This window comes from Accipiter gentilis, chromosome 28 (assembly GCF_929443795.1).
Source record: "Accipiter gentilis chromosome 28, bAccGen1.1, whole genome shotgun sequence".
Classification (NCBI taxonomy): Eukaryota; Metazoa; Chordata; class Aves; order Accipitriformes; family Accipitridae; genus Astur; species Astur gentilis.
This window is the reverse complement of record NC_064907.1, coordinates 20,316,431-20,579,808: the sequence shown is the minus strand read 5'-3', so window position 1 is coordinate 20,579,808 and position 263,378 is coordinate 20,316,431. Positions and strand designations below refer to the sequence as shown.

General features: G+C 59.8%; 28 protein-coding genes, 1 long non-coding RNA gene and 1 other non-coding gene across 50 annotated transcripts in view; 12 read left to right on the top strand and 18 right to left on the bottom strand.

Moving 5' to 3' along the window:
- TACR1 (tachykinin receptor 1) overlaps positions 1–1,003 on the top strand; it is a 15,700-nt gene extending 14,697 nt beyond the window's left edge. Inside the window, exons 4-5 of the mRNA XM_049831334.1 lie at positions 107–303; positions 705–1,003. Coding sequence (XP_049687291.1) covers positions 107–303; positions 705–996 — 489 coding nt within the window. The 3' untranslated portion in view covers positions 997–1,003. The remainder of the gene's footprint in view (positions 1–106; positions 304–704) is intronic.
- Positions 1,004–10,670: 9,667 nt separating this feature from the next.
- On the bottom strand, positions 10,671–13,463 carry LOC126051743 (uncharacterized). The gene is made up of 3 exons (XR_007509860.1): positions 13,248–13,463; positions 12,652–12,737; positions 10,671–12,212 (listed from the first exon to the last, which is right to left on the bottom strand). It is a non-coding gene; the product is annotated as an uncharacterized LOC126051743 (long non-coding RNA).
- Positions 13,464–13,673: 210 nt separating this feature from the next.
- On the top strand, positions 13,674–23,121 carry NCAPH (non-SMC condensin I complex subunit H). Of its 2 annotated transcripts, none has more exons than XM_049831287.1 (17): positions 13,674–13,899; positions 14,006–14,099; positions 14,433–14,525; positions 15,506–15,644; positions 16,178–16,293; positions 16,630–16,819; positions 17,405–17,496; positions 17,647–17,852; positions 18,328–18,476; positions 19,021–19,127; positions 19,577–19,699; positions 20,028–20,135; positions 20,824–20,991; positions 21,305–21,421; positions 21,651–21,736; positions 22,031–22,106; positions 22,573–23,121. In XM_049831287.1, exons 1-17 carry the CDS (start codon positions 13,700–13,702, stop codon positions 22,630–22,632), a joined length of 2,124 nt encoding a protein of 707 aa, XP_049687244.1. In that variant the 5' UTR covers positions 13,674–13,699; the 3' UTR covers positions 22,633–23,121. The 2 variants fall into 2 exon arrangements, with proteins under 2 accessions (XP_049687244.1, XP_049687243.1); XM_049831286.1 differs by having other exon boundaries at positions 16,175–16,293; positions 22,573–23,120.
- A 671-nt stretch (positions 23,122–23,792) lies between these two features.
- On the bottom strand, positions 23,793–32,303 carry LOC126051667 (serine/threonine-protein kinase 10-like). Its single transcript, XM_049831198.1, has 18 exons — positions 31,896–32,303; positions 30,829–30,993; positions 30,635–30,683; positions 30,263–30,412; positions 30,080–30,152; positions 29,497–29,691; positions 29,090–29,171; positions 28,894–29,004; positions 26,936–28,798; positions 26,685–26,815; positions 25,980–26,103; positions 25,625–25,804; positions 25,392–25,521; positions 25,154–25,278; positions 24,883–25,068; positions 24,635–24,760; positions 24,419–24,532; positions 23,793–24,281 (listed from the first exon to the last, which is right to left on the bottom strand). Exons 1-18 carry the CDS (start codon positions 32,040–32,042, stop codon positions 24,174–24,176), a joined length of 4,059 nt encoding a protein of 1,352 aa, XP_049687155.1. The 5' UTR covers positions 32,043–32,303; the 3' UTR covers positions 23,793–24,173.
- Positions 32,304–35,525: 3,222 nt separating this feature from the next.
- Positions 35,526–41,712, top strand: ARID5A (AT-rich interaction domain 5A). 2 transcript variants are annotated; one of them, XM_049830781.1, is made up of 7 exons: positions 35,526–35,613; positions 37,798–37,895; positions 38,680–38,845; positions 38,941–38,993; positions 39,097–39,194; positions 39,318–39,465; positions 39,755–41,712. In XM_049830781.1, the coding sequence occupies exons 2-7, from the start codon at positions 37,836–37,838 to the stop codon at positions 41,045–41,047; spliced, it is 1,818 nt and encodes a 605-aa protein (XP_049686738.1). In that variant the 5' UTR covers positions 35,526–35,613; positions 37,798–37,835; the 3' UTR covers positions 41,048–41,712. The 2 variants fall into 2 exon arrangements, with proteins under 2 accessions (XP_049686738.1, XP_049686739.1); XM_049830782.1 differs by lacking the exon at positions 37,798–37,895 and having other exon boundaries at positions 35,578–35,613.
- A 91-nt stretch (positions 41,713–41,803) lies between these two features.
- Positions 41,804–70,349, bottom strand: KANSL3 (KAT8 regulatory NSL complex subunit 3). 9 transcript variants are annotated; one of them, XR_007509827.1, is made up of 25 exons: positions 70,065–70,349; positions 68,842–69,012; positions 67,990–68,080; positions 67,491–67,676; positions 67,182–67,313; positions 66,758–66,874; positions 66,059–66,160; positions 65,845–65,916; positions 64,377–64,451; positions 63,298–63,455; positions 62,321–62,384; positions 61,589–61,789; positions 61,177–61,333; positions 59,740–59,817; positions 56,309–56,500; positions 54,513–54,597; positions 53,462–53,616; positions 52,870–52,982; positions 52,020–52,239; positions 51,649–51,782; positions 47,145–47,307; positions 44,564–44,916; positions 43,040–43,199; positions 42,436–42,596; positions 41,804–42,231 (listed from the first exon to the last, which is right to left on the bottom strand). XR_007509827.1 is itself a non-coding variant. In XM_049830777.1 (23 exons), exons 1-23 carry the CDS (start codon positions 70,307–70,309, stop codon positions 43,161–43,163), a joined length of 3,303 nt encoding a protein of 1,100 aa, XP_049686734.1. In that variant the 5' UTR covers positions 70,310–70,349; the 3' UTR covers positions 43,010–43,160. The 9 variants fall into 9 exon arrangements, 7 of the variants coding, with proteins under 7 accessions (XP_049686734.1, XP_049686731.1, XP_049686732.1 ...); XR_007509828.1 differs by lacking the exon at positions 42,436–42,596; XM_049830777.1 differs by lacking the exons at positions 41,804–42,231; positions 42,436–42,596 and having other exon boundaries at positions 43,010–43,199.
- Positions 70,350–72,847: 2,498 nt separating this feature from the next.
- Positions 72,848–87,547, top strand: FER1L5 (fer-1 like family member 5). Its single transcript, XM_049831592.1, has 52 exons — positions 72,848–72,932; positions 73,169–73,224; positions 73,315–73,406; positions 73,491–73,599; positions 73,683–73,835; positions 73,914–74,042; positions 74,120–74,182; positions 74,265–74,315; positions 74,390–74,420; positions 74,504–74,619; positions 74,712–74,823; positions 74,909–75,006; positions 75,084–75,152; positions 75,276–75,319; positions 75,402–75,478; positions 75,565–75,653; positions 75,745–75,858; positions 75,958–76,135; positions 76,222–76,346; positions 76,425–76,516; positions 76,993–77,185; positions 77,295–77,450; positions 77,957–78,070; positions 78,199–78,362; positions 78,453–78,612; positions 78,663–78,765; positions 78,855–79,018; positions 79,684–79,860; positions 80,142–80,256; positions 80,347–80,424; positions 80,504–80,685; positions 80,756–80,914; positions 80,991–81,089; positions 81,636–81,785; positions 81,882–82,059; positions 82,652–82,677; positions 82,781–82,822; positions 82,893–83,009; positions 83,550–83,681; positions 83,758–83,913; positions 84,001–84,092; positions 84,532–84,702; positions 85,343–85,491; positions 85,571–85,710; positions 85,916–86,004; positions 86,094–86,189; positions 86,292–86,433; positions 86,527–86,626; positions 86,752–86,954; positions 87,037–87,146; positions 87,220–87,367; positions 87,458–87,547. The coding sequence occupies exons 1-52, from the start codon at positions 72,848–72,850 to the stop codon at positions 87,545–87,547; spliced, it is 6,078 nt and encodes a 2,025-aa protein (XP_049687549.1).
- Positions 87,548–87,801: 254 nt separating this feature from the next.
- Positions 87,802–96,910, bottom strand: LMAN2L (lectin, mannose binding 2 like). 3 transcript variants are annotated; one of them, XM_049831483.1, is made up of 9 exons: positions 96,699–96,910; positions 96,496–96,614; positions 94,742–94,859; positions 94,103–94,185; positions 92,439–92,471; positions 91,914–92,075; positions 91,727–91,841; positions 90,309–90,428; positions 87,802–89,639 (listed from the first exon to the last, which is right to left on the bottom strand). In XM_049831483.1, the coding sequence occupies exons 1-9, from the start codon at positions 96,883–96,885 to the stop codon at positions 89,497–89,499; spliced, it is 1,080 nt and encodes a 359-aa protein (XP_049687440.1). In that variant the 5' UTR covers positions 96,886–96,910; the 3' UTR covers positions 87,802–89,496. The 3 variants fall into 3 exon arrangements, with proteins under 3 accessions (XP_049687440.1, XP_049687441.1, XP_049687442.1); XM_049831484.1 differs by lacking the exon at positions 92,439–92,471; XM_049831485.1 differs by lacking the exon at positions 87,802–89,639 and having other exon boundaries at positions 90,315–90,843.
- A 532-nt stretch (positions 96,911–97,442) lies between these two features.
- CNNM4 (cyclin and CBS domain divalent metal cation transport mediator 4) lies at positions 97,443–106,840 on the top strand. The gene is made up of 7 exons (XM_049831482.1): positions 97,443–98,928; positions 102,474–102,617; positions 102,702–102,839; positions 103,389–103,558; positions 103,713–103,812; positions 105,341–105,522; positions 105,624–106,840. Exons 1-7 carry the CDS (start codon positions 97,476–97,478, stop codon positions 105,831–105,833), a joined length of 2,397 nt encoding a protein of 798 aa, XP_049687439.1. The 5' UTR covers positions 97,443–97,475; the 3' UTR covers positions 105,834–106,840.
- Positions 106,841–109,464: 2,624 nt separating this feature from the next.
- On the bottom strand, positions 109,465–111,640 carry ANKRD39 (ankyrin repeat domain 39). Its single transcript, XM_049831487.1, has 4 exons — positions 110,914–111,640; positions 110,593–110,696; positions 110,303–110,506; positions 109,465–110,224 (listed from the first exon to the last, which is right to left on the bottom strand). Exons 1-4 carry the CDS (start codon positions 111,011–111,013, stop codon positions 110,087–110,089), a joined length of 546 nt encoding a protein of 181 aa, XP_049687444.1. The 5' UTR covers positions 111,014–111,640; the 3' UTR covers positions 109,465–110,086.
- Positions 111,641–111,649: 9 nt separating this feature from the next.
- Positions 111,650–120,140, bottom strand: SEMA4C (semaphorin 4C). Of its 2 annotated transcripts, XM_049831480.1 has the most exons (15): positions 120,086–120,140; positions 117,772–117,912; positions 116,306–116,454; positions 116,157–116,219; positions 115,947–116,045; positions 115,364–115,460; positions 115,162–115,278; positions 114,915–115,066; positions 114,638–114,813; positions 114,413–114,557; positions 114,109–114,331; positions 113,902–114,017; positions 113,649–113,806; positions 113,497–113,567; positions 111,650–113,389 (listed from the first exon to the last, which is right to left on the bottom strand). In XM_049831480.1, exons 2-15 carry the CDS (start codon positions 117,881–117,883, stop codon positions 112,563–112,565), a joined length of 2,505 nt encoding a protein of 834 aa, XP_049687437.1. In that variant the 5' UTR covers positions 117,884–117,912; positions 120,086–120,140; the 3' UTR covers positions 111,650–112,562. The 2 variants fall into 2 exon arrangements, with proteins under 2 accessions (XP_049687437.1, XP_049687436.1); XM_049831479.1 differs by lacking the exon at positions 120,086–120,140 and having other exon boundaries at positions 117,772–118,132.
- Positions 120,141–120,432: 292 nt separating this feature from the next.
- On the bottom strand, positions 120,433–124,888 carry FAM178B (family with sequence similarity 178 member B). Its single transcript, XM_049831591.1, is given in 12 exon segments — positions 120,433–120,581; positions 120,681–120,944; positions 121,040–121,400; positions 121,403–121,620; positions 121,715–121,891; positions 122,096–122,186; positions 122,264–122,384; positions 122,467–122,536; positions 122,611–122,716; positions 122,816–123,261; positions 123,264–123,832; positions 124,460–124,888. Coding segments are annotated over 12 exon segments (2,826 nt in total). The 5' UTR covers positions 124,722–124,888; the 3' UTR covers positions 120,433–120,440.
- A 194-nt stretch (positions 124,889–125,082) lies between these two features.
- On the top strand, positions 125,083–148,062 carry SNRNP200 (small nuclear ribonucleoprotein U5 subunit 200). The gene is made up of 45 exons (XM_049831478.1): positions 125,083–125,267; positions 125,896–126,059; positions 126,488–126,659; positions 126,939–127,131; positions 128,619–128,674; positions 129,290–129,388; positions 129,697–129,849; positions 130,339–130,438; positions 130,628–130,764; positions 131,657–131,740; positions 131,970–132,143; positions 133,615–133,752; positions 133,896–134,051; positions 134,418–134,588; positions 134,847–135,040; positions 135,647–135,770; positions 136,157–136,306; positions 136,492–136,602; positions 137,176–137,307; positions 137,685–137,873; positions 138,392–138,589; positions 139,095–139,247; positions 139,374–139,454; positions 139,769–139,852; positions 140,612–140,718; positions 140,950–141,068; positions 141,337–141,491; positions 141,655–141,844; positions 142,063–142,236; positions 142,837–142,997; positions 143,272–143,499; positions 143,838–144,029; positions 144,111–144,289; positions 144,483–144,634; positions 144,937–145,045; positions 145,244–145,352; positions 145,547–145,736; positions 145,879–146,043; positions 146,290–146,411; positions 146,546–146,689; positions 146,780–146,956; positions 147,059–147,219; positions 147,315–147,396; positions 147,489–147,581; positions 147,699–148,062. The coding sequence occupies exons 1-45, from the start codon at positions 125,223–125,225 to the stop codon at positions 147,840–147,842; spliced, it is 6,411 nt and encodes a 2,136-aa protein (XP_049687435.1). The 5' UTR covers positions 125,083–125,222; the 3' UTR covers positions 147,843–148,062.
- A 95-nt stretch (positions 148,063–148,157) lies between these two features.
- On the bottom strand, positions 148,158–150,748 carry CIAO1 (cytosolic iron-sulfur assembly component 1). The gene is made up of 7 exons (XM_049831486.1): positions 150,555–150,748; positions 150,091–150,239; positions 149,890–150,001; positions 149,631–149,719; positions 149,237–149,438; positions 149,046–149,133; positions 148,158–148,959 (listed from the first exon to the last, which is right to left on the bottom strand). The coding sequence occupies exons 1-7, from the start codon at positions 150,691–150,693 to the stop codon at positions 148,719–148,721; spliced, it is 1,020 nt and encodes a 339-aa protein (XP_049687443.1). The 5' UTR covers positions 150,694–150,748; the 3' UTR covers positions 148,158–148,718.
- A 59-nt stretch (positions 150,749–150,807) lies between these two features.
- TMEM127 (transmembrane protein 127) lies at positions 150,808–155,719 on the top strand. Its single transcript, XM_049831144.1, has 3 exons — positions 150,808–151,109; positions 152,530–152,694; positions 153,478–155,719. The coding sequence occupies exons 1-3, from the start codon at positions 150,866–150,868 to the stop codon at positions 153,783–153,785; spliced, it is 717 nt and encodes a 238-aa protein (XP_049687101.1). The 5' UTR covers positions 150,808–150,865; the 3' UTR covers positions 153,786–155,719.
- A 522-nt stretch (positions 155,720–156,241) lies between these two features.
- On the top strand, positions 156,242–166,074 carry STARD7 (StAR related lipid transfer domain containing 7). Its single transcript, XM_049831077.1, has 8 exons — positions 156,242–156,713; positions 161,286–161,491; positions 161,777–161,826; positions 162,279–162,389; positions 162,483–162,565; positions 162,660–162,759; positions 163,291–163,375; positions 164,966–166,074. The coding sequence occupies exons 1-8, from the start codon at positions 156,286–156,288 to the stop codon at positions 165,151–165,153; spliced, it is 1,251 nt and encodes a 416-aa protein (XP_049687034.1). The 5' UTR covers positions 156,242–156,285; the 3' UTR covers positions 165,154–166,074.
- Positions 166,075–167,205: 1,131 nt separating this feature from the next.
- LOC126051844 (PH and SEC7 domain-containing protein 4-like) lies at positions 167,206–176,651 on the bottom strand. Its single transcript, XM_049831590.1, has 15 exons — positions 176,594–176,651; positions 173,522–175,405; positions 173,022–173,424; positions 172,342–172,671; positions 171,376–171,519; positions 171,197–171,277; positions 170,156–170,268; positions 169,872–169,930; positions 169,659–169,748; positions 169,506–169,549; positions 169,263–169,432; positions 168,591–168,861; positions 168,358–168,502; positions 168,132–168,275; positions 167,206–167,757 (listed from the first exon to the last, which is right to left on the bottom strand). Exons 2-15 carry the CDS (start codon positions 175,302–175,304, stop codon positions 167,503–167,505), a joined length of 4,032 nt encoding a protein of 1,343 aa, XP_049687547.1. The 5' UTR covers positions 175,305–175,405; positions 176,594–176,651; the 3' UTR covers positions 167,206–167,502.
- Positions 176,652–178,806: 2,155 nt separating this feature from the next.
- On the bottom strand, positions 178,807–181,818 carry LOC126051843 (interleukin-36 receptor antagonist protein-like). The gene is made up of 6 exons (XM_049831589.1): positions 181,444–181,818; positions 180,921–180,957; positions 180,648–180,802; positions 179,929–180,084; positions 179,719–179,843; positions 178,807–179,091 (listed from the first exon to the last, which is right to left on the bottom strand). The coding sequence occupies exons 1-6, from the start codon at positions 181,472–181,474 to the stop codon at positions 178,807–178,809; spliced, it is 789 nt and encodes a 262-aa protein (XP_049687546.1). The 5' UTR covers positions 181,475–181,818.
- Positions 181,819–181,831: 13 nt separating this feature from the next.
- Positions 181,832–184,328, bottom strand: LOC126051643 (basic proline-rich protein-like). Of its 2 annotated transcripts, XM_049831139.1 has the most exons (5): positions 183,763–184,328; positions 183,475–183,535; positions 183,265–183,353; positions 183,049–183,173; positions 181,832–182,154 (listed from the first exon to the last, which is right to left on the bottom strand). In XM_049831139.1, exons 1-5 carry the CDS (start codon positions 184,262–184,264, stop codon positions 181,945–181,947), a joined length of 987 nt encoding a protein of 328 aa, XP_049687096.1. In that variant the 5' UTR covers positions 184,265–184,328; the 3' UTR covers positions 181,832–181,944. The 2 variants fall into 2 exon arrangements, with proteins under 2 accessions (XP_049687096.1, XP_049687095.1); XM_049831138.1 differs by having other exon boundaries at positions 183,049–183,353; positions 183,475–184,328.
- Positions 184,285–186,267, top strand: TMED4 (transmembrane p24 trafficking protein 4; the record flags this gene model as incomplete). Its single annotated transcript, XM_049831588.1, has 5 exons — positions 184,285–184,480; positions 184,729–184,829; positions 185,420–185,545; positions 185,661–185,807; positions 185,919–186,267. Coding segments are annotated over 5 exons (720 nt in total), but the record flags the coding sequence as incomplete, so codon positions are not given.
- A 223-nt stretch (positions 186,268–186,490) lies between these two features.
- Positions 186,491–191,805, top strand: DDX56 (DEAD-box helicase 56). Its single transcript, XM_049831262.1, has 14 exons — positions 186,491–186,600; positions 186,942–187,103; positions 187,571–187,731; positions 187,846–188,016; positions 188,639–188,729; positions 188,985–189,229; positions 189,670–189,792; positions 190,275–190,391; positions 190,490–190,584; positions 190,718–190,791; positions 190,887–190,976; positions 191,103–191,208; positions 191,387–191,484; positions 191,580–191,805. Exons 1-14 carry the CDS (start codon positions 186,541–186,543, stop codon positions 191,658–191,660), a joined length of 1,674 nt encoding a protein of 557 aa, XP_049687219.1. The 5' UTR covers positions 186,491–186,540; the 3' UTR covers positions 191,661–191,805.
- A 1,163-nt stretch (positions 191,806–192,968) lies between these two features.
- Positions 192,969–201,640, top strand: NPC1L1 (NPC1 like intracellular cholesterol transporter 1). The gene is made up of 19 exons (XM_049831586.1): positions 192,969–193,022; positions 193,256–194,802; positions 195,388–195,488; positions 195,577–195,749; positions 195,847–195,975; positions 196,088–196,270; positions 196,663–196,777; positions 196,997–197,124; positions 197,623–197,760; positions 198,003–198,092; positions 198,565–198,755; positions 198,832–198,959; positions 199,557–199,677; positions 199,849–199,904; positions 199,986–200,136; positions 200,451–200,682; positions 200,944–201,057; positions 201,166–201,328; positions 201,433–201,640. The coding sequence occupies exons 1-19, from the start codon at positions 192,969–192,971 to the stop codon at positions 201,591–201,593; spliced, it is 3,975 nt and encodes a 1,324-aa protein (XP_049687543.1). The 3' UTR covers positions 201,594–201,640.
- Positions 201,641–202,207: 567 nt separating this feature from the next.
- LOC126051555 (28S ribosomal protein S24, mitochondrial-like) lies at positions 202,208–204,356 on the bottom strand. The gene is made up of 4 exons (XM_049830915.1): positions 204,298–204,356; positions 203,479–203,547; positions 203,294–203,405; positions 202,208–202,547 (listed from the first exon to the last, which is right to left on the bottom strand). Exons 1-4 carry the CDS (start codon positions 204,328–204,330, stop codon positions 202,264–202,266), a joined length of 498 nt encoding a protein of 165 aa, XP_049686872.1. The 5' UTR covers positions 204,331–204,356; the 3' UTR covers positions 202,208–202,263.
- A 4,671-nt stretch (positions 204,357–209,027) lies between these two features.
- On the bottom strand, positions 209,028–219,443 carry LOC126051670 (uncharacterized protein C2orf42-like). 2 transcript variants are annotated; one of them, XM_049831200.1, is made up of 9 exons: positions 219,358–219,443; positions 216,906–217,749; positions 216,020–216,130; positions 215,538–215,642; positions 213,873–213,977; positions 211,590–211,697; positions 210,590–210,690; positions 210,344–210,506; positions 209,028–209,281 (listed from the first exon to the last, which is right to left on the bottom strand). In XM_049831200.1, the coding sequence occupies exons 2-9, from the start codon at positions 217,735–217,737 to the stop codon at positions 209,073–209,075; spliced, it is 1,734 nt and encodes a 577-aa protein (XP_049687157.1). In that variant the 5' UTR covers positions 217,738–217,749; positions 219,358–219,443; the 3' UTR covers positions 209,028–209,072. The 2 variants fall into 2 exon arrangements, with proteins under 2 accessions (XP_049687157.1, XP_049687158.1); XM_049831201.1 differs by lacking the exon at positions 219,358–219,443 and adding an exon at positions 218,593–219,158.
- A 976-nt stretch (positions 219,444–220,419) lies between these two features.
- On the bottom strand, positions 220,420–235,569 carry TIA1 (TIA1 cytotoxic granule associated RNA binding protein). Of its 6 annotated transcripts, XM_049830916.1 has the most exons (13): positions 235,360–235,561; positions 230,560–230,656; positions 230,002–230,100; positions 229,408–229,462; positions 229,203–229,235; positions 227,904–227,991; positions 224,182–224,257; positions 223,641–223,749; positions 223,016–223,111; positions 222,834–222,918; positions 222,088–222,211; positions 221,459–221,598; positions 220,420–221,200 (listed from the first exon to the last, which is right to left on the bottom strand). In XM_049830916.1, the coding sequence occupies exons 1-13, from the start codon at positions 235,383–235,385 to the stop codon at positions 221,077–221,079; spliced, it is 1,152 nt and encodes a 383-aa protein (XP_049686873.1). In that variant the 5' UTR covers positions 235,386–235,561; the 3' UTR covers positions 220,420–221,076. The 6 variants fall into 6 exon arrangements, with proteins under 6 accessions (XP_049686873.1, XP_049686874.1, XP_049686876.1 ...); XM_049830917.1 differs by lacking the exon at positions 229,203–229,235; XM_049830920.1 differs by lacking the exons at positions 220,420–221,200; positions 221,459–221,598; positions 222,088–222,211; positions 222,834–222,918; positions 223,016–223,111 and adding an exon at positions 223,118–223,308 and having other exon boundaries at positions 235,360–235,568.
- Positions 235,570–235,847: 278 nt separating this feature from the next.
- TRNAG-CCC (transfer RNA glycine (anticodon CCC)) lies at positions 235,848–235,918 on the bottom strand. The gene has a single exon. It is a non-coding gene; the product is annotated as a tRNA-Gly (tRNA).
- A 113-nt stretch (positions 235,919–236,031) lies between these two features.
- PCYOX1 (prenylcysteine oxidase 1) lies at positions 236,032–240,067 on the top strand. Its single transcript, XM_049831216.1, has 6 exons — positions 236,032–236,138; positions 236,214–236,420; positions 236,965–237,139; positions 237,591–237,802; positions 238,100–238,252; positions 238,600–240,067. The coding sequence occupies exons 1-6, from the start codon at positions 236,045–236,047 to the stop codon at positions 239,256–239,258; spliced, it is 1,500 nt and encodes a 499-aa protein (XP_049687173.1). The 5' UTR covers positions 236,032–236,044; the 3' UTR covers positions 239,259–240,067.
- A 983-nt stretch (positions 240,068–241,050) lies between these two features.
- SNRPG (small nuclear ribonucleoprotein polypeptide G) lies at positions 241,051–242,554 on the bottom strand. The gene is made up of 4 exons (XM_049831261.1): positions 242,431–242,554; positions 242,170–242,192; positions 241,566–241,690; positions 241,051–241,248 (listed from the first exon to the last, which is right to left on the bottom strand). The coding sequence occupies exons 1-4, from the start codon at positions 242,460–242,462 to the stop codon at positions 241,198–241,200; spliced, it is 231 nt and encodes a 76-aa protein (XP_049687218.1). The 5' UTR covers positions 242,463–242,554; the 3' UTR covers positions 241,051–241,197.
- Positions 242,555–243,330: 776 nt separating this feature from the next.
- On the bottom strand, positions 243,331–244,893 carry FAM136A (family with sequence similarity 136 member A). The gene is made up of 3 exons (XM_049831259.1): positions 244,776–244,893; positions 243,667–243,807; positions 243,331–243,519 (listed from the first exon to the last, which is right to left on the bottom strand). Exons 1-3 carry the CDS (start codon positions 244,860–244,862, stop codon positions 243,331–243,333), a joined length of 417 nt encoding a protein of 138 aa, XP_049687216.1. The 5' UTR covers positions 244,863–244,893.
- Positions 244,894–247,551: 2,658 nt separating this feature from the next.
- Positions 247,552–254,932, bottom strand: TGFA (transforming growth factor alpha). Its single transcript, XM_049831257.1, has 6 exons — positions 254,872–254,932; positions 251,218–251,271; positions 249,059–249,182; positions 248,700–248,849; positions 248,468–248,577; positions 247,552–248,381 (listed from the first exon to the last, which is right to left on the bottom strand). The coding sequence occupies exons 1-6, from the start codon at positions 254,903–254,905 to the stop codon at positions 248,374–248,376; spliced, it is 480 nt and encodes a 159-aa protein (XP_049687214.1). The 5' UTR covers positions 254,906–254,932; the 3' UTR covers positions 247,552–248,373.
- Positions 254,933–263,378: the final 8,446 nt, after the last annotated feature.

Sequence of the window (263,378 nt, the reverse complement as noted above, 5' to 3'; positions counted from 1 at the left end):
TGGTTTAACCAAGATGTCGACCATATGTTCCCAGTTGGCAAAGTCTCCAAGGTCCACAGGTGTCCGATGGATGACTTAGCTTCCCTGCCCTCTCTTGTCCTCACAGGTAGTGAAGATGATGATCATTGTGGTATGCACATTCGCGCTGTGCTGGCTACCCTACCATATCTACTTCACCCTGCAGTATTTCAACCCCGAGTGGTACCTGCAAAAGTTCATCCAGCAGGTCTACCTGGCTGTCATGTGGCTGGCCATGAGCTCCACCATGTACAACCCCATCATCTACTGCTGCCTCAATGACAGGTGGGTTTTGAGTGACTTTCAGCAGCATCTTGGTGCAACAGGGAGCGGAGGAGGGGGAGATACAGAGGGGTCTGAGGAAGGAGAGTATGGGTGGAGAGTTTTTCCAGGACGGTTCTGTCCCATCTTCCGCCAGGGGCTGCTTCCAGCAGATGCAGGGATGATATAATACTCACCTAAATAAGGCTCTCCTGAAGCCCCTGTTGGATTTGAGGGTTGGTATCAAAACAGTCCTGACTCCTAATTGGGATTCATCAGAGGTTTTTTGTCCCCTTAGTGAAAAGCAGCAGGGTTTTTTTATTGTTTAGCAGCGCTTAGCTCTGTCTTCGCACTCCTAGCGAGGTCCTTTTGCCATCTCCACATCCCTCACCCCTGCCTTTCCCCACATCTTCTGCCCCACCCAGGTTTCGCGTGGGGTTCAAACACGCCTTTCGGTGGTGCCCGTTCGTCAGCGCCGGTGAGTACGAGGGCCTGGAAATGAAGTCAGCCAGGTACCTGCAGACACAGAGCAGCATGTACAAGGTCAGCCGGATAGAGACCACCGTGTCCTCGGCAGTTGGCGCGGCCGAAGAGGAGCTGGAGGAGAGTGGCAAGGCCAAGCGTCTCTCCGTAGACATGACCTCCAACGGCTCCTCCCGCAGTGACTCCAAAACAGTCTCTGAAAGCTTCAGCTTCTACTCCAACACGCTCACCTAAGCGGCTCCCCGGCTCCATCGGCCGCTCACAAGGGTGCCACCATCCCCTCTCCCTCACTGGGGTGCTCTGGCACTCAATCCACCCAGCGTCATCGCCCTGGTTTCTGATGTGCCGGCTTTTTTCCCTGCTGTTTTACTGTCTCTTGCTGTGCTGCTCACTCACCATCCTTGGGCGAGCCTGAGAGCAAAAGCTTTGGATTAGTTTCATGTGCTCCACTGTGGCTCGTGCCCGAACACAAGGGAGATTTGGCTGGCCCCCACCTTGCTCGCTGCCTGGCCAACCCAACATGTGCCGGGAGGGTGGATAGGATGCAGAAACGGGACAGAGCCGGGGTTTTCTCCTGAACCATAAGTACGTTGGCAGGTGCTTCCCTGCTCTCTGCAAGGCAGCGGGGATCTCCCAGTGCATCCCACCCCACAGGAAAACGAATGAGTCTTGCACTTTCCTCCTCCTTGAATTTCCTTCTCCCTGTTGCTTTCGGTTGAATAGCCAGAGGGGTATTCAATTTTTAAAAATCCAGAAAAAAAGTGCTGGTTTCAACTTCAGGAGCCCACAAATCCATGGGGCACCACTGGCCACTTGATGCTTCAACTCAGATCCAGGCATTTCTGCACTGTGTCAACTCATCTCCGGCACCCGCATCTCTCTGCGCGATGGGTCTTCTGTTGCGGCTCCACACCACAGCTCATCGAAACAGGGCTCTCAAGAAGGATTTCTGAACTAAGCCAGACTTCGGTCGCTGTTAATCAACCGTACGTGCCAAAAGCAATCACTGTGATTTCCTCCAAGACCCAAGGTGATGTCTCTTGGATAGATTTTGGACGCCTGCGGAAGTCTGGAGAAAAAGGGACTGACTATACTGAAATGTTTTTCATAACCTGGAAATGTCTAGAGCTGCACAGAAAGGGGCCAGATACGATTCCATCAGTAAAACAACTTTTTCCCAGCATACAAGGTTTGAAGGGAGACAAGAATTTTGCAGACATTTTTTACGTGGAGGAGGGTTGAAATGATTCACCTCCACTTTCTGGATTTTGTTTTAACCAGGGAAACTTTCTTCTTTTCATCCCCCGTCTTTTGCATAAAACATTAAGTTTATGATGTGTACATGGATATATCTAATATTTTAGTCCTGTTACGATGGATAATTTTCACTGGAGCTGTTCATACCAAGGGCTCCTTCAGTCAGCAAATGTACGAACATACACTCAAAAGGAGAAAAAAAAGTAAACAAAATTGGCTTGTTGGGAACAAACCCACAAGTTTGGGGGCAATTTGGGGGCAGTTGTATCGACTGCTCCTTGCTGCTGGTCCAATCTCTCACTTTTGGTGTAGAAACCAGACTCCTAAAATGGATTCACTGCACGATAGAAACGCTGGAGAGGTGCATGATAGATTCGCACAGGGCAAGGAAACTGCTCATTCGTTTTAAAGCAGCTGAAGATCAGACCCTGCTGAGCACACAGCAATTTCTGGAAGTAAAGCAGAGATTACTTTTGGAGCTTTTCAACTCTTCAGCCTCCAAACTGGCTGTTGGACGATCCAGTCATTAATAAATCCCCTACCACAATGGTTCTTGGAGATAAAAATACACATATTTAAGCAATGACTCCAGTGGAAATTAAGCGAATGGGCAAATAGATGGATCCAAGAACAACAAAACGGCTGCAAAACTGGATTGACAAGAATGATCATCTTCATTTTTACCCAAAATCCTGCCAAGTGACATCAGTGAAGAGCCGCTCTTCTAGCCACTTCCATGCTTTTCTCAACTGCTGCGACTATGTGACGTTACAAACTGCCATGTGCTTCGTGCACACACTGGAATACGCTGGGTTTTCCCCACTTAAACTTCCACTTCTCACCATTCTTGTCGCCTTAAGACCTATTCCCTTGCTGCTGCCTCCCACAACCCTGCGGTGCGGAGAAGGGGGAATGGCACAAGCCTGCCTGGGGATTTGGTTTTGCAAAAAACCACCAGCCCTAGGCAGCAGCAATCGAAGGGACGGGCAATGCCAAGGGTTTTAACGCAAGGGTTGGACTTCAAAACTTTTCCCACCAACTCCACAGGAGCTGTGCTGCCAATACACGAGAAGGTGCTACAAACCAGAGCCAAATTCTGATTTACTCCCAGCTGCCAACCCAAATTCAAAATCAAAATGAAACCAAATATCTCAAAACAGTCCAGAGAGCCGAATAAGACAAACAGAGATCTGCTCCATACACCCCACGCACAAGAGTTTGTGTCAGGTTGTGAGCCAATAGAAGTCAGCATTTGCAAAAAAAAAAAAAAAAAAAAAAAAAGAAAAAAAGAAAAAATATGTGTGTGTGTATACATATATATAACCATGCTGCCCTTTTGTCCTCCATGTTTTATGCACTTCATGTTTTATGCCCCAAGGATGCTGTGATCATGAGATAAGCAGAGAAACAACAACTGTCTTCTCACAAGCAACCCTCAGCTTGAAACATGGGATAACCCCAAGGGCGTGCATAGAGACGTCAATTCAAGCTGACAGTTTACAGCCTAAAAAGCTTCTTGTGCATCTTGTAGAAAACTATCTCTTGAAATAAAGTGGGAAAAATTCCCACCCATTATAAATAGTGCCAACGACCGCAGCAGAGCCTGCCTGGGACGCCCAAGCTGATGGGAATGTGTCAAGGGATCATTCAACAGATGGAGACCAATGCAGGAAAACCAAAATGTTCTGTGTAAATGGGTACAACACGCCCAGACCCGTGTTTTCCTTTCTCCCCTCCAAGTGCCAAGTTATGTTATCAGTGGAGGCAGGAACAGGGACGAGGCTCTTTTCACATTTAGGATCTAGGCCAACCCGCAAGACGGGCTGTTTGGGTCAGGTCTGTGTCCACACACATGACGTGCATCAGGCAACATCAGCTGGTTTCACCAACCTTGGGATGCTCTGTGTGTGCAAAAGCCACAGAGAAGTCTTCTTTTGAAGACTAAAAAGCCTAAAACAAGACAACCCTGCCCAGGCTTAGGGATGGGACATCTAACCATATGGTCAGTCCAGCCTCTGCACTATTTCCAGCTCTCCTTTCAAACAGGTCGGCTGTAATACAGAGGCTTTTTCTGGTTTATTAAGACTGCTTCCCTAGTTCGCTTGCAGATCTCTGATTAGAAATTCAATTGCAAAGCGAGACAGTTTCTTTGTCTCTTTCCTGGCTCTCTGAAATGCAAAATAATAGCATCTGGAGAGAATCACTCAGCAGGTCTGCACACATCCCTTTGCCATCTCCTCCTTGGAGGCACACAGATAACTCCCATCATTGTTAAAGGGGAGCTGCCTAAGCCCAATTACAATGCACTCCAAGCCAAAACCATTGCAGAAGGGAGCTCTGAAACCCAAATCCCAGCCCGAAGCCACCTCCTTACCCCCAAGGGATTGATTATAAGCTCAGGTTTGCTTCCTGGCACTCAGAAATTGCTCTTCCCACTTAGCTCCCAGCGGGAGCACGGAACAGCAAATCCCTGTCTCCGTACACACCTCAAGGTCTGCTCCATTGCTCCAAAATACAACATTTACACACCGTTTCATGTGTGACCATTTATCTCCCACCAGCTCAAAACAAAAAACAGCAGAAACCAAGCAAGATCCTGCTTGCCAGAAAAATCAGGCAGCTTTACAAATGTGGAAGTCAAAGCAAAGCAGCCTGTACCAATCCCTGGTTTTTGTACTGCTTATAATGGGACTGCTGATAGACATGCAAAGAGCTGCCTGCCCACCACTTAGGTTTATTATTATTTTTATTCTGCTGTCCCTTGAGGGATGCAGTCACTGCTTGGCCCAGCTGAACACACCGCATCTGCCAAAGGGTAGTGACCTGGGATAGGAGTATCTGCTATTTGCTGCTTATTTCCGTAGGGCTCATGGGTGCTTTGGGGTTTTTTTTCCAGCTTACTGTGTCCTAGTCAGAGCCTTCCTGTGAGATCACACAACCAAAGTGCCCAGCCCAAGAGCTCCTAGCTTTTGCTTACCATTAAAATAATGGTAAGCAGTTGCAGCCCCCTGGAGATGGGACAGTGAGTCCCAAGAGCAGCTGAGGATGAGAGATGACTCTCGGGTGTCTCTGCCCTTAAACTTTCCATCCCAGACATAAAAGGCTCCTGATTCTGTGCAATACGATACAGTTGGGGCCAGGAGGGGAGTGAGGGGACGAGATGGGCTGCAACGTACGTCTGGGGTTTGGTATTTGGTGTGGGGGGCAGCTGATAGGAGCTTTGTGTGAAGTTCTTCCCATAGTAGCATCTCTACAGAGAAAAAGTCCAACCCTCCTCCCCAAAAGGGTCTCTCTCTGATCATCGGGTTTGTCAAAATGGATTTTCATAAATAAATGTTCCTTTTGTGAGACCATGTTGCAACCGGTTAATTAGCCTGCAACGATGGGAGGTGGCAACTGGTGGCTTGGTGGGAGAGGGAGGAGAAGTGGTAAAAGGCGGCAAAGGCAAAACTAGATGAAAAGAGGGGTGAAAGGCAGGTGGTGGGTTTGGGGGGACCTTTGGTAAGAGGTAGGTTCTCTGAAATTTCACCACTGCAGCAAGAAAAAGGATAACCCTCAAAACTCAGCAACACAGCCACACATCACCAATTCCCAAAGCACAGGAAAGGCTCGAATCGCTCCTCGAACGCAGGGAGGACTTACAGCTGCTCGCTTCTCCACACGGGGCCGAAGCAGTCGTGTGACTCGAGGATCGTGCATCAGCGCCGGCATTTCCACCTATTCAGCTGGCTGCGAGGCAGAGCAATTCCCTTGATGAAGCAGCTAACACTTGGCTCCTCTTTCGGGTTTGCACTTACCAAATCCAACTGCTCCGCTGGGGCAGGCACTGGGACAGCACAATCCTTGGCCTCACCACCCTGATGGGAGAGAGAGTGTGAACGTGAGGAGCAACGAGCCATGCTTCACCTCCCAAGCAAAGCCCCCAACCCAGCCAGCCCTTGCAGTCAGCTCCAGCCCACTGTAATTTGTGGTTCTAATTAGAGGAGCTTTGGTGAGGCACAGCTGATTGGCATGGCTTGCCAAAAGCCCTGTCCCATGTGCCTATTAAGCTCTTGTTATTTATTTTCATGGGTTATTTTATCATGCAAAGGGGAGAGAAGGAATAAACAGTGTCACACACCGCTGCTGTGCCATGCTTTGTGCAGGCATCTGCTTCCAGCCAAGCCTCCCCACAGCAGAAACTAGGGAGCAGATCCCACTTTACAGCAGGATTCAGCAAGTCAAATCCAAACAAGGGGTCATTTTATTTATCAGCATCAATGCATCATCTTTCCCAGAAGGGTTCGTACCTGTTCCTAAATGCACCTGCACACACACACTATATAAAAGCAATGAGAATGTGCTTATTGGTTATAAAAAATACTCATCAGCCACAGCAATCTGCTGCAGAAATAGTACGGGGCAATCCAAATTCCTCATGCCCCGGTTCATTTCGGTTCGCACATTTCCTCCATCTGTAATCCAATATGAAAACCCCCAAAATCAAGAGCTACGTGGTGGGTTTGGGTCAGGGTTGAGGCTCTGGGGAGAATTTAAGGTGATTGTTTTACAAAGGAGGAGAGGGACAGAGAAAGGGATTATTCCCTGCATTTGCAGCCTGGCGAAGTACTGTGGAGCTCTTCTCTAACTAGCAGCAGCATCCTTCCCTAGCTGAGGCCTTTGCCACTCATTACATTCATTGTACCCTCACACAGCAAGCAAGACGCATTCGCAGAGTTGCTACCGTTCCCACTAAACCCACCGGTGTCACTCACAGGGCAAAACCCGGTTCTGCGTCTGGTTAAGGCAAGACACACCAGGTGAAAGCAGGACCAAGCAGGAGAACACTAAAGGTGACACCCAAAGAGCAAAGCCTTTTCAGCACCTGCGCCGTTGTGTCTTTAAATAGCTGCTCTCAGCCATCACGGCAAGTTTTGCAGACTTCAGTGAACCCATCAATTTGATTATCTGCTATGGCAAAGACACAAGTTCAACTTAATTAACATTTATGGCTTCCACAGTGTTTTGCATAAATGTTTGCTTAATACACAAGTCAAAAATATCCCCAGAAAATGAAAATTAAAGATAGTTAATTGCTTGCAGCTATGCACCCGTGTGTAAACTGGGGTTTCCATAGCACCAAATGGTCTGTCAGATCATTATGACAAAGTTAGAGCTTAAAGAGAAACAACTTGAGTTTAAAACATACAGAGGAAACTGGATTCTTCATGCTCTTCATTTGACTTCATGAGCTCCCCACTTCAATTTCTGCGCAGATTGCAGCAGATTTTGGTTTCCCCAACACAAATAGATACTTGGTGGAGAATTACAGACAGCGCTTCACTGTCCCCTGGTTGTTTAGACGAGCAATTACTTTTTATTACTGAACTAAATGAATCAAGCAGTAGCTAATGAAAGATTTGAGAACCCGCAACAGTGATTCAAAAATCAACCCAACCCGGTTGCAAGTGTGAAATGAGGATTAAGTGCAGCTTTCATATTCTTGGTGCCAAGTAACCACGTCAACAGGACTTTCCTTCACGTCACCAAGATGCAAATACCTGAGAAGCTCCTAAGGAAAGGAAAGGGAGTAGGTGAGAGTGATGATTGCTTAAACAGGATGCTCAAGTGTGGACACATCTGTAATGGGCTTGATTAAAAGTCAAATATTATTAATTTGAGCAATTTGATGGGCAGGGAAGTGCGTCACAGAAGGGTCTAGGAAATCCCAGTGTGACCCGTGCTCCCACTACACAAGATCAAGGCTTCATCCTGGAAGATGTCCCAGTACCGAGATCCCAACCAGGACAAGCTTCCTGTGGGCTGTAAGTCAGGCAATTATAAGCCTCCCAACAAGAATATTCTGGTTACAGAAGACCAAGATGTCAAGAAGACATACAGGCCCTTCCTGAAGCCGCAGTCATTCTGAATAGCAGCATTTCAGGCTCAGAAGAGCATTACCATGCAAAGCACCTCCAAAAACATTATTCTTGTTATTGCAAAGCAGATTGTGCCGTCCAGGTTGATTAAAAAGGTTTCAGGGAGATAATGAGAGCAATTTTCAGCGGAGGCAAAAGAAGAAAGAGGGAAAAGGAGGGTCGTTCTGAACCTCTCTGCTTTCTGCAGAGGCACGCAGCCGTGGTATCGCAACAGCAGATAATATCTGTATTGAGGAACGCGTAGCTGATTATTACAAGCTGTTCACCATCCAAAAGCTTCTCTGATGCATGGCATAATCAAACGGCTGCGAATTTGCATTTAAATTGAGGAATTTAGTAATCCATAGCCCAAAGAGGAGCAGGCCTCCTTGGGTGACACTTCTGGTATCTCACAGCCTTCATAGAGGAAGACAAAAGTCATGCGTGACTTCAAAGCACCCCCCAAAGCCTGTCCTGCCACCCTTTACCAAGATATGCATCTCCAAAAGATGTGATTGATACCCATGCCCCAACTGTGCTGCAGCAATAACCCTCCAGGAAGCAGAGTCCCTATTAGATGGGTTTGCGTTAAGATTTTTGTCTTGCAGCACTAATGTTGTCAGCATTACAACCTGTCCCACCACAAACACACCCCACCCCACCCCCTCTCCGTTGTTCGACACCCAGACAGAAGTGGCAGACACTACCCACACCGGGATTTGATCAGCAGCACGAAAAAAAGGCCACAAAACTGGTGGCAGAGGCACACTGGGCACATTTCCAGGGACTTCTGAGTCACTCAGCATGCCCAAGGGATGGAGCATGCAGAGGATGGAGACAAAGTCCTCCAGAGCAGCTCTGGTGTGAGATGCTTTCTCAAGATCTGTCAGCAAAATCCTCCCCAAGGACTTCACCCATGCTCTGTGAAGCGTGGTGAAGCAAGCTGTCCTGCTTTGCAAACTGTCTTCCTTTCCTCCCCACACAGGGCACCTGCAGCACCCTCAGAGGGATCAGCACCTCCGAAAACACCAGTCCGGTTGGCAGCTGTGCAAGGACTCCAAGCCTAAGGTCCCACCGATTTCCCCTGGGATGTGGGGAATCACTGAGTTTGCCCTCTTGGATTCAGGTCCTGTGTGTGTACACCAGTCCCACTCTCCTCTCCCCCATGCAGACAGAGCCACAGGAACTTGGCTCTGCTGGGAGCTCCTCATTCACAAACACCAACCTAGTTTGAAATGATGGTTTCAAACTGCTTACAAAATAAATTCAACTGAATTAACAAGTCACCAACCCAGCCAGTCCATCTAGCATCTCTGCAGCAAGTTCCTGCAGTCAGAAACAAGTCCCGGTGTAATTCTCGGGGGTTGCAGCCTGGCGGTTGCATTCGGACCAGCCTGCCCATTTTTTATCCCTTCACTTGTAAGGGAAAGTTGCCAAGAACAACGTGAGACATTGCGTGGGCACAGCCAGACCAAAGCTGGGGAGAAGCACAGCCTCATTTTGCTGTTGCCGGCCCCAACAGCTTGAGAAGATTTACAGCTCATCACATCCTTCATCTGCTTTCAACCCCACAATCTTATCTTGATTGCTCCACGGGGACCTTGAGGACTTTTCCTCGGCTGGAAGTGCAAGCCTGCACTGTGACCATGCTACCAATGATTTGTACATCCCTGCACTTGAGGAGTTAATTTTATATTTGAGTTCGCAGCCATTACTAGGTCTGTGAAATCCTGGATTTTATAGTCCAAGTGCTTCACTTGGCAATAAAACACAAGAAATGATGGCACAAAAGGTCAGATCATCACTGCTCATTGCAAACAATCCAGGCACCTGCAAAGGGAGAAGTCAGTGGGGCCATCCTGAGCTCTGAAACCCTGTGGGATGGTCCTTTGCATGCAAGCCTCCTCCAGGGCCTCCCCGCTCAGAGCCACACTAAGGGGAAAAAAAAAAAAATATCCAAGCGGTGTTAGTGCAATCTGTGTTATAGCCTTTGCAGACATAGCACTGAGCCAGGGTGTGAGAAGGCTGCTCGGGAATGGGCCTTCCTAATAAGACCTTAGGGAAATCAAACCATTTACCTCTTCTGAGGTTTCAACCTCTTCCTTGTGCCCTGAGGTACAAGCATGACCAAAAGTAGCTCTGCAGCAATAAAAAGCAAGGCTGAAAGCAGACAGCACGCTCTGGAAGGAAAAATCAGACAGAGAGGCTGACCCTAGGGTGTCTGTCTGCAAAAAGGATCTGCACTGAACACCAAAACCAAGCCCCCTCCTAGCCCCTGTCAGCAGCTGAGCAGGTATTAAATTGCCTTTTATTATTGAGATGAGCTACAGTTGTTTGCGTAAGAATAGTACCAGTGGGTTAATAAATGCTCCTGTATCGTCTGCTCCAGCACATGGAAATTACCAGATAATCTTTAGTTTACACGTCATTTATAGAGGGGTGCACCATTTCAACAAGAGGAGACCCCTCTTGTGTGGCATCAACAGTTTCAGGCACTGCAGTAGGGCCCCCGGATGCTTGGGGACATGCGTACATGCAGAAATGCCCCAGACCCACACAAAAACCAAACCTCCAGCAGCCCCATCGCAGTGGGCGAGCGCCCAACAATTCAAGCTGTCTGATGCTCGCGGGGGGACGGGGTGCAGAGGTCCCAGTAACCCCAGAAGGCTGAGAGTTTGACAGTCCCCACCTCTATTTTTAGCCTTGCAGCTGGGGAAGATCCCTGTTGCTACGCTACGCATGTTGTGGGTCCGGAGCGGTCAGCGCATCCCACCCCCAGGACCTCCTAAGCAGCTCCACAGTCCCATGGATGTGACTGACAAGGTTTCAAGTCAGTCACGGCAGCTGCGGCAGTCACGCAGGACCACTCCCCCCCTTCCTACTCTTCTCCCAAACTTCCCACTCCCCTCCAGCACTTGCTTGCAGCCGAGACCTCCTCCGTGTTCAGTGTCACCCCAAAACTCCCCACAGCCCTGGCAATGCACAGGCAGGCAGGTGGAAAAGTACCAGGAGCGCAGCAGGCAGCAGTTGCTGCCTGGTGGGCAGACAGCCGGCTTTCCATCCTAAGTCATTCTTCCCAGCTCCCAAAGCAAACCTTAAATGAGCCTCCAGCATTCCCTCCAAGAGCAGGAGAATCCCAGCATGCCTCCGTCTGCCGGGGGATTTTCGGGAACGCATCCTCCAGCAAACACCCACTGGCAGGTCTGAGTTGTAAATCAAGTTTCCCAAAGTCTTGCCAGTGATTTATTAGTTGGGGAGCTGACCGAAGGGGGAGCAGCCATTTGTAAAAGCTCATGTCACCAAATGATACATTCTCTTAATTTCCAGTTAAATACAGAGCATGAATATTTCTGTTCTTGCCAGCATCACTAATGGCTGGGAATAATCAAATGCTCCACACATTGCTACTACCACAGCAGGAGTAATTTATTTGGACATTATAAACCTTCATAGCTCCTTCAGCCTCCTTCATTTCAGATGTATAGCTGGAGATATTGATTTGTTTACGACATCCATTAAAGGCTTTGTTATGAGGCTTTTGCTCACAGGAAGACACATCACAAAGCATAACCTGGGTTTTACAGCTTCTCCTTTTTAGTCTGGCCCAACTGGAGCAGCTGAGGGAAGGGGCCAGACCTCTGTGCTCAGACCCCGAGTTATTTGGGGACAAAAAAAAGTCCTACAGGGTTTTTGCACACCACCCCACCACCACCCCCCCAAGTCACTTAGTCCCTCGTGGCTTTTAGAAGTGCCCTGGGCCTCCAAGGTCCTTGAGTTGTGCTTACGAGTAGATGCCAGTCTCCAGAAGTGTATTCTTTCGCCATTTTTGGGGTGCCTGGAGTCAGTGCGGGAACTAGCTGATGGCACAGCGATCCGTTGACCGCTCTGTGAGGGGTGCAGGGGGACTGCTGCCAGGCTTGGCCCGGCAGGGAACACAGCATCTTGAGGAATGTAGCTGAAATCAAGCCACATCTTTTCCTCCTGCTCCATCCAGTGGTTCAGGCTGGAAGAACACTTTGCAGTCTGGAAGAACTCAGATGTCAAACTGCAGCAACATCGCAGTCCCCAGTACCTAAATCCCCCAAGAAGGATTGGGGCAGCTGCTGCTTCACCCTCCTGAGGGGGACGACGGCTAGGAATGCTGGCCTGGTAGGGCTGGAAAAGCTTCTGGTCCAGGTGGTGGCACTGGAGAAGCAGCTGCTCTTCCCATCAGCCATAGGGTCAGGATGATGGTGGAGGCAGGCGCATGTCCAGGCCATCCAACTTTCTGCTAACACTTCTACAGTGCAGGACATGCTACAAAAATAAAAGACGCAGCTTTATTTCCCCCATCATGCAGCCTTGCCTCAGGCACATAGCTCAGCCCTCAGACCAGACTGTTCTCCATACTAAACCAAGGAGCCCATTTCCTCTGCCCACAGCCCAGGCACTGTCCCGCAGGCAGGACTGCTGGAATCAGGCACGCCAGGCCATGGCTTTGCTGGGAAAAGGAAATTTGAGGAGCAACAGCTTTCCCCAGCAAACATTTCCTGCTAGTAAGTGCAGGGAAACCAAAGCACTACAGAAAACCTAGCTTCATCTTCTGAGAACTAGGGACACAGGTGAAAAGCTGAGGTGGAGATATGAGGGAGCCTTCCTGTCTTCACGGGGTCCTGCACACAAATGCACACTGCCTTGGGTCAGACCAAGAGCAGAAGGGATTGATTTTAGGAAGCGCTACTGGCTCCTCACTTACCAGTCTCTGCCTCCAGCACGGAACATCCTTCCTGGGCCAGACCGGGAGGAAGAATGCTGTATTGGGCAGGATGGAGGACTCCAGATCTGAAACCAGGGGAGATACCTTGAGCCATCTGCTAGCCCCCACCATATAGGGCTGACATCTGAGCTGCTGGATGCTGCCCAGCCTGAGACTGTAAAGCCTGAAGACCCCCTGCCAACCCTCTAATGTACCCAGAAACCCACAAAATGCTGGGGAGGGCTTCAGGGCACACCGAGGGCTTATAGGACACAACAAAAAACACCTGGAGGGCCATGGGGCGGGCAGAAACAAACACGGGGGGCTCTGGAGAACATGAAACGGAGCACAGAGCGGTTGAAGGACTGCCAGAAGGCACCTGGAGTGCTCTGGGAGGCCTACAGAGCAAACTGAAGGGTCAGGCAGACAGCCCCGGGGACACTTCCACACAGATAAGGGCTCTGGGGGACAACGAGAAACAAACGGAGGCCTCCGGGGGGGAAGGGGGGGGGGAACAAGAGTGAGGCACAGAGGAGCCAATGATCGTGGGGACCAGTGAAAGCCAGAGAGCAGCTGGGGGTGAGGGCGGTCAGTACCTAAGCAGGCCGGTTCTGGCGACTCTTCTTCCGCCGAGATGGGCTTTACCAGCGGCTAACCGCTGCTCCGCCGCTGCGAGAGGGGCCCGGGCGCCACCACCACCGGCGGACAGCACCCTTCAGAGCGCAAACCTGGGCCAGCAAGGCGGTAAAGCGACTGGCCCGCGGGTAGCCGAGCCCTGACAGGAGCAGCAGTCAGCACGACCTCCCGCACCGGCGTCCGGCGGCGGACTGAGGCACCGCGCCCCGCCCCCGCCGCAGCCGTTGCGCCCTGCGCATGCGCGCTGGCGCGGCGATTCAAACCCGACGGGGCGGAGAGCTACGCTCCCGATTGGTGGCCCGCCGTCCGAGCCGCGCGTCGATTGGCCAGAAGGCGAGGAGTAGGCGGGGCGGGAGCGGGTGGCGGGCCTGAGGCGGCGAGGCCCGTCCCCGTCCCCGTCCCCGCCGTGAGGATGAGCGCCCCGACACCCCGCCAGGCCCCGGCCGCCTCCCCAGCCCCGCGGTCCCTCGGCAGCACCGGCACCCCCGTGTTGGCCGAATGCCCCGGTAACGACGATGAACGGGAGAGGCGGCAACGCCGGCGCTCGAGGGCCGCCGACTTCCAGCTCGGCAGCACCGACTCGCCGCTGGGCCTCGCCTCACCCGCGCCCAGGTACGGGCGGGCTCGGTCTGAGGAGGTTTTTGGGGGAGAGGGGGCTGGAGGGGGAGAGGGAGGTACGCGGAGGAGGAGGGTCCCCACATCACCGTCTTTCCCCCAGGCAGACGGAGGAATGGCTGCCGGCCCATCCCCGGTGGACCAACGCTCAGATCTCGGAACACTACAGCACCTGCATCAAGCTCTCCACCGAGAACGTGAGTGGGACACCTCGGGGAGGGCTCCTGATCCCGGCCCCTCTCACATCACCTCTGTCTGGCAGCGGTTGCAAGGCCGGGAGGGATTTTAAAACTCCTTGAGCCTTGGCTACGCGGTTATTCTTCTTCCAAGCCCTCTGAGCCACGTTCCTGATCCCAGCCATGGCCAGATCTGGGCTTCTGTTGCTGCCTTCCCTGCAGTAACCAAGTAGGACGTGGCACGGACCGTATCCCCTCGGTCCTGCTGTAAATACCTCCATGACATGAGGGTTTAGACAGTTTGGACAGGTGTCATTTGCCAGGTGATCAGTTCCGAGCTGTGCTTTGTTTCAGAAAATCACCATGAAGAATGCCTTTGGCTTACACTTGATAGACTATATGACCGAGATCCTGAAACAGAAGGGCTCTGAACCGACCGACTTCAAGGTGAGAAGAATCGCTGCCTAGTCGTGGTGGTGCTTTGTCTCTAACTGGCATTTAGCCTAAGGTTTAGCCAGTAACAAACCTCAAATAACACTGAAGGTGACTGAGCTTGTTACTTCCACTAAAAATACCTGGTAGAGGCAGCACAGTCACTTTTCACAGAAGCTTACAGTGTTGAATCCTTTTGTACCATAGAAATTAAAGGCTGAATTCTTTCAGCTATGGTCCTTCAAAAGGAGAGCTTGTTTAAAAGTAAGACTTGTGAGGCTTCTGAGGTAAATAGTGGGTGTTACAACCAGTGACAAAACAAGGCTGGAAGAGAAAGGAAGTTAGTGTGGCTAACTTCTGGTCTAATTTTGATCCAGGATGGATCAGAATAAGAATGTGCCAGGGCAAAGACGTATTCACTATAATAGTTGACTGATGCTGGGAGGGAGAACTGAATTCTTGGGTGAATAAACAAATGGCAGGGCTTTTGAATGCATCCTCAAGGAACCCCTGAGCAAGCTGTCTCATGATTGATAGAACTGAGGAAGGGATGGGAAACTGCACAGGTTTTCAGTGGGTAGTCTTTTGACTTCGTAATTTGAGAAAATAGAATGATGCCAAGAGGATGACCCAAAAGAAGGCATGAAGGAGAGGTGGAGGAGAGAGGTCTCTTGGGAGATGCAAATCTGCACCTTTCTGCTTCTCCACATTGCTTAATTTTGGCGATTTTTTAAGTATTTTTCTGTGTGATCCCTTCCAAAATACCTGACAAAGCAAACTGTAGGCTCTGCCTCGGAAGACACATCTTGAACCCTGCTGTGCACCTAGGTCTCCAGTAGGTTTTGGAATAAATCCTTTTCCAGTTGTTCACAATTTTGCTTGTAATACAGAGCATTCAGAAATTCAGGTCTGCAGCTTGCCTTCTATGTTTGCATCTTCTAGATGAGACTCTTTCCTTTCCAACTAAAAATTGCATCCTTTGTTCCTCCTGTCAGATAGCAGCTGGCACACTTGATGCCAGTGCGAAGATTTACGCCGTGCGTGTGGATGTGGTCCATGCAGATGCATACAAAGTTCTTGGAGGCTTAGGCAAGGACTTGGCGCCTACAAAAAATGCAGACAGCCCGGAAGGAGGTGTGCCATTCACTCATTTTCTCTTAAGCTCTTCCTCTAAGAGAGATGTCGGTGTACTTACATAGCACCCGTGAATTTCTAAGCACTTTGTACATCTAGGAGAGTACCACTAACTTCATTTTCAAGGGCTGGGAAATCCTGAATTAGTTTGCCTGGGTACTTGAGCAGGGAGGGTTGAGATGAGAACCTGAACCTGTTGCTCAATCCTGTATTCAGCGATTTGGCCCATCAGATTTGAATGCAAACCAAAGGTGGCCTAATCTGAAACATTAAAAACGAAGCACCCTCCTCTTTGCTGTCCTTTGCTTTGAAACGAAAATGTGCTGTTAAGATAAAATAGAGTCAATAAAAAGAAATGCAGCATTCAGTCAATAAAACATTGGTGGTTCATGCTAAGATACCTAATTGGCTAACTTCACGCCCACGGGGTTTTTGCATGTTTGTCCTACAAACTGAAGTAAAAGTTGTGCTATCCCTCCGTAGGGTATTTTAGCAAGTTTTCTAAGTGTAACTTGTTCTTTTCCTTTTAGAAGACAGTGCAGTTCCTGAGGCTGTCAAGAGAGTTCAGACAAAGAAAAAGCACTCATTCAAAACCATTGAGAAGAACTTGAGTAACATCAATGTGTCGGAGGCTAATCACAGATGCGAGGTGGGTGGAGGGGGGCTGCTGTAGCAGCTGCGTTCTAGTGGAGGAAAGGACATGTCGCATCATCTTTCTCATTTCTATTGTTTTCCTTATTGTGCATTCCTTTCGTGGGCTCTAACATTCACATGCACATCTGTGAATTGTGCTATTATATCAAGAATGTTCCTAGTCACGTATATTCCTCCTGCATGAGGCAGCTGTGAGAGCTCTCTCCTCGCTGAAAAAGATGCGTGGGTCATTGTCCCTTCGGATCTGTGCTTCAAAGTCTCCTGCAGAGCCCTGCTTCACCCCCTCCATCTACTCCATTCCGTGATTCTCTGCTTCATTCTGTTCCTGTAGGTTGATCCCATGTTCCGGAAAACAGCTGCATCTTTAGATGAATGCAGCACAGCTGGCATTTTCCTCACCGGGCTGCATACCCAAAGCTGCCACAGTGAGCTCCTCTTTGACTCAAAGATCGTGCCTCTCCCTTCTTCAGAGACACTCACGCTGCCAAACTCTGATCCTGTGAAAGTGACGGATTTAAAGTGTGAGTGCCGGTAACTGCTAAGCAAAGGGGCCCATCCAGACTTTTCGATCCTTTGCATCTCCCAAGCATGCTCATCTTAGTCTCAGCCAGCTTGACTTGTGCTTTTCTTCACTGCTTGGCTACCCTGTGGCTCCATTGCTCTGATCCTGATCAAACTGAGACTGGTTGCTGGATAAACAGGACCTTTGTAGGTTTTAGATCACTACGTGTAACTTAACCTCTGGCAGATCTGTCACACAGCAAGTATACGTGGTCTGAGCCGTGCACCAGTTGAGATTAGTGTGCTCCAGGTTAAGGACTGACCTTATTAAGAGTCTTTTGACCCTGTACATACTACCCAACCCTACTGCTCTGATAAGATTCCCAGCATTATGCCCACCTTCGAGTTGGGGTAGCAAGCGAACTCTCCCTTTCTGCTGAGAAATGAGCCTGACTGCTTTTGCAGTGAGCCCTGCACCACCCTACATGGAAGAAGGGCTGCCTATATATGTGGCTTTAAGAATGATTTAATGCCTGGCACTTGTTTTAGGTGCTGGTTGCTTCATCCTGTATCTAATCTCTCCCCCTTGCTCTCCTTGTCTCTAGCCCTTCTAGCACAGTGCATTGAAAAACGCCCCATCTGCTCTTCACTGGCTGGTTTCCAGTTTACAAAGTGGGATGCTGAATCCCATGATGAGGTATGTTTGTTAGCTCTGTGCCAGGTGGGATACTTGAGCTATATTCTGTGCTCACCTCCAAAGCGATCTCCCAGATACATGGGGCAGGTTGCGCTGTAGGGCTGCTGATATCCTGCAAATTTTTTTCCTGAGCACTTTCTTCTCCTACAGTCAGTGTCAGCCCTGTTGGAAAAATTTAAGAAGAGCGACCAAGTGTTCAATATCAACGCAGAGACAGACAGTGACATGGAAGACTCTGTTCCCACCCTGCCAGATGACAACTTCAATTCTGACTCCCCCAGGAGTACAGAAGCAGACAAGATAGGGGAATTCAGAGAAAACCTCAACTCCTGTGGGACACTCTGCCAGAGCAAGAGGTAAGTAGTCACTGAAAATCTATAGCTTTGCTTTGATAGCAAGTGACAACTTCTGGCAGCTCTCTGAGGAATCTTTAATTTACTGTGTAGACATTTCCCATCTGCCTATAGCTTGCTTTCTGCTCAAGTTTTGGGTATGTCCAGGAGTCCCTTACCATAGTACCTCTACCCTCCAAGAGGACCTTTTCCTATGGTCACCTTTTCCCAGAGTGATTGCTTGCCTGCTCACTCCGCTGCCCAGTTTCCAGCCTGCCCTTTGGCAAATCCAACTCTGTGTTTGCAGCAGCCTCATGGACTCCAGACAGTGCAGCACCCACAGTACTGTTCACTCATTAAAGAGCCGGAGTCCTGCACACATGCCGGCAGAGGGAGCGGGTGATGTCTGTACAGAGCTGATCTGGTTATTAAATGCACACTCAGGCCTGGTGTGTGCCAAAGGAATGATTTCACTGAGCAGCATGTGTGCTCTTTCCAGAACTGATGTGGTTCCTTTTGGAGAGGGAGACATCGGGACCATGTGCCTTCATCTCTCCATGAAACCAGGGGAATACTCCTACTTCAGTCCCCGAACTCTGTCAATGTGGGCTGGCCCAGAGCACTGGCGTTTCAAACCTCGACACAAAGGTACGTATTTAGAGACAGTGGCTCATACGCTACAGACGCAGCTACTGCCAGGTCCTGCTTACCTTTGGAGATGGGTGCCGCCTGAGTTGTAAAGTAGGGACAGTAAAGAATGGGACGAGCCTGCATGGCTCTTTTCTAGCCAGATGGGAAACAGCACTGAGTTCAGACACCAGAAAGGCTCTCAGTCACATGCGGATCCTTTGGTGTCTAACGTATTCTCTATTGTTTGGGTTTGTTAATGATGTTCAAAGTTGAGGGGGTGTCTCTCACTGCAGCAATAAGAGATACTAGCACTAATACAGCTCCTGGTGTTGTTTCCCACCTTCTGCATAAGACCTGAAGATTAAATTACACTTTCTGCTTCTATAAAAAGATAATGATCCCTTTAAAACATGAAGCTTAGAAAAACAGCTATTGCTTTCTTCTAACAAAGGGAAAAGTCCTTGTAGGTGACCTTTCTGTGTGGAGCAGATGCTCAAGTTAGGAGCGAGCTTGTTGTCCTTACTCTGTCACAAAGCACTGACAGTTTCCTTCCTTTCTGCAGCAGGTGCTGACGCTGAAAAAGAGGCCAAGAAAAGAAGTGCAAAGAAAGCATTTGAAATAAACTTTGATGAGGATATTGACTTTGAGGCATATTTCCGTAAGACCAAGGTATGTGCTGAGGTTCTGCCTCTTTCTGCTCTCTCTTTTGCTATATCAGTGTGTCTTGGAACTGTCATCTGGAAATGGTTCATCTCATGGTCCTGTGAAACTGGCTCTGTAAACCCAACATCACGTATGTTCCTTGGTGCAGGGTCTTCTGACTCCAGATCACATTACAAATAGAGAGTTTTACCAACCTTGGGGTAGAGAATCAGGCTGGATTCTTCCTGGCTTATACCCTGTCAGTCAAAGAGACCCTGCAGCTCCAGCTGTGTGTCACAGGGTGCTGCACAGAAGCCACTGGTTGCACTGACTGGACCAGTGTGGAACTCTTCTTCAGAGGCATCTCAGAACTTGCCCGCTTTCAGACGAAGACCTGTGTTCAAAACACTTACTTGTGCATTAATCTTCCGAGTACCGCATAGCTCATGGGTAATGGTATTTATTACCTTTCCCAGGCATCTGTAACTCTAGCCAAATCCATTCTGGAAAGCCAGAATTTGAAGAGCACCACGCTTCCCACAGACTTCAACTATGACCCTAACAACATTCTCCAGCTGTTCCTCAAACCAGCTGTTAAGGTAAGAGTCTTCTCTAAAAGCCTGTTGGCAATAATTCCATGAACAAAACCGCTCTTCACCAAATGCTTGAAGTGCTTCGGGATGCTCCTTAGGGCTGGAGACGGGCCAGCATGTCTCTCGCTGAAGTGCCCCACTTGTGGATGCCGAAGCGGCTGTGCTTAGTTGTTGTGCTTTGCAAGGGGCTTGCTAGAGGGCTGGCATGCGAGGAGGAGGAGGAGGAAGAGCTAGCAGGCTGGGAAAAGGAGGCGATGAAGGAACAAGGCGCAGGCGTTGCTTGGGGAAGTATTTAGAGTTTTTTCTTTTCTGATCCCTGGTCTTGTCTCTGTAGCTCTGCAGGACGTCCGAGCTGAACAGCTCATTGGATCACGAAGATGACATCGGCGAGTACGATTACAACAACCCCAATGACACCTCCAATTTCTGCCCTGCATTGCAGGTAACTGGAACAAGATTTCTTCTGCTGCTTATACTTGATATGTGATGGGAGTAATTTAGGAAGAATCTGTGTCTGGAATTAATTAGTACTGAAAAAGAATAGGAGCTGCAGATTATGACGAAGCTGTACGAGCCTCTGTGCACACCCCTGTCTCCTCACTCTTAATGAAATCAACTAAACTCTCTGCCTTTGGTGTTTGCCAGTCAGTTTGCTGCAGAAACTCTGTTCCAGCCTTTTCCATAGGGCACTCCTGTGCCCTAAAGCAGGAGTAAATACCATTCTTACCTCTTCTGTCATCTCTACACAGTGAAGTTTGCTCCCAGCTGTTTCGAGCTCCCACTGAAGTAGATTTCTTCTAAAGCTTCAGCTTTCTGCTAGGCCAGCACTGCCTCCTGACTGTGTTTGTGACAAGTCTGGTCCCACACTGGCAGGAGAGCCCTCATCTCTGTTACCTTTCCGTGTAGAACAGTCTTTTGATACTCCGTGCTCTAGATCTCCCTTGAGTTTAGCCTTAGCCCAGCCTAAGCACTATGGGGAGAGGCTGAATAAGAACATGTTCCATGGGGAAGCTGGACAGGTATCGCCACCCTCCTAAAAGGCGGGTGCTCTTGTTATCTCGGTGCCAGACAACTCTGGCTCCTCAAAGATGTCTCTGGGTAGCCTCACTGCTGTATCTCTTCTTGATCAGGCTGCAGACAGCGATGATGATAATGACCCCATTCAATTAATGGGCCAGACAGGGGACTTCAACCTTACCAGCCACCCTGAGGGTCAAGACGCTGAGCTCCACACGGTTGTCGGCAATGTCGATATCACAACGTATGGAGAGCTGAACCTCATTGCTGAGCCCCAGAAGGTAAGGACTCGTGTTGTCGCCAAGCTGTGAACTGCTCACTTGGGCAGGTCTGGAGCAAAGCCTCTCAACACCTCGGTCCCAAGATGGCAGTTTCCCTGGTGCAGGATTCTCCTGGGTTAGCTACTGGACATTTTATTCCTAGATGAACCCTTGTGTAAGAGGAGGGAATTAACAATCAAGGGTTTAGTAGTGAGAGAGCATTTACCATTGTTCCCAAGAACCATGTTTTGATTGTTCCTGTGGCCCTGAGTGAGAATAGTGCTGCTGCTTCTGCTCAGCTGCTCTCCACTAACCGTGGACTTCTTTTCCTCAGGTCAATAAGATAGCAATTCAGTATGCAAAGACAGCCAAGAAAATGGACATGAAGAGGTTAAAGAAAAGCATGTGGGACATCTTGACTAATGCAGAGAAGAAAGAAACAGTAGCTGAGGTGAGTGCAGGGGGAGCCAGATACCTCAACAGGCCCGGGACTGTGCTTAACTCCTGCAGAGACAGTCTTGGTCAGGTTTAGCAGCAATTCCTTTCTCGTAGCCTTGCTCCCATGGGATGGTTGATAAAGACAGACTGAGTGTAACTTGCAGTGTTTTTTTCTCTGAACACAAGGCTCAATACTGGGGAACAAAGTCCGTCTCAGCAGTGTCTGTCTTTTTGCTAAATAGATGGAAGATGCAGAGAAAGAAGAGGACACATCCATGGTAGCAGGAGAGAAGGTCTTCAGCAGCATCACAAAGGAACTGCTTCACAGGTAGAGAGGCCCTAGAAGAGGTTGGACTGCAGCTAGAGGACAGACTTCAGCTGAGCTTGGGCAAATGCTGACCCCTCTGTGTCTATATTATGACCTGCTAACTGAACCTGCTCTCTGGGAGCTACGGGTTGCATTCAGCTTGGCAAATTCTGTGCTAGTGGGAGGGAAAAGGTAGAGAAAACCAGATCCCTGGGGAAGAGCTAATCTTTGGAGACCTGGTCCTTGCAGACACACTCCATCCGCTGGGTTTCAGTAGGCTCTGGCCATCCTAACTTCCTCCCTTCTCTTTTGTAGGCTGCCTTCTGTGATGGTTAACAATCTGTCTGTCCCCTTAGCCTTCGCCTGCCTCTTGCATTTGGCAAATGAGAAGGTAAGTGTAGCGTGCACACAGGAGACGTGGTAGGAGCAGCGGGCGAAACGCGCAGTGAAAAGTGCCAGGAGCAGGGCCATTTTCTTGCTACGTCAGGACTTCTCAACTTAAGTCCCTGTTTCATGCTTATAGTGAACATAAATCAGGCTAATGTGCTGGGAATGACAGCCCATGGTTAAGTACTCGTAGCATTTCCAGCCTAACTGCTGCCTGTCCTTCCTGGTCCTTGGGTCTGGCAGCAGAGGGGTGAGCACCTGTTGCTCAGTGTTGTTCTAAGCATTGTGAGAGTTCCAGACTCCAAAGCAATAGCCGATGGGAAGCCTTGGTCTTGTGTGCACTACTGGTGACAGAAGGGGCTGAGGTTGTTCTGAACCACCATCGTGTGTGGTTTTTTTATGCCAGGCCTTCAGACTCCGAGGGGAAGAGTCTGGCTTTGTCAGACTTAGCTTTTCTTTTATATTCCCAGAATCTGAAGCTGGAGGGCACAGAGGACTTGTCTGATGTCCTAGTGAAGCAAGGCAACTAAGCCCTGTGCGGAGCAGACCACCGGGGCTGACCCACAGGGCAGAGCTCAACTTCCCAGCTGGCTAGTGCTGGCTCTGGACTCTCTCATCAGTGGCAGATTTTTCTCGTCCCAGCACCGTTGCTGAGAAATCCCACTGGTCTCTGCACTTCACAAAGACTTCTAAATCAAGGATGTCCTACTCAAACGTAGGACCTGTACAGATGGACAGTTGCAGCTCAGCCTGCCTGGCTCCTGCCATCTTTGATCCGTCGGCTCTTTCCTGTGTCTGGGTAGCAGAGTTCCTCCAGCTCACTGTGAACTGCCAGCGCCTGCTAGCAAAAGGTCCCTCTGTGTGTCACTCACTGTCTGTCTGTAATTCCCAGTACGTGGACTGACTGTTACTCGTGTCTCCAGTTCCTCCTGTAGTCCTGTTCATCCCCTGAAATTATTGACTTTTTATACTGAGCTTAAAGATAATAAATTGCTACAGGGTTTGTCAATGGGCCTTTGAGATGGGGAAGGAGGAGCCTCCAAAACAGGAGAGAGGTTAAAATAACAACAGACGAGTGTCAGGGAGCAGCAAGAGCAGGGTGGATCCCGAAAGAAAGGCAAACCAGTAGTCACGGGGGATCGCACGGCCAGAACATCACCAGCCAGGACCCAGTCCTCCAGTACCTGAACAACGTGAGCAGGACCAACCTGGAGATGGTGGCCAGGTTCAACCAAGAGTTGAGATCACCATGCAAGTGCGTGGTGCTGAGGCAGGTCCAAGATGAAGCCAGGAAGTCCATCTGCAGGTCAGGATCGGGTCTGAGGCGATGAGGCAGGGAGAGCAGCACTCCCAATGCAGCTCAGGCAGGGACTGAAGCCCTTCAGCTGAGCTTCGGTTGAGCTCCTGGGCCATGGGTGCAGGTCAAGGCCCTTGGGGCTTATTAATGCCCTCAGAGCCCTTGACGAGGTGGGTGGAGAACAGCTCTGTGCAGGGTGGGGGAGCCTAGAGCTGGCTCCAGGGCTGTCCCTGTGCTGTCAGCTGTGCCCCTGTGGGCATCTCTGGGCCAGAGGCTGGGCACAGGACCCCCCCGCTCCCTGAGAGCTGGCCTGAGGGGGCAGGTTGGGGGCACAGGACGTGCTGGTGGGGCACAACGTGAGGGGTTTTAAATAAAATAGTCACAAACGGGGACTTTCTTCAAGAAAGGATGTATTTCCTCGAGTTGCAATTCAGCTGAGGGGAGGTCCGCACGGGAAGCGCCAGCAGCCCCCCCTTGTATCCACAGCTTTGAGACCAGTGGGGGAGACTTCCCCAAGGGACTTCTGGGGCAATGTGAGGTGGCAGCGCCTGCTTCACCTCAGCCCCTCCAGCATGGCGAGGGTGGGCTTGAACACACCCTTGTCTGCCACCCCCAGGATCCGTACCACGTCCTGCCCGGCCCCAGGGCTCATCACCCCCAGGGCAGCTGCCCCTCACCTTGCCTTTGAGATCCTTCAGTCCCATCTCCCAGAAGAGCCATGGGACTGGTCCCCAGGCAGCTGCCTGCCTCTCCCCAGTAATCTGTGGCATAGTGTCAGGAGGGGAGGTGGAAGAAGCGGATGATCCTGTTGCTGCTGTGGGCACCATGCAGCCCTCCTCGCCGCTGCACCGGCAGCGAGTTCCCCAGTTCTTCTTCCAGCATCTGGAGGAGAGAAGCAGCACTGCCACGTCCCGTGCCCCGCGTTGCGGGGGCTTGCAGCGGGGAGGGCAGCCCTCCGTGGCATCCCTTGAGCTGGGCCAAGATAGGGAGGGGATGCTTCGGGCTGCAGGACCACTCACCTCCTTGCGGGCAGCCAGCCGTTGCTTCCACTCGCTGAGCTCCATGACGTGCTCCTGGTCCAGCTGCCCCAGCTGCCTCCTCTCCTGCTCTGCCAAGAGGTGCATCTTCTCGCTCTGGGAGAGGGAAGGTAGAAACGGGAAGGAAGGTGCTCGAGGAGAGGTAGCAGGGGTGTGGGAAGCCCCCGGGGTGGGCAGTTTTGCAGTGGTCCCCAGTACCTGCACCTGCTCCAGCTCTGCCAGGCTCTCGGCCTGCTGCTGCTGCAGCTGCTGCAGCTGCTGCGCCTGCTGCTCCTGCTGCCGTTGCGCCTCCGCTCGCTGCCGCCTCTCCTCCTGCTGCACGAACTGCGGTGGGGGACAGCCCACGTCACCCTCCCCTTCCCTAAAAGCCACGGCTTACAGTTTGCGGGGACTTTCTCCATACTTTGTGCTGGGGAACCTCGTTGGCCCCGGATAGGTCCTTGTACCTGCTTGGCCCTCTCCCTCTGCTTGGCCCCATTAGCCTCCTGGATCTTCAGGTTGTCCTTGAAGAGGGCCAGGCGGATTTTGGCATCACAGCGCTGGCTTTTCAGCAGCTGAGCCTGCTCCTGTGCCTGCTGGCTCTTCAGGTCCTCCAGCAAGAGCTGGTGGAAGCGGTTCATCCTCTCTGTCTCCTGGGAAAGGGGCAGGAGGGTGAGCCAGGAGAGCGGCCAGGAGCCTGCAGGGCTGGGGGAGCATCGCCAGCGCTTCCCACCTCACCTTCTCGTGGCGTTTGCGGAGCTGCTGCCTCTGCAGCGCGTGCTGCTCCTTCACCTGCTGCCTAAAGAGCTGGTACTTCTCCTGCAGGTGCCCTTGCTCCATGTTCCACACCACTGACTCGCGGGCTGCCGGGCAAGACCGCAGCACGATGACCACCTCCAAAAAACCGCCAGCCGGACCCCCTGCTTCCCTCCCCAAGAACCCTCCATCCTCTTCCTCCTCCCAGCCCGGTGTGCACCTCTCCTGAGGCTGTGGATCTTGTTGATGCACTCCCAGTCGATGGATGTCATCTTCTTCTTGTGCTCCTGGACAACCTTCTGCAGGGCTGCATTGAGTTCCTCCTGCTGCTGCTGCAGGAACCGCTGCTCCTGCGGTGAACAATGGAGGGACTTGGTCCCAGCACCCAGGGGAGACGGTCCCCAGCCTCCTGGGGCATAGCCAGGGAAGCCAGCGCTGCCCCCAGACCCTCACCTCTCTCCCATCACCCTTCAGCTCTTCCATCCTCCTCCTGCAGTTCTTCTCCTGGAGAGACTTGAGGCGCTTGGCCTCATCTTGCAGCCTCACCGTGTACTGGAGCTCCTGGCGCTCCTTCAGCTGCTGGTAGCGCCGCTCCAAGCTCTCCATCTCCCGGTCATAAAAGTCCTTCTTGCTCTGCCATGCAGATATGGTTAATGGGGCTGCAGGGACCAGAAGTGGCCACCAAAGAAACCAAACCCTTCCCCCCCGCCCCCAGACACTGGCATCTCCCCCAGCGGGACCCCAGCACCCCCTTGCATGTGTCCCTCTCTGAACGTATCACGGCACCAAGGGATGACGGTCCAGTTACCGTCATCTCCTGCTCAATGTGACGAAACATCTGCTCCCGCTGCTGGTGAAACTTCTGCTCCAGCTGGCTCTGAGCTCGCTGCTCTTCCTTCTGCAGCACTCGCAGCTCGTGGAGCTCCTGGCGCCTAAAGGTTTGGGGAATCAGGGTGAGAGGGGGGTTGAAGGTGGCCCCTCTTGCTCTCAGGATGGCTGACTTCTAGGTGGCTAAAGGAAGGGAGAAGCTCAGCCCTGGTGCAACGTCACGGAGAATTTCTCCGGCAAGAAGGAAGATGGGATGCCGGTTGGGTCCGTGGTGGCCACGGTCCCAAGCTCAGCCGATGTCGCTGCCCCTCCATCTCCCCCTTCATCCTTTCCTACTCTCCTTGGGTGACATGAGAGCTTATGGGAGAAGATCTTCCTCTCTCTCCTTAAGCTGGCTGCTGGACACACCAGATATGGGTCTGGGTGATGTCTTGGCTCCTCATGTGTCCCTAGCACACAGCTCTGAGGATGCAGCGAAGGGTTTGCTCACGCTTTCCTGCTGGAGTAGACCCCAGCCAGGGAGGCAGATGTGTTTTCCAGGCCTGGAGGTCAAGCACTTGTACATTGCACAGAGACACCCAGACCCATCCTCCATCCCACACCTTCTTCCCTTTCCTCCTGGTCCTCCTTGGCCAGAAACAGGTGGAAGATGCCTGGTGGCCCCTCCGCTACCGGCATCACTCACCGAGCCGAGCGTACCATCTCATCCCTCGCCTCAGCCTTGCCGACGGTCCTGGCGGTCGTCACACTCACCTCCTCCCCGTCTACCACAAACCTGCGGGTTTTCTTCACGGTCCTTTGGAGCGAGGCAGGTTCCTGTGCAACAGGAAGCAACAGTTTGAGCTCAGACGGCCCAAAACTATGTAAACCCGACATGGGAGCCCACATAAGGAGGGGGGCAGGTTCACGTGGCCATGCTACCTGCAAGCTTCTTACCTGCTGGGCTTCCCCAGCAGAGGGGAAAGGCTGCGCTGCTGCAGGGAGGGTACTTGGACCTTGTACATCTGCAGGGTTTTCCACAGGGGATGGCTCCTCTCCTTGCTTTGATGTGACAGGTGGATCTGGTGGGTTCCCTGCTTCCCACACGGCCCGTGCTTGGGAAGAGGTGCGGACAAGGGCAGCACCAAAGCTCACGGTCTTTGTGGCCTTTGGTTGTCCACCAAGGCCCTCCTGGGGCTCTGGCACTGCTTCGTGACCCTCCAAGCCACTCATCTCCTCTCCAACTCCATCCCTTGATGGCCCTTCAGGTGCTGGAGCAACCTGCACCCCATCTTCTGCAAGCTCTCCATCATTTCCATCTTCTCCTTTCCAGCCATTCCCACGAGCAGCTCCTGGCTGGTTGTCTCTGGGGCTGCTTTCCGCTTTCTCTTCTGTTTCTTCTTCAACAGGCCCCGGGATCTCCACAGGGGGCGAATCCTCTGCTGAATTTTGGGCCTCCTCACTTGCGGGTCCCTCTCCCGCACATGCTGCAGAGGCTGGCTCCAGTTCCTCTCGGGCCAGCACCACCTCCCCCAGGCCGGCTGCATCTCCCCCTGGGTTATGGTCTCCAATCAAACACCCTTCTACAACATCCTCTTCCAATTTTAATTCTGCTGCCACCAGGGCTTCCTCAGGAGAAGTTTCCACCCTAGTTTCAGCATTGTCTGTGGCTTCCTCCTCATTCCTTCCCACCTCCTGCTCAACCAGGTCCAGGGGGTCAGCGTTGGGCTTGCGCACGCCTGAGTTTCTCTCCCCGTTGTTCCTCTCTCTGGCCTCTCCCAGACCGGCCGGAGGCTCCTGCCACCCCTTGAGAACATCTGACCCCCCCACTACCTCCTCTGTCACACTGGGTGTCAGCGATTCTTCACCCTGTGGCACCCTCTCCTCCACCAGCTCCATCTCCTCAGCCTCTCCAGCACCCTCAGGTCCCACAGGTGCCCTCCCAGCTCCACCGCCATCCTTCCCAAGGCAATCTTCAGCCCCAGTGGAGCCAACCTCAACCTTCAGGCTTAGCAATGACCGAGTAACCTGGTGCCGATGCTCTGCCAGCGAGTTGAAGCTCTGGGTTTTGGTCCACAGGTCCAGGGCTGCCACCAGCTGCCCCACGGCCAAGCCTCTGTGCCAGCCCCCATCCACGGGTGCAGGCAGGGCCAGTGAGTTCCAAGTAGGGTCTCTGCTTAACTCCTTTTTTGTATCGCTTTTGGGGGTTGAAACAGGGCTGGGTTGGGCTGCAAGCTGTCCCTCCGCAAGCGTCTCAGCCACCGGTGATGCATCGGCATGGTGGTTTTCCTCCTGGGAGTCTGCCTTGGGTCCAACCTGCTCTGCCTTCAGCTCTTGCAGTTCAGCAAGGTCTCCTGCCCGCTGTGGCCCTGCGGGGAGCTCAGCCACATTGCAGGGGGTCCCCAGAGGGCTAGTCTCTTCTTTACACCCTGGAACTTCTCCTGCCTCTGCTGGGACTGGTGTCCCTTGAGGAGCATCCAGCGCCATGATCTCCAACTCACTCGGCTCTGCCCTGTGCTGCTCCTTAAGTGTTTCTTGGGACTTCATCCCTCCAAAAAACGACCTGCGCCGCATCAGCTTCAAAAACTCGGATGGCGTCTTTGCAGTGAGCCTCATGGAGCCCACGGGCTCAAGCAAGGACCTCCTCCTCCTTTGCTTCAAGAAGTCAGATGCTTTCTTGGTCCTTGGCTCTGCCACCACCTGGACGTCGCATGGAATGCCTGGCTCCTCGCCGACTCTCCCCGCAGAGTCCGGCGGCTGATCATCCAGGGGGCCCCCCAGGGTTGGGGGGCAGGAGGACTCTCCATGCTCCTGCTCAGGCTGTGGGGTGGACAACGGGGGAAGAGGTGAGGGTCAACGAGCTTGTGGAAAGGGTTGGAGGGATCTCGCACCCCAGCCAGCTGCTACTCACGCACCAAGGGGACTGGACTTTCCTCCTCATCCTCTTCCTCCAGCACGTCAGCCCGGGCTTCAGCCACCAGCTCCCGGAGTGGCCGCTTGTCAGAGATGCCCGCCACAAAGGGGTGCTGGGTGGGAGCAAGGGAGGTGAGCGGGGCCAGCAGTGGGGATGGGTCCCACCACCCTGAGCAGGTGGCGATGGATGCTACCCACCTGCAGGAGCTGGCTGGCTGACCACCGCACCTCGGGGCTCTTCTCCAAGGATTTGCTCAGGAAGTCCTTGAAGTCTTCAGACCTGTGGGATGGTCCCTGTCACCCCCACTGTGGACCCCACAGACCGTGGGGTGATGCTAGGGACACTCAGGCTCTGCTAGGACCTTGGCAGGAGGTCCGTACCCCCGTGCTGCCCACCAGTGTCACCTTCTGTGGGCAAAGGCGGCGCGATGGGAAACCTGCGGTGCCACTTCTGGAGCTGGGCTTGAAGGAGTCACGACCAGCATCACTTACGGTCTAAAAGCCCGTGCCAGCTGCCCAGACATGGCTTCGAGCAGGAGGTGCCCCATGGGACAACTTCTCCCACCATCACTGACATGGGGTGACATCTCCATGTGGGGACTCACCACCTCTTGGGGTGACGCAAGGTGGGTGGCTGGGACTTGGCAATCTTCAGCAGCACACGGAGGGGGTTCAGCTCGTGGTAGGGGGGCTCCATCTCGGCCATCTCGATCAGCGTGATGCCCAGTGACCAGATGTCAGCCTTGTAGCCATAGGGGCTCTCCTTGGACGTCTCACACTGTACCACCTCTGGGGCCATCCTGTGCATGGGAGAGAGGGGAAGAGCTCCAGCTTGCCCTGGGCCGGGGGCTGGTATCTCCCCCTGAAACCAAACCAGGGTGCCATCCCCTCCAGAGACAACCCTACAGTCGCAAGATTCGACCCCGGCTCTTCCAGCGCTACCCCAGGAGGGCTTGCACCCACCAGCACCGCACGTGTCCTCTCCATACATAGTCTCATGCTACTGGGAAGCCCACCCTGGAGCTGGAGTTGGCTGGAGAAGGAAAAATCCAGTTCCTCGAGATGCTCCTAGTGTCAAGGAGCCAGTTGTGAGCATCCACAGGAGGAACGGGACACCTGGGCTCCCCCATCCCACCTGCCTGCACTCTCAAATCCTACCAGCCCCATGGATTTCTGCCCCACACCTACCAGTACGGGGTACCGATGAAGGACACCCGGCGCTGGACGGTGCTGGAGTTTTTGGCCGAGACACCAAAATCGGCTGCAGAACAGAGAGCAGCCGTGAGAGAGGATCCTTGGGGCAAAGCATCCCCGGGACTTCACTCCTGGCCTCCCTCTGCCACGCGGCACCCCGGTGCCCCAGGGACTCACCCAGCTTGACGTCCCCGTCGAGGGTGAGCAGGACGTTGCCAGCCTTCACGTCCCTGTGGATGATCTTGCAGCCGTGCAGGTATTGCAGTGCCAGCAGCAGCTGCTTGCAAGCCACTCGGATCTGCTCCTCCGTCAACCCTTTCTCCAGCTCTGCCGTTAGCGCAAATGAACCCCGCCGCTAGTGATGCCTCTTGCCCAGCACCCCCCACAAACCCGGGGGTACCTGGAGGAAGATGCACCCCATCCCATCCTCCATCCTGGAGATGCTGCACAAGCCCAGGACGCCCTTCCACGCCATCAAATTTGGCAATCCCATCCCAAACCCTCCGACAACTGCACACCAGCCAGAAAAAAAACCCCACATTTATTTACCCAAAATAGCTGCATCCACGGCCCCTCCAGGACAAAACTCCACCAGGATCTGCAGGGAGATGTTTCCCACCCTGGTCTCCAAACATGTCCCCTCCAGACCGAGTCCCCCAGCCCCAAGATGCCGGTGGGACCCTCGTTGGGGGGGGGGGACGGGGGGACACAACACAGGGGGACCAGCACCCTCCATAGCTCACCCAGAGCCGCCCATTCCAGTAGAGCGCATCCAGCAGCTTGGTGATGTTGGGGTGGTCACAACAAGCCAAGATCTCGATCTCCACCACATAGTCCTCCAGTTCCTCCTCACTCGGGGTGTCGATCACCTTGGCGGCTGCCAACACCCCCGTCACTTTGTTCTGTGCCTGGGGGAGAGGTTTTGTGAGGTCTCATGGGGTACAAAAGGAGCAGCCCCAAAATTTTCAGATAGGGGGAAGCTTGGACCCATCACATCCCTCCCTGGCTGCTCGGTGCTGCCAAGCCAAATGCTGGGGACAGACGTGAGGACCCCACTGTCACCAGAGCCAGGAAGGAGAGGGATGCGCGGCCACCCCATGCACGGGGCTGACGTGCAGGTGGTCCCAGCGTGGCCTTGCCACCCTGTGTGCGGGTCTCGGAGAATCCCACTGTATCCCAAAACCCTCCTGCAAGCTACGTCCTCCCACGGATGCAATATAGTCCCCGTGGGCACAGCCACAGCGAGCGCCGGTACGTGGGGCCTCAGCAAACCCCACCCCAAGGACCTTTATTGGGGGTCCCATCCTGCGAGCAATGCCAAGCCATTCGCCTGCCCCGAAAACACTAAAAAGAGAGAAAAGGGGATGGGTTTGGCCAGGACAAGCCCAACCAGGGCCAGGGACCATCACTGCTGCGTGCCACCGGCCCCGGTGCCGGAAGGCGGCTGCTGCTGTGGGTCTGGTGAGCGGCGAATTTGGGTTTCCTGTCGCGCTCAGGCTCTGCACCGTGGTTTCAGAGAAAAACATCCCTGTCTCAACACCCTCACACCAAGCAAGGAGGCAAACACCCGCCGGCAAAAGGGCCGACTCCAGGAGCCGGTGGCTCTCCCCCTGCCGAAGGTTGGGGATGGGCTGAGCCAGCACCGGGTGAGGACCCTGCCATCTTCTGCTAGAAATTTGGGGCTGTTTAGAGGTTTTTTAGCTTCTTGCGTGCCGGAAACTGTACGATGCGAGGCAGCACCAGAAAAAAAAAAAAAAAGCATTTGCAAAAACCCTTGGGGCACCAGCGGCGTTTTGAAGTGCCCTCCTACCTTAAAGACCTTGCCGAAGGCGCCATCGCCCAGCTCGCCCAGCACCTGCCAGGCCTCCTCGGGGTCGACATCCCGTTTAACGTGCTCGTACTGCCTCGGCGGCTTCTTCTTTTCCGAAAAGCCAAAAAGGCGCCGGAGAAAAGCCATGGGGCCACCTCCATGCAGAGAAAAGGTGGACGGCTGGGCTCAAGCTTCTCCACCAAGCACCTTCGCAGCCTTCTTCGCAGCCCTCGCTCTTCCTCCCCCGCGGGCAGGAAGGGGCTGAGCGCTGCCCCGGCCCGCGCAGGATGTGCCGTGAGATGGAGGTGCCGAAAAGGGGATGCTTCGCCCCATACGGGTCGCATCCCACCCTTGGGTATTTTCAGGATGGGAGAAAAGGTTTGTGCTCACCCAAAGGTGCTGCCTGCCCCCCCCGCCAAAGCCACGTGCGTGGGTCTGTCTATAGGGGTCCCTGGGCATCCCTCTGCAGATATACGGTCCTTTATGGTCGCAGGCGCTTGTCTAGGTGCACATCCCCGTGAATTTCCGCATGCCTGTGCACGCACATCCATGCGCAGCCTTGGCTGGGATGAGCAGCAACGGGCTCTGTGGCTGGGCTGAGCTTAAATAGGTCCCGTGGGTGTCGGGACACCCCAGGTGAGGTCATTAAGCCCTATTAGTGCCCCACTAATTAAATTGTCCCTGGAAAGATCCTTGCGGTTAGGTTGGCGTTCAGCTGTGCCACCGCTTTGGCAGAGGGTTGGGGTGTAAAGTGTCGGTACTGTGGCTGGCACCTCCTTTTGCAGCCGCCAGCCTCCTCTCGATGGGGGGCACCCAAAGTGTGCTTGTGTCCCCCCCAGCACCCAGGGTGCTGCAGCAGCACCCGAAAGCATCCGGCTCCAGCTGCTCCCCTCAGTCAAGGTGGTTTTTGCCTCGTGAATAATAAACCCCCTGTGCCAGTGTGGGCACAGCATCTCCCCGGTGCTGGGCGGGGGGGGGGCTCAGCTCACGTGTGCTCCTCAAGGAGGCTGTTTTCCCGGTGATTACATCGGTTAATCATGGGGTAATTAAATCCAGGAGCTATTTCACAGCTTTATATTCATAATTTATAGCGTCAGAATTCAGAATAGAGCTACACTTCCATACCAGCACTTGATGGGATTAACCCACGGGAGGAGGGTGCTGGTGACTCCTGCAACCTCAAAGCGCCCCCCAGACCCTCATGAGATAACGAACCCCGTCGCCGCCGCAGTTTGTGCCCCAAAGGGACGCAGGTGCCGCCAGCGCTGCTGAATCCAGCGCCACCCCAGCAGCTGGGCTTTCATTTTTTGGCTCTTTTTTTTTCCTTCTCCTTTTCCTTTTTCTCCTTCTCCTTTTCTTTCTTCTAATTCTTCTTTTCCTTTTCCTCCATTGCCTTCTCCTTTTCCTCCTTCTCCGTTTCCTCCTTGTCCTTTTCCTTCTCCCCTTCCTTCTCTTTTCCTGTTTCCTTCTCCTTTTCCTTCTTTTCCTTTTCCAGCAGCTGACAGCACTGGGCTTTGCACACTGGCTGAGCTCTGATGCCTTTCAGTGCACTGATGGCCACTATCACCTCAGTGACATCTTTCAACCTCAATAATTCCCCTTTTCCTCCGGCATCTCTTCCACGGGGTGAAAAAAATAAACCCCGACTGAGGCAGAAGCTTTCCCTCGCGCTCCTGTTGGAGCAGAGTCCTGCAGGGGCCAGATCCCTCCCAGGTTTGGATGCTCAGCTCCCCCCCCCCCCGAGAGCCTGAAATTCAATATATTCCCAGCCAGGCGAGCAGAGGTGATGGCGAGTCCAGGCAGGCTGGAGTGTGCACACAGCCGCCATGTGCAAGGGGAAACTGAGGCAGGGGACGCACACACACACACACACAGCTCCAGACCCCCCCATTCTGCTTAAATAGAAACCGGAGCCAGGAATAGAAACCCAAATGGGGGTTTTTGTTGTTGTTTTTTTGCTCTTTTTCATTAAATCACGTTGTTATTATTAAGTGGAAAGCGGATGTGTTCCTGGAACAAAAGGGTTAATATCACCCTCAGATTCCTTCACCCCTTTTCTAGCCCTGGGGGGGGGGGGACAGGAGCCAGATGCCCCCCCTGACCTCCCCCTGCTTCTGCTTTCTCCGGCTGTTCTGTTGGCCCAAAATGAGTCACCGGGGGATTTTTCTTTTTTTTTTGGGGGCTCTTTCACAAGATGGCTGGGGGGGGGGGGGCGACTGTCAGGGGGCTGCTATGGGGTTGAGCACCCATGGGTGCTCTCCAGCAGCCCCCAGTCCAGCCCCTGCCATCCCCCATTTACGGATGGCTTCGGTCCCATGGGACTGGGATGCCCAAGCTGGGGACAAGGGACACTGTCCCTGGAAAGTGGTACCCAGTGCCCAAGCGATGCTGGGAGCTCAGTCCCAGTTTGCAGGATGGTGCTCAGCCCAGGGGACACCAGTGGCTCGGTCCCAGTTCGCAGGATGGTGCTCAGCCCAGGGGACACCAGTGGCTCGGTCCCAGTTCGCAGGATGGTGCTCAGCCCAGGGGACACCAGTGGCTCGGTCCCAGTTTGCGGGATGATGCTCAGCCCAGGGGACACCAGTGGCTCGGTCCCAGTTTGCGGGATGATGCCCAGCCCCAGGGGACACCAGTGGCTCGGTCCCAGTTTGCAGGTTGGTGCTCAGCCCAGGGGACACCAGTGGCTCGGTCCCAGTTCGCGGGATGGTGCTCAGCCCAGGGGACACCAGTGGCTCGGTCCCAGTTTGCGGGATGATGCCCAGCCCCAGGGGACACCAGTGGCTCGGTCCCAGTTTGCGGGATGGTGCTCAGCCCAGGGGACACCAGTGGCTCGGTCCCAGTTCGCAGGATGGTGCTCAGCCCAGGGGACACCAGTGGCTCGGTCCCAGTTTGCGGGATGATGCTCAGCCCAGGGGACACCAGTGGCTCGGTCCCAGTTTGCGGGATGATGCCCAGCCCCAGGGGACACCAGTGGCTCGGTCCCAGTTCGCAGGATGGTGCTCAGCCCAGGGGACACCAGTGGCTCGGTCCCAGTTTGCGGGATGATGCCCAGCCCCAGGGGACACCAGTGGCTCGGTCCCAGTTCGCGGGATGGTGCTCAGCCCAGGGGACACCAGTGGCTCGGTCCCAGTTCGCGGGATGATGCCCAGCCCCAGGGGACACCAGTGGCTCGGTCCCAGTTCGCAGGATGGTGCTCAGCCCAGGGGACACCAGTGGCTCGGTCCCAGTTTGCGGGATGATGCCCAGCCCCAGGGGACACCAGTGGCTCGGTCCCAGTTCGCAGGTTGGTGCCCAGCAAAGCCACCCTCAGAGGGGGACCAGGACCTCGACCCCACAGGCATCCCGGCCCCCGGGACCCGACCGCGTCCCCAGACCCCGAGGGCCCGGCCGGCACCGCGGCCGCATCGCCAGCTCTGGATTGGGGCGGCGGGGTTGGAGGGGGGCGGGGGGGGTCGGGCTGGAAAGTCCAGCACAGTCATTCAGCGCGGTGCCGGGCTGCCCCTGGGTGAGAACCCCCAAAAAAGCCCGTCCGTTCCGGTAACGAAAGAGTCAATGGCACACGCAAACCCCCACTCGCACACACAGGCACACGCCACTTCCCCGAGTGGGGGATGACTCATCCCCCAGCCCGTCATCCCCGGTACCGTAACACCAGCAAACCACAGAGCTCTTCCTCCGGCCGCGCCGATGAGCCGCCCGGCCTTCGCCTCCTGAGCCCGTGAGTACCGGGGGGGGTCCCCGGGGCTGGGGTCGGGGTGGGGGGGGGGCGGGGGTCCCCCCATCGGCCGCCACGAGCCGCGCGTCACCCCGTCTCCATCCCGTCCCGGCTGAGACCGGCCGAACTCGGCGCGTGCCACGGCGGCAAGTCTGGGGAAAACCATCCGGTTGGATGGAGAATCCCAAACCCGCGGGAGAAAGCGGGGCGGGGTGGGGGGGGATCCACCCCAACCCCACGGGGACGCCCTCACCCGCGACCATCCCCGCCTGCCCCGAGCCCCTTCCCCAGCCTTCTCCCGCACCCCCGGCGGCCGGCGGGTCCCTTCGCCGGCGCTGGGTGACGTGAGGGGGCTATTTTCACTCCCGGCGGCGGCGCGGGCCGGGGAAAGGATGACTTCAACCCATTCCTCACCCGCCGTAATGGCTTGGCACCGCTCCCACGCTATTCCCAGCCGTGACGCTCGGCCCTTCGATCCCAACCTCCGCCACGCTCGGCGGGCGGCCGGCAACACCGGGACGCCGCTCGCCGGGAATCTGGGCCTAAACGGTCAAAATTTAGGTTAAGGGGGGGGTGATTTTGGTAAGGAGAACGAGGCCCACGGGGCACCGAGGGCGGTTGCAGGTGGCGAGAAGCGCGGTGGGGCGGTACGTGAGATGAGTTTGGCCGGTCTCAGCCCGCTCCGGCCCAGCTTTCGCGGAGCGACGCTGCGGTTTCTCGACAGCGCCGGGAAAGTGCCGCCCCCGCCACGAAAACGCCGTTAATGATTATCGCATTAAATGCGTAATTACAGCCCAGCCGTCACCTTCGGCTCCCCAAATTACCGGCGCAAAGCTCGCCCGCCACCTGGTTTGATGCAACGCAGCTTGTTCGTGCCAGCCTGAGTAGTTCAGCCCCAAATCGGCCGCTTTTCACCCCAAAAGCCCCTGTTGTCTGCCCCCCCCCCCCCCCAGTTTCCTGCGTTTTCGTAGCAATACCAGAAAAGGAGGAAATCACGTCAGCGGCTCGGCCGCGCTCGCGGTGCCGGGAATCAAATCCGAGCCGGTGAAATCACGGCCGGGTCACGCGGGGAGTCCGCACGCGTACGGACACGCGTGTGCTTCGCGCGTACCTGCCGCACGCGCGGGTACCTGCAGGCACACAGAGGTACACGCGTGTGCCCACCAGCACCGCACCCCCAGGCAGAGGCGCCCACCCCCCACGCGTGTGCTCACCTCTGTGCACGTGCACACGCGTGTGCGTGCGTGCACGGGCGCCCACGTGCATGTCCAGGCCCGCGCGTGCCTGCACTCACCTGTACTCACCTGCACCCGCGTGTTGGCACTCGTATACCCCACCAGGAACACACGTGCCCACCCCGGCACACGCATTTTTACCCACGCGTGTGCCCCCCTTGCACACACACACACACACGCACACACACACGCCCCCCCAGGCAAATACCCACTTTCCCCGAAATATATGAACTCACACGCACACCTACACGCCCGCGTAACAACATACATGTCCACGTACACGCGTGTGCACACACACGCACACACACGCGCAACCCACAGACACACGCACGATGAGCCGCAAGACTACAACTCCCAGCACGCACTTCGCTAGGGGAGGGGGGAACAGCAACGAGCGGCTGGGTTATCCAATAGGAAGAGGGGGGCGTGGAAGCGCTAGCCAATAGGCGGAGAGGGGGCGTGGCGGTGCCGCCCCGCGGGCGCGGCGGGTAATCACATGGCGCGGCGGCGGCGGGTGAGCGGGATCGCGATCGCGGCGCGGAGGGGGGGGGGGGGGGACACAGCGGAGGGGGTCTTTCGTGGGAGTGGGGGGGGTCCCCGTCGCCCCCCCCACTTACCCCGCTCCTCAGTTTCCCCAGGTTGGCCCTCCCGCTTTTTTTCCCCTTTTTTGCCAAAGTTTTCACCCCAAAAAGTAGGCGCGGGGGGGTGGGGTGGGATTTGGGGTGTCAAGGGGGCATTGAGCCCTAAATTGGGGGGGGGGGGGGTGAGAGGCAGCCTGGGGCCACGGTGTCGCCCGCCAGGCACCGAAATCGGCCGATTTCGGTGCCTGGCGGGCGACACCGTGGCCCAAATCATCTCAATTTACCCTTAATTTTTTTTTTTGGGGGGGGGGGGGGCTAGCAACAATTTGGGGTGTCTCACCCCCCCTATTTTTTTTGTTTTTGCTTTGCAGGACCCCTCCTAAAATCAAAGACAACAACTTTTCCCCCCATGGAGGACAACCAAGCGCAGGGACGAGACCCCCAAGAGCCCACCGCTGCCAAACCGGCGGTGAGTTTTTTTTTTTGGGGGGGGGGGGGGGGAGGATGCTGAACCCCCCCATATTTTGGGAACACACACACACATGAGCATCTCTTTGTCGCCTGTGAAAGCGAGGATGAGGAAGAGGAGGGTGAATTTCCCAGCATTGGGGGGGAAACTTACCCAAAACAGGGCATTTTTGGGGACAGAAATGAGCTTCCCTCCCCACCCCTCCCCAGCTTCTAATTATTTTTTTATCCTGACAAAGGGTGGTTAGGTTTTGCGCCCCCCCCAGCAGCTTTTTATTTTTAAAAGAAAAAAAAAAAAAGCCTCAAAATAGTTCAGCCGTTAAAATACCACGTCCGTCACAAGCGGTTAAAAGAATAGAAAGAAGAAGAAGAAGAATTAAAAAAATAAATAAATAAAAAAAAAATCAAGTACTTGGGAGCCGAGCAGCTGCTTTGCCCAAAAATAGCAACAAGTTTTATAACTCCGGAAAATGTAGAACAAACAAACGAGAAACATTTTTAGCCGAGAAAGGCGGCGGCGGCGGCGGGGGGGGGATGGAGGATGAATTTCTGCCCGTCTGTTTTCCTGGAAGCCGTTCCTCGTGTTCTCGCACAGTTCCAGCGCTTTGACCAACTTGGCCGGCGGCCCGGGCTGCCGGCTAACGAACCGAGAGCTCGTTAAATGCCTTTGGGTTGCAAAGCATCCCCGAGGTTTGGGGGGGGGGGGGGGGGGTAGTGTTGTTGGGTGCTTCTGCTCTGCCTCAGTTTCCCCTTCGGCTCTTTCTCACCCCCCCCGTCTCTCGCAGGAGGCTCCGGTCCGGGAGGATGGCTCGGAGCGGGAGAAGCCGGTGGAAGAAACGGCAGCCGGCGGGGAGAAGGAGGAGGAGGAAGCCTTCCTCGTCAGCCTCTACAAGTTCATGAAGGACCGACACACGCCCATCGAGAGGATCCCCCACCTCGGCTTCAAGCAGAGTACGTCCCTCGCCGGGACCGGCAGGAGTTGCCGGCGGCCGTGGCGGCGAGCGCCGCGTCCCCCTGACCCTCGGCGTCTCCTCTTTTATTTCCAGTTAACCTCTGGAAGATCTACAAAGCCGTGGAGAAGCTGGGAGCCTACGAGCTGGTAAGCCATGTCCCCTGGGTGCCGGGATGTCCCCTGGGTGCCAGGATGTCCCCTGGGTGCCCGGGGCTGGGGGGGGCGGCTAACCCATCCCTCCCCGCCGCAGGTGACGGGACGACGGCTCTGGAAGAACGTCTACGATGAACTGGGGGGCAGCCCCGGCAGCACCAGCGCGGCCACCTGCACCCGGCGGCACTACGAGAGGTGGGGGACGAGCCTGGGGTGGGGTGGGGTGGGGTGGGGGAGGTCCCGTTCTGTGCCTCAGTTTCCCCTCCCGGCGCCGGTTCTCACTGCCGCTCCCCCACATCCCACCCCCCCACCCCGCAGGCTGGTCCTCCCGTATGTGCGGCATCTCAAGGGGGAGGACGACAAGCCTCTGCCCCCCAGCAAGCCCCGCAAGCAGTACAAGGTCTCCAAGGGCGCCGAGACGGGCGAGAAGAGCAAGAGGGCCAAGAAGGAGAAGGGCCGGGAGCAGGTGCGCGGCCCCCCCCCCCCCCCCCCCCCCCCAAGACCCCAGTTGATGTGGCTCCGGTGCAGGAGCAGCCCCAGAACCCCGCACCGACCCCCAGGTCTGTCCGTCGCTGGGGGGAATCCATTGGGGTGGCCAGGGAAGAGCCAAGAGGGATGCAGCTGGCTGGGAAAAGAGGAGAGCGGAGGGCTTAAGGGCAGCCAGAGATGGGGAGGAGGCTGGGGGGCAGCTGGGACCCCGGCACGAGGACGCGGCAGAGCCCGGCACCCACACCCCAAATCCCCTTTGCTCGCAGATGCCTCCGGATAAGGGGAAGCCGGAGGGAGCGGCCGGTACAGAGGAGGCGAGGGACGCGCCGGAGCGGAGCCGGGCGGTGGAGGGATGCTCCGGTCCGGGGGTCCCAACCCCGAGCCCCTCGGGGGGGTGTCCCAGCACCTGCAGGACCCACACCGAAACCTACAAGCGCCTTTTCTCCAGCTTCTACTCCAAAGGCAACCACCCCATCATGTCTCCGCTGGCCAAGAAGAAGCTGCTGGCCCAAGTGAGCAAGGCAGAGTCCTTGCACTGCCACAAACGCCATTGCCCCGAGGGCCGGCGGGCGGCGAGCAACGCTGGCCCCGGCCCCAACCCTGAGCCCCCCCAGCTGGCCGCTGGCCCCCACCTGGATGAGCGGAGGAGCCCGGAGCCGTCGGGAGCTCAGGATAGAGCTCCGAGCGTCGGGAGCGAGGTGGGACCCGTCCCCAGCGCGTCCCCCGGCGAGAGAGACAGCCAGCCCTGCCCGCGGGCCGAGGACGGGTGTCCGGCGCCCACCGTCTTCACCGGCTGCTTCCACGCCTACCGCAACGAGGTGCTGAAACCCGTCAGCTGCCATCCCCTCTGGGGGTATTTCTCCAGCTTGAAGGATTTTTTGGAGCCGCCTTCCACCTTCCCCTCGCGACCCGAGGAGCTGGAGCAGCCCCAAGACCTGCGGAGCAAAGGAGGGCAACCGTGGAGCGGGGAGAGCCGGCGAGCGGCCGCCTGCGCCGCCGTCAAAGCCTGCTGGGTGCCCCCCGGGGCCGGCTTCACCCCCACCGCACCGAGGGGCAAGCGCGGTCGGGAGGAGGAGACGGCTTTCGGCCCCAGCCCCAAGTTACGTGCCATCTCTCCCTTCGTGAAGGAGGCCGACGGCAGGGATCCGGGCGCCGGCTCGCCCGGGGGCCAGCAAGGGCTGGCCAAACCCAAGGCGGTAGTGGCCAGCCCTGGCTACGCCACGCCGCTGCCGCAAGCTCCGGACGTTTACAAGGGAGCGATGCTGCGCTTCCCGGTGAGCTTCGGCAACCCGCTGGAGCACCTCAAAACCCAAGGGGTGCCCATGGCACCGTCCCTCTCCGTCAACCCCTTCGTCATCCCCGCTTTCCCCAGCCCTTTGGTAGCCGCCTCCACGCAGCCCTCCGACTTGTGCCGGCCGCTGGCGACCGGCCCCGGGCACTACCCGGCATCCTACGAGAGCTCGCTGCAGCACCGGCTCTACCCGGCGGCAACGTGGCACAGCCAACCCACCTATGCCTCCCCCCACGTGCCGGCCTTTCACCGCCACGCCAAGCTGTAGCGCTTTCATCCCGCTCCGGATTGGCTTCGTTCCATGCGGAGAAGAGAGCCGGCCAGGATGCCGCGGCGGCTGAGCCGGGAAGCGAGGCACGTGCCGGAGCCGGTCACCGCTTCAGAGCCTGGCAAGGGGACTAAGAGGAGACAATCTGGACTGTGTCATTTTTACTCTTGATCTTAGAGCTGTTTGTATCTGACATCGTTACGCCGGTGACTTAACTACCAATATCACAGGGTTATATATATATATTATATATATATATACATACACACATAAACAAAAGGGAGCAAAATCAGTTGCAGAGGTTTCTATTTTGCTAGAGATGCCGTGCCCCGGCGCGGTTTCGCGTGATGTGGCGAGGAGGCTGAGATGGGCGACGGTTATTCCCACCCCACCATGGCCAGGACGCTCGGTGACTCCCTGGTCCAGAGCCCCGGCTGGCTCACACCACCTGATGCAGTTTTGGTTTTTAATTCTGGTGCCTCTGTCCAGGGCTCCAGAGGTTTTTTTAGGGGTTTGGGACTGCAGTGAGCAGCCACTGCGTTGGGTGTCTGCCTGCAAAGCACTCCGGCCGCTCCGCTCACTGCTGCTCTGCACCTCGAACAGCCACAGCGGCTGAGCTGGTTGCAGGGGCAGTGCCCAAAATAAAACTGGCTGGATGGTCCCGACCTGGCGGTGTTTGGGGTGTCCTTGATTTCTGGGATCAGGGCAGGGTTTGGGGGGATCCTCACCCTAAGCATGGAGCCCCAGAGGCATTTCGTGATGCTGTGGGGATGGGCTGAGACGCACCTCTGGGGCCACCCCGATCCCATGGAGAAGGAGGTGCTTTTCTGCATCAGTTTTGGGGGAATCGCAGCCATTTTGTAGAGCAGCCACGCGTCCCAGGGCGAACCAGCCCAGCAACATCTCCAGGTGTTTTTTGCCTTCGGGAGCTCCTGTTCAGCTGTTGCAAATGGCCTAAAGGCTTCATCAGAGGCGCAGGACTTGCTTTTCTCGTGCTGGCTGCTCCCCACAAGCGCATCCACTCACCGTTGTCCTGGGCGCCTCGGCACAAGCCATCCAAGTGGAAAGGGCAGAGGGACGGTGGCACTTGCTCATCCCCAGAGAGGGTTAACTGCTTCAGGTGGAGCAGGAGCCATAAGTCAGCTTTTAAGGACCACTTCTGCTGTATCCACGGAAAGGAAAAGCTTTGGGATAGAAATTGGAAAAGGAGAATTAGTCCCATGCAGCACTGGTCACTCCATGATGCTTAGAGCATTAGACTCGGTGAGAAGAGCAGCGTCACAGATGCAACCGCTCCTCAATCTTCCAGCCTGGGCATTAGAAAGGCATTACACGCGCTGCAGACCACCCCGACTCTACCCCAAGAGCTTCACTGCCAAAACACCTACCCTTCACCCTGGTTTGGGAGCAAGGACGTGGCCACAGAGCTCAAGCCTTCCCACAAAGAGCTGCTTTCGCACCTGGGAGCGAGGGCACTGGAGGTGCCACATCCCTAAGTGTGTCTCAGCCTTATTATTGTTATTGCAGCTGAGAAATTGTGACTTCGAGCCTGGAAAAGAAAGTTGAGCTGCTTAAAAACACTGCGGGTCAACAGCAGACCCTCGTTTTTACCAAACACGCTTGTGTCCATGGGTGCTGCGGATGCTAGAGCCAAGCCTAAGTTCATCCTGGTTGTTTTCCCATCGCTGTCCGCTCAGGGAGAAGGTGCCACGTTTAGTGGCATCCCATCGGCAAACCCCCCATGCCAGGGGCTAGCTCAGCCTTGGGATTCAAGGTCATTCCACACCCACGACCTTCCCTGCAGGAAACTTTGCCTGGGTTGAACCTGGATTGCTGGCAAAGTAAAATCTTGCCTTTTTTTTTTTTTTTTTTTTTTTTTTTCTCCTTTTTCTCCCCCCCCACCAAAACTCCAGGAAAAAGGGAAGAAAAGCCCAGGGCTCAGCAGGGTTTGGGGTGCTGGCAAAGCTCGGCAACCTCAAGATGGCTACTCACCATTGTGCAGGCATGAAGTCCGGCGTGCAAGAGGCTGCGAAGGGGAAAGCAGGACAGTTCCCAAAAAGCTGGACAGCATCTGGAGCAGCGTGTGTATAGCCCAGGAGAGGTGGGAAGGGATTCACAGCATCTCCCTCTTCTTACGACGAGCAAATACAGCCTTCAAAGGGGAAAACTGTTATTCTCTGCTGTTTTCAGGCTCCCTGTAACAAACGCCCTGCTTCTGCCGTGGTGTGTGCTGTCCCAGCCAAGCCAAGCCAAAAACAGGATCTTCTCACAAGCCAACAGGATAAGGAAGCGAGCAGAGATTTCCGAAACGTGCCTGCCCTCAGCAGGAGCACGGGGCTGCCCCGGCACTGTGGGTCTCTGTCTGCCAAGAATCACGCTCCCCGAAAGCGTCTCAGCCAGCAAATGTCACACCGTGCCCTGAATCCCTCCGGGGAAGCGAGGGTCAAGGGCTCGCAGAGCCACAGCACGGGATGAAGACATACATACAGAGCATTGGGATTATCCCCGATAACCACAAAAATACCCACCAAATCACAGCCCTAAGCTCTGTCCTGTGAAAGCAAGCCCCAGAGCCCAGTGACAGCCCCAGGGCGGCGAAACACTTGTCCCGAGCCCTGGCAAACCACCCTCAATGGTGCGGAACTCGGCCTCACCGCGTCATCTCGGCCCCCATTTTGTGGCTCAGCCCCTTTGTGTCACCCCTTCTGCTGCTTCCCTCATTTCAAACACAAGCTCCCCAGGTGCCTGGCGCTACCCCTGCTTGCCGATGCAAACACAACTAAAGGTTAAGTCAAGGCTCAGGGCAGATTAAAGTTGAGCCTTTTTCGGCATGTATAAATATTCCCAATAGTACGAGGAAACTTCTGCCCAGAGGAGGGATGTACCGGCAGATAGCACAGAAAGCAGGAGCTGACCCGGTTGCTGCCCAGCCTGCTCCCAGGACCCACAGCATGAACCCTTCCCTGCCTGCACAAGGCTGCTTTGTCCCTCCACAGGTTCACGGCAAGAGAAATCGGCCCTCAACAAAAATGGTCAAGGGCTGGGCTGCAACCAAAGCTGCTTTTGGAAGGGACATGTGCAATGAAGTCAGTAACAGACAAAAAAAGTTTTATTAAACAGCAACAAAACCAGAAAAACATCCCCCCAGTTTCCCCCCAGCCTGAACCAGCCCCCCCATGCCCACAGGGCTGTTCCTCTCCCACCAGGCAGCCGAGCTCAGTCTTCCCGAAGTGCCCGGTTGCAGCCGAGGGGTCCCGGGGGTCCCTACGGCTTCTGGCTGAGCGTGGGCCCTGCCGTGGCGATGATGGAGGAGCTGGCCAGGCTGCTGCCCAGCGTTATGAGCGTGGTGCCGGCCCCTCCTGGCAGCACACCCTGGGGCAGCAAGTGTCTGTTGGCCAGAGCCTCTCTGGTGTGGATGATGGTGCTCCCATCGTCCACCACGGAGGGAACCCTCCCCAGGGTCTCCACTGCCCCCAGAGCATGGCCGAGGGCCGCGGCGCTCTTGGTCAGGCTGACCTTCTCCCCAATGTGTCCCAGGGGTCCATCGCCCTTCACCGTGGCCAGCGTGGAGGTCAGGATGACGGTCTTGGAAGCAGTTTGCAGGACAGGTCCAACCTTCGAGTGTACCAGGCTGCCAGGAGGGCTGGGGGCACTGGCCAGGGGGGAGGTGGCGAAGGTGACAGCACCAGTGGGAGAGCTGGCAGATGAGGAGGAGGAAGAGGAGGAAGGCTGGATGCCCGGCAGTTTGAGGGGGACGGAGGTAGCCTCACCCATCACAGACTTGGTAAGTGCAGACAGCTTGGCATCCGACATGACATAGAGCGTCTTCATGGGGCTGGTGGTGGTCACTGCGGAGAAGGGGAGAGTCACTGTGGAGAAGGGGAGAGCGCGGTCAGTGGCTGTGGGGATGTGGTGCCCACCCTGCGCTGCAGCCCCCAGCTGCAGCAGCGGAGTCGCAGGCTTTCAGAGTGAATGGAAAGACCTGGCCCTGTCCGCTCTCCAGAGCGAGAACTCAAAACAAAGCCCAGCGCTGTCACAGCCTGGGCAAGGAAACCACAACAGCCAAACAGGCACCATCAGCACCGCTCCTCTCCTAGACTGCTCAGATCTCCCAAGGAAGCCCTTCTCTTCCTTCAGTGTCTGATCTTCTCCCAGAAAAAGTCCCGTCCCATTGGGACAGGACGCCATGGCTCCTCCTCAGGCAAGCAGGCTCCATCTTGCCCCATCCTACCCGTCAAGCTGTCACAGACCACACCGAGCTCACGTTGCTCTCGGCAGCCCACCTCAAGGCAAGCTCTTGCTCATCTCTGGCATCTCCGGCTCCGTCCCACCAGCAGCGCTTGGGGTGCTCAGACCCTCATCACACTCCACCCCAGGAGATGGCTAAAAGACTTTAGGCTTTGTAAAATGAAGGCCTCTGTGCTCTAAGGCAACGGCAGGGGTTGTATCGCGGTGGTTACCCTGTCCGAGTCAGCTCCCCAGCTGCATCTACAACAGCCACAGCCCAGAGAGCAACAGAGGGGAGAGAGACTTCACTGAAATCTAATCACTGGGTTTAGACGCACTGAAGGGACGGGAAAAAGCCTGGAGACCCACTGCCAGTTAAAGACAACGTTGGGGAGGAAAACCCCAACCTAAAGCAGCCCATAGTTTGCCCCTGCAGCTGCCCAAGGCTGTGACTTGCTCCATTCCTCAGGAGTCCGCACCGAGGAGCGGAAAGCAGCCACCCTGGGTCACCTGGCACACGACACTACGTCTCTCTGATATAGTGGCATCAAAGATGCACTGCAGCGTCGCTCATCACACTCCTCAGTGGTGACAGCATGCCACAAGTACCACCAGCGCAGCATGGACCTCTCCGAAATGAAGTGCCTCGAGCAGGGAGGGCACGGAGCAAAGGCTGACGACTGACTGCCTAACCAGGATGGGACCACCGACCCCACCATCCTGGGGGGAATCGGGGAGGCTGGAAGGGCAGGAGCACGGCAGGAACAGGCGACTCCAGCCACTCCTACGCAGGCTGGGGAAGCAGCAGAGACACACAGTGATGCTGTTAGACAGCGGCAACTACCGCTCCACGAACCAAAAAGTCCGGAAAATTTTTTGTGCTAACACCCTAGTCCACCCTGCTGCTCCAGCAGCTTTCCTACGAACTGGTCCTCCCCACTGGATGCAAAGCCAACCAGTGAAAGCAGGTAAAGCTCTCCACAGATCTAACTTCATCCACTAGCTACAAAAAATAACAAAAGGAACAAAACACAGAGAAGACGACTTAAGCCTAGTGCTTCTGCACCTCCCTATTGAGTCCTGGGGGAGACGAGCAGAGTTTGAAGGTCTGCAGGGGTCAGTTAGCTGGGTTTAGCGCCTGCAAGGAAAACCACACACGCTGCAGAGCTTTGCCCTTTGGGAAACTGGCACAGCCCCACTGAACTTCATCCACCAGATTTGGCCTGAGTGCTGACTACCTGCTCGCCCTGCCGCTTTCTTGGAAATCAGCTGGACCGAGGAAAATGAAAACACTGGCTTGGCTGGCAATGGGCTCTTTGGAACAGAAGCCTTTGTGGATGCAACAGATCGCATCACCGCTTTGTGTCAATTTATTTTTTCTCCCCAAGTCTGAGGCTACTGGCTGGGTAGTGGCTCTGCAATATTTATTTAGCTGTAATTGGATGGGTCCACTCTCCCCAGGCAAGGTAAATAAATGTGGGTAGGAGGGAAAGTGCTTAGTGCTACAAGCGTGTGACGGCAGCCCTAAACACAAATGGCAGATAATCCCTTCTGTGTTTGGTCTCAAGTTTAACACCCTGCTCTTCATCAGCCACTCAAAAATGGCTGCACTGAGTCACAACTCCTTGTGCAAAGAAACCATGGGGGAACCTAACTTAAAGGGGTGGACAAAAAAAAAAAAAAACAAACAAAAAGCCAACCAAAAAAAAAAAAAACACAAACAAAGCGAGGGGCTTAAAAATAAGCAGCATTCAGGCAGCTATTCCCCAGAGTGACTCCGCACACGTCATCCGGTGGCATGGCTCCAATCCGGCCTCCGCTCTCGTCCCCAGGCCGGCTGCCCGTGTCCCACGACTGCCATGCGCCTCACCTACAGGTGCTGCCGCGGCGGAGGTCAGGTGTGCCGCGGGGTCGGCGGGAGCCATCTCTGCGCCAGCCTGGGCTTTGCTGAGATCCATCTGAGACAGCAGCTTGCCAGGAGAGGCGGCGCTGGTAGCTGGGGCAGCCAGATTCCCAACAGCACCGTCTGGAGCCTGGAAGGGTTAAAGTAACGGAGAGCTACTGGAAATGCCCCACTGCCGAGGATACACCATCTGCGGGGGGCTGCAACCAATCCTTTGGACCTGCGCAAGCCCTCACCTAACAAAAAAATAAAATCTGAGCATGCCCTCTTCCTGCTTCTTCTAGCCTTGCCCTCACTCTGACCACTCATTACCAAGCTCAAGGAAAAATACGTACCGAGAGAAAATCCACAGATCTGTATTTTAAAAGCATGATGGTGTCATTTGCAGCACCAACACCACTGTCAGTGTTTGGGCTGAGACTGGCATAAACTCATTGCCTTTTTCTGGAGCGGAATGGGATGGCTCTATCCCCATCTCTGGCTGTCAGAGAAATCAGTTCTGCTCTCATTTCCTCTGCAGCAAGAGTAAAGCAAGAGCCGGGAGCTCAGGAATGATTCCCACATCATGCAGACACAATTGCAAGAATGATCCGCTATTACCAGCAGCACCAGCAAAAAAGCCCAGCAAAAACTGCAACAGCACACACCATCCTCTACATCGGAAGAGCTTCCCTCTTGCCTGACAAAGACATACAAGCCCTCTGACAAGAACCAGCTGGTTACACAGCACCAGTGTCCACCAAACGTTACATACTGGGACAACTGGGGAGTTTGGATTTGTATCCTAAGGCAGATGGCAGCACACCCTGGAGAGCACCGACAAGCTTCAGTGAAGTACCTGGAAATTCCCCCATTTGAGGGGTTCTTCGGATGCCTCTGGGTCTGCTTCACTTGCCTGAACTCTCTCCAGGTGCATCTGCAATCTGATACTGGAAAGAGCCAACGGCATGCATTCCTGTGCTCTCCATGGGAGCCCTCACAGCCCTGAGCTGACACAATTCAAGCTCCAAAGCAGCTTTTCCAGCTATAAAAGCAGATACCCACCTCTTCGGTCAGACTTCTCTGAGCCACCTTGCTCACTTTCCTCCACCACTGACAAGCACCACTTAAGCTCAAGTCTGAGACCCCCCTACCTGATGCCCATGCAGGTCACAGCCTGTTTTTCAATGCCTTGTGCAGCAATTTAATGGTACTACGTTCACTATAACTAATATTTATGCCCCTGGGAGTCGAAAGGGTCAGACTTCAGGAAAAGAAAGGTGTTCACTGCCTGCTTACAGCCCACTGACCACCAGCAGCCAGCTCTGGGCAGCAGCAGGGGCTGGAGTCAAGAGTTCTCCTCATGCCATCTGAGGGAGATCCTTGCCCAAAGCTCAAACCATGACCTCAGTTTGCAGCTCTGGTCATTGCTACGTAAATCTTCGCACCACTAAACAGAAAACAAAAGTGTGATCCAGCATCGGTATCAATCCATGCTTTATGGAGCTATTATCAGGATTTCACCACACTGCAGGGGAAAACCCATACAAAAAGCCATGTTCAAACCACCACGGAACAGTTTCTTGAAAAGAGAAGCTGAAGTCTGCTCGTATTTTCACTTTAAAGCCACGCAAACACTCTTGCTTCTTCTTACTCCGCTACTCACAGAAAGCATTAGCACCAAACTCCCCAGGGAGATTCCTCAGTCTTCTGTCTCCCATTTAATGCCCACGGGGGAAGGAAAAGAGTTACCCACTCAAACTGCATCTCAGCTGCTGCAGGCATCGCCCCAGCCCCCAGAGTTTAAAAATCACAGCGCACAGCCGATGCGTGGGCTTCACGCTTCCTGCACAGGCACAGTGGAGCCGTCAGCTGGAATTTCAAAGGGAACCCAACCGACAACAGCTTTTTGGCTACTGCTGAAAACACAAGAGTTTAAGCCCTAGGCATTATCCCCCAAAGCCTTCTGTAAATTTGCTCTTTTACAGGAAGCCGGGCTAGATTACGTAATCCTATGCGCTAAAGGTACACACCAGCTGATGTCAAGGGCTATAATTAGTTACAAAAACATACAGCTCATTCCATTTCCTGTAAAAGCCAGCTTTCAGTTTGCTTTTGAAGCAACTCTCCCAGCAGGCCACACAATTAAGCCCTACCTTGAACACACAAGCTCAGCATTGTAGGTAGAAGTCACAGCATGCAATCCAATATCCAGTTCCAAGTGCCACCACCTCAAAACATTAACCCGTACATGAACCTGTTAACCCTGGAGTCGATCTGTACCAAGTTTCATTACACTGCAGAGTTACTGTTCTGCTGGATATTTAGGGTCTCTCAAAGGTAACAAAAGACGTAAAGGAAAGCATGCCAGTTCTGATAGTTTATTAAATGGCCTCTAAAGAGCACAAAAAATGCCTCCAACTTGGATGAAGAGTTTCAGACCTTAGAAAGCAACTCACCCGCTGCTTAGGTGGGATCTGCACTGAGCGTCACTAGCTCTGTGTTTCCGAGCTCTATCTTAGCCGGCTTTAAGCTCAGCTCTGCCAATGCTCACCAGCTCTGTTGCATGAGCAAAGTGACTGAAAGAAACACAGAAAAGTCAAGGGAGGGAGAACGCGGATGACCCTGAATCTGAGCTTTAACCAGCAGCGAACCAGGACTCTGCGTAGAAACTACTGGCAATGGTGGATGCAATGCCAGCTCTAAAGCAGCGCAGGACAAATCAATGGCTTCTGCTGTCAATACTTACCCAACTTCCATCCCAATGCTTCACCCTTAAGATAACGCCTCCCTAAATGTATCTCAGGGCTTCAGGCAACCTCAAATGCCTGCAGATAGCAGCGAGGAAGAGAAGCACTCTCCCTGCTTCCAAAACGCTGCCCACAACTTGAGCTACCCCAACAACAGGGACCAAAACTACAGAGCTTCATCTACAAAGCAAAGATTGCTCTGCCTCTCCTACACCAGCTTACCTGCCTGGGACCTGCATTAGTGCTATCAACAGTAGGAAAAATCACATTCGGGAGAAAAAAGAAAAAAACTAAACCCTGCCAATCTGGAGCGATCTTGGCATCCTCAGCCTTCAGTGCCAACTTGTTAATCCCCATTGGGAACTGGAGCTTGATCCCCACTGGACACTCCTCACTCATCCGACCGCCCAAGCTGCAGCATCTATCATTCTGGGAGTTTGTTGCTCTTTGAACTGCTTTCTCCCTGCAGACGCCTGCCTCAAATCATTACACTCAGCATCTGTTGGACAGTCAGTTATACTCCTCAGTATATACTCAGGCAACCTGCAGCCCTTTTCCCGCAATGCCCCCTTTAGTCCCATGAGGCAGATCACAGGCCTGGGCTGCCTGTTTTCTCCTACATCCCCGTGTCCAGGAAAGCATCTACAAGAAGAGACCCGAGTGTTGTACAGGACGAGAGCCGGGACCATGGGGAAGCCATCTGAGCTTAGGTCAACCTTGCTGACAGCACATCACAGCCACTGCTGACCAAACATCCTGTGCAGGGAGTCAGAACCAACCTTTCCGCTGTCACATTTATGGATCCAGCTCAAAACTGACAGTGATTTGGGACAGAGCCCAAGGATACACCTGCAGTAATTTTACCCCTTTTGCTACCTCCAGGATCTGGGGTTGAGAGGTCCGCGTTACAGTACCCAAGACCACTACGTTCACAACAACAAACAACCCCTCTCTGACTTGGCACCTTGTGCTTTCTTCTCAACCACACCAAGACTTAACCTAGGAAGCAGGAAGACAGCCAGGATCCTTGAGACAGTACCTGGCACACATTTAGAGTCTGAACAGTAAGAGCTTTTCCTACTGTCCGTGATCCACCTCCAAAAGCAGATCTGTATCGAACAGACACAACCTTGGAGCACGCAGTCAGCACTTCATAAATCGGTTTCAACAGCATGGCAGTGAGAAAGAGCAGGAGTTGTGGACCTGCAGAAGGAAGTAGTACGGTATCCCCAACAACATCCACAGGGCCCAGCCTCACATCAGGGCATCTAATAGTGAGAAGCAGTGTTTTCAAGAGGAATACAGCTACAGACAGCACAGTCAACCCACTCTCCTGCCTGAAGAGGCAGGGGATAGACACTCCACTCTACAAGCAGCTTTCCTCCTCCCACCAAAACCTGTTACTGCCAAGAAAACCTGGAGCTTCATTAACAATTCCCATGCTGACGTCAGCTTTCAAAGTCTAGCCAGAGATCCCCTCGGTGCGGTACTAGTGCGATGTTGAGCACAATCGACCCTGCCACTAACAGACACGAAGATGACCTGGGTCTTCTTAACCACCTCCTTGCGAGGCCCCTTTCTGTGCAGCCTCAGCAGAGCAACAAAGCTCATCACACCCAAGGGACTGTGACCAAGAACACTTTCCCCACGACAGCTGTATCTGCCCTTGACTATGATGGTCAGAAAAAGCTCAGAAGAGCATCAGCAGACACTTTGTCTACAGAGAAGATGCCAAAAATTACCTGAGGTGCCTGCGTCTGCATTGGCTGTTCCTCGAGCTGGGGCTGGACAGTCCCCATTGCAGCCTGGCTAAGCGTGGTCATGCGGCTGGGCTGCCCACGCAGCGTCACAGTAATGGTTGTCGGGGCCTTCAAGCCTAGAAAACACGTGAGCAAGATGTCCCTGAGACACAGGGACTGCAGAGGCCACATTCACCAACCGGGGGGTGCATCTGAAGTCTCTTCCCATTAGAGGCAGCTGCTCAGAAATTACTAGCACTCACAGCCATCCACAGCTACATCTCAAAGGCAAAATAACCTTTGGAAATGCCAGTCTCGGCATAATGGGGTGCTCCAGGTGCCTGCATCGCACGCCTGTCCCCCTTCTCCCTCACCTGCTGCCTGGTTGGAGATCTGAGCCAAGCCAGGGAGACTGCTGGCCAGCTTTGCCAGTCCCCCATTTGTCAGCAGCTGGTGAATGGCCGTGGGCTTCCCGCTCGCTGAAGCTCCCAGAGACAAAGAGGTGGCAACCGGGATGGTACGGACAATTGTGCCGGTGCCTGTGGTTATGGCACTCAGGTTCTGGATAGGTGCGGGCGTCTTCACTGCTGAGGTCTGGAAGGAGAAGCAGAAGCACTGAGTACCTGGAAGGAAAGGGGATGGCACAGCCTCTTCCCCATGCAGAGGCTAGAGGCCTTTAGAGGTCAGTGTTTCCACACTTCATTCTGGTGGCCGCAAGCAGGTCTAAAAGCAAGTACACTTGTCCCTTCCAGTCTGCACATACTCATTTCAACTTGAAAGCCTGACTGGGAGAAACTGTGGCTCCGCTTCTAAAGAAGTGACCCGTTCTTAAAGAGGTTGCCTCAGACTGCAGGGATCGAAAGCATTGCCTGAGAGGTCACAGGCGTGTGTTTTCCCAGAAGAACAAGAAGGAGAAAGATCGCTGATCCCCCCCGGCTCCGTCCATTCTCCACCTTCTTCCCAGCATTTTCTAGGTGGCTGCCTAGAAAGAAATTCCCTCAGCCCCGCTTCCCAGAACTCATGCCACCTACAGGAACCCTTGGCACCCGGCACACTGCCAAGGCTTGGATGTATCATTTCAGCTGCAGTTCACACCCAGCATCCCTCATCTCTTCTGGTCCTGGAGCAAACAGGGCCTGTCTAGGTTCCCTCCAACTCCTACTGCTTTATCCTTCATACAGCTTCCCTCCAGAGAGGGATCTCTGATGTTTGCAGGCTGCATACCTGCACCGGTGGCCCAGCAGCAGCCACGCTGGCAGGGAGGGCTGATGACTTGGTCCCAATGTCCTGCAGGCTGAAGCTTAGCCCTTGCAGCAGGCTGCTGGCAGATGCTGCTCCTAAAAAAAGTAAGGAATAAAGAAATCGGGCTCAGAGAATTCACCACCATGAAATTCCAGGTCTGTCATACAGCAAATGTCTGCAAAACTGTTCTTTAAAAAGCAGTGTCCCAAGCAGCCTGCGTCGAGGTCGGCAGGGATCCTCCTAGCTGCTCTAACACAGAGTCCAACACATTTCATTGCTGCAGCTACAAACAAGGTTAGCTGTGAAACCCAGAAGGCAGAAGGAGGTCGGATTTGGTATCTCAAGGCATCATTATATACAAATGACACAATTAACAAGTCACCTACTGCACCTTCAGCCTTGCTTTGTAGCATCCCACTGGATCTCTGTAGGCTCTGCAATAGCAAAGCACTACAAATGCTGCCTCAGCCAAACCCAAAGCAACCAGGGAATGCAAGAAAGAGAATCCACCAAATGATTTTGAACCTGGTTTACCTTTTACATTCACAACAGAGACATGGAGAGAGGCAGGTACCTTGGAGGGTACTGGCTGGCTGGGCCTGCATGCAGTGGGTGCTGCTGGCCACCAGCCTGCTCTGCAGGGCATGGAAAGCACTGGGTGCCGTGCTGCTGGGGATCACGGCAGACGGAGCAGGACTTGCGGAGGAGGTTTCCGCTGCCGAACTCAGCCTACAAAGCGAGCAGAAGAGAAAGACTCCAGTTAGCAATAAACTGCACAGGGCAATGAGATGGCTTTGACAGCAAGCTGTCGCTGGCCTAACGCAACCAAGCAGGACTCCTGGAAGTGTAAGGCAGGGAGCTGATGAGCTACAAAAACCCAAAGCAAGAGAAGTTTCCCTGTGCCCACTGCGGCAGCTAGAACAAGGAGCACCTATGGCAAAAACCACGTACTTCCCAATTGGAAGTGAGCTTGTTGTCACGTGGGCGCCTGCCTAAGTGCTGCAAGGGCTGCGTCACCCTACACAAAAGCAATCTACCTTGCAGTGACACATTCCCCATTTAAAACCTACTTTCTAAACCAGCTCTTCTTCCTCTCCCCTCCCAGATCAGTCAGACTCTGGTTCTCCAAAGCTTGGTTTGAATTAAAAGGGAAAACAGTGACACGAGATGTCGATGTCAAATTGATTCCCCAACAGAAATCCCTACAGCCAGTTAATCAACTTCATGAGCCAATATTGAGGCTTCTTTCCCCTATCTTTGGGCAAAAATGCTTGACTGCCAGAGGGAACGAAGGGAAGGATTAAAGACAACACTGAATTTCTGCCAAAGACACCAGAGTCATTCAAAAGACAGAGATAAGCAAAGCTGGATTTGGAAAGCCATATAGAAATATAGCCTAACAGCCACACTACCTTCTACTTTTGCCCATTTCTGCCATTCTCAGACTCAACTGCCAGTTGACAATAGTTTTCAGGAATCCAAGAGTCTCCTGCACTTCAGATAATTCCAGTCATAAGCAAGAAACCCGAAAGTTCCACATGCAGAAATCACCTTCTGTTGCAGTGCTTCCCATCAGCAACCTGTCAAAAATACCCACGGCTTATAAAAAACAAAGTCGCACTCACTTCGGGGCAGTAAGCAGTCCTGACAGCTCCTTTGCGCCTGACACAGACTGGCCAACAGCCATGGGGACCGGCTTTCCAGCGACAACTGCAAAAGAAAAAGAAGAAACCTCACTCACTCTCCTCCACGAGTCTTAGGGATTCCCTCTCTCACACAACTACCCACAGACAGAGCGCTGTGGGCCACGGGCTTATCCTGCTCATAAAGCATCTTCTCAAGGAAACCTCCAACATAGCCATAAACATATACTCCAGGCACCGCGCTACGGGAGATCGGGAGTATCAAACAGAGCAGACTTGCGAATAAAAACAGTTGTGGAAGCATTACAAGAGACAAGATTGAAGGAATCAGCTTCAAAATCTGTAAGCAATGAAATCTCAGGCCCTCACCACCAAATGCAAATCTCTCTCCTAAACGTTATCTCCACTAATCCCCTCCTCCTAGTCCATCATGGCACAGGTCTACCACCTCAACCGATTAATTCAGATCTGGCTAGTCACTAGTGAGCAATTTTGTAAGCATTCTTTAGAGACACTTTACAAAATACACAGGGATGCGACGAGTCACAATATTTGTTTATTGCGGCGTTTTGGGATACAACTGCGTTTGTCTTGTGCATTCCTCCTGCTCACACACGGTAAGAGGGAATTCTTGTTTTGGTTCATGTTTACTTCTGCAATTCATTTCCTTTCTGTGAAAAGAAGTAAAGTTTGTAAAATTAAAAAAAAAGATTCCAGAAACCAGAGATTTTCAAAGCTGCCAGCAGATAAACCGTAACCTTAAAAAGATGTGCATTTATTAGTTCATTTTCACAGTTCAAAACAACCGTTAACTGAGAGATGCTTCCAAAGGAGCAGAATTATTTCTCAGCTTTGAAAACCTGTGATTTCCTATCAGAATGGAGATGCTGACCTTTCAGTCCTGCACTGCATCAAGCTAATGCTAATAACAAGTGACTGCTTTACATCTCTGGTGCTCTGCATTCTGACTTGAGGAAGACATGTACACCAGCACTGCCAGCAACAAGGCAACATCCGTCAGGTACAAGGGCGACAGTAGCCAAAGCTTTTGGCCTCCCTTGCAAAGGCTCAAGGTGAAGAAGACCAAGCACATCACTTCTTCTTGGACTGTGGGGACCTCTGCACTGCATGCCACAGGGGCAGGAGAGGAGCCGGAATTTGTTTACATGTGTATCAAGCGCGTATTGTGCGGACTTCAGGCCCAAAGGGGATCAGCAGAGCGGGGCACTTGGCTGAATCGTGAAGTCTGAATGTAAGAAGGTCTTTCAGAGGGAGGAACATCACTGTAATCCCTAAAGCAGGAGCATGTTCCAGGCGAGAGCTTCGTGCAGGTGCTGCAGGAGCGGGCAGCAGAACTGGAGACGCACACAACCTACTTGGAGCAAGGGGTCCGTGAGGACCAGCATCCTGCTTCCAGCAGCAGCTCAATGCCTCAGAGGAAGGTGTAAAATTTGCCTCGCAGCACACAAGGCTGTGGTCAAGTGTTTCGCTGGAGCGTGGAATCCCAACTGCTATGGAAAACAGAGGCTCCTGCCAAGCTCCTACGTGCTGTCAGCCCCCACGCTTTCCCGGCTATCCCCAAGTCACTCACATCTTGAGCCTCTGCCTGTTTTCTGCAGCTAACTCCTCCAAAAATAATTTTTTAAAAAAAAAACAAAATAAAAAAACCAAAATCACAGCTCCCCTCCCCTCCCCACGCCATGCCCCAGAGGAGTGAGTCTGGGCAGAGCCACGTCCCCGCTCTCTGGTTAAAAAGCAGCTATGTAATCGCAACTCACTTTCTGCCTGGGTGGTGAGGGGTGCTCCGTTCCCCACGCCAGCAGCATCTCCATGAGAGACAATGGTCACCTTGATTTTGGCTCGTTTGGAGGATTTGGTGCACTGGGTCGGGCTGGGGGTCTGATGCCTCTTCAGCTGCATACGCACATCATCTTTCTCAGCCCCTTCCGAGTGCTCTGAGGAGACTGGAACTAGGGGACACAGAAGTAGCTTTTTGAAAACTGATGGCCGATCCCTCGAGGTCAGTGCTGCTCCACTGTGCACACCAAGGTGCAGAGAAGGGACACATGCCCATGCACACTTCCACAGCTCCCTCCATGCCAGCCTTGCCCATCTCCCATGCACAAGGAACCCACGCTTCTCCTTTTCACCACCGACACTGACTTCTGTGTGCCCTAAGCTGCTGTCTTAGGGCCAGGACATAGCTTCAGCTACTCTCACAGGCTAAAGCAGGACAGTATATGAAGTTTGCCTTGCCTCTGCAGTGAAGAAAAACGGATGCCTACAGCGATACCACATCTCCACATAAACCCTTTTCATTTCATAAGCGCAGCATAATCAATCCTGGCATCAGGCCCCTCCAACATCCCTAATTTCCAGGTTGAGGGGATGAGGGCGCAGAGACTTGCAGAGCTGGTGCAGGCGTGCTGCCAGTACTGGGATTAGAGCTCAGCCCCCTGCTCCTGCAACACACCAGCAAAGGTATTTGCACGCCTGTCGTTCGGCACATCCCTTCCAGTGCTCCTAACTGGCCCTCCAGGAGCTGGACTGAAGGGAACAGGTTTCTTAGAGGCACTAAGCGAAACAGCCATGAGCACAAAAGGTGCTGCAGCAAAGCCAAGCCCCCACATACCCTACGCTGCTTGGTACGAGGGGAGAAAAACCACAAGCTGAGATTTCTCTTCTACACCACCAACTCATTTTGCTGCCATGTCCTTGACCCGTCACATCAGTTTCATCCTGCCTGGAGCACAAGCTTGCCAGGGCTATCCGAAAAAGCACAGAGGACCCACGACAAGCACCTCTGGGCAGCCCAGGAACACAGTCACACGCTGCCCGATCTTGCCCATCCGTTCTCCATGAGTCTTCCACCGCTGGTGTATGATTGTCTGGCCCCAGCCTCAAATGCTGGTGGACTGGGTCGAAACAAGGGCGCAGATCTGCCTCCTGCTGTGGTGTTTGCAGTCTGCAAGCACTCAGAAATGCAGTCACCACTATGCCCGAGCGCTGCCGCGATCTGCAGCAAGGGGCAAAGGCCTTCGCTCAAAGCTACAGAGAGCCCTCTCCATGGAGAGCCTCTGCAGACTGCTGCTGAGCCAGCTAACTCCCTCTTTACAGATGGTCCTGGGCATCTAGGCTGTGTATTCAACAGCCTGGAGGCCAAGATGTACATACCTCTTAATTTATAGGTATCTAGATATGAATATATTATATAAAATCAATATAGATGTACACATGTATATATATGTACGTTATGTATACGCTCCCTGTGTATCACACTACCTGCGTACCTCTGAACTGTGGGTGTAGGAAAAGACTGCAGCCCAATCCCTAAACGTCAGGTGACTCCAAGTTTTGGGGCCACTCTGGTCCCCAAGACAAACGCCAAGCTTGCTGTGCTGCTATCGATGGCCAGACTTGCGTCTCGAGCACATTAACTCGTGACACTCGTGCAACACCCCCGTGCCTCCCACCCACCTGCAAACATGCGTGGTCCAAATCACCGTCCAGAGAAACCTCATCAGGCGTGCACAGACTGCAGGCACCAAAGCCCCCCCACCAAGTGCCACCAGCCAAGCAGGACAGTGAAACGGCACATGCACAGACAGTGGCGTTAGATGCCCCTCAAAGCATCGGCGAGCAGCGACCCATCGTCCCTCTGTGTCCCCACGGCACAAGAGCAGAGCCTGCTTTTGCTCGCGCAGGGGCACGCAGACCCCCACCATGACGGGCTGGCTGTGTGTTCGGGAGGAGCACCCCGCTCCCAAAACAGCAGCGAATGCTCCCAATGCACACACCCCAGCTTCCTACCTCGCAGCTCCGGCAGCTGAGCCAACACAGTAAGGAGCCCAGAGATCTTAATCGGCTTTTAATCATATCAAAAGGCAGCCCAGGCTGGTGCCAGCTTCTCCACATCTCCCTACCAGCAGGGTAACATCCACTGTGGTTTCTCTTCCCAGCAGTCACTGGGTGGAAGGACTCTGGATAAGTGCAGGGCCCCATGTGTGCTCCCAGGCTCACCTCATAGCACAGGGGAGAGCACAAAACAAGGCTCAAGGGAGAAAGAAACCTTTAAAACAACCAGCTTGGGCCGGTAATTGCCCCAGGAGCTTGTCACCACAGTTGTATACGTGCAGTTTGGACTGTATCTCATGTGTGTTCAGGACAAGCAGGGATCCTGTACCTTAGGAGTCTCTACACTGCATGCCAAAATACCACCAGCTTCCCTGCATCCAGTGCTTGCCTCATTGAAGTAAAAGCACTGGCATTTGAGGTGTTGCACAGAGGCAGTTCTCACCCACGTCAACTCTCTTGGCACTGTGGGGTCACCTGAACGGAGAACTGACACTGACAGCTGACGTGACGATACCGCGGCCTCCCAAAGCCTTGGATTTCAACTCTTCTTCCTCTCCTAATCCCAGATCCACACAGTCACTGCCATTCGAGACAGCAAAACACGCCTTTCGATACGCTATGGATCTCACCCCTCGATCCCTAACCCTCAGAGCACTGCACGCACTGAGGTTCACCTCTCTGTGCCCTCCAGCGCCAAGGCAAGAGATCACAGGACTAAAGACTGCTCACTTCCACGTGTCTCCTGGTCCAGACAGCATCCCTCTCCCAGCACATAACTGTCTTCCCAAAGCCATCCCTCTCCCTGACCTCTCGGCTCTTCTCTAACTCTCTCTGGCCAAGAAATGCTGCTCCACATGTCTACATCTGCCCCTTCCAAATCACTTGGCAGCACCTTGTTTCTGCTCCCACCAAGACCCCCTTTGCTGCTCCACATGTTCAGAATGCTCCACCAACACACGCAGTCTCCCAGGCTGGTGTCCACATTGCCTTTGCAGCCCCAGCACAGGAAAGGGTTAAACTCACGATCACAAAAAGTCATCACATTGTCCACAAACTTTTAGTCCATAAGAGCAAACCAGCTGCCAGACTACACGGCTCGAAGACCAGTATTTACCCACCTGAGTAGGGAAAGGAGAAGAGCTCAGGAAAAGTTAATGCTCTCAGCTAGCATGTGGGCCATTTGCTTTAGCTTCAAATACAGCAATGAGAAAGCAAAAAGCAGGGGGACAAGGGGACACATTGGGCCACATCCCCAAACCAATGCAAGGGAAGAGGAAGATGATGAAAGAAGGTAGCAGAGACAGAGAGAAGGAGGGAGACAGAGAGAGAGAGCGAGACGTGAGGAGATACTCACCAAAGAGACATGAAGAGGTGCCAGGAGGAAGAGCTTTCCTCACCAGCACGTTTTGTTTCAGAAAAGCAGCAAACTGAGCTGAAATGAATCAGAGAGAATTACAGTATCACAGCCCGGCTCTGGACGGGGACAGGGAACTCCAGGGACACTACTGCGACCCACAGACAGAGACCTTGGAGCAGAGAGGCAGGCAGAGAGCTCTAGCCGTGACTCATCCAGCCACAGGGCACAACGGGGACAGACCGACCTCCTCTCTGGACGGCAGCAAAGCACATCCAACACTAGAAGGGGCATCATCCCAGCTTTCACAGAGAGCACATCCCAACAGCACGAGCCCTCTCCAGCCCCACAGCCATTGGGAAAAGGTCCGGCACCCAGGGAACAAGAGCAGGCTTGGCTGCGAGAGGCACAGCTAGCTTGACCAAGCAATTGCACTGAGAAGCTGAGAGCAGCTGGGAGACGGCAGCCAGCACATCCCTGAACAGCTACAGCCACAAAACGCAGGCCAGAAGCCACACTGCAGCAGCGGTCCTGGCAAAACAAGGCGGCCACGATACACCCCACTCCACAGACCCTCCTCCTGCCTCCCACGTGCTATCTAGAAACTTCCTCCTACAACTACAACAGCAAAAGAACAGATTTCTTTAGTCCGTGGTCTGAGAAGGGAAATCCAAGCTTCAACTTCCCCCTGGAGCCTACCCCTGAGTTAGAGAAAGACTTTAGAGAATATAGAGGGTCACACTGTTGCAGGAGACAACAAGCCTGTTCAGGTCTGTCTTGAGCAAAGAAATAAGGAGACAAGGGAGGATGGAGAACTATCTCCCCAAGTGCTCACTGATATTTGCCAGAAGGTATCATCATCAACAAAACCATTACCTACATTCACAGCGTTCACAATCAGACTGAAGCTGCACCGTAAGGTTTTTAATCAGCATCTAACAGGACAAAAAAACCCCACAGCTCAAGCTGGTGACTTAGTCAGAGCAGGTTTTCCACTGCCATTTGATGCAAGATGACTCTGTAATTACCCAAGCCCCACTGTTTGTCACAATTCAATGGCCTAAATCATCTCCTGAGTACCTTCAGCCTCCCTGCCAAGCAGCGTTCAAGGATATGAGACACCAGTCAAGGGGCTCACACTTGAAAAAGAATTAGAGTATGGTTACATGGCGATTTGGTCAGTCAGAGCAAGTGAAAATCTTTCCCACTTTGAACAGCAGCAAGGCTCCACAAGCTGTAGAAACACCATTTCCAACCTAACTTCAACCCTCCACAGGCTGCTGCCTTCAGATGACAGTGACGGGGGACCGAGCTGTAGAGAAAGCTGCCACAGGGAGCTTGGAATTCAAGGCAGGACTCAGAAGACAAAAACCTACACATCAGGACAGATAAAGACCAAAAATCCAGATGCTAAGAGGGAAAGCTGCAGGGCATTACCTTGCGCCTGCTTGTGTGTCAGGACAGTGTCTGTCCTCTGCACCTGCCTCTTCAGCAGCTGTGTGGTGCTGATCTGGCTGGGCTTCTGGATGGAGGACACGGCAGCCATTTTAGTCTTGGGGCTTGAAGTGGGGCTGCTGGAGACGCTGGATAAGTCCTGCTCGAAGAGAAGGAACACCTCTTACTCCATGTCTCCCTAAGAGGCAGTTGTAACCCTGAGCGTAGCAGCACACCGGCATCCTTTTGCTGGAGCAGATCTATTTCTGAAGGTTCGTTTGCCCCACCACAAGCCATTAGTCCCTCCGTACCCTCTCACCTCCCTTTTCCAACACTAACCACATCTCCCACCACACATTTCAGTAGTACAAAAGCATCTCTTTACACAACAAAGTATCCCAGAGAGAGCCCCCACCTCCGAGCCCGAAGGCGAGGCAGGCACTTTGGCTGCCGGTGAGGCGGGCCTGCTGCTTCTTTCCGGCAGGTCAAATGACAGATCCCTCCTGGTCGAGTCGCGCGGCTTCTTCTTCTTCTCAGCATCCAGGTCGCGGGGATCGGAGCCCGAGTGGCTCTCCGCTCGGGTGAGGACTCCAGTCAAGAAGTCAGCTATTTCATCCTAGCAAGAATGAAACAAATAATTAGACTAAGTGGTGTGCAGGTCTAAACAACCAATCTTCACAAAACAAGAGATCGCTATTACTGATCTTGAAACAAAAGAAGAACTAAAGATTCCCAAAGGGACAAACAGATAAGGCTTTCTAGGTTACATACTCTGCAAAAAGAAACCCTAAAACCTTACAGACAGACCTTTCTCATTAAAGCTCATACTCCATTGATTTCTGACACATGGGAGAGAAACACGACGGTTTCTCCAATGGTCCCAAAAGAACCGCTTCCTTCCCCAGGCAGATGTACAGGAAGACTCAGAAAACTGCTCTTTGTTTAAGGTGCGCTACCAGGAAGCTCACGTCTCTTCTCCTGAAAGGAGACAGCCGCTTCAAAATCCCGCTCAGGAGATAGATTACCTTCAATCCAACCAATCCTGGCAGCAAGGTTATAACTTGTGGTCACTGAGACATTTCAGCGGACTTTTTTTTTTTTTTTTTTTAATAGATATGAGGTGTAAAAGGAAGATTTCTGTGGTTACCTGGATGCACCTGTCCACCATACTCTGGGTCAGGCCTTCTGACTTCTTTTTGGCTTTGCTTATCCTATTAAAAAAACCAGATGAAGTCAACACCTTTGGTTTTCCACTTTCACACTCACAACATCGTTCTTCACCTGGGAGTAAGATTCAAGCGACAGCAAGCTTGCTCAGTTACCCAGTTCAACACAGAGTAAGGCAAGAGCCAGCTCCATCAGCTCTCAACTCAAGAGCACCATCTACTGGAAAAAGGACATTCATCCCTCAGAAATGCTGAGACAAACTTCGATGGCGAGGAAAAAGGCCCAGCATTCCAAAGGATTTTGCAAAGCAAGTATGATGTTTCCTTCCCTTCAGAGCTCTGTTTTCAGACCCAGTATCAGAGTTTTATGTTTCTTTCTTTCCTCTCCTTTACTGATTATCCCTACTATGGATTTCTGACTTATATGATACTCCAATACCTTGTCTGTGCTGCTGGGCCCAGCAACAGCATCAGGCCAACCCTATTCTCATACACAACTTGCTCAGGTTTTTGATGCCAGTTATTCTAAACATGCACAAGTGTGACAGGAGAACAAGCTCCAGAGTTTACTGAAACCTTAAGAGCTTCTTGCTTCCTGCAAGGCTCTTGCAGCCTTCCTTTACAGCAATTCTGTGCACAGCCTCCAAAAGCTACATATTCCAGAGCCAGGGGTGGCACAAAAAAGCAAATACTTGCTCTAGTGTCATACAACACCACACCCTGGATCTTTAACTTACCACTGAGAGAAACAATGCAGATTTATCACAGAAAATCAAACCTCTATCAAACATACCAGGTTTTGAATAACAAAGCTGACCTTGATATACTATTCTTATGCAGTTCCCATCTAGTTTCAATACCACATTTGGGTTCGGTTTGTTGTTTTCTTTTATACACAGCACACTCAGATCTTGTCCAGCATTCCTGGGAAGAGAGTATCCATCTCGCAGACCATTACCTGAGATTGTCATCTGCTCCTCCCACCACCACCATGCTGTTATCAGCTCGTATTTTCTCCCGGAAATCCTCCATCGCTTCAATGTTGCACTGCAGGGAATTCTGACCGATCACAAAGAGAACAGGGGTCTTCATCTCCAGGAGGGGGTCATCAACATCCTGCAAGAGCAAGGGGAATTGTAATCCAGAAAGACTGATCCAGGATGCAGAGTCTTTGGAGGCAAAAACCTTTCTGAATGAGATGAGGATTTCCAAAAAGGGAAGGCACGTGCCACAGCGGCAAACAGCGCTTTCACGTGGAATCCCAGTACATACCAACTGCGTCCTGAAAGGAGAGAAGTATAAATTGTGAAGTTTGTTTAAACATCTCATGAGAAAGACTGACTCAAAAGCTGAATGAGTACATAGCGCTGTTACTTATTAACAGGTGGAGACTGATGCCCACCCCCTCAGAAAACCTATTTCACTGCATTTTCCTCCTTCCAAGCTTTTGCCGCACAAACCCAGGATAAGGCTGAAGAAGCACCAACAGTGAAGCTTCCTGGGGTGAGCCCCTAATGGGATTTACACGATCATACCAAGTCCCAAAGAAAACTCTGCTTGAGAGCTGCACCATGCCCCAGCAAATGCCTTTTATACAGATTGCCACTACCCTCAGAATTAGCCATTTCATTAGCAAAACCATAATCATTCCTAACCCAGTCACACACTGTGGTCAGCTAATAAAGGAGGAATTTGGGCTCCATATAAATCAACCCAAGTTGTCCTCTCCGGTGCCAAATGACACAGTTAACAAGTGACCTGCACATAAGAACCCAGGAAGGAACTGCAAAAACATGTCACAGCAGAGACAAACAAACAGAGGATTCTCATGCCTGCTATTGCATCAAGAATCCTACTATGAATGCAACAGTCCTGCCTGCTGGGCACACCTCCAAATAAAAATGACACAGACGTTCTCAAAAAAAATCTTCCAATTGTCACTGGACTTCTAAGCCCGATTCTATGAAACTATCTAGGGAGAAAAAAAAAAAAAGAAGTACAGTTCATTAAATGGCTCCATCTCCCTTTGGTCCTTACCCCTCTGGGGCCATCCACTGTGAGCAGCGGGAATCCAAGGCACACAACTGCAGTGACATACTCCATCACTGAAACCTGGACAGAAAAAGCAACAGTCAGCATCGTAACAGCCAAGTGCATCGAGGTTGCAAAGGCGCTTTGCCAGGCTCCTGCCAGGCACAAAAATATCTTCCATATTTAGACCTTGCTTTGTTGATTAAAAGAGTGGGGTAAAAATACTGAATGACTGTATTGGGTTTGTGTGGCAAGGTTTTGGTAGCAGGAGGAGCTACGAGGGCGGCTTCTGTGAGAAGCTGCTAGAACCTTCCCCCGTGTTCGAGTCAATGCCAGCCAGCTCTGAGAGACCCGCCGCTGGCCAAGGCTGAGCCCATCAGCAACAATGGTAGCGCCTCTGGGATAACAGATCTAAGAAGGGGCAAAAGTTGCTGCGCAACAAAAAACTGGAGCCGGAGAGAGGAGTGGGAATAAGTGAGAGAAACGACCCTGCAGAACCCCAGGTCAGTGAAGAAAGAAGGGGAGGAGATGCTCCAAGTGCTGGAGCAGAGATTCCCCTGCAGCCCTTTGGGAAGACCATGGTGAGGCAGGCCGTCCCCCTGCAGCTCAGGGAGGTCCATAGTGGAGCAGATCTCCACCTGCAGCCCGCGGAGGAGCCCATGCCAGAGCAGGGGGGTGCCTGAAGGAAGCTGTGACCCCGTGGGAAGCCCGTGCTGGAGCAGGCTCCTGGCAGGACCTGCAGATCCATGGGGAGAGGAGCCCACACTGGAGCAGGTTTGCTGGCAGGGCTTGGGACCCTGTGGGGGGAGCCTGTGGGAAGGACTTATGTTGGAGAAGTTTGTGGAGAACTGTCTCCTGTGGGAGGGACCCCATGCCAGAGCAGGGGAAGAGTGTGAGGAGTCCTGCCCCTGAGAAGGAAGGAGCGGCAGAGACAACGTGTGATGAACTGACTGCAACCCCCATTCCCCATCCCCCTGCACTGCTGGCGGGGAGGAGGTAGAGAATTCGGGAGTGAAGCTGTGCCCAGGAAGAAGGGAAGGACAGGGGGAAGGTGTTTCAAGATTTGGTTTTATTTCTCATTACCCTACTCCGGTTTGATTGGCAATAAATTAATTTTCCCCAAGTCACGTCTGTTTTGCCCGTGATGATGATTAGTGAGTGATCTCTCCCCGTCCTTATCTCGACCCACAAGCCTTTCATTTTATTTTCTCTTCCCTGCCCCGTTGAGGAGGGGGAGTGATAGAGCGGCTTTGGAGGGCACCTGGCACCCAGCCAGGGTCAACCCACCACAATGACTCAAATGGCTTGTGCCCCCACAACCAGAGAGAACGTCTGTCTCAAAGCCAGCTGTTGGAAAGAGAAAAGGGACAAAAACAACCCCAGCAGAGTCCAAACGCAACAATAATTCAAATCTAACTCTCAACTGAAGGTGTTAAGCGGGTTCTGCGAGGATGCAAAGGAATCGGGTACTTACGTGACAGGCCACCAAGGCACCCGTGTTCCACCCGATCAGGATGATTGGCTTGTGAGAGAAGTGGTTGTGAATCTATGGGAGAAAAAAAGACATGGATGGAGAAGACGGACAGACAATGGGACAATGCGCTAGGGTGGCACAGCACCTACAGGCAAGGCGAATAGTTTAAAGGCAGCAGCAAAGGCTCCCCAATACACTCATCGCTCTTACTTACCTCTGCCACTTTGCCCCTCACCGCCCCAATCATGTGTTCAAGACACTGCAACACTCCCACCCCGTTGCCATTGTTCAACAGGTGGGTGGCGATGGGAATCACCTGTGGTTTGAAATGAATGATGAATAAATAACAAAGGCATTATTGGGGACAACAGGTACCGACAACAATAAGCACAGACTGGAACCAAGTTTATGAAGGAACTTGTGCTTTCTCTCTCCTTCTTTCTCCCAAGATTCACTTCCCACTACTAAGAACAGAGAAAATAGAGAATTCCCCACAGAGACAACCTCTGCTACTCACCTCGCTCCTATACACCCAGTATATCTACCACATTAGGAGGTGTGTGAGCAGCTCTGTATCCAGGCAGAGGACTAAGGTGACCTATAGTCTCTCTTCTCCAACCTCTTCCTACTGGAAGACTGATCAATCCTTAATAACAGTAACGATACAATCTAATCTGCTGAAGATGGATGGCTTTTGTCGGCAAGAGACCCCCAAAGGCATCAGATTTGGGCAACTTCACTCCCTGCGCAGTGTCTCAAGTGCTAAACACTGCAGGTGGCAGAAGCCAGCCTCTGCTTTCAGCAGAAGCGAGTATTTTGGTGCACCAAAGGCTTATAAAAATAAGCTCAGCAGCTGCAGCCTAGCACAGCTGCTAGTTTGAACTTCCCTCCTTTCAAAACCAACCATACGAACCTTTCCCAAGCAGGAAAGCTGCGACTGCCAGAATCGGTGCCGTCGAGAAGTGGGGAACATGGAGTTGGAGGGTCCAGAGGAAGCAATCAGGATGAGGGGGGAACCAGGCAATTTGCTCTACAAAGTTCAACAAAGAGACACATAAGGGAAAGCAACTACCCTGCCCAGCCTGGCCTGCACAACAAAGCAGGAGGGATCTTGCATAGCGCATTAACTGACCACATTTTCCCCAGTCAAAGCTACCTCAGGATAGTACAGGGGGAATGTGTCCAACAGAAGGAGCCCCCCTCACTGAGCAAGTCTAAAGCAGGAGGAAAAGAGCCCGGGATCAGAGGCAGAAGGAAAAGGACAGCAGAAGGATGGGAAGAATAAAACTGATGTGAGACCAGTCTCTTGCTCCCTGCAAGCTCCAAGGAGTACTCACTGGTTTATTATGCGACAAGACACCCACTGCTGGATCCCAAGGTCTCTTCAGAAGGAGAGACAGAGCCTCAGCACCTGCGGCCCCCGTCTTCGCAGTAGACGAGAGCAGCATCCTGTCGATCAGTGTGGGGATCTGAAACCAGAGGCCAGAAAGGACTGAGAAAACGAACACATTCTTTTCAAGGGGCTTTTAAACATCATCCCTGCCACTCCAAACAAAAAGGATAAAGACCCTGTCAGCTTCCTTTAACAAGCTTTACAAAAGGACATCATTATAAGTGATAGCAAAGCCTTTCACTGCTTTTATCACCTTTCCTTTAAGCGTTTGCAGAGCATCCAAGTAAGCTGCCAGCACCGGCAAACTGAGCGTTTCCACCAGTGTTGTGTGAAGCCACTGGATCAGTTTGGTGTCCCAATTGACACTAGCCAGAGCTTGGCGGACCCTCCGAGCACATTTGTCCACTGCTATCCTCCTCAGGACTGGCTCATTGCAAGCCTAAAACCCAGGAAATTAAAAAGAAACACAGTTATGGGAAAAATCAAGCGTGCCACATGCATCCCAAACAACAGGGAAGTATTGGCTTGGGCAACCCAAAATCCTCTAGCAGCAAGCAAAGACGAACATCCTCGCAGCAAGGACAAAATCATGCCTCAAAGAAGCCCAGAGCTGCTTGTTTCTTAAGACTACACAACCCGAAGGCCAAAACTTTCATCCTGACTCAATCGGGCTTCGCTAGGAAGGACTGATAAAAAACACAAAGGCAGCAACTCTACTGTGAAGTGAAACAGGGGATAGCAAAAGACCTTACCCCTTCGTTAGCCAAGCGAGCCAGCCTGTCAGACTGCAGCGCTTTGTGAATCTTATTAAACAGCTTGTTCTGGGCCATCGTCCAACCCGTCCTGTTGAGAAAACCAGAGAGGTAACGCAGGTCGCTGTTGCACAGACATCCAGGTCCTGCAAGCTGCTGCCCGTTCCCAAAAGCAGTTGGCAGCACAGCTGGGCATTGACTGCGATCACAGCCTCAAGAACCGATTTGGTGCTATGGACAAAGTGAGTTCCGCTACCGAGGATCTAATTAGTAGGATGGCTCAATAAAACCGACTAGTTTTTAAATGTCACTAGGGCATGTCAGCAAACATCCAAGCATCAGAAAGACAGAGTAACAACAGCAGAAGCAATAAACAAGACCAAAATAAACACTCCTTTTAGCATAGGTTATCACCACGTTTCTCAAACTGTCCAGACAAAAAACCCCAGAAACATTTCTCGTAACACCAAGACTGCAAACTGGCTTGACTACAGTTCCAGGGAGGGTTTTTAATTTACGCATATCCTCATTTTCAATTTTTGACACTGGAACATGGATGAATTGAGGATCTACGTGTAACCTAACAACTCACTGTCCCAGCCTCCTCCAGAGGAGATGGCTTCACATGAAGCGTGTGGGAGAGGTTCAACAGCTGGGCCAGCCTCTACCATTAAATCCCACAGCTATCACAGCAGGCAGACAAAAAATGTGGGACACAAGAATTCATTTTCTTTGAACATTGTTCAGTTCGGGAACATCGCTGCATATCAAGTCACACTAAAAAAACCCCACACCGTGCAACGGGTGGCCGTTTAGCGCCCAAATTTCTTTTCTCTGCTGTCCCCGCGCTACCTGTTGACATGTTCCTCCCAGTCGTCCGGCGGCGGAGGGGCGTCAGCATCCGTGCGAGCAAACATCACGTGGCGCTCGCACTCGTTCATCACGCTGCGTGCCTTCTGGTTATCATAGAGTGGCACGGGCGTGGGCGTCACCGTCTCGACATCGATGGGGATATCTGCTTCACTGTCAGGAATAATTACATTTTAGAGAAGGGGATCGCTCACCTTGGGGCTCTGCCGTGCTTTACAATAAACAGTCCAATGAGCTTCATAACCAGGTATCTTGTTATTCCTGGTCTGAGCCCAGGCAGCCCCCCGAACCCCAAGACCAAGCCCCTGAGCTGCGACCCTGAGCGCGCTCCCATCTCTCGCCCCAAACTCACCCGTGACCCTGGACCCAGCCCCACACCCTGACCCTAAACCAAACCATTGAGGTCCAGCCACAACCCCCCTTCCTGCAGCGACATCAAGGCTGTGAAACCAGCCCCAAGCCCATCCCCAAGCTGCCAAGCTGAGACCCCCGACTCAGCCCCCATACCTTCCCACAGCCCACACTGCTCCCCACAGATCCCAAAACCTGCTCTAGTCTCCCCAGCCCACGCTCTCCTCCCACCACCACACCAGTTCCACAGGATGCCCCCTGCCCCACAGGCGCCCCTACTCTACCCTCTCAGGTCCCCCAGCCCCGCAAGACTTCCCCCCAGTCCTACAGACCGTCCACTTTACCCCAACAGGCCCCTCAGGACCCCCTCCAGTCCTCAACACAGGCTCCCTCACCCAACAAGTGCGTCCCCCCCATCCCACAGGCCCCCCCAGGACCTCCCCCAGCTCTCACATAGGCCCCTCAGCCCCACAAGACACCCCCACACACCCCACGCTCTCCCCTCACAGAACCCCCCAGCCCCACAGTACCACCTCGCAGCCCCTCCCCCCCCCCCTCAGGTCCCTCAGGATCCCCCCCAGCCCTCACACAGACCCCCTCACCCAATAAGTCATCCCCCCCCATCCCACAGGCCCCTCAGCACCTCTCCCAGCCCCCCAGCCCCACAGACCCCCCCCCCCGTCCCACACTCTCCCCTCACAGACCCCCAGCCCCACAGACCCCCTCCCCACCCCACAGGATCCCTCCCACTCCCACAAAGGCCCCTCAGCCCCACAGCTGCCTCCCCCCGCCCCCAGCCCCCAGGCAGGCCTCGCAGCCCCCCGCTCCCCCCAGATCCCCCTCCCCGGGCTCACAGGCCGGTGCCGGGCTGCCGCCGCGGGGTGAGGAAGAGCATGCGGGTGGGACGAGCGGCGCTGGCGTCGGGGTGGGCGCTCCAGGGTTTGGCGTAGCTGTGGTCCAGGCAGACCAGGTCCAGCTCCCGTTCGTGCACCGACAGCTGCAGTAGCAACGACGTCCCCATCCTCCGCGCCGACCACTGCAGTTCGCGGTCGCGATCGCGCTCCCGGTCGCGATCGCGGTCCCCCCCGCGCTGCGACATGGCCCTACCGCTCCCCGCGGCGCATCCCGCCCCGCACGGCCCGCCGCCCCGCGCATGCGCCGGCCACGCCCCCGTACGGAGGGGGCGTGGCCGGCGCATGCGCGGCCGGGCGGCCGGCAAACCGCGGAGGCTGGATTTGAGAGGAGCGGAGCGGAGCGGGGCGGGATCAAAGGGCGGAGAGCGGAACGCGGAGCGGAGTGTGTGGGCTGGGCGGGGGGGCGCGCGGGGACGGTGGACACGGGGACATGGGGACACGGGGACATGGGGGTGCGGTGACACGGGAATATATGGACATGGGGACATAGGGACATGGAGATGCAGTGACATGGGGACGTATGGACATGGGGACACAGAGATGCAGGGACATGGGGATGTATGGACATGGGGACATGAGTACATGGGGATACAGGGAAACGGGGGTGCGGTGACATGGGGATATGTGGACATGGGGACATAGGGACATGGAGATGCAGGGACATGGGGATATATGGACGTGGGGACATCGAGATGCAGGGACATGGGGATGCGGTGACATGGGAATATATGGACATGGGGACATAGGGACATGGAGATAAAGTGACATGGGGATGTATGGACATGGGGACACGAGTACATGGGGACATAAGGAAATGGGGGTGCAGTGACATGGGGATATATGGACATGGGGACATGGGGACATGGGGGTGCAGTGTCATGGGGATATGTGGACATGGGGACATGGGGACACAGGGACATGGGGATGCGGTGACATGGGGATATATGGACATGGGGACATGGGGACATGGGGGTGCATTGTCATGGGGATATGTGGACATGGGGACATGGGGACACAGGGACATGGGGATGCGGTGACATGGGAATATATGGACATGGGGACATAGGGAAACAGGGGTGCAGTGACATGGGGACATATGGACATGGGGACATCGAGATGCAGGGACATGGGGATGCGGTGACATGGGAATATATGGACATGGGGACACAGGACATGGGGGTGCAGTGACATGGGGATATGTGGACATGGGGACATGGGGACACAGGGACATGGGGATGTGGGGACATGGGAATATATGGACATGGGGACATGGGGGTGCAGTGACATGGGGATATGTGGACATGGGGACATGGGGACACAGGGACATGGGGATGTGGGGACATGGGAATATATGGACATGGGGACACAGGGACATGGGGATGTGGGGACATGGGAATATATGGACATGGGGACATGGGGGTGCAGTGACATGGGGATATGTGGACATGGGGACATAGGTACACAGGGACATGGGGACATGGTGACATGGGAATATATGGACATGGGGACACGGGGACATGGGGGTGCAGTGACATGGGGATATGTGGACATGGGGACACGAGTACATGGGGACATGGGGAAACGGGGGTGCAGTGACATGGGGATATGTGGACATGGGGACATCGAGATGCAGGGACATGGGGATGCGGTGACATGGGAATATATGGACATGGGGACACGGGGACATGGGGGTGCAGTGACATGGGGATATGTGGACATGGGGACATGGGGACACAGGGACATGGGGGTGCAGTGCCATGGGGATGTATGGACATGGGGACACATATGGACATGGGGACACAGGGACATGGGGGTGCAGTGACATGGGGATGTATGGACATGGGGACATGGAGATGCAGGGACATGGGGATGCGGTGACATGGGAATATATGGACATGGGGACACAGGGACATGGGGGTGCAGTGACATGAGGATATGTGGACATGGGGACACGGGGACACAGGGACATGGGGGTGCAGTGACATGGGGATATGTGGACATGGGGACACGGGGACACAGGGACATGGGGGTGCAGTGCCATGGGGATGTATGGACATGGGGACACATGCAAACGGGGTTGCAGTGACATGGGGACATGTGGACACGGGAGCGTGTGGATGTGGGGATGCAGCGACATGGGCATACATGGGCACACAGGCGTGTGGACGTGGGGACATAGTGACATGGAGACACAGGGACACACAGACATGGAGAAACAGTGACATGGGGACACACGGATGTGGGGACATAGAGATGCACAGACCTGGCGACGTAGTGGCATGGGGACGCAAGGACACACAGATATGGGGGTACAGTGATGTGGGGATACGGGGACACATGGGCATGGGGACAAGTGATGTGGGACGTGGGGGCGTGCGGACATGGGGACACACCGACACGGGGACACGGTGACACGGGGACCCGTAAGCAGAGTGCCACAGGTACAAGCAGACCCGGGGACACACGGGCACGGGGACACAGGGACAGCGTGGCACTCAGACACGGGTGCACGTGAACGTGGGTACCTGCGGACACAGTGACATGGGGACACGGGGACATAGGTACCCGGTGACACGGTGACACCCACCAAGCCAAGCCAACAGCAGCATCCCTGTCCCCGTTGCCGTGTCCGTCCCCCCCCCACCAGTGCCATTCTGGAACGCGTCTCAGCGCCGTGGTGGCAGCGCCTCGGTGACAGCACCCGGTGGCTCAGGGATGTGGCCATGCTGCGGCTGCTGGTGGCCAGCGCCCACATCCCCGGGGCCACCGGCTCCGGTCCCGGTGTGCACGTGTCTGCCCGCTTCAGAGGTACCGCTGGGTACGAGGAGGGGGGACACGCACCACGGTGGCCGTCCCCGTGGGACGGGATGGCGTCGGCCATCCTGGTGTACCGGGCCGGCATCCTCGTGGGATGGGATGGTGCCGGCCACGCTTGGGGACAGCACTGGCCGTCCCCACGCGTGGGGACAGTGCCAGCCTTCCCCTCGCACCCCGACGTCCCCACTGTGACGTGCCACCGCCCTCCCTCCCGTGTCCCCCCCCAGGCGTCCCCAGGAGCACCCGGGTGGTGCCGGAGGAGCGCAGCCCCACTTGGAATGAGGTGCGGTGACCCCACGGTGGGCTGCGGTGGCATGGGGACACTCGGGTCACCCCACTGACCCCTTGTCACCTCTCCCCCCCCTCGAAAAAGACGCTGGCGTGGCCACTGGGCACGCATCCCCTGCACCCCACGGCCAGCCTGACGCTGCGCCTCCGGCACTGGGGCCAGCCGGCACCCCGGGGGTGAGTAGCGCCCGTGGGTGGGCACCCTGGGGGGACACCCCCCCCCAGCGTGGCCACCCTCACTGTGTCCCCCTGTCCCCGCAGGGACCTGGGTGCCACCACGGTGTCACTGGACCGGTTGGTGGCCAACCCCGGGCTACCGCTGGCCCTCAGCCACGTCCCGCTGCTGGACCCGCGGGGACAGCCCACGGGGGTGAGCACCCACCCACGCACCCACCCTGCAGCACCCTAGGGTGCCGCCGGACACGGTCTGGGGTGCCACCCATCCATTCGCAGTGCACCGTCACCCTCCGCTGCTCCTATGTCCCCCGTGGCACGGCCGGGGACGCCGCGGTCCCCCTGCAAGGACCGGTGCCACCGCCGCCAGTGTCACCGGTGACAGCCCACCGCCCCGGCGAGCCCCCGGCAGGGAGGAAAGAGGATTTCCAGGTATGGCACCCATGGGTACGGTGGGACCCGGGGGTGACGTCCCATCCGGCGGCCACCACGTCACCGCCTGTCCCGTAGGTACGGGTGAGGATCATCGAAGGCCACCAGCTCCAGGGCAACGACATCAAGCCGGTGGTGACGGTCCTCATCGGCCAGCACCGGTTCAGGACCAGGATCCGGGCGGGGAACAATCCCTACTACAACGAGGTGACACCGGGGAGGGGACATGGGGACCCGCCGGTGTCCCCTCATCCCGCCCTCACCCCCTTTTGCCCATTTTCTAGGTGTTTTGCCAAAATTTCCACCGGACGCCCGCCCAGCTGGCGGTGGAACCCATCCGCATCCAGGTCGGGGAGGGGATCGGTGGCACTGGTGGGGACGGGGACAGTGGGGTGGCCACCGACGCTGCGTGTCCCCCCCAAATCACAGGTGCTGGACTCACGGGCCACCCGCGCCGAAGCCGTCATCGGCGTCTTCCAGGTGAGGACGGTGGCTCAGGAACGGGGTGTCACGCCGCGGTTCGGCCGCTCTCACCCACTCTGCCATCCCCGCAGCTGGACGTCGGCACCATCTACCGCGCACCGGGTAGGCGAGAGGGTTGGGGTGACACCGCGGTGACACCGGGCTGACACTGGGCTGACGATGCCGGGGGTCTCCCACCGTGCCAGGACGCAGCTTGAGCTGGAAGTGGCTGAGTCTGCAGCATCCGAATCGCCCCGACGCCGGGTCCCGGGGTTACCTCCGCGTCAGCCTGGCCATCCTCCGCGCCGGCGAGCCGGTGCCGGTGAGCCCCCCGCTACCTTCCCCAGCCACCCCCCAAAAAAATATTCCCTGGGTCGGGGGGGTTGGTCCCCATTTTTCCATCCCCCCCATAAGGAGCAGGAGGAGCCGGCGCGGGACGAGGACGTAGAGGCCAACCTGCTGCGGCCACCGCCGTGTGCCGCCACGCTCCAGCTCCGCGTCTACCGCGCCGAGGACCTGCCGCAGGGTGGGCACCGGGGTGGGTTTTGGGAGATAGGGGGGTGTGAATCTGGGGGAGCCCCCCCGCCCACCTCTCCCCATCCCCGGTGCAGCAGAACCGGCTCGGCAATGCCTTCCCTCGGTGCTACCGGCTGGCGGCAAGAGGGGCTTCGTGGCGGCGGCGGTGCGGGTCACCTTTGCCGGCAGGACGGTGGGTGCTGGGCAGGAATGGGGGGGGGGACACACCAGATCCTGCTTGGGGGGGGCTCATGGCTCTGCCCGATGCAGCTCTGCACCCGGGTGATGCCCCCCGACGCCAACCCAACGTGGAACGAGGTCTTCTTCTTCCCTCTGCGGGTGAGGTGACCCCCCTTCCCAGTCCCCGCACGCATCCTGCACCCCCCCAAAGCAGGGTTACCCCCAAAAAGGGGGTGTACCCCCATTTCAACACCACACACCCCTGTAATTTTCTCTCCGTAGCTGCCCCCCATCTGTGATGAGATCCAGCTGGCCATCCTCAGCGGGTAAGTGGGGGACACCCCCCGGTTTTGGGGGACCCCTGCCGGTTTCGGGGGGACCCCCACCCCTTTCACTGTCCACCCATAGGTCCCGCAGCAGCAAAGTCCTGGGCACCGCCACCCTTCACCTCTCCCAAATCTCCTCCGCTGGTGCTGAGCTTGACGGTGAGGAGGGTCCACCCTTGGGTGGGGGGTACTCAGCACCCTGACCCCCCCCTTTTCACCCACTGAACCCCCTCTTTCGCTCCCAGAGGGGACCCCCGGCTTCTCACCCTGCTTCGGACCCAGCTTCCTCCCCTTCTACGGTGCTCGGCCGGATCCTGCCGGGACACCCAGTACCGTGAGTGGGTTCCAGAGTGGGGACAGCACCCATTTGGGGAGGGGGATGACACCCCCAGCCACCCCACCCCACCCCACCCCTAATTTTACAGGACACCGGGGTGGCTTATCGGGGTCGGGTGCTGCTGGAGCTCAGCACCCACATGGGGACCCCGGACGGGCGCCAGCGAGACACCATCGCCCCCGAGGACATCGCCCGGGTGCAGGTGGGGACACGGCGCGATGTCACCCTTAGGGTCTTTTTTTTTTTTTTAAGTGCCATTTGAGTATTTTGGGGGGATATTTTAACCCGTTTCTTGCCGCAGCGCCACTTGCCCCGCCGCCGATTCGGGGTGTGCGGGGTCTTTTATTCGGCCACCATGGTGCCAGCCGGCCCCGAGCTCCTGCGCTTTGAGCTCAGTCTCGGCAATTACGGGGACACGGGCGACGTCACCTGCAAGCCGGCCGCTTCCGTCACCCCACACGGTTGTCCCCTCTTCGATGGTGAGCGGGATGCTGGGCTGGGGGGACACACACGAGGGTGGTCCCCGCCGGCATCCCATGGGATGCTCGGTGCTCTCCGGATACAGGCAACCGCTATCACTACCTGCCGTGGTACGGTGCCAAGCCGGTGGCGGCTGTCACCTCATCCTGGGAGGACGCCGGTCACCGTTGGGATACCCTAAACCTCCTGCGTGCCGTGTGCCGGCGGTTGGTGAGCACCCATGGGCGACGGCGGGGTGGGATGTGACCCCCCACGCTGGGTCGGGATGGTTTGGGGACAACTTTGCAGGAGAGGAACGTGACGGAGCTGCGGGACGCCCGGGGGGACGCCGGGGGGGACATCGGCAGGAGGCTGCTGCGTCAGCTGGCGCAGGACTGCAGGTGAGCGGGTGGTCCCTCGGGTGGGGGGGCTTGGGGGTCTCAAAGCGGTGGGTGGTGGGATGCTGCCGGGGGAGACTCGACACCCCCGGGCCTGCCAAGCGGTGGCTGGGGGGGGAATGGGGCATTTGGGGGTGGGGGATGGGGTATTTGGGGGAAATGGGGGCATGGGGGGGGAATGGGGTAATGGGGGTGGAAGGGGATTTTGGAAGGGAAACGGGGGATTTGGGGGGAAATGGGGCATTTCAGGGGAAAATGAGGAATTTTGGAGGACAATGGGGCATTTGGGGGGGGATGGGACAACTGAGGGGAAAGTGGGGCGTTTGGGGGGAATAGGGCATTTTGGGGGGCAACAGGACATTTTGGGGGGAAACCGGGGGAAATGGGGCATTTGGGGGGGAGGGAGCAAAGCTTTTTTGGGGAAAACAGGTCAAGCGAGGGGGGAGGAACGGGGCATTTTGAGGGGGTGCTGTTTGCAGGCGGGCACTGCCCCAGCTGGAGGCGCAGCCCACCCCCACGCCGCTGGACGCCCACCTCCGGGCCGCCCGTCTTCACCTCCTCCGGCGCGTGGCGGCGGCGGCGGCGGCGGCGGTGCCACCGAGAGCCGGCTGGGACACGTTGCTGCCGGTGGCCGAGGGCTGGCTGCGACGTGTGGTTGCCTTGGCTGTCGAGGTGGGGGCCGGGCCTGGTTGTCTGTGTCGGGGCAGAGGTCATCGCTGTGATGAGTTCTGGCCAGTCTCAGCCCACCGGTCCCTCTCTCCCTCTCTCTTTCCCCCCGCAGCCGCAGGCCGGCCTGCCCGACGTGCTGCTGTGGCTGCTGCAGGGGGAGCGGCGGGTGGCCTGTGCCCGCGTCCCCGCAACCGACCTTATGTTCTCCCGGAGCGGGCCCAACGCCTGCGGCAGGCTCTGCGGCCGGATCCAGACCCTCTTCCTGGTGGTAGGCACCCCACGTCCCCTCCATGTCACCTCTGCAGCCCCTCCGTGTTCCCTGTGTCCCATCCATGGCCCCTCCATCTCCCTTCTGTGTCCCCTCCGTGTTCCCTCCACATCCCCGCTGTGTCCCCTCTGTGTCCCCTCCATGTCTGCTCTGTGTCCCCTCCATGTCTGCTCTGTGTCCCCTCTGTAACTTCACCGTGTCCCCTCCGCGTCCCCTTTGTGTCCCCCCTGTAACTCCTCCATGCGCCCATCATGTCCCCTCCATGTCCCCCCATGTCCCCTCTGCATCCCCCCCACATCCTTTCCATATCCCCTCCATGTCCCCTCCATGTCCCCCCCCACCCCCACCATGTCCCCCTTGTGTCCCCCCAAGTCCCCTTTGTATCCCCTCCCTGTCCCCTCCACATCCCCTCTACGTCCCTCCTAGATCTGCACGTCCGCTCCATGTGTCCCCCCACGTCCCCTCTCTATCCCCCCCCCATGCCCCACCTACGCTGCGGGACGCAGGGCTCTGGGGACATCCGCGCCCAGCTCCGGCTCCGTCTGTGGCTGGGACGGGTGGCCGACAGCGGGGACCTGCCACGGCACCTCGAGGGCACCCTGCGCGTCTACGCCGAGACGGTGAGCCCTAGGGGCAGAGAGAGACCGGCGGGCTGAGACCAGCCACAACTCGTCACAGCGATGGCACGCACACGTATACACAATCAGCCCCCCTCAACCCCGTGTGGGCGTGTGTGTCTCTTCCCCAGTATGAAAACCAGACCAAGCTGTTGGGCAAGTGGGGTTCCCGGGGATTGCTGGGGCGCCCCGGCTTCTCCGACAGTGCCGGCAAAGCGGGGCTCCCCCGCCACAAGATCCGTCCCCCCAAGGGCTGGCGTTGGGACGGACCCTGGACCGTGGAGCCCCAGCGGCGGTGAGTCCCGTGGGACGGGTTAGTGCCACCCACCCTGCCACCTCGGGGACCTCGGGGAGGGGGACACCAGCACCGTCCCCTTGTCCCCAGGCTGCTGCTGGACACGGAGACCAACGTGGGCGAGGTGCTGGAGGAGGTCTACGAGAACGAGAGCCGGCAGCTCGGCGGGGAGTGGGGACCCGCCGCCGCGGCCAGCACCGACGCGGTGAGCGGGCGGTGGCGTGGGGGGCCACCGGGGAGGAAGCCGTCGGTGAGATGACACGAGCGCGTTCAGGGCTCAGCTCTCACCCGGTTTTGCAGAGCGGCGCGGCGGTGCCGCCTAAGGAGGAGGTGGCGTGTCCCCAAGGTTGGCACGTCACCGATGGCTGGCGGGTGGACGTGACGGGGGCCGTGGATGAGGCCGGTGAGTGGGTGTCCCCGCTGGGCACCCCGGGGTGGGTGGGTGGGTGGGTGGTCGGCAGTGGCGGCAGCGAGGACACCTGGATGCCGCAGGTTGGGAGTACGGGGCGAGCGCGGCCCCCGGCAGCCCCCCACCAGCATGGCACACCGTCGAGAAGACCTACCACACGCAACGGCGTCGGCGCTGGCTGCGCACCCGCCGCAGGGACCCCGGCGCCCAGGGACGGGAGCAGGATGTGGCCGCCTTCCTCCGGCTGGTCGGGGCAGTGGGGACAGGGAGAGGGCGGTGGGGAAGTGGCAGGGGTGGGGGTGACAAGGATGGGGGTGACAGGGATGGGGTGACAGGGACGGGGGTGGCAGGGATGTGGGTGGCAGGATGGGGGTGGCAGGGATGGAGATGACAGGGATGGGGTGACAGGGATGTGGGTGGCTGGGATGGAGGTGGCAGGGACTGGGGTGGCAGGATGGGGGTGGCAGGGATGGAGGTGACAAGGATGGAGGTGGCAGGGATGGGGGTGGCAGGGATGGGGGTGGCTGGGATGGAGGTGGCAGGGATGGGGGTGGCAGGGATGGGGCTGACAAGGACAGGGGTGGCAGGGATGGAGATGACAGGGATGGAGGTGGCAGGGATGGGAGTGACAGGGACGTGGGGTGACAGGGACGTGGGTGGCAGGGATGGAGGTGACAAGGATGGAGGTGGCAGGGATGGGGGCGACAGGGACGGGGGGTGACAGGGATGGGGGTGGCAGGGATGGGGGTGACAGGGATGGAGGTGGCAGGGATGGAGGTGACGGGGATGGAGGTGACGGGGACAGGCGTTGGCCCACCCGTGCACCGGTGTGAGCAGCCCTGTCCACGCCCTCACGCCACGCCACGTTGTCCCCCGGCCCCGCTGTCCCCTGCGTGCCCCGTGTCCCCGCAGCACAGCCCCGAGGCGGCGGCGGGGGCCGAGACGTGGGAGTACGGATCCCTCTGGGGCTGCCGCTTCCATCTCCAGCCCCGGGCGGGCGACGTGTGCCGGCGGCGTTGCTGGCACCGGCACATGGTGCCCACGCAGCCCTCGCCCGTGGCACCCCTCTTCCTCCTGGAGGGCTCCCCGGTAGGTAGGGGGGCGGCTGGGGGAGGACTGGGGGGTCCTGGGGGTAAGGGGGGCTGTGGAGGCATGGGGGACAGAGGGAGGGAGGGATACAGGGATGGAGGGACAAAGATGGAGGGACGGAGGGACGGACGGATGGAGGGAGAGGGATGGATGGAGTGATGTGGAGATGGAGTGATGCTGGGACCGTAGGACATGGGACAGCAGGACACAGAGCCAGGGGACAGCAGGGATAAGGGGACCCCCACCCGCCCCCCCCCACATCCCATCCCACCCCACCGCAGGGCACGGAGGACCCGGTCGAGGAGGACAAGCCGGCTGCGGCAGAGCGGCGGTCGCGGGGCTCGATCCGGACCCCCCCGCGGCAGCCCATGCCCCTCATCCTCATCCTCTTCCAGCGTGAGTCCCGGGGGACACCGGGGGGACACGGGGACAGGCTGGGAGGGGGGGGGTGCCAGGTCCCCCCACCGGCCCCTGCCTCTCCCACAGGACCCAACTTCTTCCAGCTCCGCTGCTACATCTTCCAGGCGCTGGAGCTGGCGCCCCACGGCACCAAGGCCACCGCAGGTGGGACATCCCCCTCCCGAACCCCCAGCCCCCACCCCGGTGGGCACCCCGGGGTGCTGATGGCGTCACCGTCACCCAGGCCCCGTCGCCCACGTCTCCTTCGTGCACGTCAGCCAGAGCACCCGGGTGCTGCCCGGCACCCTGGACCCACTCTGGGACCAAACGCTGCTTTTTCACCGGGTGCTGTTGTACGGGGACCCCCGGGGTGTCCAGGAGGAGCCCCCCGCTGTGGTGGTGGAGGTCTTCGACCAGGACGGAGGGGTACGGCACCTATGGGTGGGGGGCACCCGTGGGTGGGGGGCAGACCCCGTGCCCAAGCAATGCCTTGCAGGGTGCCGGTGGTTTCCTGGGGAGGAGCGTGTGCACCCCAGATGTTTGGCTGGACGTGGGACGCCGGCGGCCCCCCCGGCTCCGGCGTTACTCCCTGGGGGGGCCAGGGGGGCCGGCCGGGGAGCTGCTGGCTGCCTTTGAGCTGCTGCACGACACCGAGGTGAGGGGCTGGTGAGGAGGGTGGCACGGAGGGCACCCAGGTGATGGGGTCCCATCGTCATCGTCCTCCCCGGCAGGATGGGTCCTTGGCACAGGTCAGTACCCCGCCGTGGAGGCAGGGGGTCTTCAGCGTCCCGCTGGGCATCCGGCCCCTCCTGCGGCTGATGGCACTGGAGGTGAGACCCGGGGACCCCGGGTGGGGACGGGGAGGGGGACAGGGATGAAGAAGGGGGTGGGATGGGATGGGAACAAGGACAGGGAGAGGGATGGGGACAGGGGTGGCTGGGGACAAGGACATGGATTGGAACAGGGAAGACAGGGCGGACAAGGTCTGGGATGGGGACAGGGGTGGGGATGAGGTCCGAGATGGAGATTGGGAGGCAACCAGGCTGGGGACAGGGACAGGGACAATGATGAAGGCCCTGGGGATGGGATGGGGACAAGGACAGGGAGGGGGACGAGGATGAAGACGGGCTGGGGATGAGGTCAGGGATGGGGACAGGGCTGAAGATGGGGATGGAGACGGGACAGGGACAAGGACAGGGATGAAGATGGGGACAGGCACAGAGGGACGGGGACAAGAGGAGGACAGCATGGGGACAGGGCCGAGGATGGGGACGGGCACCTTCAGCATCCCACCAGGCATCCAGCCCATTTGAGGTGACCCCGGAGCACTCAGGGCACCCCAGAGCGGGTGATGGCTGCTGGGTGCCCCCCCCCAGGTGCTGGCATGGGGGCTGCGGGGGCTGCGCAGCGGCGTGCAAGCACCCAGCCTGGAGGTGCAGTGCGGGGGCCGGACCCTGCGGACCCCCACCATCACCGACCTCGCCACCAACCCCAATTTCCCCATCAACGCCTTCCTGCTCACGCTGGTGAGGATGGGGGGGGGACGGATGGATGGGGGGGGACCACCCCACCCATGGGTGCTGCTGCTGGCACCCCGGGGTGACAGCACGGCTCGGCCCCAGCACCTGCCAGCGGAGGAGGAATACGTGCCCCCCATCCGGCTGCGGGTGACGGACACGCGAGATTTTGGGTACCGGCCCGAGGTGGGGCAGGCTTGCGTGCGGAGCCTGGGGCAGTACTTCTGCCAGCCCCACAGCGAGGGGCAGCCCCCCAGCCCTGGAACCCCCCCACCTGCCTCCGGTACGGCCCTGCCCAGCACTGGTACCCCCCGCCCCATCCTTGGTACCCCCTGCCCCACTCCTGCCCCATCCCTGGTACTCCCCAGCCCCATCCCTGCCCATCCTTGGTACCCCCTGCCCCACTCCTGCCCCATCCCCGGTACTCCCCAGCCCCATCCCGCCCATCCTTGTCCCATTGTGGTACCCCTGCCCCACTCCTGCCCCATCTCTGGTACTCCCCAGCCCCATCCCTGCCCATCCTTGGTACCCCCTGCCCCACTCCTGCCCCATCCCTGGTACTCCCTAGCCCCATCCCTGCCCATCCTTGGTACCCCCTGCCCCACTCCTGCCCCATCCCCAGTACTCCCCAGCCCCATCCCGCCCATCCTTGTCCCATCGTGGTACCCCTGCCCCACTCCTGCCCCATCCCCGGTACTCCCCAGCCCCATCCCTGCCCATCCTTGTCCCATCGTGGTACCCCTGCCCCACTCCTGCCCCATCCCTGGTACTCCCCAGCCCCATCCCTGCCCCATCCCTGGTTCCCCCCTGTCCCATCCCTGCCCCACACCGCCCACCTCCAGGATGGTTTATTTGCCCTTCTCCCCCCCCCCCAGCGGCTCCCTGGGGCAGGATAGCTCAGGTGAGTCCCCCAGGCCCTCGGCACCCGGCCTCGGCACAGCTGGACACCGGGGTCCCCGGCCCCGTGCCTCAGTTTCCCCGAGTAATCCCCTTTGCTCCTGCAGATACTGCCCAGGATCACCACTGAGAAAAGCGCTGCAGACAAGGTGAGCACGGGAACGGGGACACCACGGCCACCGCCGCCGCCTGTCCCCGACTCATCCGGCTCCCCAGCAGGCTGTGGAGGAGGAGGAGGATGAAGATGAAGATGAAGTTGACTGGTGGAGCAAATTCTATGCGGCCACGGGGGACAAAGTGAAGAGCCGGCCGGGGACCAACAGGGACAGACTGAAGGTCAGCCAGAGCCTGGGACCTGGAGCGGGGGACAAGGATGGGGATGGGGACAGGAACAGGGAGGGAGGTGGGATAGGTTGGGGACAAGAATGAAGGAGGGGACTGGGACAGGGGTGGTTGGGGATGAGGACACAGATGGGGATAGGGATGAAGATGGGATAGGGATGAGGTCAGGGATGGGAACAGGCTGGGGACAGGGGCAGTGATGGAGATGAGCTGGGGATTGGGACAGGACAGGAATGGGGACAGGGATGGAAATGGGATGATGACAAGGTCAGGGATGGAGACTGGGAGGGGAACAGGCTGGGGACAGGGACAGTGATGAAGAAGGGGATGGGATGGGGATAAGGACAGGGCTGAAGACAAGATGAGGACAAGAACAGGGATGAAGAAGGGGATGGGGACAAGGATGAAGAAGGGGATGGGGACAAGGATGAAGAAGGGGATAGGGATAAGACGAGGAGAAGCACCAAGATGGGGATGGGGACAGGAACAGGGACGGGAATGGGGACAAGGATGAGGACAGACACCACTCCCCAGATCTACGGCTGTGAGCTGGAGGCAGTGCCCGAATTCGAGGGGCTGCAGGATTTCTGCCAGACCTTCCCCCTCTACCAGCCGGGGGGTCACCCCACAGCGGGGGAGGACCCCGTGCCTGTGGGCGAGTTCAAGGTGGGTAAGAGCCCCCGTGGGACCCCAGAGCCGGGGCGGAGGCACCCCGGGGTGCACGGCCGGGCGGCTCTCGCAGGGGCTTTTCCGAATCTACCCCCTGCCCGAGGACCCCGGGGTGCCCCCGCCACCCCGCCACTTCCAGGAGCTGCCCCCCAGCCGACCCCAAAAGTGCCTAGTGCGGGTCTACGTCGTCCGAGCCTTCGACCTGCCACCCCGCGACAGGAACGGGCTGGTAAGGCCACCCACGGGTGCTGGGCAGGGGTCCTCTGTCCTCTCCCCCCCCCCATGCCACCCTGACGGTCCCCCTCCCTGCTTCCAGTGTGACCCCTATGTCCGCGTCTCACTGGGGGCGAAGACGCTGGGCCAGCGGGACCAGTATGTGCCCAACACCCTGGAGCCCGTTTTTGGCAGGTATGGCCGGGCTGGGTGGTCCGGTGGCACTGTCACCCTGGGGGGCACCGGGCTGGGGGGGCCTGGCACTGAGAGGAGGTGCCCAGGGAGGGCTGGGGGGGCCCCGTTCCCCATGTCGGCATGTCCCCATGCCGACCTGTCCCTGTGCCACCAGGTCCCTATGCCACTGGGTCTCCATGCCACCGGATCCCCACGCCACCAGGTCCCCATTCCCCACAACAGCAGGTCCCTGTGCCACTGGATGCCCCGTTCCCCAGGTCCCCGTGCCACCAAGATGTCCCATACCCCATGCTGGTGGGTCCCTGCGCCACTAGGTCGTCATGCCACCAAGTCCCTGTGCCACCAGGTCCCCGTGCCTATGGGTCCCCACTCCCCATGCCAAGGGGTGCCAGGCCCCAGGCCGGCACGTCCCCGGGGCTGATGGCACCCTCGCTGCCAGGCTGTTCGAGGTGACAGGCACCATCCCGCTGGAGAAGGACCTGCGGGTCTCGCTGCTGGATTACGACCTGCTGCCACCCGACCAGGAGATCGGCACCACCACCATCGACCTGGAGAACCGCCTGCTCTCCCGCTTCCGTGCCCACTGCGGGCTGCCCACCCTCTATCGCACGTGGGTGCCCCTGGGGTGGGGGGTACCAAGGGGCTTGGGGCATCGGGGTGCCCGGTCCTGAGGCCAGGAGTGGGCACGGGGACTGGTGCAGGGTGATGGGCAGAAGATGGGGACAGGGATGGGCACAAGGAGAGGAGAAGAGGGTGGGCACAGGGGGATTGGGACGGGGTGGGTACGTGGGGGTGGGCACAAGGAGATGGTGAGGGAGTGGATGGGGACAGGGGTGGGCGCGGGGAAGTGAGGTGGGCGCAGAGATGGGGACAGGGTGGGCACAAGCAGATTAGGATGGGGTAGGTACAGAGGGATGGGGTGGGTACGTGGGGGTGGGCACGGGGCTGGGGACAAGGTGGGCACGAGGTGAGGATGGGGTAGGCGTGGGGGGACGGGGTGGCACAGGGATGCTCACAAGGAGATGGGGACAGGGTGTGTGCATGAGGGTGGGCACAGGGATGGGGACAGGGAGATGGGGATGGGGTGGGCAGGAGGGGATGAGGTTGGCACTCGGGGATGGAGATGGGGTTGGCACAGGGATGGGGCACAGGGGAATGGGGTGGGCAGAGGGAGATGGAGGCGATGGCCAGGGAGGGGACACCCAGGAGGGGTGACGCTGCAGCCCCCAGCCCACCCACCGTCCCCACAGCAGCGGCCCCGGGCGCTGGAGGGACCAGCTCCCCCCCAGCCGGGCACTGGAGCATTTTGCCCGCACGCGAGGGCTGCCGGCACCCGAGTTCAACGCCGATGGCACCACGGTCACCTTTGGGGATCACACCTTCCTCCTCAGCCACTTCGGTGGGTGAGGGTCTGGGTGGGGGCTCAGGGTGGGGGGAGCCAGATCCTGTCCTGCGGGTGTGACGGTTCGGCCTTCCAGAGAGCGGCCCCCCCGTACACCGGCACCTCGGGGTGCCCCGCGAGCGCCTGGCCCTGCACGTACTCCGTGCCTGTCACCTCGTCCCCGAGCACCTCGAAACCCGCACCCTCTACAGCAGCACCCAGCCCGGGCTGGAGCAGGTGGGGATGGGGCACCCCGGGTCGGGGGGGGACGGGGACAGGGAGGGGGTGATGGAGACCCTGGGGCGATGAGGACGCAGCCAGGGATGGACCCCAGGGTGATGGGGACCCCAGGGTGATGGGGACACCCTGGGATGGGGAGGGGGGACGCTGGTACGGGGACCAAAGGGTGCCGGTCCCAGTCCCCCCGCCACGTGCCGTGCAGGGCAAGGTGCAGATGTGGGTGGACATCTTCCCCGCCAGCCTCGGGCCCCCCGGACCCCCTGTCGACATCACCCCCCGCAAGCCCCAGAGGTGAGTGCTTGGCCAGGCCCTGTGGGGTGGGACGGGGACATCCCGGAGAAGAAGGTGACAAATCCTTTTGGTCCGTCCCCCCCCTCAAGGTACGAGCTGCGCTGCGTGGTCTGGAACACACGGGACGTGGACCTGGGGGACACCAACCTGGCGGGACAGCGGATGAGCGATATCTACGTCACCGGGTGAGCCAAGGCCACCGCTGCGTGTCCCCCCACCGGGGAGGCGACAGCGGGGCCGGGGACAAGGGTGACGGCAGCGTCCCCTTCCTCCGGGTGGCACGGCAGGTGGCTGGACGGGCTGGAGGAGCAGCGGCAGAGGACGGACGTGCATTACCGCTCGCTGCAGGGGGACGGGGGCTTCAACTGGCGTTTCGTCTTTTCCTTTGAGTATTTGGCAGCCGAGCAGCTCTGTGTCCTGCCCAGGAAGGTGAGGGACACCCCAGGGTGGGGGGTGCAGGCGTGGGGGGGACACAGGGGACGAGGATGACACCCCTCTCTTTCCCCCTCCCCACCATGGCAGGAACATTTCTGGAGCCTGGATGAGACGGTGCTGAAGGTGCCCCCCAAGCTCATCCTCCAAGTGTGGGACAACGATAAGTTTTCAGCTGACGATTTTCTGGGTGAGACCCCATTTCCCTGCCTCGTGTCCCCCAACAGGGTGGGGGACACCCACAAGCGACAGGGGACACCCACAAGTGATGAGGAGCATCCATGAGTGACAGAGAGCCTTGGCTTTTCCCCACAGGTGTCCTGGAGCTGGAGCTCACCAGGCTGCCGCAGCCGGCCCAGCACCCCCAGAACTGCACCCCGATGGGGCAGGGGGCCCCCCAAAGCCCCTGGCCCTGGCGGGTGGTGCGGACCCCCTCCCGGCTGTCCCTTTTCCGGCAGAGACGGGTGAGGGGGTGGTGGCCCTGCACAGTGCAGGAGGGCAGCAAGCGGCGACTCTCGGTAGGTGGGGGGGGGACACACCAATGATGGGGGCAGACTGACAGATCCTGCACCCCACCTCCCACCCATCACCCCCCTCCAGGGTAAGCTGGAGCTGAGCCTGGAGCTGCTGACGGCAAAGGAGGCAGAAGAGCGGCCGGCGGGGAAAGGCCGGGAGGATCCCAACATGTACCCGACGCTCCCGGCACCCATGTGAGTCCCCGAGGAAAGCGGGGGGTGAGGGGAAGGGGGACATGGGGTGACTAAGCTAGGTGTCACCCCACAGGCGTCCCGAGTGGTCCTTCCTCTGGCTGCAGGCACCCCTGCGCAGCCTGCGCTACGGCATCTGGCGGCAACACCGCTGCCGGATCAGCCTGGGGCTGGCACTGCTGCTGCTCCTCGCCCTGCTCCTCACCTTCATCTACGCCGCCCCGGTGAGTCTGGGGGGCACGGCCACTCCCCCCGATTTCCACCCTCACCAGTTGCAAAGCCTGCTCCGAGCTCCCCTTTCTTCCTCCTTGCAGGGTTATTTGGCCATGAAGGTGGTTAACCCTCTCCAGAGCTTGCACCTTGCCGGCGGTGAGCATCCCGCGGGCAGTGCGGGCAAGCCCTGATGTGCCATCCCCAGGGATCGCCGAGGGGATGCCACCCATCTGCATCACCCCTTTAATAAAGCCACATCCAGTAACAGCCAAAGCATCGACCCCAACTCCATGGGCTGGGGGGACTGACAAAGGAGCTACTCCATTTTGGGGAGCCCCACGGCACTGGGACATGGCCCCTGACTCACTACGGCACTTGACAGCATCGGTTTGGGGAGGAAATGCTGCATCCAGGGGACTCAGCCGTGACCAGGAGCACAGCTGTGTCACACACACACACCAATGTTTATTCCAAGACACCAGTTACAGCTCCAGGGAGAGACGCATGTTTCACTCCTGGTTATCAGGCAAAAAGAGGCAAAAGACCAGAAAAACTCTCCTTTCATGCCACAACCACCCTTGGGCACTTGAAAAAAATCTCCCACCTAACCCAGCAACAGCATCCTGCCAAAAAAAGGCTGGGTATGCGTGTCCTCCCCCCACCTCGCACTGGGTACCACTGGGACCCCCACGGGGATCCGTCCTGGGTGCGAGCATTCTGGAAAGCTGCGGGGCAAGGGCACAGCTCCCCAGGACACGGGCAAGGAGGGTGCTGCTAATGATGGGGCTGGCAGAGCGCCAAATTTGCCCTCTTGATGTCCCCAGAGCTGCTAAGACTCCCCTGGGACAAACTGACTTAATATCTCCCTCTCCTGGGTCCCTCTGGGGACCCTGTGGCCTCCCGTGCCATCACACTGCAAGCGATCGATGGGGTCCTGGAGGAGGTGGGGGGTGGTGGTGAATGTGGCTGCGACGACTGGCAAGAGAAACGCAGAGAAATCATTGACCAAAGCAGTCACTGAGGTAGGAATAAACTACGTCTCCCTGAAAGGCAGCGAGAGCTCCGGCTCTGAGAGGCAGGGGAATCGCCCCACAAGGCTCAGCTCCTCCTCGGAGGGGCCCCGGGATGCAGTGAGCACCAAGGGGAAAGCTGCCAGAAGCCACGACACAACATGCAAACAGCACCGGTGCAGGAGGCCGCACCAGGACGGGAGGCGTGCGGAGGCGGCGGCATGCTCAGCGGCGGCCCTATGGAGCGGGGAGAGGGACCGAGCCCCGAGACATAGCAGCAAATGGTTATGAATGATGGGGAACCCAGTGTTACACCCCAAACCGAGGCGAGGTCTGCAGCGAGGGGCTGCCCCAGGTTGGCTTCACAGAGGGCACTGGCTGCTCCCCAAGGGATAAGCCCGGCAGCCAGGCAGGTTCCCAGCTCGACCTACCTTGTCACCGGGGAAAACCACCAGCATTCCCTGCCCCAAAACACCAAACCTCAGTGACAAGCGGGACGGAGAGGGTTGCACAGTTGTGGGGGACTTCAAAGTATAAAGAAAAGCAGTCTGGTTTCCAAAGACAGCCTAAGGGCAGGCAATGGAAAGCAGCCGAAGTGGGATGAATGGCTTGGAAAATCCCTCCTGGAAATGAAACGGCTCGAGACAAGGGGTTGTGAGGATTACGGTAACACTGCAAGGACTAGTAGGAGTCTGGTGAGGAAAGCAGGCACTCGCTGGCATCCCTCTCAGCCGGGATTTCGCAGCCAAGGTGGTGACTTCTGCCCGCATTTGGGCTCCCCGTACGGCAGAGAGATGGCTCAGCGCTGCCAGCACCCCATGACACAGCCCGTCCTCCTAAACGACTCACAAAGCAAAGCTCCTCCATAGGACAGCAGGTCCATCCCCGCAGCGCTCGGCTCCCAGTCCATTGCACGCCACGCCGAGGATCCCTGCTCCCACTGGGAGCAGCATGGGAGTTCTGGAGCCCGATAAGAAGTGGCGGACGTCCCCGCTGGGGTTTTTGGGGGGGACATGAGGGTCCCTGTCATGAGGGTCAGTCCATCACATTCTGGCCAGTCTGGGATGGGTGGGAGTCAGGACATGGCTAGCAAGGACTAGCAACAGGCCATCCCGGGGGAGGTTCCCAAGTCAATAGAAGTGTTTCCGGCTCTGCTCCTGCCACTTGTTGTAGACGATGACTCCAATGACGATGGCAAAAACAATGGCAACAAGGGAGAAGAAGACAATTAAGAAGAGAGCCAGGCCGCTCATGGGCTCCAGCGGTGCCTCCACTGCATGACAGAGGAAGAATAACAACCCATGAGTCCCCAGACAGCCCAGCACCCCAAAACCCAGCTGAGATTTGCCTGCGCTGGGGGAGTTTACCTACCCCACACTGGCACACCGGTAACCCCACACACACACCCTGCCAGGCTCACACCACCCCAGGGTTTGGCTTCCCAAAACTTTCTGAGCCAGCTTGTCCTAAGGGCTACAGCCCCAAGACCTCGGGACACACAAGGGGCTCGTGGACACATCTGCAGTGGAGTTTCTGGAGGGGAGATAGCTCCACTGAGGTTCAAACCTCTGTGAGCTTCCAGTGGACCAGCACACCCCATTTTGGTCACGGCACGAGCAAAGTGGAGCGGACACGCTTAGCCAGGCAGGCCGGGGTTCTCCAGGAAGGCAGCACCTCTCCAAGGGCAAGCACTGCTGCCCACTATGCCCACTCCAAACAGAGACAGGCTGTGACACCAGTTGTGTCACACAGCGGGCAAGAACAACCATCGGCGGAAGGAACAGGGCACAGACCTCCCGATTCTAGCTGGAGCTTGGCTGGTTTGCTGGCGAGATGATGTGGTTTCTGCTCTGTGAGCACCACGGCTCCGCAACCCTACAAATCCCTCCAAATCCCTGCCAGTCCCACCTTCCCCTGCACGAGGCCAACGGCTCCTACTCACTTCCCGGCAGCTTCAGGTTGTCCACAACTGGCAGATAGACCTCTCTGTCCCGCTTCTCCTCCTCTGGTGTCCGCTCCACCGTTAGCTGGTAAAGCTTCAGCGAAATGATGTCGTGGTTGTCTGGAAGCAGACCAGAAACGTATCCTGAGACGTCACCAGTAAGTATGGCTCCAGCCAGGGATTCGAGTGCCACAGGCAGCACCGTGGGATGTTACCACTTGGGGCAAAAGGCACTGGCTCTTCCCTCCCAAGGGGGGGAAAACTCACCTCCGCAGGGCAGGGTCTACGTCAGGCTGAGACCTGCGCCCCAGCACAGGGCCCTCTGCCAACAGGAACCTTTAAGCTACTTAAACTGAAAAATAACAGCCCAGATTGGGAGATCATCTGACTCGAAACTGCTCGGCCACCCGAAGGGAATGTGTTAGCATCGGCCTCATGTGGCCCTACTTCTTTTGCTCGTGATGGTGGAGTTATTAGTGGGACAAGGCGAGCGCTCCACACCAGCCTGCCAGCTCCCCAGGCACTGGGCAGAGATCTGAGAGAGAAAAGGAACTTTTGTTGGAGGCAACAATGGGCCCAGACACCAGCCATCAATGCGCTTTTGTAGAGGCATAACTCAATTTGGGCTTAAAACCTGCTGAAAGAGGCACAGCGGGATAACATGAGGCCTCATAGCACCTCGACCAGCACCAGGAGAGAAGCATTAGGCTGAGGAAGGGGGAGGACTTTAGCTCTCTGCAAAACCTGATTTACATCGGCCCACATTGCACCACCATTTCCAGGCACACCTGGCTGGTCCCTCCCTCAGTAACAGGCGGGCAATAGCTCTCAGGCTATGAAATCCAAAGTGAAATACTCCCAGGCATGTCCCAGAGACAGGGTCAGAAAGCAGGAGCAAGCATCGTAGCTTGGCTGTAACGCCTGGGGCATTTGCAGCAAAGGCAGTTATTTCCAGCACTGCCCTCAGGGCTAACCCAGGCACCATGGGCTGCAGCAGGAGAGTACAGATATTTTTTTTTCAGTGCTCATCCTGTTTTTACTCCTCCCAAGCTGTGTGTTTCGGAGACAGACCCTCCGGCTGAGCTGGTACAGCCACTTCACTGCCATGTCGTTAAGAGAGGCTGGCTGAGGTCAGGCTGTGGCTCTGCAGGGAGCTCATGGAAAGTGTGAAGCACTGCCTAGACAAAGCGCTTGGGGGAGTAACACGCCCAGACCGGGCTTTTGGCTCCTCAGGAATTGCTGCAAGATAAAAAACACAAGGTGCCTGCTCACAGCTCAAGGGTGTTTAAAGCATGGAAAGGCCCTCACGTGCTTCTGTAAGCCCCACCACATACCGAGCTGCACTTCCAGATACCCAAAGCTGCACAGGAGCTACCAGAGTGGCTTGGGAAATGAGGCTGGGGGCCCCAGGGCAGTACCTGACAGGTCTCCAGTGACAGAAGAAGTCCCAAAGTAGTACCCGCGGGGCAAGCGCACGCCCGGCACGTCGATGCAGTCTCTCCACTCATGCTTACCGTCGATATCGATCAACACCTGAGAAAGAAGAAGCACCCTTAGCCCCCCCATGGTCCCACCGCCCACTCTGCCCTGGCAGGCAGCACTCACCGTCAGTCTCCTCTTCACGTAACGGATCACCAAGAAGGTGTCATGGTTGAGGTTGCGCACCATGGCCGTGCAGCCCCCCAGCTCTGTCGGTCGCCCGTCCCGGTCGTGGTCGTAGGTGAGAGAGCCGTTGTTTACCATGGCAGAGATGTACGGGAAGACGCGCTGCGAGGGGGGGCAAGGCTCGGGGTGAGTTTCTGCTCTCACCCCACCGGCCATGGCTTGGCTCTACCAGCTGCCTGTGAATCCTGGCACACCTCCAGGGTCAAGAGCCACGACAGCCCTACGGACCCCAACTCCTTCACCCCCCAAGAATCTGCCTCAACAAGACAACAGCACGATCCCACTCCATCCCTCAGCCTTCCTGGGGCTCAACCTCAGCTCCCAGGTACCCAGGATGGAGGACAGCCAGTTTCCATGCAGTCTCTCACAAAGGGATTTCTGGAGATTGGAGGAGGGAACTCCTCAACTGTGAGCCAAGGTGAAACCCAACAGCTTGGGAACGGGTAGGTCAGCAAGAGCAAGTACCTGATTTCCCGGGCTGTACCTCCTCTTCTGAGCCTGCCAGTCCAGGGTTATCGCAAAGCAAGAAAGAGCACAGAAGCAAGACTGTCACAGACCAGAGTTTAGTATTAACCTGCAACCTTGAAACTTCCTCGCTAGAGAGCTCAGCGCATTGTCAGCTTAGCTGAGACTAAAGCTAAGAGGGGTTTAGGTGTTAGATGTCAGGTGTCGAATCCCGGGACACACGGTAAGGAAACGGCGCCAGTGGGTGAAAGCCACATCGAGTGTCGCCACAAACAGCATTTTTCCTCCTCGCTGCACAGCGGCTCGCTTGCACAAAAACCAGCACCCCAGCAGAGGACACATCAGCCATGACAGCTCCCCAGGGACCCACAACTAACCTGCCCCTCTTCCCTCAAGAATAAGACGCTTCTGTTCATCCTTTTAAAGGTGAGAGAAAGCAGCCGTGAACCCACACGCCATCACAGCAACTGGCCAATCAACATTTCTCCATCTCTTCCCTTCCTCGGCACTTGACTGGAGGAGGGCAGCCCCCTCCAGTTGCAGGCTGAGCTGGGAAGCCGGACATCAATGTTCCACTGATCATTTCTTTTAAATAAAACCTGTTGTGCATCCATTTACCCCAAAAAAGCAGAGCTGCCACCCCACAAATCCACAGGATCCATCCAACAACATGCTAATCCCCAAGCGCTGCCGGTAACACAGTGCCAGGCGGCTCAGAAAGGCTTTTACAAGCACAAAGTCCACCCCTGCAGCAGAGCCGGCTTCTTTGGATGTTCAGACAAAAGCCGGTAGTTACTTAACATTTGCTCAGCAGCTCCGAGGTCAGGGCGCATCCCAACCGCACCCTTTTGTCTCTCTCCACGGGAGGAAGGGGCTCCTGCAGGGCGGTGGGGTTAGCGCCAAGGTCTTGGGGTAAAACAGTGCCTATTTTTTAAGGGAAACTGGAATCAAGGGCCCAGCTTTGGTTTTGGAGTGATGAAATGGAATCCAGAATCAGGGTGGGAAGGGCCTGGTTCTAACTGCCCCTACAGTCCCTTCTTCACAGGGACGGACACCAATAAACCCCAAAGAAACAACAGACGCATGAGGAGCACAAAGGTCTCTAGACGGGTATCTTACAAAGAGGCAGAGCACAGTCATGCTGCATCCGTGAAAGCAGGGAAAACCTCCTGCCAGCTAGCTGCCATGAAACAGCCCCATCGTGCTAGCAGGCCTGGGCTGGCAGCTCGGGTACTGCTCTACTCAAGGTCTACAAAGACCACACACTTGGTACAGCTTCACCTCAACTGCTATTTGCTGGCAGCCTCCAGAAAGCACAGGAGCTCACACCACGGAGGTGGCATCACCAACTAGTTTTCTCCTGCCCTGAAAGCCTTTTCTCTGGGTAAAGCTGACCACAAACCTACCCCTCAGCTTTTCACGTCTCTGAAGAGTTATTGCCTCACTAGGAAGAAAAACCAACTACATGGAGCACGTCGGGGAAAAGGCAGTGGAGAGGAAGCAGAGTAACATCTGGTCTCTGATTTAAGAGCTCAAAAAAGATCGTACCGCACCGATGAAGAGCTGCGTTTGCGGCGACACGAGCCGTAACCTCGGCGCTGCCCGTGCCACACTCTGCAGGCAGCCGGCAAGCAGCACGGTCCTGTTTATCCTTCCTAGCTCACCTCCTGCTGCTTCTCCTCATTCGGATAGGTGTCCACAAACACTCCTAGGCCCAGGAAGTTATCCTTGCTTCCAAAGACAGGTCCTAGAAGGAAGGAGAGGCTCTGAATAAGGGTGGCAAGACCAGGCAGGCGCTCATTACCATCCCTTTGTGTGGCCTTGAGCAGTTAATCAAGTACACAGACCCTTCAAGCAATGAAGTCAGAGAGCCAGATTAAATCCCCTCCCCTCTGCTAGTAAAGGATCAAGCTTCCTCCGCAGTCTGTTTTTTAAGGAGCTGACTCCCAGCACGTGAGGCCCCACGCTTCCTGTTACATGGCCTATCTCAAGATCAGGGCAAAACAATCCCAAAGCTGCCTACTCCCGAGCTGACTCCAGCCTCCCAGGGCCCCCATAAACCCCCGACCCAGGGTGCCGAGGCTCAGAGTAACAGTCGTTACTCCCTCTTTGCCTGCCAGAGTGAAAGAAAAACAGCCTTAAGGCCCCAAAACACTGCAATGTGCTGCTGCAATTTCCCCGACTGAGCCCAGAGACCAGGAGGGCAAGTCTGGCCAACACATGTCCTCAAGGCGGCACGTGCCGCTCGACACCTTCCCCTCAAGGCACAGCCTCCACCTCGGCAGGTACTGCCAGCGCTTTACCTGGCTGCATGCGATCTTTGGTGTACCAGATGGCAAAGCCGTCCCCGTTCAGGTTCTTCTTGCCTTGCCCGTGGATTTTAAAATGCACCTGCATCTCCCAGTCTCGGAGGTAACATGGCTGCAAGAGAAGGAGCGAGGATGTGAAATTAGGGTGTCCCTCGTGCCAGCATCTGCCGCTTCCCTGCCCAAAAGGATGAGGGGTTGGTAGGGATGGACCACCGCAACCAGCTGCGCCATCCTCTGCCCATCGCAACAGCCGGCAGCTCCACGCGCTGTCAAACCAGAAAGTGCGCTGCCGCTCCCCGTTGCCCTTGCCAACAGACCGTGCTGTCCCATATTTTGGATACGAGCAAGAATAATTAATCCCAAGGGATATCATTAAGCTGAGGGAATTGGTCGTTACCCAAGGCTATAAAAAGCCAAGGGACTGATTCTGATCTCACACTATTCTAAGGCAACAGCAAAATCAGTAACTCACACCCAGGAAGAGGAGAGCACAAAAAGCCCGAGGAGCAGCTCCTAATTGCTGACAAACCAATTATTTCTTGAACTACCCTGCGCTAACAGGCACGTAAGACAGCAAGCTTGTAACAGATTCGCTCACGCGATGTTGTGAAGCCGGCCAGTGGCTTGACTCAGAAGCCACAACATTTCACAGGAGCCGTAAACCCATGAAAAAAAAACCCTGACGCTTCCTCAATATTTTATGACAATAAAAGTTGCGTGTGACGGATTGCTTCTGGTCTTGTAGGGCATTTTCCAAACCATTGGATCCTGGGGCACAAAACCCCCCACCAATTTCAACCCCAAATGCAAATTCAATAGGAATTATCAAGGCGTTGAAAGGAGCCTTGCTGTCTGCCGAGCAAAAGGCTTGTGGGGACAGTGAAACACCTTAACAGAGTGCAGCACTGGTACACCACGTCAAACTGCCGCTTTACCGGCCCCGCTCCGAGATGCGGGCATGGTAAAGGGAGTGGTGGGTGCGCTCCAGCCGTGGGTGTCCCAATAGAGACCCCAAGTCGGTCAGCACAGACACCCCAAGTTCACATGCAGGGGACTCAACCCTTGCAGGAATCACCACACCAAAGGCTGGAAGCTGAAGTGCCACTGCTACCCCCAGCCCAAAGCTCCCCAGCCCCCAAAGCCCCCCAGCTCTAACCTCCACGGCCCTCCCCTGCCCCACTCAATACCCCCAGCCAGCTTCCCACCACCTTCTCCCTACAGCCACCCACAGCCCACCCCAATCCCGCCACCTGGCCACCTTGGCCTGGACCCTCAAACCCCGCCAGCCCAAACACCCCCTGTACCCCCACAACCCCCCAAACCACCCCCACCCCCCATAAATCTCTCATACCTGCTGGCCTGGACCCCCACCCTCCCTCATTTAGCCCAGACTTGCCCAGTCACCCTGACACCACCACCACCCCGCCAAGATCCTCCCCCCAGCTCAAACCTCCTTCCCCAGGACCCCAGCCCCATGTCCTGCCCATACATCCGCACCCCAAATCCCCTTATTCAGCCCCCCCCACACACACACTTAGTCCCCAAAACGCCGGCCCCCAGTTCCCCCATACTCACCCAAAATCCCCCCCAAACCTGACTTGAACTGGCTCCTCTGGCGTCCCACCCGCCTCTATCCCCTCCCCCGGGTCCCGACCCTCTCCCTCAGCCCCCCCCCAGCCCCATCCCGGTGTTTCCCAGCCCGGTCCAGGCCCCTCCACCCCACCACCCCCCGTCCCCCCCGGGCTCACCACTCGGTTCCAGACGGCTCCCTGCTTGCTCTGCACGTCGGGGGTGAGGCGGATGTATTGGGTCATCACCATGGCGTTACCCAGCAGGTCCCACAGCCCCGAGCTGGCCGAGCCCACACCTACGGCCCACACACAAGATGGGTACCGGGAGCCGGTACCGGGCACCATCCACCGGCTTCCCCCCCATCCACTGCCCTACTCACCCTGGTACGGCTTGGAGAGCGAGTGTTCCCGCTTCAGGTGCTCCTCCGTCTGCTCGGCCCGCAGCCCGCCCAACCCCAAGGCCACCGCCAGCAGCGCCAGTCCGACCCGCCACCGGCCCGCCGCCGCCATCTTCCCTCCGCCGACCGCGCTCCAGACCCGCCTCGCCCGCCCATTGGCCGTCCCCATCACGCCTTGCCGCGGGCCGGTTGGCCGCGCGGCCTGTCTGTCAACAGAGAGGCGGGGCGGGGGAGGGGTGATGGGTAATGTAGTTCCGGCCGCCTTAAAGCGTCCGCGTCGGCGCTGGGGCCCACCAGCCCTATTGCTCCGCCGGCCTGAGTCCTGCCCCGCCAGGTCCTACTGCCCCCGTCCCCGGTCTTAAATCCCCCCCCCCCGCAAGACCCTAATGCCCCTCCCTGGTCCTAGTGGCCCCCCACCCCCAGGTCCTATTGTCCCCCGCTCCCCCCCCGCATCCTCCTTCCCCAGGGGACACCCCCTCACCTAACCGACACCCCTATCCAGGTGCCACCGCCCCCCTGCGGTCCCACCTTCCCCCCCACCCCACGTCCCCTTCAAGTGACCCCTCTCTCTCACCCCCAGACCCTTGGCGGTCCCTTCAACACCGCTCTGCCATCGCCCCCTTAAGCCGCGGGGGGAGGCCGGTGGGGCGGGGCGCGGCGTGGGACGTCCTCCTCCTCCCCCCCCTCCCTCCTTCCCCGGGGCGGGGCGGGGCGGGGCGTGTGACGCGGCCGCGAGCGCGGCGGCCGCGAGACACTAACATGGCGCCGGGCGGCGGGCGGCGGCGCGGCGGCGGCGGCGGAGGGGGAGGCCTCGGCCGAGGCCCCGGGGGGATCGGCGGGGGTTCCCCGTTTTCGTCGTCGTCGTCGTCTCCCCCGTTGCTGCCGCCGCTGTTGTTGCTGCTGGCGTTGCCCGGCGGGGCGGTGCCGTCGGGGGACAGCGTGATCCTGGGGATGCGGTTGGAGGAAAGCACGAAGCCGGCGGCGGGGTCACCGGCCCGCGGGCCCATCCGTGTGACGGAGGGTAGCGAGGTGCTGCTCCGCCTCTACGGGCTGGGGTTGGGCCCCCGCACCGGCGAACGGGTGGCCTTCGCCGAATTACGACCGGCCGCCAACGCTTCGGTTCCCAACGGCACCTGCCCCGAGCGTTCCCAGGACCTGCTGGTGCAGCCCGGCCCGGCCGAGGCCCGCGACACCTCGGCCCTCCTGCGGGTCCACGTCCAGCCCCTGCGCAAGGACGAGCAAGCCAAAACCTACGTCCTCTGCACCCAGCGCCGACCCGGCCAACCCTGGCTGCCCCATCAAGGCCCCGACGGCCGGATCGTGGTGCTGGAAGAGAAGAAGTCGCTGCTGCCCCTTTGGTTGCAGGTGATCCTCATCGCCGGGTTGCTGGTGCTGTCGGGGATGTTCAGCGGGCTCAACCTGGGCCTGATGGCGCTGGACCCCATGGAGCTGCGCATCGTGCAGAACTGCGGCACCGATAAGGAGAAGCGTTACGCCCGCAAGATTGAGCCCATCCGCCGCAAGGGGAACTATTTGCTCTGTTCCCTGCTGCTGGGTAACGTGCTGGTTAACACCACCCTCACCATCCTCCTCGACGACCTCATCGGCTCCGGCATTGGCGCCGTCGTCGCTTCCACCATCGGCATCGTCATCTTCGGGGAGATCGTGCCCCAGGCGCTCTGCTCCCGCCACGGCTTGGCCGTGGGCGCCAACACCATCCTGGTCACCAAGTTCTTCATGCTGGTGACGTTCCCCCTCTCCTACCCCATCAGCAAGCTCCTCGACTGCGTCCTGGGCCAGGAGATCGGCACCGTCTACAACCGGGAGAAGCTGGTGGAGATGTTGAAGGTGACGGAACCCTACAACGACCTGGTGAGGGAAGAGCTCAACATGATCCAGGGGGCCCTGGAGCTCCGCACCAAGACGGTGGAGGACGTGATGACCCCGCTGCAGAACTGCTTCATGATCAACAGCGACGCCATCCTGGACTTCAACACCATGTCGGAGATCATGGAGAGCGGCTACACCCGCATCCCCGTCTACGAGGACGAGCGTTCCAACATCATGGACATCCTCTACGTCAAGGACCTGGCTTTCGTCGATCCCGACGACTGCACCCCCCTCAAAACCATCACCAAATTCTACAACCACCCCGTCCACGTCGTCTTCCACGACACCAAGCTGGATGCCATGCTGGAGGAGTTCAAAAAGGGTGAGGGGGTCAGGGGGGTGCCGCTGCTTCCCCGGGGTGCTACGTTCTTCCTCCCAGAGGAGGCCGGTGGATGCTGGAAGCAAAACTTTGGGGCGTTTTGCCCGCTGGGGCTGGAGCTGCCCACGCCGGGGCTGCCTGGGGTCCCCATGGTTCGGGTGGTCGTGATCCGGAGGGAACCGGGTGCCTGGGGACACGCTGCTGCTGCGCTGGGGACGAGCAGCGCGGCACCGAACCAGGGGCAGCCGCTTGGTGCCTGCAAGCACCCGGGCTTCCGGGGTTTGGTGTGTAACGGCGCTGTACCGGGGAGGGAGAGCTTCTGCTTTATCAGTGGCGGAGCAACCAGAGCTCCGCGCCAGCTTCGAGAAACACTCTGGGAGTGTTTACTTGCTCCTTGTTTTTAATTATTGGCCCTGGAGGCCCTTGAATAGCTGCTGGAAAATTGCTCGGCTTCCTGGTTTGGGCTTGGCTCCCTCCCCTGGGCTGTACTCCGCCACAGGGAAGGTGCCAGCCCCCATCCCCACTCTGCTTCCTACTCATGGCATCGGGGCACCTAAAAGCGAGAGCAGCCGGAGGGCTGGGAGGAGGAGTTGGACCCGGGCTCGCCAGAGGCTGAGCCCATGGGGAGCGGGAAGGGCTGTGTTAGTTCTGTGCAGGATTTGACCTGCCCGGGGTCCTCACTCTGGGCTTTGCCAGACTGGGCAGGCAACCCTCCTGCCCTCCCCAGCTTCTCACAGCTCTTGCTCATGCAGGACCAACTGCCTGCGTGGAGGCTGGGATGAAATAAAGAGCCCGGCTGTGGGGCAGCTGTGCCGGGTGATGCCAGGCCAGCCCTCAGCCGTGCGTGACCCTGCTCTCTCCTCTGGCTCCCGTTACACTCGCCCGGCGGAGGTTTGGGCTCATCGCGAGAGCCGGGTGGTTTGCTGCGTCCTGCCGCCATCAGGGATGTTTCGGGGGGGGAGGCGCGGGTCATGCCGAGATTTAGGCGATCTAATAATTCCTCCCACAGCAAGAGCTCGGCTTGAGCTTGGGAGCTCATAGGTTCAAGCCTGGCTGATCTTTGAGGGCAGCTCTGCTCTTTCCTCCCTTTGCGACTGTGCTTCCCTGGCACTCAAAAATATCGGCATGGGAATAACGCCCCTTGGTCATGGTACAGCGTTGCCTGTGGTTGTGGCAGTGACAACGGGATCTCATCGTCTTGGAGTTGCCCTGATGCATGAAAAACCTTCTTGGCAAATGCTTTTCCTTCAATTAATCTCGTGCCGGTTTGAGAACCACCGTAGGACCGTGCGCAGCCATCCCACTCCACCCCATTTCCAAAAAACAGCAGTACAGAAGCAGAGTCCTTTTGCTGCCGGAGCTGGAGTTATCCTGGCTGCTGGCACCGGCTTTCCCTCTGACGAATCCTTATTAAAGGATTTAAAGCACGCTCATTCCGGTTACAAAGCCGCCCATGTCCTGTATTGTTATTTTTTCATCGCTGCCTCTCTGGGTCAGAGGCGGGTAATTTGTGGGGCTGGGCTGTTTCTGAGGTCCCCCTCTGAACCCCGTTCCTCGTGGATGCAGCACCACGGTGAATCTCTGCCCTCATCCCGCTGATTGGGACTCGGATTGGAAGCAGGAGACGCACCCAGGAAAAGGATAAAGAGGGAGAAAATCAACAGGCTGTGCTTCCGATTGTCCTAATTGCGGCACTCGGCAGCCAGACCTCTCCCCTCCAGTGCCACAGAGGTGTCCCAGACACTGGCCTCGTGGTGACAGCTCCCGCAGCGACGTCGGCCCTCGGCTCAGCGCCTCTTCCCGATCTTCTTCTCTCGGCACGCACTCGGCGTGAAGCTTCGAGTGGGGAATGACCCTGCAGGGAGCTCCCTGCCGAGTTCGGGATGTTGCTCTCCCACCTCGTATGGGGACTATCGTGGCAAAGGGGGTCCCGAGGTGGTGTGCGGGGTCCGTCACACCCTGCTGGTGATGCTGCGGCAGCTGGCCCCATGCCCTTTGCTCTGGCGGTTTGGGCTCCCCATGGCGTGTTTGCTTTGCCACCGGCCGCTCCCTGCCGAGCTCAGCCTTGGCCGCTCATCCCAGAGAGGAACTGCTGCCTGATTCATCGGGGCTGGCCCCGCAGCCCTGATCCTTTCACCTCTCCCCACCTCGCACACAGTCAGCAAAGGAGCCACCGCGCCTCACTGAAGGGGGTTAGACAGGTGGGTAAGGGGTTTTCACGGCCCAAGCAATGATTTTAGGGTCTTTTTGCCTCTCTATGCATCGACCTTTTGCAGCGGGGTTGCCTGAGCTGCATGAGCTTGACTGAAGAAGGAGAAAAAGGAGAGCTGCATGGTGCCCATCCCTAAAATTAGCTTTTCGCTGAGCGACAAGGGGCCTGCAGTGGCCAGCTCTAAAATTAAATAGCAGATAGTGTTGGGAAAGGCAGATTTATGCTGGAGCTGGAGCAGGACAATGACTGGGACACCTTGCTGCTGGCCTGGGGGCAAGCATGGTGCTTGAGGACGTACAAGTGACTTTATTTTGGGCTGCACTGTGATCAGGGAGGCAACATTGCCTTCCTCTGTGCCTCAGTTTCCCCAGGCTAAGGATACCGGTCCTGCGGGTGCGTTGGCCTGGCCTGGGTGAGCTGCGGTTTTCCACACGGCCGCTCGGCTCCTCTCCCCGGAGCGGAGGTGGATGTTTCTTGTCCGAGGACTTTTTCCTGCCGGCTCTGCATGATTTTGGGATGAAGCAGGAGAACCATCGGTTCACGGAGAGGCTCGGCCAGCGCCCGGCAGCTGGGACAGGAGCGACGCCAGCTTCGACGCGAGCCAGCAGTTTGGATTTAGCTAGAATAAGGCAAACTGCGTCCTGCCTGCATGGGGTGAGGCCGGAAAAGCGAGGAGAGTTGTTAATTCAGGGCTGGAGAGGTCTTCCCGCCAGCAAGGACCTGCCTGCTCCTTGCCAGGGCCGGCTGGGCAGTGGCTGCCTGCCCTTGGCTTTCTTCCCCCGGATGTTTTGGCTCCGGGATCGGGTGGCCGCTGCAGCACCAGGTGTCCGGAGTGTTTCCTCCAGGATGGGACAGCCCTGGGTCAGCTTGGCAGAGCCACCGAGGAAATTCAGAGGGGTCGGGGCCACTGGCAGAAACCGGATTTGTGGCGGTGGCGGCAGTCCCCCTGTGCTGGGGTGCCCTCAGCCCACGGGCGCTCATCCGGCACCGCTGAGATCGTGCCACGTGCCGGTGATGTGGCACGGGCTCCTCCGAGGACACATCCCATCTCCCGTGAACCCCCTGGCCAAGCCCACACCCCATGGCGGCACGGGGGTGCCTTGAGCCTCGCAGGCGCTGCTGTCATGGGCTTAATTACTGTCATTACACGGGGAATTAATGCCCAGCCCAGAGGCTCGTTTAGATTTTAACTGATTTATTGTTTCCTGTCCAGGAGGGCGGCAGGGAGGGAAGGGCTGGTCCCGGTGACATCCCTGGGTGCTGGGACCCAGCAGTGGGGATGGGGGTGCCCCAGGGTGGTCTCCCTTCCAATGTCCATGTGCGTGTCTGTCTGCAGGGAAGTCCCACCTGGCCATCGTGCAGAAAGTGAACAATGAGGGCGAGGGAGATCCCTTCTACGAGGTGCTGGGGCTGGTGACGCTGGAGGACGTCATCGAGGAGATCATCAAGTCGGAGATCCTGGATGAGTCGGATACGTACAGTAGGTTTTGGACTCAGCCCCTGTCCCTTCTTCATCGCGTGCCGGGGTCCCACCTGCCCCCCCCTGACAGCCTGCTCCCCACAGCCGACAACCGCAGCAAGAAACGGGTGGGCAACCAGAAGAACAAGAGGGACTTCTCGGCCTTCAAGGACCCCGTCAATGAGCTGAAGGTGAAGGTATCTCCACAGCTGCTGCTGGCTGCTCACCGCTTCCTCTCCACGGGTAAGTTTTTTGGTGGGAGGAAGTCCCCCCACAGCTCCAGGCACCCCTGGGCTCAGTCCAGCTATGGAGCACCAACACCGACGGCTCCCTGGCACTGACCTGGTTGGGCTCATTGTGCTGCCGCGTCCCTGGCAGCCACATGGGCTCTGTTCCCATCCCTTCGCCAAGGAAGAGTCACTCCAACCGTCTTGTTCAAAAATTATGGGGCGTTTGCATCTTGTCCCACTCTCCTTCCCTCTGTCTCCCCCAAAATGAGAAGGGACAGGGTGCAAGGATGCCAGCCCTGCCTCTTGATGCTCGGCAGGTCCCTGTCCCTCCAGGATGGTCCTGTTCCGCGGCGTAGGTCCCCCCAAGGCTGGGGCTGTCCTTGCTGGGGACCTGGAGCTGGTGTTGGGGTTGGACCCATGGGCTTCTGCCCCAGGGAGGTGTCGATGGGGCCCAGCCTGATCCAGGGAACCACCCCGAGGGATGGGGGATGCACCTTCATCTGGAGGGACGGGAGAGGGACAAGGGCTGCGGCTCTGATGCCTCTTCGCCTCTCATTCTCAGAGGTGACGCTCTTCACCCCCAACTTCATCTCGGAGAAGATCCTGCTGCGGCTCCTCAAATATTCTGACGTCATCCAGGAGCTGAAGTTCGACGAGGAGAACAAGAAATCCCCGCGCCACTTCCTCTACTGCAAGAACAAGGCAGCCGACTACTTCATCCTCATCCTGCAGGTACCCGGGCGTGGGTTGGCATTGCCAGCCAGGCACGTGGGGTCCCTTGGGTGAACCATCACCCCAGAAAGGCTGCGATTGTAGGGGGGGGTCTCCTCCAGCTCAGTGCTGTGGGATGGGGCTCACAGAGTCTGACAGCATCTCTCCCTTGCAGGGCAAGGTGGAGGTGGAGGCCGGCAAGGAATGCATGAAGTTTGAAGCGGGAGCTTTCTCCTATTACGGGGTGATGGCCCTCAGCCCCTCTCCTGTATCTGGTAAGCACCCCCTGATCGCCTGGGTGCCAGTGTGGGCAGAGCTCTCCCACTCCGTATTATCGCTGCTGGTGGGAATAGGAGATGCTGGAGGCTCCGAGCCCCTGCCGGTGCCCCCCGAGCCGTCTTGGGGGGCTGTGGGGCCAGGACTTGCGGCCAGGGAGACACCTGAGCATGTCTGGCAGCAGGCAGAGGGTCTGTGCCCAAGCCGGAGGCTGAAAACCCGCTGCCCCGATTTCGGGCTGCCCTCCCATCACTGCCAGGCTCTGCGAGCGGCCAGACACCGACCCTCGCGGTTCGGCTTGGCGTCGTGGGGTCACCAGCGCCCGTCCACCGGCCCTGCAAGGGGCCGAGATACTTGCAGCCGCCCTCTCCTTTGCCCCAGCAGCTTCTCTTGACCTTGTCCTCTGCATGTGTGTTGTGTTGTCCGTCTCTCTGCCCTAGCCCTCCCAGCCCAGCCCCGGCGCCCATCCACAAAGCGAGGGTCATTGTTTGCCAGGTTGACAGGTAAACGGTGCGGCTGCATGGCGTGCCAAACCCCGCTGTGACCGCATTAACCCGCCGTAGTGGGCGTCCCCACCCCATTAATGCAGCACCAGATATTTTGTCCCCCCCGCACCAGGCTGGCTGCTCGCCATCTTGTCCTGCTCCGTGTGCCCCAAGGCCATCCCGGTTGCCTCCCCGCACCGCCGGCTTTCTTCCCACCACATCCGAGTGCCTCTGGAGGAGAAAAGGTGGCTTCTGCCCCAGTGCGGGCTGCGGAGTGGGGCTGGACCTGGGCATGACGCTGCCCGGCGTCACCCGGCCCCGCTCACAGTGGCGTTAGGGTCCTGCACGCCCCCTAACCGTCCCAATTTCTCCCGGCTGCCTTTGCCGTGGCTATGGCGGAGGAGCAGGGGGACAGCACCGGCTGGGCAGCCTGGTGTTGTGGCTGTCCCCATGATGGCTGGCTGGTGAGGAGGTGCCACTCTCCCTGCTGCTGCATGTGGTTCCTGTGTAACCCCGACTTTCCAAGCACGTCACCTGGCCCTCCTTGTCTCCGTAACCCCCACCTCGGCCCTAAACCCACATGGGGTGACTGATCCACCGGTCTGGGGAGTCACAGTGTCCTTGGGCTGGGACTGTCCCCTGGTTCCCTGTCCCCTGGGCAGTGCCTGGCCTGGAGCAGGGGGACCGGACTCCCTGGCCGTGGTCGGTGGCCGTTCGGCAGGTGACAGGCAGGGATCAAATCTGGCGCTGCCCAGCAGAGCTGGGAGACGGCAGCGCTCAACCGCGGGGGGCACAGGGCTGCGCTGGGGTGCACGTGCATCCCGTTGCTCCCTGTCACCTCTGGGCTCTGTGTCCCCAGAGCCTGCAGGATGGGGCTCTCCTCGCACAGCACGCGCCGGAGCCGGGGCCGGCGTCACGGGGGGCTCGGCACGTTGTAACCGGCAGGCAGAGAGTTGCCAGGCCTCATCCCAGCGTGGTGTAAGACCCTCCCCGGGGTAGGGGGTCTGCAGTGTGGCTAACCCCGTCCCTTCTGTCCCTGCAGAGATCCGCTCCCCGTCCCACGTCAGCAGCCTGAACCGCTCGGCCTCCCTCAGCTACCACGAACGCTCCGACTCCGTCTCCTCCCCGGTCAGCGGCAGCAACAACCAGCTCAACGCCAGCACTGGTGCCCAGTACGTGGCCGACTTCAGCGTCCGCGCCCTCACCGACCTCCAGTTCGTCAAGGTGAGGCGGGAGCCCGCCAGCACGGGGATGGGGATGCCGTCAGCGAGGTCTGGCACTACTCCTCACCCCACCTCGCTTATTTTTTTTTTTCCCTGGCACAGATCACGCGGCAGGAATACCAGAATGGTCTGACAGCCTCCCGCATGGACAGTTGTCCCCAATCCCCCGACAGCAACACCCCCAAACCAGACGCCAGTTTACCGGAGAAACCGGAACCCTCCACCACTGCCGACGAGACCACCAGTCTCCTGAACGAGAGGAACTGCCTGAGCCGCCGGAGCAACCACAGCCCCCTGGAAAACTCCATCTGACCCCGGCCCCGCCGGCACGCGCCGGGAGGGACCTCGCGTGCCCGTTTTAGGGACCCTTGCCCCGGTAGAAAACACTCGGCGTCTCCTCGGTGATGCCGTGCCGTGTGCCGCGGTTGCCGGAGAAGCCCGGTTGAGCTGGAGGAGGTGGCGGCAGCGCGGTAGGAAACGGAGCCGGGATTTGCTGCTGCTTTCCAGACTGGCTTATTTTTAATTAATTTAAACGGAATGCGGTCAAGACGGCACAACTCTCCGCCGTCTGCCCCGCCGACGGCGCTCGTTCAGCTCAGGGAGCTTCAGGTCTCGTACGCCGCTTTGGGGAGGCGGGGGGGGGCTCCGCTGCGGCCGCCCCAGGACGGGGATCCCAGCCCCTCTCCGGTGTTTTCGGGGGGACACAACGGTAGATGGGGACGCCCGGGGTACGGCATGACGGCGGCATCTCATCCTTCTCCCGGATGAACCGGGGCGATTGATGCCGCGACCCTTCTCCGTGCCCGTTCCCCTTTCCCGCTGGCCCGGGGCGCTGGGGGGATGTGGCTGCAGCGGTGGAGAGCTCGGCAGCAGGCCTGAAGCTGAGGGGATGGGCTCAGCATCTCCGGTCCAAAGCCGGGCACGACCGAGACCCTCCGCTATCCCAGGAGACCCGCCCCAGCCCCTCTGCCACTCATCAGTGTCACGAGCATGCTGAGGATGGCAGGGACGGTGTGTGTCCCCCCACACCAGCCCCCCCCCCCCCCGGCGGTTTCGGTGCCTTCCCCCCTGCCATGGGGCGTCTCAGGGTATCCGTGCCGGGGGACGGGGATCGGTGAGGCGAGGAGGGGTGCAGGATCCGGCTTTTTGGGGCGGCACAAAGCTAGTGACCAAAGTTGTACAGGCACGAGGGGGCCAGCGCCGTGTCCCCCCCCATGAACACACACACCCTGGCACAGGGGGACCCCAAAATCCCCTGGTGACCTCCTTGGGGCAGGACATGGGACCCCCCCCCGCGGTAAGCACCGGCCGGACCCCCCCCTAGTCCCCGGAGCTTCGTGCCCTGGGGGCGGAGGGGTGTGTGTGGGGGTGAGACACCCCCCTCACCACCACCACCCCCCCAAAAAAAAAGCACAAGTTCCCTGGATGAATTCTGTAAGTTATTGGGAGAAGGTTAATTATTTTTGTTAATCACATCTCGACGATCAGGTCCTAGGTCCTTCTGCGGGGAGATACTAGAAATAATAATGATAATAATAATAATTAATAATAATAATAAACCAGGACAAAAAAGCCCCTTTTTTAATTAAATCTTCCTCTATGCAAATACCCCACCCCCTCTCTTTCTCCCTCCCTCCCCCCGCCCCGGGAATTCGTATTTATTTTTCGCATCAGGTTTGATTTGTATATTTGGGGGAGGCCGGGCCCGGGGGGGGCCGGGGGGGCCGGGCCTCCACCTCCCGGTTGTGACCCCCCCACACACCTCCTCTTCCTCCCGCCTCCCCCTCCCGGTTGCAAAACCGACTGTAGAATTTTATTTGATGGGGTTTTGGGGGGTGGGGGTGTTGCCCTTTTGGGTAATAAAAATCTATATCTGTACGTCGGTCTCCTCCGTGTTTCGCGGCGGGGGGGGGCGAGCAGCGGAGGGCACGTCCCGGTTACCGGGGGGCCCCGGGGACGCCGCTGTCGGACGCGGCCCCTTTAAATCCTTCCGGGGTGTTGTTTACAGCGCGGCGGTGAGGCGCCGCCCCCAGAAAGGATAGCGGGCGGCGATTGGCTGCACAGCGTGAGGTGGGACGGCCGGCGATTGGCCGCGAGAAGGAACGGCAGCGGGGCGGGGCGAGGAGCGGCCGGCGATTGGCTACGGGGTGGGGGCGGCCGCGGAGAAGGCGGGGCGACAGGCGGTGAGGCGGCCGCCGATTGGTTCCCCCGGAGTGGAGGTGGGCGGGGAACGGCAGTGGGATGCTATGGCGGGCCGGGCGCTGCGCTGGGCCCGGGCACAGGCACCGGGCGCCCCTCACCTTTCCCAGGACAGGCCCTACCGGAGGCTTGAAGGCCACCGGACCCCGCCATCGCCATGGTGACAGGCCCCGGCACTGCGGCCTCTGGAGAAGCGTTTCTTACCGGAGACCGGCTGGACTCGACCACGGCGGCCGCCATCTTGCGGCAGCGACCGGACCCGGCTGCCCCGTCTACGCTCCAACCTGCTAAAGGTGCTCCGCGTCCGTGAGCTGGCGTTCGGATCCTTGGGGACCGCACGCACACTCCCCCCCGGCCCCTTCGTCTTCACCCACCCCAAGCTGGACGTGCCGCACGGAGGATGTCTCCCCGTTGAGGAAGGCTGACGGTGCAGCCGCGGCGAAGCTCTCCACACAGCTCCCGCTGACCGCGCAGCGCCTTCCCGGTGCGAGGTGAGTGAGGGCAGGAGCGGGCTGCCATCACCCTGCCCGCTGGGCTGCTTGGAGGGTTCCCCGGGCACGGCGGTGGCGGATTGTTCGGTAGCTCCCGGGCCGACGCTGGCCGCTCTCCCCGTGGAGCTGGAGCTCTTCAGCCCGGTCTGCATCTCCGAGAAGGCCCTGCTGCGCTTGCTGAGCCCTCCCGGTGTCGTTCAAGAGCTGAAGTTTGAGGAGAACAACGCTTCGCCCCAGAGCACTGCTACTTCATCCTCATCCTGCAGGTACAGCACTACCTGCCACCGGCTGCGCAGGGACCCGGCCATGGCAGATCGGCCCCGTGTGTGTCCTCTCCTGGGTCCTGCCATGATGTCTGCGCGGCACTGGGTGCTCTCTGCGCCTGTCAGGGCACGTTGAGGGGCGGCTGTGCCGGTGCTGCAGGCTGTCCTGTGCTGCACAGGCTACAGGCAGTGCTCCCTTCCGCCTGCCCCAAGCTTCCCGCTCTCCACAGGGCCGCATGGAGGTGGAGATCAGGAAGGAGAGCCTGAAGTTTGAAAATGGAGCCTTCACCTGCTACGGCGTCTCCGTGCTGTCACCACTACCTGCAGGTGAGAGCAGCCAGGAGCACCGGAGCTTGCTCCCGGGGCACTGCCGGACCCACTTGCCTGTTTTTTGGGGTGCAAAGGGAGATACTCTTTGGCAGCTTCCGGGTCTCTGACGCCATCCACCGTGTACCCACCCCCAGCGTCCAGAATCGACAGCTGGGCTCTGCCAACTATACCAGCTGCTCCTCGTACTGCCCCGACTACAGCGTGCGGGTGTTCACCGACCTGCAGCTGGCCAAGGTAGGGGCTGGATCCATCCTTTGGGGTCCTGCTGGGAGCCTGCCTCTGCCTCACCCGGCTTTTTGGGAGCGCCATGACCCGTGCTGAGCTGCCCACAGGTCTCCCGCCATCCCTGACCCTGCTGCCAGACCGTGACCCACTCTCCACCCAGGTGATGCAGCCGCGGTTATCTCGGTGCCCTTGCGGCCACCGGGCCCCCAAATCCAGCCAAGTCACCCAAAAGCATTGAGCCAAAAATTGTCCCCAGCAGCCGGCCTGCACTTCTGAGCCACCAGAACACTGCACCAGGTAGGGAGCCGGCACAGCAGCAGGACGGTGATGGCTGCCCCAGTAGCTGTGCCCAACTGGGAACCATGCCCTGGGCATGGCTGGGGGGTTCTGGGGTGCTGGTGGGTCCACCTCCATCTCCGGTTCTTCTCGGCAGCGAGCAGATGAGGCTGGACCACGGCACAGCACGGCAGAGCGGCCGTCAGGACACCCAATGCGGGGTGCCCCCTGTGAGGCTCCCTCCCTCCCCACACGTAAGTCACACATCTCTCTTGCATGGGTCTTGCCACGATTCCCCGGCTTAGAGCTACCCGTCAACCCGGCACAGGCGCCGTGAGCTCAGCGGCTGCTGTTTCCTCTGCCGCAGGTGACCCCAAATTATCCTGGGGGGAAGCGGAGAGCCAGGGCCGAAGCCCTTCTGCCTCCTCGGCGCTCCCGCCTGCTCACCGGGGTGGGAGCCGGTGGCTGCAGCATGAGCCCTGCAGCGTTTCCCAGTTCAACAAAACACTATTTTCTCCGTTTTTAGTGTTTTTTTGAGGAAATAAAAGCCACCGCAAGAGTGTGGGGTGTCTGTGCCTCCCTCCTGGCAGTGGAAAAATAGTGTTGTGGCCCCCCTGCCGGTGGGTGAGCCCCAGCCCACGCCAGCACCCGGTGCAAGGGACAGAGGCGGAGTTGGCCTTCTGTGCCAGGAGCTTTGTTTATCCATCGGCGACCGGGTCTGGAGGCACCATGTCTTCCACGGCGCTGTGGCTCCGACTCTCCTGGCTCCGCCGTGTCCCCCTCAGGTATCCAACAGGTCCCGCACCGCCGGGTCGGCCACGTCACGGGGTCGCCGACCCTTGGCGTCGCGGATGCCGGCCAACGCCGGGCTGTGCTGCAGGAACAGGGCGCAAAGCTCCCGGTGGCCTTGCTCAGCTGCCTGCAGGTGACACATCCGTGTCACCGGTGGCACAGCCGGAGGGGGAACGGGGGACATCATCCCCCCCCCGCCACCCACCTTGTGCAGACTGGTACGGCCGTCCTCGTCGGTGGCAGCTGGGTCGGCGCCGTGGGCCAGCAAGAGCTGGGCGACGGCGAGGTGGCCGCAGTAGCTGGCGCGGTGCAGCGGGGTCGCACCCCCGGGCGTGCGGGCGTCGCAGCGGGCGCCCCGCTGCAGCAGCAGCCGGCAGACCCCCAGGTGCCCGTTGCGGCTGGCGTAGTGCTGGGGGGGGGGAGCAGAAGCAGGGGTGTGGGCAGGGGGGGGTCACTGTCCCCCCGTGCCCCCCTGCCCTGTACCCACCCCCGTACCAGGGCCGTGTACCCCGCCAGGTCGGGCTGGCTGGGCTCCCCGCGCCGCTCCAGCAGCTGCAGCACCCGAGGCTCGTCCCCATCCCGCGCCGCCGACCAGATCCCTGAGGGGGACACACACACACACGGGGACACGGCGTTAGGCAGGGAAGGCCCCCCCCCCCCCCCCCCCCCTCCCCACCCGTGTCCTGCCTGTACCGCCGGTCCGACCCATCGCCCCCCCCCACTCCCCGGTCCCTTCACGCACCCCCGTGCCCTGCCCCTGCCCGTACCCACACCCCTGCCCCCGGTCCCGGGTGTGTTTTTCCCCCCGACCCCGACCCCGCTCGAAGTCCATCTCGGGCAGGCTCTGGTGCACGCTGGGCACCGCCACCCGCGACGGGCAGCAAGGACCGGGCGGCGAACGGCGACCCGCCGCCATCGCCCGGGCCGGGATGGGCCGAGCGGGACCGAGGGAAGACGGGAAGGGCCGAAGGGAGCCGAGGGGAGCCGAACGGCGACGAAGGGAGCCGAACGGCGCCGCTCTCCGAGCGCTAGGGCCGCCGCGCCGCCGCCAGGGGGCGCCGCCATGGCTGAGCGCTGCCCGCGCTGTGCCCGCCCCCCCCCCCCCCAGCGGAGGGGGGAGCTGGGGCTCACCCCCCCCCCCAGCTATGGGGGGCCCAGGCCTCACACACACACACCCCCGCTATGGGGTCCCTGGGGATCACCCACACACACTTATGGGAGGCCCGGGCCTTCCCTCCCCACCGCCCCCGGCTGTGGGGTACCCAAGCCTCAACTCGCCTCCCCCCAGCTATTAGGGGCCCAGGGCTCAGCCCCCCCGCCCCAGCTCTAGGGGGGGGCTCAGGGTTCCCCAGCCCCGCTTCCCACGCCCCGGGCAGCCCCTGGCCCCGCTCCCAGGTCCCCCCCCCTACCAGCTTCCCGGCAGGGCCTCCCCAGGGACACGCACACCCCCCCACACAACCCGCCCCACTCTGACCCCCGGCATCCGGGGGGGGGCACGGGCATGAGGCCAGGCCTCAGGCCCCGGGGGGGGGAGCGGCCGGTTCCCCCCCCCACTGCCCTGGGAACGGCGCCGCAATGCCCTTTTATAGCCCCGAGTGCGGCCTTTTTCCATGAGCTCAGCGGCCGGGGGGGGCCCCAGCACCCTCCCCGCACCCCCCCAGCCAGCACCGGACACGGCCCCCGCGGGCTTTGCTTTCAATATAGAATTTTTTTAAATTTTTTTTTTACTCCTTTTTATTATTAATATAAAAATACTCACGTATTTACAGCAAATAAATATATTTCAGTAACAAATAAATTACACTGGGGGGGAGGGTGTTATACAAAAGGGGCCCAGGCGGGCGGCGTGCAAGGGGGGGTGGCAGGCGGGTGTGGGGGGGTATTTACAACCAGGGCCGAGGGGGTACGAAGCCCTGGGGGGGCCAAGGGAGGGGTGGGGGCATTAGAAAAGTTCTCAGGAAGAAAAACCCGATCGGTTCTTAAATCGTCCCAAAAAAACATCCTGCGGCCGCTGCCCGGGGCAAGACGCGGTGCCCGGGGGCGGGTGGGGGGGGCTCAGTGGTCCCCAAGGCCGGTGGCAGTCCCCGAGGTCGATCCCTTGCCCAGGACATGGTACCGAAGGCGGACGCGGTGACCAAGAGCAGCTCCGGTGATGAAGACGGGTTGGCGGTGCCCCAAACGTGTGACGTGGTGCCGGTGCCACGGCCCCAAGGCGGGTGCCGGGGTGGCAGTCCCCAAAACGGGTACCAGCACTGGGGCGGCAGTCCCATCCCCAAGACAGGTGCCGGCACCGGCATCCCCGCAACGGGTGCCGGCGCCCGCGCCGCAGCCCCAAGTCGGGTGCTGGCGCCGAGGCGGTGGCCCCCACGGTGGGTGCCGGCACCAGGGTCCCCGCGGCGGGTGCCGGGCCGGGCCCTGAGGTAGGTACGGCTGCTCGGCGGCGGGGAAGCCGCCCCACCGGCGGCTCAGACCGACGATTCTTCGGGGTTGGAGTCAGGCAGGGGCTGGCGCTGCTGCAGCTTGCGCCGCAGCTCCTCGGCCAAATCGGCGCAGGGCGGCCGCTCTTCGGCACCCAGCGCCAGGCGAATGTAGCCGTTGGAGGAGGAACCACGCAGGGGGCCCAGGTGGATGCGGGTGGGCGAGTGGAGGGGCTGCCCAGGAATGGCGTTGGGCGGCGAGGCGGCGCCGGGGGGACCGCCGTTGCGGCAGGTGGCGTGACCCGGCACGATTTTGAGCGAGCCGTCCGAGTAGTAGTAGCTGGCCGGGTCCCAGAGCTTCTCGTCCGAGTCGGAGGCAGCGCTGGGCACGAAGCGGGGACTGGGGGGCTCCTTGGGCAGCTCGATGGGGTACACCAGGGTGCTCTCGATGGCTTTGGCGCCTTTGCCCAGCTCCTCCCGCAACCGCCGCCAAAGCGAGAGCACCACCAGCACCAGCACCAGGCACAGGGCGCCCAGGCACACCGCCACCACCCACACCAGCCCCAGGCTCTCCAGCGGCGCCCGTGTCTCCAGCGGCACCCCGGGGCCGGCCAACACCGCCACCCGGTACACCTCGCCACCCAAACGGGCGCCCTGTTCCTCCGAAAAGCAACGGTACGTGCCGCTGTGCTGCGCTCCGGCTCCCGGCACCACCAGAGCCCGCAGGCGGGCATCGTGCAGCACCAGCGCCTGCTCAGCCGCCAGCGCCCGGCCCTCGAAGGTCCACAGTGCCTGCGCCAGGTTGGAGCCCAAACGGCACGTCAGCACCAGGTCGGTGCCCGCCACCACCGTCACGTTTTTGGGGGTGATGGGCCCTGCAGGAGAGGGGACCGAGTCAGGCAGGGAAGCATAAAGGGGGGGGGGTGCATGGCTCCCCCCTCTCCTGGCTCCAGGCAGCACCGGCGGGGGGGGGCTGTCTTACCTTGCTTGGCCACCTGCGGCAGGGTACAGGCACGGGTGTCAGAGCTCAGCACGTCCTGGACCAGCTGGGACCTGTGGAAGGAGGCGGTGGAGGTGAGGGGGGACCCCGTGCTGCGGCGGGGTGTCCCCCCCCTCCCCAGGAAACCCACTTACCCATTGAGGCCGTCAGTGCGGACGCAGAGGCTGGCGTTGCGGCTCCAGGCGCAGTAGGGATCCCGAGCAAGGACGCAGTCCGTGCACGACTGGTAGCGGCCGCAGTCAGCCAGGGGCAACTGGGCCACCTGGAAACGGGACCCGGCGAAGAGCAGCTTCTGCGAGGGCAGGGGGAACGGGAGAGGTGACATGGCAAGGTGACACCAGGAGGTGACACCCCGGGCGCCAGCCCCTTCCCTGTGGCACCGCTCACCTTCCGACCGGCCAGGACCAGGCTCTCCACGGGCTGCGCCGGCTCGAAAACCTGCAGCTCCTCGACCAGATGGACGCGAGTGCCCAGGTTCAGTGCCTTGTGCACCCAGCCGTCACCTACGGGTCACGGCAGGCGGTGAGGGACGTCCCCATGCCAGAAGCCCTCCGCGCTCCCCTCCCCAGCTTCCCCCCCAAGCCCGGCGGGTACCTGTGCCGATGAAGAGCACCTCATAGATGGTGCCGTCCAGCCCGGGCACTCGGTCTACCACCAGCTGGGTGAAGTTGGCATCTTTCTTGAGGAGAAGCGGGCGCCCACGGTGGGGCAGGATGGGCTCATCCATCAGCGGGTGCTTCTTGGCGAAGTTGAGGGTGTTGTCAGGCAGCTCGAGGGAGCTGGCGAAGCCATTCCGGCGGTGCCAGTCGGTGATGCACTGGGGAAGGAAGGCACTGTCAGCTGCGCGGCCAGATCCTGCGCCCTCTTCTACCCTCCCACTCCCGGTGCTGGCACTCACTGCGCCGGGACGGGGGCTCGGCACCTCATCCAAGTACCGGCCCCACTTCTGCGCCTGCTCCCGGTATTCCTTGTAGGGCCCCTCGAACGCCTTCTTCACCTCCAGGATGTGGTACTGGCAAATAGCCGAGACATCTACGTCCCCCCTGCACGGGACGGAGAAGGTTTTTCAGGGGAGCCACCGGTCATGGGGAACCCCAGGGCTGCCATGTCCCTGTGCACTCACCAGCGGGCCTGGAAGACCCCGAAAAAGGTGGTGTCCTGCCAATCGGCCCCCGGCAAGGTGAAGACAGCCTGGAGGCGGTTGAAGTGTAGCTGCTGCTCGGGCGCCGAGCACACCAAGCGAGCCTTCAGGAAGGTCGTCCACTTCTTCTGCAGCGTGCGGGCACCGCCGACGTCCCCCTGGGCACCCAGCCGGCATCAAGACAGGGCCACCGCGCTCACCGGCAGAGCGAAGCCACGCCGGGACAGTGTCCCCGGCACGGATCGTCCCCTCCCCGTACCTTGCAGACCCGCGCCACGCGGGCCACCACCTGTTCCGCGTAGCAGTCGTACTCCACCGCCCGCTCGCTGAAGAAGAAGTAAACCTTGTCGTCATCCCCGGTGCTGCTGGCCGCGCTCTCCTGCACGTAAGCCGAAGCCACGAAGTGGGGCTCTGCAGAGGAGGGGGGGCGGAAAGGGGAGGATAACGCCATGCTGGAGGGGGCAGTGGTGCCCGCGTCGTGGACCCCCACATACCCCCGCCCCTACCGTTCAGCCAGGAGGTGAGATACTCCGTCTTCATGGAGTAGTGGGGGCCCAGGTTGCGGAGGATGACGGGCTCTGTGCCCAGAAAGTTGTTGAATGTGGCCGAGTACAGCTCCCCATCTGTGAGACAAGGGTTTAGGGAGGGGGCTGGGGGGTGCAGCAGGCACCCCTCCAACCCCAGCGGGTGCCTGGCGCTGCCACCTACCCACGATGAGGCCAGTGTGTCCCTTGGTGGGGTCGTACGGACACTTCCCCTTGCCGTCCTCAAAAGCCACTTGGTCCAGGGTGAAGCCAGACAGTTCCTGTGGAGCACAGGAGTGGGCGGGTGTCCCGACCTCCTCCCTGATTCATGTCCCCCCACACCCAGACCAGCCCCAGGCACAGGGACACCCCCCAGCTGACACTTCTGGGGACAGGGACACCCCTGGATCATGCTCCTGGGCACAGGGACACCCCCCAGATAACCCTTCTGGCACAGGGACAGCCCTGGATGACCCATGATGGGGACAAAGACACCCCTAAATGATGCTCCCAGGGACAGAGACACCCCTGGACCACCCTCCTGGGCACAGGGACACCCCAACAATGCTCCAAGGGGACAGGGGACACCCCCAAACCACCCTCATGGGAAAAAGGCCACCCATGAATGACACCCCTAGGGACGGGGACACCCCTAGATGATGCTCCTGAGGCTGGCGGCTGCCCTGGACCTCATCCCCAGGGGCAGGGGGGGTGAACCAGGGCCTGACAGGTTTTGGGGGGGGGCCCCCCCCGGGGGCCACACTCACAATGTAGGTGCACTTGGGCTGGAAGGCGTAGGTGCCGCAGGCGTAGAGGTGAGAGCTGTTGTAGCTCTGCAGGAAGCACACGTAGTTGAAGCAATCGGTCTGGGGGGGGTGGAAAAGCAGCTGGTTAAGGGTGTGGGAGCAGAGGGGGGACACACACACCGGGGTGCCCTTTAACCCCCCCACTGCGGCCACGGCACCCGTGCCCCCCACCTGGTTATTCTTGCCCTTCTGGATGCACTCGGCTTTCTTGTCCATGGGGGCTTCCCAGGAGATCTGGGGACAGACTTAAGAGTCAGTGGGCTGGAAACAACTGCCCCCCCCCAAATATTTCCCCCTCTGGGGGTCCCCTGGGACCTCACCGCCGCCTTGAGCTCCACGGTGCCGGTGGCCAGGGCGAAGACGGCCTCACGGGCACCCACGTAGAGCAGCGCCTCGGCCTCGTCCAGCGTCAGCGTCAGGTAGTGCGAGACCCCCCCCTGCGAGAAGCGCTTGGCCACGTCCTTCAGCTCTGCGGGGTTTGGGGAGGGGGACATGGTGGGGGGACATCAGGGCGAGGCCACCATCGGCCCCACCATCGGTCCCTCTCAGGGTGGGCACCGCTGGCACCCCCAGGGCACCAGCAGCCCCCCCCAACTGCACCCCACTGCCGGAAGCCCCCCGGCCCCGGCCCCGCACAAAGGGCTCTTTGTCACCGGAGCAGGCGCTGGCAGCGCCGGACGAACACAGCGGCCTTTGGCGAGACCCCGCGCCCCCGTGCCCCCCCGCCCGCCCCCAGGCCCTGCAGAAAGGCCCCATTGATGGGGGAGACGCCAGGGCCCCTGGGCAGGGATGGGGACGCAGGGCTGGCACGGCATGGGGACGGCACGGGGACGGCACGGGGACGTGGGGCGCTGGCACGGCCAAGGGATGGGGGTCTCCAGCGCGGACACGGCACAGGGACAGGGGACACGGCATGGGGACGGTGGCACGGTGCAGGGGCAGAGGACGTGGGGCACTGCCACCGCAGAGGGACAGAGGAATGGGGGGCAAGGGATGGGGATACAGGGCACGGCAAAGGGACAGGGACGCCAGTGCTGGCATGGCACGGGGATAGGGACACGGCGCACGGCACAGATGGGGACACAGGGTGCTGGCACCAGACAGGGACACGGAGGGTGCTGGCACGACTAAAGGATGGCATCTCAGGGTGCCGGCACGGCAAAGGGCTGGGGACGGGGGCGATGGCAGGGCTTGGGGACGGGGGACGTGGGAGAGGGCTGGGGACAGGGGTTACGGCGGGGCACGGGGACAGGGGATGCGGCGGAGGGCCGGGCACAGTGGCGATGGCAGGGCACAGCGGCAGAGTACACGGCAGAGGGCTGTGGATGGCGGCGATGGCAGGGCATGGAGACAGGGGACGCGGGCGATGGCAGGGCACGGGGACAGAGGACATGGCAGAGGGCTGGGGACGGTGGCAACGGCAGGGCACGGGGACAGAGGACGCGGCAGAGGGCTGGGAACGGCGGAGATGGCAAAAGACCCTGGGCACTGGTACAGCACAGGGGCACGGGGCGGCGTCCCTGCGTGTCCCCCCTCTGCTCTCGCAGAACCCCCGGTTTTGGGGCCGGCGACCCAGGGTGGAGGGGGGGGGAGTCCCCACAGTGCTGACAAGCTGGCGGGGGGGACAAAAGCTGCCCGAGGTGGGGACGACAGCAGCCACCAGAGCGTCACACTGGTGTCAGCGAGGGATGGCATCGACGCGCCCACCCGCCGTACCTCAGTTTCCCCGACCTGCTCCCCTCTCCCTGGAGACCCCTGGGGGGGGGGGGGGGCACACGGTACTCACCCGCGTAGGGGACGGTTTTTCGGGGCACGGCACTCCACGAGGACCCCGGGGTGGCGGCAGCGGTGGCGAGGGCCAGCAGCGAGGCGAGGGCCAGCAGGCGGTGGGGGACCATGGCGCCGGGGAGGGGGGGGGACGCACGGCCTGGTGGGGTGGGGGGGGAGGGACACGCCCGGCCCCCGTTAGGGTTACGGGGCATCGACACCAGCAGAGACGGCATCACGCGGGCGGCGTGGGGACAAGGCGGGCATTGAGGGCCGCGCGTCACGAGGCCAAGGGCACCCCACGCAGCAGAGTTGGGGGGGGGACACTTGCGGGTCCCTGATTTGCTGCCCCCCCGCCTCACCGCTTCCCTCCTCCGGCCGTGACGAGTCACCGGGGGGGATCCACGGAGAAGGAAACGGGCCCTTCCGCTTCCCACCCCACCCGGGCGGCCACCACCTCACCCGCGTCCTGCCCTGGGACCCCCCGGTGTCCTGGGGCGGGTGCCCCCCGCTGTCGTTCCCCCCCCACCCTCAAGCCAGGCAGGATGCGACCGGGCGAGCGGGCGGCCGGGAATTGTTCTGCCCTGCTCTGCGGGAAGCAGGAAGCCGGGGGGGGGGGGGGGGGGGGGGGGGGGGCCGGGGGGGGGCCCTGCGCCGGCTGGGGAAGGATTTCCGGGAGGGTGGGGGGCCGGGAACGGGTCCCCCGCAGGCGTGGGAATGGGGGGACACCCCGGCCAGGCTGCCTGTGGCGGGTGGGGGGGCTGCAGGCAGGGGCCTGCCGGTGCCACGGGCACGGCTGGGGTGCCACGGGGACAGCTGGTGTGCCATGCATGTGGCCAGCGTGTCGCAGGCATAGTTAGGGTGCCACGGGCACGGTCAGGGTGCCACGGGCATGGCCAGGGTGCCACGGGGACAGCTGGTGTGCCATGCACATGGGCAGCGCGTTGCAGGCATGGCCAGGGTGCCACGGGCATGGTCAGGATGCCACGGGCACAGTCAGGGTGCCACGGGCATGGCCAGGGTGCCACGGGGACAGCTGGTGTGCCATGCACATGGGCAGCACGTTGCAGGCATGGTCAGGGTGCCACAGGCATGGCCAGGGTGCCACGGGCACAGTCAGGGTGCCACGGGCATGGCCAGGGTGCCGCAGGGACAGCTGGTGTGCCATGCACGTGGGCAGCGCCTTGCAGGCATGGTCAGGGTGCCATGGGTGCAGCTGGGGTGCCACATGCACGGTCAGGGTGCCACAGGCACGGCCAGGGTGCCACGGGCACAGCTGGGATGCCATGGTCATGGCCAGGGTGCCACGGGCACAGTCAGGGTGCCACGGGCACAGCTGGGGTGCCACAGACATGGCCAGGGTGCCACAGGCACAGCTGGAGTGCGACGGTCATGGCCAGGGTGCCATGGGCACAGCTGGGGTGCCACGGGCACGGTTGGGGTGTCATGGTCATGGCCAGGGTGCCATGGGCACAGCTGGGGTGCCATGGACACCGTTGGAGTATCACGGGCATGGCCGGCGTGGCACAGGGATGGTCAGGGTGCCATGAGGACAGCTGATGTGCCATGGTCACGGCCAGGGTGCCGCAGGCATGGCTGGGGTGCCACGGGCAGGGCCGGGGTGCCACAGGCACTGTTGGGGTGCCACGGTCATGGCCCTGGGGACAAAAGCACGGCCAGGGTGCCACAGGCCACGGCCGGGGTGCCACGGTCACGGCCGGGGTCCTGTGGCCGCAGCCGGGGTGCCAAAAGCAGGGAGAGTCACCATCAGGGTCCCCCGGGCACGGCCGGGGTGCCACGGGCAGGACGGGGTCCCCAGGGACCCCGCTTTCGGTGCCAGATGTCCGGGGGTCCCGTGGGGGGACCGGGCTGCCGCAGCCCCGCCATCCCGGGGGGGGGGGGGGATTACCCCCGCGGCGACGTACATCCCCGCGGGACGAGCCCACCCGGCGTCCGCGGGTGGGGGCAACCTCCCCGCCGCGCCCCGCTGCCCCGCGCGTGGGGGCCGGCACCGGCCGCCTGTACCGACGGGGCTGGGGGGGGGGGGGGAACCGGTGCAGCGACGGATCGGGGCGGCTGCCGTTACCGGAGGGTGGGGAGGGGGGTGTGTGGGGGGGTGTCCGTCCCCCACTGCAGCGCGGGGCGGGGTGCCGGTCCCGATCGCCGGTACCGGGAGGAACAAAGCGCCTCCCCCTCCTCCCCCCGCCCCCGCGGCTCCGCCACAACAATACCGGGGCGGGGCGGGGGGGGCCGGGCCGGGCCCGGCCCGGCGGGGGCGGAGGGGGCGGGGGGGGGGTGCGTGTGGGGGGGGTGGGGGCGAGGCCCGCACTCACCTCGGGGCGCGGGGCGGGCGGCCCGGCCGGGGCGGCGGGAGGCGGCGGCGGCGGCGGCGGCGGGTCGGGGCGGCGGCGGGTGCGCGCCGCGCGGCTCCGCTCGGCCCCGCCCCGGCCCTGACGTCACGGCCGGGCCGCGGCCAGGGGGTTCGGCTCGGCTCGGCTGCGCTCGGGTCCGCTCGGGTCAACCCGGCCCCGCTGGAACCGGTCCGCGCCCGGCCCACCCGAACGGGGGCTCTAAAGCCCCCGACGCCCTTTCGGGGCGCCAGCGGCCACCGAGGCCGCCCGCCCCAACAGCCCGGCAGGCGCGGGAGGAGCTGCGGGCGTTTATTGGGGACCCCGGGACCCCCCAGCCCTAGGCCAGCATCTCCTGCCACTTGACGTAGAGGAGGGCGGCCAGGCCCTTGAGCTGGGTTCGGAAGAGGAGGCCGCTGCCCTCGCGCAGCCCCCTCCCAAAATGCTGGTCCAGCTGGGCGCAGAGCTGCTCCAGGTGACCCTGTGGGGACAGGCGGCAAGAGGGGGGGGGGGGTCAGGGACACGGTGGACCCCCACGCCCCCCCCACCGTAGGTCCCGCTCCCAGGGCCCGGTGCTCACCCGCTGCTCGGCCGGCGGGTGCTCGGAGCCCACCACGTTGCTGGCGAGGAGGAGGAGGCTGTAGCTCAGGTAGCAAGCCTGCGGGTGGGAGCGGGCACGGGAGCTCACCAAACGGGGTGCGGGCACCCCCAGAACCCATTTTCCATCGAGTGGAGCACCCACCTCCTGGTCGGCGTCCTCCGGCTCCTCCAGGTCCCCAGCGAGCACCAGACGTCGCAGGGTATCCGGCTGCGCCAGCACCAGGAACCGGCCCAGCGCCTGCAGCTTGGGGGAAAGCGGGTGTCAGGGCACCCGCACCCCGTGTCAGAGCTCACGGTGGGCGCCGGAGCCCCGGCACGGTCCCACCTCGGCGCACCCACCTCTGCGTGCGCGCCGGGGGGCGGCACGGTGCCCGGTGGCTCCCTCAGCAGCCGGGCCATGGCGTGAAGGCTCAGGTGCTGGCGAAGATCCCTGGGAAGAAGGGGAAGAGTGTGAAGGAGGGTCCGGCACGTGCCCGCGTGCCCATCCCCACCTCTGCGCCTGTCACCGCCATCCCCCGGTGCCGTCTGTGCAGCGCCAGCATGGCCCCGGTGCCCTCCGGACACCCGTGGCGAGGGGCGGTGGTGCCGGCAGCCGGATCCTGCCCGCTTTGTGCCTGCGCAACCATCTGGAATAAAGGAATTAGAGGCAGACGCATCCCAGCCCGCCCGGCCCTGGCACGGTGCCGCGGGGCCATGCCAGCTCCCGCCGGGCTCCCCGTCACCAATCCGCGGGGCACGGGTGGCACGGGACGCCTGGCAGGCCATCGCTGCCAGCCCTGCCTGGCATCCCACCCAGTTGTGGCGCTGCAGGCAGGGACGTACCTGCCCCTGCTCGTGAGGTCCGGCAGCAGCCGCATGAGGGCAACCAGGTTGTGGTGGTGCCGGGAAAGCTGGCAGAGGGACAGGCAGAGGGCTGGCAGCTGGGGAGAGAGGGAAATGCTGTGGGCAGAGCCCTCAGGGAGGGGTGCGGAGGGTGGGCACGGGGCAAAGGGATCCCCCCCTTGCCCTGGGTACCTGCTCCTTCCAGTCCCGGATGCCCTCCAGCAGGCAGTGCAGGAGATGCTGCAGTTCGGGCAGGGGCTGGCAGCGCAGCACCCGGTCAAGGCCGAGGAAGGAGAGGAGGGTGATGAGAGCCAGGCGGGCACTGTCGGCATAGCGGCACGGCTGGGTGACCACGCACAGTGCCAAGAACTGGAGGGGGAAGGTGGCGTGTCACCGAGGAGCCCCCGAAACCCACCGTGGGGATGTCCCCACCGGGGCAGGGACAAGGCTGGCACGGCCAGTGGCAGCCCCAGCAGGTGCCCCTCCAGAAGCTGGCATCAGCGCTGTCCACCCAATTAGCAGGGCAGAGATAATGAAGGCGCAGCATCACCGGCGCAGGCAGCTGGCTCCCACCTTGCAGATGTCACCGAGCTGTGTCACCAGGGCCAGCGTGCTGGTGGCATCGGGGCTCGCCTGTCTCGGGGAGCAGGATGGATCCAGGTTCCTGGAAGGAGCAGAAGGAGTTGGCAGGGGGGCTGGCAGGGCGGGCAGCACCCTCCTGCCCACCGTACCGGGGCTCACCTCCTCTCCGTGGGGCACAGCTCGGGGGGCAGCAGGCGCTGACGGCGCAGGGGGCTCAGGTCAGCGCCGAGACGGGTGAAAGCCCAACCAATCTCCTGCACAGTGGGGCACCAGGGCTCGCCTGTGGGCAAGGGGACGGTGAGAGTGGGCAGGGGTTTGGAGGGCACCCTGGCGAGGCAGCCCCGCACCTGCCCCGCGCTCACCCCCAGTGCTCAGCCAGATCTCCCACAGCGCCTGGGAAGCATTGGTCGTGTCCGGGCAGAGGGTCATCAGCTGCCGAAACAAAGAAGGGGTGACCGGGGTGTCACTGCGGGAGGAGGGGGCACCCTCTTGCGACGGTGGCTTACCTGGAAAAGCCAGCGCAGGACGGGCAGCGGGCAGGTGGGCGCACAGCGGTAGAGCAGGCTGAGGCCCCCGTTGCGGACAAAAGCTGCCTGGCAGGCAGGCGAGTTGCTGGGGGAGGGATGGGGGGGTGAGAGGGGCTCTGCCCGTGTCCCCTGTACCCCCGCCTTCACCCCAATACGTCCTGCCCACCCCCTGCCCGGCGCTCACCAGAGGAAGAACCCCTCCAACACGCTCTGAGGCTGCAGCCCCTGGGTGTCCAGGGTGGGTGCCGGTGCCGGGTGGGCGCAGAAGACGGGCTCCCCGGGGTGGACGGTGGGGATGAATCTGGGTTTCGTGGTGTAGCGGGCCAGGAGATCCCTGCGGGTAGGAGGATGGCGTTGGGTGGGGAGCGGGCACCGTGCAGACCCCCCTAACCCTCCACCTGGGCACAGCTGGCAGGGGCACCTGTACTCCTCGGGCAGCTGGGTGTCCTCGTCTGGGGACTCGGAGGCACTGGCGTCATCCACGTGCACCTGGGCCAGGCTGGCCTGCAGCATGGCTGCCTGGCTCTGCTCCCTGGCGCAGGGGCGGTTAGGGCAGGGCAAGAGCACCCCAGGATGCCCAGCACAGCTCCCATGCCCACTCCCATGCCCAGGGTGGGGTACCAGCCTTACCTCTTCTCCTGGATCAGTGAATCCAGGCTGTTGGCAAGCAGATCCGGCTGTGGGCACACAACCTGGGCAACAGAGCAAAGGAACAGTGAGTTTTCAGCAGGTACCAACCACAACACCCAGTGGGCGCCGAGAAGCCCCCAAGGACCCCCTGATACCAGGGCACCCACCCTCAGGCAGGGACCTACCTGCTGGTGGTCCGCAGAGCTCAGGGGCTCATCCCCTGCTAGCAGCATATCCTTCAGTGGGATCAGGTCATCGTCCTCACTGTCTGTGGGGGACGCCGTTCCCCCCGTCGTGCCCGGCAGGTTCCCCCCAAAGCTCCTGCCTGCCTGCTGCAGCACTGTTCCAGCTGCAGGGCGCTGCCCGTGGTTGGCCTCACCCCCCAGGGACCTCGCAGCTGCCTCTGGCAGCACAGGGACATGCCCGGAACTGTCTGGTGCCACCTGGCATCCTGGGGAGTCCCGGCTGGCCGCATACTGCTGGTTGGCATGGGGCTGAGCGGGGCCAGGAGGCTGCTGCCCCCGGCTCACCCGTTTCCTGGTGCCAGGAGACTTCTTGGGGCGCTGGGGAGCTGTGGGGACAGCACAGGGGTCACCACAGATCCCCTTGGGACTCAGGGAGAGCCATGGGGACAATGCGGGGGTGACCGGGGGCCCCCTTGGGGCAGGAGGAGGGCCATGGGGACAATGCAGGGGTGACCAAGCCTCCCACCCCTCCTTGGGGCATGGGGGCTGTGGGGACAACCCAGGGGTGACCAGGTCCTTGCCTTGGGGTGCCAGGGGACTGTGGGGACAATGCAGGTGACCAGGGCCCCCCTTGGGGCACAGGGAGGGCTGTGAGGACAATGTGGGGGTGACCGGGGTCTCCCTTGGGGTACAGGAAGGGCTGCGGGGACAAGACAGAGATGACCAGGGCCCTCCTTGGGGTCCCAGGGAACTTTGGGGACAATGCAGGTGACCAGGGGCCCCCTTGGGGCACAGGGAGGGCTGTGGGGACAACGCAGGGGTGACTGGGGGCTCCCTTATTGCACAGGGAGGGCTGTAAGGACAACGCAGGGGTGACCAGGCCACCCCCCCTTGAGGCACGAGGTCTGTGGGGACAACGTGGGGGTGACAGGGGTCCTCCTTGGGGCACCGTGGGGTCCACAGGAGGGTCACGGCTCCCCTCACACCGGTCCCTGGCACCGGGCCACGCTCACCTCGTGCCCTGCCGGCGCCCCGTGGGCGGTGGGAGACCCGGGGAGGGCTGTTGGCGGGCGGGGGGCCGGGGGGCCAGGACTTCAACAGGCCGGGGGGCGGCGGGGCGATGGGGCGGCCCACCCGGAGGTTCTTGAGGGCACGGAGCTGCTGGTAGCGCTGGAGGCTGGCCTGGAAGCCATAGCTGAAGAGCCCCGAGCGGGGTATGCGGGCGGAGGAGAGGGGGATCTGGTACCAGCGCAGCCCCTCGGGGTGGGGGGCCATGGCCGGGCCCGGCGCCCCTCAGGGGAGACCCCGAAATGGCGGCGAAGCGCCCGCCATGGCGACGTGGGGCGGGGCTGTGAGAAAAAGGCGGGGCTTACGCTTGGGAGAGCCAATAGAAGGCGGACCCGCCCGGAGGTGACCACTCCTACCCGCGGCGCCCCGGCGCTTTCAAAGCTTCAACCGTCAACGGCTCAACTGTCTGGCCGCGACCAATCGGAGCGCGCGGAGGGGAGGAGCCGGGCGGCTGAACCAATCTTGGCGAGGGGGCGGGGGGCAGCGGAGCGAGGCGCCGTCAGCCAATCAGAATGGGAGGCCGGCGGAGCGTCACCGCCTCTCCGGCGGGGCATGATGGGAGGGGCACCCCTCCGAGAGGAAGCGCTTCCGGGTTGCGCCGTCACGGCAGGGACGGGGACCGGTACCTACTTCCGCTTGCCCCGGAAGTTCCTTTCCGCGGCCTGATCCGGTGCACGGCGGCGGTGCGGCTTCCAGCCCGGCGGTGCCATGGCGGACGTGACCGCTCGGAGCCTGCAGTACGAGTACAAGGCGGTGAGTGCGGCCCCCGAAGGCCCTTGGGCTTCCCTCGCTTCAGCGGTCCGGTACCGGGATCTCTCCGGTGCTCTCCCCTTCCCCGGTGCCGTTAACCCAGGAGGTGTCATTAAACCCACCCCCGGGTCCGTGGCGGCCCCGGTTCTTCCCGTGAGAGCGGTCTGCCTGAGGAGAGCTCGGTGTAGCGGCACTTTACCGGGATCGGGGGGGGGGGGGGGAGCTTTTCTGGGGACTAAACCCCACTTTTAAGTTTTTTTTCCCGGACCTTTTACCCCTTAAAGCGGAATTTTCCCGGCACCGAGAAGTAACAGAGCACCCGGGCAAGGAGTGATGGGCCCCGATGTGGCCGAGTGGCTCAGTCCCAGTTTAAAGTCTAAACCCGTGCCTGGTGGTGGTGGTGGTGCAGGGGGGTTAAATAACACCCCGGTTAATTAAACCCAAATTATTTGCGCCTCGAGCAACGCGGAGAGCGTTGTGTTACAAGAAACAGTGCATGGGTGGTGGTTAGTAGACCTGCCGTGGGTCCCGGATGGGGCTGGTCCCCTCCCTGGCCCCGATGGGACCCACAGTGAGACCCACGTGAGCTCCTTCCTGGCCCCCATCAGCTCCCGTTCTTGTTTTCTCCCAGAATTCCAACCTTGTCCTCCAAGCCGACCGCTCACTGATCGATCGGACCCGGCGGGATGAGCCGACGGGAGAGGTCCTGTCCTTGGTGGGCAAGCTGGAGGGGACCCGCATGGGGGACAAGGCCCAGAGAACCAAACCACAGATGCAGGAGGAGAGACGAGCAAAGTGAGTGCGAGCTCAGAGCCGAGGGGCCGCAGAGCCCTGACCAAGAACTGTATTTGAGTGAAAAACACTCGGGGTAGTTAATTTTTCATTCTCGTCTTTGAATAATGCAGCCTTGATTTGGTTTAGGTGTACAAACGGGGTAGAATTTATTGGTGTTGGGAATGTTTTCTAGAGGAAAATGTTTTGGTGGTGTGAGCACAGGGCTGCAGACCGAAAACCGCCAGCCTGGAAGATGCAGAGACATTATTTTCTTCATTTGGAGTCACTTGTTCCATGTCAAGAAACTAAAATTGAAGTGAAAGATTAAAATACATCTACTTTTCTCCTTTGTTTTTCAAATAAAAGAGACTAGCCGTAGTTGAAATAGCAGGAGCAGGGCTCCGCCACGGGGCTGACCCAGGCGCTCTCCTCCCTGCCCCTCTTTCCAGGAGAAGGAAGCGTGATGAGGACAGGCACGACATCAACAAGATGAAGGGCTACACCCTGCTCTCCGAGGGCATCGACGAGATGGTGGGCATCATCTACAAACCCAAAACCAAGGAAACCCGTGAGACCTACGAGGTGTTGCTGAGCTTCATTCAGGCGGCTCTTGGGGACCAGGTGAGGATGGGGAGGCCTCAGGACGGGCGTCCCTGCTCCAGCAAAGGATTCAAAGCCTGTAAGATCCGGCCCTTGGATGTTTTAATTCTTCCCAGTAATCCCATGGGATGGATTCACTTTGTCGGTGCTGGCTTTTGGGCTTGGGGATGTTGCAATGGTGCCTTTGTTTTGGGGTTGGCCTTTCAGTGCCTATACAAGGGTACAGAAATAGGAGGCACCAACCGCGTACCCTTCACATAGCAAATTTCTGCTCCGTATGATGCGTTATTCCTTTTGCAGCCACGCGACATCCTCTGCGGAGCCGCCGATGAGGTGCTGGCGGTACTGAAGAACGAGAAGCTGCGCGATAAGGAGAGGCGGAAGGAGATTGACTTGCTGCTGGGACAGACCGATGATACCCGCTACCACGTGCTGGTGAACCTGGGGAAGAAGATCACAGATTACGGTGGAGACAAGGAAATCCAGAACATGGGTATGGGAGAGGTGTTGTCGTGGGCTGCGGCTTCAGGGCCGGGGCTGGCAGAAAGGCAGGATACTGGTGTGTTGCGAAATGGAGTGGTTTGGACTGCTTAAAGAGTCATCGTCAAGGTATTAACAAAAATGATTTAACAGGAATGTATATAAAAGTGTGACTTCACAGAATTCGATGGCAAGGTTCACACTCTTACTTAATACATGGATGAAACAGGCAAAGGAAAATTAAGCCAGAATCAAACGAAAACTATGAAACTGACAATGCAAAAGGTTAAGAGAGAAACATACCGAGGAAAATGGGGTTAGAATTGATTTATCATGATTGGTACAGAGATCGGGAATGTAAAAAGGGTAAGGGAGACCCTCCCGTTGAGTCATGAGGTTCAGAGAAGACCCCCTTGCTTTCTGAACTCCTGTCAGAGTCTAGGTGTGGCTGGATCAACTTTTAGTTCCAGACTTGGTCAGTGGTTTATATCGAAAGAGATTATGAGTATAATAGCAGCCTGAGATTCATTCACAGTTGAATAAAGTTCACAGCAGTAACTTAAATATAAATTTGAAAAGCGATATTTGTAATATACTTGGTATAGAATATTCCGGTCAGTGCCCACACATGCACGAAGACACAGAGAGATATATCATACGTGTGAGTAAAAGAGGTATACCTGTTAAAAATTTCCCCTCGAGTTCAGTGAAAATATTCGTGTTAAATGCTTTGGTGTCTTTCTCAGAGCGCAAAGGGTTGGGCCTCAAGGAGCGGAGAGAATCAGCCCAGGTCGTGTGGGCTTTTGGTGACAGACCTCTGATTTTCACAAATCGGAAAGTTTGTGAGCTCCCAGAGGCGTCCCGCTCAGAGGGAGCTGCTGGTCACAGCCTGCTGTGGTCCAGGAGAGCCCAAAGGGTCTCACTTAGAACTGCTGCTTATAGATTTGGGAGATGATTGGCTTTAGTCATCAGGAAATTACTGGGTTTCCAGTAGCACTGGTACGGTTTCACGTGAGTTACAATTCAGATAAGGAAGGCTCCAGGGCTGTCAGGAGAGGACAGAGATATGTCCCAAGGTTGTCAGGAAATGACTAATTATTCTTACTCCTGTCCTCAACCTCTGCCAGGCAACAGGAGTCCTTGGGACAATCAGTGCAGCTCCCTGTCTTAGCCATGCAAGAGTTCCTGGTACGGTCAAGGGACGCTTAACTGCCTGGCTCATTACACTTATGCTAAGGCCTAGCGAGACTTCCTGAGTTCGTAGATGAGCCTAGATAGGGGGAAGAAATGCATCACCACGTGGTGCCAAACCCAGCCTTACTCTGGGGTAGGTAGCGTGCACGCAGAGAAGCCAGAAAAATGTTTGGACAGTTTTCAAGCCCCCAAACCATGTTCTTTTCATCTTTTGGATGAGCAGAGGTGTGGGCGGGTGTGTGGATCTGTGAACCTTGCATGTGGTGCCCAGATTTTCTGATGAACTAACTCTGCTCTCCTTTGCAGATGACAATATTGATGAGACATACGGGGTGAACGTGCAGTTCGAGTCTGATGAGGAGGTATGAGATGAGGCTGCAGGGTGTCAGCGGAGTCTCTGCGCTGTCCCCTCGCTCCGAGCCACATCGCAGGGACAGCGTTTGTCCCGTTTTACTCGGTCATGTTGGGAAGTGGGCATTAGCTTGGGCTGGGATGTCACTGCCAGGAAGGAGAAGCCGAATTATTTTAGATGTCGCTTCCTGGCTTGGGGAGGATTTGTTGATTATCCTGCTAATCCAAGGCTTATCATGAGTCAGTACGATGGAAAACAGATGGTGATATTTAGATCTCGTGGGGAAACTTGACAGATCGGGAGGAAGAGAGAAATTCAAATGCACTGGTTGGAAGTGTTTCATAGAAACACTCCCTGAGATTGTTTTTTGGAAGAGGCTGAGTGAACGATAAGAGAGACAAATACGAGATTGTTGGAGGAGTCGCTGGCAAGACCTCTCTGTAGAGAGCAGAAATAATCTTATCACATGGTCCTTCACCTGAACAACAGCGTGATGTTCCTGTTGAAAGCACAAGGCAGGCTGCTTCCCCTCAGGAATGAGTTGCCAGATTAATAATTTCTGTCGAGGAAAAGCTTCTCTTTTGATGTTTGCAAAAGCCATTTACTGGAACTCTCCTTTCAACAGGAAGGTGATGAGGACATTTATGGCGAAGTGCGTGACGAGGCGTCCGACGATGACATGGAGGGAGACGAAGCCGTTGTGCGTTGCACCCTCTCGGCCAACGTGAGTCACCGAGGAACACGTGAAACATGGTTCGGGGTCATCTGGGGGAGGGTCGGGTATCCTGTTGGTCTATGGATGGAGTTAAGGTTGTTTATGGGTGGAGAGGAGCCTTGAAGCTGTTGTCTGATGGAGGCCAAAATGAACATTAATAAAATCAACAGGTCTGTCAGCTGCACAGTTGCATCTGCTGGTTCTCAGCTCCTCTGCCAGGGTAGAGAGAGGCCCCAAATGCTCACTTCCACAACACAAAGGTTGTGTGCCTGCTTTCCTCTCGCAGGAAAATAACATTTTTGTGGGATTTTCTTAAGCTTGTGGCTTCGGGTGAGCTGATGAGTTCGAAGAAGAAGGATCTGCATCCTCGAGACATCGATGCCTTTTGGCTCCAGCGGCAGCTGAGCCGCTTCTATGATGATGCCATTGTTTCCCAGAAGAAGGCAGATGAAGTGCTGGAGATCTTGAAGGTCAGTGGCCACCTGATCTGCAGGATTGCAGCAGTCTCAGCATATCTCTCAGTCTGGAAAACAGGAGTTTGCCACAACAACTTGTTACCTATGTTTCTTCAAATTAAATGCAATTGTGGATGTGGCATGTTTGCCAGGAAGACAGATGACTGCTGGACTAGGCTGGGATTAGTCTTAATTCACAGAAACCTTCTTCTAAGGGGAAGATGGTTGGGTTTTTGTCAGCATTTGATGGGAGATCATTGTAAGTTGGGTCTGTTTCCCTGCCAATTTTGGTGCTGATGCTTGTGTGCTCTGGGCATCGCGACTCGCTGGGGAAGAAGGGGAGTCAGAGAGGATGGGATTTTTATCTGCAGTCCGAATCGGGTACCTAGTCTTGGGCGTAGCTGCTGTTTAGCTCCACTTGAATTCAGTTCAGCACGAAGCAGGGATTCTTGTTCTGCGGGACACAGAGGTAACACCGCGGTCATTCCTCGTTTCTTCTCCCAGACTGCAAGTGATGACCGTGAGTGTGAGAACCAGCTTGTTCTGCTCCTGGGCTTTAACACCTTCGACTTCATTAAAGTCCTGCGACAGCACCGGATGATGAGTGAGTGACGTTCGCTTTAACCATCCCACTTTGTTGTTTCCCTGCTGTTCTGACATGATTCTAGCACAACCCGACTCTTTTTAACTGCCATCGGTGTTGCTTTGTGAAGCTTGGGCCCTTGTTCTTTGCTCCCTTCATTTGGTTCAACCCTTAGGCCCACCTGCTATCCTTTAATTTTTCTTTCATCAGTCCTGTACTGCACTTTGCTGGCCAGTGCACAAAGTGAAGCTGAAAAAGAAAGGATAATGGGGAAGATGGAAGCAGATCCTGAGCTGTCAAAGTTCTTGTATCAGCTGCACGAGACAGAGAAGGAGGATCTTATCCGGGTAAGGCTAGAGGGAACCTTGGGCAGGACGAGGGGAGAAATTGTGGGAACCTTGCTGCCGTCTGTGGTCATCATTGGGCTGTATGTTTTGTTTGCTGTTCGTGAGAGAGGGTTCTGCTGACTCAGCTGGGATCTTGAAACCATAGGAAATGTTGCTTACGTGACGGCTGAGACTCAGCTGAGAGAACAATATATTTACCACTTCTTATTTTTGAGTCGCTCAGATGTCCGCTTTTCCAGGAAAATGTCAATATCTGCAAGTTTCACATTTTTATACTGGTGTTAACTATCTTGTAACAGCACCGTTTCACCTCCGGGCCTCCTTGATGTGAGGCTCACCACAATAAAACACCCTGGTCACCTCTGATTAGCTTCTCATTACCTGGGATTGGAATGTGACACTCAACAGGTTTATTGGCATGCAGGATTAGCTCTGCCTGGCCTTTGGATGATAGCAGTCCCATGACAGATTTGGGGATTGTTTCTGGGGGAATTAATACTATATTCCTGCTTTGTTGCTAGAAAAAAAAACTGGTTATATTGATGTGAGGGGCCAGTTAGGCATCTCTGTGTTTGAGGAGCGCTGCTGGCATGCAGCTGGCTGGACTTTTGCTGAGGCACTGCAGGTTCGTGTGTCTTCACTCCCTGCTTCCTTTCATCTGCTCTCCTGGAAGGCAGGTTTATGTCCTGGCCTTGGGGGCAGTGGTTTCTACTGCCAAAAATTATTGTCTCTGGTTTCGTGAATGCCTGTGCTTGAAAGAAATCACAGCTCCTGGTGCTCTGGTTGCACAGACTCGCAGGGTGTGAAGCCATGCGTGACAGGAGAGCCTGGCAGTCCACAGAGGAGGCTCAGCAACTTTTCCCTGGGGCTGAATTCTCATCTATTCCCACAGGAGGAACGCTCTCGCCGGGAACGTGTTCGTCAGTCCCGGATGGATACTGACTTGGAGACCATGGATCTGGACCAAGGAGGAGAGGTAAAACTCTTTAAAGTCATCTATTCCTAGCCCTTCTGACGAGCATCCCCAGTAAGTGCAAAAAGAGCGCTTGAAGTGGCATGGGCAGTAAGACGCCACAAATAAGCCCCTAACGTGCTAAAGAGGCACTTGCCAGTTGGATGCAGTTGCTTTTCCTTTGGTCCCAGAGTGAAAATGGCAGGAGAGGGTTGTTCTCTAATCCTTGCCCCTTTCCTGTTGGTGTTCCCAGGCACTGGCTCCCCGGCAGGTGCTGGACTTGGAGGATCTGGTGTTTGCCCAAGGTAGTCACTTCATGGCCAACAAGCGATGCCAGCTCCCCGATGGCTCCTTCCGCAGACAGCGCAAGGGCTACGAGGAGGTGCACGTGCCTGCCCTGAAGCCGAAGCCTTTTGGCTCCGAAGAGGTAGGTGACCTGCTTTGTTCCCCCTTATTTAGCATTAGGTGTGTTGAGTGAGTGATGAGATGACTGATGTCATCTATCTGGACTTCTGTGAGGCCTTTGACGGGGTCCCCCACGACATCCTTCTCTCTAAATTGGAGAGAGATGGATTTGATGGATGGACTGTTCACTGGATGGGGAATTGGCTGGATGGTCACATCCAGAGACTAGTGGTCAATGGCTCAATGTCTGGATGGAGACCGGTGAGGGGTGGTGTTCCTCGGGGGGTCTGTACTGGGACCAGTACTGTTTAATATCTTCGTCAATGACATACTGGGATTGAGTGCACCCTCAGCAAGTTTGGAGATGACACCAAGCTGAGTGGGGCGGTTGATTTGCTAGAGGGAAGGGATGCCATCCTGAGGGACCTGGGCAAGCTCAAGGAGTGGGCCCATGTGAACCTCAGGAGGTTCAGCAAGGCCAAGTGCAAGGTCCTGCACCTGGGTCAGGGCAACTCCCAGTATCGATACTGGCTCCGGGGAGACCTTATTGCGGCCTTCCAGTACTTAAAGGGGGCTTATAAGAAAGATGGGAACAGGCTTTTTAGCAGGGCCTGTTGTGATAGAACAAGGGGTAATGGTTTTAAACTAAAAGAGGGCAGATTCAGACTAGATATAAGAAAGAAATTTATTACGATGAGGGTGGTGAAACACTGGCACAGGTTGCGCAGAGAGGTGGTTGCTGCCCCATCCCCGGGAACATTCCAGGTCAGGCTGGACGGGGCTCTGGGCAACCTGGTTGAAGATGTCCCTGCTCGTGACGGGTATTGGACTAGATGACCTTTAAAGGTCTTCTCCAACCCCAACTATTCTACCATTCTGTGAGTTGTTGCTTATATCGTGACATACTGCCTGGGACTCAGCAGGCTTTGATGTGGCTGTGATGCCCTCTCAGATTTCTTGAAGAACCGTTATTTTAAGCTAAGAGGTTTCACATGTCTGAATAGAGTTCCTGAATTCCAGTTTCTCACTTCTCGAGTGTTGGTGGTTTCTGTCTCAGGGCTCCCATGCCCCGTTTAGCTGCTTTCCTGAGCCCCTGGCTCTGCTTTTGCTCCCTCCTTGCTGTGATGAGCAGTGTGGGCCAAAGATCTGAGTGATTCATCACTTGTCTTGTGATAAATTGCCTCTTTTGATCAGCGCTGGCAGGGGAAATGTGGTCTGATCTGTCCCATCATGAGAACATAGCAGGGATTTGCTTTTCTGGTGGCGTAGCCAGCTATAACTTATACTCCTTGGAGCGCGTGGGCCAGCTAGTGAGCCTCCTTTGATCTCTTCCTAACCTGCTGCACAGTTCCTGGGCATGGGGCTTCTCTTCTGGCCATCTGGAGACAACATGACCCTGCTACTCCTCAGGGTGTCTCTGAGGTCTCACATATGCCCTGCAGTCTGTGAGGTACTGAAACAAAGGCATTGAGCTTGATGTTTTCACTTTTCAGCAATTGGTTTCTGTGGAAAAGTTGCCCAAATACGCCCAGGCTGGATTTGAGGGATTTAAAACACTGAACCGTATTCAGAGCAAACTGTACCGCGCTGCACTGGAGTCAGATGAGAACTTGCTGCTGTGTGCTCCCACGGTAAGGATCCTGTTGTTCGGGTCCTCTGTGATGGGGAATCCAGAAGGATGACCTGCTTGGGTGGAAAAGGCTGGCTGCTGTGGGTGAACTTTTACCCTGGAGAGGACACAAATTTGATGGGACTGGTTCTGCTTGCGTTCTAGGGTGCTGGGAAGACAAACGTGGCCCTCATGTGCATGTTGCGAGAAATAGGGAAACACATTAATATCGATGGAACCATCAACGTGGATGATTTCAAGATTATCTACATTGCACCCATGAGGTCCTTGGTGCAGGAGATGGTGGGCAGCTTTGGGAAGGTAAGGAGAGGTTTGGTCCTGCCCCTGCTTGAACTGTACGTTGGGGAGGACGAGCTTTGTTGCGGTGGCTTCCTTATATTATGTTTACAGAAGGATATAAGCTCTGGCAGAAGCTTGTCGGGAGAGGATGAGTTTGGGTTGTGCCTTTAATCTCTGTTTGTGTAGTCTGCATTCACTGGGCTCTGAGTGTGTGTGTCGATAAGGGCTTTGGATGTCAGTGTGGGGTATGAAATCTGCGCATTTCTTCCAGCGCTGTAGCGGGACAAGTATGAAACTGTCTGCGAGCGTCTCAGGGCTGCGCTGCTCTAATGCTGCCCCGGGGAATGTGCCTTTATCCATCTTAACCGCCTGTGGGCTTCCTCCTAGCGCCTGGCGACTTATGGCATCAACGTGGCTGAGTTGACGGGGGATCACCAGCTGTGCAAGGAGGAAATCAGCGCTACCCAGATCATTGTCTGTACCCCGGAGAAGTGGGACATCATCACCCGCAAGGGAGGAGAACGCACCTATACCCAGCTGGTGCGGCTGGTCATCCTGGTGAGCGGCGCCAGTGCCCGCAAAGCCCTGGTGTGGAGGAGGGGGGCAATGATGGGCGCTGGGTCTTTCGTGTTGTGGTTCCTGAACGTGCGTTAGTGGTTGAAGATGTCTCTGGTGCTTGGTTGCGGAGAGACTGGGCGTTTGAGCTGTGGGATGAGTGTGCCCACATAAGCGGGTCTGCTAAGAAACCAAAACAAAACCGGGTAAATAGAGCCAATTTGGAGTGGGAATAACTCTGTTCCTGTTTCTTCTCTTTAGGATGAGATACACCTACTGCATGATGACCGAGGTCCTGTCCTGGAGTCTTTGGTAGCCAGAGCCATCCGCAACATTGAGATGACTCAGGAGGACGTGAGGCTCGTTGGCTTGAGTGCCACCCTCCCCAACTATGAGGACGTGGCTACGTTCCTGAGAGTGGACCCGGCCAAAGGCTTGTTCTATTTTGATAACAGGTACCATGGAAAGCTGGGAGAGACCTTTACGGTCAGATGGTGGGTAGCTGTTGAGAGCTGGGAAAGACCTGCTTCCTGTGGAGGCAGTTAAGTGTTTATCTGTCAGATGGAGCCAGAGTCTCACCGGGCCTTCAGCCTACTTTCAACAAGCATTTGTTTGCTCTTAGATGTGCTGGTAAATGCAGGTTCAGGACTGAAGCAGTTAAATACAACCTCAGAACGTGTGCTAGGCTTCCTGCAATGTCATACTTGCAAGAAGATGCTTTAGAGAAGGCAGATAAACTCTGCTGTACCTGTGTGCTGCAGAAGCTGTTTGAAGGAAGCCGAAAATAGGATTATGGCAGTTCCTGAAACACTATTTTTGCTCCCTGAGTGTGTGCGTAGCAAATGGATTCCAGGAAACGGGAATACATGTTACTGTCCCCTACTGTTTAATCTAACTGGGCAGAACTGGAGCCATCAAATCTCTGACTCATTTGAGGCACAAAGGAGGTGTATTGAACTTGGTAGCAGAAAATACAGGATGCCTTTTTACAGGACCTTTGCAGCAGGGTTTCTCCATTCCTCTGCTCTCTTATGGACTTGTTGTTTTTTTTTTCCTTATAGCTTCCGACCAGTGCCCCTAGAGCAGACTTATGTGGGTATTACAGAAAAGAAAGCAATCAAACGCTTCCAGATAATGAATGAGATTGTTTATGAGAAGATTATGGAGCATGCTGGAAAGAACCAGGTTTGATACTTTATTTTATTGTTCCTGACACACTTAATCCTCGTGCTTGTCTGTTGCTGGTGAGACTCTTTCGAGCTGCTTCTGTTGCTTCAGAAACACTGCAGTGGAGAAGAGGGTAGGTTTGGGTGGTCGGTGCCAAGAGAGGAAGGAACACAGGTTTTTTCTTTGTGCCAGCTGTCTGATTAATATATCCTTTTAGGATGAGGGAGGTTTTGTGATGCTACCCTATTAAATCAGGAGCTCTGTGCATGGTTCACAGGGCATCTGGACTAATTCTAGATCTCTTCCCACCCTGAACACCAGGAGCAGGTTGGGTCAAGCATCTTCGCTAACTGCAACCATGGTGATTTGTCTCTCAGCGATGGTGCCATCTGCTTGTTTAACAGGTGTTGGTGTTCGTGCACTCCAGGAAGGAGACCGGGAAGACTGCCCGGGCCATCAGGGACATGTGCCTGGAGAAGGATACCCTGGGCCTCTTCTTGCGGGAGGGCTCAGCCTCTACTGAGGTCCTGAGGACTGAAGCTGAGCAGTGCAAGGTAACTGCCCGGCCAGGGCTGTTCTGACGCAGCGATAGCAGGAGCACAGCTACAAAGATGCTGCCAGTTCTGTGCAGTTTCGCAGTCTTTCCTCTAGGATATGCACTACCTTCTGTTGCTTCTTTTCTCCCGGGTGTTACTTGGCTCGGGTGGAAAACCTGGAGCTGGTTGTGTTTCTGCTGCAGAACCTGGAGCTGAAGGACCTCCTTCCTTACGGCTTTGCCATTCATCATGCCGGGATGACGCGAGTGGACCGGACACTGGTGGAGGATCTGTTTGCTGACAAGCACATTCAGGTGAGCCTCACTTCCCAGGAGGAGTTGCACATTTGTTTGGGGTAGGTACTTCACAAGAAATGTTTGAGTCGTGTTTTCCAATAGCCCTTTGGGCAAAATCAAGAGGATCAAGCATAGCCAACCGTCATCCCGCTCTACTGAAGCTGATGCCTGATGAAGGCAGTCTCGATTTTTGTGTAAAGAATAGAAACTAAAAGCACACAGCCAGGAGCAGAGAGGGCAAGAACTTCTCCCCTGGGCCTAGCTGAGCATTTAAAGTTAGAGATCTGTCCCAGAGCAGGCCATCATCCCCAAAGTTGCCATTTTGGAAGAAACCCATCCAAGTGATTTCCTGGCTGCATTATAAATGGAAGGCAGAGGATTTTCTCAGGGTCATGCAGTGAGCTGGGAAATACGGGCAAAGATCTTGCTGTTTATCTGAGCTTCCTCTGCTGAGCTGTCGAGACGGTCACAGTTCTCAGACTTTGTCCCTTTTGTGTGTGTCTCGAATGTCAGGACCAGCATTTTAGATCCTTTTTTTTTTCCCTAGGAAGATGCTTCTGCCTGGTTTTGATTGCTGTTTTGCTCCTGCAGGTGCTGGTCTCCACAGCCACACTGGCCTGGGGTGTGAACCTCCCTGCTCACACTGTCATCATCAAGGGGACGCAGGTGTACAGCCCTGAGAAAGGGCGCTGGACCGAGCTGGGTGCTCTGGACATCCTGCAGGTGAAGTTCTGTTAACAAAGATGCTGCTGGGACCCAAGGCAGGATTTTTCCTTTCCTGCAGAGGCACATTTGATGTCTGCTTTTGTATTTTCTCAGTGTAGTCACTCCCTGGTTTCTACTGTCAGACTGTCTCAGCTGTTCTGGGAACAGCCCTGCTGCGAGGGCAGAGGAGAAGCAGATCAGTAGGAGAAGAGGACAAATGATTCCTCTCCCAGTATCTTGCCCAGACATATCTGAGATATTTCTGTGTCTCCTGCCAGCTAGAAGTAACAGCAGATTGAGCAATCTGGCAGTAAAGCCCCAGGACATGGCAGCAAGGAGAAATTGCCAAGCTAAAAGCTTTTACATTTTGCTGACATCACCTTCTCATTTCTTAGATGCTGGGGCGTGCTGGGAGGCCTCAGTACGATACCAAAGGAGAGGGGATCCTCATCACATCCCACGGTGAGCTGCAGTATTACCTGTCCCTGCTCAACCAGCAGCTCCCCATTGAAAGTCAGATGGTGTCGAAGCTCCCAGACATGCTGAATGCAGAGACTGTGCTCGGCAATGTCCAGAATGCAAAGGCGAGTGTGAATCTTTGCTTTCCCCGTGTACGCGTGCCCTTTGTTGCACCCAAAGAGCTGGTGGGAATTGCAGGGACCAAAGGATGATCAGTGTTGGGGAAAGATGCCCTCGTTGTACGGGAGCAAAGAAATTTACAACCTTTGCTGTCCAGGGAGCAAATTCTTAGGATTCAGAAGGGGAGCCGTGAGAGCTACCTTCCTGTAAGGCTGGCTGGTGTGTCAGGTGAGTGGGTAGATGCTTCTGTAATTCAGAGCAGACAGAGCTCTCCACATGGGGAGGGATGCTGGGGAAAAGTCTGCCTGTGGAGATGGGGTTATTTGGTTTTTCATTCCTTAGTGGAGAAGGCACTGCTGGGCTTCCAAGCTCTGGTTTAATGATGACCCGTCTGGATTCAGCTGGGCTCAGCCTACTGTGTCCTATGCTAGTGTTGGGAGCGCTGGACTCCGAGCCGGAGCGTCGCCCTTGCTTGCCGTGAGGCGTGTTCGTCAGCTCTTAAGGTGTGTTGGTGTTTCCTCAGGATGCAGTGAATTGGCTGGGCTATACCTACCTGTACATCCGAATGCTGCGCTCCCCCACTCTCTACGGGATATCCCACGATGATCTGAAGGGGGATCCGCTGCTGGACCAGCGCCGCCTGGATCTGGTTCACACCGCAGCCCTCATGTTGGACAAGAACAACCTGGTGAAGTACGACAAGAAGACGGGGAACTTCCAGGTGAGATGGGACCTGGGAAAGGTGCTGTGACCAAGCAGAGCTGGACAGGAGCATCCTCTGGCTGAGAGAAAGTGTGCAAGAGGCACTTCCCTGATTAAATACAGATCTCAGGGAATGATGCCGCATTATTCAGACCTGGTGTTGTGCATGTCTGTGATTCCAGGGAGCTGTTTGCTGGCACAGAGAGTGCTGGTGTAAAACCTGACCCTCAGTCTGTTACTGTTGTGTGTTTGCTGCTGCCTCCTAAGCAAATTCACATTCCCATTACATTTTCATTGCTTCAGAGGCAGCAAGATGAGAAAGGGGAGGCTGTGATGTATGGAATTGTGTGCTAGGTAAAAAGCAGCTTTCCCGGGTGATTTGTAGCCTGAGGGTTTATGCTTAGCTTCTCGGGAGACATCTCCCCTGCTGCAGCCTAGTTCCCGTTCAGCACCTTCTGTCTATGTGCTATGAACAGTCAGGTGTCTTTGCTGCTGCTTCACTCTGGCTGTTGCCCTTGTGGCAGGTGACAGAGCTGGGCCGCATTGCCAGCCACTACTACATCACCAATGAGACGATGCAAACTTACAATCAGCTCTTGAAACCCACCCTGAGTGAAATCGAGCTGTTTCGGGTCTTCTCGCTGTCCTCGGAGTTCAGGAATATCACCGTGAGGGAGGTATGGAGCCAGACACCCGTCCCAAGTGAGACAGCCCTGAGGCATTGGTCTTGGTGCTGCAGGGGAAGATGCAGAGCTAGCGCCGTGAGGGACCATTCTCATCTCTTCTGCTTTGGTTTTCTGTAGGAGGAGAAGCTCGAGCTTCAAAAGTTGCTGGAGCGAGTTCCCATCCCAGTGAAGGAGAGCATAGAGGAGCCCAGTGCCAAGGTGAGCCCTGCCTGCCCCCTCGAGGGGACTTCTCCACCTGTCTTGCGGGGAGCAGTGATCGTTGTGGGAGAGCTGTCATGGTAAATGCCACTCTGGGGAGGATGTCTTTTCTCTTCCCTCTGTGGGACATCCTGGACTGTGTCAGAGATCCTCAAAGAGCTGCAGGTGCTTCTTGTCTCTGGTTGAGCTTGCTGTCCTGCGGCATAGGACAGTCAGTCCCTGTTGATCACTTCTGTCCTGCTATGCCTCAAAGCCCACCGGGGTCAGGCGCTGATGCGGAGGACACTGAGAGCCTCTCTGTTCTGCTTCCCCAGATCAACGTGCTCCTCCAGGCCTTCATCTCCCAACTGAAGCTGGAAGGATTTGCTCTCATGGCAGACATGGTGTACGTTACCCAGGTGAGTGAGGAAACGTGACTGGGGCCTCTCTGTTTCCATTTAGGTGTGTGCAGTCCAGCCATGTCTCAGTCTCAGACAACTATTTGTACCTCAGAAATGTAGTTTGTGGTCATAGTTCACTGAGAATAACTAGAGCTGTAAGTGGTGAGAAGGTCTAACTCCTATCGGGACGGGAATTAGCTCTTCATTGGAGTCTCCAATTGGTAATCAAAATAATTCAGTGCTAGAGGACTACAGTGTAGTCTTATTCTTCTACCACAAAGGCCAAGTTCCCAAGGCTGGGAATCGAGCAATTGCTCCACCTGTAGGTGTTTGGGATGAACGACCTTTTAAGTATAATTCAATACTGAAAGGGGACTTGTAAGAAAGATGGGGAAAGACTTTTTACCAGCATCTGTAGTGATGGCGCAAGGGATGATGGTTTTAAACTGAAAGAGTGTAGACTTAGGTTGGATATACGGAAGAATTTTTTTACGATGAGGGTGGTGAGACACTGGACCAGATTGCCCAGAGAAGCTGTGGATGCTCTATCCCTGGAAGTGTTTAAAGTCAGGTTGGATGTGGCTCAGAGCAACCTGATCTAGTGAAAGATGGCCCTGCACATGGCAGGGGGGTTGGACTAGATGATCTTTAGAAGATCTCTTCCAACCCAAACCATTCTATTACCTTGTGGCTGGGCAGGAAAATGGGTAGAAAGGAAGGAAGAGTTAAATGTGATGATTGCAGCCAAGCTCTGAGAGCTGCTCTCTGTTCCCCTAGTCTGCTGGGCGGCTGATGCGGGCCATCTTTGAGATCGTCCTGAACCGTGGCTGGGCCCAGCTCACTGACAAGACTCTTAACCTCTGCAAGATGATTGACAAACGAATGTAAGTGAGATCCCAGAGGTGTTTTCTGATTGCAGGCTGGCTGAGATCCTTCAGCATAGGCTGGCTAGGTCTGCAGCATTTGGGAAGGAGAGTGCTTGCACCTGTTGGGGTGTAAAGGAGCTGCCGCGTGTGTCTGGCCAAGAGCTGGTCTTCGGCAGCACGGGGAGCCTCATGTTCTGAAGGCTTTGTCTCCGTTTCTTTGCTTGTCTCACCCTGCGGTGTCCTTGGCAGGTGGCAGTCCATGTGCCCTTTGCGCCAGTTCAAGAAACTGCCTGAAGAAGTGGTGAAGAAAATTGAGAAGAAGAATTTCCCGTTTGAACGGCTCTACGACTTGAACCATAATGAAATAGGTACGCAGACACGGGCAAATGTGGCAGGGAGAGGTGTCTGCCTCTTTGTTCTCCTCTGCTGTGTTTTGACCCAGAGTCTGGGGGCCTTGTTCCTATTTGATAGAAGGAGCAGGACTGGTGAGGGTCTTGGTACAGCCTGAGGAGGGCAGAGGCTTTGCCCTGGCACCTTCTGGCTGCTTGGATTGCTGATAGCAAATACTGTTCAGTTTGGGAGCTGTTGGTCACCCTGTTATCCATCTGTCCTGACAGCAGTGCCTTCCTGTTGCAGGGGAACTGATCCGAATGCCCAAGATGGGGAAGACAATCCACAAATACGTTCATCTGTTTCCAAAGCTGGAGCTCTCGGTCCACTTGCAGCCCATTACCCGCTCGACCCTGAAAGTAGAGCTCACCATTGCCCCTGACTTCCAGTGGGATGAAAAGGTGAGTTGTGCAGCTAAATAGCACCAGGCTAAATACCGTGCTGGGAGGAGGAGGGCACTTCTGGGGCAGGATTTCTGTGGGAGGGCTGGTGTTCAGCTCCTGGAGGTCTGGAAGTGGGGGGAATCTGGACTATGATACAAAGGTAACGGCTGCCCTTGCTCAGGTACATGGTTCATCCGAAGCTTTCTGGATCCTGGTGGAGGATGTGGACAGCGAAGTGATCCTGCACCACGAGTACTTCCTGCTGAAAGCCAAGTACGCACAGGACGAGCACCTCGTCACCTTCTTTGTGCCTGTGTTTGAGCCGCTGCCCCCGCAGTACTTCATCCGAGTGGTCTCCGACCGCTGGCTCTGTAAGTCTCGTTCTTCCAGGAGCAGCTTGGTTATACAGCAGCTGTTCTCCCTAGGGTGTCAGAGGGTGCCTAGGTCCCTCTCCTAGTGCTGTGCTGGGGAAAAGACTTCTGACATCCAAGTAACAGCAGGGCTGGGGATCCTGTTGGCAAAGGGATCTCCGAGATGAAACCATTGGAGTGCTTTCGGAGATAAAAATGTTTTTTCCTGTGTCTGACAGCCTGTGAGACCCAGCTGCCCGTTTCCTTCCGCCACCTGATCCTCCCTGAGAAGTACCCTCCTCCAACTGAACTGCTGGATCTGCAGCCGCTGCCTGTGTCAGCTCTGCGAAACAGCGCCTTCGAGAGCCTCTACCAGGACAAGTTCCCTTTCTTCAACCCTATCCAGACTCAGGGTGGGTATTGCCTCTGCTCACCTCCTCCAAACTGCCCCTTGGCAAGTCCTGGCCCCTTTGGTATTCACAGTCCCATAGCCTTGGTTTTGTGGGGATTATTCATATAATGTGAGGAACTTCTGTAGCAAATAGTGTATCCCCTCTTTTGATGGCTTGAAGTCTTTCTCCATGGGCCAGAGTATCTTTGATATGTTCCTCAAATACATCAAGCAGCTGGTCCGGGGCTGTCTGAGAGCAGCAGGTTTGCTCCTGGAAGCCATCTCTGTGCTAACACCATGGCTCAGGTTCACACAGCCGGCTGTCCCCAAACTTCTGCATCTGTGCTGCTTGTATGGGTGGAGTTGTGAGCAAACCAAAGCTGCCCTGTCTGTGTTTCTCTGCCTGAGAGGGGAATTGACACTTACAAGCTACTGTGACAGACTAGAACCTGTTTTGCTCCGTGGATCCTGGGCTAAAACTCTTAAACAGCCTTTCCTGTAGCTCCACCTTGCGCGGGCTGAGTCTGGGCTGTGTTTTCCCTGCCTGTTTCTAGAGCTTTGATAGAAATCCATGGAGATTTTCCTTAAACTGCTCTCTTCTGTGTTGTCTGTCTGTCCCCAGTGTTTAACACAGTTTATAACAGTGACGACAATGTGTTTGTGGGTGCCCCCACGGGAAGCGGAAAGACCATTTGTGCTGAATTTGCCATCCTGAGGATGTTGCTCCAGAACTCGGAGGGACGCTGCGTGTACATCACCCCCATGGAGGCCCTGGCAGAGCAGGTAAGCCCGGCATCCTGCGGGGAACTGGAGCTTACCCCATCTTAGATTAGCTTCCTCATCTCCTGTTTCACTTTTCCTCATCCCTTCTTTGCTGTCATGTCCCTCAGGATGACTCCAGAGTCTTTGATTAATTGTGGTCTCTCTGAGGGAGCAAAGAGACACCACCCCACTGCCGACCTGCTGATGTCAGTGTGTGCATGTGTGTGTCTTTAGAGATTTGGTAGGATTTGTTCTAATTTGAGGTTAACAGCAGCATCACTTGCATTTTTGGCAGGTCTTCTTGGACTGGTACGAAAAGTTCCAGGAGCGCCTCAATAAGAAGGTGGTCTTGCTGACGGGGGAGACCAGCACTGACCTGAAGCTGCTGGGCAAAGGGAACATCATCATCAGCACCCCTGAGAAATGGGACATCCTCTCACGACGCTGGAAGCAGCGCAAGAACGTCCAGAACGTCAACCTCTTCATCGTGGATGAAGTGCATCTCATTGGGGGCGAAAATGGGGTGCGTCTGGGAGGGGAGGAGGCAGCTGCTCGTATAAGCGATGCTCGTCATCGCGTTGGTCTTGGTAGTAGAGCCGCTGTGGGGTAGGTTGTTGCTCACTCCTAATATCTGGTCTGAGGTCAGCTTCTCCTGTTGGGAGTTTCCCCAGGCTGCAGGATGGGCTGGGATAGGAGGGCCATATCCTTGGGGAAGCTCAGGAGTGGTATCTCCCAGGGTCTCTGTGGGTGAGAGTGCTTGGGCTGAAGTGGCTGGAGCTCCGCCAGGAGAGGCAGCCACAGTGCGGAGAGCTCAGGGTTCCCTTCCTGTTCCTGCTATAACCTGCCCTCTCCCGCTTGCAGCCGGTGCTGGAGGTCATCTGCTCTCGCATGCGCTACATCTCCTCCCAAATCGAGCGACCCATCCGCATTGTGGCCCTTAGCTCGTCCCTGTCCAACGCCAAGGACGTGGCTCACTGGCTGGGCTGCAGTGCCACTTCCACCTTCAACTTCCACCCCAACGTCCGCCCCGTGCCCCTGGAGCTGCACATTCAGGTAGGGTTTGGGCAACCTCATCTCCTTTCCCTTCTGCCTGGTCTCCAGACAGTGTCACTGCCTGCTCCTCTTCCTCTGTAGGGCTTCAACATCAGCCACACACAGACTCGCTTGCTTTCCATGGCCAAGCCTGTCTACCATGCCATCATGAAGCACTCGCCCAAAAAGCCAGTCATTGTCTTCGTCCCGTCCCGCAAGCAGACGCGGCTCACGGCCATCAACATCCTCACCACGTGCGCTTCGGATGTCCAGAGGCAAAGGTAATCATGATGTGGCCTGTGTCCCTCCTCTGACTGAGGTAGGAGCAAGTTTTTGGGCTGTTTGGCCGGGCTGAGGGAGAACTAGTGATGGGAAATGGTCTCGTTAGATGTCATTCGAGTATCTGCTGTGATATCGGGGAGGGACAGGCTTGTTGGGCCTGGCAGCGGTCTCTTTACTCCCTTTCTTGGGCAGGTTCCTGCACTGTGCGGAGAAGGATCTGGTACCGTACCTGGACAAGCTGAACGACAACACCCTGAAGGAGACGCTCGTGAACGGGGTAGGCTACCTGCACGAGGGGCTGACTGCCATGGAACGGCGAGTGGTGGAGCAGCTTTTCAGCTCCGGTGAGCAGGGTGGGATGGGAACACACCACTTCCAACCATAAACCTTTTTCCCCAGAGCTTGGCAGTGCCCACAGTCTTTGGACTGGAGGTAACAGCTTGCCCAAGCTTCGTGTCACTTCTGTGTCTCCCGGGTCCAAAAAGGCTGCGATCTTAAACTTCAACACCTTTCCTGGACCTCCCTGTATGCTGAGATCCATCTACTCAAGCACAGAACCCCCAGATCTTTCTCCCCGCCCTGAATTTCTGTGACCCAGAGACATGCTCTGCCCACGGGCTGACTGCTCTCCCTGTGCACCTTTCAGGTGCAGTTCAGGTGATGGTTGCCTCTCGCAGCCTCTGCTGGGGTATGAATATCGCCGCTCACCTGGTGATCATCATGGACACGCAGTACTACAACGGCAAGATCCACGCGTGAGTGTGTTGCGCTGTGGGCAAGACCGGCCGTGGCTTCCCTTGGCATCTACCCTGCTAGTTCAGGCTGTGCTGAGCATGGAGGAACAAGGCCCTAATCCCAAAGGGCTTCATCCCTGTCCAGGCAGAGGCTGGGAATTGTGGGAGAGTGGCGGTAGCTTTCCGTGGAGCTTCGTTAACTCTCTCTCTGTGTCCCAGGTACGTGGATTACCCCATCTACGACGTGCTGCAGATGGTGGGCCACGCTAATCGTCCGCTACAGGACGACGAGGGCCGTTGTGTCATCATGTGCCAGGGATCCAAGAAGGTGGGTGAAGAGCAGGGCACCCTTTCTGGCCTGTGAATGTCTGTCTCCTGCTTGGGGAGTGGATTTCTTCTCCCAGCTTTGGGCAGGCTGGATGTATAACCCTCACTCGGAGCCCTGCTGACTGGGAGGTGCTCCTGGATTTTGGAGGTGCTGGGGTTTATTTACCCCTTCCCTCTACTCCTGCCCTGCTGTAGGATTTCTTCAAGAAATTCCTCTATGAGCCCCTGCCAGTGGAGTCGCACTTGGACCACTGCATGCACGATCACTTCAATGCCGAGATTGTCACCAAGACCATTGAAAACAAGCAGGATGCGGTGGACTACCTCACTTGGACGTTCCTGTATCGCAGGATGACGCAGAATCCAAACTACTACAACCTGCAAGGTGAGCAGAGGGGTCTGCACTGGTGGATACGGGGTTGGAGGATATTGGGGATCCTCTGCCTGTGGGCTCTGCTTTCGCAAGAGGAGCTTTTCTCCGTCCTGGGGAGTCTCTGAGCCGCACCGCAATGCTGCTGTACCCGCAGGTGTGTCCCACAGGCATCTCTCGGATCACCTCTCTGAGCTGGTGGAACAGACCCTCAGTGACCTGGAGCAGTCCAAGTGCATCAGCATTGAGGACGAGATGGACGTGGCTCCACTGAACCTGGGGATGATCGCCGCTTATTACTACATCAACTACACCACCATCGGTAAGGGCTCTGCGAGGGGCAGATACCGCATGCAAGCGCTCACTGGCACTCCTGCTCTCTGTCCCCTCTCTGCGTCGCTCCCTGTGCCACAGGCAATGGAGAAAAGGTGCCGTGTGTGTGGTCGGGTGCTTAAAATCTGTCCTTTAGCACAAGGCTGCGTGTTGTCCGTCTGAAGGTGTCTCTCGTACCGTGGGGCGTAATGCTGTCTCGTTTCCCCTGACCCCTCTACTTCTCTGACTTTCCCAGAGCTCTTCAGCATGTCCCTCAACGCCAAGACGAAGGTGCGAGGGCTGATTGAAATCATCTCCAACGCTGCAGAGTACGAGAACATCCCAATCAGGCACCATGAGGACAACCTGCTGCGGCAGGTGAGCGGCAGCGCGTCAGATCTGGGGTCGGAGGGGACGGATGCGGGTTCCTGCAGGGTCAGGGGAAGGAAGCTGCCCGTGTTTTTGGCTCTGTAGGGCTGAAGCACTGATGGGTTTATCATTTCTCCCCGTAGCTGGCCCAAAAAGTTCCCCACAAGCTGACCAACCCCAAATTCAATGATCCCCACGTCAAGACCAACCTCCTGCTGCAGGCTCACTTGTCACGCATGCAGCTGAGCGCTGAGCTGCAGTCGGACACCGAGGAAATCCTCAGCAAGGTACAACGGGGAGGGTGGAAACCTGCCCGCCTTGCCTGTCACTGTGTTGTGTCACCGCGGTCTGACCTGTCCCTGTCCCCTCACATCCAGGCTATCCGGCTGATCCAGGCCTGCGTGGACGTGCTGTCCAGCAATGGCTGGCTCAGCCCCGCGCTTGCTGCCATGGAGCTGGCGCAGATGGTGACGCAGGCCATGTGGTCGAAGGATTCTTACCTCAAGCAGCTGCCTCACTTCACCTCTGAGCACATCAAGCGCTGCACGGACAAGGTAAAGCTGGGGGGAAGTGCTGTGGCCCTCCCCTCGCCCACTGAGGAGCCCACTGAGGGTAAGCGCAGGGCTGAAAACTTTTTCAAAACTTTTTCCTCGCAGGGGGTGGAGAGCGTCTTTGACATCATGGAGATGGAGGATGAGGACCGGAACGCCCTGCTGCAGCTCTCGGACGCCCAGATTGCAGACGTTGCCCGCTTCTGTAACCGTTACCCCAACATCGAGCTCTCCTACGAGGTGGTGGAGAAGGAAAGCATCCGCAGGTGAGGCGGGGAGGGGCGGTGCGGTCCCCCCATTGTTGTGCCAGCACTGGTGGCGGGGATGCCCTGACCCTGGGGTCTCCGTTCTCTTGCCACAGTGGTGGGCCCGTGGTGGTGCTGGTGCAGCTGGAGCGTGAAGAGGAGGTCACCGGGCCCGTCATTGCTCCCCTTTTCCCACAGGTACGTACCAAACCTGGTGACACTGGGGTGGCAAAAGTATGGGAGGATTGTCCCCCGCTGCCCCCAGCTCATTAACTGTTACCCTCTGGCAGAAACGTGAGGAAGGTTGGTGGGTGGTGATCGGCGACTCCAAATCCAACAGCCTCATCTCCATCAAGCGGTTGACGCTGCAGCAGAAAGCCAAGGTGAGTGGGACCGGGCAGAGGGGCGGCTGGCACCCAAACGGACATGGTTTGAGCGTGCTGGACGGGTGTCCCGTCTGCCTGCTGCCACCCCAACACCTGCTCTTCCTTGCTGCTTAGGTGAAGCTGGATTTCGTGGCCCCGGCTACAGGGACACACAACTACACGCTGTATTTCATGAGCGACGCCTACATGGGCTGCGACCAGGAGTACAAGTTCAGCGTGGACGTGAAGGAGGCGGAAAGCGACAGCGACTCCGACTAACGTGGGGCCGCAGGGCCCAGTGAGGATCCCCCCATAGTTCAGCCACCACACCCCAGCCGCGGTAGCGCTTTGTGTCGCCTCCCTTTTTGTGGATTCTGTGTATTTTCCTGGTTTGTTTTGTTTTGTTTTTTTAAGGTGGTGATGTTTTGTACAGTGTTTTTTAGACAGGAGCTGCACGCAGAAGCTTAACTGCGGCAGCTGGAATAAATCTTGAGACCCATCTTGCCCTCTGCATTGCTGGGTCTGGGGGGCGGAAGGGGAGGAGGAAACGGGCACAACCCTGATGCTACTCACCGGGTAGCTCTGTGCCTTCACTGTGGGGCGCAAAAAAGTTCGTTAGCAGAACTAATTAAGGCAGAGTTAGCTTAGTAGCCGTTTCTGGGAGCACTATGCCGGGGCCAGCAGACCTAAATGCTTCCCTTGGAGCTGTGCTTCACCGTGAGGTGTAAAACCAGCTCCCTGGCAGGCCTGTCCTCCTCTGCCACCTCGTGCAGCTTCTGGGGGAGCACCTACACCCCGAGGGTGTGACGGGTGTGCACCAGTGCCAGCACCAAAAGGAAGAGCCGGAGGCTTTGGCCAGGAGAGCACAGATTTATTCAGCATGGGGGCAGAAGGAGCGGGGCAGCACGTCCTGCCCTGTCTCCGAAAGCCAGCCGGATCCCGGCAAAGGCACCACGCTCCCGTTTGCATCCCTGGGGAGGCCGGTGGGACCCCCATGGTCCTGGGTATGCGGAAGTCCAGCCCATGAGGCAGAAAAGTTGGGTAACCCTCTTCCCTGCCCTGCTTTCCACACTGGCATGGGGTCGGATGCTGGTGGCAGCGCTGAAGGGTCCCGCTGCTGCATAGGGGGGACAACACGCAAGAGAATTGAACATCTCAGCAAACTTCAGGGCGCTGGTACTTCCAGAAGGCGATCTCGCCGTCATCACTGCAGGAGGCCAGCAAGCCCGGCTCCTTCGGGTTCCAGGCCACGCAGTTAACGTCCTGCGAGTGCGCCCGGGGAACGTGAGCAGCGAGGCTGAAGGTGGGTTGCTGCGGGTCAGAAGACGCGCTCTCCTCGAAGACTCGGATGGCGTCATCGCCGCAGGCCGTCGCCAGCGCCCCGGTGAGGTGGCACCTAGAGCGGAGGCAGCGCCAGCTGGGTCACCCACGCTGCCGAGAAATCGGAGCCGGGCAGTTCCACCCCAGCCTCCCTCCACTCACCAGGCCACGTCGTAGATGGTCCTCGTGTGGTAGCCAGAGAGGTTGCAGACGCACTTCCAGGTGGGGTCGGTGCCGCTGCAAGCCACCCCTGGAAAGCAAGAGAAAACTTTGGCTCCCTGCCCGCTCTTTTCCCCAGCTGGTTATGCGCAGCTCCAAGCACTGCGGCACGTAAGACGGGCTTGGAGCCTCACCTTCCTCGTTGCCCGGCTTGTACTGGCGCCAGATGCGCACTGTCTTGTCATCACTGCAGGAAGCCAAGCGCTCGCCACTGCGGTCGAAGGCTACGCTCCACACTGTCGACTCGTGGCCCTCCAGCGTGGCGCAGCACACCCAGTCATCCTCTTCTTCGTGGTACAGCTTCACCGTGTCGTCGTAGCTGGCTGAGGCCAACAGCTGAGGGAGGGCAGAGGAATGAACCTGGCGCTAGGCAGCTGCCTGCACACGTGAAGCTGCCCTTCTTCACCCGTGGTTTGAGGTTGGTGGAGCCGGAACAGGACCAGGTTGCCGTTTTTCAGGCCCGTTCCCAGCACTGGGGTAGGGTCTGGGGTGGAAACTGGGGTCGCCCCAGCCAGGGTCAGTTCTTACCTCCTGGTTGGGGTGCCACACCACGTGCTTGACGTCCTGCGTGTGGGAGTTGAGGACGCTGACGCACTCGTATTCCTCCTCCTCATCCACTGCAGCGAGAAAACTGTTACAGTGAGAAGAGTGGAGGCTGGGGCTGGGGGTCAGCTTTGGCTCAGCCGTGTCCCGGCTCAGGCCTCTCCATTGTCGTCCCCCCCCCTTCTCCCTTGTGGTGCCCGGGGCAGGGGCTGCTCCCCCCCATCCCCCCCCGCTCTCCCCTCACCTTCCCAGACCCAGACGCTCTTGTCTCGGCTGCAGGTGGCGAGCAGCGTCCCGGAGGGAGCCCAGGCCACCGACTTCACCTCGTTCTCGTGCCCCTCCAGCGTGGTGACGCACTGGGGAGGGAGAGGAGAGAGGTGAGGAGTGGGGGGGGTACGGGGAAGGGGGTCGGGGACTGGAGGGGGTGCGTGGGGGGGGCTCTCACCTCAAAGCCATCCTCTTGCTTCTTCCAGATGCACGTGGTGGCGTCGAAGCTGGCGGAGGCCAGGTAGGAGCCGCAGGGGGACCAGGCCACCCTGCGCACCGTGCGCTGGTGCCCCTCGCCCAGCACCGCCCGGCAGGACCAGCCCGACCCTGGGTGGGGGGCACAACCCTGCTGCCCACCCGCGGGGGACAGGCCCCGCCCCAAGCCCCGCCCCTGCCTGCAAGCTGCCCCGCCCTCTAACCCCGCCCCCTCGCCACAGCCCCTCCCTCACAGCCCTTATAGCCACGCCCCTTCGGCGCAGCCCCTCCCTCTGACCCCACCCCTCACCACAGCCCCTCCCTTCTAGCCACGCCCCCACCACATCCTCTTTCTGATCCCGCCCCTTCACCGTAGCCCCGCCCCTCACTGCAGCCCCTCCCTTTAGCCCCATGCGGCCCCGCCCCCCCGCCGCCGCCCCCGCCCACCTTCCCTTCCCCAGAGCCGGACGAGCCGATCGCCGCCGCAGGAGGCCAGCAGCCCTCCGCCGGGGCTCCAGGCCAGGAACCAGCAACGGGAGTCGGGATGCGCCGGTACGCGGCACAGCAGCTCCAAGGCTTCCTTCATGGCGACGCTGCCGGCGGCGCGGCGTGACGTCAGCGCGCCGGAAGCGGAAGCGCCGCTCGACCGGAAGCGGGGCGGTGGCGGAGGGGGAGGCCGGGGTTGGGGGGGGGGGTTTGGCCGGGATCCGAGGCGGAGCGGCCGGCGGTGGGGCCCGGAGGTTCGGCGGCGGGACGGGATGTACACCCCGGGCGGGCCGGGGCTGCCCGGCGGTCGTCGGCGGAGGGGAGCGGCGGGGAGCGGCCTGCCCAAACAGCCGGAGCGCAGCCTGGCCTCGGCGCTGCCCGGTGCTCTCTCCATCACGGCGCTTTGCACGGCGTTGGCCGAACCCGCCTGGCTCCGTATCCACGGCGGGACCTGCGCCCGTCAGGAGCTGGGAGTCGCCGATGTCTTGGGATACGTCGACCCCGAGCTGCTGCGAGGTGAGGCCGGGCCGGGTGGGTTCGTCTCCGTCCCCGCCTCGGCCCCGGTGCGGGCGGGGGGGGGGGCTTGGGGCCTCGCTTGGTCCGCCACGCCGTCCCCACCGCTGCCCCACACCCCTCCGGGCCCCGGGGGTAGGGCTGAGCCTCAGCCACCCCCCCCCCCGTGCCTCTTTCTGAAGGTTATTAATAAAGGTTTCTGCCTTTCAGCGTCACTCAAACGAGGTGGGTTTTCCCCCTTTTAGCGTCAAATCTGTTCGGGGCTTGGCACGTGCCGCCCCGCCGTACAAATTCATCTCCGAATATTGGCGATGAACGTGTGCGTTTGCCGTTACCGGCAGTGAAACGGGCCTTGACCCCCAGCCTGAGCGGCTCTGGCGCGGTTAAATCAGCCAGGAAGGAGAGAAGCACAAAACCGCTGTTCCCAACTGATTTTCTGAGCTAACAGGCGACTGCATCCCTATGTCGGGATTTGTGCGCCGTCGCGGGGGGGTGGTTCAATGAGTTAAAACCAGAAGTGGATGCGGATAATGCCTTTGAATGCACAATTCTGATGGTAAAACGCCGTGGGCGGCTGCCTTACGCCTTTGTTTTCCTGCTTTTGGTTACTTTCAACCCAACAGCCGTGGTGGCACAAAGAGAGCCCCCCCCCCCCCTCTCCTGCAAGAGACCATTTAGTCATCGTTTCCCCCCCCCCCCGCCACTTTCCCAGCAGGGATGGAGTTAGAGCCGCATTCCTGCGCCTTGTTTCCAGCTGTGTATCACACCGGCGTGTTTGTTAGCGCTTTTTAATGCAACGTTAAAACGAGCGCTTGGCTTGCTTTATTAAAATCTCTCGTGGCTTGCGGGGGGCGGAGGCGATTGCAGTCCCTTCCCCTCCTTCCCTTCCCTCACGACCTCCTGGCAGCCGAGGGGGATGACTTTGAATCTCCAGATACCCCCATCGCCAGCTGCGGACTTGGTTATGGACGGGCAGAGACCGCGTGCACTTGAATTCGGGGTCACGTCCTTCTCTTGTTCACCAGCGGGACATGGTGTTAGTCAAAAGACTTTCTAGTAACACCCCCAGCTTTGCTTTAAACAAGGAACCCATGCAGCCCGCTTTGTTCTCTCGGCTGTTTTGATGTGTCGGGAGTGTTTCTTTAGCTTTAATTTCCATAGTAATAATAGTTTATAAAGTGAAATACGTGACCAGGCCAACTGCTATTGTATAACGGAGGTTCGTTTTCTAGAGGCTAATTAAAAGCGCCCCGCTGTGCTCCGGTTTCTGTCAAGAGCTGTGTTTTTAAACCTCAAAGGAAAACACTGGGTGGGATCGGGGCAGGGGGAGTCGTGATGCCGGTTGCTCTGTCTGCTGAGTGGTTTGGGTGGAAAAGAGGAATTTTCTGGTGCTCAGCGCCTGCCTTTTTTCCTCCCCTCACAGATTACTGCATGAACCCGCAGACAGTCCTGCTGCTCCGGGTCATCGCTGCCTTCTGCTTCCTGGGAATCATCTGCAGCCTCTCGGCTTTCCTCCTGGATGTCTTCGGACCCAAGCACCCGGCGTTAAAAATCACTCGCCGCTACGCTTTCGCTCACATCCTCACAGGTAAATCCCCGCCAGCGCTGGAGGAAAGCTCTCCCTTTCTTTTTTTCCATCCCCAGCCCTCGAGGGGAAGGAAAAAAAGCCCCCAAACTTGGGGGTGGGGGTGGGGGGTGGGTTCAGCCTTCGGTTGGGAGCTGTGGCGCCCATCCTACCCGTAGAGCTTCCCCTTCACGGTGTTTCGGGTCTGAAGGACAATGGAAGCCTCACACAGCTAAAATTGGAGTTAAATCTTGGGGGGAATAATAGGTCAAGGATAGACATTAAGTGTCTACTAATGGGTCTTATTTTTCCAAGAGATCCTGTAGTGCTTTTCTGAGGAAGAAGGTCATCTTTTCTGGCTCCTGAGGTCAAAGGAGCTTTAATATCCTTTATCCCTGGCAGAATTACCCACGTCAGACCCGAGTGGCTCAGGGAAAGTCCTGAGCTGTCAGCCCACCCCAAACACTGAGCGCTGATTTGTCCCTGCCACCCTGCTATGTCGCAACCCCCCCCCCACAAAACCAAAACCAAAAACCCATTCCAAACTGTTCAGCTTTGCTTTGTGTTGGTGGTCTCCCCGCTTGGCCAGGTTCATTCTCAGCCTCTGGTCCTCCACCACGTTTTCTTCTTTCTGGGGTTGGATTTCAGGCATCTGCCGCCTCCTTTCACCAGAGGCTTTTGCACTCTGCCTGCTTAAACTGCCGTCAAGCTGGGCTTGGCGTCCCTTTGCCGAATCAGCCGTGAAACAAGCTTGCTGATTTATTTTTTTTGCTGGCTGCTCAGCATGTCTTTCCTGGTGTCTTTCAGTCCTGCAGTGTGCCACGGTCATCGGATTCTGCTACTGGGCCTCGGAGCTGATCCTCGCCCAACAACAGCAGCACAAAAAGTACCACGGGTCCCAAGTCTACGTCACCTTCGCCATCAGCTTCTACCTGGTGGCGGGCGCCGGGGGAGCCTCCATCCTCGCCACCGCTGCCAACCTGCTGCGTCACTACCCCACCGAGGAAGAGGAGCAAGCCCTGGAGCTCCTGTCTGAGATGGAGGAGAACGAACCTTACCCAGCCGAGTACGAAGTGATCAATCAATTCCAGCCGCCGCCGGCGTACACCCCCTGATGCAGCACCAGGACGCAGTTGTCGCTTTCTCCCGCCCCCGAACTTCATTTTCTTGGCACCTCCTTCACTCTTCTGATCTCTCCCGTGCAGAGGAAAGAACTTTACGGGTCAGATGATCGGCGTTTTCTTCCTGACTTATTTTATTAACTCTATGGTGTGATTTTTAACCCCGCACTGGCTCGGCTGGCCGAAATAACGATGGCGTCACCCCCCACACACAGCTTCTCCCTGGCACGAGGGGCGGTGGGATCCGCTCTCCCCTATCGGAGATCTCGTCCCCACCCTGCACCGGGAAGGAGGGGGAAATTGCGCCAGATTCCCGGCCCGGCGTGCAGTGAACTCGGTTCCTCCTCTGCCGAGGCGCGACACACACCCAGAGAAAGGTGTGGCTCACGCGTGCGTGTATATATTTATATATATATATATATAGGGGAAGCACCCGCCACAGCGTGCTGGTGGGAGAGGAACAGCCCTTTATAGTGGCTGTACGGCAGGAGGAAGGTAGAGCGAACCCTCCTGCTCCTCTATCTGTTCCTCTTTCCTGACTGGCGCTGACCACGCGAGCATTTTGCACTTTATTTCAGGCTCGGGGGAGGATGGTGACAGTTTCGGGGCCAGCTGCTGGGGACTGTCACCACTGTAAAACCCCGTTTGCAAGCGGGCGGCACAGCATGGGCTGATTTCAAAGAAGCTCTTTTGCTGCTGGCGGTGGTTTTGGGGAAGTTCTGTCCCCCACTGCCATAGCGTCCAGCTGCTTTCGGCTTCTCACCGAGCAAATCTTGGGGTTTTTTTTTAGCCAAGGTAAAGCTAGACTTTGGTACAGCGACAGCTCCCGGGAAGCAGGTTGAGCCTGCACTGGAAAACCGGCATCTCTGCCTGTAGCTTTTATGCAAGTTCCTGACCTCCGCGCCAATCTGACTCTCCTGCTTTTTGCCACCACTTTTAATCTCGGTGTTCTTCTGTCCTGCTCTTAGTTTATTACCCTGTTTCCTTCTGCCAGCCCCGAGATACAGCGGACCTCGAGGAGCTAGCGCTTTCCCAGACGGTGCCGGAGAACCGAGGGAAGGCCGATCCTGGCATGTCCAGACCTACAGCCAAATCCGGAGGAGGTAGCTGGCAGGGACAGAGTGGGGTTTTTGGGGGCTGTTTAAAGTAAACCCGATAGGAAAAAACCACGCAAGGATGCATCGACCCAAGCCCTGCAGCACTGAAGAGCTCAAGGCTGGCTCTGCAGAGGGTGCGGTGGTTTAGGGAAGGAGTTTTAGGACAGGAATACCGCGTGTCGTAGGTTCTCGGCTGTCCCTCTAATGCTTTTATTACCTATTTTCTTGCTGCCATCTGTCTTGCCCAGCTCATCCCTTTTCCCCAACCCTGCACCCGCAGCAGCACTGGCTATGCAAGAGCTTCGGCCGATCTCCGCGGCTCAGGCTGTGGCACGAAACTGAAAAACTTGGCCCGGGGAGAGCACTGCCCGTGCCCTGCAAGACTCAAAGAAGGAAAATCAGCCCCTTCAAACCCTCGAGGGTTTTGATGGAAGGGCGCGGAGCGTGGGGAGAACCCGGCAGTGTGGCGTTCAGGGGGTTTAGTGGCCCCGGGGCGTCTCCTCTTCCTCCTCCATCCCGCCTCCGGGTCCTCGGCCAAAGAAAACATCCCACCGGCTCTTCCCCGGCATCGGGCTGGCATGGCAATCCGGCTGGAAAACAGTTTGGGTTTCCCCGCCGGTGACTTATATGCAAGAGAGGGGCTTGAGTGTAAATAGTCTGTGCATAAACATACTGTATTTCTGTAAAAAAACAAAAACAACCAGAAAGAGACAAATGATGTCATTTCCCTCCCCTCTGCTGATCCCCGTAGCTCGATGGAATCTAGATGGGGCGCGGGTGCCGTGGGGTTTGGGGCTCCCCCCTGCCCATCTCTAGAGGAAATAAAGGGGGTGTAAAAAGCCGTGTGTGGGAACTTGCGCTTTGTTCCGGAAAGGGGGGGGTGCCCCTCATTGCGCTGTGCCCCAATAAACACCCCTGCCTTGTCCCCCACACCCGCTGCCCCCAATAACCACCCCTGCCTGCACCCACTGCCCCCAATAACCAGCCCTGTCCCCCAATAACCAGCCTTACCCCCCAATAACCGCCCCTGCACCCCAATAACCAGCCCTGCCTCCACCCCTGCCCCCAATAACCACCCCTGTCCCCCAGTAACCACCCACTGCCCTGCACTCTGCTGCTGGTGGGCGTGTCCCCGCGGCAAGCCCCACCCCTCCCGCGGCAAGCCCCGCCTTTCCCTCCGCAGACCACGCCCCCCGGGCCTTCCGCGCCCCGCGCGCCCTTGCCCGCCTTCCTTATCCCCCCGCCCCGCCGGGTCCCCGAGCGCGCAGGGGCGGGCGCTCCCCTCCGCCGCCCAATGAGTGGAGCGGGGCGGTGAGGAGGCGGCCAATAGCGTGGCCGGCGCGGCGCGATGACGCGTCGGGCTGCGACGCGGGGCGTCCCGCTGAGGGAGCGGCGGCATGTTGCAGCCGCGGCGGCCGCTCGTCGGCCTCGTCGCCCGTTGTGCCCGGACCGCCCGCCTCGGCCCCCGCCCGCCCGGGCCCGCCGAGGTCCCCCCCGCTGCCGGTGGGCAGGCGGGGGGCGGCGCGGGGCGGCGGGGCCTGCTGGGCCTGCTGGCGCGGCAGTGCAGCTGCGTGACGGGGCAGCGAGCGCGGCGGGCCCGGCGGGCCTGGTACCGAGGCGGTGGTAGCGGCGGGGACGGGGCGGCGGAGCGGGCGAGGCGAGGCTGCGGAGGAGGAGGAGGAGGAGGGGGTTGGTGGTGGTGGTGGTGGTGGCGGGGGCTGCTCCGAGGCCGCCCCGCCTTCGCCGCTACCGGCCGCCTCATGGCGACCCTGGCCGGCGTCTTCGTCTGGGACGGGCAGCGCATCGAGGAGGAGGAGCTGCAGCGGTGGGTGTCCGCCGCGGGGGCCCTCGGGACCGGGACACACCCCCCCAAACCCCTATCCCCAGTGGTCCGGGAACACCCCCTTCCCCATCCCCCCCCCCCAGGTCCTCGGTGGCCCGCGTTTCCCGGCGCTTGGGGTCCCCAAACTCGCCGTTCCTTGGGGCCTGGGGTGCTCCCCAAATCCTCAGGGCTGCCCCCCCTCTCCCCGTGCCAGATGCACTAGAGCTTAGGGTGCCCCACCAAGCCCCCCATCGCTAGGGGTGCACCCCAGCTTTCTAAAGCTCGAAGGTACCCTCGCAAGTCTTTGGGGGTGCCCCCCACATTTTCTCGGGTGGGGGTTCCCTCACAAACCTTCTCAGGCCTGGGGTTGCTACCCTCTGCACGTTCTGCCCCATATGTTGCGCTGGGGGTGCACCCCTCGAGTCCTTTCCCCCACAGGGTGCCCACCCTAAATCTACTGGGGTGCTCCCCCAAATCCTCCCCCAGCCACTGTGCTGGGAGGGTGTCCCCCAGCCCTTTTTGTAGGGTGCGGGGGGGGGGGGGTGCACCATCCCTCATTCCCTAAATCCTGTCCCTGCATGGCGTAGCCCCTACAAACTCACTCGGGCCTTGGGGTGTCCCCCTACCCGCCCAATTTTCTGCTTGGTTCCCCCCTGCTGAACTCCCTCCCCTCCTTAGGATCTGGGGGTGCACCCTCCACTCCCCAAATCCTGCCCCAAGGGGGTGCTTCCCCCAAACCCTCCCCGCGATAGTTTCAGGGTGGCTCCCTACCCCCCCTCCCACCCTAAGGGTGCTATGGAAAGGTGTGCACCCCACCACCTCGCCCCAATACTGGGTGCCCCCACATTGTGCTGCTACACAGAGTATTTACACCTTGTGGACAGTGCTGGCATAAGGGGGGTACAGGGGGCGGTGCCTCCCAGTCTGATGGGATGACAACAGAAGGACCCTCCAACCTTTCTGGTTGTTTTTTGAGATGGCCGGGGAAGCATGCAGCTTCGTTTAGGTGTAATTACCCAGCATAGCATGTGATAAAGTAGGGGTGAGTCAGGAGAGAGTAATTACAACTTAATGAGAAGCTCGGGGTGCGATGGGGCATCGCTAGCTTTCCCCTCTCTTAAATTCTGCGTCCGGGTGTTTTGTCCAGACCATCCTGTGGGCGTTAAATACCTGGTATTTGTTTAAGTAGCTTACCTAAGGCTTAATTAAATCTTAGAGCTAATGAGAAACAACCCTCACACCCTGATTTATGACACCTTCGAACACTTTGGAGAGATCCCCAACCTTTATGCGCAGCCAGTGCTGGAAGAAGGACCAGATCCTGGTTTTATTCCCCGACAGAGAGAGTTGCTGCTCTGCATCGTGTGGCCTTTCAGGTCCCAGCGCCCAGGATAAACCCTGCCTGATGTTTTCCAGCAGGCTCAGCAGGGCTTGGCTTAGGCCTGGGATTAAAAGCAGAGTCAGTCTTTTCGTGTTCAAGGTTACCTCTTGTGGGCTTGAGCCTCCTCACCTCAATTTAAGGACTCCGCAAGCCCAATCCTCTTCCAGTGCACTTTACGAGGCAAGGGAGAGTTCACTTTTTATTATTCCTCTTTACTATTTACTTTCTCCTTATTCCTGTAATCATTTACTCTCCGTCATGGCTCGCTAGGCTTCAGTTTAGTTGTGGGAGCGATAAAGTCCTCAGCAAAGTCTTTGCTTGTTGTTACAACGAGTTGGGAGTCACAGGCGGTGTCAGCAGGAGAGCTTTGCTCACCTCTCTTCAATGGCTGATGTATTTTTTACAAGGCAGGTGGGAGTATGCCACGTGCGGGCTCCAAGTGATGGTGGAAATAAATATTATAAAACCATGTGGTGAAACTCTTCCCACTTAGCTCTCCCCTCCCAGGTTGCTTCCCCATGGCTTTGTGTCAGCCAGGGAGCTGTGTCTCCTCCTGGGGTTTAAAATAGCTTGCTGCTTGGGTATCGTCTTTCTCTTCTCCTCCCAGCTCTCCTCCTCTTTCCCCCACTCATTTAAGTTTGGGGGAGGCTTTTCTTTTTTTTTTTCTTTTTTTTTTTTTTTTTTTTTTTTAAAACCAAAATCCCTGCTCCGGTGATGCCATCCCCACCTGCTGGCATGGTGGTTTGTAGCCGTCAGGGGGAGTTCAAAAATGGCAAGGGAGAGCTCTGCCCCTGGATGGCGTCACCTCCAGCCTGCCCAGCCATCCCTTGCGGTGGCATCCCGCCCGCAGCGGGTGCAGAAACACCAACGCAGCCCCCCCCCCCAGTAAAGCGAGGCCAGGGCTGGACGCCGGCCAGGGAAGTGGCTCAGGCGGCTGTCGGCGTCTGCCAGTCCTTCAGCTGCCGGCTAACGAAGGCGCCTCGTCCTCCGTACGGCCGGTCGGAGCAGGCTGCGCTGGGCGATGGAGGCCCTGTCGAGGTGAGAGCTTTGCTGTTGCGCTGGGGGCCAAATCCTCCAACGTTAGCTTCGTTTAGAAGTTAAAATGTGCAGGTTTAAGGTGTGGGGCTGGGCTTGCGGGCACCGCCAAGCCCTCGCCTCTCAAACACTGGCGACGGTGGTTTGGTTTTCGGGTGTTGCGATAACATGCCCCTTCCTCACGGAGAGGGGAATCGTGGATTTTGTTTCCTACGCCGTGAGACGGGCGCTTGTTTGCAGCAGGAGAAGGGCCAGGCTGGTAGCAGCCTCGTGCCTTGATGCAAATAAATCCTGTGGCTGTTATTCTTCTATCTCTTCTCTGATGAGGATAGAGGTGGCAAAGCAGGAGCACGGAGGCTTTGCTCCTTGCCCTGGTTTGATCCCATCCCGCTGCCCTCTGTGGAGCAGCTCGGTTGTGGTCACGGAGATGATCCCGCTCGGAAATCTCTCTCGGTCCTGATTCCTCGGCTTGCTGCCACTCCCGCGGGCTCCGTGCCCTCTGTACCCCCATCTCAGTTTGCAAACCCAGCCCGTTCGGGTTTTGCCGTATCAGTGAGAGGAGCAGGCTCACGGAGGGACGGAGCGAAGGCTGTAATAAATAAACCAGAGGTGGGATGGAGGGAGCGGGGCTCTCCCTGCTCGATGAAGGTAATGGTAGAGCTGTGTTGGGGGGGCGGAGGAATGTTTGGGGGGGGTCATGCTGGAGCCGTGCCCCCCCCAAACCTGGGGTAAGGTGGGTTTGTGGATCATATTTGTCCTGCGAAGCTTTCAGAGCAGTCCGGGGGAGGCTGGGAGCTTGGTGATTTCCAGGGACCATTGAACATTAATTCAGGCAGACCAGTGAGACCTGCTTTGCAGGTTACAAATTGGTACTTTAGTTCTGGCTGATGCTAATTACTTTAATATAACTAGTGTCTTCAGGTACTGCTGGGAGGGTTGAAAGCGCTGCTGACAGTGAGTGATCCTCCTTCCTTGAGGTTGAGGACTCCAGGTGTAGATAAACCAGCCGTTCCTCTCTAATGTGTTATTTTGGGGGCTGAAGCTGCAGCTTGGAGGGATTTACCCTAGCAGTGGGAGGTTTTCCTGCCCTCTTCTCTTGCGCCCATATTTTTGAGACCCAAGATCTGAATCCGGTTCCAGTTTCTGTAGGTGAAGGATGCTGAAACTGGGGGGTTGATGGTCCGTGGACCCCCGTTTGTGGGAAGCCCCTGCTGCTTCTCTCTCCTTCCCTCTCAACAGGAGAGGCTGCTGTTCCCATTTGCTGCCTTGCAAACTCTGGCTTCTGTCAACGATTTGCCTCTTGTCGCTTTGGAGACCGAGACAGGCTCGTATGAGCCAGCCCACCCCCTGAAATGGCAGGGAGCCCCTTCTCCGTCTCGTCTTGTACCCCGAGTCTCAATCCTGCAAACAACTTCGTGCCTCAGTGCCTTCAATCCAAAAATTCTTCTTTTCCTTAAATCCATCTTTCTTTGTTTCATCCTCTGCAGCTTCTATTCAATTCAGCCAGGAAAACAAATCCTGGTTTGCGAGCATCTGACGGCGACTGCTGCGGCGTTGGGGGGTTTTTCCTTCATGGAAAGGCTGATATTTGCTGAGGATGGAGGGTGGTTTGTCTGCCAGATCTCACCAGGGCGGGAGAGAAGCACTTCCCATCTGTACAAGGCACAAGCCCCTGCACGCTTCCCCTAAGAAACAGCCAGCACAACAACACTGCTACCATCCCGCAGGGTTTTTTCCTTCTCCTTGAAGAGCGAGCCCTGCAGCCTGTCCTGGTGCCGCCAGTGACATTTTGTGGTGCTGCAAGGGCCACCTGGCTTAGAGACTCCCCAGCAGCTGCGTTCAACCCCAGACTACTTTTCTACCCTGCAAGAGGACATGTGGAAGCCCCTACTGAACACACCATGGCGTGATTTTTCAATGCTGTATAATATATATAAGCATGAAACCCTTAGGCTGAAAGAAAAAGGCTGCAGGGGTGGGTTTTCCATGTCAAGGCAGGAGGGGAGAGCCCAGGCTGCTCTTCCCACACCAAGAACCTTCTAGATGAAGCCTGGACTGTGCTGGGAAGGTTTTTGGCTGGTCTGGAGGGACTCTGTAGCAGAAAGGCTCCAACGAGGCTTTGGTTACTAACTGGTGTTTTGGTTTTTGTCTTCCACCAGGTCTGCGCAGGAGATGAAGCACATGGAGAACATATCCAGCCTGTTACAGGGCAGCAGTCCGGGCGAGTATCAACGGCTGGATCCCAAATTGGAACGAGAGGCGATCGCAGCTCCCGGGGAGCAGCCCTGGGAGATGATCATGGACAAGAAGCACTTTAAGCTCTGGCGGCGGCCGATCGAGGGTACCCACTTATACCAGTACCGAGGTAACAGTGCTCCCCATAGCCCACCTGGAGCTTGTTTTTCTTGCGCCGAGTCCTCATTAGGGGTGTCCCTCCTGCATCCTGCCTGGCCTGTATTTGTAGGAAACTAGAAAAAAAGGGAATTGTCATCCTTTGTGTCCCTCTCTGTAGTCCTGTCCCCACCTTAGCTCTTTGGAGGAGTCCTAGCCCTGCCGCCTGCCTTAGAAAATGCCTTTTCCTTTTAATCTTGCTGCACTGAGTTAAAGACTTGCTTATGCCTTGGGACTAAAATCTTTCTCTTTACCACAGTGTTTGGGTCGTACACAGATGTGACTCCCAGGCAGTTCTTCAACGTACAGGTGAGCGCCTTTGAAATCTGGGCTGTTTGGCATGTTAGAACTGAAGTACAGCCTCTGCCAGAGGCGTGAGAAACGGTGAATATTCTCTTCTCTTTATACCATTTACATGATCTAGAGCTGATCCCAATATAGATCAGAAGTAGGGTGAGTTATCCCATGCCCTTATCGGGTTTTGCTGCCCGTCCCTGCTGGAAATGAAGGATCAGCATGTGTGGGTTGCAGTCAGCTGCAGGAGCACAGCGGGTTCCTGGTCCTAGCTCGCTCTCTGCCTGCCCTGCCAGCTCCTGCACTTCCTCTTCTGGTGACTTTCAAAGAGTTTTTAATAATTTCCTGGTGGGTAAAACGCCTGACCGTGACGCAGCTTGTTTCCACAGGATGAGGAAAAGGGCCGGTTACCTTCCTTTAACAACACTATTGGAATTTGTTGTGACTCAGTCTCTCTTTCTTGCCAGCTGGACACTGAATACAGGAAGAAGTGGGACTCACTGGTCATCAAATTGGACGTAATCGAGAGAGACTTGGCCACTGGATCAGAAGTGATTCACTGGGTCACTCATTTCCCGGTGAGTGGTTCCTTTTTTCCTGCTCCGGTGATCCTCCTTCCCCCAGGCAAATGGCCAGCAGCGGGGTTGATGCCTGTTCTTTCTCTTACCCAGTACCCTATGTACTCACGAGACTACGTATACGTTCGACGGTACAGCGTAGACAAAGAGAACAACCTGATGGTACTAGTCTCACGGTAGGTATTGCCGGGCCGACCTCCCGATGGCTCTCTGCTGTCTCCCATCTGTAAAATGAAGTTGAGAGCTGCTCCGTTTTCTTGTTCCCTCCAGGGCAGTGGAGCATCCAAGCGTCCCTGAAGACCCCGAGTATGTTCGTGTCAGAACCTATGAATCCCAAATGGTCATCCGTCCCCACAAAACCTTTGACGAGGTACATTTTGGGGGTGGGCTGGGAAACGGAGCAGAAAGCTTGTCACAAGAGAGCTTCCTGCTGCTCTGAGGGGAGCTGTTCCTTCTCCGGCCATCGTCCGTAGTGCTACGCTGGGGTCAATAGTCCAGAGTCGGAAAAGAGGGATGAGTTTATTTTTCCAAAGGCAAGAGAAACCCATGTCATGTCTGGCTCTGGAAGGATGTGAAGCTCTGTCCCAGTAGCTTGAGACTTCCTGCAGGAGCGTGGTGCTCCTGGAGAGCCAAACTCGCCACTTCGGAGCACCAGGCTCCTTTTTTTAAAAGCCTTAAGCCTTGCGAGTCTCGTTCCTAGCGCTTAATGCTCTCAGAAAAAGCATCGCTGGGTCTTTGCAGGGTATCCAGAGCCTCAAGAGAGCGTGCTGGCTCAGTGAAAGACTAGGGGAATGACATCTCCTTCTCCAAAAGAGCGATCCTAAAGGGAATTTAGGTGAGGATGCAAAACCCAGTGGAGTTTCTCTGCCAGCTCAGGCTCACTCGCCTTCTCCTTTCCCAGAACGGTTTCGACTACTTGCTGACCTACAGCGACAACCCTCAGACTGTGTTCCCCCGTTACTGCGTCAGCTGGATGGTCTCGAGCGGTGAGTGAGAATTCACCCCTTGGTAAGAAATCCCTCCGGCTCTTTGCTCTGGAGCGAGCCCGGCTGCTCCTGCCTTCCCCTTCTTGCACCTGTGAGGGGCAGAAAATAGATGGAGAAGCTTAAAAACTGAGTTCTGGAGGATTTTGGGGGTATTTCTGGTGCCTTGGGCTGCTCTTCCTTTATCACGGGGAGTCCTGCCGGCATTCCTGGCTGTGAGGAGGAACGGGGTCTGTGCAACAAGGATATTCCTTCTCTTCAGTCTACGCCAGGCAGAGGGAGAAAACGGCAGGATCCTTTTTTAAATTTTTTTTAATAAAATGAGCTGGGTTTTCCTTACTTTAGAGCAGCGGTGGCTCTGAAGTATTTCTGCAATTGAGTTCTTCCCCATTACAGTGAACAGGGGAGAAAACTCCTTCTAGTTTAGAGGTACAGTGCCTGCGCTAGGACTCCCACGAAGCAGCTCAGCTTTACCTGGCAGGGGGGAAAAAGCGGCATTTAAAGGATCTGGCCGAGCCAAGGGCAGAGCCACCCCCAAATAAACCTGGAAGAGCCCGAGGCGCGCTTGGCGTTGCAATACCCACTGGTTCAATGTACCCCCCCGAGCAGGGGAAAGGTGGAGAGCGCCATTTTCTTGTGAAATTGGGAGAAAAAGGAGCTGTCATCACCTTTAACTCTCATTTTATTCATGGGGGAGGGGAATAAAATCAGAAGTGTTGCCTGTGGTGATTTTTTTTTTTTCCCCTTTTGCCATCATGTGGCTCGTAGTAGAGACTGAGGCGAGAGAGTTGAAATACGTTCATTCAACACCCTCGAGCGTCAGACCAACGTTTTTTTCTCTTGCACCTCCCTGCTTCGCCAACCACTGAAACCTCTTTTCTTCCGGAGTGCGCTCTTTAATGCATCCAAAAAGGCGGCTAAAGCTCGGGGGGGGAGGGGGGGGAGGCTGACATCACCCACGCACCCCTGTGCCACGGTAACCGCCTGGTGCAGGGGCCTCCTCCATGCACTTAACGTTCATTTTTTAGAATAAAAATGAGCGGTGGGAGAACAGCAACTCCAGGTGGGACTGGGCGGAGCTGGTGCAGCCCTTCCTGGGGCAGAGGCAATAATTTTAAACATTAATTAACGTGTCACAGGCTCACTCCCAGCTCACTTATAACGTAGCCAGGAGGTGGTGAGAGTCCCCAGGGCTCACAGGAGGGGCTGCGTGGCTCTGAGGTCTTTGCACCCCTTTTCCAGAACAGATCTCTGTGAATCAAATAAGAGTTGATTTATATTTTTTTTGAATTAAAAAAAAAAACCACTCCAAAGCACCCCAACCACGAGGTTATCACTGAGCAGGGGGATGGGAAGCGGCAGAGACCCCTTACTGCCAGCGAGGCTGCGGGATCCTCCTTGCATAAAGTGACGGAGCTCCGTTACTGAAAGGGAAAAGAAAAATCGGGAGGGTAAACAAAAATCAGGGGAGATGGGAATGGAGCGGGAGAAGGGCGTAAGATAGGAGGATCTTCCTCCGGCATCTCTGGAGCCGAGCGGATGCCCATCCCTCTCCCACTTCGCTCACCATCTCCCGCTTCTCCTTCCCGCCAGGTATGCCAGATTTCCTGGAGAAGCTGCACACGGCAGCGCTGAAAGCCAAAAAAATGGAGATCGAGGTGCGGGACTATATGTCTGCCAAGCCCATCGAGAGCGGCGGCAGCGAGGGGAAGGCGAGTATGGCAGCAGCGGAGCACAAGAGCGATGGTACCTGCAGCCCTGCCCAGCTGGAATATGCCTGAGAAGCCAAACCTCCGCTCCTCCGGCCCCGGGACGGGGAGCCGAGCTCCGGAGAGGGACCTGTGCTGTGCCGCTGCCGATGGAGCTTAGTTCAGTTTTTTTCCCTCCCCGTCTCATCTCCAAAGCTCTGCTCCCTCTTCAGGATGGGGATCCCGTCCCCCACGCCGTGTGTGTTCGTGGCCAGGCTGATGAAATCTCATGTCGTGTAATCATTTTTCTGTACCGGTAAATATTTCTCCTCCCCAACAGAAAAAATACCCTAAAAAACCCCCGAAACTTTTATCGCGGCACGGACAGCCTCCCCCTGCCCTACCCACCTCCTCCTTTTCTCATCCCTCTTCGGACTCTCGACCCCAAATATTTTTGGGTCTTGCTTTTGTACGGCGGCAGTTGGATGAGGATGTTCCACGTCACCATCTCACGGTGGGTTTTTTCCCCCACCAAAAGCCTTCAACCTCCTCGGCCCGCGAGGAGGGGTTGGTTGTTACTGGGGTGGGTGGCCTGAACTGGTGGAACTGGGGGAAAAATGCTATTTTTGGGGTGGTTTTTAGCTGCTGGTTTGTTGTAGGGGAGGGTAGAGCTTGTGGGATTGGGGCGGGGGGCGCCTTTCTGCCGGTGCTAACCTGGGTCACTGCGACCCCCCCACCGTCGTTTGTGGTGTTACCGGGCCGATCCCACCGGGTTGTGGCACGAGGTCGGGGGGGCAGTGAAAGCTGTAGGATCAGCAAAATACTAATAAATTATCTGTCCTAGCCACAGCCATGGTGGCACCCCCTGGGATCCTAATTAGCATCCCACGTTAATGAACCCCTCTGGGGTCTGATGGATGGGTCCCTCTCGCACCCCCTTTAATCCCCACCTTAGAATAATTTTATCTTAAATATAAATTCCCAACTTACAATAAATTTATCATATATTTATCACCCCCTTCATACCTGCAGCATCCTGCGTTCGCTGCTGGGAAACTCGGCGTCCCACCTCAATCAGCAGCCCCTATTAGTGGCGTTAATTAGCCCTTTAACGAGGGTGAGCTCCGGGGCTAGGACCCGCTTGTCCCATGTAAAGAATTTTTTTTGGGAAAAATTTTTTTCCCTCTGTTTTGGGTTTGTTGGTGCTGTGGCTCCGGGTCGGCACGTGCGGCTGCTCCTGGGCGGTATCTTTTGGCTGCTGGTGGGTGAGGGAGGGGCCCCCCCACAGGGTGTGGGTGGTGGGGGGGTGCCTTGTCCCCATCCTGGGTGTTTTGGGGTTCATAGATGCTGCTCTGGTGGGATTTTGGGGGGAAGAGGGGGACAGTGCTGTGGCCATTGGCACAAATCAGCCCTGGGGGGGGGGGGGGGTTATGGCCCTGAAATGTCCCCTTGGGGGTGGGGGGGTCAAAATGTCCCCACTGAAGATTTGGGGACAGGGGTGGCAGGGTGGGATGGGGTTGGTGGCTTCGCCCCACTCTGTCCCAATCGCACAAGGCTGGGATTTGGGATGCAATTGGGGGGGGGGAAAGGCAGTGGGGGGGGATACTGAGGGCCAGGAGGTCCATTCTGCCCCCCCCTCCCCCCCCCAGGACCCCTCCCCAGCCTTTGCCACCACCCCCAAATGGCCGGAGAGGAGGGGGGTCGTCCCTGTCCGGGGGAGGCGGGGGGGGGGGGGGGATTGTCTTCTGATGTTGGGGGGGGTCCCTGCCGGTGGGGGGGGGCTGATGTCTGGATTCCATAGCCCCCCCCTTTCAAAGGAAGGCAGCCCAGGCGGCGCTGGGTGATTTCGGATGCGTGCTGGTGGCCGTGGGGTTGTGTGCCTGTGGGTGCTTGGGGGGGGGGGGGGGCTGGTCCCTGCAGATGGTGGGTGCATACCCATGGGTGCTGGGGGGCGGGGGGTGTCAACCTATAGGTGACACAGCCAGGTAACGTATATACTGTCACTTCCCAGGGTCACCAATCACCCCCCCACCCCCCAGCCGTTCTCCAGCCCTACCGGGGTGAGGACAGAGGCCACTGCCGTGTGTGTCCCCCCCCGACCCTATGCCCCCCCCGGGTGTTTTGGGAACACGGGGGTGGCAGCGGTGGGACACACACCTTTATTGCACGACAGAGAGCAGCAGGCAGCGGACGCGGGGAGGGGGTGCAGCGGCAACGCTTTGGGGGGGGCTGGGGGGGGGGGGCTGCGACACCCCCCCCAACCCCCTCCATCCCTTTTTTTTTGGAGGGGGGGAGGGTGTTCTCCCTGAGTTTCCCTATTCTTAATCCCAAGCCCCCCCTCCCCCAGGTTGGCTCAATACTGGTGGTGCCCGAAGGAACCTCGTACCAGGGTGTGGGGGGGTGCCCCCCCAAATATCCCCACATGTCCCCCCCCCATGTCCATCACAGCAGGTTCTTGTTGCGTTTGGGGACAATCTTCCTCACCGTCCGGCGCTCGGAGATGTTCCTTTTGACGCGGACGGTGGGGGCGATGGGGGGCTCGGGGACCAGCGAGGGGCTGGAGTGGGCTTTGGTCAGGGTGGGGGGGTCCGGGGGGGCCACCACTGGTCCCGCTTGGGCTTCCCACCCTTCCAGGTCCTGGGCGCCGGCGTTGATCCACGTCTCCAGCACCTGCACGTAGGTCTCATAGCGACGTCTCTGCCGGGGAGGAAGATAAGGATGGAGGTGAGCAACAGCCATGGGGATGTCCCTGGTGTCCCCAATGTCCTCAGTGTCCTTGTCCCATAGTGGCACCTCTCCCGTTGGGAAGATGAGGCTGGAAATGAGCCACCACCGTGGGGACGTCCCCCATGTCCCATAGTGGCGTCTGTGCCGTGGGGAAGATAAGGACGGTGAGCCACCACCATGGGGACGTCCCCATGTCCTCAGTGTCCCCCATGTCCCATAGCGGCACCTCTCCCATCGGGAAGGTAAGGATGGAGATGAGCCACCACCATGGGGACGCCCCCAACGTCCCCCACGTTCCCGGGTGTCCCATATAATGAAATTAATGAGGAATCGATCTGCCCCACCTCGTAGAGGAGATACTCCTTCTTCAGGCGGTACTCGTCCAGGTCGCGGGCTCGCCCCCGCTTTTCGGGGAGGTTGCGTTGGTGCTCGAAGAGCTCCTGGGCCACCCGCTCCATCCACTCCTCGTGGGAGCGGTGCTGCTCCTCCTGCCCACGGGGAGAAGGTTGGGGTGGGTGACGGTGGGCACCCATGGGTGACACCCACCCCATCCCGACAGCGGGGGCTCACCGGGGGGACGCGGCTGGGGGCGGCGGGGAGGATGGGGCGGACGAAGCGGCGTTGGGAACCGACGGCGGCGGGGAAGGGGGGAGAGGAGAAGAGGGCGGCCACCAAGTTGATGCGGGAGATCCAGGAGAACATCTCCTCCGATGTCCTACCGTGACAGATGAGGTCGTGGGTGATGTCATCACCCTTGGGGACGTCTCTATCCCCTCCCGGCGGGGGGGGAGGGGGGTACTCACGGGGCTTGGAAGAGGAAGACGCGCCAGTCGGCCGTCTGCAGTCGGAAGACGTTGGGGCGCTTGGTGTATTTGCTGGCGCGCTCGGCCAAGGCGTGGTGGACCCCCAGGGGCTCTTCGGCCTCGGGTCCTTCCTCCTCCTGGGGGGTTGGGAAGGGTCCCGGCTCGGGGGGACGGCGGGGGACCCCCGTTCGCCCCCCAGGTTTGAGGAAGTAGAGGACTGTCCCCTTTAGCACAGCCTGGAAGGGTTTCCAGCCTCGTCTGCCCCACGGCGCTGAAAGGGAGGGAGAAGTTTTGGGGCATGGTTGGACCCCAAAAGACACCCTCCCCAAAAATGAGACACCCCACTCCTCAGCTCCAGTAGGCCTTGGTATTGCACCCCAGACCCCGATGGACCCCAAATGGCCCCACATGTCTGCCCCCAGAGATGGGCAGCCCCAAATCTGCCTCCGTAGACCCCAACAGACCCCAAAATTACCCTTCTGGGCCCCAAGAGAGGCTGAGAGCCCCCAGATCTGCCCCCCCCAACCCCAAAATACCTCTTGGGTCCCAACAGACCCCAAACCTGCCCCCACCCCACCCCAGATCTGACACCCCCCCCCAGTCCCAGCAGCCCCCAAATCTGCCCCAAAACACCCCAAATCCCCCCCCCCCCCCAAGTCCCCCCCCACTCACTTTTCTTGCCATCAGCCTCGGCCAGCACCTTCCTGGCCAGCCAGCCCCGGCGGTAGGTGACAGCCCCGGACCCCCCCGGCAGGTCCAGGAAAGGGTTGCTCTTCTTACAGCCAGGGGGGGCCAGGCTGCCCCCCACTGTCATCTCTTCCTCCTCCTCTTCCTCCTCATCCCTACGGGGTGCTGAGCATCACGGGGTGCCCCCCACCCTGTATTCCCCCCCCCCCCCAATAACCCCATACTCACTCTGCCCATGCCAGCTTCTCATTGCGGATGGAGCTGTATAGAGCCTGCGGGGAGGGGGGGGGGAAAGTGGGGTTCAGGGAGGGTCCAGGGGGGTGCCCCCCCACCCTTTTCCAGCCTCACAAACCACACCCCCCCCCCCCCCCCTTAAAATACCTTCAGCTGCTCCCTGGGGAAATCCTGCCCGTCCATCATCCCGCTCAGGTTGGCCACAAATTCGGCACTGGTCATGGCACGGCCGAGGCGCTGTGGGAACAGGGTGGGTGTATGGGTGCCCCCTCGACCCCCCCATCCATAATTTTGCACCCCCCCCCAAAGCACCCCAAAAATGCAGGGTGTGGATTTTTGGGGTCCTCCCCTTTTCCTTACCTGCCCGTGGAGGTCGGTGTTCAGCAACATGATGGCACACGTCAGGGAGTGCACGGCATCTGGCGGGGGGCACGGGGGGGGGTCAGGGTGGGGGTGTCATCCCCCCCCCAGGTGAGGACACCCGTCACCGTGAACCCCAGTGGGTGCAGCTGGGGATGCCCCAAAGCACTGGGAGGGGATGGGTGGGGAAACTGAGGCACGGTTTGGGGTTGGTGCGGGGGGAGGATCTGGTGGTGTATGGGGGGGGCCCTAGGGGTGCTCCCCCCTCCCTCGCAGGGTCTCACCCGGCGAGGGGAAGGCACCGGGGTTGCAGCGATGGTAACGCCGGGAGAAGTGGCCGAGGATGCGCTCGCGCTCCTGCGTCTCGCCCGTCAGCACCAGCGCCTGCAGGAAGGACCTGGGGGTCCCCCCCATGATGGCAGCGGGACCCCCCAAAACACCTAATCCCCCCCCCCCCCAGGAACCCCTCCCCAGATGCTGGCTGCCCCCCTACCCCTATAATCCACTCCCCGCAGATCCCAAATCTTCCCCCATCTAGAGCCTGGTAGATCCCAAATCTTCCTCCCCCAATCCTATAGACCCCAAATCTGCCCTCCCCCAAACCTACAGACCCTCCCCCAGGACCCCAAAAGAGTTCAGATCCACCCCCCAGGCTCCAGCAGACCCTGCTGTTGTGCCTCCCCCCATCCCAGCACCCTGATGGACCCCAAATTACTCCACAACTGCCCCCCCCAAGGCAGACAGCCCCCACATCAGTCTCTGTAGACCCTGACAGACCCCAAAATTACCCTCCTAGACCCCAAGAGAGGCTGAAAGCCCCCAAATCTGCCCCCCAGCCCCAAAACACCCCAAATTTCCTCCCTGGATGCCAAAACCCCACAAATCTGAGACCCCAAATCTTCTCCCAGAACCCAAAACACCCCAAATCTGCCCCTCCTGGCCCCAAAATATGCCAAATTTCCCCCCCCCCGCCACAAAACACCCTGAATTTGCCCCCCCCCCGCCCCAAAACACCCCAAATCTGCCCCTCCTGGCCCCAAAATATGCCAAATTTCCCCCCCCAGCCACAAAACACCCTGAATTTGCCCCCCCCCCCGGCCCCAAAACACCCCAAATCTGCCTTCCTGGACCCCAGCAAACCCCAAATCTGCGCCCCCCAAGACCCCAACAGCCCCCAAACCATCCTAAATCCCTCCTCCCCCAAAGCTCCAAGAGCCCCATCTCTCCCCCGCCTGCAGATGCCAGCCATGCTATCGACTGGGGGGTGGTGGTATACCTTCCCCCCCCCCCCAAAGAAAAAAAACCAAGCCCCCTCCCATCACTACCTGAGCGCCTGGTCCAGCGTCTGGCCACCAAACTGGAAGAAGTCCAGGTACTCCTGGGCCACCATCCCGCTGAAATCATTGCTGGGGGAGACACGACATGAGCTTGAGGGGGTGTCCCCAAACCCAGGGGACCCCCCCCAAAGGGTGGGGGTGCGTGTGTGTGTCCCCCCCATCCTTACTTTTTGCGGAGGAACGCGGCCACCTGGGACTTCTTGAAGCCGTCGAGGTGGAAGAGGCGGGCGGCCAAACGCTGCGCCTCCCCCCGTCGTCCCTGTCCCCCGTTTGCCAGCGCCGGTGTCATCGCTGACCCCCCCGGCGGGCACCTGGGGGGGGGGGGGGGACAACAACGAGGTGGGGGGGTCAGACAGTGCTGGGGGGGGGGGGTGTCCCCTTAACTCTGCCCCGCTGTCTGGCTGGTGTGGCTGTGGGAGTGGGATGGGAGGAAGGAATGGGGGGTCGGGGGGGGGATGGAGGGGGTCTGGGGGGGTGGAAGGGGTCTTGGGGGGGTGGACAGGGGTCTGGGGGGTGGTTGAGGGACAGATGGACAGAGCAGACAGGGATTTGGGGGGGGTCAGCCAGTGCTGGGGGGGATCCCCTTAACTCTGCCCTGCTGGCTGGTCCGGCTCTGGGAGGGGATGGGGGGGCTTGGGGGGGGATGGAGGGGTTTGGGGGGCAATGGGGGGATGAGGGAGGCTTGGGGGGAGGGAATGGGGGGGGTGGAGAGGGGGATTGGGGGTTCCGGGAGGGATGGACGGACGGATGGAAGTCTGGGGGGCAGACAGACAGACAGGATTTGGGGGCTGGGGGGGGGGGGGGGTTGGGGGAGCAGACAGGGTTCTGGGGGGGCGTGGATGGGGATGGGGGGCAGATGGGGGTCCGGGGGGGACAGACAGGGGTCTGGGGGATCGGTGGGTGTGGGGGGGGGCAGACAGAGAGAGGGGGGTCAGCGGGCACAGACAGGGGTCTGGCGGGGGTATGCAGAGGGGCTGGGAGAGGGTTTGGGGGGGCAGATGGATGGGGGGGGTCTGGGAGGGACAGAGAGGGCTTTAGGACGGGACGGGGGGGGAGAGAGGAAAAGGGGGGGGACGCCCACGTGGAACTGAGGGTGCTGGGGAGGCCACATGGCCGGTGCCGGTGTCCCTCACCCATGGGTGCTGGCGGGGGGGTCCGGCGGGGGCTCCTCGCCCATCTCGGGGGGCAGCTCCTCCATGGTGGGGTGCGGTGATGGGGTGGCGGGGAGGGGGGGGCCCTGCACCACTTCCCCCCCCGGGCAGGAAGCGTCTGGGGACGCCAACAGCCAGGCACAGCCGTGTCCTGGCACGGGGGGGCCCCCCCAGGCCCCCTTGATAACCCCCAGTCCTGGGGGGCCCCGCGGTGGCAGGGAGGAGAGTGGGGAGGGGGGCTGGGGGTAGTCCGGGGGGGGCAGGGGATTGGGGGGGGGGTGGTACCCCCCTCCTATGGGCTGATATGGGGGGCTGGGGGGGGGCTGGGGGAAAACAAGGGGGTTTGGGGGACTGGGGGGGGGCTGGTACCCCCCTCCCATGGGCTGATACGGGGGGCTGGGGAGGGGCTGGGGGAAATCGAGGGGGGTTGGGGGTCTGGGGGGGGGCTGGTACCCCCCTCCCATGGGCTGATACGGGGGGCTGGGGGGGGGGCTGGGGGAAAACAAGGGGGTTTGGGGGACTGGGGGGGGGCTGGTACCCCCCTCCCATGGGCTGATACGGGGGGCTGGGGGGGGGGCTGGGGGAAATCGAGGGGGGTTGGGGGACTGGGGGGGGGCTGGTACCCCCCTCCCATGGGCTGATACGGGGGGCTGGGGGGGGGCGGGGGGAAATCGAGGGGGGTTGGGGGACTGGGGGGGGGCTGGTACCCCCCTCCCATGGGCTGATACGGGCGGGTTGGGGTTTTCTGGTATCCCCCTCCTTGGGGCAAATCTGGGGGGGCTAGGGGGGTCCGGTACCCCCCTCCCAGGGGTGGCTTTGGGGGGGTCAGGGGCCTGGGGAGGGACAGATCCTGGTCTCCCCCTCCGGGGGCCACACCTGGGGGGTAACCAGGGCTGGGGGGGTCCTGGTCACCCCCCTGTGGGGTAAGCTCCAGTGGGGCCAGGGGCCCGGGGGGGTCCCAGTACCCCCATTCTGGCTGCAGCCGTAGGGATCTGGGGGGGGTCCCAGATCCCAGGGGCAGATCCGGGGGGTCGGAGAGCGTCAGGCCTGGGGGTCGGGGGGGTCCTGGGGGGGGAGAAGACAGAGCCGGGGGGGGCCCCATCAGCATTAGTGCCCCCCCCCCCCCAAAAAAAACCCAAGGTTGGGGGGTCCCCGCACTCACCCTGCTCCATGGTGCTGCCAACGTCCTGTCCTGCCGGGCGGCACCCAAGGGGTGGGGGGGTGCTGGTGGGGGGGGGACACCCCGGTGTCCCCCCGGTGCCCCCCGTGCCGTCGTCCCCCTCGGTGATGAGCAGCGGCTGCAGGGTGGCACCGTGGGGCCGGTAGAGGGGCACACGGTGGGCACCCGTGGGTGCCAGCACCCGGCTCTGGAAGAGGGGGTTGGTGTGGAAGTGGGGCTCCTCCTCCTCCAGATCTTCCTCTTCCTCGGCGTCTTCCTCCCGGGAAGAGCAGCCGTCGTCATCTTCGTTGTCCTCCTCCTCTTCCTCTTCGTCGCGTTCGGGGTTCCAGCGCTTGGGCGAGGTGGTCCCACCCGCGGGTGTGAGCTCAGGCGAGATGCTCCCGTCCACGGGCACGTGCGCCGGTGGGATGCTCCCATCCGTGGGCACCGACTTGGGCGAGATGGTCCAATCCACGGTCAGAGCCTTGGGCGAGATGCGCCCACCCATAGGAACGTCCTCCGGCGAGATGGATCCATCCGTGGGCACGGACTCGGGCAAGATGCTCCCATCCATGGGCACGTGCTCCTGTGAGATGCTCCCATCCACGGGCACAGACTCGGGCGAGATGCTCCAATCCATGGGCACGGACTTGGGCGAGATGGTCCCATCCATGGGTATGGACTTGGGCGAGACGCTCCAAGCCATGGGCACAGACTTAGGTGAGATGCTCCCATCCTTCGGCACATGTCGACGCGAGATGCTCCCATCCGTGGGCACGGACTCGGATGAGATGGTCCCATCCTTTGGCGCAGGTTGACGCGAGATGCTCCCATCCGTGGGCACAGACTTGGTTGAGTTGGTCTCATCCATGGGTGTGGACTTGGACGAGTTGGTGCCATCTATCGGCACATGCTCCTGCAAGCCGGTCTCATCCGTGGGCACGGACACGGGCGAGATGCTCCCATCCACGGACATCGACCTGGGCGAGACGTTGCCATCTGTAGGCACGCGGCCACGGTGCTCGTTTGAGACGCTCCCACCCATGGACACGTGTGAGATGCTCTCATATGCGATTCCACAGCCTTGGTGCTCGTGGAAGATGCTCCCACCCACGGGCACGGACTTGGGCGAGACGGTCCCATCCGTGGGCACACGGAAGACGCTCTCGTGTGTGGATCCATGGCCTGGGTGCTTGCGGAAGATGCTCTCATCCACGGGCGTGGACCTGGGCGAGATGCTCCCATCTGTGGGCTCGTGGCCACGGTGCTCTTGTGAGATGCTCCCACCCGTGGACGCGTGGAAGAAGTTCTCGTACGTGGATCCGAGGCCTCGGCGCTCATGCGAGCTGCTCCCGTCCGCGGGCACGAACTCGGGCGAGACGCTCCCATCCGCGGGCACGTGCTGGTGCGAGATGCTCTCCCCCGTAGAGCCAAGACCGCGACACCAGCGCGAGACGCTCGGCGCCGCGGCGGCGGCGGCAGCCCCGTGGCCCTGGTGCCAGATGTCCCGGGACGTTCGGTCGCGGTCGTCGCCGTCCGGCCGCTCCTCGATGGCTCCCTGCAGCTCCTGGACGCAGAGCTGGGCTCGCACCAGGCTGGCCCAGAAGACGTCGGTGCCGGCGGGTGCCGCGGTGGGTGCCGCGGTGGCGGGGGTCACCCCTTCGGCACCCGTCCCCGAGAAGACGATGGCGTCCTGCGCCGCCAGGACCCCGGCGGCGGCGGCGGTGACGGCGGCGGTGGCGGCGGCGGTGGTGGTGGTGGTGGTGGTGGTGCCCGCCGGCTCCATGGCACGGTGCCCGCCGCTATGGCTGCCTGCCCGCCGCGTACGGGCAGCTGCCTGTCCTGCCCGGCGTCCCGCTGCCCGGCCCCATGGCCGTGGGTCAGGGCCTGTGGGGGGAGCAGGAGGAGACGGGGGTGGGTGGGGGGGGTCCCTGCACCAGGGGAGGGAGGGAAGAAGGAGGGAGGGAGGAAGGGAAGGAGGGAGGAAGGAAGGGGAGGAAGGAGGATGGAGGGAGGAAGGAAGGAAGGGAAGGAAAGGAAGGAAGGAGGGAGGAAGGAGGGAGGAAAGGAAGGAAGGAGGGAAGGTTGGAGGAAGGAGAGGAAGGAAGGAGGGAAGGAGGGAGGATGGAGGAAGGAAGGGAAGGAAGGATGGAGGAAGGAAGGGAAGGATGGAGGAAGGAGAGGAAGGAAGGAGGGAAGGAGGGAGGATGGAGAAAGGAAGGGAAGGAAGGATGGAGGAAGGAAGGGAAGGATGGAGGAAGGAGGCAGGAAGGGAAGGAAGGAGGGAAGGATGGAGGAAGGAGGGGAAGGAAGGAGGGAAGGTTGGAGGAAGGACAGAGGAAGGAGGCAGGAAGGGAAGGAAGGAAGGGAAGGATGGAGGAAGGAGGCAGGAAGGGAAGGAAGGAGGGAAGGATGGAGGAAGGAGGGGAAGGAAGGAGGGAAGGTTGGAGGAAGGAGGGGAAGGAAGGAGGGAAGGTTGGAGGAAGGACAGAGGAAGGAGGCAGGAAGGGAAGGAAGGAAGGGAAGGATGGAGGAAGGAGGCAGGAAGGGAAGGAAGGAGGGAAGGATGGAGGAAGGAGGGGAAGGAAGGAGGGAAGGTTGGAGGAAGGAGGGGAAGGAAGGAGGGAAGGTTGGAGGAAGGACAGAGGAAGGAGGCAGGAAGGGAAGGAAGGAAGGGAAGGATGGAGGAAGGAGGCAGGAAGGGAAGGAAGGAGGTAGGGAGCAGGGAGGGATGAAGGAAGGAGGGAGGAAGGAGAGAGGAAGGGAGGGAAGGAAGAATGGAGAAAGGAGGGAGAGAGGGAGGAAGGGAGGGAGGAAGGAAGGAGGAAGGGGGGGGAGGGAGAGAGGGGAGGAGGAGGAGGGAAGGGAGGGAAGGGTGGAGGAAGCGGGGATGGAGGGAGGATGGAGGGATGGAGGGAGGAGGCAGGGAGGGAGGCGGGGGAGAGGGAAGGAGGAAGGGACGGAGGAGGAAGGAGGGAGGGATCAGAGGAGGAAGGAGGGATGGAAGGAGGAAGGAGGAGGAGGAGGAAGGAGAACTTGGGGGGGCCAGGGGAGGGAGGGGGTCAGGGTGGGCACCTCCGGGCAGGGGTGGGGGCCGAGCACCCGCACCCCAGCACCCGCACCCCGTCCCCGTCCCCCGCGTCACCCCACGGCCCCCACGTCACGGCCCCCACGTCACCCACGTCACCGCCACCGCCGCCGGCTTCCGGCCCCGCCGGGGCAGGAAAGGGGGATGGGAAGGGGGGGAAGAGAACCCCAACGACCCCCCCAGCTCGGGGGGGGGGGGGCTGCACCCCACCCCGCACCCCACGCCGCGCCCCACGCCTCCGTCCCGCGTAGGCCGCTGCGGAGCACAACCCCATAGCAGCCATCAGAGAAGCCACCACCGTCATGGGGGGGGTCACGGCTCACCCACCCTTGACCCCCTCCCCACGCCAGAGCCCCTGTCCCGAGTGGGGGGGGGGGGGAGAAGCACTCAAGGGTGAGGCTTCTTGCAGCACTGGGGGGGGTCCCCAAATCAAGGAGGGGGGGGGGTCTTGCACCCAGCAGTGGGTGCTGCCTGTATTTTGGGGGGGGGGGGGGGGGGGTGTCCCTGATGAGGCCGGGGGGGGTGCGCCCCAAAGTGGGTGCTGCCTGTGCACTGTGGGGAGGACACCCTGGTGGGACCCCCCCCCAAACCCGGCACCCCCTCCCCCCAAATGCCCTCCCCCCCCCCGCACCGAGGCAGGGGGGACCCCAAGGGGTCCGGGGGTACCCAAAGGGTTATGAGGGGGCTCGGGGGGGCCCCAAGGGGTGGGAACCCCAAAGGCTCCTAAGGGGGTTCGGGGGGGGGGGGCAAAGGTTTATGGGGTTATGGAGGGGCTCTGGGGGTGGGGACCCCAATGGTTGCGGGACCCCAACGGAGTGTGGGGGACCCCACGGGGCGCACCCAGAGACCTGTGGGGGTTCCAGAGGAGCCGTGGGGAACCCTCAGGGGCCACGGGGGACCCCCAGAGTTATGGGGGGGTCCCCGCTGGGGGGGTCCCAAGGGGTTTTGGGGGGACCCTCAAGTCTCGGGGGACCCTCCAGGGCCGGGGGGGGAGGTCAGCCCTGGGAAGCACTGAGAGCTATTGGGGGGGCCCCAAGAGGACCCCGCGCGTCCCCCCCCGGGCCGTGGGGACCCCCCGGCCGCCCCCCCCCCCGCTCCCCTCCCTCCCCTTACCGGCACTGCCGGCGCGCGGCGCGGGGCGTGTCCACCGCCGGACCCGCCCCCTTCCTCCGCCCCTCCCCTCCCGGCGGGGGGCGGGGCAAGGCAGCACACAAACCCGCCCCCGGTCACGCCCCGCGGTGAGGGCCCACGCCCCCTCGGCGTGGCAGGCCCCTCCTCCTCCCCACGGGGATCCATCCTGCCCCCCCCCCAGCCTGATCCTGCCCCACGGGGATCCATCCTGCCCCCCCCCCCAGCCTGATCCTGCCCCACGGGGATCCATCCTGCCCCCCCCCCCCAGCCTGATCCTGCCCCACGGGGATCCATCCTGCCCCCCCCCCCAGCCTGATCCTGCCCCACGGGGATCCATCCTGCCCCCCCCCCAGCCTGATCCTGCCCCACGGGGATCCATCCTGCCCCCCCCCCCAGCCTGATCCTGCCCCACGGGGATCCATCCTGCCCCCCCCCCAGCCTGATCCTGCCCCACGGGGATCCATCCTGCCCCCCCCCCAGCCTGATCCTGCCCCACGGGGATCCATCCTGCCCCCCCCCCCAGCCTGATCCTGCCCCACGGGGATCCATCCTGCCCCCCCCCAGCCTGATCCTGCCCCACGGGGATCCATCCTGCCCCCCCCCCCCCAGCCTGATCCTGCCCCACGGGGATCCATCCTGCCCCCCCCCAGCCTGATCCTGCCCCACGGGGATCCATCCTGCCCCCCCCCCAGCCTGATCCTGCCCCACGGGGATCCATCCTGCCCCCCCCCCAGCCTGATCCTGCCCCACGGGGATCCATCCTGCCCCCCCCCAGCCTGATCCTGCCCCACGGGGATCCATCCTGCCCCCCCCCAGCCTGATCCTGCCCCACGGGGATCCATCCTGCCCCCCCCCCCAGCCTGATCCTGCCCCACGGGGATCCATCCTGCCCCCCCCCCAGCCTGATCCTGCCCTCCCCATAGCCCGATCCCGCCCCACGGGGCCCGATTCTGCCCCCCCATGGCCCAATCCTGCCCTGCTGAGTCCGATCCTGCCCCATGGGGCCTGATCCTGCCCCCCCTCCCTGGCCCCAAACCCCACACCACAAGCTGAGACAAACGCCATCGCTTTATTCCCCCCACCCTGGGGGGGGACTGATGGTGGGACGACACCCCCACCCACGGGTGCCGCCGTCACCCACGGGTGCCGCCGTCACTTGCGGAGCAGGTAGAAGCTGGTGACGGCGGGGGGGGGGGGCCAGGGACAGCGCCTCCCCCTGCCCCTGGGTGGTGCTGAGGAAGTGCCCGGGGAAGGCGGCAGCCTCGAAGGTGTGCGTGGAGCCACCGAAGGTCTTGTAGAAGGTGTAGGGGGTGGCCTCGGCCCCCCGCGAGAACAGGTCCAGCAGCCCCACCTCCTGTCATGGGAGGGGGGGTCACCGCTGGGACACCATCTCCAGGTGCCACCATCTCAAGGGACGCCCACCTCCAGGTAGGCGACAACGCCCTGGGGAACCCCCACCTCCAGGTGACACCACCTCAGGGTGACACCATCTGGGGATGACACCATCTTAGGGTGCCACCACCTGAGATTGCCCACCTTGAGTTGATCCACCTTGGGATGCCCCACCCGAGGGTGCCCCCACCTTGGGTCGACCCACCTCTGGGTGCCCCCACCTTGGGTTGCCTACCTTGAGTTGACCCACCTTTAGGTCCCCAACACCCCAGGGCACCCCCACCTTGGGTCATCTACCTTGGGTTGACCCACCTTTGGGTCCCCAACACCCCAGGGCGCCCCCACCTTGGGTCATCTACCTTGGGTTGACCCACCTTTGGGTCCCCACCACCCCAGGGTGACCCCACCTTGGGTCATCTACCTTGGGTTGACCCACCTTTGGGTCCCCACCACCCCAGGGTGACCCCACCTTGGGTCATCTACCTTGGGTTGACCCACCTTTAGGTCCCCGCCACCCCAGGGCGCCCCACCTTGGGTTGCCTACCTTGAGTTGACCCACCCCCCGCCATGACGCCCGCCCCGTGCTCACCTCCAGCTTCAGCTGGGGCTCGGGACCGGTGCCGCAGGAGAGGGCCTGGGTGCCGCCACGGATGCCCACGATGAGGGGACAGCGCCGGCGCTCCAGGTACTGGTTGGGCACCACGCTGATAGGTTCTACGAGGAGATGGGGCGGATGGGTTGGGTGGGAGCACCCATGGGTGGCCATGGGTGCCACCCCCTCCCCACCCAGGGCACCCACCTTCCTGGGCGGCGTTGGCACCCTGCAGGCTGGTGGCCACCAGGTGCCCGTTGTGCAGGCAGAGCCCATTCTGCTCCGTGTCCCGCACCACGTAGTGGTAGGGCTTTGCCAGGGGATTCAGCCCCGCCGAGGATATCGTCGTCTCCTCCGAGACCTCTGCCAGGGGACGTGGGGACACGGGGAGGGGACACACGGGGCGTCATGGGCACGTGGGGATGCGGGGGGGGCGTCCCAGGGATGTGGGGCTGGGGGACACGGGGACGTGGGGATGGGGCACACAGGGGTGATCGGCACGTGGGGATGGGGGACATGGGGACGGGGGACACGGGGAGGGGGCAGAGGGGGCGGCACAGGTGCGTGGGGACATGTGGGCATCACGGGGACACGGGGACGTGGGGATGGGCGACACGGGTGTGATGGACCCGTGGGGACACGGGGACACGTGGGCGTCACAGGCATGTGGGGTTAGGGGACACAGGGACATGGGAACACGGGGATGGGGTACACGGGTGTGATGAGCACGTGGGGACCGGGAACAGAGGCACAGGGGCGCGTGGGGACATGGGTGGGGACCGCGGGCATCATGGGGACGTGTGGGCACCACAGGGACGTGCGGATGGGGGACGTGACACAGGGACATGGGGACGGGAACACGGAGGGGGCAGGTGGAGGCACGGGGGACACGTGGGGAGAGGGCCCCCATGCCCACCGGGCACTACCTTTCCCCAGGAAATCCTCGAACAAGGCCACCATGTCCGGGTCGATGACAGACTCCGCCGTCTCTCCGGTCCCCGTGCTCAGCCCCGCCGCGACACCCAGCGGGTGCCCAAGGGGCTGGGACTGCTGCGGGTGTCCCTCAGGACCCTCGGCCCTGCTGCAGCCCGGGGGGGGCGGAATGGGGAGAGAGGGGTGAGGGCGGGCGCCACACCAGGTGACTCAAGCCCCGAGCATGAGGGGAGGGACAACCCCATCGCCACCCTGTCACCGCTCACCTGAAGGCAGGTCTGGACACGCGGGACATGGCCAAGCCTGCGCGAGAGAAAGGGTAGCGTGTAGGTGACACGGGTGATGTGGGTGGGGGATCCCCCCTAATGCACCTTGTCTCCCAGTTGCCAATAAGCTCCCGGTTGTCAGTAGGCTCCAGAGTGAACGCCCTCAGAACATCGCTCACATAGGACCCAGGTTGTCCCTGTCCCCAGCGATACCTGCAAATCCGTCAGCTTCGGAAATCCTGTCCCGTGTCCTCTGGGTTGTGTGTGTGTGTGTCCCCCCGCCGGGTGACAGCGGCTCTTATAGGGCCGGGCGGGGTGGTGGGGGCAGACCCCGCCCAGGTAATTGTACGGGAGTGAGCTGGGCTGGGCAGGAGGAAGGTGACGGGGACGCGGAGCGATGGTGAAACACCACTTGGTCCCGCTGTCCCCCGTGTTCCCCCCCCCATCATGCCCGTGGTCACCATGGCTGGGATGGCCCCTGCACCCCGTCCCCGCGGTGCCCGGTCCCCGTGGTCCCACGTACCTTGTCCCTCCCCGGTGCCCGTCTGCGCCATCCCCACAGTCCCGCGTGCCCCATCCCCGCCGTGCCGTGCCACGCCATGCCCGTGCCGGCGGCGGTTGGGGTGCGCCGGGTGAAATCCGGGAAAGGGGCCGAATCTGGGAGGCACCCGGCTACGGGGCAGCCCCGCCAGCTGCGTCACCCCTCTTGGGGACGTCCCGTCCCCATCCCTAACGAGCCGGTGGCGCAACACCGGCCATCCCGCCGCGGTGACGCGGGCACCGGGGGCCACCGCTCGCTCTGCCCTGCCCTGTCCCCCCCCATCCCTCGCTGTCACCCCCACGTCACGGGGACCAAGGTGTCCTAAACATCTTTATTCCCAGGGTGGGATGTCGCCGTCCCCAGGGGGAGGACGTCACCGTCCCCGGGTGGATGTCGCCATCCCGGGGGGGATGTCACCATCCCTGGGGTGAGGACGTCGCAGGCCCCGGTGGGGGACGTCACCGTCCCGGGGGACGAGGGGGTTCAGCAGAGCTGGAAGTAGAAGTCGAGGAGGTGGGTGGCATCGGGGTGCCGGGAGAGCCCCAGGGGCTGGTGGCCTCGTGCCGAGGTGCAGAGGAACCAGCCGGGGTTGGCGGCCGACTCGAAGCGCCACAGCCCGTCCTTGTAGGAGCGGAAGAAGGTGAAGGCGGCCGAGGCCACCCCGGCGCGGGGCAGCTCCCTGATGTCGGCGTCCTGCGGTGGGGACCGGTGCCGGAACGTCACCGGCGGCCGGCTGGAGACAGGGTGACCGCGCCACCTGCGGTGTCCCTGTCCCCCGTGGTGTCCCCATCCCTGCGATGCCCCAGCCCCGTGATCCCCATGTGCCCTGTCCCCGTGGTGTCCCCGAGCCTGTGGCGTCCCCGTCCCCATGACGTCTCCATCCCCGTGACATCCCCATGTCCCCATCCCCACGGTGTCCCCATCCCCACAGTGTCCCCGTCCCTGTGACATCCCCATCCCCACGGTGTCCCCACCCCCACGGTGTCCCTGTCCCTGTGACATCCCCATCCCCACGGTATCCCCATCCCTTTCACGTCCCCATCCCCATGGTGTCCCTGTCCCCATGGCATCCCCATCCCTGTGGTGTCCCCATCCTTGTGGCATCCCCGTCCCCATGGCATCCCCATCCCCATGGTGTCCCTGTCCCCATGACGTCTCCATCCCCGTGACATCCCCATGTGTCCATCCCCACGGTGTCCCCATCCCCACAGTGTCCCCGAGCCTGTGGCGTCCCCATCCCCATGAAGTCTCCATCCCTGTGACATCCCCATGTCCCCATCCCCACGGTGTCCCTGTCCCCACGGTGTCCCCATCCCCACGGTGTCCCTGTCCCTGTGACATCCCCATCCCCACGGTGTCCCCATCCCTTTCATGTCCCCATCCCTTTGGTGTCCCTGTCCCCATGGCATCCCCATCCCTGTGGTGTCCTCATCCCTTTGGTGTCCCCGTCCTTGTGGCATCCCCGTCCCCATGGCATCCCCGTCCCCATAGCATCCCCATCCCCATGGCGTCCCCGTCCCCATGGCATCCCCATCCCTGTGGCATCCCCATCCCTTTGGTGTCCCCGTCCCCGCGGTGTCCCCTGACCTGCAGCTGCAGGGTGGGCTGGCTGGCGGGGGGGCTGGCCAGGCAGCGGGTGCCATTCTGAATGCCCAGGATGATGGGCAGCCGGGCGGGCTCGAAGGCGCGGTTGGGCACCCAAAACACCCTCTCTGGGGACACACACACACACAGGGGGCCGTCAGGACGGACCCGACACGCGTGTGTCCGTGTGTGTCCCCCCGCCCCGTGTCCCCACCTCACCTTCGAGGGCGGCGTTGGCCCCTTGCAGGTGCCCGGCCACCAGCTGGTCATTGCGTAAGTAAAGTGACTTCTGGTTGACGTCCCAAATCCTGCCAGCGACAAGCGGTGGGTGACGGCGGTGCCCGCCCCAGCACCCTGACGTCCCGTGTCCCCCCCCACTCCCCCTGGCACCGAGGTGTCACCCATGGGTGCTCCCCCCACCCGACTTACCGATACTGGAAGACTTTGGTCTGCAGGGCGGGAGCGTTGCAGAGGGCGAAGCCTTCGGCCTCTGCGCAGAGGAAGAGGAGGGCGAGGGTGAGCGCGGGCTGGCACGCCATGGCACCCCGATCCCCGCCACCCGCGTGCCCCCCTCGCCTTTATAACCCCTCCCGAATTTTCCAGCCTGCGGAGGCGGGGGGCTGCCGGTGGCGCAATCGTCCCCGCGGTTCCGCTTCCCCTCCCGCCTCGCTGGGTCCTTCCCCGGGATGGGGGGGGGGTCCCCGATCACCCGCTCACCCATGGGACCCCCCAACCCCGGCCAAGTCCTGTGGCAGCGGCTGGGAGGAAGGAAGGAAGGAAGGAAGGAGGTTGGCGGTGGTGTTGCCACACCGCTGGCGGGGTGTGAGGGGTTGGCTCCGCCCCGCCGGGGGACTCGGCACGGCGGGGGGCGACAGCCGAGGCCGATCGTTCCGGGGGGGGCACACCGGGACACGACCGGGGGTGACCGGGACCCCTCGGAACTAGCCCAAGCGGGACTCGAACTCTCAACCTCGGCGCCAGGGGCGCGGCGCCCTCCCCGTTGCGCCACCGGGGGGGGCGCTCCACTCCCGCGTGTGTCGCTGTGGCGACGGCGCATGCGCAGCGAAGCCAACGCGGGCCGCCGCCGGCGGGAACCCAGCGGGCACCCGTAGGTGTATCGTGGGGACCAGTGAGTGGCCGCCGGCGGGTAGCGCATGCGCGGTGTGCGCGGAGAGGGTGGCGGCGCATGCGCAGTGTGTTCGGGGAGAGGGCGGCGCATGCGCGGTGCGCTAGCGGTCTACCACGGCGCATGCGCAGTGTCGCCCCGGCGGGGCCGGGGGAGGGAGAGGGGCCATGGCGGGCGGCGAGACGTTGCGGGCGGCTTTGGCCGCCGTGGTGTTGGCGGCCTGGAGCGCCCACGGTCTCTACTTCCACATCGGCGAGACCGAGAAGCGCTGCTTCATCGAAGAAATCCCGGATGAGACCATGGTCATCGGTACGGGGCGCGGGAGGGGCCGGCAGGGGGCTGAGGCGGGGGGGCGGGGAAGGAGCCAGGAGACCACCGGGCACCTGCAGGGGTAACGGGAGGGACCAGCGGGAAGGACCGGGAGCTCCCCCAGGAACGACGGGCGTGGGGAGGGGCAGGAGAGATTCGCAGGAACCGGGAGGGGTGAGGGGGGGGCGGTACCGGGGGGTTCTGGGCCCGCTCCGACCCGCTACCCGCCCCCCCCCCCCCCCCCCCAGGGAACTACCGGACGCAGCTGTGGGACAAACAGTCAGAGTCGTTCCTGCCCTCCACCCCGGGGCTGGGCATGCACGTGGAAGTGAAGGACCCCGACGGCAAGGTGAGCGTCCCGGGGCGGGGGTCCCCGGGGGGGTCGGGCACCCATCAGGCAGGGGGTTGGGGCCCTGGGGCATGTGGGGTACCCAGCAGCTGGGGTAGGGGGTTCCTGGAGTGCATGGGGCACCCGCCAGCATGGTGGGGGTGTCTTTGGGGTCCTTGGGGTGCCTGTCAGATAGGGTGGGGGGGGTCCCTGGGGTGCACGGGGGGCCTGCCAGCCTGGGGGGGGGGTCCTTGGAGCACATGGGGTGCTTGTCAGCCTGGGTGGGGAGTCCCTGGGGTGCCTGCTAGCTGGGTGGGAGGGGTTTTGGGGGTGCCTTCCGGCCAAGGCAGGGGCTCCCTGGGGTGCCCACTGTCCTGGGGTAAATGGGGTGTCCTCCAGCTGGGGCAGGTGGTCCCTGGGTGCCCACCAGACTGGGCGTGGGGTCCCTGGGGTGCCCAGTGTGTCCCCCCAGCAAGGGCAGGGGTTCCCTGGGGTGCACGGTGCACCCACCAGCCAGGACTGGGGGGCCCACGGGAGACGTGGGGGCTGTCCCAGTGTCCCCCCCTGCCCCAGGGTGGACACTGGGTGACGGTGGCCGCATCCCGGCGTAGGTGGTGCTGTCGCGGCAGTACGGCTCTGAAGGACGGTTCACCTTCACCTCCCACACACCGGGCGAGCACCAGATCTGCCTCCACTCCAACTCCACCCGCATGGCGCTCTTTGCCGGTGGCAAACTGGTAATTGCGGCGGGGGGGACGGGATGGGATGGGACACCCCCCAAACCGGGGGAAGGGGTGTCAGCGGCAGCGGGGGTCTGCTGACATGTGTGTGTCCCACTTCTTGGTCCTGCAGCGGGTGCACCTGGACATCCAGGTGGGTGAACACACCAACAACTACCCCGAAATCGCCGCAAAGGACAAGCTGACTGAGCTGCAGCTCCGTGCCCGCCAGCTCCTCGACCAGGTCGAGCAGATCCAGAAGGAGCAAAACTACCAACGGGTGAGGAGGGGGCTCCAGTGGGGGGGGGGGTGTGTGTAAAACCCTTTTTTCTCCCCCCCCCAAACCCCCATGACGCTCCCCCCCATTTATTTTTGTTTCTTTGACCGACAGTACCGGGAGGAGCGTTTCCGCATGACGAGCGAGAGCACCAACCAGCGGGTGCTGTGGTGGTCCATTGCCCAAACCATCATCCTCATCCTCACCGGCATTTGGCAGATGAGGCACCTCAAGAGCTTCTTTGAGGCCAAAAAGCTGGTGTAGCCCCCCCCCCTCGCCCCACCGGGACCCCCCCCCCCCCCACCCCGGGGGGGTCCCACAGCCCCCAGAGGGGGAACCCCTGCTGGCACCCCAGGGGTGATGGGCAAACGTGAAGGGTGCGGGGGGACCCTGCCCGCCATCGGGGAGGGTGGGGACCGACCCCCGCGGTGGCGTTTGGGGGGGGGAAATAAAGGTTTTCGGGGTCCGATGGAGTTTGTTGGTGCTTTTTTGGGGGGCGGGGGGAGCCTGGGGTGCTGCACCGAGCCGGCTGGGGGGCTCAGGTTGTCCCTGAAGCCCCCCCGGGTGTGCGTGTCCCGATCCGCCCCCCCAGCCAAGGACCGGGGAGGGTGGCCCCCCCGCACCGGTGCTGTTCAGTCCTCCACCGGTAGGGGGCGACGGCGGCGGCTCCCCCGCTCTCCTCGCGGTCTCTCTGGGCGCCGGGCCGAAGCGTCAGTAGGCGGGCGAGGAGGCCACCATGGCGGCTGGGACAGCGCCGGGCTTCGAGCACATGGGCTTGGACGGGCGGCTGCTGCGGGTGCGCTGGGGCGGGCGAGGGGTGTGAGACGGTCAGGGTGGGCTGTGGGGTTCTGGGGATGGGCTCGGTCGGGGTGGGGGGGGTGTCGGGACATGCTCGGTCGGGGTGGGCGAGGGGAGAGGCCTTGGGGGGGGGGGGCCGGGACACAGGGGTCCCTTTTGGGGGGTGGGAGGCCGTGAGGGACCGGGGCTCCTCGGTGGGGAGGGGGCGGCCCTGAGGGGCCGGGACACCGGGATGCCTTGGGGTGGGGGTGCTTCGCAGGCCCGGTTCGCCCCCACCGTGATAGGGGGAGTGGGGGGGATCCCAGGTAGCTGGGACCCCCGAAGTGACGGACCCCGCAGGCGGTGGCGGAGCTGGGCTGGGCCGCCCCCACGGCCATCCAGGCCGAGGCCATTCCCCTGGCGCTGGAAGGCCGCGATCTCCTGGCCCGGGCCAGGACCGGCTCCGGGAAGACGGGGGCCTACGGGCTGCCCCTGCTCCAGCACCTCCTGCGCATCAAGGCGGTGAGCGGGGCGGGGGGTGTCAAACTGGGGTGGGTGCTGGGGGGCACGGGGGCACCCTGGGGTGTTGGGCTTGGGTGGGTACCGGCGGGTACGTGGGCTCTGCGGGGGTGGTGGGCATGCGGGGGGGCACCGTAGGTGCACGGGTGGGCACGGGAGAACCGTGGGGTATCTAGGGAGGGGTGGGCACTGTGGGGCAGGTGGGATTTGGGGGGTGTGGGCAGGAGTGGGCACTGTGGGGCGCGTGGGCTATGTAGGCAGGGGCGGGTGTCGTGGGGTACACGGCCTCTGTGGGGTGCCCGGGCACGGGTGGGCAGTGTGGGACGGAGCTGGGTGCTGCGGAGTGTTGAGCTGGGGGCGGAACACGCTGCGGGGCACGGCGGCACCCTGGGCCGTGTGGGCAGGGACGGGCTCCGTGGGGCGCCGGGGCAGCTCTCCCGTGCGCCGTCGGTGACGGAGGGCCGGCACAGGCACCCTCGGCGGTGGCGCAGGCGGTGCGGGCGCTGGTGCTGGTGCCTTCCAAGGAGCTGGGGCAGCAAGTGGTGCGCAGCCTGCGGCAGCTGGCGGCTTTCTGCGCCCGTGACGTGCGGGTGGCCGACCTCTGCGCCCAGACCGACCTTGCCGCCCAGCGGTAAGCTCACCCCAAAACCGCTCCCCACCCACCAGCCCCAGACGCCTGGGTCCCCCCGGCAAGCCGGGGAGGCGGGGGTTGACGGCAGAGGTGGGTGACGCCGTGTGTCGCCAGGCCGGTGCTGATGGAGAAGCCGGACGTGGTGGTGGGCACGCCGGGGCGGGTGCTGGCACACCTCAGCGCCCGCAGCCTGAGCCTGCGGCAGTCGCTGGAGCTGCTGGTGCTGGATGAGGCCGACCTGCTGCTCTCCTTCGGCTTCGGCGAGGACATCAAGTCCCTGCTGTGGTGAGGGGCACCCCGGCGTGGGGGGGCACTCTAGGGGACCTGGGGGACACTGCCAGGGCTGGAGGACGCGGGGGGCGCAGCCAGGGGCTTGGGGGACGTTTGGGGGGCACAGCCAGGGGTTTGAGGGCACTGAGGGTTTGGGTGGGACTTTTGCGGCTGGAGGACATAGGGGGTACAGCCAAGGTTTTGGGGGACAGTGCTGGGGCTGGGGGACAGTGCTGGGGCTTGGGGGCATGGGGGGCACTGCCGGGGCTGGGGAGGACACCGAGGATTTTGGGGGTCAGTGCCACAGCTGGGGGGCACTGCTGGGGTTGGAGGACATGAGGAGTACAGCTAGACGTTTGGGGGGCACTGCTGGAAGTAGAGGACATGGGGGGCACAGCGAGGGGTTTGGGGCCACCGCCAGGGCTGCAGGGCACAGGGGGGCTGGAAGACACGGGGGGCACGGCCAGGGCAGGACAACACGGGCGGCCACTTGCAGAGCTGGGGGACGTTTGGGGTGCCTTGCCGGGGCTGAGGGGTGCAGTGGGGCTCAAGAGGGGGAAACCGGGTACTGCCAACTTTGGTGCTAAGGGTTTTGGGGGGCTGGCGCTGAGCATCCCCCTGCCCTGCGCCCCCCCAGCCACCTCCCCAAGATCTACCAGGCGATGCTTATGTCGGCCACCTTCAGCCCCGACGTGGAGGCCCTCAAGGAGCTGGTGCTGCACAACCCGGTGAGTGGGCACTTGGGGGGGCATGGGGAGAGGTTTAGGGTGTCTGGGGGGGGCGGTACGAGGGGAGATTTGGGGGGTGCAGAGTGGGCACAGAGATGGGGAGACAGCGGGACTTGGGACTGCAGCACCCACAGGGGCATATTTTGGGGGACATACGGGGTACGGCAGACACTGGGGCGCACCAGTGGGTGGAGGGGGGTGGGGCCACGACAGCCCCGTGCCCACGTCCCCCCAACCCTGCTGCGGTGGGTGCAGGTGACGGTGCGCCCGCCGGAGCCGCAGCTCCCCAGCAGCTCCCAACTGCGGCAATTCGTGGTGCGCTGTGACACGGAGGAGGACAAGTTCCTGCTGCTCTGCGCCCTGCTGAAGCTGAGGCTGCTGCGGGGCCGGGCCCTGCTCTTCGTGGGCACCCTCGCTCGCTGCTACCGCCTCAAGCTCTTCCTCGAGCAGTTTGGCATTCCTGCCTGCGCCCTTAATTCTGAGCTGCCCGCCCGCTCCCGGTAAGCCCCAAGGGGATGGTGGGGTGCTCGGCTGGGCGAGGGTACCCCTGGGGTGGTGCGGAGGAGGGTAAGGGGGAAAGCGGGGTGTCCGCGAAGGTTCCAGGGGGTGATGGGGTGCCCCTGGGGAGCAGAGTGATAGCTGGGGGCTTGTGGAAGAAGGCGAGGGGCAGCCTTGGGTCGGGGGAAAGCGGGGTGCTCCCTGGGGACAAGGGGTGCCCGAGGGCATCTTGGGTGAGCTAAGGGGTGCCCGGGGAAATAGGGTGCCCTTGGGGTGCCAGGGGAAATGCCCATGGGGGTAAGGATGCCCTGGGGGGTCCCAGGAGGGTGCAGGGTGCCCGTGGCAGAAGGGCAGGGGTACCTGCGGGTTTGGGGCAGGAGGGCGGACACCAGAGAGGGGTGCCTGTGGTCGGGACGCTGACGGGCACCCGCTTTGTCCCCAGGTGTCACGTCATCACCCAGTTCAACCGGGGCATCTACGACTACATCGTGGCCACCGACGAGGAGGCGCCGGCGGTGCCCGCGGAGCAGCCCCCACGCAAGAAGCGCAGGGGCGCTGCCCAGAGGTGAGTCCCGTGGGTGCCGCTGTGTCACCAGGGCGATGTCCCGCTGCAGCCAGGGAGGGCTCAGGCCAGGGAAGGTCACTCAGAGCTGTGGGGGTGCTTCTGCCTGGGGTGTCCCTGTCCCCACCAAGGTCCCGTGCCCAGAGGAGGTCCCTGTGCCCACGGGGACGTCCCTGTCCCCGGGAGGTGCCTCGTGCCCATGTGCCTGTCTGCCCAAGGGAGGTCCCTGTGCCCAGCGTGTCCCCTTCTTTGCGGGGGTCGCCTTGCCCTGTCCCCGTGGCTCTGGGGCCATCGTGCCCAGGGTGTCCCTATGCCCACGTGGGTGTCGGTACCCAGCATGTCCTCGTACCCACGGGGATCCCCTTTCCCAGTGTCCCTGCGCCCACGTGAGTGTCTGCGTCCCAAATGTCCCCTTGCCCGGGGTGTGCCCGTGTCCTTAGGGGTCCCCGAGCCACTCCAACACCTTGTGTGTGTGTGTCCCCAAGCAAGGGCAAGGACCCGGAGTACGGTGTCGCGCGGGGCATCGACTTCCAAAACGTGGCCGCCGTCATCAACTTCGATGTGCCGCCGACGGTCGAGTCCTACATCCACCGCGTGGGCAGGTACGTGGGGACACGGGGAGTGGACGCGGCGGTGCCTGCAGTGGCTGGCGGCCCCCTCGGGTGGCCGTCCCACCGCCGTGTCCCCTCTGTGCCCGCAGGACGGCCCGCGCCGACAACCCCGGCACGGCGCTAACCTTCGCGCTGCCCGAGGAGCAGGATGCCCTGGCCCAGATTGAGGACGCGCTCGCCGGAGGTCAGGGGGACACCGTGTCGCTTTGGGGAGGGGGACGGGGGGGGGTGGTGGCGGGTGCTAAGGGACGTCGGAGGGCTGCGGGGTGTCGGGAGCGAGGGTGGGGGTGACCCCACGTGTCCCCGTGTGTCCCCAGAGAACGGCGAGTCGATGCTGCAGCCCTACAAGTTCTCCATGGAGGAGATCGAGGGACTGCGCTACCGCTGCCGGGTAGGTGGATGGCGGGCAATGCCGGGGAGGGGGTGCTGGTGGTACCGGCTGGCGGGAGGGTGCCAGGCTCTGACACGCCATGTCCCCTGCTCCAGGATGCCATGCGCTCTGTCACCAAGCAGGCGGTGAAGGAGGCCCGGCTGCGGGAGATCAAGGATGAGCTGCTCAACTCAGAGAAACTCAAGGTAAGCCCCGCTCTGGTTCCCGGCGGGCTCGGGGCTGCCCGAGGGGCAGAGGGCAGCGTCCTGGGGGTCCGTGGGCGTGGGATGGGTACCGGGCGCTGCCAGCCCCCCCCGATTCTCCGCCCCCAGGCGTACTTCGAGGACAACCCCCGTGACCTGCACGTCCTGCGCCACGATAAGCCCCTGCACCCTGCCATCGTCAAGCCTCACCTCCGCAACGTGCCCGACTACCTGGGTACGTCCCCGTGCCCGCCGGCTGGCGCTGGTTTGGGGGGAGAAAAGGAGTGGGATTTGGGACCCTGGGCGGTGACAGCGGCGTAGAGGCAAAATGGTGCCTGGGGCTGACATTGTGGGGAGACGGGGACGTCCCTGGGGCCACCGGCACCCTCTCACCCGCTGCTGTCTGCCCGCAGTGCCCCCCAGCCTCCGCGGCATCGCCAAACCCCACCTCAAGAAGCGCAAGTGTCTGCGGCTGCGCCACGCCGGTGCCAGCCGTCGGAGCGGCTCGATGGTGAGTGCGGAATGAGCAGGGAGGGACCCCCCCACTCGCATCCCCCTTGCTGCCAGGGGGTCCAACGCTGCTTTTCTTTCCTCCCCCACCTCCAGTCCCGCGGCACCGGCAACCCACTGCAGAGCTTCAAGTACGCCCGACGCCGCGCCAAGCGCCCGGCCGCGCCGCCCTCCTGAGCTTCCCCCGGTGCCCCACGGACTCTGCCTGCTCCAGGGAGGGGGCACCGCGGCCGCCTCGCAGCCCGCCCAGCCGAGGAACGGGGTATCTCCGTGCCGTACCCTGCCGGGCAGCCGTGCCCAATAAAGGTGCCAATGGACTGTCGCAGCTGTGTGCTATGTTGTGCCGTCACCTTGGTGGGCGCTGCTTCTTGCCGGCCTGCGTGCGGTGCCCCCACCGGCTACGTGACAGGGGAAGGTTGGTGACGCAGGGGTGGGAAGCGGCGTCTTTGGTTGATGCCGGGCAAAGGTGCCAGGGCGTTATCGCCCCCCCCCTTATCGAGGCCAAGGCTGTACAAGGGCCATAAATCGGGGCAAGGACGCGGTGGGGGCGTGGCACTGCCAGCTTTGGGGGGCTCGGGTCCCCCCAAGCGCCCCGCCACCCCTGTGCCGACGTTGTCGTGAGCCTGGTAGCCTGGCACGCCTCTCCCCGGAGCCGGCACCATGCCTTGAGCAGCACGCGGTTTGCGTGCTGCCTGCTCGCCTGCCCGGCTGGGTGCCTCCCGGGGTGCCCGGGTTCGCCCAGCCCTGCCCCGTGGCATACGAGGCAGGCGTTACCCCTCGGGGTGCCTGAAACTACCCGCCGAGGCATCTTATCGGGGTTATGGCGTCTTATCGGGGGCCACCGCTCTGGTCCAAGGCTTCCTGCTGGCCCTGAACAGTTCCCGACACTGGGGCAGAGGGCTCTGGCAGCGGCACCTTCCCGTGGGCACGGCAGCCCTGCTTCGGTAACGGCTTTGCTAACGGTGGAGGTTTTGCTGCCCACGCGGCGTCGGGAGGGAGACTGTTTCTCTTGCCCCTCGCTGCCGGTGGCCTGGCGCGCACCGCCGGTGCCGCCGTGGCACCGCCGAGGCACCTGTCTCCCCCGGCGCTAGGCTGGCGGGATGAGTTTCCCACGGTTGGCACCACGGCCGGCGCGGCCTCTTCTCTTCCTTCTCCACCCTGCGAAACCCACAACCCCGCGGGGCGTCCTGGGTGGGCACGGCTCCAAAACTTCCCTCTTTTTCCCCTCAAAACAAGGCTCTGCCAGGGAAGCGGGGTGCCCCCTCCTCGGGCAGGGGTGCCCCATGGCACCTCCCCAGCGGGGATGTGTCGGCCGGCTGCGGCGGCTATCGATCAGGGTTAATGATCACAAGGGCTTTACAGCTCCGGCGAGGGCTGATTGGCTTCGGCGTCGTCAGGCCAGAAGACCTCACCGGCGGGCAACCGCCCAGGGGATACGGGGTCTTATAGGAGCCAGGAGAAGCCGGCGGCACCCTTTTGCCCAGGATGCCGGGCTCTGCCGTGCTGGCCGGCGCGGTGCTGGGCGCCTTCCTGGCGCTGGTAGGTGCCCGGGGGTTGGCGCGGCCGAGCCGGAGGGGTGCCGGGGGCCGGGCCGCGGTGACCGCTGGTGGCAAAGCCATGGCAGCGCCGGCGGGGCGAGGCTTGGAGGGGCCGGGGGTGGCAGAACCGAGGGGGGGAGGCCGGCGTGCTGCCCGTCGGGTGCCTTTTGGAGGGGCTGGGGGTCGTGCCCCGCGGGACGGGGTGCTGCCCACCGATCCCCCTCCCCGCCACAGGCTGCGCCGACGTTCACTCCCATCCACCGTGCCGGTTACTGCGCCTTCTACGGCGAATGCGGTCGCAACCCGGAGGTGAACATCTCGCTGGTGTCCTCCAAAGTGCCGTGCCTCTCCAACACGCCGGCGCGGGTGGCCGCGGGCCCGCTGCTGGCGCTGCTCCGCACCGTCTGCCCCGAGCTGGTGCAGGGGAACGCGGAGACGACGCGGGTTTGCTGCTCCTTGGCGCAACTGAGAGCCCTCCAGCTCAGCGTGGCGCTTTCCGGCACCGTCCTTTCCCGCTGCCCGGCGTGTGCCAGGAATTTCGCCAACCTTTACTGCAACAACATCTGCAGCCCCGACCAGAGCCTCTTCACCAACGTCACCCGCATCGTCAACCGCACCACGGTGCAGGGGACGCCCCAGCTCGCCGTCGTGGAATACCAGTGTTTTTACCGGCAGTATTTCGCCGACGACTCTTTCACGTCCTGCCGGGGCGTCCGGCTACCGGCTACCGGCGGTTACGCCATCGATACCATGTGCGGGCGTTACGGTGCCCGGCTCTGCACCACCCAGCGCTGGCTGGATTTCCAAGGGGATAAAAACAACGGCTTGGCGCCGCTGCAGATCGACTTCCAGCTGGTGCCCAACGGCACGCAGCCCGGCGATGCCATCGTGCCGCTGGGCGGGACGGCCTGGCGCTGCAACCAGGCTCTCAGCGCCCAGGAACAGCCTTGCTCTTGCCAGGACTGTGCCGAATCCTGCCCGCCGGTGATCGCCCCCCCGACCCCGCAGCCCCACTTTCTCCTGGGCAACGCCAACGGCGCCTTGTTCCTCTGCGGGCTGCTCTTCGGCCATTTCGCCCTCGTCTTCGTCGTCGCCTTGCTGTGCCAGTACCGGCGGGCCAAGAAGAAGGGCACCGCGCCACAGCCGGCACCGGCACCGCCGCCGGCCGCCGGCCGCTCGGCGCGCCTGAGCGACGCCAGCCACCGCGTCCTGGCGAGGGCTTTCCGCCGGTGGGGCACGCTGGTGGCCGGGCACCCCGTGACGGTGCTGGCGGCGGCGGCGGTGCTGGCGGGCGGTTTATCGGCCGGTTTGGTTACCCTGCGTCTCACCACCGATCCGGTGGAGCTGTGGTCAGCGCCGGGCAGCCGGGCCCGGCAAGAAAAAGCCTTTTACGACCAACACTTCGGTCCTTTCTTCCGCACCAACCAGGTGATTGTGACGGCACCGGGCCGGCCCGGCTCCGGCTACGAGTCGGTGGTGTTGGGCGCCAAGAACTTCAGCGGGGTGCTGTCGGAGGACGTGCTGCGGGCGCTGCTGGAGCTGCAGGAGCGCCTGGCGGCCACCACGGCGTGGGCGCCGGTGGCGGGCAGGGAGGTGACGCTGAGCGACGTCTGCTATGCCCCCCTCAACCCTACGCAGCCCGGGCTGGCTGACTGCTGCGTCAACAGCGTCACCCAGTACTTCCAGAACAACGCCACCCGCCTGGCCATGACGGCCACCCAGACCGACGGCAAGAAGACGGGCACCGTCGATTGGCACGACCATCTCATCTACTGCGTCAAGTGGGTGCCGCTCCCCGGGGGGGGAGGCGGGGGGATGGATGTAGGGTGCTGGGTGTGGGGTGCTGGGCTGTGGGGCCGGGGCAATGCCCGCAGGGTGCAGGGCATGGGACTGTGTCCTCAGGGTGCTGGGCTGTGGGACTGGGGTGCTCTCTATGGCGTGCTGGGCGCGGCACGGTTACCTGTGGGGCGCTAGGTCGTGGGGCCGGGGTGCTATCTATGGGGTGCCCCGCAAGGCGCGGCACCCGTGGGGTGCTGACCTGCGGGGCCGGGGTGCTATCTGTGGGGTGCCCAGCACGGCACGGTGCCCGCGAGGTGCCGGGGCGCAGGGTCGGGGTGATGCCCGCGGGGTGCCGAGCGCGGCACGGTGCCCGCGAGGTGCCGGGGCGCGGGGTCAGGGTGCTTCCTGCACCCCAGGTGCCACCTCGGGAGCGCCCGGCACGGCACGCTGCCCGCGGGGTGCCGCTTGCGTGGCTCGGCGTGACCCCGCGGTGCCGTGCCGCGGTGCCGAACCCCACGGCGGGCTCGGGGCGGGGGGCACCGGGACGGGCGCAGCCGCCTGCTCACCCGGCGCCGTGTCCCCACCAGCTCCCCGCTCTCCTTCAAGGACATCACGGCGCTGGAGCTGAGCTGCATGGCCGAATACGGCGGCCCCGTCTTCCCCTACATCGCCTTCGGCGGCTACCCCGGTAAGCGCCGGGCATCGCCCGGACGGGCGGGAGCTGCGGGTGGGATGTCACCCGGGGGGGGACGTCACGTCACCCGCCGTCCCCGCAGGCTCGGAGTACACGGAGGCGGAGGCGCTGATCGTCACCTACTCCCTCAACAACTTCCCCCGCGACGATCCCCGCCACGAGTGGGTGCTGAGCTGGGAGCACCGCTTCCTCGAGGTGGTGGGCGACTTCCAGCGCGCCCACGGCCCCAACCTCTCCGTCGCCTTCATGGCCGAGGTGAAGCACCCGCCGGCTGGGTTTTGGGGGGGGGTGGGGGGGGGACGGGGACACCCCAGGGTGCCCGGCACCCCCTGACCCGTCTCTTTTCCGCCAGCGCTCGCTGGAGGATGAGATCAACCGCACCACGGGGGAGGACATCCCCGTCTTCGCCATCAGCTACCTCGTGGTCTTCGCCTACATCGCCCTGGCGCTGGGCGAGTACACGGCCTGGCGCCGTGTCCTGGTACACGCCGGGGGCAGAGGGGGGCTGTCGGGGTGATGCCAGCACCCTAGGGTCCCCCGCTGGGCGCTGAGCGGGTGGTCGTTTCCCCACCCCCCCCCCAACCCCGTTGCAGGTGGAGTCGAAGGTGACGTTGGCGCTGGGGGGTATCGCCGTGGTGCTGGGCGCCGTTTTCGCCTCCATGGGGTTCCTGGCGCTCCTGGGGTTGCCTTCGTCCCTCGTCATCCTCGAGGTCGTGCCCTTCCTTGTCCTCGCCGTGGGCGCGGACAACATCTTCATCTTTGTGCAGGAGTACCAGGTCGGTGGGCACGGCGGTGGGGGGGCACCCGGCGGGTACAGGGGTCCCCATGGGGCAGGTGGGCACGGGGACGCCCTGGGGATGGGGTCCCTGTAGGGCACAGGGGCACCTTTGGGTGCAGGGACTCCCACGGGGAATGTAGCCCTTGGGGGGGGTGTGGGGTGTGGGGGGGTGTTACATTTGGGCAAGGGTCTTCCCGTGGGGCAGGTGGGCACCCTTGAGCGGGGACGTCCCCGTGGGGCGCAGGGGCGCGGGGCACCCACGGGCGCCGCGATCCCCTCGCCGTACACGTGGAAGCACCCCCAGGCTGGGGCGGTGGGTGCCTGTGCGGGGTCCCCGGGGTGGGGGCCACCCACGGCGGGTGCCCCCTCCTCACCGCCCCCGGCCAGCAGCAGTCGCAGCGAGAACCGGGCGAGACGCGGGAGCAGCACATCGGGCGAGTGCTGGCGCGGGTGGCACCCAGCATGCTGCTCTGCAGCCTCTCCGAGGTCATCTGCTTCTTTTTGGGTGAGCGGGGGACACCGGGGGGGGGGGGGCACAGGGACATGGGGGACACAGCAGGAGCACCGGGTCGGAGGGTGGGGGGCACAGGGACGTGGCACCCGCGGCAGGCACGGTGCACCCGTGGGCATGGTGCACCCGGTGGGTGCAGTGGATGTGGGCGCACGGGGCTATGGGGATGGGGGGGGGGTACGTTGCGGGGGTGCTGATGCCGGGTACCCGCAGGCGCCCTCTCCTCCATGCCCGCCGTCCGCACCTTCGCCCTCACGGCCGCCGTGGCCATCGCCTTCGACTTTCTCCTCCAAATGTCGGGGTTCGTCGCCCTGTTGGCGCTCGATGCCCGGCGGCAGGAGGTACGGAGCGTGGGGACGGGGGGGAGCACGGGGTGCCCCTGCCTGGGAGGGTGGGCACCGAGTGGGCACCGAGTGGGAGGGTGCCAGGGTGGGCATGGGGTGGGCAACAGGGTGGGCAGGGGGTGCCCATGGGAGCGAGGATGCCCAGGATGGGTGGTGGGGTGCCCGTGGGTATGAGGGTGTTCAGGGGTTGGCATGGGGTGACGTTAGGGTCCCCAGGGTGGACATGGGGTGGCCGTGGGGTACCTCTGTGCCTGAGGTACCTTGGGTGGACACAAGGTGGGGTGGGGGGGCTCAAGGTGGATACGGAGTGGGCACGGGGTCCCCAAATCCCTTAGGGTGCCCTGAACGAGCACGGGGCGCCCATACGCCCAAGGGTCTTTGGGATTGCCGTGGGGTGCCCACCCATGGATGCCGGGGTGGGCAGAGGACCACCCCCCCCCGCCCAGCAGCCGGGGTGCCGTGCCGGGACCCGTGCCGACCCGTCGCTGCCCGCAGGCCGGCCGCTTCGACCTCTGCTGCTGCTGCGGGATGGGCAAGGGGGGTCCGGCGGGACCGGGTGCCCGCCTGCTGCGCCCACTGCTGCACCGCTACTACACCCCGCTGCTGCTGCACCGCCTGGTGCGACCCGTCGTGGTAAGGGGGGGGGTCTGGGGGTGTCTTGGGGGGCTGGGAGGATGGCGAGGTTCCTGGGGATCGGGGGGGATGTGGGGTGTAGGCGGAGGGGGTGTTGGGGTGGTCTCGGGAGGTGGAGGGGGAATGGGACATGGGGGGGGCTGGGGGTGCTCCGGAGGAGCGTGGGAGGTTTGGGGGGGGACGTGGAGGTGTTGCGAGGGGATTTGGGGGGGTCCCCTGACTGGGGTGCTGCTGGCTGGCAGGTGCTGCTCTTCCTCTTCTTCGCCTGCGCCGGGCTCTACTTCACGCTGCAGGTGCCCGTGGGGCTGGACCAGGAGCTCGCCATGCCCAAGGTGGGGGGCTGGCTCTGGGGGTACCCCCGCCCCCGGCTGCAGGGGGTGACGGGTGCCCGGGGTTGGGGACACGCAGGGACAGCGTGGTCCTCTACAAGGATGCACGGGGTGGTATGGCTCCTATAGGGATGCGCGAGGACAGCGTGGCCCCGTACGGGCACAGCGCAAGGGTGGCACGGCCCCAAAGAGGGAGGCGTGGGACAGTATAGCCCCATATAGGGCCACCGCAGGGATGGCACTGCCCTTTATGGGCACAGCCTGGGGACGGCATGGCCCCGTACGGGGCCAGCGTGGGGATGGCGTGGCCCCATACGGGCACGGCACCGTCACCGTGGAGCTGAGCGCCCCTTATGGGAACGCACGGGGGCGATACGTCGGGCGGGGGGGTGGCGCGGCCCTATACAGGGACGTGGGGATGGTGGGACCCCGTCTGGGGACCACCGGGGCACTGTGGGTGGCTGCCCCCCCCCAGGACTCCTACATGCTGGAGTACTTCGCCGCCCTGAACCAGTACCTGGCGGTGGGGGTACCCACCTACTTCGTCACCACCGGCGGCTACAACTTCTCCTCCCCGGCCGGCATCAACAGCATCTGCTCCAGCGCCGGCTGCGCCACCAACTCCCTCACCCACACCATCCAGTACGCCACGCGCTTCCCCAACGTGTGAGTGGGGCACGGGGGGCGCGGGGCCGGGCGGGCAGGGTCCCGCCAGCCTCTTGCCAGCCCTGTCTCTGCCCAGGTCCTACCTCGCCATCCCTGCCACCTCCTGGGTGGACGATTTCCTCGACTGGCTCAACCCCACCAGCCGCTGCTGCCGCATCCACCGGTTCGGCAACCTCACCGGGCAGTTCTGTCCTTCCACCAGCAGTGAGTGGGCACCGGGGCGCCGGGGGGATGCCGTGGTGGCCGTTGGGGGCACGTGAGGTCTACACCGTGGTGGCTGTCGGGAGCCCATCGTGCTGCTCATTGGGTGTACGCTGGGTGCCCACCACGGTGGCCGTCGGGTGCCCATCGTGGCGTACGCTGGGCGCCCACCATGGTGGATGTCAGGTGCCCATCGTGGCATACACTGGGTGCCCACCATGGTGGCTGTCATTGCATGTGAGGTCCCCGCTGTGGAGGTCATTGGTTGTACGTTGGGCGCCCATCGGGTGGACATCGTGACGCCCATTGGGATCCCATTAGGTGTCCGTGGGTTGCTTGTGATGGTGCCCATTGGATGGCCACCATGGGTCCCATTTGGAGACCACTGGGATCCTATTGGGTGCCTGTTGTATTCCCATTGGGTGCCCACTGGATGCTTGCCTGGGTGCCCAAGGAATGCCATTAGCTGGGCGTTGGGTGCCTACTGGGGCGCCGTGGGGTCTACTGGTTGTGTGCCACGGCGTCCACTGGGCGCCTGCCGTGGTGCCCGTTGCGTGCTGGTCACCACCCCCAGGGTGCTGACCGCGGCTGTGCCCGCAGATGACCTCAGCTGCTTCGGGGGCCAGTGCCTGAACGCCACGCGGCGCCCGACGGTGGAGGAGTTTGAGCGGTTCCTGCCCTGGTTCCTCCATGACTACCCCACCCTGCAGTGCGCCAAGGGGTAGGTGCCAGCTGGGGGGAGGGGGGGGGCACCAGCAACGAGGGGCAACACACATACATGGAGGGGGCACGCACATGCACGTGGGCACAGAAGTACACATGGACGTCAGTGTGGGCAGACGGGCACCCACGCTCTGGGTGCCCACCTCACCCCTTGCCCCCCTCCCCGCAGCGGTCTGGGCGCCTACGACACGGCGGTGAGCATGGACGCCAACGGCACCATCCTGGGTGAGTGTAGGGTGGCGTGGCGTGGGGCGGGCACCCTAGGGTGCCCGGCTGACCCCCCCCCAACCCTCCCATCTCCCACAGCCTCCCGCTTCATGGCGTACCAGAGCCCCCTGCGCACCTCGCAGGAGTACACGGCGGCACTGCGGGCTGCCCGCGACCTGGCCGAGGAGATCACCGCCACCCTGCGCCAGGTGCCCGGCACCCACCCCGACTTCCGAGTCTTCCCCTACACGTAAGCGCTCGCCGCGGGTCGGGGGGCTCGGCCGCGGGAGGATGGGGAAGGGTGCTCAGCTCGGGGCGCTGGGGGTGCCCCAGTGCCCTGTTAGGGGTCAGAAGTGGGTGCTCCGCTTCGGGGCGCCCGGCCAGGCTCGGCGTGGGCACCCCACAGCCTTGCTGGGGATTAACGCGGGTGCCCGGTTCGGGGCTGGGGTCCGCGTGGGTGTCCCGGTTAGGCGTCAGCGTGGGTGCCCGGTCAGCGGTACCTGGCTGGGGTCAGCACGGGTGCCCGTCTCGGGGTCCCAGCGTGACGGTGACGCGCCCCGGCAGGGTGACCTACGTCTACTACGAGCAGTATCTGACGGTGGTGGCTGAGGGCGTCATCACGCTGGCGCTGTGCCTGGTGCCCACCTTCGTCGTCTCCTTCCTGCTGCTGGGCATGGACCTGCGCTCCAGCGTTGCCACCCTCCTCACCATCGCCATGATCCTGTTGGACACCGTGGGAGCCATGACCCTCTGGGATGTCCCCTACAATGCTGTGGCCCTCATCAACCTGGTTGCGGTGCGGGGCGATGCGGGGATTTGGGGCACGCGGGGTGGCTGGGGGGTACAGGAGGCGGCAGAAGGAGATGGGATGCACAGGGTGACGAGGGGACAGAGCAGCCTGGGGGATGCAGGGTGGCGCAGGGCACTGGGACGCGCAGGGTGCATGAGCACAAGACGGGCGCCCGCCGGCCATGCCCAGCCGTGGGCCCCCCCCCTACCCTGCGGCCGCCGAGAGGAGCACCCACGGGTGCCCCTGGGTGACAGCCCGTCCCCGCAGGCCGTGGGCATCTCGGTGGAGTTCGTGTCCCACATCACCTGCGCCTTCGCCCACAGCACCAAGCCCGACCGGGTGGAACGAGCCGCCGAAGCCACCGTCAACATGGGCAGCAAGGTGGGCACGGGACCGGGGCGGGGTGACGGCCACGCGGACCCCCTTCCCTCCCCGGGGACGGAAGGGACAGGCTGACCCGGCCGTCGCTGACCACGTCCTTGGGCGCAGGTGGTGGCCGGGGTGGCCATGACCAACCTGCCCGGCATCGTGGTGCTGGCCTTTGCCAAGGCGCAGCTCATCCAGATCTTCTTCTTCCGCCTCAACTTCATCATCACCCTGGTGGGGCTGGCCCACGGCCTCATCTTCCTCCCCGTCCTCCTCAGCTACATTGGTAAGACCCCCCCTGTTCCCCCACCCCGGGGACGGTGCCCTGTCCCCGAAGCGCCCCCCAGGAGGACAATGGCAGCCTCCCGCTGTCCCCTATCGTCCCTGCAGGACCCAGCCCACGGGTGCCGGTGGGGGACACGGAGGGGGACACAGCGGGGGACACGGCGACCGGCACCGAGCAGGGTGCGGGGCTGGCCCTCGGCAACCCCTGCTTCGAGGACACGAACAAGGAGAAGGACAAGGCCACGGCGGCCCCCAGGCAGGGCTGAGCCCCACTGCCCCTCACCGCCCCCTCCTGCTGCTGCTTTTTCTACTGCTGTCGTATTTAAACTGGTTTTCTCAGATTCGGGACTGGGTCTAACTGGGACAGCCAAGGGGGGGGAAGAAGGGGCACCTTCTACAGAAACTGCATCTTGGCTCTGAAGCGTCACAGGGTCTGTGCGGAGACGTGGGGACGGGGACATGGGATCAGGACGTCTGGGGCACGTGGGCACCAGCGTGATGGGGACGTATGGGGCGCGAGGGGACGGTGGGGATGGAGCCCTGTGGGGCACGTGGCCGTCACAGGGACGAGGACAGGCGGGGCACAGGGCCATGGCGGCGAGGGGGCCCGCAGGGACGGGCCACATGGGGCACGAGGGCATCACCGGGCCACGTGGGGCACAATGGGCGTCACGGGGACAGCGACATTTGGGGCACATGGGCGCTCTCGGGACAGGGACACAGGAGGCACATGGACATTGTGGGGACAGGGACACGGGGGGCACATGGGCACCACAGGGACGGGGCCATTCAGGGCACAGGAGCATTGCGGGGCCAGGCCCACCCCACGGCGACGGGGTGTCCCCCCCTGACCCCTCCAAGACCCACAGGCGAGGCACGGTGGGCACAAACCCCCGCTTTATTCCACCCCCCGCCCCGGGGGGGCACTGCCGGACGCTAGAGGTACTTGTAGACCACCTTGGCGGGCACCGTCTGCAGCTCCAGGCGCACGGGGCACTTGTAGAAGTGGGAGAGGAGGGTCTCGGCGTAGCCCACCAGAAAGTAGAGCTTGGCGGGTGGCAGGGCCCGCGCCAGCACCAGGCAGACCACCAGCAGGTTGGCGCGGCGCTTCAGCACGACCTCGTCCGCCAGGACGCCGGGGAAGGTGCCGTAGAAGAATCGGCGCAGGAAGGCGTCCTCCACCGCCCGCTCCGCCGCGCCCGGCTCCTCGGCCAGGTTACCTGCGGGCACAGAGAGGGTTGGCGCCGGCACCAACGCGCCTCGCCGGGTCACACCGGCCGCACCACCGCCGCGTGCCCGCCCCGCACGTCGCTGGCCCCGCCACGGCCACGTGCCCCACACGTCCCCGTCCCCACGATGACCGTGTGTCCCGTCCCCACGACGCCCGCGTCCCCCACGTGCTCCTGCCCGCAGGATGCCCGTGGGCCCCACACGTCCCTGTCCCCCCAACACCCGTGTGGCCCACATGTCCCCGTCCGCATGATGCCCCACGGCCCGTCCCCACAGGGCCCTCGTGCCCCACCTGGCCCCATCCCTGTGACACCCACGTGTCCCCCACATCCTGGTCCCCAAGATGTCCACGTGTCCCGTCCCCACGATGCCTGTGTGCCCCACATCCTCCTGCCCACTCCATGCCCACGTGCCCCACACATCCCTGTCCCCACGCAGTCCCGTGGCCCATCTCCACAGATGCCCTCGTGCCCCACGTGCCCCTGTGTGTCCCCCGCAACGCCCGTGTGCCCCACACATCCCTGCCTCCAAAATACCCGCGTGCCCCACACGTCCCCGTCCCCACAAAACCCCATCCCCGCGACGCCCTCGTGCCCCGTACGTCCCCATCCCTGCACCCTCCATTCCCGCGATGCCCACGGGCGCCCCGTGCCCCACACGCCCCCGTCCCCGCCGCCCCATCCCGGTCCCCTCCCCGTCCCCGGGGGGTGGGGGGGTGGGACACGGGGCGACCCACCGGTGTGCAGGGAGAGCCAGCCCTTGCGGTGGGCGATGTAGTGGGGGGCGTGCGCCTGCTCGTAGGTCACCGGCTTGTCCCCTTTGCCCACGCGCACCCTCGCAGCCCGCGTCTGTGGGGATGGCGGCGTCAGAGGCGGGGGGACCCGGCGGGGGAGGCGGGGAGGGGGCACCCCCAGGGCTTACCTTGAGGCAGGCGGGGGTGGTGTGGAGGTGCCGGGGGGCCTCGGGAATGGGGCGGATGCGGGTCACTGCCTGGCGAGGTGACAGGGGTGAGGGACAGCGGGCGCCCCACCGCGGCCGGGGCGAAGGGGTGGGGGCCTGCCCAGCCCCCCGTGCTCCCAACAGCCAGCGTCCCCAGTGTCCCCCATGCCTGGAGCCCTCCCGCTCGGCCCTGTGACCCCCTGCCTGCTGTCCCCAGAGCGGGGCCACCGTTGCCGGAGTCCCCCTGACACGGTGTCCCCGCAGCCTCCTGTGACCGGTGCCCCCCACACCTGGCGTCCCCCCACACCCGGCGCCCCCCCGTACCCAGCGTCACCCACACCCAGTGTCCCCCAGGTCTACGCCCAATGTCCCCAGTGCCCCCCCATACCAGGTGTCTCCCCATATCCAGTGTCCTGGTGCCCCCCACACCCAGTGTCCCCCCCATGCCTGGCGTCCCCTATGCCCAGTGTCCCCCCACAGCCAGTGTCCCCCATATCCAGTGTCCTGGTGCCCCCCACAGCCAGTGTCCCCCATATGCAGTGTCCCTGGTGCCCCGCACAGCCAGTGTCCCTCATATTCAGTGTCCCCAGAGCCCCCCCCAGCCGCTGTCCCCAGCGTCCCCCCGCACCCAGTGTCCCTCACATTCAGTGTCCCCAGTGCCCCCCACACCCCCGGTGTCCCCCCACAGCCGGTGTCCCCAGAGCCCCCCAGAGCCCATCCCCCCTGGCCTGGAGCCCCCGGTGCCCCCCACCGCCGGTGTCCCCCCAGCCCCGTCCCGTCCCGTCCCGTCCCGTCCCTCACCCGCAGCGCCCGGGCAGCCGTGGGCGCCGCCATCTTGGCACGGCGGGGCGAAGGCGGCGGCGGCGGCGCCCCCTGGCGGCTGGAGGCCGCGGGGGAGGAATGGGGGCACTGGGGCGGGAGACTGGGCGTACTGGGGGGCACTGGGGGTAATGGGGGGTACTGGGCGTAATGGGGGTACTGGGGGTAATGGGGGTACTGGAGGATACCGGGGGTAACGGGGGTAATGAGGGGGTACTGGGGGGTAATGGGGGGTACTGGGGGTAATGAGGGGGTACTGGGGGTAATGGGGGTACTGGGGGGTAATGGGGGTAATGGGCGATACTGAGGGTAATGGGGGGTGCTGGTGGTAATGGGGGGTACTGGAGGATACCGGGGGTACTAGGGGTAATGGGGGTGCTGGGGGTGTTGCAAATATTTTGGTAAAGAAATCAAAATTTAATCACATCGGAGAGTTTGGTTTAATGAAGAAGTAAAATTGTGAAGCGTAATGTATAGGATTGTGAAGTTTGAAACGTAGGCATAGAAACTTTAGGAACTGTGTTACGTGTGACTATAAGAACCGTAATATTGTTAAAGTTTGAAACAGCTGACCCTAGAAACCTCACCGGGAAGTTACTGGTCTTTCTACGTTCTGTTTCAAGAAACTAAGGAAACCGTCGCGGACACCAGTTTGCTGCTTGGAAACCCCCTTACCCTTCCCATCCTGATTTGAGTATCGAAGATGCCAGTCAGCAGAGCCAAGTGTCACTGACCAATGATTGGTTTTAAAGAAGATTATTGATCAGGTTATATAATCAAAGGACCGATCATTAGAAAGGGTAAATTTAAGAACCAGCATAGTATGCGTTTTTACGGAAGGAGCTTACGTAACAATGACCTGACGGGAAAAGTCTGTAAAAACTGATGGATTTTGATACTAAGCGGGACACGCCTTGGGAGGAGCGATCCCCCGTGTCCCCAGCGCTGCAATAAACGAAATGCCTGCTTCTTAACTTCACGCTGGTGTTAAGGAGTTTTATTCCGGATTTTGGTAACAGGGGGTAATGGGGGGTACCGGGGAAGTACTGGGGGTAATCATAGAGTCATTTAGGTTGGAAAAGACCTTCAAGATCATCGAGTCCAACCGTCAACCGTGCCCACTAAAGCATGTTCTGGAGTGCCTTGTCTATGTGCTTTTTGAACGCCTCCAGGGACGGTGACTCCACCACTTCCCTGGGCAGCCTGTTCCAATGGCTGATGACCCTTTCAGTAAAGAAATTTTTCCTAATATCCAACCTAAACCTCCCCTGGTGCAACTTGTGGCCATTTCCTCTCGTCCTATCGCTATTTACTTGACAGAAGGGACCAGCACCCACCTCACTACACCCTCCTTTCGGGTAGTTGTAGGGAGCGATCAGGTCTCCCCTCGGCCTCCTCTTCTCCAGACTAAACAACCCCAGCTCCCTCAGCCGCTCCTCGTAAGACTTGTGCTCCAGGCCCCTCGCCAGCTCGGTTGCTCTTCTCTGGACACGCTCCAGCACCTCCATGTCTTTCCCGTAGCGAGGGGCCCAAAACTGAACACAGGACTCGAGGTGCGGCCTCACCGGTGCCGAGTACAGGGGGACGATCGCCTCCCTGCTCCTGCTGGCCGCGCTCTTTCTGATACGGGCCAGGATGCCGTTGGCCTTCTTGGCCGCCTGGGCACACTGCCGGCTCGTAGTTAGCTGGCCGCCTACCGGCACCCCTAGGTCTTCTGCCGGGCAGGTTTCTGGCCGCTCTTCCCCAAGCCCGTGGCGTCGCACGGGGTCGTTGTGACTGAAGCACGGGACCCGGTGCTCGACGTTGTTGAACCTCGTACGGTTGGCCTCGGCCCATCGATCCAGCCTGTCTGGATCCCTCTGTAGAGCCTTCCTACCCTTGAGCAGATCGACCCTCCCTCCCAACTTGGCGTCGTCTGCAAACTTGCTCGGGGTGCGCTGAATCCCCTTGTCCGGATCGTTGATAAAGATAATAAAGAGAACTGGCCCCAAAACCGAGCCCCGGGGAACGCCGCTCGTGACCGCGCGCCGACCGGATTTAGCTCGGTTCACCGCAACCCTCTGGGCTCGTCCAGGCGGCCGGTTTTTCACCCAGCGAAGAGTACGCTTGGCTAATCCATGAGCCGCCAGCTTCTCCAGGAGCGTGCTGTGAGCCTTGCTGAAGTCCACATAGACAGTAGTAGTAGTAGTAGTAATGGGGGTACTGGGGGGTAATGGGGGGCACTGCGGGTATATGGGGCTACTGGGAGCACTGGGGGTACTGCAAGGTACTGGGGGAACTTGGGGTTGCTGGGGGGTTATTGAGAGGTACTGGAAGATACTGGCGGAACTTGGGGTTACGGGGGGGGGGTTATTGGGAGGTACTGGGGGTACTGGGTGGGTATTGAGAGGTACTGGGGAGCACTGGTGGTAACGGGGGATACTGTAGGGGTACAGGGGGATATCGGATGTTCCTGAGGTGTGCTGGTGGGCATGGGGAAAGGACCCATGGGAGACTGGGTTGTCGCCGAGGGGGCACTGGGATGGCACTGGTGGGCACTGGTGGGCACGGGGGGCAGGCAAGTGCTGGGGCAGGGTGGGGGGCTGCCCCCGGCTGTGCGCGCTGTGGTGGCACTTGGGGATGTGTGTGGGGGGGTGAACACCAAGGATAAGGGGAGACACACGCACGTGGTGCCCTCGTGCAAGACGTCCCCGTGCAAGGTGCCTGTGCCAGGCTGCGTCCCCGTGTGAGGCGATGCCCCCCGCCCCGTGCAAAGCCCCCCGCTCTGCACCCTGCCCCTTGTGCGATGCCCCTCTCCGTGCAAAGTGATAGCCCTACCATGTGCAACGTGAGATCCCCCCCTATGCAATGCCCTTGTGCAAGGTGAGACCCCCGCCCACCCTTGCACCCCGCACCCTCCATCCCGTATCCTGCATCCACATTCCCTCCCCACACACACCCCCCACACACCCCCCCGGAAGGGTGCCTGGGTGCAGGGCTGGGTGCTAAAATGAGACCAGCTGTGCTAACGAAGCGATGAGCCCCAGCTGCTGGGGGGCTGGCCCCCCCCTCAGCACAGCTGTGTCCCATTGGGAGCCTGGGCAGGGCCCAATCCGGGGGCCTTTTAAACCCCAGTGGGGGCTGCTGGGAGTTACTGGGAGATCCTGGCAGCCTGTGGTAGCAACTGGTGAGCCCCTGGCAGCGACTGGGAGCCCCTGGCAGCGACTGGGAGCCCCTGGCAGCGACTGGGAGCCCCTGGCAGCGACTGGGAGGCCCTGGCAGCGACTGGGAGGCCCTGGCAGCGACTGGGAGGCCCTGGCAGCGACTGGGAGGCCCTGGCAGCGACTGGGAGGCCCTGGCAGCGACTGGGAGGCCCTGGCAGCGACTGGGAGGCCCTGGCAGCGACTGGGAGGCCCTGGCAGCGACTGGGAGGCCCTGGCAGCGACTGGGAGCCCCTGGCAGCGACTGGGAGCCCCTGGCAGCGACTGGGAGCCGCCTTTGCGGGGATGCCATGGTGTGTGGGTGCTGGTTGCTGGCTTGGCGAGGTGCTGGGGGGGCGCCAGGAGCAGCGGGTGCCGTTGCCCCCCCGGTGGGTTTGGGGGGTGCGGTGTCTCCGTGCTGGCGGGAGCAGGGGGTGTCCCGGTGCCTGGGTGCCCCCCCAGCCTCGGCTGTTAGCGTAAGCCCCCCTGGCTGGGGGGTTGCCGGGGTGCAGCCCCCAGGCGTGCCCCCTCGGTGGCGTGGTGGGTGCGGGGAGGCTCGGGGCACCCCGGCTGTGTGTGTGTGTTTATTTTTGCAGGTGGCTGTGTTGTTGGAGCAGCAGAGGCGGGGGCTCGGATGAGGCTGTTTCTGTGCAGGTGGGTGCTGTGCCCCCCGTCCCCCCCAGTCCTGCTTTGGGGCCGAGGGGAAGGCGGCGGGGAGCGGGGGGCGGCCGGGCTGGAGTTTTTGTGCCTTCGTGGTGTCGCCTGGCGCAGGCGGAGCGCGGAGCTGGGCCGGGGGGCTCGGCGCCGGGTGAGGGAAGCGCAGGAGTTGGTGGTGCAGCGGGGGGGCTGGGGGGGTTTGCCGGGGCGGGGGGGTCTGTGTGCGGGCAGAGTGAGTTAGTGGCGGTGCTGGGGTGTGGGTGTGGGGGGTCCCTTTGTCCGGTCCCTCAGGCAGGAGGTGATTCCTGGGGGGGGGGCTTTGCCCTGTGTTTGGAGTGTGTGTGGGGGGTCCCGGGCGGCCCCCCCAGGACGCAGCGTGTTTGTGTTTGAGGCTGAGAGCCGGGCGTGGTTGGCTGTGGCGGAGGATGGATGGAGTGCGGGGTAAGGTGCCTCTGTCCCTGCCGGCTGCGGTTGGGGTGTCGGTGAGGGTGCTCTTGGTGTTGTTCCCTGGGGGGGGGCGGGCTGTGGTGGGCAGCCCCAGGGGTGCTGTCTTTTTTTGTTTTGCAGGACGCGGCGCGGCTGTGGCAGCTGAGGAGCGGGTGGTGGGCTGTGCCAGGTGGGGAGATGGAGGTAAGGACCCCGAGAGCCCTGTGGGGGGGTGGTGGTGGTGGTGTGTTTGCTGGCCTGCTGCCCCCTTTTTCCCAGGGGTGGCGTGAGGGGTGCTGTTGTGTGCCTCCCCCCCGTTTTTGGCGGTGTTGGCCGAAGCCCCCCTTCAGGGCTGGCGTGCCGCCAGCGCTGTGGTGGGCGCAGGGAGGCTCGGGGCAGCCCTGTTGTGTCAACCTTTATTTTTTGCAGGTGGCTGCGGAGCAGCGGCGCCGTGGAGTCGCGTCTGTGGAGGTGGGTGCCGCGGCCGCCGGGGGCTCAGGGGAAGGCGATGGCGGCGAGAGGGGCGAGGTCCAGCGGCGGCTCCGGGGCGGCGGGGGGCCGGCGGTGGGCGCCGGGTCGGGGGCCGCCGTGGTGGCCGTACTGGAACTTGATGCGGAGCTCGCCGATGCGGGCCTGGGGGAGGATGTTGGGGATCCACTCGATGATGAAGGGGGTGGGCTCCTTCTGCGTGGGGGAGGTGTTTCCTGGGGGGGAGAGAGAGAGAGCGTGGGCTCGCCGTCCAAGGGAGGGCCAAGGTTTGTTTGGCTTTGGGTGTTCTCAGGTTCCGAGGAGGGTGTGCTGCCGTCGGTGGAGCGGGTGAGTGTGTGTGGGGGCTTGTGTTTCCCCCGTCCTCCCCCAGTTTGTTGGGGGCCGCTCTCTTCCGCCGAACCTATCTCAAGTGTTTGAGATTATTTTTTTTTTTTTTTTTTTGGGAGGGGGGGCCGGGGGGCACCCGGCGCTGACGTGGGGCTGGGGGGCCGCCTCCTGGGAAGACCCCGCCCCGGGGGGCTCTGCCCAGGACAGCGGCCCCGCCTCCCCCAGGGGGGCGGGCACCCTCCTGGCAGGGGCCGCCCCCCGGGTCGGGGGGGGGGGTCTGAGGAGGAGGGGGGCCCCTTTGGGCTCCGGGGCCCCCCTGGGTGGGGGTCTGAGGGGGGAGGCCCCTTTGGGCTCCGGGGCCCCCCTGGGTGGGGGTCTGAGGGGGGAGGCCCCTTTGGGCTCCGGGGCCCCCCTGGGTGGGGGTCTGAGGGGGGAGGCCCCTTTGGGCTCCGGGGCCCCCCTGGGTGGGGGTCTGAGGGGGGAGGCCCCTTTGGGCTCTGGGGCCCCCCTGGGTGGGGGTCTGAGGGGGGGGCCCCTTTGGGCTCTGGGGCCCCCCTGGGGGGGGCCACCTTGTTCCTGGGGTCTGGCTGGATAGGGTTGGGGGGGAGGATACCCTTCTTGCCCTGCCCTGCCAGGGTCGAGGAGACACCCCTCTTGCTGGGATCCCCCCAGTCCTGGGTGTGGAGGAAGAATGCAGCACTTAAAAGAACTGCTAGCTGAGGAGGGCTGGGCCCCCTCCCCTCTAGGGCTCTGCAGGTGTCTTGCTGCTCCAGGCTTTGGGCTGGAGGCTTGGGCTGTTGCTCCTGCCCTGAGGCGGGGAGTCTTCCTGGGGGCTGGGGGGATCCACTGGTGTCCCTCCAAGCCCAGCCTGGCTCCTGGTTCCCAGCCTGGCTGGGCTGGGGGGTGTTCCCCCCTCCAGGTGGGCTGGGAGCTGAGCTTGCCCCACTTACCCACTTTGAGGAAGGTCTTGAGCTCCAGGGGCCGGATGGCTGGCTGCTTTTCCAGGTGCCCGTAGGCCTCGGCGATGCTCTCCACCTCCACCTTGGGGCACCTGAAGAGCTCGTAGGTCCCATCCCGGTTCTGGATGAAGCTGCGCGTGATCTCCAGCGGCAGCTGCCGGCAAGCACGGGAGCACGCAGGTGAGGGGCTGGGTTAAGGGGCAGCGGTGGGGCTGGGGGGCTGCCTCCCCCACTTACCTCGGGCGTATCAAAGATCTGCTTGACCTGCAGGACGTTGGTGATGTGCCACGTGTACTTGGAGAAGGTGCCCAGGGGAAGGGCGTCCTTGCGGACAAAAGCTGCGGAGAGGGAAAGGGCGGTGAGGGGGGGGTGCAGGCTGTGGCTCGCTGTGAAAGCTGGGGTGCTTTGTTTTCACCCTGTTCTTCCTCTCTTTCTTTGGCCTCAGGTCTTACTCCAGCTTGCAGCTACCTGCCTTGTCTGGGAGGCAGCCCCAGCTCCCAAGTATCTGACTCTGTCCTTGCCGTTGGACTCTTTCCCAGGGCTCTGTTAATACCTACTAATAAAGCGAATTTGAACCGATGTTGGGCTTCAGAGCTATGCCTTTTGTCTTGGCGTGTACCGATGGGGGCACAGATTGGGCCTTGCTGCAGCAGAGGCAGCGACTCGTGCTCCTGCAGTGCCGATGTGATGTGTTTGAGGTAGAGAGCCCTGAGTGTGCGCTGCAGTCTGACTTCATAGTCTGCGCTAGCGTAGCAGAGAGGGTGTAAAGTGGCAATGATACTTGCCAGCATCAAGGGCTGTGACGTGACCTGCCCTTTGGCTCGGAGGCAGAGCTCGGTGGAAGCGACGCGGGGAGCGAAGTCTCAGCTTTAAGCCTCGCTGGGGTTTACTCTCACGGCCCTGGCTTGTGCTACTCTTTAGCCCCGCCAAGGGCCGAGAGAGCTGGCGCACACGGTCAGGCTCAGGCTTTGGGCTTGACTTAGGTGGGAGCCGAGGGCAGTACCCTGCGTAGCAGAGGCTGCGTCTCTGGCTCAGCGTGTGTCCTCTGCCCTGGAGCTTGGTCGCACAGCTGTGCTATCTCCCACTTAGCTGCGGGGAGGGGAAAAGCTGCTAGAAACCAAGGGGGACCTGGGACTCTTGGTGTGGCTGCTGCTGGTTTTTTCCTCCAGAAGCAGCCTGCCTTAACGAGTAGGCAAAGCAGCTTGTCTGTGTGTAAGCGTGTGTGTTTGTATCTTACCAGTAGTGGAGTTAGGCAGCCTCTTCTTTGCGCTCCCGCTGGAGATCCTCTGCTGCAGCGCGTCAAAGAAAGCCTGAGGGATGTGGAACACCAGCGGCTCGGGCTTGCCTGTTGTGGGCACGAACAAGAAGACATGGGCTGGGGGTGAGGTGGTGGCGGTGGTGTTCGAGGACAGCCTCCCCCCATACTGCTCAAGGTTTCAGTATCTTCACTACTGCTGCCTCCACCAGCTGGCTTGAAAAGCACTGGTGGGATCTGCTGCCCCTTCACAGTAAACTATTTTCTTGCATTCAGACATTGTCGCTTTACTATGTGACCTTTCCCTGGACCCTCTCTCCCCCACCCTCAGGCAGTACAGCAACATATAGTCTTGTAAGAAGCTCCTTTTAATTGTTAAGCAGCACTTCACTTCACTTACCCACAGTTAGGGATTTTTCAGTTTCCCATGCTCTGCCACCAAGCAGGTGCAGAAGCTGGAAAGGAGCAGGGCCAGGACAGCTGGCCTGAACTAGACAAAGGCATATCCCATACCACAGAACACTGGGCTCAGTATATAAACTGGGGGGGGCGGAATTAATTGGCAAAGAGGGGCAGGTGACTGCTCGGGCATCCATCAGCAGAGGGTTAGCAATTGCACCACGTGTCACTCGCTCACTTGTCTTTTCTTGTTTATGTTTATTTCACTCTCTTTGTTATCTTTCTTCCTCTTCGCTACTATCAGTCATACTTTATTATTAAACTGTGCTTATCTCAGCCTGTGAGTTTACTTACTTTACTTTAGATTCTCTTCCTCAGCCCGTGGGACAGGAGCAGGGAGCGAGCAGCTCTGTGGTGCCAGTTGCCGACTGGGGTTAAAGCGTGCTGGGGTCCCTTCTGCTCTGAGCTATTCGATGATCTTTCCGAGCAGTGACTCCCCGCTCCTGCTGTCTGTGCTCCAGGTGACAGCCCTGGCTCATAGCTAGGGACCCCAGTCCCTCTATTAGCTCTGCCCTCCGGTGCTGGACCCGTTCCAGCGTGTCCTAGTCTGCCTCATCCTGGGGAGCACGGCAGCGGGGCTGCGCCCCTGCAGCCTGTGGGTCGCTCTGCTAAGTAAGTGAGGGCGATGCTGCTGAAGGGGGCCGGGTGGTGACAACATAACCAACCGCCTTCTTTCTTTAAGAAAGAACCACAGATTCATTTAGGTCGGAAAGGACCCTTAGGATCAGCGAGTCCAACCGTGAGCTGAACACAACAGACTGTGGCTCTGAGCTGTCGCCGCCCGTGGCTGCATCCCTGCATTAATGACACCATGCGGTGACAGCTGCTGAACAGCAGGACGTGTGTGTTTTTGTTTGTTTCTCCTACGTGACAAACTAACTCGCAGCGCTCTTCTGTTCTGTTCTGTTGCTCGGAAAGAGCTTCTCCCCTTCCGGCATTTTTTTGGGGTCCTTCTCTTCAAGTGAGCCCAGCAGCACCTGCCTGCCAGGCACAGCTCTCCCGGCAGCCAAGAAAGAGACTTACTTACTTACAAAAAGTACATCCCCATTACAGATTTTTACAGCTCTAACAAACAAACAAACAAACAAACACACACAAGCTGCTGCCTTGGGCTGGAGGATGGGCCAAAGATGTGCCCTGCTGCCCACACAAGTCCCGTTCTGCTCACTCGCTGGGGCGGGGCAGCGGAGCAGTGCAGTTGCAGTATTCCCTCCCCCCCCCCCCCCCCGCCCCGGTATTTACAGCCACAAGCCCTCACCTGTAGCTGTATGTGCAGGGGGGGCGGGCACCAGAGCCCTGCCATTGAGACGTGGCGGGGGCGAGGGAGACAGCAGAGCGCTCTGGACGGCCACAGGAGGAAAAGAAGTGGATTGCCAGCATTTCCGAGACCTAATGCCACGTGAGGCATCTCACCTTACTTTACCTCACCTCCTCTGCACAGCCCCACGCGGTTTGAATTCAAGCCTCCATAAGCTCTATGAGAATTTCTCCCTTCCCCGCGATAAACACCACAAACAAACTCAAACAAACACAAACAAACCAAACACAAACACAAACACGGGGCTGCTGATAAGCATTAAGCCCACGTTCAAGGAACAAATCAAAGCCAACAGAAACTTCTCAAGGTAAACTAATAACAACAATTGCACCAAGCCGGCCAAAGCACTCGCCTCCCTCGGGGCTAACAGTTAGTTCGTCAGTTAGTTAGTTAGTTAATGCTGCCAAGAGCATAACGACAGAGGTGGCGCACAGAGCAGAGCGGAGAGATGCCCGAAGGCTCTCCCGAGGTGGTCCTCAAAGCCTTACCCTCAAACTGGTAATGCATGGTTTGATGGATGCGTTCGGTGACGCTGGCCAGCCAGTCCTGGAAGGAGAGGGTCACCTGCGACTCGTCCAGCAGCTGGGTACAGCCTGCAAAACAAAGGGCGGGGAAATCAGAACCCACGCCGGCATACAAAAGAAGTGAAGTGCCACACCAGAAGGGCAGGAGAAATAACCGAGCCCGAGCGGCCGGCCGGCTGGCCGGCCGCCCCGCAGGCGCAGCTCCAGTCCAGTGCTCCCCGTTTTACCTGCACGAGTTTCCCCGGCAGCGCAGACACGACTCCCGGTGTTAAACAACAGAGCTCAGAAAGGCAGCGGGACAACAACCAACCGACCACAAAGCTGTCTTTCCACCAGCTCGATGATTTAGATGCCGATGCCTCGGGCGCCTCGCTCCCAGGGCTCGGAAACGCAGGACCGCTTTAACCGCGGCCATCTCCTTCTTTTAACACCCCCTCCCCCCCCCCGGCAAGAGCTGCCGCCTCAGCGCCGCGGTACAGTTGTGCCGTCTCACCGGGCAGCTGCCTTCGCAGTTCCGATCCCCAGGGGAGCGACCCGACACGTCCTCCCCTCCCCGTGAGCGCCAACGCGCTGCCGCGGGCCTTTGCAGGAGCCAACCGAGCCATCACAGGCTGTGGGGCAAGATGGATGCGCTCCGTCTCGGGGGGAAAGGGGAAAAGCGAGAAGAGATTTGTACCGCTTTCTAGGCCAAAACCAAAGCTAAAAGCGGAACCAGGGCACTAAACAAAAGCACTAAACAAAGGCTGCGACCCTGGCACGGACCGTTACGAGCAGCAAGAGCAGCTTTCTCTACAGGGCTCCAAGTCGCTGGGAAAAGCCCCAGGTTTTCATGGCATCGAACTGATCCTTCCCTCTTCAGACATCACCTATAAACACGTAGGAACGCGCAGCTGTCTGCTCACGGACAAGAGTTACTACACGTGACGTGCCCAAAACCATCTCCCCGAGGTGGCTGGGGTTACCCGCGCTGCCGTCGTCTCCTTCACAGCTGGCACGCTCCCCGCGTCCGGCCGGACCCCGGACGGTGCTTCTGGGCGAGAATCTGCCGCTAGAAACCACCGCGACCCTGGCCGCACGTCCCCTCCGCCCAGCAGCTCTGGACATCGTTAAGAGATACCATGTACGCTGGCGGTGGCAAAAAAGCAATGGAAGCCAGCACACAACCTCGCCCAAGCCGACTCGCCTACCCGTTCTACCCAGTAGGGCACTCACTCACTTAATTGCCTGCCTGGGGAGACATTAACGTAACAACCGCCGTCCCGCTCACGACCGTGCTGGCACCGCCGCAAGCCAACTTCTTTCGGCTTGCCGCACCAAGAAATCCGCCGGAGAGCGAGCCACCCCGGGAGCGCGCCGGCATCGTCCCTCTCCGACGACCACGCTCGCAGCCGGCCAGAGCCACACCAGCACCTGAAGCAGCTACGTGAGACACGCACGCAGCCAGCAGTAACACTGAGGGAGCGGGGAGGGCGACCGAGCCCCATTTCGCCTCCTAGAGCCAGAGGCGGATGGAGAGGGCTCGGCCATCCCCTCCGCAGGGTTTACGGCGGCACGAACCGGACGGCCGCGGGCGTCCGGCCGGTCCCCGAGCGCTCCCGACCGCCAGCGAGGCGCGCGGCCGAAGCTTACCTTGTCTTTTCGGCGAGGAGGCGACGGCCGGCTTCTTCAGGCTGCTTCTCCTGGGGTTGCTGCGAGCTGGGTCTTGAGCCAGGAGAGGGCTGGTCGCCTGCGTCCCTGAGGGATCGTTTCAGAGAGCGTCAGCGCACGAGTCCCGGAGGTCTGCGGGCGCCCCGTGCCAGCACCCCTGCCCGCAGGCAGGCAGGGTGGCTGCGAGGGAAAAGTCACCTCTCTCCTTAGGGCGGGCCGTCACCACAGCTTTTCCCGCCTTAAAACACCGCTGCCGACCGCTAAAAGACCCACTCAAGACGTGGGGCAGGCGTGCGCTCGACACCCAGAGCCTCTCCAAGAGCTCCCACCGGACACAGCCAGCTACGAGTCCGGCAGGTCGCGGCGGGGCCGCCCCTCCCGCGGTCGTGCCAGCTGGGCAACCAACGGCTTTCAGCTTCGGGCCCCATCCGCCCCCTCCCGTGGAGCCGGCAGCTGACACTCACCAGGCGTCGTGTCCTTTTTCCTCTTCTTGGGCTTAGCAGCAGCCGCCTCCCCAGCCTGCACCGTGGATTCGGGGCTACTCACCAACTGCGGGACCACCATCCCTTTCAGACCTAGGAGAAACAAGCCTCTGTCCTTAAAATGCATGTCAACCAAACACAGCAGTGCTGCAGGGACACGGGGGTCTCGTGTCCCCCTCCCCACGCCAGCAGTCACTGCCGCCCGCCCCCCCCCCCCCCCCCCGAGACCTCCCGGCACACCCCAAACGTCCTCGGAGAAACCCCAAATCCCTGCCGGCCCTGCAGATGCACACCTTTCTTTTTTTTCGGGGGGTGGGGGGCGAGGAACGAACATTGAGACGAGCCGTGATTTTAATAATTCACTCGTGTGACCCAGGTTGCTTTCCTCAGGGCAGATTTTCACCTTCGGGTAACTAAAGACAGGGCAGGATCATCTGGGCACACCTACTGGGGTGCACACACCCACCACCCCCCCCCCCCCCCCGACCCCCGCCGGGGGGAACCAAATCCCAGCGGCTGCTGCCACCGGAGGGGCGTTCACAGCGAGCTGGGCTTCCCCCAGCACCGCTCCAGCCCAAAAGGAAGAGGAGACCCAGCTCCAGGCCCACTCTGGGAGCGAGGGGCAAAGCTGCAGCCCCAGAGAAATCACACTCCACAAAGCTCTCCACTTGCAGAGGGAGGGGGGCAGGAAATAAAGCCCCAGCTAATGAAGCGCCGATAGGGAGCAGGTGTAAGGGCAACCCAGGCAAAGCGAAGCAGCTGAAAGGGCAGGAGCAGGAGGCATCGGCCTGACAAGGCCCCTTGACAGCCCGCCTCCCCCCCCGCCCCCCATCCGCCCAAATCCTCTGCACATCGCCCCCCCACCTACCGCCGGCGTCGTAGGTGAGGAAGTCAGCGAACTCCTGCGCCAGGCTCTCGTCGCTGGCGAAGGCGCAGATGCAGGCGAAGAAGTGAATGCAGCGCGGCGGTGCCGGCGGCGCCTCCTCCTCGGCCGGGCCGCCCTTGCCGGGCTTCGGAGTCTGGCACGAGCAGGAGAACCTGTGGTCCGTCAGCGTCTTGGCGCTCATTTTCTGGGCAAAGGAGGCGTGCAGGTAGCCGAGGCTGTGCTTCTGGCTGGCCTTGCACTTCACGACCAGGACGTTCTTGGTGATCCGCTGCACCAGCGGTCCCGTGGGCTCGGTCGCCAGCTGCCATATGGTTTGTTTGGTTTCGGGCGAAGCCTGCATGGAGTTGAGCACCGAGCTTTTCAGGGTGAGGGGGGTGGCCTCGGTCTGGCAGTTCAGGGCCAGTTTGACGTGCTGGCACTGGTTCTCCACCACGCCTTGCGTGGCCGCTTTCAGACACGAAGGCACGTAGCAGCGGCCGGAGCTGAGCTGCGTGATGATGGTCCCGTCAACCGTCTGGATGGCCGTCTCCGAGACCCCCAGCTCCACAAAGCACCGGTAATCCGGTCCCCGGTCCCTCTGCCGCACCGAATAAACCTGCAAGTCGGAGCCGGTGATGATCTTGACAGCGTCGACGCCGGGCTGCTTGCGTGTGCCGTAGCGGAAGACAGTCCCGCAGTTCTTGTTCTTGCAGCTCAGGCCTCGGGTGCCGTTGTAAGTGCCGCAGCGGGGACATTTCCGGATACCCCGGAGCGTGGCCTTCCCCAGGTCGGACAGGAAGGAGGGGACTTTCGTCCTCACCGATGCCGGCTCCATCCTCCGGGGAACCTGGAAGGGCAGAGATCGGTGGGGAGGGCTGAGTTAACAGCCTGGCGGGGGGGAGCGGAGGGGACCGCGGGGACGCAGCCATCCTCGGTCCCCAGCGGCAGCAGAGATGGAAGGCAGAAAGAGAGAGAGCGTGGGGAAGCGACCGCCTGCCCGGTCCCGGCGGGACGGGCCGGGGTCCCTGCCGGCCACCGTGCCGCCCCGCCGCAGTCCCACGTCGGCCGCTTCTGCTCCTTCCTTGCCGCCGAGGGCCGAAGCGACGTCCGGGTGTGACACGACGCACCGCAGCAGCCCGACTCCCTTCACGGAGCGACAAAGTGCCACCCCTGGAAGGGCCGGAGCCCGCCGCCTCTGCCCCGGCACACCTGCCCCCTGCCATATCCCAGTCTCGGCTGCACAGGAGCAAAACGAGGCTACAAAGAGAGATTTTGGCACGTGCGTGTCGTGGCCCGAGCCACGGGTTCACCCTCCCTGGGGGCAAATTACATGAAATAAAGGACGTGGGACGTAAATAAAGCAGGGCGGGGGAACGCGCGGGCGAGGGGGCTCGCAGAGCCTCAGACCAGTTGCCGAGCGTGCCAGAGCCGCTCCGAGCAATGCTGAAGCGGAAAGGGCGGTCTAAGGCAGCGACGGCGGGGAGAAACCCCCGCGCGAGCGGGACAGAAACGGGCCGATTCCTTCCCGACCCACCCGGGTCAGGTTTGCGGCAGCAGGCCGGCAGCCGAGGCTTCGCGCCAGCCTTCGTGCCCAGCGAGGGCGGCAGGCAAGAGACGGGAGGCACCCGGGCAGAGGCGAAAGGGAGGTTTATTGTCACCGCCGGAGCTGCGACGTCTCGGCACCCAGCACCTCAAAGCGGATGCAACCTCGGTGCCCACCGCCTCAAAGTGGACGCGACGAGACACGGGGGATGCCGAAAAGCCGCTCCTGCAGCAATTTACGCCGGTCCCGGGATCACAACGGTCATTCACGGGGGATCAAGCCTGCCAACACCGGGAGGGACGAGCTCCCGGCCCGACTACAAAGAGAACCGGGGGGTCTGTGCCAGGGCACGGCTCACCAAGGGTCTCCCCTGACGTCCCCCCGCCGCCGGGGTGAGAGGAAGGGCCGGAGGAGCCCACCGAGGGGAGAGGAAGGACCAGAACTTGCCCAGCGGGGACCAGCACGGACGCCAACCCGTGCACCCAAGGCCGGGCCGGGCCCCCCCGCCCCGGGTGCGGCGGAACCGGGACCGGGACCGAGACCCGGACCGGGACCGGGACACCCCGCGGGGCCGGTCACCCGGAACGGGGCCTCCCCTCAGCCCCGGTCACCTCACGACCAGGCCCCGGACGGCCTCAGCAGTAGGCCCGGGACGCCCCCACCATCCCCTCCCTTCGTCTGGGGGCGGGGGTGGGGTGGGGGGGGGTCTTCAACGGCGCCGCCTCGCCCACCCCCGGCCCCGCGGGCGGGCGCTGCGCTGACGTCACCGCCGTCGCCGTGACGTCGCACCCCGCCGACGGGGCGGGAAGGCGGCGCCCCCCCCCCCCCGCCGCCGCGCCGTTTCCCAGCATCCTCCCCGCCCCCTTGATGTCACTTCCTGTCCCGCGGGCGCGGCCTCTCCCCTTCCCTTACCTGGGCGGCGGCGCGCGCGCCCCCCGCTCCTGCCCGCACCGCCGCGAGGGCGCTTCAGCCCCACGCCTCCGCCATGGCGCCCGCTCGCTCGCTCGCATTGGTCAGACGACGTCACGTGGCGCGCCGCGGGGGTCGCTGGGAGGTGTAGTCCGCGGACGCGGCGCCTCCGCGGACTACACCACCCACCGACCCCCGCGGCGCGCTTGTGGCCAGATTTGCTCGATTCGGGCCCTTTTTCCCCCCAAATTTCCCCAAGCAGCCGCTCCCTTCTCGCCCGCCGCGGCGACGCGGGACAAGAAAAAAAGAGAGCACGCGGAACAAGAAACGAGAGCACACGACGAGCTTCGATTTTGGGCTTGCTTTTTGGTTTTTGTTTAGATTTTTTTTTTTTTTTTCCTGAAGCCTGGTCCAGAGGTGGGACAGAAAAGGTCGGTTTTGGCCTCCGAACGTTGCAAAAGACCCGGTTCGCAAAGCTCCGGTCGCCTTCCGCTAGCCCGGTGAAACGGACTCTCAGCGCGACCTGGGAGACGGGGGGTAATTTTTCTACAATTATTAAATCCCAAGAGAGGATGAGCTTCGCGTTTCGAGAAGGCCAGAGCGGGTATTTGGTATCTGACACGCAAAAAATAAAGGGAAAAAAACCCCAAAAACCAAAAACCCAAGGACGATTTGAGGCATAACTCGCGTCAAAGGACTCGGCGTCCCACCTTTAAATAAGGAAACGTACAAAGGCGGCTAACGGTTGTGCAAAATATTAATTTGCTAAAATATTTTACATAATCAGTACATGTAAATGTAGAAATCAGTAAAAAAAAAACCATCAAAACAAAACAAAAAACCCCCCAACCAAAAAAAAACCCCCCAAAAAGACACAACAACCCAGCCGGTTTGTAGGAATTTGTCACACGTCAGTAACAGGATTTTTCGCTGTCCCGGGGTGGAAATCCTGGCTCCCCAGGCGGGGGGGTGGGTGGGGGTGGGGGGGGAGGGGGGCGGGCCGGGCGTCCCCCTTTCCTGTCGTACGGCAGACGACCCTGAAAAACACGCCGAGATACAAAAAAACGACGTAAGCTAATAATTTATCGTCGCAAAAACCCGGTGTAACAAAATCGGGGAGACGGAGGCTTTAGACAAGAGGCTCTTTTAAAACAGAGGGTGCAAAGGCTGAAGACGCGACGGCTTCAGGATTCACACGCTTTTGGCTTTTTTTTTTTTTTTTTTTTTTTTTTTTTTTGTACAACGGTTTATAATACATTTTAAATCGTTCGGAATGCAAACTAGAACGGCACGCGACTTCCGAGGAAAGAAAAGAAAAACAAAAAAGGTTTGACGTTGTGCAATTTGCTGCCCCCGTTTTTCAGCGGCAGTAGTCCCTGCATTTGCTGTGTTTCAAAAACGTGGATCTTAAGAAACACATAAAGGAGGAAAAGGAAGGCAAAAGTTGGCAGACATCCAGCATCTCGTTTCGTGTGATTTCTGTTTTGTGTTTTGTTTGTTGTTTTTTTGTCATTGTTGTTTCTTTTTTCTTTTTTTTTTTTTTCTTTTTTTTTTTTTTTAACCAATGCGGATGACAATTTCATGATTAAAAATGCTTCCCCCCCCCTCCCCGGCTCGTTTCTCTCTCCCTCTCAAATAAATACATCGCATCCGACGCTTGATCTGATAAATCTTGCCGGTCGACAAGGGCTCCAGCCCGCCGCTTTCGGAGTCCTCTCCTCCTCAGGGCGTTTCGAAGCCCGCCACGCGGTATCCCGTTTGGTTGGTTATCACGCTCCCGTTCTGCCCCTGCGGCGGCTGCACGCCGTAGTTGGCGCCCATCCACGCCGCCGAAGACTGCGTCTGACTGTCGGTGAGGCGGGGGGGGGTGGGGTGGAAAAAACAGTTCGTTAGGCAAACGCGCGGGTAACGAGGGAGAACTTAACGGGATCGCTCTCGGCGCGGGGCCGTCCGGGACGCATACGCACGCTCCGCGTCCCAAATCTCCCAAGTAACGAAGGACCGGAACGTCTCGGCAGCTTTTACGCTGCTACCGACTCGGATCGTCGCCTCCCCCGGGGCGGGTAGGGGGGGTTAAACGGTCACAGAAAGCCCCAATACTCACTTAAAGCCCTGCTGATTCCACGCTTGCCCGTACATCCCGTAGGCGGGGACCTGCCAGCCGTTGGGCACGTACTGGCCGATCTGGGCATTGCCGTACCACTGGCCCCACTGCCCGTAGGCCGGCGGGTAGCCGATCTGGTTCTGCAAGAGCAAACGCCCGGCTGTTAAGTGGTGCCCGAGGAAGCGGCGATTTGCGTCACCTCGTGAGACACCTCGCCCCCCCCGCCCCGCCCCACCGCCACCAAGTCCTTCTCCGAGGGGGGCTTACGAGTCCGCTCGCTAAAACGACGCCGAAACGGCCGCGCGGTCGGGAACCCCTTTCGCGTCGGCGAGCCTCCGATTACTAGAGCGACCCGTCGCCGCCCCCACCCCGGTCAACAACGCGGCCGTCGGCAGAGATCCGTGGAACGGGAGCGGCGGCTCCGGCCACCTTCGCGCCGGAGCAAGCTTTTAGCTTGGGTCGCGCCTCAGAGACGCGCGCTCCGACGAACGAAGCCGCGAGGTAGGCGAGGTGCCCGACGCCAAGCCTCCGACCGGCACGCGCGCGGACATTACAGCCGTTTAACGGGTTTCTAGCGAGGAGTCATTAGCAAAGCCTTTAGCGGCCTTTAGCCGAGGAGAAGTTCTGACCTGCTGGACCGGACTGATCATGTCTGGCGTCTCCTTGCCCCAGTAGCACTTCACTACGTGTCCTTCTATAGTCGTTCCGTTGACGGAAACGATGGCATGCGCCGCGCTCTCGTGAGAATTAAACCTGTCGAAACGTAAGTCGTGCCAATATAAACAACTCGCTCGGCGAGCCGCGGCCAGAAGCGACCCCGCGAGTCCCCGCTAGCTCGGCACGGGTTCGGGCTCTGCGCGAGCGGCGGCCCGACGGCGGAAACTTCCTCCCGTCGCCCCCGCGGCAGGCGGCGGGAACCGCTAGGCCGCGGTCCCTTTTCCCGTCTCGGCGTCCTAACTCTCCCTAAACAAAGGTGAAAAATTCAGCGGCAAAGAGAGCGAGTCAATTGACAATTCCTTTCTATTACGCGGAGCCGCGCGCACCGGAGAGACGAGGACGCTTCTGGAAGACTCTAAAACTCGACCGTCTGCCTCGGTAACGCCGCCGCGAAATTACATAAGAGGAACAGACAGAGATCTCTTACGACGACGGGCGCTGCGCCGCTTCGGACCGGGTTTAAGGTTTTTTCCCCACTCCTGCCAAAAGCGCCACGAGCCGTAGCTCCCGCCTCAGATCAGGCTGCGGTCCGAGAGGGCCGCCGCAAAGCATGCCCTCCAGCTTGGCATCCGCCCGCCTGCGCTCTGCTGACACCGAACGCGTCCAAACCCGCAATTTTCGTTAAATCCGTCGACGCGCAAACCGCGCGACAGCCTACCGTACGAAGGAGTAGCCTTTATCCGGGAAGACGCGAATTTCCATGATCTGCCCGAAGGGAGAAAAGGTCTGGCGCATTAGCTGTTCTGGAGCGGGAAGCAAACACAAACAGGGCGGCGAAATGAGGCGACTGCGGAGTTATTCAGAAACGTCCAACGCGACGGTAGCCGGAAGCCACGATACCTGTCAGTCCCGAAGTAACGCCTCCGCAGTACACGGTGCAGTTGCTCGGGCTGGACTGATTGACCACCTCGTCGTAAGACAGTTGTTTGGCGTTTGCTTAAAGAGAGTTCACAGAGCTTTTCAGTGGATCGCACAGACACGCGTTACGTCGAAATTCTAATCCTGGCGGTCACACGAGATGTCGAGCGCAAACCGCGAACGCCTATCAAGCAGGTCCGATACACCCGATTTAAGATCCCTCCGATGGAAACGCTTTCTTTGACGCGGTCCCACTTTGCATCACGGCGCAAAGCCTTAAAAGCGAGGGAGCGCAGTTAAAAAGCCAGAGCTCGTCCTGGCCGTCTAGAGAGAAAGCAAGCTTCCGACCTGAGCGTGCAGAGGCCGACAGAATCCCACCCCCCCCCACCCCCCCCCCCCCCCCGCCCGCAGCGGTAACACAGTCGCTGTAGCGAAGGAAGCCGCTTTACTCAGGAGGCGCGGAACTCTTCGAGAGAGCCTTCGCCGGCCTTTAGCGCCCCCGCTTTCCCTCCTCCCGCAACCTCCGAGGCTCGCAGCTCGCCCTTTTCTCCTCCTCCTCACGGGCGCGGCGGGATGTTTGCAAAGACGCAAACGATCGAGAACCTACATTCGTATGTACTCTTTGGAGCCGGAGGTTTTCTTGTCGCCCAGTTCGTTCTGATTTGCCTTCCACCGAGCCACTGACCGCCCATCTGCTGAATCGCATTCTCTGCATCCTGTCCGCGAGAGAGGGAGAGCAGAAAACCCCACCGTCGGCATCTCCTCCTTTTGCCGTAGAGCCAAACGAATGAAATCGCCGCGCGCCCACCCTGCCCGACGTTCGCCGCGTGCCGAAAGAAATCCTGCTTCGAAAGAAGCGGATTTAGGCGGGACGAAGGACGCCGTCGGGCCTCCCCGCGCGCGCCCGAGAGCCTCTCGATACACGCCGGACGTATCGTTGCCCCGTCACCTCTGTACGTCGCTCGTTCGGACGTCGCCCGCCACGTGCTTTAGAAACGCTACAGCGACAGCAGAGCGTCTCGACGCACAGAGAGAAAAGCCCCCCCCTCGGTGGGCGGGGAAACCGAAGCCGGACAGGGATCGGGACCGACGGCATTCCTTTCCCCCGTCCACTTTTCAGGGGCGCTCGAGACCGTGCCGCGGCTTACCCATTTATTGAAGAAGGAAACGAAGCCGTATCCTTTCGATTTTCCCGTCGCCATGTCCTTAACCACACGCGCGTCTCTAAAAAGCAGAAACGAGAGCCAGTTCAGCGCCGCCAAAAGGCGACCTTACTAAAAACGACAAGTCGAGTCACACGTACAGCTTATTTTCATGTTTCACCTTGACTAACGTCAACTGTTTATTGCACCAGCAACACAGTCAAAGCAAAAGGCTTCTTTTCTAAACAGAACTTTACTAACAGCTTTGCCAGGTAGTAGCAAAATTAAACTTAATTGTGTAAACATGCAAATCAATAGCTTCTCTAACAAACATATGTACTTTACGACAGTCGGCTCCCGCTTCAAAATGCTTTTACGGACTGTTAAGACACAAAGCATGGTCAAAGCAGCTATTCAAAAGAATCACTTAAGGCACGTAGCTGACTAACATTAGCTGAATGGCTCTCTTTAACCATGCAATCTTTAAACTCGCTATTTGCCAACACATTCTACCTACTCATTCAAAATATTAAATAGAAAAAATGAAAAAAAAAAGATAGGAATTAAAAGGCATACGTCGCCTGTTAACCGAATTCTTTAATTTTCTCGGGTCAATTCGTTACCCCCTTTTTGGACTGTGGGCAGCTGTAAATTTTGAGAGATTGACATTTTCAGAAATTATTGAAGAAAAGAAAACACCGACACATTCACGTCTTAAACTACATATTACACATCATTTAAACTGCATTTGTACAACAGCAATCATACAGCACTGATTGGAAACTACAAGATATAAAAAAGCAAAAGCAAAAAAAGTATTTATAAAAGTAAATAAGAAAAACTACAACGTTTGTCCACTGTGAACTGTAGCTTGTAGTTAGCCATGGCAATTCTGTCCATTCTTCAGAGACACTCTGCAAAATAACCAGAGCCCTATTATTTGAGATTGAGTTAAAAAGGAGAACCCAGCTACAAGAGCTAAAACCCCACTCGTGGAACGCCATTCTACAGCGTTTCTCAGGCAATTTGTGTACAAGTTAGCCAAGGGGCGAGATGCCCTCGCGTACGGGCCACCCTCTCCTCCCCTCCTTTGCCCCCCACACGCAGGCATTAAAAACAACAGAAATGACAACATAAAACCAGTCAGAAGGTCATGCAATGTAACTTACGGCTGTATAAAATAACAGGGTTCAGAGAAACGAGCGTTAACCTGCGCACAACAGTTAGCGTTCCGAGACCGGCCGGAGAAGTCACAATGAAGACAAGGTTCGTTACGCTCGCTTTTTTTTTTAAGCCTCGACAGTAACTGCGAATACCGCATCGTAAGCCTAATTCCGGCGTAGTACGTCGGCCCACGGCGTCGCTGCCGCCGTTGCCGCAGGCCCGAGGAAAACACCTCTCCCAAAGCTACGGAGGAAATGTCATTTCTTTCCTCTTTGTGAGACCCGCCCCTTCCCCTTTTTTAATCTGCCCCCTCCCGGGTCAGGTCAGAATTCGGGTCGTACGTGACAAATTGCCTGAGAAGAGCCGCTTTGGTAAGCTTAGATTGGTTTGCTCTGAAGAGCCTATAGAGGGAGGGGGGGAAAAACTCGTCTCTACTTACCCTCAACTGAAAACTTTGAAAACAAAGACTTGAGAACAAGTGAAAACATGCGTACAGCAAGCATAAAAGGAAACCACAATGAAAGTGTGCTTTTACAGTGATTAAAAAAATCCAGATGCAAAGATTTACCAAAATTTCTTATGCGGTAATCATGCAGTAGTTCAACCTCGGTGTCGTTAACAACAAGCTCAGTTTAGCACCAACAAAGACAACGTTAAAAAAATAATAATAATAAAAAAAAATAATTAAATTAAAATATCAGAAAATATCCCATTAGCACCACATTTGGAGAAACTAGTCACTGACGAGGAACAGGTAAAGTCAAGTAACTTCATTCGACCACTTAAGAGACAGCAGCGACGTTTTTTCAGGTCAAATTTCAACAGGTCGAAAATCGAGGTCCCCTCAGCTTTCTGTAACCCCTCGGTTCCGGAGCTAGACTTCCAAAGAGTCATTACGGGGACCATTCTTAATCTACTACTTTCGTGGGAGGAAAAGAACCGAGTTTTGTTTTGGACAGTCAGTTTGAGCAAGGGCAAACCGCGCATTTTCCGTGCGTTAGCTCTACAGCTGTGCGCCGAGTACCCCAAAAACAAGAGCATCGCTCCCCCTTCCCCGTCACCACCACCACCACACGGCAAAGGCTCCGCGTCCAAAAAGCTCTTCTAGAAAAGATGGGACAACGGGCACGGCCCCGGAAATAAGGACCGCGGACCGACGTTCGCCGTGATTTTACGCTCCCCCGGCTGACTCTCGGACGTTACTTTTCGCTTCAGGCTCGGGAGGGGTTTTGTGGTTTCGGGGGGGGGGGGGGTGTGTCGTTTGTTAAAGGCGACCGTCCATCGAACTGTCGCCTCAGAAACCCAGCGCTGACTCGGTTAGGGGAAACTCTCTTTCGGAGCTCCGCCGCAGTCCCACCTAAGCAGCCGTCTATCACTGCCTCCCTTTCGCGCTCATTCCGGTTCGGCTCCGCTTTAGAGCCCCTCGTCCCTTCCACCCAGACCGCATTTGGCCAGAGGATAAATTGACTCTCCTTAGGAGTCCGACCCTCTCTGTTTCCTGGATGACAATTACACAAAAGATGCAGTCAAGCATTAGAGTTGTCTGAAGCGAGTCACATTCGGATCACGTTCTTTTATTTTTTAACCTTATCACAAGAGGAAATCAAGCTGGCATTTAAGAGAGTAATACACTGGACTCTGAGGGGGGGAAAAAAAAAAACAACAAAAAACCAAACTTACTTCAATTAAATGCTTCACTACACAACACTCCAAAGCACTCTACGTTCTCTTACATCACCATCAAGAAACTTCAATGTCCAGTACAGACAACGCTACAAGGAAAATTAATGGTTTACATTCGGAGGATGGAATGAACGAACCGCTCCTTACTCTGCTACGCCCTGAACGCAACAAACTGGCAGGCAGAGAGCTGCCAGCGCCGTTCCCCGTTTCTAACGCGTTCGCTTGCGACGCCGTCGCTCTGTACCGCTGGGATGAGTGCGACTCCTTGACCCGAGATGCCCCGCGGTTTTGGCCGAGCCCTTCGGGTCAAGGGCTCACGCTGACCCAGTGCCCAACGCTCTGAGGCCGCTCTAGCTGCAGCCTCCGGCTGCCCCAACGAGTCTCGTGCTAAAAAAAGGTCCATTTTGCGGGACGTGGGAATTTAACGGCAAAAAACGCGCTGGCTACCGTGGCCGCCACGCCACGGCTAACAAAATATCCAAAGCCTCTCAAGACGTGAACGTGCAAACGGACTCGGTCACAAACTGTACGGCGTGATGGTGATCTGATCGCCGAGAGGGCCAGCGAAATGCAAACCCCAGGTTTTAGGAGTCAATTTTTTTTCCAGCGTTGCTTTGCCAAACGAGGCAAGGAGGACAAAACCAAAGCAAGTTGGATGCAGCTTTTCTAGGAGAGCAGAACAAACTACTATAAAGGAATTCGGGTGACACATGCCCGCTTAATGCCCGGCCGTTCGGACCCAAGTCGCTGCATGAACAGATGAATGAGTATTCCTGCACTGTGACCACTCTCTTTTTTTTTTTTTTTACTTACTGAAACATAAGGCTGCCTCCATTTAGGAGAGATAACTTTTAGTTTATTTGCCCTAAGAAATTACTTACGATATTCTTCCAAATGGCGCAAAAGCTGCTTTTATATCTTCAGTCGTAATTTCTGGACTGAGGTCTCCGACAAAGACGTGGAAATGGTCTTTTTGGGAAAAAGAGAAAAAAAGGGTTTTAACGTTTGAAGATGGCCCCTGAACGCGCGCGCGCACAGAGCGTGGCGATCTCACGGAGCGCGGCTCTCCGGCTATTATTAAAAACTACACAAAGACTAGCATTTACTATAAAAGAGAATTTACTGCCGTTCCTAAGAGATCCTTTGCTCGGCAGCGCTACAAAGTCAGTGATTTTAAGGCTACTACCGCGACATACGGCATTTACGTTTTGTATTTTACAAACCGCTTTTAAGACCGGTTGGCATTTACCGTACAAAGTCTTAAACTATTTCCTTAATCTGCCGAGGCTACACGACAATCTTTCTCTCCGTACGCTCCTGTTAAGCTTTGACACGGCAGATCGCTAGCTATTCAAAATCCGATCAGCTGAAACGTCTAGCCGTCTCAAGAAGCGCAGAGTAACGCTCGCTCTAGAGCGGGACGTGTTTCGAACCTAGCCACAACGTCCGGGTTAACGCTGTAGGTCGTGAAGAACGAATCAAAAAAATACCTTGCGTGGCAACAGTTTGCTGGTAAAGCGTTTGAGCTCTCAAAAGCCGACAGTTTCGGTTGCCCAGCCAACACACCGTGAGAATCCACGTGAATTCAATGTACGTGAATCCACGTGCAAGTGAACTAAGACCGAAGGCAACAGAATGGAAACGGTAATCCCTTCAACTTACGTCAGAGCCGCAAAAAACAGGCACCAAAGAGAAACAGAAGCCCTGTATCTAGGAGTTTTCCGGTACAATCAAACAAAGCGTCACATACCATCCTAGCAATATGCAGACTTATTTGTACTACAGCAGGTACGAGACTCTCGAGTCCACTCGGACGCCGACGTAGTTTAGCTCCACCAGCCTACGGAAATTCAAAGCTTGCCGAGAAAAGCGGCAATCCGCAGGCTCGCCGTGAGCCGTGGAGCCCAATTTTGGAAAAAGCCTAGGTACTCCCAAGGAGCCTGCCTGCGGGAGCGCATACGGCAGCCTCACGGGGAGCCAACCGTTCTGCCTCCATAGCGGAGATTAGCACCAGAACTGAACGGTGGACGCTAGATCGCTTTCTGATGCTATAGGGAAACAAAAGGGAAGTCTTTCCACAAAAAATAAATTCGTAACTAACAAAAACCCCATACATAGCTCCAGGTGGTTAGTGAATACCCTTGAGAGATTTCATTTTATGTTTAAGAAGATACAATTACCTTGTGAACGCTGTGTGTTGACAACGGTACTACCTGATGACAAAGATTAGATTTGTTCTTAAGTTTATTAACACAAACACATTAAATAATATCTTAGGATTACGATCAAAACATTACTGCATATAACTGTACGAGGCTTACTGTTTACGTTTAAAAACTACTCGTGCAAATCAAACACGTAGTCAAAGCGTTAAGTGACACTTACTGCTGGTATCTTTCTTCTGGCTGCTGGGGGTCGTCGCCCAGTTCACTTTGACCTCCTGCAAACATCAGTCGCTCGTGTTAGATCACGCAAATCCCAACTAAGCTCAGGTGCCTCCAGCGCTTCACTCTGACGCTACGGGGGCACCAGACGTGCGAGTCTGGGGCGAAAGCTCAAGTTTAGGACCCGTTTCTCGGGAGAGGGTTCATTCTTCCGAACCGCGTTTCACCGCTTAAGAACAAAGATGGGAACCAGACCCGGTCTGGAGATTCGGTTTGCTCGGGCGCGTTTTTTCGCAGGGGTTGCGGGAGAGGGACGTGGTCCCGATAAGGTCGGCAGAGTTAAAATCCTCATTACTCTTGCCGCCTCTGAGCCCGCCCGGTTCTAACCCCCACGACCACCACCCCCCCCGCCCTGCATTCCTCCTATAACAGCCCGAACAGCTTTTCTTCTTAGCCACGTCACGTTAAGACCTCCGTCCAAACGAAGCGTCTAACATCTGCAGCGTATCCATTTCATCTCAAGCGATATTTCACCCGCGCCATCTGAGATAGCCTGTTTTCAACTCCAACTCACCCTGTAGACATGACAGCTTACCTTACCCATTATCTTCCGGCCATTCATAGCGGCCAGCGCTGCGGCCGCGTGCCGGTGCTCATAGAACTCCACGAAACAGTACGGATCGTTTCCAGCTGTCTGATGAAAGAAAGAAACAAAGGATTACCGATACAAACCTCTTCAAACCGCACTCTCGCTATTCTACTCAGCTCCTTATTCATTACATCTAAAGGTCTCACAACGGATAGGCTTTTTTACTCTACGCAGAGACCACGGTCAGTGTGCTAACAACGCCCCAGGAGGTTTCAGGTCTGCTTTAGAAAGGTAAAAGCGTGGCAAAGAACTTTCCAAATCTCATCTACGACACCTGCGTACATTAACCCGTTCGCTCCCTCTCTCAATATCCACACGGCCTTAAATTTAACATCAGGTACGAGGCAGAAACGGTGCCAGAAGTACGCGACTTGTCATCCCCGGCCTTACTGTGGCCCTTTAACGTGGTCACGCCACGTTTCCAGTGGAATTCCGAAACGCGCCAGCACGACCCAAAGCCACGAGCTACGAGAAACGTGACAATCATCAGGTGAAGGCTCTTACATCCATTATCATTTTGCAGTTTTTGCATGGTCCGATCTGGCTGAACAGCTGGAGGATTAGAGCTTCGGTCACGTCTCTGGACAGGTTCCCCACGTACCTGTAAGATCAAATACGCGGTCAGAAGCCATCCTGACGCTCCGGTCCGCTTGTCGGTAACCGAGCAAACGCGGCCCAAAGCCGTTCCCCCAACGCCCAACCCGCCGGGTTAGGACGTTGAAACGAAGCGTGCCGCGGGATTACATCCCGACTCGCGCAGCGACGGGGTGGAAATCGGCCGGTGGCGGCGGGCAGTAACAGCGCCTGTCCTCAGTCCCACCCGAGGCCTGCGTTTCTAAAATCGCGCCCCGGTTCAAAGCTGAACTGAAAGCCAGATACGGACAACTCGACCTACCGAATGGATTTCCGCGTACAGAGACGGCAGTTCTGATACCCATACGCAGCCGTCTTCCACCGAGCGCCATTTCCCTAGCTGCCCGAGTAGCTCGATCTGGCGTTCAGCAAGCACGTTACACGATACTTAGTTCCTTTTAAAAAAGGACTCGTCTGCCCGAAACGACCGAGGGCAAACTTGCTCAAGTGTGGGCATTCCCCCGTCCTCCTCCATTTGGAAGGATCAGCCTCCTCAAGCGCCAACGGAAGCCGAACCCCTGCTCCGATTTGGGATTTTGGCATCCTCGGCGACCAAGATCATCCTCGACCCACAGGTGGAGTTTTCTTGTTGTTGCTGTTAAGCCCAAGTCACGGGATTTTTAAAAAAAGCACACAGAGAAACCTCAGCTCCAAAGGTGTGGCAGCACCCTTCCGCAGAGGAACGCTATGTGGCAAACCGCCGCCTCTGCAACGAGAACCTCAACGGAAGGGTGCCGCTGAAACCACGCCAATAAATCAGCAATCCTCCCCGTCTCGGTGCAAGCAAGAGTTGCAAAGATGTTGTAAGAAAACAACAAGGTGGCAAAACCGGGGACTTCTCGCGCTCCTTCCGCGACAGAAGGTTGCTAACGACCTTCCCGAAGAGATGGACGCGCTCCCAATATTTGGTTTAGCAGAGGAGAGAACGGGGGAACGAGACAGACAGCCTCTGTTTTTCTGTCAGAAACGACCCGGCAAGCTATATACTAATAATTCGAACAACTATTTTAGGTAGGAGCCAGAGTCGTACTCCTTTTTTAAAACCAACACGTGCTTCACCGGAACCGGGTCGTCACAGGCATCCTCTCGCTCAACAAAGCGAGTAATTCCTGCGCTTCTGACGAGGTTTCCTTAAACGGAGGAGGGTTTAGTGCACTTCGCTAAGGCAATTAACTTTGTGCTCGATAACGCTGGGACGTTCCACCCTGCATCAAGTTCAACTGAGAGTCATAACCGGCGAGACTTCTTCCCCCCCCCCCCCCCCCCTTTTTTTAAATATTATCGCCATTTGGATAACACATAAGCTGAGGCACTAAACCGAGGAGACTCGCACGTCACCTTCTAGGTCTAAGTTTATTAATGGTTTATTTGTGACCGACGGTTTCCTAGACAGGGTGCCTACACCCTGACCTTTGCACTCACGCTGGATTTTCACCCCGATAATCAGATAGGCATCTCCTGAAGCATTCCCTGCCTTACGACCGGATTTAGCCGGCAAAAGCGGGATTTAGGTAAGCAATCTCCGACGGCCCCACGAAACTGCGTGGCCAGACCTTTCGAAATGCATCCCCAGAGGATCAACTGCAGCAAGATACATGTGTACAGACACACATAGGGAAGGTATGTGTAATTGCATACTAGATGTTGACCTACTTGCTTCCACGCAGAGGTACAACCAAACCTGAGCTCCTCATGCACAGACACGGTCAAGATATCCCTTAACGGCCACGCAAGCGACAACACAGAACACGAGCATTCTGCGAAAGACTCAAAAAAGGAGGGGGAATTGTAAAGCGCATCGGTCACTCGGAAAAACAGCTTAATGTCGTACAAATTCAGCAGCGTTTTTTCTCACGTTATTTGTCAGGGTAACCTCATTACCCATAGCTGCGTACATCTGCTGCCTGCTCTCTGCAGCCGGCAAGTCTGGAGGGGTTTCTCCAATCCGCTAGCTGACAAACCACAACAAAGTCCTGCGATACTATCAACCGTGTGCCGAGACGGACGGGAAAAACAGAGAGCTGTAACACCCCCGAGGAACAATCCCCCTGTTATTTTCCCCGATGTACCCTCTCCGTGCTATGCTCAAGGTGTTGGACCATCCGAACCTTCCACGGAGTTCCACCGCAGCTCCGCTTCTGTATAGCTGGCACGCGGGCAAGGTCCAGGACACCCGGACCTTGTCCCGGACCAGTTATACAAGAAATAACCGAGTGCCAAGGTGACCCAGCCAGGCAGGGACAGCTAATACGGCAGGAGATCTCTCCTGCGTGACGGTTCTGTCATCTCCCGCACCTTTCCCATCCCTCTCTTTCCTGCTAATTGGATTCTCATTAATGAGTCGGTCGACGTTTCTCTGCAGAGGAAGGACTATACTATACAAGGCAAACTAGGCAGACAACTCCATTCACTCACCGCACATTGATCGGTATACGGTTTCTCGAAAAGGAATACCAACTATCGGGGGTTAGCACCTCCGCATCGTTTTAGACACACAAAGTAAATTAGAAGTACACGTGTTCCACAAGCACCTACGCGCTTATACGAAAAATACAAACAGGAGGTCTTTGTAAATTCAAAACCACCGTCTGCCTTGGAACCGCTCTTCAAATTTCTAATCTCTTGCATTGAAGAGTGGCTTTCAAGGAAGGTCGCTGGCCACGTGAAAATGAGCTGCCTATCCAGGAAATCATTGACTTAAGTGATACAGCTCTGAAAGTGCTTCGAAACGCCAAGGCTCTAACACCTCCCTTCAAAGAAACAGGTTAAGTGGAAATGGCAAAACCAAGCAGTTATTTCCAACAACGTCTGGAACCTGTTCCGGAAAAACGACTTAAACGTGCTAAAGGAACTAAAGAAAAAGGCACACGGCTTGCAGACCGCTTTGGCGGCCCCTCACGACGCAGCAAAACAATGGCACCGAGGAGGGAGCCCTGTAACCCACGTCCAGATGGGATTTCTGTAGCACTACCTACAGAAATCCTCGTGCAAGCAAATATTTAACACGCACTTCAGACCCGAGCTGGAAAGACATTACTTTTAGCTGCTTTTTCTTCCTTCAAGCTGCTCGTTCTAAACCCAATCTGTGCAATTCAGCTCGTGACAATCCTCCATACGACTTGAGAAAGTCACTCGGAGCGATTCAGAGCAACACCGTTCTCGGTACGTTGCTCAACGCTCGGTTCTGTAGCTCAGAAGCCTGGCCGTATTTGTGCAACGAGCCGCACGTGCTCAAGGTCATATAATTCACTGCGTTAAGCATATGCCGTGTTCAGCCAAGACCGCTAGACTCCAGACAACCATGTCATTGGGACTGGGGCGGGGAAACATTCTTCTAAACAAACACGCAAATATGCCAACAGGTCTGACCCATGTTTGCAGATGCCAAGAATAGTTCCAAAAATGCACGCACTAGAAAGACAACGGGATCGTACACACAGGGAGGCGGACAGAGCGTTTACCGCTCCGGAAAGCCTGGGCCCGAGGAGCTGGCCTAAGTCACGTAAGAGTCTTGTTTTCCCGCAGTCACTCGGCCAAGTCATTTATCAACCCTCGGGGCAGGTACAGCCACCGTCCGCCGGCAAAACTTTCCCCTCGCCTTGGAAAGATTCCCTCTCCCTCCCGTCTGTCCTCCTCTCAACTCCTGCACTGAAAGAGGGATCGAAGCTTACGCAGAGGTGGAAGACTGGAGTCTGTGATTTCCCCGAGCTGAACGAGGGAAACCACTCCAGATCACGCCTGCCCGAGAAAAGGAGAGAAACGCATGAATAAGACGTGGACGGGAGCTGTCCCGCGCCTTTCACGCACAGCCGGCTGCAGGAGCAAGAGCCGAGCCAAAGTCCAAATCCCTCCTGACAGCGGCGGGTGTCAGCTGCCTCAAAACCGCCAGAAAAGCGGCTTGTAATTAAAGGAAGCCCATTTATGATTTCAGCGAGGCGAGGAGCTGCCCTACAGCTACGATTAGTTCCTCGGGAAATAACAAGCTCGCAGCACGCTTTAAACACTTGGGGCAAGCGCCGATTTCACGGGCACCCCCCCGTTTATTTACATCAAGCTGTTGAACATCGCAGCGGGGCTCCAGCTGCTAGGCCAGGGCAGCCCCATCCTCCTCCTCCCCCCCCCCCCCCCCCCGCCGCGGTGAGATGACGGTGCTAACACAACGCAGAAATGGCAAAATTCAGCCAGACCCTCGCGAAAACGTACACGGAGCAAGTACCTGGGGGGGTGGGTGGGTGTGTGCGTGTGTACATCTCCCCAGCCCCCTTCCCTCCAGATGTGAGCCGGAAAGGTCCGGCAGAAAGCCCCGGGGCGGCGGGGGGACGACGACGACGGACAGAAAGCCGGTGAACACCACCGGGAAGCAACGCAGGGGACAGGCATGGCGGGGCACGGGCGGAGGGGCTGGGGCCGGCTCCGGCCGGGTTCTCCCCCCGGGGCCGGCCCGCCGTGAGGGGAACCGGGGCCCTGCAGGGCTGAGGGCCGGCGGGCGGGGGCCGGCCCCCGCGCCTCCTTAGCACTGGAGGCGGCTGAAGGGCCGGGGCGACCGCCGCTGCCCGTCGCGGAGGCCCGATCGCGTCGCCCGGGCCTGAGGGACCGTGCGTGAGGGGAGCCCGGGCCGCCCCTCCCCGCGGAGCCGGGAACAATAGGCGGTCTCGCCCCCTCCCCACTCACAGGGTCTTGGGCATTTCATCCTCCATGGCGCCGCCGCCGGACCGCCCCCGCCCCGCCCCGGCTCTTCACGCCGAGCCGGCCCCGCGGCCCCCGTCAGCGCCTGGGCAGCCCGAGAGCCGCCGGCCCCGCCGAGCCCGAGCGGCGGACAATAACCCCAATGGTCCTCGCAAGATGGCGGGTGGCGGGCGAAGGGGCCCGGCCGGCCGAGAGGGGGCGGCAACGCGCATGCGCCTCGGGGAGGGAGGCGGGAGGGAGGGAGACAGACGCACCACCTCCGGATGCGGCTTCCCGCCCGCTGCCGCGCATGCGCCCCGCCGCTGCCAGCAGCCCCGCACACACCCGCGCATCCCTTCCTCCCGGTAACGATCACGCCTCCCCCGGTGACAGCGGGGTACGGCGCTGCCGCTTCCTCACCCCGGCGGGGCGGGAAATAAATAAAAAAACAACTAAGGGATTTAAAAGCAGGGTTTGAGGAGGGGGGAAAATTATGCGCCGCCCGGGAATCGAACCCGGGTCGCAAGAATGGGAATCTTGCATGATACCACTACACCAGCGGCGCCGCTGAGCGCGTTTTCCCCGCCCGCCCTCATGGCGCTGCCCGGCTCCGTCCTCCTCCCCCCCCCCCCCGCCGTCCGCCGCGGCGGGAACCAGCTGACAGGGCGGCCCCGCCCGCCGAGCCAGCGCCATGCCGGCCCTCCGCCTCCTCCTGCTCCTCGCCGCTCTCTGCCCGCCCGTCCCGGGCCGCCGGCCGCAGCAGCGCGATGCCCCCGGCAAGATCGGTATGGCGGCGGGGTGGGGGTGTGGGTGCGGGGTGCCGTGGGGGCAGCGCTGACGGCCGGTGCCGGTTCTTCCAGCCGTGGTCGGCGGCGGGATCGGGGGCGCGGCGGCCGCCTACTTCTTGCGGCAGAAGTTCGGGAGGAGCGTGCGGCTGGAGGTGCTGGAGAAGGCGGCGGTGGGCGGCCGGTTGGCCACGCTGGAGGTGGAGGGGGCCGGCTACGAGGCGGGGGGGTCCGTCCTTCACCCCCTCAACCTGCACATGAAGCACTTCGTCAAGGAGCTGGGTGAGCGGGGACCATCCCCCCCCCCCAACCCCCCCCCCCCCCCCCCCCCCCCAGGGATGCTCTGGGTCCAGCTCTCCCGCTCTCCTGGGGGGACACCCCCGTAAAGAACAAGCCTTGGTTGCCCCCCTACCTTCCCTGATATCCTCCCCATATTCCCCCCCCTCAATATCCCTCCCTCTCCATATCCCCCCTCTCCAATATCCGCCCCCCCCCCCCCCATATCCCTCCCCAATATCTCCCTGTGGTACCCCAGCCCCGGGAAAAGGAGACCCCCATCCCGACGGAAGGTGGACCCCCCACCGCCAGGGGATGCATTAATACCATCCTAAAGGTCCAAAAGTCACCGCAGATAACTACCTGGCTCCTGGTCAAGAACTAATTCCCCTTTCCACATCTTGGGGATCCGATCTTTAATTGCTCACCCTTAGCAATGCAAAGCTGGGTTGTCTCGGGAAGTTAAAATTGAGGCGTAATATAGTTTGGTTTGACGCAAGCTCTACCTTTCATTAAATTACCTTTTTGGTTTTTTACCCCTTTCCTCAAGGCCTCTCGGTTGCCCCAGCACACGGCAGCCTCGTAGGCATTTATAACGGAGAGGAGTTCGTCTTCGAGGAGAGCAGCTGGTACATCGTCAACCTTCTCAAGCTCCTCTGGCACTACGGCCTCAACCCCCTGCGAATGTACATGTGGGTGGAGGACATCCTGGACAAGTTCATGCGGTACGTCGGGCCCCTGTAAGGAAAAAGGTGGGAAAGCGGCTGCGGGAAAAGGCACGAAACCTGCTGCCGAGTTTAAAAAAAAAAAAAAAAAAAAAAAAATCAGTGAAATCATCCCATCGCCATTGAGAAAGGAGACTCCTGTTGCCCTCTCTCTGTTGCCAATCATTTTTATAAGGAAAAAGATCGAGATAAGCGATAAGAGAATTAAATTCATAACTGTGCAAAAAGTGCTTTTGTTAGGAAAGATCAGTACATGCGTAATGAAGGTCCAGGTCTACTTAGGCAGGTACTGCTTAGGCTAGAGCTCGGCTCGAAGCACAAGCCCTGCTGCTCCCGCGAAGGGCTGCGAAGCTCTCGGGAGCCGCGCTGTGAGAGCCTTCGCAGCTTCCGAGGGCAACAAAGAGAATTAATTAACAGCGACCGAACACCTATTTCTTATCTCCGGTTAAAGGATCTATCGCTACCAGACGCATGACTACGCCTTCAGCAGTAACGAGCGCCTACTTCACGCCCTCGGAGGGAACGACTTCATCCGCATGCTGAACCAAACCATCGACGAAGCCATGCAGAAAGCGGGCTTCTCCCATAAGTTCATAAATGAGATGGTTTGTCCAGCCATGAGAGTCAATTACGGGCAAGGTGTCAACATCAACAGTTTCGTAGGTGAGCGTTTAGTGGGTTAACCTCCCACCACGTCTGTCTCACGGACCTTGTCCTCTTCACGCGGGTTGGGATTCCTGCTCCCTGGGCTGGTACCGTGCAGCAGTACCTCCCGTGCTGGGTTACGGCCTTACTCCGACAAAGTGCTGGCTAACGCGACCGGCTTAGCCCTGGCCTTCAGCAAGCTCTGTGCCCCAAAGGGATGGGGTTTTTCCCCCTAATTTTCCCCTTTCTGTTTCAAATGCTCTCCTACAGAATGATGCTGAACAAGCTGCTCTAACGAACGTGGTTTCCTTGTAGGTGCCGTTTCTCTGGCAGGGGTGGAGTCGGGCCTTTGGTCGGTAAAAGGGGGGAACAAACTTGTCTGCACTGGCCTTATCTACGCCTCCAAAGCTGAAGTTATCCCTGGTACAGTTTTGTCTATAGAGCCAAAAATCAGACCCAGACCCACAGGTGAGTTGGGTTTGCTTTCCCTTTGGTGGGGAGGGGAACGGCAAGCTCCAGCAGCTGGAGACCGACGTCGGCCTCCGTCGCTGCTCAGCTGCAGCCCTTGGCAGACCGACGCAACAGATGGGGTCTTCCTTAGTCTTTTAAGATGAAAACTGGGCCCTGCTCAAAGCCCCAGCTCGCAGCGCTCCCTCAGCTAAGCTGGGACTAGTTTATAAAGCTACCTCAGCTCTCGCAAAAAGGCATAATCGGCCTAAACGGGATGGCGTTTTTAAAAGCCTGATGTGTTTGTCAGAGGAACAAAGGGGATTTCCTCCAGCCACGGAGTGGGATAACCGAGCTCTTCTCCCCAGGGGACCCGGTGAAGCTCTACCAGGTCACTTACAACACTACCGCGGGACTAACGGGGGATACGTACGACATCGTTGTCATCGCTGCTCCATTGAGCCGCAAAATGGCCAACGTCACCTTCAAGAATTTTGACCCTCCCGTCCCAGACTTCCCAAATCCTTACCACCAGACTGTCACGACGTTCGTGCACGGACGCTTAAACGCCTCCTTCTTTGGTTACCGGGACCCATCCGCCTTTCATTTCGGTGCCATCTTCACTACGGAGAATCCCAAATTGTTCATCAATAGCCTGGGGGTGGTGTCTCCCGTGGAAGACGTGGGCGGCGAAGGAAAGCTGCCCTTGCAGTCGGCCGTCTGGAAGGTGTTTTCAAAGGAGGTGCTCACCAAAGAGCAGCTTAACTTGCTTTTCTCCTCCTACGACTCCGTCAAAGTGAAGAAGTGGTTGGCGTACCCCCGCTACAGCCCCCCGGAGAAATGCCCTCCCATCATCCTCCACGACAAAATCTACTACCTGAACGGCATCGAGCGGGCCGCGAGCGCCGTGGAGATGAGCGCCATCGCAGCCAAAAACGCCGCCCTGCTCGCTTACCACCGGTGGTACGGGAATGCGGACAGGATTGACCAGGAAGATTTGCACGAGAAGCTGAAAACGGAGCTTTGAGCCCCGGGGAGCCCACGGCTGGGTGCTCGCAGAAGCGTCCGCACTACAACCTCCAGAGATACGGATCGCGTAGCGTAACCGCTTAGCCACAATTAAAGCTCATGAAAGCGGAACTCCTTGCTTAGTCCCTGAAAGGGGGCACCCAGCCAGCTCAAGACAGACTAGAACAGCAGTGAAAAGGCGGAGGAAGCTTCCCAAGGGAGCTGACCCTGCCTCAAACAAAATCCTCTGTCTATCCCTCAGTGAGATCAAAAAAGAAGTTTTAAATGCCATATTGACCCCAAAAGTGCCCTCCACGGCAAGGAGTCTGCCAAACTCAGGATCCGCATCACTGTGATTAACCCGCGCACGTCGCTTTCCCTGTCTGGACGTCGTTTCAGGCAGGGAAAATCAACTTCTTGACTGTAAATCTCTCTGCCTCAGCTACTTTCTGAAGGGTGTATCAAGTAGTTATTCCTTGGGGTGGGACTAGCGCAGTGGAAATTGGGGCTGCGTTCGTAGTTTGCCTCCAGACCAAGTACTGTAGCTTACGGGGGGGGGGGGGAGCTGATTTGCTGGGAGCGCACGAATTGCCAAAACGAGTGGTAAGCAAGCAAAAACACTGCTGTCCATCGCTTTGTCAATGTTTGAAAGAGTTAATAAGTTAGATGACCTGACCCTGCAGCGGGGCACCGCTAGGTCCGAGTAGGTAAAAACCCTTTTCGTGAGAACATTGTCTCCCTTAATTGTATCTAACAGCGCTGCGATACCTCGACTGTGTCTGAATATTGCCGTTACAAATAAAAACTAATGCACCGTTTGGAAAGGAAGCCGGCACCGTTGCCTTGAGGTAGCGTACGGCTGTTCTGTGCTCAGCCACCCGACGGATCTCGTCGTCCAGCCGCATCCTCGCTGCGCCGCCGTGGACGCAGCAGTGATAAAAAGCTAAAAAAGACGTTCTTGTACTCACAGCTCGTGTTATCCCCCCCGCAAAACGCTTTCCATCCCAGCAGAACAGACTTCCCGCTGCGGGGCACTCCTTGCGCCAGGTCAGGGAACTCTGAAAAGCAAGCTGAGGGTTTGTACTCGTGGTGTCGGACAGATGCCTGGTCATGGCACGCACCTAGGGCGGGGCTGTAGCCCTCGCTCCAGGTAGCGGCTGTCAAATTTTCTGAGCAAACCCTTTGAGCTCTGCCCAAAGCTCACTTTCTACCTTTGTGGTGCTTGAGAAAGCGCTTAGCCCTCTGTATTAAAGATACGGTGACAAAAAAAGACCACCTCTGTCAACAGGGACCTGTAAGTGGAAGCTCACGTGCTCACACAAGCAGACCAAAAAAAGGCCAGTTTCTGCCTGGCTCCCATTTAGGAGAAAGATCCAAAGGCTTTTTTGGGTCAGTTCAGACCCCACAGGCTTTGATTCCTGCACCATAACTCTGTGATGCAGAAATAAGAGTAAAAATCGTGATTAAAAAAAATTTAAAAATTCCTACTTTCAGGCAGCCCAGCTTGGCACAAATACTCTACGTCGCTCTTCGCCGAGGGGAACGTTACCATTTTCCTCCCGCTTGAGAACCAATAACCCACTGAACAAACACGACACAACTTTGTAGCTCGTTCTTTCCGAGACGCTAAAGGGAAGGACACCAAAGGTGGCGCCGATTTAGCATCCACTTATATAAATTAAGCTTCCCAAAAGCCTTCCCAGAGCTTTAAAACTATCGGGAGCAGAATTAACAACGGCCCCCACCGTGCTGAAGAACCAGTGCGCTTCAGCTGCCCCGTTACCCAAAAAAGCAAGTACGACTGACACAAGTTACGCAACCATTACAAAATTTATTTAACAAAACAAAACAAAAAAATAAGATTATGCTCAGGGATGCCCCGTGGCAGGTTCAATGAGTAAACAAAAGAAGTGGGTTGGGTCTAGTCACGGCTGGTAACGATGCAGGTTTCTCCAGCGCTATACTCGTTCCAAGGCTTCCAGCATAATGATGCTGTTCCCTCGTATTACCTAAAAGTGAAAGTTCAGAGCAGCTGGTGAGATGCAGCACGCCGTTGCCCACCGCTCTGCAGCACCGCACGTCCTGGCCCGGCCCCCCACATTATTTTCCTCCAAAGCCGATGCCGTGCCAAAAAACTGCAGCGAATTCCCCCGTGAGGGCGAACGCCGACCAATTTTAACTCTAAAACCCCGCGGATTGTTCCACGCTACTGCAGTAAACAAACACGTCCGCCTCCGAGAACTGAGCTCGTTTTACAGACGTGCCAGCTACAGCTGCGGGCTGGTGCGGGAGGCGTCAGCCCTCTACTCGTTGCAGCAGCACTCACCACCATGCCGATATTGTTCTGCTGTCCCCCCGGCGCCATCTCCACGCACTCATCGATGACGAGGTTCATGAAGGGATCAAAGCCCCGCAATATCCCCTGGACATGTCGGCCGCCATTTAATTTCACTACAAGAAACGGAGCCCGTTTAAAGAAGGAGACCGCCCAATGCCAGCGTTTGGGTTTTTCCTCACCGGACCCGCAGCTCTGCAACCGAGCGGGGGGCCGAGAGGAGTGAAAGTCTTTATGTTAATCGGAAGCGTTCAGAGCGCCGCATCCAGCGTGGTAAGAAACGACCGCCCTGAGAGTTTAGGAATGCGAATTTTAAATTAATATCGGCCCCAAATTAACGGGTTTTGAAGCCTGAAACTACTCTGGGCCCGCTCCTCGCCGGGCAGGAGCGCTAGCCCAGGCAGCCAGCGTATCCCCCGTGCTGCAGACCGCCGTGCAGAGGGGGATGAGGGGGTCGAGGAGGGGGGAACGGACACGAGGGGAGGGCTGGGGGCTCCCCCACGGCCGCGCAGCCCTTTTACCCCACGCCCCGGCGCAGACACACGCGGCAAAGAGAACTCGGGGCCGGGAGGAGCTCCGGGCGGCCGGCACTCACATGACAGCTTCTTGTCCATGAACCTGCAACGAGATGGGGGCGGCTGGTCAGCACCGGAGGGGAAAGAAATGGAAAAACATCCCACCACCTCCCCCCTCCGCCTTCCCTCGCCGCCGCCATGACACCGGGGCGCCCGCGGTGCACGCCGGGATACCGGCGGATCACGGCGGGCTCCGCGGCTCTGTTCTCCCTTCCCTCCTCCCTCTCGCCTCCCCGGTCCCCGGTCCGGATCCCGATCCCGTTCCCGTATCCCAGACACACTTCTTCAGCTCGGGCGGGTGCGCTTTGCTCATGGCGTCTCCACAGCCCACCAGGCCCCTCACGCTGCCGCTCGCGCCGCGCTCTGACGTCACCGCGCCGCTCAGCGTACCTTCACCCCACCCCACCCCTTCCTCCGCCAGCCAATAGCGACCGCGCCCTGCCCTTCTCTTCCCCGCCCCCTCCCCTTTCCCGGCGCCTCTCGCGGCCAATCAACGCCCGCGGGAACGCTACCGCACTCCTCCGAGTAGCGGCGCGGCGAGGGGAAGGAGGGAGGGGCCGGAAAGCGCGGCGGGGCGGGGCGGGGCGGGGCTACACGAGGCGCTACGGCCCGTGCCGTGCACGCACATGGCGGGGGTCACCCCGTGCCTTGCACACCCGCGGGGCTCACACCCCCCCCCCCCCCCACGCCGTGCGTGGGGCACAGGGGGTCACTCCGTGCCTTGCAGGGGCCGCCCCACGCCATGCAGGCTGCTGGGGATCGGCCCGCCCCTTGCACACGCGTGGGGGCCGCCCCCACAACGCTCGGGCACCCCCAAACTGGCAGCGCATAACACGGGTCACCCCCCCCCCCCCCCCAGCGTGTGTGCAAGCGTCCCCCAATATATAGCGGACGAGCAGGGGACGTGTGTGTCCCCCCCCACTTGGCACACACAGACACGCATCACCCTGCACCTGCACCGGCATCACCCAAATTGCACGGGCAGCAGCCCCCCGCCCCCCCCCCCCCAGCAGCCCCATGCCAGCCCAGGGCTCACCCCTCAGCACGGGTGCTGCTGCAAGCACCCAAGACCTCCATGTTCCCCCCCCCCAAACCCCGCAGCACCCGCGGGCGGTTAGAACGTGGCACCTCGCCTTTAATAAAGCGCGTCGAGGTCGGGGGGGGTCCCCCCCGGCGCCCCGCTACTGCTGGAGGGCGGCCAGGCTGTCCTTCATCTTCTTGGCCATGGCGGGGACGAGGCGCAGGTGGTCGTCCCCGCAGGCGACCAGGCAGGCGTCGAGCTGGCCCCGCACCCGCGCCTCCGCGCCCCCCGCCTCCAGCGCGTCCTTCGCCTTGTCGTTGCAGTGCAGCGTGCAGCGGCTCAAGCGATCCTGCGCGGGTGGGGTGAGGAAGACGGTGGGGAGGGGGGGGGGAACACAACACACACGGACGGACACGGCGGGGTCAGCGGGTTCCCCCGTACAACCCCTTCGGTTGTCCGTCCGTCTGTCCAAAACGCCCCCCCCCCCAAGTCTCACCTGGAAGTGCTCCAGCTCGGCGGTGACGATGGCCTGGGCCTGGGCCAGGGGCGCGTGGCACCGCTCGATGCATCGCTGCACCTCCTGCATGGAGGCCGTGTCGTCCTCGCAGCAACGGGCGCTGCACCGGAACATGGCGCCCTGAGGGGACACGGGGTCAGCAGGGTGCAGCCTGCGGGGACGACCCCCCCCCCCCCCCGCAAATCCCCACCACCCACTTTGGGCGAGCACCCTGCGAGGAGCCGGCTGCGCCCTGAGCCTGCAGCTGCGTGCGGCTTGCCCGGGCATGGTGGGGGGGCACAGGGCGTCGGGGGGGCATAGGGCATATTTAGGGGGGACAGGGCATGTGCTGAGGGGGACAGGGCATGTGTAGGGGGGGCACAGGGCATGTATAGGGGGCACAGGGCACATGCTGGGGGGGTACAGGGCATGTGTGGGGGCACAGGGCATGTGCTGAGGGGGGGCACAGAGCATATTTAGGGGGCACAGGGCACGTGCTGGGGGGGCACAAGGCATATTTAGGGGGCATAGGGCATGTGTAGGGGCACAGGGCATGTACTGGGTGGGCAGAGCATATTTAGGGGGCACAGGGCATGTGCTGAGGGGGGGGCACAGAGCATATTTAGGGCCACAGGGCATATTTAGGGGGCACGGGGCATGTGTGGGGGCACGGGGCACGTGCTGGGGGGGCACAGGGCATATTTAGGGGGTAGAGGGCATGTGTAGGGGCACAGGGCACATGCTGGGGGGGCACAGGGTGTGCGTAGGAGCACAAGGCATGCACTGGGGGGCACAGGGCATGTGTGGGGGCACGGGGCACGTGCTGGGGGGGGCACAGGGCATATTTAGGGGACCCAGGGCACGTGCTGGGGGGGGTAAGGGCCACGCACAGAGAAGGGGGTGGGGGGAGCAGAGGGCTGGGCTGGACGAGCGGGTACGGGACATGCACGGGGGGGGGGGCAGGCATTGCCCGGGGCACACACGTGGGTCACGCACGGCGTGGGGCGGGGAAGGGGGGGGGGCGGCAACGGCGTTTTCCCCGCGGGGCCCGGAGCCCGCCCGGCCCCGCCCGGCCCGGTGCCCCCCCCCCCCCCCGCCGCCCCCGGTACCTGCATGCCGCGGATGCGCTCCCGCTCCAGCCCCCGCACGGCGCTCTCCACCGCCGCCTGCACCCGCGTCTGCGCCGCCTCCGCCATCCCGGCCCCGCGCCGCCCCGCCCCGCCCCGCGGGGGGGCGGGACCGGGGCGGGGGGACGGGGCGGGACACGCGGGCGCACGGCGGGGGACGGCACCGAGCCGCCGAGCGACGCCCGCACGGCCCTGCGATGCCCGCACCGGGATGCGATGCCCGCACCGGGATGCGATGCCCGCGCCATGATGCGATGCCCGCACCGGGATGCGGTGTCCGCACCGGGATGCGATGCCCGCACCGGGATGCAATGTCCGCACCGGGATGCAGTGCCTGCACCGGGATGTGATGCCTGCACCGGGATGCGATGCCTGCGCTGCCCTGCAACACTTGCACAATGATGCAATGCCTGCACCGGGATGCAATGCCCGCACCATGATGCAATGCCCGCACCAGGATGCGATGCCCACACCAGGATGCGATGTCCGCACCAGGATGCAGTGCCTGCACCGGGATGCAATGCCTGCACCGGGATGCAGTGCCTGCACCGGGATGCGATGCCTGCACCATGATGCGATGCCTGCGCTGCCCTGCAACACTTGCACAATGATGCAATGCCTGCACCGGGATGCAATGCCCGCACCATGATGCAATGCCCGCACCGGGATGCGATGCCCACACCAGGATGCAATGTCCGCACCAGGATGCAGTGCCTGCACCGGGATGCAATGCCTGCACCGGGATGCAGTGCCTGCACCGGGATGTGATGCCTGCACCATGATGCGATGCCTGCGCTGCCCTGCAACACTTGCACAATGATGCAATGCCTGCACCGGGATGCAATGCCCGCACCATGATGCGATGCCCGCACCAGGATGCGATGCCCGCACCGGGATGCAATGTCCGCACCAGGATGCAGTGCCTGCACCGGGATGCAATGCCTGCACCGGTATGCAGTGCCTGCACCGGGATGCGATGCCTGCACCGGGATGCAATGTCCGCACCAGGATGCAGTGCCTGCACCGGGATGCGATGCCCGCACCATGATGCGATGCCTGCGCTGCCCTGCAACACTTGCACAATGATGCAATGCCTGCACCAGGATGCAATGCCCGCACCATGATGCGATGCCCGCACCGGGATGCGATGCCTGCACCATGATGCGATGCCTGCGCTGCCCTGCAACACTTGCACAATGATGCAATGCCTTCACCGGGATGCAATGCCCGCACCATGATGCAATGCCCACACCGGGATGCGATGCCCGCACCAGGATTGCGATGCCCGCACTGGGATGCAGTGCCTGCACCATGATGCAATGCCTGCACCGGGATGCAATGCACCATGATGCGATGCCTGCACCGGGATGCAATGCCTGGACCATGATGCGATGCCCGCACCAGGTTGCGATGCCTGCACCATGATGCGCTGCCTGCGCTGCCCTGCAACGCTTGCACCATGGTGCAATGCCCGCACCGGGATGCAATGCCTGCACCGGGATGCAGTGCCTGCACTATGATGCGCTGCCCTGCAACGCTTGCACCACGATGCATCCAAGTGCAACCCCCACCAGGCCTCCCCGGCCAAAACGCTTCGGGTCCCATGCAGGGCACCCATCGCGTCCCTGCAAACACGTCCCTGCGCCGCTGGGGTTTCGGGGATGTGCCCCCCGGACCTGACCTGCGCAGGGTTTGGGCTCGACCCCCTCCCCCCAAAAACCTGCTCCATTTATACCCCGCAGCGAAGAACCAGCACCTCATAACTAACAGGGCTGGGGGGGGCCCAGCGGCCGCTTCCAAAATAGCCCCATGGCCGCCCCCGTGCCCATAACCCACGCAGGGCAGGATCCGGCCAGGCTTTGCAGCAGCGGCAGTTTGCTCCCGACTCATCCGGGATCCCCCCGACCCCAGCACCACCCTGCTCCCGCCTTAGCCCATTTCCCAGCCCGGCACACTGAGGTCAGGCTGGGTCTGGGGGGAGGCTGACACCGTGCTGGGGGGGTCTCATAGGGCAGGATGAAGACTGTGACTCCACGGGTGGGGGAACATCGGCGCTGCCTGCCTGGCCCCCCCAGCCCCAGCGAGGCCGTATCCGCTCCGGCACCTGCTCACCAGCTGGGCCGGCGGTGGGTGTGCAGAGGAAAGGGTGTGCGCACACACGCGACCCCCCCCCACCTCCGCATAGCACCCAGGCACAGCACCCGGGCATGGCCCCCCCGGCTCCTCGGGGATGTCTGTTTGCAGGCAGGGGGGGAGCAGCACCAAGGGAGGCGCCAGCGGCTGCTGCCTCGGAGGGCTGCAGCCCCCCCAACCACCCCCAAGGGCTGCCGCTGCTGTTAATGGCAAAATATTAAAAAAAAAAAAGGGACTAAAAGCCTGCTGTGAAATGGGAGTGTTTGTCCCCAAATTGCTGCTGCTGCTGGCTGAGGTGGGGGGGACGGGACAGAGCCAGGGACTGGGATGTGCCCCAGCTGGGGCTGGTGTCCCCCCCCCTCCCCAACCCTGCTCCCCGCACAGCGGGAACGGAATCAACCCCAATATCCATCCTTCCCTCCCCCCTCGCTTCACGGTTTGGGCTGGAAACGTGGGGGGACGGGGCTGAGCCCATCACCAGGGTATCAGTTCTGCACCCTGGGTACACTCCCCCTCCCTGCAACCATCCCCGGGACCCAGCAACTCCTTCGCAAATATTCCTCCCCCCCCCGGCCCCCGTCAAAAAAGGCCCGAGAGGTGAGTTTTCTGAAAAAGTGTCCTTTATATCACTTAAATAACTATAATCCAGGTATTAGGGGAAAAAAGAACAGCTGATCACAATAACATATTATAGAAATCAAAATTAATTTAACCACACAAAATAAATTAAAACATTAAATATTAACTTTCAGTGCAACATATACAGAAGACATGAGAATTACCATGACTTAAAAAAAAAACCAACAAAACAAAACCGACCAAAGAAAACAAACAAAAAAGCTTCCGATTGGTTATGATAAAGACTACGGAAAAGATTAACGCTGCACCGGGAGGTTAGAGCACCGGCCTGAGGAGGTTTCCTAGGATTATGGTTCATTTTATTATTAATAAAAAGCTCGTATCTGTCCCCAAAGTGAGCACGGTCTGTGCGACTGCCGAGGCGGAGGGTTCGCCGGAGCTTCTGTCTCTATAGAAAAATAAAGCCCCATCCTGCAGGGATGGGGGGTTCTGGTTTAAAACAAACAAAAAAAAAATTCTGAGAAAAAGGAAAAACAGACCCAAACCCAAAGACAAACCCCAGTTCCATGTTGCCTGGCCGGGGTTTGGCTCTGCAGCGGGGGCGATGCCCGGCTCTGCCAGCGCTTTGCCGCTGCCGGCACGCTTACGGGGCTGCCGAGCGCGTCTCCTGCCGGGGCGCTTGCTTGCCGTCTTCTGCGTGTGTGTGTAGGGGGGGGAAAATAAAGAAAAAAAAATAATAATAAAGGGGAAAACCAAAAATAAAATTAAAAAAAAGACCAAAACCAGAGAAGAGATGCTGCGCTGGTCCCCGGCGCGGGTCTCCTGGGTGGGGGGCGGCGGCGGCGGCGGCGGGACCCCCCCGGCTCCGTCAGACCCCTGCGGGGAAGGGGACGGGGAGCGCGGTTACACCCCGGGAACGCCGGCGGCCGGCGACCCGCCGCGGTGCCCCCCGGCCCCCTTACCCGTCTCGGCGTGGCAGCAGGACGCGCCGCCTTTCAGGAGCCCACCCGGCTTCTCCGGGCCACCGCCGGGTGCCCGGCACCACTGGCATCGCTTCCGCAGCCGACAGCAGCTGCAAGGGACCGGGGAGGGGATGGTCAGGGGCTGCGGGGGTCTCGACACCCCCCCCCCCCCCCCCCCGGCTCGCATCCTGCCCCAAATCGGCCGAGCCAAAACCCCCGGCCCGGTACTTACTGTATAAGCACGCACACGCCGATGAGCAGCACCGAGGCCACCACCGAAACCACCACCAAGGCGGTGATCGTCTGCTTCTTCTGGTTAGCGGCCACCACGGCCAGCAGGTCGGCGTGCTCGCACCGCGTCCCCACGTACCCCGAATGGCACCTGCACCGGTGGGGGGGACACACACACACGGGAAGGGCATCAGCATCAGCCCCAGGACCGGGGCAGCCGCTCGGAGCCCGGCAAAACCAGGGGCGACCCCACTTTTTTGGGGGATTCCCCCGGGAGAGACGAAGGACCCGCTTGGATTTGAATTGCCCGAGGTTTTTGTTTGGTTTTTTTTTTCTTTTTCTTTTTTTCCCGGCACTTACACGCACGCTGGCTTGTCCTCCTGGACCAGGAACCGGCAGGTGCCGTGGAAGCAGAACTGGCTGTGAGAGTCGGGACAGTCGTTGAAGTGGGACCTCACCGCTGCCGCCACCGGCGGGCCCGGAGCTGGGAGGAAAAACAAGGAGAAAACGGCATTTTTGGGCGTTTGTTGGCCCGGCAGCGACCCAGGCGTCGCCGACGGTGGGTCGGTTGCTCTGGTTTAGGGCTGGATGCGTTTGTTTTGGGGTCGTTGGGTGGGATGCGGTCCAGCAGCCGCATCCCAGCCGGGACCACCCAAAGGAGCCCAGACGGGTCCCACTTAAACCAGCACTGAAAATAAGCCTCATCGGCACTAGAGGAATTTCCTAAAGAGCTTAAAGTTTAAAATGGAGGAGCAGAGAGTTAAGTAACGGCGGAGCCGGCTGCAGCCCCGGACCCCGGTGGCTTTGCCGGGGATGCTGTTTTCCATTACATCCCGCGCTGGTTTAAATTATCCTCCGCAGCAGAGACGGAAAACAAATATCCTGCTTTCGGATTAGCCCGGGTATAAAGCACATCCGATCGCTGTCGTTTCAAAGCCACCTCAAGTTCCTGTTGCCGTGAATTTATGGCAGGCCGGGGTAATTAAACCCACGTCTGCCGAATGCTTCCGGGTCTTCGAGGAGGCGAAGCGAGGAAAGACGGAGCGCGGCCGGCTCAGCCGGGGATGTGCCGGAGCGGTGGTCCGATGTCCTCGTCTCCGGCGGTGGGGAGAGAGGCATCGGTGGGCCGTTTGGAGATGTCGGAGCTGACGGCAGCATCCCTGGGGAGCCGGGAGCTGGGATTTGGTCTTCGCGGTGAGAATCGCTGCCGAAATCCGCGCCTTGGTGCAGCCCCTCGCCAGGAAAACCCCGACACCTCCCTCCCCGGGGACGGCTTTACCCTGGGAGAGCCCAGACTCCCCCGACTCCTGCCTCTGGCCTGAACATCTCCACAAAACCAACCCTTTTCGGAGTTTTAACCCGCACAGCCGAGCCCCAAACACAGCTTTGCACATCCCCGCTGCCGCAGCCCGGGCTCCGAGCTCCCCCAAATTCGCCGGTTTTTGCAGCACCGCCAGCAACAGCGTCAGCAGGGCTGCACGGGGCTGCGTGTCCCTTTGCTCCCCGTCCCGCCGCCGGCAGCGCGTCCCCGGATCCAGCGCCGGCTCCCGGGGTGTCCTGGCTTGCATTAAGCCTCGGCGCGCTCGCAGCTGCCGGCCACATTGCAGCCGTCTCATCCTCCCGCAGCCCCGCGCTCCTGCCGCCCGCACGGACCCCGTCCCCGTCCCCGGGCTGTCCCCAGCCGGCGCTGCGCCCCTCGGAGCAGCCCCTTTCCTCCAGCCCCCACCCCGGGTTGGGCACGCATCCATCGGGAAAGGGGCTGCCAGCGTCCTCAGCGGTGCCGACGCTTGCCCCGCCGCCGGGTTTTGCTCCGAAGCCTCCCGGCGCTGCGGTAGCACCGTTTCCTTCAACGCTTCCCAACCGATGCCGTCGAACCATCCCGTTTTCCAGCCCCAAAAGGAGGTTTGGTGTTTGGTTTTTTTTCCCACGCTTGCCTGCAACGGCCCTTCCCGCAGCCGGCACATCTCCACCGTGGGCAAAGCCCCCGCGCCGTGCCGTGCCGGGGGACGCGAAGGGCTCTTGGCTGTTGCAGTCCATTGTGCCGCTTTCATGAATGAGGCGATTTATTGGGTGCGACCGACTCGGTGCCGCCGCGAGCCGGCGTCAGGCACCGGCAGCTTCCCCGCGGGACCTGCGGCACGGTTAACGAGACCAGGCTTCCCCGCGTGCTGAGCGGCCGTGTGCCAGGATTCAGCACACCACCCCCCCCCCCCCCCAAAAAACCCCCACGGTGCACGAGAAATACCCACCGCAGAGGCCTGTTTCCCAGTTTTCCCTTGGGGAAAAAGCACCTGCGGGGTCAGGATCCCACCTGGGGACCCCTTATCACCCCAGGGCGGAGGATGGGATGCGAGAGCATCCCTCCGGCTGATCCGGTGCACGCTCGGGGCGAGGATGGTTTACCCATGCCTGCGCTTTGCTGCCTGTTCCCGGGCAGTTCGGCAAGGCGGCCGCCCCGTGACCCCCCCTCCACCACCACCCCGGGATCGTGCCGGCTCTGTCCCCGTCGGCAAACTCACCGCTCCAGGCCGCCGTCGTGTTCTCCAGCGCGTGGCACGCAGCGAGCAGCACACCTGCGGAGAGGCCAGAGAGACGGGGGTCAGCCGGACCGCGTGTCGTGTGCCCCCCACCCCGAGCCGGGAAGGCTGGCTGACGGCTCGGGGGGGTTTTACCCAAAAATCACTCAAAGATTTACGATTTTTTTTTTTTTTAAAAGAAAAATGCAATTGTGTTTAAAGCCAGGAAGGAGCCTGAAACCGGCCCGTTATTTGCACGTACGATAGGCACGTGCTCGCTCATCCGACAGCATCCCCTGCCCGGGCGGGTGCCGGTGGGGGTGCCAGCCGTGCAGCCCCCCCCCCTCCCCACCGTGCAGCACAACCTGCATCCCCCCGGCCAGCTCCTCCTGCCCGCGTCCCCACGGCGGGGCAGGATCCAGCCTCGACACGAGCTCGGGTGCTGCAACGAACCCCCCCAGCCCCCCCCTCCCCTTGCCCTGTCTCCCGCTGCCTGCAAACGCTGCCCGACCTGCAGCCGCTGCTGCTGCTGCTGCTGCTGCTCCCCAGGACCCGCAGGCTGCACCCCCGCGGTGCGAGCGGGGTCCCCGCTGCAAAACACCCGGGCGCGGCGGGCTCTGCGCAGGCAGAAATACCCCGTCCCGGCAGAAATACCCCGTGCAGCAGAACTACCCGTGCAACCCCGGGGGCTGCAGGTCCGGGCAGGCTCAGAACAACCTCCGCCGAGCCATCCCTTCGCGGGGGGCGGCATCGACCGGGGACCCCCCCGCCCCCAGCTAAGAGGCTTTCCTGGGGCAGCTCGATCGACCCCGGGGTGCGAAGCCAGACGAGGCCAGCAGCCCCTTCGCTGGGTTTGACCCAATTTCCTCCACGGGTTTAATCACATCATGCAGAAAGGCGACGGGCCAGAGGCCAAACCATGTGCCAGCCCTTGGGGTTTGCAGCCGGCAAACCACCCAGCGACCGGCGGCTTTAGTTATCGCTGCAGCTTCGCTCCTTTCGGCTTCTCCCCGTCGGTCCTTGCCACACCTTTCCCCACGCCACGGCAGACCCGGCCAGCCCCCGGGGATTTTCTTCCCATATAAATTGAATTTGAGGCAGCCCGTCTCCTCCCAGGTGTTGTTTATTTTGCTGCCGCCGGCAGGCTCGTTGCTGGAAGATGCTCCGTCCTCCTGCCCCGCTCCTGCTCGTGCCGATACTCGCACCTCCACACGTCGAGGAAATCACGTGTTATTTGAGAAATGGCTCATCCTCGTGTCACAGGGCGGCCGTATCATCCCCTCCAGCGTTCCGGCTTCTCCGTCCTCCTGCCGGGACCCCGCTCAGCTCTGGCGATGCCTCTTCCCTGCTTCTCTCCGCCGGCAGGTATAACACCCTGCTCACGTTCAAGCCGCTTTGGCCGGAGGAGCCCGGCCGAGGAAGCAGCCCGGCTCTCCCCGTGCCACCACCGCGTCGCCCCTGGCCACTGCCCCACCTCCCTCGCCCCTCGGCAGCGGTTTTCCATCTCCGACGCTGGCCGAGGGCTGCGGTGAGCTCCCCGAGAGCCGGCGTGGGGACACCGGGCACCTTACGGAGACCCGGAGCATCCGTGCCCTTGGTTTGACCGGCCAAACTGGGACCCCCGAGAGCGGGGCTGTGTCCACCGGCTGTCCCAAGCAGCCGCTCTCGCTTGGTTTTTGGCAATCCCATCCCAGCCCCGTTCTCAGCTTTCTTCTCTCCCCGAACCTGAAAGACCATATCCCACGCCGTCTCCGGTTTTATTTCAAAGCCGGCGCTGGGCCACACCAGCCAGGCTGCTGCCCCCCCCCCAACCCCATCCCCACCCACCCCCTGGCTCCCCGCTTTGGGAAGGTCTCCTTGCCATCACCCCCAGCCAGCAAAGCCCCCCCTGAACTCAGCCTCCCGGCAGGAGACACCCGACTTGCTGATGGACCCCCAAGCCTCGCTGATGGAGAAACACGCGCTTAACGACTCTGTCCCCGAGGCGACATTAATTACCAGCCTCCGCTTCTCCTCCACCACCAGCCACCAGCGAAGGGCTCAACTCCTCTCGCCCCCAGCCTCTCCTAATGCTCTTCGTGCGCAGCTCCCGGTTAGCGCTGGGGTTTGTTCCCTGCCCCAAGTTTTCCCACCTAATCCGCTTGGCTCAGATTTTCCCCTCAGCTTCGCAGATCAGCCCTTGGCAGCCGTCAAGTGCACGTACGTCGGGCCAAAGGAGGTTCCCTTTTCCGCCGGTATTTTAAGCGGATGCTCCAATCTGCTGGTCCGATCCCGTTTATAAGGGGCTCCTCTCCCCCCGCAGCATCCGGGGCGCCGCGGAGGCTTGGACCGAACCTGGTCTGGAGGCCAGGAGCGGCCATCAGCCCTGGATGGGCGATTGGGGAAAGCGGGGTGCCCATCCCAGTGGGAAACCCACGGCTCAGACCCCCTGAGAAGGGCGACCACCGGGGCCGGAGAGGTCCAAAGCCACACGAGCGGCAAAGCAGCAGGGAGCAGAGGGGACGTGGGTGTTCCCAGACCGAGCCGGCGGGACTCTCCGGATGAACCGAGGAGGGACGTGGCCCCTGAAGTAACCGACCCCCCCCCCCCCCCGCCCCACGATGGCTGGCACCCACCCACCCGCCCGAGGGATGCTCGGTGGAAGAGACGTGCCGGAGGAACGGAGCAAGGAGGCAACTCGGCGCGGCCGTGCCAGAGCCGAAGAGGCAGCGCCAGCGAGGAAGGCTGGAGGGGGGCCAAGACCGGCTACTTTCCTGAACCCAAGTGCTGCAAAGAGCCTCTCTCCCGCTGGGCTGGCACCGCCTCGGTCCCCCCCACCCCGACCCAAGCCCTGGCTCGACCACGGAGCCGTGGCGAGGAGCAGCAGAGCCCCGGTGCTGCCGGTGACACCGGCCGGGAATGGAACGCCCAACCCTTCTCCTTTGGGACGCCGGAAAAAAAAACCCAACCGAGGTCCAGCAAGTGCTTCCCCCCTGCATCAGCCCCGGCCCGGGGAGGGGGTCACCTTGCCCGGTACCGAAGCATCACCCAGGTCTGCGCTCTCCCACCTCTACGGTCATCGCAATTCCCGGCTGGGCAGCGTGTCCGGATCCGTCCCGTCCCGTCCACAGCATCACCCAGGTCCAGCCTCGCGTACCCCCCGCTCGCCCCTTACCCCAGCGAAAGGGGCATACGAGTAACGTCCCCCCCCTGCTCACGGCAGCCCCAGCGATACGCTCTCGTTAATCGACCCTACCCTAAAATTAAGGAGAGACCGGAGGGCTCGTTCTCCCGCCGAGGCCGTACCGCCGAGTCGGTGGCGAAGGCGCGTTCCCACCAACGGGGAGCGGCTACGGGACCAGCTCCGGGAGGGACCGGAGCCAAACGCTTTTTTTATGGGATTTAAGGAGCGAGAAGCGACCGATTCACAACCCGACCCCGGGGACGCCCCCCTCCCCCGTTATTAAAACCCCGACCCCATTCCGGGATGCTGGATGCTGGGTGGGGAACCGCGCTCCGTCCCAACTGCTGAGAAAGTTTGGGGGAGCGAAATCCCCGGGGGGGTGGGGGGGTGTGTGTGTCCCCCGCCCCGCTCCCGCTGGGGATGTCCCGGGGGCTGGTACCGGATCGACTCCTTCCCCCCCCCCCCCCTCCCCACCGCCCCGGTCCCGCACCTACCCATGGCCAGCGCGGCCGCCGCCTCGCCCGGCATGCTGCCGGTGGTGGCCGGAGCGGGCGGGGGGGGAGAGCCGGGAGGGCCGGAGGGAAGGCGGCCGGACGGCGGAGCGGCAGGGCCGGCGGGGCCGGGGCGCCCAGCAGCGCGGCGGGGCGAGGGGCCGGGCTCCGCGCCGGCGGAAATGGGCGCGGACTCGCCGCCAGCCACTGCGGCCCCGGGGCGGGGCCAGGCCCGGCCCGCCGCCCCCCCCCCCCCCCCCCCGGCCCGGCCGCCCCCTCAGACCCCGGCCGCCCCCACCGGCACCGCCAGCGGGCGTCCCCCGCCGGCAGCGAGCCCACCCCCCCGGCCCGGCACCCTATACCCCCCGGCCTGGGCACTGCACCCCCCCCGGTACCCCCCGGGGTGGGCACTGCGCCCCCCCAAAGTGGGCACTGACCCCCTCCCCCAGCACCCCACAGGGTGGTCGCGGCTCCCTCCCACCCAGCACCTCCCCAGGTTGGGCACTGCCCCCCCAGTCCCCCCAGCTGGTCACTGCCCCCCCCCAGCACCCCCCTAGGTTGGGCACTGTACCCCCCCAAAGCGGGCACTGACCCCCCAGCACCCCACAGGGTGGTCGCGGCTCCCCCCCAACCAGTACCCCCCCTAGCTGGTCACTGCCTCCCCAGTACCCCCCCCAAGGTGGTGACTGACCCCCCCCCCCCCCCAGCTGCTGCCCCACGGGGGGAACCGGCCCCGGGCCCCAGGTGGTTCTTGCTGGGGCTGAAATTGGGGCTGGGGGTGGCCCCGTGAGCGGGTTTTGCTGGCAGGTGGGGTGACACCCACGGGGCGAGTCATGGCACCCCCCCTCCAGCCCATCCAAACCCCCTCCCCAACAAAACCCACCACTGCCAGCCCTCCGCTTTCCCACCCGGGCTGCGGGCCCTGTGCAGGACACGGGGGGGCCGGGAGGAAGGCAGGAGCAGCCCCCCCCCCCCCCCCCAAATCTCTCTGTGCATCGCTGGGCTCGGGCTCCCCAATTGCCTCACGGACCGCCAGCACATTCCTTCATCTGCCGCCTACGCCCCCGCGGCTCCCACTTCGCTCATCCCAACCTTGGGCATCCCTAAATCTGTCGGGCCGAGCCCCCACGGGGACAGAGGGCAGCGCGTCCCGGCGGGGCGGTGGGCACCGAAAAAAGACCAAAAAAGCGGCCGGTGGCGAGCGCATCTCCCGCCGCCCTCGGAGGATCGTTCGCCTGGGATGGCCGCGGTGAAGCCTTGGAAGGCTCCCGAGATGGCGCTTGGCCTCGCAGGCGAGGAGCGTGGTCGGGGACAGGCAGAGGACCCCGTCGAGCCCCCCCACCCCGGTGCAGGGAGCACCCGCAGCCCCACAGGAGCTGCTCCCAGCCCTGCGGTTTGAGCGGAGCCGAGCCTTCCCGGCGTTCCCAGGTGATACCATCTCACCTCCGCACTTGAAAGCGGCTCTTTGAAGGGGCTGGGAGCCGGCTCTTCCCAACACTGTCGATCCCCAAAATAAATCCCCAGCACTGACTTTTACCCCGAGAGCCCAAGCGTTTCAGCTCAACGACCATCCCAAAATCCCACCGGAGCCCCAGTCCCTAGGGGATGTTTGACCGAAGGCGGCTCCGGAGGCTGCGCACCCTCGGCTCCCGGAGCGCCCCGCGGTGCTCCCACCCTTCGGAGCTTGACCCCCCACCCCCACCCCTCGTGGACCACGAGGCAGATACAGCCCCTGGAAAAGAACCAACCCCACCGGGGCGGCTGCGGCGACGGGCACGGCTTCCTACCGTCCCCGCCGAGGGTCACCCAACCCTCTGCCGGCACCCAGCGATTGACTTTCCAGCCAAACAAAGGAAAAAACAACCTGGGAGACGACCCCGGTGCGGGCAAGGTTGTGTTGTTCCCTCCATTCTTGCCTCCTCCCCCCCCCCACCCCACCCCATGGCTGATAACTGGGGTATTTATTTGTAAATAGAGGCTTCCTCCTTTGCAATAGTCCTCCCACTCCCGGCGTGAATCACTCGGTGGAAGCGGTTGTGCCGCCGCCGCGAGAACTGGAATGGAACTGGAATGGTGGCAGGGCCGGCGGAGCTGGCAGGGAGGAGCGCGCTGCAGGCAGGGCAGGCGGGAGCCAGGCAGAGCAGTAAGCCCAAAGGAATTTGGGGATGCTCTCCAGTACCTAGAAAGCCGGCTGGGAAGTCACGGGAGAGTTGACCTGAAAAGGGCGGCTCTTTCCTCCCGGCGTGAGGATGCGCTGCAGGAGAGCAATGGCGTAACGGGGCGAAACCCCCTGGCTTTGGGGTCCTGTGACACAGGGGGTAATTGGATGGAGATGGTTCTCGATAAAAGGAAAAACTTCAGCTTTTGGATTTTCTTTTTTTCCCTTTTTTATTTGTAACCAGTCGCCCTGGAAGAGCAGGAGCAAGCCCACGAGGGAATATATTGTATTTGATCGAAGAAAACCCGGTAAGAAGCTTGCAGAGAGCTGGCCGAGGTCGCTGCCCGGTGCTCCTCGCTCTCTGCCCGCCGGCTTTAGGCCGGCTCCCTCCCGGCAGCCCCGGCACCCACCGGCCGTGGCTTTGGAAGCACCGGCCAAGAGCATCGCTGGGCCCGTCGCCGCTCCAGCTGCCCTTCCAGTGCCGGCTCGAGGGTTTCATGCTTTTCCTGCTGTTCTAAAACCACAAAAACAATTATTTAATTGTTTCGCCCTGATGCTGGCAAGGTGCACAATGCCGGGAGCCTCTGCGGGGTTGGTTGGTTGTTTTTTCTCTTTTCGAATCGCTCTTTGTCAGTGGCTTATTCTGGGTTTGGAGATTAAAGGGGTTATTCCCCCCCCCCCCCAAGTTAAGTGAAACCGGGGGACAGATCCCGCCTCGCTCAACGCCGCAGCAGAGCCCGGCAGGCACTGAACTGAATCCTGCTCTGGCAAATTGATTAATTTAGGGCAAAACCCCGAAAAAGGCGTATAAACCCCCTCGCCTTTCACCAACCGGGGAGGCGGCGTTTGGTATTTATTTATTTTTGAAGCTTGCCTTTGCATTTCATCACCCCATCTCCCTGCCTGCGGGCAGTTATCGGGGCTGGAGGGCCGGTGGGAAAAACCAACCCAAAGCACGGCAGAGCACAGATTTGGCGGCCGTTTTCGGTGATTTCCCCGCTGCAAAACACCCTCCGTGCCCCAACGGTGGAAGGAGGAGACCCAAGTCCCCGCGATGGACGGGGAATATTGCCGGCGAAGGCCACCGTCCACAGCCATCGCTCCGCGAGGACATTCTATCCGCTCGTCCCTCCCCGCGACAGAGATCCCTTTAATCTCCGCTTAAAATATTCTGATGTGGCGGCGAAAAAAAGGGGGGAAAAAACCTCCCCCAACCCCTCCCAAACCCCCCATCTGTATCCTGCCCCGAAGCAGCGTGTAACAAGGGGGCTGTGTGCTGGTGTCCGGCATAAAAGCCTCCGGCCGCCTGTTTATTTTGGATTGTGAACGTGAAAATTAGGCAAAGGGAAAACATCGCCTTTCGCCCTCCCCGCCCCTTCCCCGATGGCTCACACAAACCCAAATTGTAGCCGCCGGGATGTTTTTGGCTTCTCCGTTGAACGCAGAAATCAATCAGGCTGCGGCAGCCGGGGTGTGTGTGTGTGTGTGTTCAGTCCCCCCCACTGTTTATTTTCTTAATGTATGGGCTCAGGATAAATTAAATATTACACCCAAGGTCAGGCACCGAGTGCTGCTGCCCCAGAGCTCGCACGTCCCGACCCCGGGATGCTCGGATCCCTGCAGCACCCCCGGGGCTCCCCCATCCCGAATTTGGACCCGGGACCGGGGCGGGGGGGGGTCCGACCCGTCCCGGGGCTGCTGCCGGAGGGGAAGCGCCTCTGACGTCTCCTCCGGCCCGTAATCCGCCCGCCTGCTAAAAATGGGGCCTTATTGGAGTTTTTTTTCCTGGCTTTATCTTGCAGCCACCGGTTCTGTTTTTCTGCCAGCTTAAAAGGCTCTTTCATAGCCGGGATTTTCCCCTGTGAATGTACATTTTATTCAAGGTTTTTTGGTTTTTGTTTTTCTTTTTCTTTTCCTAAATAACCTCTTGGGGTTTTGTTCCTTCCCAGACATTTTCTTTAGCTCCCCCATTTCTGTTTATGGCCCTTCTTTGCAGAAAGCCTCTATAAATAAAGGATTTTTGACCTACGGGCTCCCCAGTTCAAGCCTGGCCACTAAAAAGGGCTTTGTTGGCTGCAGCAATGCAGCTGGTTCCAGGCTGGCACCTCTCGGGCTAATGTCAATAGCAGACCGGTTAGCACGAGATTATTATTATTATTTTTTTTTTTTATATATATATATATCTCTATCTCGATCCAGCAGCGGCAGAGGGGGGGATAAGCATGGTCCGGCGTGGCTCAGCGGGAGCAGGAATTCTCCTTGGGAGCGCAGGAGAGGGCAGAGGGGCCGATGCCCCCGCGGCTGGAGCTGGTCCCGGCGCTGGCTCTCAGGTCCCTCCTCTGCCAGGTGTTTTGGCTGCCGTGGCTTTACCGGCTCTCCGTAACCCGCCGCGGTCGCGGGAAGCCACGTTCATTTACGCCGCCGAGGGTTGCCTGACACAAGGGGCATTCAGCCGCGGCGGCCAGCGACCCGGCGAGCACTCGAGCGGCTGCACGTCTGGCCGTGCCCTTAAAAAATCCCGAGGCCAAGCTTCGGTTTTCCTCCTCCTCCGGGTCCCTCCGAGGGTTTTGCAGCGGGACCCCGGGGCCAGCAGCAGCAGCAGCAGCAGGGTGGGACGCACGGAGCTGGGAAAGACGGGAGGGTTTTGGGGCGGCTTTTGGGGGAGGCAGCCCCCCTCCCCAAATGACACACCGGGAAGGGGTCGGGAGCCTCGGGATACCCTTGCAACACAGGTGGGACCCACCAGGCAGGATATCCAAGACATCCAGCCGAGGTATTCGGGCTTGGGAAGCCACCTTGTGCCCTTGCTTTCTCCTCGAGCCGCTGGAGCAAGGCAAAGGAACCTCGGTGTCCGGCTGGGAAAAAGCACCCGAGTCCAGCTGGGGAAAAGCACCCATGTCCGGCTGGGAAAAAAAAGCACCCGAGTGCGTCCGGAAAGCAGCCGGCGGCCGAACAGAGGCCCTCAGTCTCCGGGCCATTAATCCGGCCGTCACAAAAGGCGCAGCGGCAGGTCACAATGCATGGCACATGCCCGAGCTTGATGTATTTTGTCCTTGTTCTTGCTTGTTTATCTATCATTTGCATTGTGCCTGCCTGGCAGGCTCGCCGCCCCGCGCCCGTCCAACGCCGCCGGGAACGCTGACTCAGCGCCCGCAGCCCGGTGTCCCCACGCAGCGACCTCCCGGGCATCCACCGACAACCGGCCCCACCGCCGAGCCGGTTCCCCAGAGCCGGGAGGCTTGGGATAGCATCGGCACAACCGGAGCCCCCGCAACCGCTCGGCTGCACCGGAGCTCGCAAAAGAAAACCCGTTTCTTTTCCCCGGGAACGTGGGAAAGCAAACGCGTTCCCCCCCTTCCCGCTCCCAGCCCGGGGCTGAGACTCCCCAGTGCGATAGGTGACCCTACCTCCCACGGGAATGAGTCACCCACCACCTTCGGAAGCGGAGACGGAGGTGAAGGATCCCAGAAGCTGGGAGCTCCGGGGACGGAGCCCGGAGGAGACACGCGTGACTCAGCCCGGCAGGAATGGCAGGAATTTGTACCTGCCCAGGGAAATCGCACACAGGTATAACAGGTCCAGGCGTTCTCTGCTGCCATAACTCCTCCGGGAAGGAGAGAGAGACCCTGGAGGGATCGGATGTTCCCAAGCGTTGGGAGATCCTCCGAGATCTTGCAGCATCTCACACCTGCGTTTCCCAAGCAAGACAAACCCTGGGAGGGGAAGGCTTAGATTTGCACCTGAGCCCGACAAATAGTCACCGCACGGCCGCTGCCACGCCGCCTTTACACCCTGCATTTGACCGTAAAACACTGAAACGCTCTGAATTTGGCTCGTAACGGAGTGGGGAAGAGACTGCAGTGACCCTCCGACAGACGGGGAGGGCGAGAGCTGACGGCAGCCACCCTTGGCCGTGCTTTCGCCTTCTCCTTCCCCGTCTGCCGGCCAGGGGAAGCTTTGCTGTGTGCCCCCCCCCTCAGCCGGTGCCCCTGCCAGGGACCGCGACGGGGCTGTGCCACCCTCCCGGGGACACTCAAGCAGAAGGTGACACCGCAAGGCTGGGCTGGGGACACCACGAGGGTCCCCGTCCACGGATGAGGTGGGGAGCGGGGGGGGACACGGGATGAGGAGCCGCAGTGCCAGCCTGCTCCGTCCCCTTACGGAGGGACCGCCGAGGCCCATTTTAAGGAGCGAGCGTAACCCCCGCGGGGGACAGGAGCCCTGCGGCCAAGGGGACCTCGCGGGGAGACACGGACCCCGCACAGACCTGCCCGCGGCTCCGTGCCAAGGCGGCAGCGGGAAGCCAGATGAAAGGCAAACATTTCATCGGGAAGAGCCGGGGAGACCCGTACTTTGCTCACGCGGCCGCCGAGCTTGACAACACTGAGCCGATTTTTTGCTCGGTTTGCAAAACAAACTTTGCCGCTGGGCTCGCGCCAAGCCTGGAAAATTTCGAGCGCGAGGAGCGGCACGGGCAAAGTTGAGAGACACCGACGACGGCGGCCCGGGACGATGCACGCCGCCGCGACCCGGGCTCTGCCCTTCGTGCGTTACGACAGACCCGGGAGCTGAGGAAGCACCGCCGCAGCTGATGCAAGAAGGGGAATTCGGGCAGGGAGAAGGGAATTAGTTTTCTGGCCATGGTTTCTATTTTGGGGCTGTGTCGCAAGGGTTTCCTGGGCCGTGACGTTGCGCCTCGGCCGGGTGACGCCATCCGCGCCCGCCTGCCTCGTTTCACAAGAGCTGCCCCAGGAAAACGCCCTTTGCAACGCCTGCTCCGGCTTCCCCTCCGCACAGCCCCGGCGAGGGTTGAGATGAATCCTCGTCCTCGTTTTCCGGTCATAGAAAAGGTGCCGGGAGCCCTTCATCCCCTCGGGGGATGCACCGGAGTGTCTGGAGCTCTCCTGGGACACAGAGCCTCAGCCCCTCCGGCGTGCACCGCGCTTTGCGTGACCACGCCGCAAAAATCCCTTGCAGGCAGCCTCAAAAGCCCAGGCAGTATTACAAACCGGAAAAAAAAAAGAAAAAAAAAAAAGAAAAATTCTTTTCTTTCTCCCATCCCATCAAGAAACTCGATAACAAAGTTCGCCACATCCATCGGGGCTCTGATGGTCGCCCGGGGCTGACAGCCCTGCTCGGATGAAGGTGCAAACTCAACGGGCTCTTTTGGAAGCGCACGGTGGTTGCCCCTCGCCCGGCCGTCATTTACAACCTCTGAAAAGAACCGGGAGCACAAAATGCCGCCCCGAGCATCACAAAGGCGGCCTGACGTCAGGGTGCGGGGAGGCGAAAAGGCTCCAGGCCAAGAGAAGGGAAGCTGTGTTTGAAAAATGACAATTTCTGTCTAGGAAAGGCAGGGCTGTGAAAGGAGCCCTTCTTCGGGGCTCTCCAGGAGCCCGGGCGCAGAACAAGAAAAGCCTTTGAACAGCCGGGTAAACTCCTCGGCAGGCTGCCAGCCAGCGCCTGCAAGGAGCCCAGCGGAAAAATCTATCTGCAGGCTGGCTCGGGAAGCCGGGGAGACGTCCCAGCGTGGTTGGCGGTCCTGGGGTGATGGGGGGGGGTAAGCTTCTTCGCCGGGGAGGCTGGGTCCCGGCAAAACGCTCCGGCTTTTTTTGCAGGTGCGTGCCGGCTGCCCGCACCGGGAGCGGTCGCTGCCCACGACGGGAACGGCAGCGAGGTCAAGGCGGGTACGGCACGGCACGGCACGGCACGGCACGGCCTCTCGATCCCCGGCTGAAGGCAGGCGTGGCGTGTACCGGCCGGAGGTGAGCAGGCAGCTCTACAGCGAGAACTGGAGAAAAATAAAAGAAAGGAGGAAAAATCCCTACTTGACCATACGCTCCTTTGGCCGGTGATTTTTGAAGGTTTGCCCTGCACCCGACAGGCACCTGTTGCACCTCTAATGCACCCAGAAACAACCATCTCCTATTACAAATATAGTTCCTTCCGAGTAAGGCACCCAAGATGTGCGTAGATGAGACACGTTGAGATGATGCGCGTCACATCCCAGCTCAGTAAAGCCCAAACGCTCTGGGAACGGGGCTTCTGCCTCCCCGGCTCCCCCGGTACGTGGGCCTTTTGCACGATGCCAACGCGGAGAGGACACCGAAATGCCGGGACGGTGAGACAGGGGTGAGGAATAGCAAAGAGGATCCAACACCTTCCTTTGCGGGGCGATCTGGCCGAGTTGCACAAAGATCACCTTCCATCAAATCCAGCTTTCACTATTCTCCTCCTTCTCTCACGTTTGTTCCCCAAAACACCATTACAGACCGAATGCCAGAAATTAAAAGACAGAATCGGACCTGCCCGGCTGCCCGGCTACCTCCGGTCAGGGCTGCTCACCAGAAAG

Excerpts from the sequence above, each read along its gene's own strand:
- CIAO1 (XM_049831486.1), bottom strand. The coding sequence starts at position 150,693 with ATGAAGGAAGCCTTGGAGCTGCTGTGCCGCGTACCGGCGCATCCCGAC. Across the intron at positions 150,240-150,554 it reads CCGGCTCTGGGGAAGGGAAG|GGTCGGGCTGGTCCTGCCGG; the intron begins GTGGGCGGGGGC and ends CCCCCCACCCAG. Across the intron at positions 149,134-149,236 it reads CAAGCCGGGCAACGAGGAAG|GGGTGGCTTGCAGCGGCACC; the intron begins GTGAGGCTCCAA and ends CTTGCTTTCCAG.
- PCYOX1 (XM_049831216.1), top strand. The coding sequence starts at position 236,045 with ATGCCGGCCCTCCGCCTCCTCCTGCTCCTCGCCGCTCTCTGCCCGCCC. Across the intron at positions 237,140-237,590 it reads ATCCTGGACAAGTTCATGCG|GATCTATCGCTACCAGACGC; the intron begins GTACGTCGGGCC and ends CTCCGGTTAAAG. Across the intron at positions 238,253-238,599 it reads AATCAGACCCAGACCCACAG|GGGACCCGGTGAAGCTCTAC; the intron begins GTGAGTTGGGTT and ends TCTTCTCCCCAG.
- LOC126051670 (XM_049831200.1), bottom strand. The coding sequence starts at position 217,737 with ATGGAGCCGGCATCGGTGAGGACGAAAGTCCCCTCCTTCCTGTCCGAC. Across the intron at positions 215,643-216,019 it reads GAAAAAGGACACGACGCCTG|GGACGCAGGCGACCAGCCCT; the intron begins GTGAGTGTCAGC and ends ACGATCCCTCAG. Across the intron at positions 210,507-210,589 it reads AGATCTTTGATACGCCCGAG|CTGCCGCTGGAGATCACGCG; the intron begins GTAAGTGGGGGA and ends GCTTGCCGGCAG.
- SEMA4C (XM_049831479.1), bottom strand. The coding sequence starts at position 117,988 with ATGCCGTCTCTGCTGGTGTCGATGCCCCGTAACCCTAACGGGGGCCGG. Across the intron at positions 116,046-116,156 it reads AGAAGGGCAAGAATAACCAG|ACCGATTGCTTCAACTACGT; the intron begins GTGGGGGGCACG and ends CACCCCCCCCAG. Across the intron at positions 114,558-114,637 it reads GGGGTCTTCCAGGCCCGCTG|GGGGGACGTAGATGTCTCGG; the intron begins GTGAGTGCACAG and ends CGTCCCGTGCAG.
- ARID5A (XM_049830781.1), top strand. The coding sequence starts at position 37,836 with ATGGAGGACAACCAAGCGCAGGGACGAGACCCCCAAGAGCCCACCGCT. Across the intron at positions 37,896-38,679 it reads CCACCGCTGCCAAACCGGCG|GAGGCTCCGGTCCGGGAGGA; the intron begins GTGAGTTTTTTT and ends CGTCTCTCGCAG. Across the intron at positions 38,846-38,940 it reads CCACCTCGGCTTCAAGCAGA|TTAACCTCTGGAAGATCTAC; the intron begins GTACGTCCCTCG and ends TTTTATTTCCAG.
- NCAPH (XM_049831286.1), top strand. The coding sequence starts at position 13,700 with ATGAGCGCCCCGACACCCCGCCAGGCCCCGGCCGCCTCCCCAGCCCCG. Across the intron at positions 16,294-16,629 it reads AGGCTAATCACAGATGCGAG|GTTGATCCCATGTTCCGGAA; the intron begins GTGGGTGGAGGG and ends CTGTTCCTGTAG. Across the intron at positions 17,853-18,327 it reads ACACTCTGCCAGAGCAAGAG|AACTGATGTGGTTCCTTTTG; the intron begins GTAAGTAGTCAC and ends TGCTCTTTCCAG.
- STARD7 (XM_049831077.1), top strand. The coding sequence starts at position 156,286 with ATGTTGCAGCCGCGGCGGCCGCTCGTCGGCCTCGTCGCCCGTTGTGCC. Across the intron at positions 156,714-161,285 it reads GAGGAGGAGGAGCTGCAGCG|GTCTGCGCAGGAGATGAAGC; the intron begins GTGGGTGTCCGC and ends GTCTTCCACCAG. Across the intron at positions 162,760-163,290 it reads CCCACAAAACCTTTGACGAG|AACGGTTTCGACTACTTGCT; the intron begins GTACATTTTGGG and ends CTCCTTTCCCAG.
- LOC126051667 (XM_049831198.1), bottom strand. The coding sequence starts at position 32,042 with ATGGCTTTTCTCCGGCGCCTTTTTGGCTTTTCGGAAAAGAAGAAGCCG. Across the intron at positions 26,816-26,935 it reads CTGCTGGGGAAGCCCAGCAG|GAACCTGCCTCGCTCCAAAG; the intron begins GTAAGAAGCTTG and ends CCTGTTGCACAG. Across the intron at positions 24,533-24,634 it reads CAGAGCTGGAGCAGGTGCAG|AGCGAGAAGATGCACCTCTT; the intron begins GTACTGGGGACC and ends TCCCTCTCCCAG.
- KANSL3 (XM_049830774.1), bottom strand. The coding sequence starts at position 70,309 with ATGTCGCAGCGCGGGGGGGACCGCGATCGCGACCGGGAGCGCGATCGC. Across the intron at positions 69,013-70,064 it reads CGGCAGCCCGGCACCGGCCT|TGAAGCAGATATCCCCATCG; the intron begins GTGAGCCCGGGG and ends TATTCCTGACAG. Across the intron at positions 54,598-56,308 it reads CCTCACCACCCAGGCAGAAA|TTGTCGCTGGAAAGCCGGTC; the intron begins GTGAGTTGCGAT and ends TTTCTTTTGCAG.
- SNRNP200 (XM_049831478.1), top strand. The coding sequence starts at position 125,223 with ATGGCGGACGTGACCGCTCGGAGCCTGCAGTACGAGTACAAGGCG. Across the intron at positions 125,268-125,895 it reads TGCAGTACGAGTACAAGGCG|AATTCCAACCTTGTCCTCCA; the intron begins GTGAGTGCGGCC and ends GTTTTCTCCCAG. Across the intron at positions 142,237-142,836 it reads CAACCCTATCCAGACTCAGG|TGTTTAACACAGTTTATAAC; the intron begins GTGGGTATTGCC and ends GTCTGTCCCCAG.
- TMEM127 (XM_049831144.1), top strand. The coding sequence starts at position 150,866 with ATGTACACCCCGGGCGGGCCGGGGCTGCCCGGCGGTCGTCGGCGGAGG. Across the intron at positions 151,110-152,529 it reads CGACCCCGAGCTGCTGCGAG|ATTACTGCATGAACCCGCAG; the intron begins GTGAGGCCGGGC and ends CTCCCCTCACAG. Across the intron at positions 152,695-153,477 it reads TTTCGCTCACATCCTCACAG|TCCTGCAGTGTGCCACGGTC; the intron begins GTAAATCCCCGC and ends GGTGTCTTTCAG.
- FER1L5 (XM_049831592.1), top strand. The coding sequence starts at position 72,848 with ATGCTGCGGCTGCTGGTGGCCAGCGCCCACATCCCCGGGGCCACCGGC. Across the intron at positions 77,186-77,294 it reads TGGTTGCCTTGGCTGTCGAG|CCGCAGGCCGGCCTGCCCGA; the intron begins GTGGGGGCCGGG and ends TTCCCCCCGCAG. Across the intron at positions 86,955-87,036 it reads GCAGCAAGCGGCGACTCTCG|GGTAAGCTGGAGCTGAGCCT; the intron begins GTAGGTGGGGGG and ends ACCCCCCTCCAG.
- DDX56 (XM_049831262.1), top strand. The coding sequence starts at position 186,541 with ATGGCGGCTGGGACAGCGCCGGGCTTCGAGCACATGGGCTTGGACGGG. Across the intron at positions 188,017-188,638 it reads GACATCAAGTCCCTGCTGTG|CCACCTCCCCAAGATCTACC; the intron begins GTGAGGGGCACC and ends GCGCCCCCCCAG. Across the intron at positions 189,230-189,669 it reads GAGCTGCCCGCCCGCTCCCG|GTGTCACGTCATCACCCAGT; the intron begins GTAAGCCCCAAG and ends CTTTGTCCCCAG.
- LOC126051555 (XM_049830915.1), bottom strand. The coding sequence starts at position 204,330 with ATGGCGGCGCCCACGGCTGCCCGGGCGCTGCGG. Across the intron at positions 203,406-203,478 it reads CCACCCCCGCCTGCCTCAAG|ACGCGGGCTGCGAGGGTGCG; the intron begins GTAAGCCCTGGG and ends CCATCCCCACAG. Across the intron at positions 202,548-203,293 it reads CTGGCTCTCCCTGCACACCG|GTAACCTGGCCGAGGAGCCG; the intron begins GTGGGTCGCCCC and ends CTGTGCCCGCAG.
- TIA1 (XM_049830916.1), bottom strand. The coding sequence starts at position 235,385 with ATGGAGGATGAAATGCCCAAGACCCT. Across the intron at positions 224,258-227,903 it reads GCGCCATTTGGAAGAATATC|AGACGCGCGTGTGGTTAAGG; the intron begins GTAAGTAATTTC and ends TCTGCTTTTTAG. Across the intron at positions 222,919-223,015 it reads CGTTACTTCGGGACTGACAG|AACAGCTAATGCGCCAGACC; the intron begins GTATCGTGGCTT and ends TTCCCGCTCCAG.
- TGFA (XM_049831257.1), bottom strand. The coding sequence starts at position 254,905 with ATGCCGGGCGAGGCGGCGGCCGCGCTGGCCATGG. Across the intron at positions 251,272-254,871 it reads GGCGGCCGCGCTGGCCATGG|GTGTGCTGCTCGCTGCGTGC; the intron begins GTAGGTGCGGGA and ends GCCTCTCCGCAG. Across the intron at positions 248,578-248,699 it reads GGCGTGTGCGTGCTTATACA|CTGCTGTCGGCTGCGGAAGC; the intron begins GTAAGTACCGGG and ends GGTCCCTTGCAG.
- FAM136A (XM_049831259.1), bottom strand. The coding sequence starts at position 244,862 with ATGGCGGAGGCGGCGCAGACGCGGGTGCAGGCGGCGGTGGAGAGCGCC. Across the intron at positions 243,808-244,775 it reads AGCGCATCCGCGGCATGCAG|GGCGCCATGTTCCGGTGCAG; the intron begins GTACCGGGGGCG and ends GTGTCCCCTCAG. Across the intron at positions 243,520-243,666 it reads CCGAGCTGGAGCACTTCCAG|GATCGCTTGAGCCGCTGCAC; the intron begins GTGAGACTTGGG and ends CCACCCGCGCAG.
- LOC126051643 (XM_049831138.1), bottom strand. The coding sequence starts at position 184,264 with ATGCGCCGCCCTCTCCCCGAACACACTGCGCATGCGCCGCCACCCTCT. Across the intron at positions 183,354-183,474 it reads ACCAAAGTCTTCCAGTATCG|GATTTGGGACGTCAACCAGA; the intron begins GTAAGTCGGGTG and ends TGTCGCTGGCAG. Across the intron at positions 182,155-183,048 it reads AGCCCACCCTGCAGCTGCAG|GACGCCGACATCAGGGAGCT; the intron begins GTCAGGGGACAC and ends TCCCCACCGCAG.
- CNNM4 (XM_049831482.1), top strand. The coding sequence starts at position 97,476 with ATGGCGCCGGGCGGCGGGCGGCGGCGCGGCGGCGGCGGCGGAGGGGGA. Across the intron at positions 98,929-102,473 it reads GCTGGAGGAGTTCAAAAAGG|GGAAGTCCCACCTGGCCATC; the intron begins GTGAGGGGGTCA and ends GTCTGTCTGCAG. Across the intron at positions 102,840-103,388 it reads TCACCGCTTCCTCTCCACGG|AGGTGACGCTCTTCACCCCC; the intron begins GTAAGTTTTTTG and ends TCTCATTCTCAG.
- LMAN2L (XM_049831483.1), bottom strand. The coding sequence starts at position 96,885 with ATGGGGACGGCCAATGGGCGGGCGAGGCGGGTCTGGAGCGCGGTCGGC. Across the intron at positions 92,076-92,438 it reads GGTACAGCCCGGGAAATCAG|CGCGTCTTCCCGTACATCTC; the intron begins GTACTTGCTCTT and ends CCCCCCTCGCAG. Across the intron at positions 90,429-91,726 it reads TGTCACTGGAGACCTGTCAG|ACAACCACGACATCATTTCG; the intron begins GTACTGCCCTGG and ends GTCTGCTTCCAG.
- SNRPG (XM_049831261.1), bottom strand. The coding sequence starts at position 242,462 with ATGAGCAAAGCGCACCCGCCCGAGCTGAAGAA. Across the intron at positions 242,193-242,430 it reads CACCCGCCCGAGCTGAAGAA|GTTCATGGACAAGAAGCTGT; the intron begins GTGTGTCTGGGA and ends ATCTCGTTGCAG. Across the intron at positions 241,691-242,169 it reads CATGGACAAGAAGCTGTCAT|TGAAATTAAATGGCGGCCGA; the intron begins GTGAGTGCCGGC and ends CGTTTCTTGTAG.
- ANKRD39 (XM_049831487.1), bottom strand. The coding sequence starts at position 111,013 with ATGGCGGCGGGTCGCCGTTCGCCGCCCGGTCCTTGCTGCCCGTCGCGG. Across the intron at positions 110,507-110,592 it reads TGGCGGGGTACACGGCCCTG|CACTACGCCAGCCGCAACGG; the intron begins GTACGGGGGTGG and ends CCCCCCCCCCAG. Across the intron at positions 110,225-110,302 it reads GCCGTACCAGTCTGCACAAG|GCAGCTGAGCAAGGCCACCG; the intron begins GTGGGTGGCGGG and ends TGTCACCTGCAG.
- LOC126051844 (XM_049831590.1), bottom strand. The coding sequence starts at position 175,304 with ATGGAGCCGGCGGGCACCACCACCACCACCACCACCACCGCCGCCGCC. Across the intron at positions 168,862-169,262 it reads CGAGGCTGATGGCAAGAAAA|CGCCGTGGGGCAGACGAGGC; the intron begins GTGAGTGGGGGG and ends CCTCCCTTTCAG. Across the intron at positions 168,276-168,357 it reads CCCCCAGCCGCGTCCCCCCG|GAGGAGCAGCACCGCTCCCA; the intron begins GTGAGCCCCCGC and ends CCCCGTGGGCAG.
- LOC126051843 (XM_049831589.1), bottom strand. The coding sequence starts at position 181,474 with ATGGCGCAGACGGGCACCGGGGAGGGACAAG. Across the intron at positions 180,803-180,920 it reads GTGTCCAGACCTGCCTTCAG|CAGGGCCGAGGGTCCTGAGG; the intron begins GTGAGCGGTGAC and ends CCCGGGCTGCAG. Across the intron at positions 179,844-179,928 it reads TGCCAACGCCGCCCAGGAAG|AACCTATCAGCGTGGTGCCC; the intron begins GTGGGTGCCCTG and ends ATCTCCTCGTAG.
- NPC1L1 (XM_049831586.1), top strand. The coding sequence starts at position 192,969 with ATGCCGGGCTCTGCCGTGCTGGCCGGCGCGGTGCTGGGCGCCTTCCTG. Across the intron at positions 195,976-196,087 it reads CGGCCTGGCGCCGTGTCCTG|GTGGAGTCGAAGGTGACGTT; the intron begins GTACACGCCGGG and ends ACCCCGTTGCAG. Across the intron at positions 198,756-198,831 it reads GCCACGCGCTTCCCCAACGT|GTCCTACCTCGCCATCCCTG; the intron begins GTGAGTGGGGCA and ends GTCTCTGCCCAG.